The sequence below is a fragment of the Cyanistes caeruleus genome, chromosome Z (assembly GCF_971803275.1).
Source record: "Cyanistes caeruleus chromosome Z, bCyaCae1.hap1.1, whole genome shotgun sequence".
Classification (NCBI taxonomy): Eukaryota; Metazoa; Chordata; class Aves; order Passeriformes; family Paridae; genus Cyanistes; species Cyanistes caeruleus.
In genome coordinates this window covers 69,459,939-69,741,560 of record NC_141732.1, presented here as the reverse complement: position 1 = coordinate 69,741,560, position 281,622 = coordinate 69,459,939, and the positions used below count along the sequence as shown (strand labels likewise).

At 36.2% G+C, this 281,622-nt stretch overlaps 2 protein-coding genes and 2 long non-coding RNA genes across 31 annotated transcripts; 2 read left to right on the top strand and 2 right to left on the bottom strand.

Annotated features, from left to right (window-relative positions):
* Window positions 1–43,420: 43,420 nt before the first annotated feature.
* On the bottom strand, window positions 43,421–55,669 carry LOC111940952 (uncharacterized). Of its 2 annotated transcripts, none has more exons than XR_015280302.1 (6): window positions 55,588–55,669; window positions 54,671–54,818; window positions 53,866–54,003; window positions 48,479–48,567; window positions 46,682–46,712; window positions 43,421–44,095 (listed from the first exon to the last, which is right to left on the bottom strand). It is a non-coding gene; the product is annotated as an uncharacterized LOC111940952 (long non-coding RNA). The 2 variants fall into 2 exon arrangements; XR_015280303.1 differs by having other exon boundaries at window positions 54,671–54,778; window positions 55,588–55,667.
* Window positions 55,670–55,896: 227 nt separating this feature from the next.
* On the top strand, window positions 55,897–210,716 carry NIPBL (NIPBL cohesin loading factor). 14 transcript variants are annotated; one of them, XM_086867651.1, is made up of 50 exons: window positions 55,936–56,260; window positions 57,456–57,607; window positions 64,505–64,612; window positions 70,127–70,383; window positions 116,921–117,064; window positions 119,488–119,653; window positions 120,781–120,911; window positions 124,097–124,196; window positions 125,811–125,962; window positions 127,011–127,171; window positions 129,740–129,833; window positions 139,420–140,052; window positions 152,285–153,805; window positions 167,257–167,439; window positions 171,788–171,985; window positions 172,169–172,240; window positions 172,337–172,426; window positions 173,564–173,667; window positions 174,903–174,989; window positions 177,244–177,475; window positions 178,159–178,310; window positions 178,996–179,076; window positions 180,259–180,359; window positions 181,448–181,586; window positions 181,792–181,874; window positions 182,895–183,027; window positions 183,925–184,068; window positions 187,719–187,808; window positions 188,054–188,268; window positions 188,370–188,472; window positions 189,342–189,440; window positions 189,530–189,676; window positions 191,305–191,439; window positions 192,794–192,892; window positions 194,388–194,441; window positions 195,608–195,716; window positions 196,303–196,439; window positions 197,894–198,034; window positions 198,348–198,441; window positions 198,549–198,703; window positions 198,973–199,063; window positions 202,149–202,322; window positions 202,857–203,047; window positions 203,794–203,901; window positions 205,244–205,444; window positions 205,839–205,985; window positions 207,618–207,913; window positions 208,224–208,398; window positions 208,974–209,159; window positions 209,724–210,716. In XM_086867651.1, the coding sequence occupies exons 5-50, from the start codon at window positions 117,001–117,003 to the stop codon at window positions 210,087–210,089; spliced, it is 8,334 nt and encodes a 2,777-aa protein (XP_086723777.1). In that variant the 5' UTR covers window positions 55,936–56,260; window positions 57,456–57,607; window positions 64,505–64,612; window positions 70,127–70,383; window positions 116,921–117,000; the 3' UTR covers window positions 210,090–210,716. The 14 variants fall into 14 exon arrangements, with proteins under 14 accessions (XP_023799901.1, XP_086723780.1, XP_086723783.1 ...); XM_023944133.2 differs by lacking the exon at window positions 70,127–70,383 and having other exon boundaries at window positions 55,897–55,949; XM_086867654.1 differs by lacking the exons at window positions 70,127–70,383; window positions 139,420–140,052 and having other exon boundaries at window positions 55,897–55,949.
* Window positions 210,717–214,392: 3,676 nt separating this feature from the next.
* On the top strand, window positions 214,393–217,712 carry LOC111941152 (uncharacterized). The gene is made up of 3 exons (XR_015280301.1): window positions 214,393–214,608; window positions 216,277–216,363; window positions 217,520–217,712. It is a non-coding gene; the product is annotated as an uncharacterized LOC111941152 (long non-coding RNA).
* Window positions 217,713–221,780: 4,068 nt separating this feature from the next.
* On the bottom strand, window positions 221,781–280,281 carry CPLANE1 (ciliogenesis and planar polarity effector complex subunit 1). Of its 14 annotated transcripts, none has more exons than XM_023943995.2 (55): window positions 279,806–280,281; window positions 279,520–279,671; window positions 278,594–278,729; window positions 278,290–278,409; window positions 277,261–277,487; window positions 276,814–276,920; window positions 274,960–275,116; window positions 274,129–274,232; window positions 273,804–273,986; window positions 272,215–272,464; window positions 271,074–271,226; window positions 269,000–269,757; window positions 266,502–266,686; window positions 265,538–265,618; window positions 264,707–264,871; window positions 263,805–263,978; window positions 260,714–260,942; window positions 260,341–260,474; window positions 258,556–258,773; window positions 258,145–258,309; window positions 256,978–257,116; window positions 256,518–256,627; window positions 255,145–255,306; window positions 254,864–254,972; window positions 254,201–254,510; window positions 252,817–253,750; window positions 251,469–251,632; window positions 250,332–250,465; window positions 249,753–249,835; window positions 248,930–248,998; window positions 246,646–246,728; window positions 245,708–245,776; window positions 244,042–244,231; window positions 243,154–243,408; window positions 242,232–242,981; window positions 241,224–241,390; window positions 239,895–240,024; window positions 238,916–238,970; window positions 237,715–237,819; window positions 237,149–237,241; window positions 236,369–236,481; window positions 235,908–236,106; window positions 235,388–235,629; window positions 232,918–233,011; window positions 232,122–232,268; window positions 231,085–231,195; window positions 230,681–230,711; window positions 229,363–229,491; window positions 228,422–228,587; window positions 226,697–226,758; window positions 226,121–226,276; window positions 224,693–224,805; window positions 224,275–224,358; window positions 222,775–222,944; window positions 221,781–222,362 (listed from the first exon to the last, which is right to left on the bottom strand). In XM_023943995.2, the coding sequence occupies exons 2-55, from the start codon at window positions 279,598–279,600 to the stop codon at window positions 222,222–222,224; spliced, it is 9,696 nt and encodes a 3,231-aa protein (XP_023799763.2). In that variant the 5' UTR covers window positions 279,601–279,671; window positions 279,806–280,281; the 3' UTR covers window positions 221,781–222,221. The 14 variants fall into 14 exon arrangements, with proteins under 14 accessions (XP_023799763.2, XP_086723768.1, XP_023799765.2 ...); XM_086867642.1 differs by having other exon boundaries at window positions 231,085–231,150; XM_023943997.2 differs by having other exon boundaries at window positions 246,646–246,725.
* Window positions 280,282–281,622: the final 1,341 nt, after the last annotated feature.

Genomic DNA, 281,622 nt, shown 5'->3' with positions numbered 1-281,622 from the left:
TCATTCTCTACAACTGAAAGGAGCTTGTGGAAGTGGAGGCTGGTTTCTTCTCCCGAGAAACAAGGGACAGAATGAGATGAAGTGACCTCAAGTTCCAGTACTAGGGAAATTTTGGATCAGATATTAAGGAAAATTTATTCATTGAAAGGGTTGTCAGGCATTACAATAGGCTGCCAGAGAAGAGGTGAAGTCACCATTTCTGAATTTTTTTAGAGCTGTGTAGATGTGGCACTTGGGGACATGGTTTAGCAATGGACTTGGCAGTGCTGAGTTAAGGGTTGCACTCGATGGCCTTAGAAGTGTTTTCCAACCTAAACAGTTCTGTGATTCTATAAAGCAAATGCTGTGTGGCATCTGGCCAGGGCCTAAGCTGTTCCTTTACAAACCAGCAGCACTGCCAATACTTGTACTAATTTTGTATTGCAAACTCCTAGAGATGGAATTGGAAGAATTTTGCTTACGCTGTCTTCAAATTCTTTTCCAGTCCTTAACACTATCTGAAAACATCACATAACACAAAAGGCCAGAAAGCAAAGAAAAAGAGTTCAAAATTACTATTTTTAAGTCAGACTCAAAATGACTCAAGTAATGATTTTGAAAATTAGATATGTGTAATACTGAATCCTACTAAAACTACATCCCTCAAAAGAAAATATTGATCTTCCTTGCAATTACTGTCTTTGTCAAACTACAACAGGTCTTTCACAGTTCAGCAGTAATCAAACCACCATGAAACACCACCATTATCAGAAAGTGCACCATCTGCTAAAAATACAAAGAAGTGTTTTAAAACTGTAAATATAATTCCAGGAGCATGGGCTGGACTTCGTTTACTGCCAGAACAAAGCAGTTCCTCTGTTTCAGAACCATCACCAATAAACTGCATTCTGAACTCAAAGTTTGCTTGCTCCCTCTTTCCTTCCAATTCATTACTTTCCACAGTACTTTAGTCTGGTGAGTAAAACATTCTCTAAATATAAGCTCAGCTGTGAACACAAGAGAGAGAATTGACAGGGTGAAAGGGTGCAGGGGAGATACTGGGAACAGAGCAGCAACTCTGACTTCCTGCCATGGAATAATAACACAAACCCACTCAGCACATGAGCAAACATAGGAGGATATTGCTAAGCAGCTGGTAGGATTCCAGCAAAGAGAAAATCTGTCTCAGGGAAATCTGTCTCATGGACCTCCTGGACTTCTTTAGGTGCACTGGGAAGGAAAACAGTTGCACTAGTGAATGCAAGTATCTGAATTTTCAGAAAGTCATAGATAATGTCCTACACCAAGGACTAATAGAGAAAATAAGTTGCCATGGACTGAAAGATAGGTCCATTATGGATTTAAAGCTTGTTATAAGATGAGAAACAAGTGGTAGCGTTTAACTAACACTTCTCAGTAAGTAGTGTTTAGAGTCCATACACAAAACACTTTGGAGACTAGTTTTATTTAACAGCTTTATCAAGTCCTTGGACATGAAATTCTGCAGTGAAATCTCTGTAAGTGATAAAATAACGTCTCTAAAGTAGTTGTGTTCCTTGACAATGGCATCAAATTCAAGAAGGGGCCCACTAATTTGAATGGCTGAGTTTTCCAGGTCATCTTCCCTTTAAGAAAAATACAAATTAATGCAACTACAGGGGGAAAAAAAATATATATCTAAATGGCAACTACATGATGCTGAACTCAAAACTGGCAGTTATAAGTCAAAGAAAGGATCTTAGAGTTGCTGCTGTTTCCTGGAATAACTGGATCAATGACCAAAAAAAGGCAGCAAGATGCTGTGGGTCACCAATCAAGGTACTCAGAACAAGGAGAAGAAAGGACATAATTTTGCTGCTGTATAATGTGCTTGGTGCAGACACACCTCAAATCCCTTAGGATGTTTCAAGAAGTATGCAGAGGAATTAAGAGAGGTGCACAGACATAAATACAAAGCATAACATTCACAAGAGGTGATACAAAAACCTGGGAGACACAAAGTCCTTAACTGCAGAAACTGTAGGATGAAGTAAAACAAAAACAAGAAGGAAAAGGACAAAGTAAAAGTAGAACTGGTAATCATCATATCAAGCAACACTAATCACAGGGTTCCTCTGTTTAAAAGTACTGGGAAAGTACTTTTAAACAGAGTTTAAGCTGGTTAAAGAGTACAGCTTAACAAAGTGGGTTGTGAACTCTGGAACTACATTGTCACAGGACTCTAGGAGAGACAGAATCACAGTGAGGCAACAGTATCAACAGGTTCAAAAAGCGATTATATGCATTCAGAAACAGGCCTAAAAGCAGGTACCAATGGAATAAGGAAGGACACAAGCCCCAGCATCCTTAATACAACAACTTCAAAAGTTGTGGAAGCCACCCAGAGAAGTGGCAGCTCACATGCTTCCATGAAAGTGTCTCCACTGCTGGACAGTGAGAAAATACTGATTTTAACAAACAGTGGTCTCATCTTGCAGGAGGTTTCTAATGTGTTTATTTTTTCCATCTGTCCAACAACAGCAAGCATTTAGGAGACATAACATGGCTCATTCTGTTATCTGCTAGTAAGTATTCTAAGACACAGTAATTCCTTCTGTTACTCTCCACTTTGCTCTCACATTTCTTCAAGTTATATATCTTGCATAAAGTAGTCACTCTGGAGCTGCAAATTGATGACTCATATGTTTCAGAAAAAGCTGTTTTCTGCCTTGCCACTTGTGATGTTGTGTGTGCTCATGTGTAAAATCTACTGTCTTCCTCCTTCGCAGCATTTTTCAAAATTCCTTTGTTAAACCTTTACAAGACTGCCATGACTTGACCAAGCACAGACTTCTCCTTTAGTCTTGGAGCAGCAAGACCCACCCCCAAGAGCTCCCAGTAAGCACCATTAAGCAGTTTGGGCAATGCAAGAAACACCAGGTGAGATGCTGAATAAAATATCACATCTTCTCATCTCCTTCCTTACAATTCCGTAATCAGTTTCCGAAAATCCAGTGGAGCAGCCTGGTAAATGCCAATACACACCTGTAAATTTATGCTCAGCTGTTTTCCAGAGTGTCCATTTATGCAAAGTTCAAAGTCTAGAGTAGGGGGACTTCATCTCATTTACACACTTTCCCAAAACATTACTTTCACTATTCTTATGCTTTTTCCACTGTATGCAATATTCTCTTTAAGAACTTGTGAAATTATTGGGACTGAGGAAAAAAAAACTCTTCAGAAGCCAGATTTTTTCAGATTCATTCTGCTCCTTTGATGAGAGAAAGCAACAATAGATAAAGAAGGACAGCAACCTGGTGAAGTAATTAATCTCTTAATTAAAGTGCTGCTATTAAATTGCTGAAAAGCTCCATTCAAAACATAGGTAATACAAATTATTTTTAATTAACTAAATTATTATTGTTTTCCAACACAAATTATCATTTAAATGTTTTATGGATTTTCATCTTTGGTTAGTAAATCTTTAAAAGCATTTGATTAAAAGCAGGTTAGTTAGAAAATCTAGCATTAAGATAGGTAGAAATGGCACACATAATGTGATGTTCCTATTCTAACCAGTGTGCCAAGTGCATGGGAATGTGAGACTTGTGATTTCCTCCCCTGAAAAGGTGAGTATTGTAAATGCTTATAACCCAGTCTTAGAGACATCATTCTGATGTCATCTGGCCTGATTAGCCAAGATTAAACATACTTTCAGCTGACATCACAGAACAAAGCATTAATTTATAGCAGAGCACAAAGAAGAGAAGCTCTGTTAATTTGATTTTTATCCCTTTTTGTCTCTCGCTGTCTTTACTCAGTTTTCTCTTCTGACTCTTATTTCTGGTGGGTTTTGTACATTCATGTACATTGCCTGTTAAGCAAGAGAGCTCCTGGAAGTCCCTCTCAGAGACTTGGCAGTGAATATCTATCCTTGTGTCATTAAATTGGTTGTGGTAAGAAGCAGCTAGAACATGTTAGCTGCCCCATGCTAGAGATTTTGTGTTTTTAAGCTGCACTAAACCAGTGAGGTTCTGCTTCCAGCAGAGTGCTTTTATCCAGGGAGCTGCACCACACAGAGAAGTGCAAAGGAAGCTTAAGCAATAGATGTGACATACAGCCCTGCAGATAAAGAAAGTCCGGAGGCTGGGAGCTTGTTTCCACAACCCTTCCCCAGGTGGATTCATAGTCTGTGCAGTAACCTATTACCAGGATGAAATTCACTCTAGTTCAGGCAGGGTGAATTCTTGGTTCTGCCTGACACCTAGTGGTCCTAAACAGAAGCATTTTCAGCAATTCTGGACAGGTTTTCTTCGAGTTTCCTGTTTGGATAGAACACACTCAGCCTGGATGTCATGAGAAAAAATTACTGGCTTGCGACGTTTTCTAGCATTTTCCCCTGAAGATTATTTAAATCAGACTTTTGATCTGAATTCTGCTTATCTGTCAAGTGAAGCAAAAAACTTCAGTGATGTATAGAGATGTCAATTGATGCCAGTTACTCGCCATGGGTCCTCTTCATGTGTACAATGCTGTGGAAGAAGAACAGCTCTGATGCACCATCAGCAAAATAATGGCACTATGCTACACACTTGGCTTGTTCTTAAAAGTAGTAGAAGTACAGATTTTCCTGATTAATTGTGCTACCTTTGGACATGGAACAGAAAAAGAGATGTGCAAAAATTAATTTAAGAATTTATGACCCTGTATTTTCACTTTTCATTATTCAGACTAAGGAATTAGTATCTTTTTCAACTACAATTTTATGAAACAAATGTAATAACTACCGGTATGAAACCCAGTATCAAAAAAGTCAAACCCCTGAAAGAATGAATAAAAGTAAAAAATAGTTGTGGAGTTTTTTTTCCAGTGGGTTAAATAGAAACTCCTCACTGTTCATCTTTGGCTACACCAGTTCAAAAACTATGCAACAGCAAAAAAGTCTTTCGAGAAAGACAAAATTCCCTTGATGACAGAGAGGCTTTGCAGAGAAGCCTGGTAAATTAGAGAGATGGGCAGTCACCAACCATGTGTATTTTAGCAAGGGCAAGTTCTGGATTCTGCAGTTGGGGAAGGGCAGTTCTGGATGTACAGACAGACTGGGAAGGAGATGCTGGGAAAGCTGTGCTGGGGAAAGGAACCTGGGGCTGTGGGTCCATGGCAAGTTGAAGAGGAGCCAGCAGTGCCCTGGTAGCCAGGAGGGCCAGCCCTGTCCTGGGGGCATCAGGGACAGCATCACCAGCCAGGCAAGGGAGGGGATTGTCCTGATCTGCTCTGAGCTGGGGCAGCCTCACCTCAAGTGCTGGGGGCAGTTTGGGGTGCCACAACATAAAAAAGACATGAAACCACTAAAGAGAGTCCAAAGGAGGGTCATGAGGATGCTGAAGGGTCAGGAGGAGAGGCCATGCAAGGAGTGGCTGAGGTCAGAAACTGAACCTCAGGAAACTGAGGGGAGACTCCATTGCAATTACACCTCCCCCATGAGGTGAAGAGGAGGGGCAGGCGCTGATCTCTCTGAGGTGACCAGTGAAGGGAATGGCCTGAAGCTGTGTCAGGGGAGGTTTAGGCTGGCTATCAGGAAAAGGTTCTTCTCCAGAGGGTGGTTGGGCACTGGAACAGGATCCCCAGGGCTGTGGTCACAGCACCAGCCTGACAGAGCTCAAGAACAGGCACATGGTGTGACACTTGGAGTGTCCTGTGCAGGGGCAGGAGCTGGACTTGATGACCCTGGTGGGTCCCTTCTAACTCAGGATATTCTGTGAGGCTGTGCTTCTATGAAGAGAAATTATACTGGAGGAATGGAAAACCTCCCAGCTAAAAGGAAAGAGTAGACCTAGTTGGAGTGCTACTAAAGAAGATGTTATGAGGCCAAGATCTCCATTAACTGTAAAGGAGATGTGTCATTTATGTCCTTCTCTAATGAAGAAGCAAAGTGTCAGTCCATGACATGAAAAGCTGAAAATTCTCACATTGCAGTTAGTTACTTCAGATTATATTGAGATGCAGATATGAGGCAGAATCCAGGGGTTTCTGTGTTTATAAAGACAATAAGAACTTTCTTACTCACAACAGATAGAATCATATATAAATTTTTGTATGAGGTAGAAATTCTCTTTCCTCAGGACATCTACTATTCTCTTCATGCTGAGTAGGAGGGAAAATCCCCAGGAGTACATTAGATTACATGTTGTGTTTAGAAGTTTTCTTTCTCTGAAGATTTAACTCGCAGTTGTTGCCAAAATCAAATTATCAAGTGAGATGGACTCTGGAGGTCTGATCCAGGATGGCAGCCCTCATCCCCAGATACCACAGCAGCAAATGGGAAAGGAAAAGACATTTATGTTCGTTAATGGAGGATGGAAAGTCAAGAAAGCATGAGCCCTCCTACCACTAACAGCAAACCATAGATCTCCTGCTCCATCAATTCACCAAGCTCCATTTTAAAACCAATTATGACTTGGCTTTTTTACCTCCATTTTTGTAACTGGGAAGCTGTTTATTAAAATATCCAATGGTTAGGAATTTCCTTTTGATATCCTATTTTATATAATTATTTGGTTTTGTTCTGTATGCTTTCTAGCATATAAGTATCTCTTCTCACTCCCCTTGCTGACTTACAGGATTCCCTTTCAGCCTTTTTCTGGACTAAATAGTATTTTTCAGATTACTCCCAAGTTCTCTGCTCCCTTTATTGTGCTTTTGAGCCCTTACCCTTCTTGCATATAAGTGACCAAAACAGCAAGTGATGTTCCAGATGAAGTTTGGGATGCACAAAAAAATATATTCTTTCTAATAGCTACCAAATACTTCACTGAACACCCCAAAGTATCATTTACTGCTTTCCTAGCATCTCATTCTCTCTACAGACAGCCATCCTTTAAACATTTTCAACTAATTGTCTCCAAGTTTATAGCAGAAATTCTCATTATTTCTCCCTAAGAGCAATGACTTCACACTTTGCTCAAATGAATTTCATTACATTGCATCAGTACTTGAATTCTTTTTCTATCAAAGGCAGTAACAGAACTGTTAAGACTGGTGTCAAATAGGGTACTTTACTAGTACCTGCCTCCCCTTCAATGTCACCCTTCTCTTTTCCTCTTTAAAACTGTCTCCAACTCCTGCACAGTTCAAACAAATCTTCTTCAATGCAGATAACAGTTTTCTTCAAGAACAGATATTATGTTGAATATCAAAAAAAGAGACTTAGTAAATTATTCTTGTCAAGAAAATTACTTGTATATATAAAAAAACAATGTGTCAAGCTTGGATTGATCCGTACCTCATGAGTTTATGCTGTGTTTTATCCTGTTTCATTTAGCCCCCACACCTCATCTCATCTCACTTCCTTCTGAAGTTTGCCAAGTCTTACATTCTCCTAAGCACAGCCTAGGCTTAATATCACAGCCATGGGGCATCTGACAGATCTGTACAGTCTAAATGCTGTAGAGACCAACATTATCTTTGACAGATTAAGCTGCTTTCAAAAAAATATGGGTGTAAAAATCTTCAGTTAACCTGGAGTTACATTCCAGTTAGAATTATCTCCCGTTCATTCCAAGTGCTCTCTGCAACAAAAAGTGCTGTTTTGTCTTGCTCTTTTCCCACACAAAAGAGAAAATTATTGATTAACATTTTATATTAGCCTTGCTACTTGGATAAATTGTAGCAGCTGTTTCACCATCGTCTTCCTTGACATTCAAATAAGCCACATTCTTTCAGCCCCTCTTAATAGCATGTTTTACAAATGTGCATTTTTATTTCATATCTTTCCAGGATTTTTCTAGTTTATTCAATAAAATTATTTTATATTATAATCTATTTATTACATTTCACAATACAAGATACCTAAAATCAGGTAGTTCCTGTTTCAAACAGGAATGAAAGATGATAACTGGTACAGTGAATATTTGCTGTACAACAAGTACACAGGGGCACATATGCTCATACAAACAAATATACACAAAATGAGCCTTAGTATGACGCAAATATTCCACGAGGTATCATCAAATAGATGCACCTGCCGTCCATTTGAAGTATTCATTTTTTTCTCTCCTCTACATATCTGAAGCCCTGATGCCACAGACTTGAAAACTTAAGTCTATTCAATCATTCTACAGAGTTCATTAGTACTGTTTTTGATTGCTACTTAAAAATAATTGTCATTAATGCACACAAATTTATATTATGTAAATAGCACCTAGAGACAGCTAAAACACTTGTTACAGTTATGAACAGCACAAAATATCTAACAGCTTCTACAGTACTCAAAACTAGTCAAAGAATATTCAGATAAGATTTTAGTTGAAACACAAGTTTATACTTCCAGCCTTCCTTCAAGTACCAATCACAGGGTAAACAAGCTGTGACTGCTCGATCACAAAGTACCCTGTTTTTTTCTGGAAGAGAGAGATCCCTGTAAACTGTGGCTGAGCAGCCATGCAACATTGTCTTGCCCATAAATTTCTCATAATTTCATGCAAAATAAGATAAATACTTTGATCCCATGGTTCCATATGCAATAATCAAAAGAGATGTTCATAAACATGCATAAAAAAAGCTGACATAAAAAACATTAGAATGCAAACCCTTAGAGATCTGTCTTTGGAAACCTGATACTTGTCATGCTCCAAGATCTCCCACCCTGTGCTGAAGGGATTCCTAATGTTTTTCCCATGAAGCCTTTCCCCAGGTAGAAGAATTAGTAAAGTACCAGCAGTTTCTAGATTTGGGTTTTTTTTAAGATCAATTTATATTTTTGGCAGCAAATTTCCTCTATCTCACACATTTTTCTGCAGCACTGATTTATTCTTGAGGTCTTCGTTGCATTTGAATTCAGATACTAAACTATATGTTTAGTATCTGAAACTATATATGTTTTTACTATATGTTCCAGAGTTTTTCTTTTGCTCCCTTCCATCAAAGAGGTAACTAATCCCTTGCTCCAGGAGCATTGTTGCATCAGTTTACAGGCTTGAATTACAGTCTCTTTTGTCTGAGCAGCCATGATTAAAGTCCCTGAATATCTGATACAAGAGACATTCTCCAGGTGGCAGCTGTACCTTATTAACTGCTTGCTAACATTAACCTGTCTGTTGATCTGTCTCAGAAAATGCTGCAATTCCCACCCCATGTCTCCTCTGCTGCTTAATGACAGGAAAACTTTCAGTGACTTGCTCTCTTCTCACCTGCTGCTACCCTGTGTTTAAAAGAAACAAGCTAGAAAGGGTGTTGTCCTGCAACAATCACAGGTTTTAAAACAAGGGTGTGTTCCAGTCCCAGGTAGCTTTTCAAGCTTCCCACTTTCTGACGCTCCATGCTAAACAGTGACAGGATGTCTCAAGGGGTTTTAGGAACCTGGGCTTGCTTGGCAACACACAAGGAAAAAACCTCTGTTTTCTGCAGCTTAGAAGGCTACAGAAACTCTCTCTTTGTAATTTGAGAATTCAGAATCTATCCAATTTGAAAGCATCTTCTCACAAAAAGCAGAAACCTTTCTGCTGCTTTTTTCCACTCATTTTCTGAGTACAATTGCGGAGTTTGAGATCACTGTGGGTCACACTGAACTTACCTGCTTACAGAAGTACTCATTTCAGGTGTAATGAAAATCTCAGGGTGTAATTCAGTCATATTTTCTTCCTCTTCCCCTTTCCTTTCTCCTCCCCTCCTGCTCCCCACAGTCATACTATAGGAGCCAGGTCTGGTCAGTCCCTTATAGCACTGACCATAGGGACTGCAGTGTATTTTACTCTTGAAGACCTGTGCTCTGATTTCCCAGGAACAGTGCTACAAACACCTCTTCTTTGGAAAGGAAAGTGAGAAATTTGACTTGCAAAATCCTTTGAGTATACCTCCTCAGGGAAGGAACTCACCCTATCCCAGATAAAAATATTAAATTAGTAGCCATCATTTGAGTTACGTAATTTTTTGTTACCTAAATGTAATGGGCATGAAACCCAGGCAAGAGCCTGTTATCTTCCCTTCTAGAAAGCAAGTAGTTAAAATTCAATCTGAAATAACAATTCCCAGAAGTTTCACTTACCTCAGTAATTACTGCTCAGGGAAAGCAAAAAAAATAACAAACCAAGTCTCTAAATCCCAATACTTTGCTGATAGTTCCTCTTTGCAGCTGACTTTGTATTTACTGATGTTTCAATCCAAGCATGAAAAATTAGTCGAACACCAATAACTTTGTTATCCAGAGGCTGGCAAACTAAATAACAGAGCAATTAAATGACACATTGGAACAGGTTCATGAAATAAATATACCCACCATCTTATTGGCAGCCAGTATCTTCCTTAAAACTGGTTTTAGTGTCAGGCAGAGTGAGAGGGAGAAAAGGGAGGGGTAATGGGAAAGTGAGAAAGAGAATGTAGTAATATTTTGCAGGACATCTTCCAACACAGGAAAGAATATCGAATATAATTATGCTTATTTTCTGTTAGAGAGTCAGTGCCAGAAGTGGACTATGTTGAATTCTCCTCACATGATCAATGACCTTCTCAGTTCACACCTGAGTGATTTTGTAAGAGAAATAAATCATCTTGGTTCAGCAACAGAGTAACTCCTGCAAAGTGCTGAGGAGACAATAGGATATTGTGCTCTGACCTGCTCAGGATTAAGGGTGCTCCTGAAGAATCTACCTGTGAGCTTCCAAAGGCCACAGCAACAAGTCAACTGCTCACCATAACACACTTACCTAAAGACACCAGCAAATTCAGAAGAAACATGTCCAGATACAGCACCAGATGTGCCAGCACAGGAAGCTTGGTGTTCCACATGGATCCTGACATTTTCCATGAAATTTTTATTGTCCTCTTAAGCACTAAGTAACTCATTATTTGAAGAGGTTGTTTGCACATTTCACAGCTCTTCTGTTTTCCTGATTAAAGTAAGTGGCATTATAACAGGAGAGATCAGGTGGGGAAGATTTCTCTAGGCTAAGGTTATGCCCTGTATAAACCTACTAGCAGATGCCTTGAAATTACTAGATTCACCTAGGGAATCTATTTCTGCCAGAAAAATACAAATCTGCCTCAGTCTGAGCCTTTCAAGCTCACTCAAGTAAATACCTGCCTTCGTAGATTGCTGTCCAAGTCATGCTTACAGCCACATTTCCCCCACAGAGAAGTTCTTCCATGGCACCTTCAGCTGTTGTGTGAAAATCCAGCTTCTGGCACTAGTTGCTTTTTTAGTTTTGCATCACCTAACGTGGGAACCGAATGCCACATAGCAACCCCACCCCTCCCTTTCCAGTCTATACAGGATTCATGCATCCACCATGTAATGTTAACTTGGAGTAAGAAATACGTGCCATGCATAGGTTGGGATCTTTTAATCTCAAAGAGCAATTATTCAGAGAGCATAAAAAGGTGTGAGTCAGATGTAGAACAGGGTGGCTGAGTGAGCAGGCCCAGCAGGGCAGCAGCTCTCTGGGAGATCCACGACTGGTGGGAGTGCCTTTGGAATGGATGAGTGCTGATCGTGCCATGCTTGACAGAGATGGAAAATGCATTTTTACAACAGCAACACCAGCCACGTGCTGACATCTTTGAAATGCTTTCTGAACATTAGAGATTAATTTGGGCCCTTCTGTTCCAGAAAATGGGTGAAGCAAAATACAAACAGGGCAAGAAAATCAAAAGAAGGGAGTTGCTGCAGTGCATCCCTCCTCATCACCACAAAATTTGCCTCTGGCATAACCATGATACATTCAGGGTGGCAGGATATATAGAGGTCTCATGAGCCAAGGGAGCAGATATATAACTTCATATGTCCCTAAAAACCTCAGCAGGTCTGTGTTTCCAGCAGCATTTCCTCTCACCCTAGAATTAAATGCTAAGAAACTACAGATGATGTATTCATGGGAATCAGCCTCACCCCAAGCATTCAACAATTTTGCATCCCACATATCTCCAGCTGGAAGATGCCATTAATCTTCTATAATCTAAATTATGCACAAAGCCTGGTAAAACTTTGCTGTGCCTCTAAAATTACCTAAGGTGCAGAGCCAAAATGGGGTTTTAAGGCAAATGGAAATTCGAAATAACAGTGGGTTGAGGGATTTGGAGCCAAAGGAGTGGCTGGTGTGGCAAAGGGATGGCCTCTGAACAGAAGATGGTGATATTTAAATTCTAATGATTGTTTTCAGCTGGGTGGAACATCTCTTGTTCAGAACCAGAAACAAGTCCTGAAAACAAAGTAAAAACAGCCCCTACCTATGTGGGCCAATGAAAGGTTAAATAGCAGTGAAGTGGTAATGCTAATGGAATGCCTGGAAATGTGCAGCAATATCTTGGAAACAAAGATAAAGAGGTTTGGGTGAGAGTATATGATCAATTAATTTCATAAGAGAGCAAGGAGAGAAATGAGTGTATGCAAGGAGGGTGAATGAGAAGGAGTCAGGTTGGTTTGTGATCCATCAGTATAAAGACAGGACCTGGGGGCATACAGAAGGCCAAAAGGTGCCATGATGGAGCTAAGACCATCTTGTATAATTAAGAAATTAGAATGTTCCAAGTTCACCTAGAGCCTAGCTCAGTTTCAGCCTCTGTTGATTTTCTTAGGATTACAGTGTATATTCTGCCCTGAGAGATGTTTAATCAGCTGTTCTGTTCAAATAATGGTTTAAGCATTATTCTGTCCCTACGTGTCAACCTCTGCACAGGATTGATCCTGTAGGCTACTTCACATCTGAGAGAATTGTGGGATTGAAAGCTACACAGATAATCATCCTGGGGGTCTGGTTTCCTTATCAGAAAACATTAACAAAGAAACTAAAATGCATGCTGGACCCAGTGTGGATCTGTAGTTATTGCAGTGCAGCTCTGTGCCTAGCTTTTCAGTTTTATGTCTAATTTCCCTGAAAGGTCCTTTGCCAAGGTTTTATGCAGGAAAACACAACTCACACTTTGCATCTAGGTGAACATTATAGTAATATGGTTCTTCTGGGCAAAGGCAAGCAGATTTTTGTACACTAATTAACTGTTCACACATTTATGTGAACTACAGAAAACTTCTGTCTGAGTGCTAGGGGTGCATAACATTTGTAAGGCAAAGCAGCTGAATCTACCTCTCTTTTACCACAGGCTGAACTTTCACTGTAGCTAATAAAGTTCATATATTGGAGAAGCCATGTTTATGAAATTCACAAATAACACAACCTGAATTAGCATAAAAGAGCAGTGACAAACCCCTGCTAGAACAGAAACATACTCATAGAGCCAAAGAGCAGTTTTAAAAACTGGTTTTATCATTGTACTCAATGGAATAATGGCTCTTAGTGGAGACTGAGAGAAAATGACCCTCTTGCAAAACTTGTTCAACACATCAGAGAATAAGGTGGTAGGCAGCATCCAGAAAGGAGAAAGTTTAATTTTAAATTGGCAAAATTTAGAATAACTCCAGCTTTTCTGTATGGGTCACTGTAAATTGTTTCTTTCAAAACAAAAACTTTTTAGAGCATCAAGGATTATACTGGTAATGGTTCAAAGCTGAATCATGGTGGTTCAGACTGGACATCAGGAGGCATTTCTCTAGTGGGAGTGTGGTTAAACACCAGTGTCCTGGAGAGGTGGTTGATGCCCCAAGTCTGTCAGTGTTCAAGAACATTTGGACAGTGCCCGTAATAGCAGGCTTTAAGTTTTGGTCATCACAGTGGTCTGTCAGTTGGATTAGATGATCATTGTATGTCACTTCCAACTGAATGATTCTAGTCTAGTCTGGTCTAGTCTAAAAAAAGAGTGTGGAATCCCTTTAATGTACAACATGCACTCTCTCCAGATTCCTTTCCAACTCTTCATATCCTTCCCAGGAAAAATACACCACAGACCATGGAGGAGGACTGCTACAGACAGACTGGTTTCCAGTGGAGAGGGACAAATATTTTTGAAATGTTTGAGCAGTATAGTCCAACACCATCCATTCTGGATTCCCAACTGTAAGTTTTATCTTCTCCACTAGGGATAAGACCCATGCAAGACATTTAGAGGAAAGATGTGTGTGTAGGTCACAGAAAAACCAAAAATTCAGATCCTTGCCTGTAACCTTCTGTACTATGCAGTCATACTGTGACTGCACATGTGCTTCAGATCAAATGAAAGGAAACCTAATGTATCTTGTATAATGTGTCTCGTCTCTTCTCTCCTGCTTTTATGTCACTCTCTTCTAACCCAGTAATGGGATCTTTAGCCCCACTGAGTAATGGCTGCTAGCATTGTATAGGAATCTGTCCACTGAGGTTGGGTCTCCACTTTATTTCTGTGAGGAAGATTAGGGTACTGAGCATGCATGGTTCTTAGAGCATAAAGAGGAGAAATGGGCAGGCGCCATTCCCAATGCATGCAGCTCGCTGCATCAATTATGCCTTTTGTGGAAAAGCCCACAGGGTTCTTCCTTTGCACATCTGCTAAAGAAAATAAATGTATTTCCTAGTGTCAAAACGTGGTAGCTGGACTAATTGTCCTTACCCAAACACAATGCAAGTGCCACACAAAATCCCAGGATACAGGAAACCAGCAATGTGGTTTTACTTGTTCTATTGGTCTTTTCAAAGGGTCCTGTCACCACAGATCATTGTAACCACAGCCCTTCTGCACACAGGCGAGATTAACCTCATGCTGCAGTAAATCCTGGGCCACTTGGGCTGAAACAAGACACAAGGTAATATGTTCATTCTACAGGGGTCACAAGGAGGTCAGCTGGCATTAGCAGCCCTTTAGGAACTGCTGTTTCCCAGGCTAGAGCTGGGTCAGGCTCCACTGCTCTGCAGACAGCAAAGCTTTGAGCATTCAGCAGGCCAAGCAAGCTCATTGAAATTAAGGAAGAGTGAGGAAGGAGAGAGGAATGACAAGATGCCAAGTGAGAAGGACATAGTCAGTTGTACGATGGAAATTTGCTGAATTTAAGCCCAAAGACAGCCATGGTCTTTAGTGTTCAGGAGAGGATACAAGACACAGGTAGCAGGACAGAAATATTAAGAAAAGGCAGTGATTGCCACTGGGAGAGTTATTTTTTTTGCTTCAACTAAATCAATTTTACTTGTGCTTTCTGTGTAATGATGCAGCTGTTGGGCTCTTTCCATTATGAGCTAAATGCCTCCTGTGTGTAAGGTTCTGGACAGTCAAAGATGTATCTTCAGACATGTTCCAAATTAAAGCAGCAATCTCAAAAGACTTTCCAAAAAAGTTTTCTTTATGACAAATATATTTTTTTTCTAATCTGATGCAACATTGCTGGGTTCTTCTGCCTACTTCAGAAGTTCTCTGGAGCTACCCAAATGAGCATAACAGAGAGAGATAGAAATAAGACACCTTGCAACGCTGAAGCATTACAAGGAACACCAACAGACCTTTTTTCCCCCAAAAAATGCATAGCAGCTTCAAGGCTATTTCTGTGAACTTCAGATTTTCAGCCTGTAAAGTTGGAAGCACGCTGGGAAGCACAATGTCCTCAGCTGACTTTGCATGCAAGAGTTCCCCAGGCAAAGGGCAGCCGTGAGCTGGCCAGAAGCCCTGCACTGGTGCTCGTCCTCCACCAGCACATGAAAGTATTTTATCCCTCCACTGCTATCAGGCTCCTCTGACAGTATCCCTGCCACAAAGTAAGTTTGTGGTGACTGGATGGGTGAGAGACCCAAGAAGAGACAAAACCCCCAAATATACTGGAGTCCACTCCGCTACAAACTTCCAACTTAACTGCAGGCACAAGCATCCCATGAATTTCATCTCATTTTCTCTAATTTTAAAGTCAAATTGGAAATATGTATTTATAAATAACAGTAGGAGAGGGGGAAAAAACCCAACCAAACCAAACCAAAAAACAAATAAACAAACAACCAAAAAAAACACAAAACAAAATAAAAAACCCACCAGAAACAAACACAAGCCACTGGAAAAGCCTCAAAAGTAAAGCCTTGTGTTACAGCACACTTTCCCACTTTAAAGATAATTGATAAATAATCCATTAAGATTTCATTTAGATGGCACATTAATTTTGTTTTCATATTTAGGCATACCAAATTAGCTTGCTGTTTATCTGAAACTTATTTCATATCTGAACTATGTACAAAATGGAGGTGGCATCTCTTTGATCAGAGCCTTGTTTGGATGCCTTCATGTTTGACTTCCACTCACAGGTGGATTTTCAGGAATGATGTGAGGAGCCAGACGTTTTGAAAGTCTTCCATGCTCAGATGTGTTTAATCTATCATTTGTGCTTCCTCTTTTCACAGAAAGAGCATTCCACTGCCTGGAGAAAATAAATATATTAAAATACACAACTGCAAAATTAAATATTTACAGATTGGTTAATAAGGAGAAATTACCCTTTGTTTTCTCCCAGAAAGCAAAGCAGGTAATCTGCTGAAGTGAGGGGCTCCTGCTCCCTGACATTGTACAGAGCCTAGCACATTCCAGCAGCTTCACAGCACGTTAAAAAATGCACACTGGTGTGAAATGTGGCACCTTTTTGTTGGCTGTTCATAATTTATTTCTGTTTATGAATTCTAGGAAGGTACAAATGAATACATTTAAAATATTGACCTTCTAGTCACAATCTGTAGTGAATTCTGCTGGACAATGGAAAACTATCTGCAAAAAACAGATTACCACAGTTTATAGGCCTTTATACAAATAGTAGAAAACTGTTCTCATTGTATCTCTTCATGTTTTATTGCAAGCATGTTGTTTGTGCTAATCAGAAAGATGGCTGTATTGTTATCTTGTTTTTAAAATCAAATTCTCTCTTGTAAACTATCATATTGGATGGCTATAAGGACAAATTATTATATTGGAAGTTCTTAAGATGGTAAAATGACTACAGTTTATATCAAAATTATATTTGTAATTGTTCCAACCAAATCCCTAACAATTGAATGATGTTGTATTCAACAAGAGAAGAAAATGCTGTTTAATATTGAACTGTAATATCATTGTTGCAATAATTGTGTTTTCTCAATTTGATTCCTCTAGATAGTATTTTCCTCACAGTATTAAAGGTATTTTACATTCCCATTTCATACCACCAGAGGGCAATATGATAAGGTCGATTTTACAATGTATATTAGGAAGAAAGTGTGAGCTCTAAAACTGCATTAAAACTATTTAACAAAATTTAAAATGCATTGCTTCATTTATTCAACTTTTTCACCATTTACTTTTTTTAAAAAGGAAGATACTGTGTCGAACATCAGTGTACAAAAGGAAAAAATACAAAGATAAAACCAGAATATGTGAAAGAAGGCATCCTTTTGAGAAGAAAATGACAAAAAAGAGCACAGAGCATCAATAACACCCCTGCTGTTCCAAGTCACTGAATCTGTACTCCAAGGTAGGTGGAAAGCTGAGGATCTAGATGGAGAAAGAACTATGGTCTTTCAATACCTTTTCAGGCAGAGAATGGTGTTTGACTGTAACTAAGGGTAAACTTCAGTTAATTCTGAACATCTGTTGATATGTTACAATCAGGTATAAAACCACATGATGCCTTTATTTTGCTGGCAAGAATTTTATACACAGCATCTCTTTACATTGTGTATATAAGTACTGCCTCACAGAAGACACCTGAAGTATTTACTGAAGAACAGACAATTCAGTTAAACTGAAGAAGGCTGATGTGTAACTCATCCAAAAGGAAGGAAAGAGAACTACAGGGTACTTAATAGCTAAAAAAAGATCGGACAGTTTCAGAGATTATGTTTATTCTCATAAAATTAAGACGGGACTCTTCATTTCAGGTAATTTTCCTTCAAAGTAATTTGCTTGCTTGCTTTTTTTTTTTTTTTTTTTTGTTAGGCTTTAAATAAATCTGAGTAATAAAGAAATGCCATTTGAAGGCTAATTTGTAAGAGAATGCTTTTAAAGACAGAATTTCCATGATCCAGAAAATAGGATTTTATGAAAAGTCAGTATCTAGACAGTCTTGATATCCACTTAAAAACATCCAGGCCAAATGAGGAATGGAAGATATTTACCCCAATATCCATGACAGCAGCAAGTTATCAGCTTCTTACGTTGAAACCACAAGGATACCAGAGATTATGAACAAAAGACCCACTTTGAAGGACTCCAAAGTTTGAGACAGTTTAGTTTCGAAAGGAACTGACTACTTTCCCACATATGAAAACTGTTACAGAAATTACACTCTCCCTAGTTTCAGTATGGTAACATTTTATACTTATGTAATTAAGAAGGCACAAAGACCTGGCTGGCATCCCTCCCTGAAATTTAGGAAGGCATTACTTGCATGCATGAGGTATGAAATGAACACAAGACACAGGAATCCTGTGTTACCAGTGAGGATGGAAGGCACATCCCATCCTCTGATTTGCAAGGCTCCCAAAGCCAGGTAACATCAACTACATTTTATGAACATCAGATGTAGTAAATGCTCATTTTGTATAGACAAACGGGACTTTCTAGAAAATGGCTTGTCAGTCAGAAGGAAGACAGATAATGAAAATGACTGCAAGTTTTATGCAGTAGAAGTGTGCTCACCAGAGAGAATTAAAAGAAAAATAACTGGAAAGACAACAGAATTGCAGCAGTGCTGAAACTTTGCTTTTAGATGCTATCTTCCATTTAAGAAAGCTATTTCTCAAAAGGATTGAAAATACCTGAGAAAATAAAGGGGTAGGATCTAATTTACCCAAGGCCACACTGTGAATCAAAGTCTTTGGAACAAAAATTCACATCTGCTGTCACCTGCTCTGCTCTGTTCTGCTCCCCAAACAATGTTTACTACTTTCCTTGCTAAAAGCAAGCACTGTTTTCATGTGGCACTGTTTCTTTTACAAAGAGTAATCTGAAACTCCCTTTTGCAGAAGCTAAGTTCATATCCATCAGGAAGTTCTGCTTCATCATTACTTGTATTATGTGCTCATCATTAGTTGTAGTAAGTATGATACATGTATTCCAGTCAATTCTGGGTGTAGCACACATACATTTAGCTTCTAGATTGGTCACTGCCTGAGCTCCAGCAGATTTGGCAGAGCTTGCACACACTATCATGTTCAAGAAAGCCCTGTCTGAAGAGCACATCTGTCTCTGAGCAGCTAAATTCAGCACCCCAAACAACTGAAACATCACAAGCTTGCTGAGACTCAAAGGCAATCTGACCTATATTCTGGTCTCCAGGCTCCTTTGGGTTTCACTTTCATTCAGCAAACTTCAGTGGCCATGAAAGAATATGTGATGAGGAAGGTAAAGATGAAAGTTATTTACAAACACAAGTCTAGCTGTAATTCCACCACTGTTTGATGCTTGAGTACTCAGGCCAGTGTCAAAATAGAGTTGAGATACCTCTTCAGGACACACTCTGATGAGAAACTACTGACACATTTCACTTTTAACCATCTGATACCAGTTAGTCAGGCTTTCACCCGCCATGCAGTGGCACTTGCAACTCTTTGTCCCAGACAAAACACACTTTTTAGGGTAATTCTCAAATGCAAATCAGGAATTTAATGGCAATATACACAGCGGTTTTGAATAGTCAGAACTGTCCTCAAGGGTACTTAAAGTGAGCACTGAAGGCCAAAAGTGCACTGAAGCACTATACTTTGGTTTCTTTCATGTTTGCAATGCTTTTTCACCTCTGGGGTGCAGTATGAGACAGTTAAAGTAAATTGGAATCCTCTCACAACAGAGAACAACTGCTGTGTCCTCCACGCATTGTTGATTTTGTAAGATTTAGTTTGACAGTACCTGCTTTTTATTATTTTTTTAAGTCTGTTTGGAGGTAAAACCTACAACACTGTTCATAGTTTTCTTACTTGAAGCACTCAATGTTCCTGAAGTATGTCTTAGGTCTCTTATAGCCTGGTAACCTAGGGCCAAATAAAGACACACATTGTAGACCATTAATTCACAAAAGGGGTCTAGACCTTGCATCTTTGCCTGTTCTTTCCACATAAACAGCCCATCACCAGAATGGGAAAGGTTCAGGATTTTCCAGATGTAAATATGGCCATGATCCTGTCACATGGAAGCACAGCTCTTCCCAGAAGTGAGCCTTGCAGTAGTTAGAGCTCGAGTCACATCACCAGAATGAAGAGAGGAGAGTGTCACCAAGACAGATTATATGTCAGTGGCAGAAAGATTGTGGGGTTAGCAGGAAAGGAAAATTAGCCAACACTTACAGTCACATACAAACACATTGTATATTTATAGCTCCAAGTTTAGCAATCTCCCAAGCAGTGAATCAAATGTCATCTAAACTGTGCTGATTTGAGGGGAGTTCTGCATGTCCCACAACAGTTAATACAATTGGTAGCTCAAGCCTGAGTTTATGTAACTCTCTGGACAACACTTCAGAGTACAATTAAGTAAAATTACAAAAAAATACACTAGAACTACAAACAGCATTACCAGGAATACACAGGATAGCAACTGCCTTTTCACTTAGGAACTTAATTCTTTCAAAGATTTACGTTTAATTCTGAAATCCTGTTTTTATTACAAATAAGTGAATCAATCTTGAGCTAGGAGGCCTTACCACATTCCTCTGTTCAGAACTAGTATTTTAAATCCACAAAAATACCCTACTTGCAGCTGTTGTTTACCCCCCCAATATATTCTCACAGTCTTGACAGAATCACCACATCTCCCAAGGGACAAACCCTAAAGGATATTTGAGTAAGCACTTCAGCGAGGCACTTCTAAGGCTCTCCCATGACGTCAATTCAGCTTAATTAAACTTCTACAACCTGGCTGTACTTATTTTTTCTTAAATCACACTTTCAGTCCCAGTCTTAGGACTTTATGCTGCAGAGCTGTGTTGTGGTATTTGCGACTGAAAAGGGAAAAGCAATGATACTCAGTGACCTCTTTGTCTAAGCAAAGACATCTTCCTGTGGAATCTCTCACTTAGGCCTGCATTGTTGATTTCACTGGTCAGAACTTCACATAAAAAAAAGGAGTGGAAGAATGAAAAAATGATCCAGCTCATTCTGTTCCTTTTAAAACTACACATTTTTCTGTCTTAATCTGTTCTACAAATTCACTTTGAGATTTGTAGAGCAATAGCATATCTATTTGTTACTTTTCGTACAACGGCAGCAAGCCTTTGACATTTGTTATCTCTTTATTGCTCTCTAAATGCCTGCATGATCAGAAGCTTTTCTTATAAAAGCTATCAGCACATTTACATGGCTATAATAATGTCCAAATAATCAGATCCCCCTCTCCAAATGAATTTTGCAAACCTTTCATTATTTAATATTTTAAATGAGAAACCGATAGACTAAATGGAACCCCAGACAATGTATTTTATAAAACTTAATAGCAGAAGATCTACCACTGTGTTTCAAAACTATTATTTTTTTTTATTTTAAATGGAATAACAGTGTGATAAAGAAGAAAAACAATCCCTGCAAGGTTTGCAACCCATGCACTGAATATTTTTTAAGTACAGAGTTTCTGAGAAGTTGAGCTATTTCCAGAAGAAAAGAAGCAAGACAAAACCTTTCAATTTGGCGTTTGTTAAGTAACATAGTTAAAGGAATATTTTACACCTGCCAGTTTTAAAATTCCATCAGTGGCTAACATAAAGAGTTAGTCAGTGGCAATAAAGCTGGAAGCTACAAGAGTAGATGTGACCTTTTGCTGGTCTGGCATAAGGTAGGCAGGAAATGTGGGGCTCTTACTTAGAATGCTTGCTTCATTCTCCCTGTTATTTTAGTATTTTCTCAGCTTAGACCTTAATTAGTCCTTAGACAAACTCGTCTTGAATGAGGGCCTCAGACTGTGGCACAGATGTAAACACAGAAATGAGCATTTTGGTTAACCTCTCTTCAGTGGGAACAAGGCTTTACAGATTTCTGTCATGGACAGGTAACAGAAAATCTTTGGTGCCACAGCAAAAATTTGTGATTTGTCAACTGAATTCTGAATATCTGAATTCTGTCTGTGGGCTATATGAAGTTCTAGGCTACCTGAGCAGAAATCTGAATGACCACCCTGGAGAGCTGCAGAGGTCTTGCTACAAAACTACTTTTACTGTTGAGCCCTGTTAGAATCAAGGAAATATTTAATTCTTTTTACTTTTCACTGAAAATGCAGACTCTAATCCTCCCTTTAAGGTTTTAATATTCAGGTCCACATCCTAGGAATCACTGGGAAAACTTACTAGCAGCACCTCCTATCACTAAGGTAATGTGTTACAGGAACACTTTCTGCACCTTTCTCTGTATAACAGGATAAAATTTTTGTAGTTGCAAGATATTTCCCTATTATAGCATAAAGGAAATGCAGCTCTAACTAGAAATAGAGTTTTATAAAATGTAATGGGATATATATAGTGTATATGAGAATGAGGAACAAAGTATGGAACTATTTTGCCTGATCTCCCAGAACATCTAGGACCAGTACTGCTTGTATATTTGTGTGATGTGTGGTAGCCCATGGCTTTTTTAAAACAGATTTTGGATTTAGAATGCAGAAGAAAGAGATATTGAGCTTTAAATAGGTTGAGCCACATGGCCAAGCCTGCTTACAGCATATGCTAATTTTAATGTTTGAATTTCATAGAGATCGTTTCTCATTCAGAGTAATGAGATTTCTAAGCTATTAAAAAGATGTTGCAAATGCTCCAGCTGCCTAACCAGCATATATTTTTCACAGTCTTTGTATTGTGCATTCAAGAACATTTTAATGGCTATTTTTCTATAGTGTCAACAAGAGTCATACACCCTTTTTAGTTATAAATGACAGCCTCAATTCTTACCTGTGCTTGCTTAAATCCCACAATGAAGAGGAAATTATGGAAGAGGAATGGAAAAACATCTAGAGATTTTAAGTAAAAAAATATTTCCTATTAGATGTAGAATACACTCAGAAACCTTGACAACATTCACTGCACCAACAAAACTATGTGCTGGATTCCACAGGTTAACAGAGAAAAGAAGCAGCTTTAAAAACAATAGCATTAACTTGCATTTAAAATTGAAACTGTAGTCATTATGTGAATGTGTATTATGGAAAGACTCTTACTAGGGAAAGAAAGGCTGGTGAATTCCTCCAGTTTTACTTTCTTCTTGCCAACAGATGAGTCTGAGAGATGTTCCATAGGAGAAGTCAATCTTTCCTTGTTGGAAATGCACAGATGGATTCCAGATAACAGACATATCTGTCTGTAATAAACAGCAATATTTTATTATAATTATTTAATGTTAAGCATACCTAGAAGATACATATTTGTATCTGCTTACTGTAAACATCATCCTGTTTTACCACAACTTGTTTGTGCTACTGCTCAACACTTACTAATTTAAATTATTCTATAATCCTGGTTTCTAGTACACTGAAGAGTAGCTAAGGTCATATGAGCACTTAAATATGTTATTTTAGACAGTATGAGTGCCTAAAAAAGGCTATTTTAGATACTATAAGTATCACCCTAGGTACAGTCTATCCATGACACCTCTGACAGTCTGCCCTCCACACTGAGTCAGCAGGATGGCTCTCTGACCAGCCAGGTACCACCAAGGATCCGATTCACAGGCAGCTCATGGATTGTCCCTGCCTGCAAGAACTCTGCAATCAGACCAGAGTTCAGCAGCCATGCTGCAAAACAGCTAAAATACAGACCCTCTGCTCTGCTCAGGAAGTGTACAGACTGGCTGTGGTGAGTTTGTCAAAAGTGTTCTGCTAAGGACAACTGAATGAAAAGGCACAGCCAGGATGAAGGACAAGACAAACACATCTACAGCAATGCCATAAATGTGAAGAAGAACATTCTACATTTTACAGGCACAGCTTTGTGCTACCATTAGTGATTGCTTTGAGCTACAATATGATTTCAGATGTAAGCTATTTCTCAAATCACAAGTGGCATGAATTATTTCCACATCTCTTGTCATCTCTTGTAGGCTTCCCCTTTCATTACAAAGCTCCCTCAGTTACCCATACCTCTGGCATCTGGACTGACTCACATCAGGTTATTCTGCATCAAATGCAATTTAAAACACTAAGCCAAGAAATCCACAAGGGACATGATGGAATATTTACTATGTGAGTTTTTATAATGAGTAGAAGAAGCAGCAGTTTTTCGACTGCTGTTTCCTACAATTATTTCCCTTTTGATTCCACACTGAAGGTTTGGTTTATACAACCTGAAAAACAGTTTCAAGGGACCACCTATCAGTTACCAACCTATAGGACAATGAAGTCAGAGAGTACTTTAAGATACTTTATTTTCTATTCAGACATAAAAGGATACTGTTATTCATTTATTCACCATAAAAAACTTAACTTACAGTACAAGCTTCTGAATTGACTAACATGTTTTGTTGATTTCTAAACTCAGTGAGAGACTTTTCTTCCTCAGAGGATTATCTTTTGCAAATGCTGGGACAGGAATTTTACCTCAGAAAAGGGCAAACTATATGTTTTACTTATTTAAATTTCTGTACCCTTTCCTGAAACAAAAGATTAAAAAAAAAAAAAATCATAAAATTATTAAGAAAATTGTTTTCAAATTAGAGTTTTACCATAGAGGAAATTAATTGAATTACATATCCTTTAGGATCTCTTGGAGAAACTAAGTTTTTGAGTGCAGTGTTCCAGCAGACTTTTTTTGCTTTTTATACTTTGCATGGCAATCTTTTGCAGGTTGTTAGTATCTCTTCGAGATAGTCACTGCTTAATTAAAATTTACTAAAAAAAGGACTTCTGTGCATTTTCAGTACTGATCAGAAAGACAAAGAGGAAAAGAAAGATATCTATACACATAAACCCGCTTCTGACAATGACCGTTTCTGACAACTTGAATTTTGTACCTTAATGTTCATACTAGGAGCACCTGAGAAACCTGAGCTCTTTCTGTCAAAATTCTGCAAGAGCTTGAAGGTGTTCACTGCAGAAAAAAGAGATGTGTCATCTCTGTTCTGCTTTGTTCTGCATCTACCTCAGCTGACTAATTTCCATCCTCTGTACCTTCCTTTGTAAACTAAGTGAAAGCATGCCAGGATTTTCAAGGCTGAAAATTACATTACACTAAGCCCAGAGATTTGTGTTTGACCAAGCACGTCTTCCACTTAATTAATTACATGATATAATTTTATATATATAAATACTACTATTTTATTACATCCACTAAGATCTATGGGTGAAAAAATATGTGTAAAAGCTATTTTAATTATGGAAAAAAATCTATCAAATTAAGAAAGGAAGAACTGAATAGAAATGTCTTGCTTGTGTCATCTCTCTCAACTCACTAACATTTTACTTGAAGTCCTCCAAAGTTAAGTGGTTTTTTGAACATAGATGCATACAGGATTTGGGTATTGAATAAAATTTATGGTCAACAAATAATAAAAAAATATTTTTATAATAATTTGAGTTCTTACAAACTGAATACCAGACAGTAATTTTTCAAATATTTTCATCCTGTTCCACCAGGTTTTCCAATTGAATTAAGTTGTTTTTGAAAATATTCAGTGTATTGTCAATCTAGTATAAGTAAATAAAAAGTTTATTTTCATAACTTCTTGCAGTCATATATTAAATGTAAAAAAAGTCCCCTTTTTCTTTCAGAAGGTCTAGAGATCATTTGAACATTCAAATAAATCACGATGTATATGAAGACAGGCCTATTTCCAAGTTCTGCTTCTGAAACTCTCCCATGTGGTTCACTTTACAGCAATTAATGTTTCATGCAGCTATTATCTCAGTGAGTTAGTTGCTGCTTATTTTCTCTTTATTTATCTCACTTGAAATACCTTGATATGTTGAAATAAAATGTTGGAATAGGTGGTTTAGGATCCCTTTAGTCTCTCCAAGGTTAATGAATACTGTTAAGTCTTTGGTTTGGAACTGATAAGATCCAGATCCTTCCATCCTTCATCTTGATATAGCCTAGTAAAGTTGTCTCAGCTTGGGAGAGAACTAGCAGAACAGGAAGTTCATTCTAAGTCTTTTCCTGCTCATGCTGTACCTTCAGAAGTTTTTTAACTGAGATGCTTGTATTTCTGAAGCAACTCCTTTCAACCTTATGCCTTCTGCAAGACAGAAACAGGAGAGAAGGAAGAGAAAAAATCCTGAGTTGAAAGATATGTATGGCTTGTGTCTCCCTATTTTTTACAGGTAATGAGCAAGCTAATAGTTCAACAGGATAAAATGCATCCGTGTAAGCTTTTAATTTTTTGTTAGGCTACCTTAGTACCCTACTATAGGTGACAATTTTATCTTGTGCTATTTAAAATTAGTAGTTTCACATCAAGTTACACAATAATTCAGCAATCTCAGGCAGAGTACAACAGCAGCTATTAAATAAACTTATGTACATCTGTTATAGAGTATATTACTATTAATGTAACTTATTAAATAGAAAAAAAAACAACCACAAGAAAAACTTTTTCAACAAATAAACAAAATCTGATAATCTTGAACTATTCCTCAAGTGTTAATTATCTCAAATTGAGACTGATGAAAGAGGATGGAAGCAACTCCAAGAAAAGCAATAAACACTGTGGAAAAATTTGCAAATGACTGAAACAATCCCTGGGTCAGGTTCTGATTCCCAGCCATTCTCTCATTGCCTCTGCCTTTAGGGGGTGTGTAGGTTCAGTGCTTACCACCGAGGGGACAGGGGAAGAGAGAAAATTATGTGTATCATTCATCAAAAGCAAACATCAAACAACCAAGCAACACAGCAGACTCTTAGGCAATATCTATATACAGAGGCCAAGGCTTTTGTGTTAATATCATCAATTTCAGTGGAACTAAACCAGGCTGCACTAACTGAACCTTTGGTCTGATATGGCTTTTATAAAGATATCAAAGTAAAAATAAATTAAGTTTCCACCAACCTGTTATATATTATCTTCCCTGCTCCCTGTGTAAGCAAGGAATACACGTTTCTTTCCATGCTGTCTCTGTAACTACTTTGCCAAGTGATCTGTAGAAGATTGTAACAGTGACATAATCCTTGCATTTTGGAAAAATAATTTCACTCTAGCTAAATGAAAGACAGTTCCAGTAGGAAAACCAAACAATAAAATATTGCCTCCAGTCAAGCTTCTGAGTGTTTTGTTAGCACTGCACAGTGCCAGAGGTGTGTATTTTAAGAAATTGCTCACAGGATCTGTGTTCCCACCTGTAAAAGCCTTGTGGGCATTCCTGATCACTGCATTGTCTTCATATAGAATGAGATCTTCAGCATGAACTATTCAGAGTATTGTTTTCAGTGAATAATTATCAGGACCTGAGCCATCTCCTACCCTTTGCTTCTGTGTCAGTTTCCCCTGAGAGTCAGATCCCTTATGCACTGAACATCTTTGAGTACTGAAACAAGCTTGTAAATCTAGCATGTGCAGCAGCTACTGGAAACATCGCTGAGGTGGTTGCTTTCCTCAGTCAAGTGCTTGGAATTCGTTATTTCACAATGAAATAAAATATTTACATATTTACATATCTCTTTAACCATTACGTTTTCAATGATGTTACACATGCTGCTTCCTTTTGGTCCTCAAAGCTCTACACTATAGAAGTAAAAGTCTCCGAAAAGACCCTCTCTTCAGACCCCAATTCAGAAGTGAAAAATACATTGTAAAAGCAGCTGAATCACTTTATTTTGTACTACAGGTTAATGTAACTTACTTGCATTCATTTTTCAGTGTTCTTGAAGCTCTTCTCACTCCTCTTTTCAATGCCTTCTTTGTCCTCTTTGAAATTCTGTGATTGCTCTCATATTGCCTGAAGTGCTTGGAAAAATCTCACTCTCCATGGAGAAGGCAGAGTAGTAGGAATAGAGCCATTTCTATTCTGGTTTACAACCAGCTTTTAGGAGAGAAGAGACTTCCATTTCCATGCAAACCTCTATACACAGCCTGTGAAAGGATAGGGTAGCCACAATCACAGAAAAACACATGCTGTGGTGCCTCTTTGAAGCTGTGCAATTTTTGCCACTTTCTCTTCATCCAGGTATACCTCTCTGCTTCAAGTCTGCAGGAAACATAACACTTAACCTCATAAAAGCATTCTATATTGTCTCTCTTATTTTGAAGTGAAAGGTTATAGTAGCAGCTCTCTAGTTTCAGGATCCACAGCTTTTATTCTGCTGGAAACCAGCCATCTCCCAGCATGCTGACAGCATTCTTTCCATCTAGACTCTTCAGAGTTTAATAATTTCTAAATTTTACATTAATTTCCAAATGCCAATCCTTATCTTTTACTCCTTCTGTTTACAATGAAAATGCTTATAAAGCTTCAGTAGGTTTAATTATTTACATATTGCTAAGATGAGCATGTTATGCCAAAACAATCACTTATTAGAAAATAGTATTTATCTTCAATAGGAAGAAAAAGAAGAAGCAAAGCAGGAAGGACCATAAGTGTAAAAGAAAAGAAGACAAAGGGGAGGAGAAAATACTTTGGTTACGAATGCAATACAAAAGCTGTAGAGTCTATAATTAAATTATTTTTCTATTGATTTCTCATCTATACAGTGCTTTCTCATATAAAGTTGTTTCATTTATTGTTGTAATCTCTTGTTCCAAACATTTATCTGATTTTCAGTATCTTAACATTTCCTGCTACAAATGCTTATACCTATGGATGCTGGATATTTATATGATAGCAATTGCACCTGCTGTAAACTCAGAACCTCTGTCTTTGTCTCCACAGCTCTCACTTCATTCTTCACAATCTTGCTGCAGAAAACCCATGCATTCCTATCTAAGAACCTGACTTTGCAGAAACTCTCCTGTGAGTGCTGTTTCTGGTACAGGCTTTTGCTCCAGCAAAGTAGAATAAATCCAGTCTATCATGAATCAGTTCAAGTGCATGGGCTCAAATACATACATCAGCTTCCACTGAACCAGACCTCGCCATATTGTGTTAATACTCAAAATATTATGGTACAGATATTTTTATTCTTTTCAAAATTTCAAATGCCCAAAGTGCACATGGCTTTTCTTCTGAAAATCTGACTCTAATATCAAATGTGTATTTCAAAGTTCTGTTTATCAAATTTCCACAACTAGATATGAAACTTTCAATTGGTAATGTCATCCTTGCAGGTATTTTTGTTCTGATGAATAGCTAGTTTTCAATTTTGCACTAAGGTATTTAAAAGAGACATGTTAAAATGTGAAAATTACTTTATTTATTAGGACTCATACAAGCTAGCAGACTGAAACAACTAGCAGATTTTTCCTGCTACTCCTAAAATAGTTTATTTTTAACACTACCTTCTATTACACACCCTACAGCTGCTTCAACTATTTAAAGTCCATATTCCCCTGTTCAGTCTTAAAGTTAATAATGGAATCTTTACTATTCAAGGAATGCAGAACTGAACATAAAAATGTAATTTCTACATACTTACTAACACTTTATTAGCATGTATCAAGTATTGATACAGTTCCAAGGTAACACTAAGAGTTAATCTGTTAAAACATAGTTTCTGTATCATTCTACTGGAAAGAGCAGGAATGCAAAGTGGGCTCTTCCAGCCCCATCCAGAAAAAGCCTGTAATTCTTCTTGGTATTTCCACAAGCTGCCCAAGGCAGGGGAAGCTCCTGCACCACTCTTTCCCCTGTAAAAAAAGAACCCAGTTTCAGGCAGGCACCTGAGGATTTGCTTCCATAAGAAAGGTACCTTGCCTTCATTACAATTGATAGAAAGAAACAACTTCCAGTCATTTTTTGACCCTCAAGGAAGTCTTAAATTAGGTAGAAATTTAAAAGAAAATTAACTATGTATTTTAAATTAAATAGCAAAAAGAATAAAATGTTTTTGAATACAAAATAGATCATGCTGTTCTCTTTAAAATCCTAATTTTTCCCTAAAAGCATATGGGATTTTGCTCTGATAATAGAAAGGAAAAAAAAAAAAAAAAACATAATCTGGAAAAAAAAAAAAGACTCAGAGAAGCTTGTAAATGTTCAGAGGAAATTTTGTCTACAAAATCTGAGTATTTTATCTTAGATAAAATCTTATGGAATAGCTTGTAAGTATAAAGCAGGGTCTTTAAATACTTTCCAATTTTCCTCTTAACAGGATTATCTATCAAGACTACATTTTAACTTTCTCATCATTAGCTCAGGTGACGAAACTGCCTTCCTCTCCCATCACAGATGGACAAACACCCAGGCTGGTCAGCAGTATGGCATTCCATTATCTGGAGATGGCAGCAGTACTGAAAGCAGAAATTTCACTGAAAAACTCTCCTGTGTACAGCATATTAAAGTGTTGTCTTTGTGAAGGAGTGATGTGGGCGTGATAGGCTGCTTCCCATTTAGATAAAGGTTGACATACTTAAGCATTTTAAATTTATAAACATTTAGTTTACAAAATGTCAGGAGAGGGTGTGATATACATATATACTCTGATACTATAGCACACACGGCTGTGAAAAATAAAAAGCATCTGTACAAACAATATGTTATTTCTGTTGGTGCTCCCTGTGCATTGTGCTGTTTTCTACGCAGTTTAACCATGAAAATCTGCAGGATGCACCTATGTACTCAAAACACAGAAGTGTTTCTCCACCCTGCTGTCATAATGTCATGGTATGCAGAGAGAATGCATCAGGCAAAGAACAACCTTCCTCAAGAACACCTGCATTTTCTAATACCCAGCTAAGAAACAAGGAGGAACATAAAGCTGACACTTCTAAAGTGCAAACTTGAGAAAGGGGAGAGGTTTCACATCCAAACGCTGCTGTTGAAAGAAAAATTGAGTATTTGCAGTGAATACTTTAGACCCCAGAATAAACTCTTTGCTCTTTCCCTGAATTTTCTTCACCACCATGTAGATGCCATTTAAATAAATGGAAAATGGTATTTTGGTATTTCCAATATATAAATTTTCAATTAAAAAAAAAGAGAGAAGCTAGAGACAATAGATCATGCTGTCTACTGCATATGTCAGTAATGTCAGATGTATCTGTAGATGTAGATACATATACTACATATTATATATGTATTATATACTGTATATACATATATAGACGTATATGCAGACATACTGCTACAGTACAGATATAAGCAAAGGCAACATTTGGTGTTAAAAGGATGACTCTGATGTTCAGAAAATCCTCTAAACAAGACCCTGAAAATGAGCATTTTTCCAGTTTTGAGGATGTCTCATTGTTCTAAATGTGTCCTAGTGGTAATCCTAAAAGTATATTTCTAATACAGAAACTTGTAAGTCAGACTAATTTCCTGAATCCTTTCCAGAAGAGTGCAAACACAAGTTCTAATTAACAATTCTCAGCATACCCAGAGAACAGAGAATTCTTTATTCCAGGGACCCAGTAGTTTTCCCGGTTTAATTGTCAGAAGATATAAGAATCCATTTGGGAAATCAGACCAATAAATCTGAATCATTCATTGTTACAGAAAATTTCTCTCTTGTCTATCTAAATCTGATGGAACTGAAGTGGTTTGTGACTTCATAACCAAGCTTGTAACATAAGCTTAGAACAATTTCTTGTGAATTAGGAAATGTGAATCTGTACTTTGTACAGAATGCCATTTTAGTGAGAAATTCTATGTCTTTAACCCCAAAATATTCCCTGCCTACAGCTGCTTGGAAAACCTTCTGTTAAGGAACCATCTACAATTTCTCTCTAAAGACCTTCATATTGCATCAATATGTGGTTTCCTTTCCAGACTTTCAAATTTTGCTCTACAAACTTGGGTATCTTGAGTAATATTACCTTCAGAATCCTTTTCAAGAAGTTCCTTGCTTTCACCATTTATCACTTGTCAAAAATATGTCTCACAAGTTTCTGTCTGTGCTTGATTTTCAGATTTAACAAACAATTATGCAATAGTATTGTCATTTTCAAAAATGTAGATTGTCATTAACAGGACTATATGGAACTCTCAATGACCTCAGATGCAAGCAGCCACTTGAAAACTTAAGAGTGTCAGCTTTCCTGTTTCAGCCTTTTTTAAACTTTTACTCAGCGTTTTTCAAACACAGTTAGACAATGTTTTAAAAAGGAGTTCCAGATAGAATGTGATTAAGATTGCAGGATTCATTTAGAGGCAAGTCCAGCATACACTCCTGTTGTCCGTTTTTAAAACATTATTTCTTCTGGCACTTCTCTTCCTCACCAGTTTCACTTTGCTTTTGTAAGGTCAGCCCAAGGATTTTGAGGGAAACATTTAGTTTTAGCAAATTTTAAGGGAAAAATTTCATTTTAGCAAATAAAGGAAATATTAATTAACTGAAATATGCTATTAGATACGTATCATGAACCTCTCATCTTGCACATGTACAATCCACTTCACCTTTCTCCTGTGCCTTCTCACAATAATTGAGCATCAAATTAACCTCATTCAGTTGTGTCTGGCATTTGCTTCTCTTCATTGACAAGCTCTTTTCTTTCATACCTACTACAGCATTATACAGCCCACTATTGTCACTAAATTCATCATAAATTAAGAACACACTAATACTTACTTTCTTTCTGAAAGACCCATATTATTGTGCCTTACTACTAAGGCTACACTGAAGGAAAGTCCCATAAATAGAAACATAGCAAAGAAAACTCCTGTATTCCTGTGATTTTATTTTATTTCTTTTTTTAATATATAACAAACACTATCAAAACTTTTACTTGGCATACAGAGTTTAAAATCTCTCCCTGAACAATTTTCACCATGTGATGCTCATATTTAAGGACTTACTCAGGTCTGTAATAATTCTCAATTTATCTGGCTTTATCATAAAGATATCAGCAATCCAGCAGCATATTTTTAGCAACAATCTACCATAGCAAACACAAAGGCATTTCTATTTCTTCCTGCCACTTATAATATATTAATAAAATAATATAATGACCTTATTTGTACTATATAAAAGTCCAGTAACTCATTTTACTTTTATATTCTATTGTATTCTATTGTAATGCTTGGGAGTAGCAGACACCATCTGTAATGCATCTTGATTTATGTAAGTCATCCAGTCATTAAAGATTTTTTTTTTTATCATGTACAAGGTAATTAGCAGCTTCTAGATGTGATGGTAAATACTGAGGTAATACTTCATGCTTCATCTTATTGCCCCAGCCTTTCCACTCAAAAGTGAAGAATTTCTCCACAGAAGTCAAGCCAAATGAAACCATCTACTTCAGTTTCAGTTAGTTTATTTCTGAAATCACTAATTTTTCTTCAGTCAAACGTTTTATCTCTGGCAAGACACACAGCTGAGATTTCATTGCTGTTGGCTTTTTCCTTAGTAAAAATTCTGCAGTTCTTGGAATACTCTGAAGAAAAGTTGGTGCGTTTATGCATTTATTCCTTTTATTAAAAAATATAACAAAAAAACCCACACAAAACTGTCCTTTTGCCTGACACTTCTGATTGTGATGTTTTAATGAAAGATACTTGTCCCTGTAGCTAATCATTTTTCTTTCATTTTCTGCTTTAATTTGTGAAACTGAATTTTTATTATCTTTGCAAGTACTTGTTATTTCCAAATTCATGTCCATCTTTCCTATGTATTATATTTTTACATTAATACCTAAGTCTTGTGGGAAAATTCACTCAAAATTATTTACCAGATTTCAGCATTTCAGAAAAGCAGTTTTCAATTCATCCTGGGGAATAGATTTGATATTTGAGCTCTGTGGGTTGTGTCAGGTGACCTTACATACATTTCCTAGGAATTCATGGACTGGACTTGTAGTGGCATGCTGCAATGTCCTTAGACTGCCCTGACTATCCTGCAGTTACCTGCTGGAGAACTTCTTGCCAGGATCCACTCTCTTGAATAGGATTGCTCTTGGGATGCCATAATAGATATTTAAGAAAGTGGATTAAACCTAGATTCTCATTAGAGCAGTGCTAAACCAGCCAATCTCTCTGACAGCTGAAACAACAACAGGGAATTGTGGTGGCTTGGCAGTAAGGATCCCTCCACCTACATCCTTGGATTCCTCGGTGTCAACTCCCCACATTAAAAATTCAGGTGGTTTTAAACTGTCAGAAGTTCAAGTTCAGCTCCTTGCTTAGTATCTCATACAGCTTATCATTGAATTTGGAAGGAAGATGAATCTTTATATTCTTTGTAAACACAATACTAGCCTTGAATTTCCTGAACTTGGTATTTGTCCATGTATCTGAAGATGCCCAAATTAAATATAATATCTCCATACCATAGCCTGGGAACTTTCCCAGAGATCTATACCTAGGGAGAGTCCAGACAAGCATTAATCACATATCAGATGAGGCTGTACTACTTCATGCCAGCACTACAGCTCCTCAGAGATGCTGGTTAAAAGCACCTGCTTTGTGAAGGCAAGGCACAGGCTTTTACATAGCTCCCTGAAAGACCTGGGCTGTGGATGTGGAGCAGAGGTGAGAACAAGATGGTCTTGGACCTCTAGTAACCCACAAGACCTCCAGAATTACTCTTTCAAGACTTCATTAGGCAAGGAGTCAAATTTGCTGAGTGACTGAATATTAATCATGAGAAGAGCAATAGAAGATATGTATAGGATTATGGATAGATTGAATATTGAAAAGATAGGACTCGTTGAATATGATTATGAACAGAAAACATGTATTAGATTCTTGTCTTCATCTAGCTTTCTCCAGCCCAGGACTCATTTAACTGCCTTCAGAAGGGTGAACTTAGGACCTTAATTAGAAATTCTCACATTATAAATGTCATCTCTGAGTAACAAGCTCATGTAGGAAATTATTGGCAGATACAAGCATAGCCATACAAATCAGGATCAGTTCTTTCCTTGAATACCCACACATCTTTTCTTTGTGATCTGCCTACCTGTCAGAATGGTGAGTGAGGAACTGACATACCTCCTTCCTCTGCACTTCCAGCTCCTGTGGTGTTATTACAGTGTCAAAAAACGCTGCATCAACTAAAACTTTGTAGATTGTCTCCACTATAGTGTAACTGAATCAGAGGTTTATCAATGTCTGCAAAGCTTAGTCTACAAGCCAAGTGCATATATCTTTATTGGGATTTCAACAGAATAGTATCTTGCCTGAATTTAAACACAGGCCCTTACAACAAAAGAGGAAGGGAGAGGGAGAAGTTACATATCTTGTATCTAGCACATGCAGAATGTTGAAAAATGTATTAATGCAACAAGTGATAATGAGTAAATTGTCTAAGACACATTAATTAATTTCTAATATTTGTGAACTATTTCCAAATATAGAAAAATTAGTTATTATTTGGAAAACCCCTCTCCACATAAAGCAGCTGAGAATGCCAAGAAGTTTCCTACACTGTATTAGTAAGCTGTGTTTTCTAGCAGAATAATAATCAAGTCTGTTTCTTGTATGCTTTCCATAAGCTCTCAACCTACAGTATACTATGTAAATGTGGACTGCCTTTTTACAGTGTGACTTTTGAACAAAAAAGATTAAGAGCCTTTTGATACCGAAGGAATAGACTAGAGGAATGATTCTATCCAAGCAGGTTGTGATTATTTTATGAGCTTCTCCTACCCCTAACATAAATGCCACTCTTTAAAGGAACAGTGGCACAATATAAAGTGTATTTTAATCACCACTTAAGGTGATTAAAACAACTTAAGTTCCAAATAAAGAAGAACAAACCACTCAAAACCAAAAACTGAGTGCTTTGCTACCATGTAACAAAAAAGTGTAATTAGCAACGAAATAGGACACTCTTATTTTGACAGATAAGGAGAGCATGGGACTCCTGTAATGCTTCTCCCACTGGAATGCATGACAAAGGCAGAATCTTTTAAAGTTGTTACATAGAAATGCAAAGATATTTTGGTTAATTGTTTAAATTTATCATATAACCAATTGGAAACTGTTTTTGTCTTCAATTCAGATGTATTCTTTGAAAACAATTTTTTTTGTACTTTCCTCTGTGGTTTTCGTATGTGCACGGACACCTTTGATTTCTACCATTTTACCTCAGTAAGTGTTTAAGAAGAGTAAAGGTTCATCTCTGAAAATGGCTGGGTACATCTCAGAGACATCTACAGAAAAATGACATCTTTACAGAGACCATAACCTAGTCCAAGCCTTAAAGAAATGATGATGCTGGTTTAAAAGTCTGATTTCAAATTCAGTGTTAATGTATATTGCATCTTCACTTTATATCCTCTGCTCAGAGTTTCTCAGAGATTTTATTGCAGAGGCACTCTCCTTTTCAGGTGGGTGGTCCAGTATGCCCCACATCACCCCAAGAAAGTGCACTATGCACTTAGCCACAATTTCTTTTGATCTTTGGATTTATCGCATTTTATGAATGTTGTTAAATACTACTTTCCAAGGTTAATATTTGCAGGTTCCAATTAGGTATTAGAAATATTTTTTTAACTGAAAGAGAGGTTAGGCATTGGAATAAGTTGCCCAGGAAGGTGACGGAATCACTGGTTTTGGAAGTGTTCAAAAGGCATCTGGATGTGGCACTTTGGGATATGGCTTAGGGGTGATTGTGGTAGTGCTGTTGAACTTGATGATCTTGAAGGTCTCTTCCAACCTGGATGATTCTGTGGTTCTGTGATACTTGAAAATGTTAATAATTTGGTTTTTTCAATTTTTTTTATATTCAAGCTCAGTAAGGGAGACTGTAAGAGGCTCCTATAAAGCATCCATTTCTGCTTGCGCAAGTCAGTGACTTTCTTATAAACTGACTTAAAGACACTACCCCAGAGCTTCAGTGGATGTAAAGAGACCTGGCAAAACTCCAGCTCTAGCTCTTAGAAAACTGAATTCGTGTGTACAAGGCATGTGGAATGTCATATGTAATGTCCTGGGTTGATTATGATGTTAAATTCGTATTCGTAGAATGAAGAGCAATGAGCGACAATTTGTGAGAGAAATTGATCTTGAATCTGCAAAGTAAATGGTGAAAGCCCAAGCTACAGAAGTTTGGCAGGCACTGCTCTCATATGTAACCCTATTTCATCATACCAGAATACAGTGCAAACCACGAGCTCCGATTTACCACCCTGAAAACACAAACACATACAATGACTTTACAAAACCACATCCTGATTCCTGACCAGTTGTGTATAAATTCTCAATCCTGCTCATCTGGGTCATAACAAAAAAATCATGCACTAGTGTATGCAAACATGTAGCTGCAGGAGAGGGGAAGAACAAGGCAGAGAAAAGGAAATGGTAATGCAACACCAAGTAAGATCTCGGAACAAGAAGGATTATGAACATAAAACCAATATAATAGTTTCAAAATATTACACATGCCATGAAGTTCTTCCGCAGCACTTTGTGGTCTGCTCAAACATTTTGCCTTCCTTGGAATGTCTGTGTAGTTATGAAATAAAAGGCCTCTATTGAATTCTGTGCAAAAGCTGCTGCTCTAAATGGCTTTATTTGGCATTATTTGTGAATACAGATGGTAAATATTTTTAGAATGGGAGGTGATCATCACATACATAATTTCAGTTTTCATTCTCTTTGTCCCACATGAGAGGATGATTCACCATAATAGTTATAAACTACCTCAACATATGCAATAATCTGATAGTTTATGTAATTCTCAAATAGACGAAAAGCAAAAAAAGCAATCTTATTCTCACAGTTTATTACTATAATCCATGTAAATAACTCCTCATCATATACAGATCTCAAATACAATGGTAAATTGCCACTGTCTTTTGTGTTATAAATCACTAACATCATTCCATATAAATATCACAGTTTAGGATACACAGCACAGTTAGCCTAATATGCTTAAAATTAGCAAACTGAATCTCTGAGGCTCTTGAGCTTTACCAGTCTGCCTTTGTTCAACTTGTAAAAATATTTCACTCCTAAGTATATCGTACCATATAGCCCGGCAGATATTACAGAAACAAATAAAGCAAACGTATCTACACAAGCAAAGCATAGAAGTCTGTCATCACAGAAGCTTGTTACCTTTCCAACTGTAGAACACCAAAATTATGCAGTGAAGCTCATGGTAGATTTTTTTCAGAATCAAAGAGAGGAAGATCAGCACAATTTGCATCATGTCTAATTTTTGCAGCCTCTTTCTCACTGCTGGTGTAGGCTTTCTGCTGTTTATGAAAAGTCCAATATTTGCATCTTTATGAATGAAGATGAAAGAAAAATTACTGAGATGGTGTCTGAGGAGGAGTGGAATGGAGAATAAGCGTTCTGCACCCACAGAAGAGTACTTTGGAAAACAGTCTGCTGTTGTTCAAAATAGTAGATTTAACTTGTGATTATAATTGGCAATGATGCAGTTCTAATGAAGGGAAGAACACTGAAAGGGTGCTAGTTTCTGGCCTAGATACATCAGAATAAATGAAAAAACAATACTGATTTTGCATATATGCTTGCATAAATATGACGTGTTGGGTAGCAGGAACTAAAAAGTGTATATGATTGATTTTGGATCTTTTGTTCACTTGACTGCCTATCTTACCTGCAAGAATTATGTTGTAAACACACCCAGAAATCCTCTGTTTCCACTTCTTTATATTTTATATTTTATAGCCTGGAATTTACCAGATGTTATGCTGTATTTGTTGGTACATTGTGAACCAACCTACTTATTAACTGAAAAAGCTAGTAAGATAAATAGATAATTTTTCAGCAACAAATCATAAAGTGCATGTTTTAGTTTCTCATGCAGTGTGCCTATTAATTTATTAAACTTTATATATAAACTTATCACATTAAATTAACTGGTATTTCTGCTCTATGGCAAAAAGTATAAACACAAAGCATCTCAACCAATCCCCCAAACAAGATTGTATTCCTTCTAAAAAATCACAATACTTCATAATATAAATTATTTTCCAGAAGAATAATTGATACTGAGATGTTACAGTATTCTATTCATAGTTAAGACTGACACCAGGTTTGTCTTGCTCTACTTTGGTTTAGTATTATTGCAGTCTGCACTGGTATTCCTCTGCCTAAAAATTACAAGATATACACTGAATATAAAGTAGGCTCCACCTTCAAACTTGGAAAGAGAGTTTTCCTACTTTTTTAATGCAGAATATTAGAAAATTATTTGGCTAAAACATTTTTAGTTTGTTTCTCATGTTTTTGGCCCGAGATCAAAGATAACTTTTTACTGCTCCATCATTTACTTCCTGTAAATTTTGTTTCTTTGTAGTCACATGTGACAGCTACATTTAAAAAAAACCAAATTCTATGAAGAAATTTTGCTCTTCAGAAAATACTGACTCAGTTCTCTTTCTATCAGTATAAACAATTATATTGCCATTGATTTGAGAAGAAAATTCTCAAAATGTTCTCAAAAATGTTCTGTGTGATTACACACCTCTTCATATTTCTTCAGCAATTTCCATTCAAGGCAAATTTTTCAACCATCATTAAGGAACTTCAACATAGAACTCCACCTAATCTTGTCTGATTAGAAAGCTAATGCTCTGTTCATTAGAGCTGAGATTATTGTCTTCAAGATATCAGCATACAAGGGTCTCAAGATGGTTTCTCCTTTCAATTTTCAAGGTGAAGCTCTTTTTACTGTCTGCATTATTAAGCACAATAAAAAAAACAACTTACTAACTGCCTCTAAATTTTCATGAAGCTGATAAATAGAATGATTTTATTCTTGGTAAGTATATTCATGGAAACGTAGGTTCAGCTATAAATCTTCGGAAACAATATTATTTGCTTATTTGCACTGACAGATTTTGATGCATGTAAATATAAACTAAAAGGTAATCCATTTCTCAACATAATTTCACAGAATCACAGAATATTCTTAGCTGGAAGGGATCCACCAGGATCATTGAGTCCAGCTCCTGGCTCTGCACTGGACACCTCAAGATTCACACCGTGTGCCACAGAGCATTGTCCGTAACTGCTGCTGTGACCACTTCCCTGGGGAGCCTGTTCCAGTACTCACCCTTTCTGTGGGTGCAGAAGTGTACTACCTCTTTCTATTCTCCAACCTAAACCTCCCCAACACAGCTTCATGCTGCTCCATCGGGTCCTGTCACTGTCACCCTGGAGCAGAGATCAGTGCCTGCCCTTTTGCTTCCCCTCACAGGGAAGCTGTACCTGCAGTGAGGTCTCCCCTCAGTCTCCTCTCCTCCAGGCTGAACAGACCAAATGATCTCAGCCACTCCTCACACAGCCTCCCCCTCCAGACCCTTCATCATCCCCATGCCCCTCCTTTGGACACTCTGACAGGTTCTTGACTTTTTCTATATTGTGGCACCCTGAACTGCCCCCAGCACCCGAGGTGAGGCTGGCCCAGCCCAGAGCAGAGCAGGACAATCCCCTCCCTTGCCTGGCTGGTGATGCTGTCCCTGATGCCCCCAGGACAGGGTTGGCCCTCCTGGCTGCCAGGGCACTGCTGGCTCCTGCTCAACTTGCCATGGACCAGGAGTCCCAGGCGCCTTCCCACAGTGCTGTTCTTCAGCCTCTTCTTCCCCAGTCTATACACACAACCAGAGCCACCAGGTGCAAGAATTTTTTACTTGTTCTTGTTAAACTTCACATGGTTTGTGGATGCCCAGCCCACTCGTTTCCTGAGGATTTTCACATGTTCTTTCTTCCTTTCAGAAAGTCAGAAGCTCTTCCTATCTTTGTTTTATTGGCAAACTTGCTCCATATCCCTTCCAGTCCTGTGTCTGAGTTTGGAAAGAAATGTTGAGGAGCATAGGGCTGAGGATGGAGCCCTGTGGAAACCACCAGTGACAGGCCACCAGCTTGATGTCACCCCAGTCACTGTAACCCTTTGTGTCCCACCCACGAGCCAGTTGCTCACTCATGACATGATGTATTTGTCAATCACCCAGCTGCGAGCTGGACATTTTGTCCAGGAGGATACCATGAGAGACAGCATAGAAAACTTTGCTGAAACACAGAAAAATTCAACCAGCTAGCTTCCTTTGAACAACTAGGTGAGTTATTTCAAAGGACTATGTGTTTAGAAGATAGCAGCTTGCTCTAAAAAATTTTGAATACCATTTTCTTAGCTTACAGAATGAAGTGCACATTGCAAAATGTACTAGAATTTATATTAAAATTATATCAACTTCAAACTCCCTAACTTGTTATTGTTAGAACAGCTGACACTCAAATTACGTGATGATATAGAATATTCCACTTGAAGAAGAAAAGCACACAACTCTTGTGTTGATTTAAATAAAAATCCATAATCATAATCAACAAGTGCAATTGTGCATTTGTGTAGTTTTAGGGCACAAACTTACAGCACAGAAGTTGATGGAGTTTTGGGCATTCTGGTTAACGTGACCAGGATCACTCAAAGACATTGTTCTGTCATATTTACATGAAGTTCATTAAATTTTTCAAAATTTTTAGCACAAGTATCAAACCAGTAGCTAAACTGAGTAATCAGGAAGATACCTAAACTTCCAGAGTGAAAACTGACTTACTAGTTTTAGTGAGGAAATCCCAAATTTGTATAAGGATAAAAATGACTATTTTTCTTATTCAGGAACAATTTCTGCTTTTCCCAGTCCCTAACTGAAAGTGTTTCCAATGTGCATGATTCTTAATTAGTTCAGTTTCCCTGGTAACTGCTGGAGAATAGAGACCATTGTTATCCTATGGTTGTGTACACTAGTTCCCATTGTGGGAAGATAGGAAGAAATGGGACTGACCTTCAAGAAAACCAGTAAACAATTATTCTAGTGGAAATTTCAAACTGTTATGTAGAGGTGAAATGCTGCAGATGATGTTACTTCACCCTCACTTTTGAGTTTTCCCTAAATAAGTGATTAACAGAAGAAGATGATTGTACTTTCAACTTATATTTCAGAGATCATATTTTCTTAAATAAAACGTTATTGTCGTTAAAAATTAAAGTTCATTTCCCTTTTCAGAATATGGACATTACTACTCTAAAAAATACAGGAAGATTAAATAAACCAACACTTTAGTTTAATTATTTACACTTACTTGAGGTAAGTAAGCTGGGTAGTTTGTTTCCCAAAATTTAGGAAGGGCTTTCTAAAAGAATTTTAAAAGTTGCAAGGTTAACAGTAAGTAGTCATGGAACAACTGAGGACTAAAACAGAAATGCAGGCAACAAAGTTAAGTGGTAGTAGTCTAAGAGAGAAAATAAATGGACACAATAAGGATTCTGAATGACAGAATTTTTGGGGGACTTTTGGGTCACTTTTATGTTTCAGAAGCATCATTAATGCTCAGACATGAGTGATACTAGGGATGTGAGAGATCAAAACCTTAATTTCTGAGGTATTTATTAGTAAAAACCTTATTAGCAACCAGAAAAAATAATCAAGATTAAACAATTACAAACTTTACTTAACTGGAATAGTCATGTACAAAGAGCACATATCTAGACCTCTCTAATATAATAAAGAATTATCAAGTGAATTGCCCGTCATTCCAAGCAAAAATTTACTTTTTTTTTTACAAATTAGTGTGAATTTTACTTTCTTTACAGATTTAATGATAAACTACATTAAGTTGAGCTGGCTGGCTTTTGAATTGAGGGTTGTCAGGAATATATCTACTGCAAAGTTTTATATTTTCTTTGACATCCTAGCTTGATTTGCACTTGAAGTAAAACTTCTCATTAAGAAGAGAGTGACACCTTCTGTTCATGATTTCACAAAATTGTATCCTGAATAGTAAAATCACTTCTAGCAAAATTCTCCCTGCAGTTTGTGATGCAAGCTACAATCATCTCTATTCACGTATTAAAGAATTCTAAGGAGCATTACTTCACTTGCTTACATTATCACATTTCACCCCAAAGGTGATGCCATTCATGGCCAGTGAACTTCTTCTTGTCTAGTTGTAACAGCAAAAAGTACCTTCTGGTTTAGACCTGTTTGAGAAAAGTTATAAATGCACCTCTCAACTGCCACAGATAGAGATTAAATGACTAATGAAAGCTCCTTCAATTAAGATTGGGCTGACTTCCTGCTTTAAAATCCACTATGAAGTGTGTAATATTTCAATACTTTAAAATAGCCTGGAGTTGTGAACAATACAGTACATTTTCTCTCTTTTTCTATTTTTTAAATTTATTTTCTTTTTACGTGATTTTTTGCTTTTCTTTTCTAAACCAAATGTACCGATTTCTATCTCTACCTATGGAGTTGAAAATAATATTTTCCAGTTTAGAACTTACATCTAGGAGGGAACATTTTCAAGCTGCTAATAAATAGAATGATTTCACTATGTTAAAAAAATCATATTGCGTGTACATTTAGAAAATCTTTATTGAGCATGCAGAGTAATAAATTTTCATAACCTCATTTGTTATGACATTGATTTCATCATTTAACTTCAAGGGATGTTGTTTCCCATCCCACAATCCCAACCATGTCTGTGAAGGTGTACTATGATGCCAGTACATAGCAGAAGGAAAACCTGCCATCCTCCAAAGTACCTCTCATGCCAAAATTCAAAAGCACTGTAAAAAATCCAGTCAAGAAAAACATAAATTTATGACCTGCAGTAAAATATAATAAATATTTTTTTTTATGGTTTTAAAATTAAAAATGGTTTTTAATTGGTTTTTCTTTTTTTTTTTTTTAAATGGTTGTTCTTTTGCTATATATGATGTAATATTTAATGTTTTAAATGTGATGACATGATGAAAGTGGTGAACCTTTATGGTCAAAATTAATTATCTTGCTTCAGTTAAAAAAATTGTGAGTATACACCAATGGAACACAGAATAATTTGGGAGCTGAAATTTTCCTTCCCTCAGCTCATAGTCTTCCAGGCTGCTTTTTTAGTGACTGCCTCATGTGAGTTTTTGAGTGAGTTTTTTCCTCAAGGTAGAATTATTGCAAAGAGGAACAAGAAAATGTTTCAAACAAATTATATCATCAGTTAAACTCCACTAAAATATCTTTAAAACTTAATATAAAGAAGAAAAATTTCTTTAGAAAAATAAGATTAATTGCTACAACTTCTGAATCAGGCATTTTCCAAGTGAGAGTTTTGCTTTTGCCTCTTGTTACAAGAAACCACATTTTTTCATAAACTACTGTTTTACATCAATAGAAATAATTCCTTCAAGAGCAAACACATCAAAGAATTAAGCAGGTGCTGGCAGTGGTAGCAGGGGACACAGGGCAGAGCAGTGAAATCAGCGGTGATGAGGACAGATGTTCTTCCTGCCTCTGCTGCCCAGCTTGGTCCCCTGAGCTGTGTGACCATCATATTTCAGCCACATTTGGTGTGTTGGCTCAGCCTTCTCTGCAACCTTTATGCAAAGCAGAAAAAAAATAAGTGAGCTGGATGCTTCAAAACTAAAAAAACTAATAAAGATGCATTTTTAATTGATTAAATTGATTTTCTGATGTATATTGAACTAATATATATAACCAATATGTAATTAGATAGTATGATATGTATGATATAGTATGATATCATGATATTATGATAGTAGAATAATGTTGTAGAAAGAAATTTTTTAAAGAAAGAACACCTTAAAGGAATGGCATTTGGACATGTGAAAATCAGGATGGTGAGGGGAATTAAAACTTTATTAAGTTTGCCACAGCTCACTTATAAACATGTAATTTTTCTATAGAGTCACTATTTTTATACCCAAATTTAGGATTTACATATTAATTAATACCAAATGTAACTAAGTATCAGTGTGCCCAAACTTTCTAACTTTGTCCCTGGAAAAAAACACTGAGTCATCCCCAAAGGGATTAGCTAAATTCTCAGGTCAGATACTCAAATTATGAAAGGTATGAAGTCCTACATGGTATCTCTTTTCCTGTTTAGTGCTATTAGTTGGGTTTTCTACCATGCAAAATCTTCACCATCACTCTAACTAATGAGCAAAAATACATTAAAATAAATACATGTATCAAAAAGAGTAGTCATATTTCAGTACAAGGAAATTAAACACATAAGGGTGGTGCAAGTAAAGGGACCACAAAGTAATAGTTAACTAAGATACATAAATTATCTACAAAACTGCTGATGAAAATGAGAAAAATATGGTTATTATAAATGTCATGAGAAAAGATATAGAGAAAAATTGTGAAAGGAAGTTATTTAGTTGCTTTGTCACATTTCCATTCTCAGGGACAAGAGGGGACAAAGCAAATACCTGAAAGGCATAAATGCTTGTTGGGAAAAAAATACTGTAAATGTTGCTGAAGTGAAGACAGAAATCACCTTTCCTATACATCTGTAATCCAGTGAAGGAGGACAGGTGCTAGTAATAGAACTTCTAGAGATAGGCAGCAGTTATGTTTACTGCATTAATTAAAAATTGAATTAATATTACATGAGAATTGTGTCTTTTTTTCATTTTTCACTTTGAATAAAACAACAGCACTGAATAGCTACATAATTCTACAGAAAATGTTTTCCTGAACACCTTCAAGGTTTATCCTCTTCATCTGTGAAAAGTAAAATATAATATAAGTTAAATATTGCTACTCAGATTACTACTTCAAATGATCACCATAGGTAAAAAGCCCAAATACAAAGAAATAAAAATATCATTGGTTTTTATTTTCTTTTACTGGAAAATGTTTAGTAGCAGAAATGAAAGTCATGCACTTGAAAAACGTGAGTTTTCATCCTGGTGGTAACCCCTATGTGCTTTGTCTTCGCTAGTATCACAAACATACAAAGGTTGTGTTATACAATGTGAATGCAAAAGTGTAACAGTTTGTTGGAACAAGAGCTGCTCATGAAAGCCATGCTAGCCTCCTTAGGGTCTACCTCTATTTCCTTTTAAGTGCACAGAAGATTTTTACTAACAGTATTGGATTTTGAGTCAGACCCCTTGTCATTCTGAACAGCTCATCAAGCGAATGCATCAAATACACACCTTAACTAACAGACAGAACACACAGAATGTGTTATTTGAAATTGAATACACCCAGAACACACAAGAAAAGGAGGCAGACAAATTGGGAGCTCCTTCCAATTCCCACCTACATGATAAAGTCATCACCACTATCATTGGAGTTAAAAATCTACAACCCCTGATTTTCATGAACAATTTCATGTTTGCTTATGTTCCTAAACTATCACAGCTATCCCACCACTTTTATAGTGTTTGAAATGTAGCTCATAGCTTTCTGTTACAGAAATTAACAAAAGCAAGTACATTAATCAAAAGCAGCTTTTGGTAACAAACCCCTTACAGTTCTCAACTTGAGAGAGACTTTTATCATATATGAGTTGCTGTAGTCTGGAGGGAAAAAAACCCAAAAAACCCAAAAACAAAAGCAAGCCAAAACAACCAACCAATCAACCAACCAACCGCTAAAAGGCAATAGAATTTACTATTGACTAATGAGCACTGTGCAAATGGAAAAAAAATGTTTCTTAACTGTAGCTCCATACTTTAAATTTCATTTAACATAGTTTAGTAATTTAAAAGTAATCCCAGAGTCAAGACAAGGCTCAAGACAGCCATTGCAGTGTCTAGGGATCAAGTCATGCTCTGAAGTAATGCCTAATGCAGATTCATTAGAAATAAATAATTTCACAAGAGGTACAATCTGAAGGGTTTTAATTAAAAAATCAGTCTTCTTAAAAAGAGTTTAAGCTTTACCTTCCTTATGTTACTGTGGAACTACATGAAATGCATTCCTATAGGTACAACTCCCATTAGCTCCAGAATGCAATGACTTATTAAAAATTATTATCATCAGTGTCTCATTAGAGAGATGGAATTTGTTTTTCCTTTGTTCCAAACTTGTATTCCAACTGGAAGCGACATATGCAGGTCTTCTGTTTTTAAAATAATGGTGCAAATATGTACTTTCATTAATATAGGACAATAACTCAGAAAAAAACTATGTTCATTTACCCTGTGCCTTTTTCTTGCAGCTGACTTCATTCTGAAAGGAGATATAAAATATAAAAATCAGAAATAATTGAAAGGAAATTTATTTAGTTCATTCTCTTGCCCAAAGACAAGATCTAAACTGTTCACAGTACCTGTCCTTAAATCTTCAGTGATAAAGATACTAAAATCTATCCAGGCCATCTACTTCAGTATTTAAATTATTAAACTGTGAAAATACTGGCTTTGCTTTTCTGTTTTTTTCCTCTAATGCTTAACATAAATCTTTCTTCCTGCAATCTGAGCTCTGATTTTTGGCTCAGAACAAACACTTGTGTTTGCCTTCCCATTTTCAGATACGCTTTACATATATGAATACTAGCCATCCCACCTTTGGTTGTACAGCCAGAATATTTTGTTCATTCATATTTTTGTCAAGTTCATTTTGTTCAAGTTATCATGTTTTCCAACAGCTTGCTCTTTCTGTATCATGTTTTGCAGCATATTTTTCTCTGTTGATTCTCAAGTTGTCCAAACTTTAATGATTCAGTTCATCAAAACTGAAAAAAACCCCACTCCATTTTAGTCTTTTTCAGTTTCAAACACAGTGGACATACTACTTCATATATCTTACTCAAGATACTTTTATTTAAACATCTAAACATTGTGCTTGATTATTGAATTGTAGTAGGATACTTCTGAAGATATTCAGGATAGCTACTAATACTCTCTCATCCTTCTTTGCAAATCTGTCATTTGCTGTCCTATGTTTTTTGGTTCATTATTCCAAGCTTCTTCACTTTGAAATATTTCTGTCTTTGATGTTGTTAGTATTTTTTCTAAGGATCTGCTGGCACCCTGAGATTTTTTTTCCATTATGATCCTTTACTGTGGGATTTTTTTTACTAATGGTATTTTTGTTTTCATCCTAGAAATAATGAGTTCTGTACTTTCATTACCACAATCATCATGTTGCTTTTAATCTTCAAATTCTCCCAGAACTCTATACTGACTGTTTCAATGTCTGACGCATTTCTCCTTGTTTTCCTTCTTAAGGTTTAAATAACAAATGTGGTCAACACATTCCAAGGCCTTGTTAATATTTGGCATATTGATATATGCTGTACTTCTACCAAAGTTCTGCCTAGTTTGAAATTTCATCTGCCTTGTAACCTTTGCCTAATGTTTCATTCTGACTGACCACAAAAGCACCTTTTTGATTTTTCTCTTTTATCACCACTATGGACTTTACAGATTCTGCCACTCAGAGGGAACTTCTGTGCCTCAGTGTATGCAATAATATCTTGTTCCTCTTCTTTGCCTGTGATTCCTAATAAGGTTTCATATTCTATACTCATATTTGAATAAGACTTAACTACTGTTAGGCCAGATTATTTTTATCTGCTTAATTTGTTTTTGTTCTCACTTCACAAATGGATGTATATCTAATGGGGTTTCCCAACAATGTAGTATGACAGCATGGTTTTTAAACCCAGTGAATTCATAGCACTGAAACAAATAATCCATATTATAAAATAATAATATTAAGGGTAATAGAACTTTTCTAAAATTAGAAAGTATTTGATGCAAATTTTAGGTGCAAAATTTTTCAGCAGCAAAATAATGCTGAGTTGTCCAGCTGTGTTAATATAATTATTACTCTATCACCAAATACTTATCCCAGTGTCAAAGTGCACTTATATTATTGTATTGTTAGTGTCTTAGGAAAGAATATTTTTAATTGGTTTATATACCTGTACTTCTAAATTATACTAGAAAAAAAATAATGGATATCTGGTACAATTATAAAGGTTTACTTACATTTTCATTAAATTTTCCTCAAGATCATATACACCTGAGCAAGAAAACCTTTTAAGTCCATTGTTCTTTTCTCAGGATCCATATAATTCCTAAGTAAGACATTTAAATACTATAACTTAAAATGTGTATTTTCTGGAAAGTGCACCTTAATTTGAATATTATTCTAATGTGTTGTGTATTTTATTGTATTTATTTTTATGTCTTGTTCAATTAATCATTTGTGAGCATTTTAGGAGATAAATAATATGATTTGGCAATAACAGCACAGTACATCTGTAATGTCTGATGCAATAGCTACTCAAAATCAGAATAAGGAAACTTAGAAAACTTATAAAGTTGCAGAACTATGAGCAAGAGTTTTCTCTGAAAATATCAAGCCACAAAATTCCCTAGCAGAATACATACTTAGGTAGTGAAACAGAAAATAAAGCAGTATGTTATTATTTATTAGGCTCTTTTGTTTATCAGATAGAGAGAAATCACATTGTCTATAGTAGCTACTAAGGTGTACAATTTTGAAATAGGCTTTTGCCTGAGTAAAAGACATAACATATTTTTCTTTCTTATTCTGAGGGCTGTTCATGACTGCAGACATGCAATATGCAAATTAAACTTTTTTACCCGAGCTGAAGTTATATTTCGCCCACTGAGTGATTTATCTTTGCAAGAGAGAAAGCATTATTTGCACCACTAACCTTCCTTGAGACTTTGCTGTGGGAAGTTTTCCTCACCATTTTTATATGATTACCTAAGAGTCTAGGTATGAAAACCACCCTACATAGAAACTCATCTGGGTATGTCTGGGCCATGGACCTTGTATTTGCAGTCTTACCCATTTCGGGCACAGTACAGGCCCTAAATGATGCTTAAAGACAACTGTAAACTGTTTTCATCCTTTTCTGTGAAACTATCTATTATCAGAATGAATCTGCTCTAAATTGTATTAGCATAAACTGATACAATTTAAAAGTGCATGTGAATCCTAAAATAGTTTATTTGGAAGATTTTGTACCTTTGAAAAAATAGTGAATAGTAAAGTAACTGCTGGCGCACTAGAACAATCTGCAGAAATAAGATTGGTCTACTAACATGTATAGATTTTTTCTCCAAAATCAAAATAATAACTTGTTAAATGTATTTACTTAGATATTTTTTTTTCTTTAATGTCTGTATGAGGAGCTTAAAGTCCCAGGGAAATCAGATACTCTCACCAGTTCAAAAAATAGTAGGAAAGCAAAATACTCTCCATTTCAAGGAGAAGTAAGATACAAAAAAATAAAGGACAAATAGCATAACAAAAAACATTAAACTCAGCTGTTCACTTATTCTATTCTACTCTTCCATTATTTCCCATTCAGTCCTTCCTCTCTTGGCTGTTTATTTAAACTGTAAGCTATTTAGGGTAAAGGGATTGTTTTCTAACTCGTTGTCAATAGAGACTGGCATTCTGTACTAACAAGCAAGTATTATAAACAACAACATTTATATTCTCTTTCATACAAACACAGCAGTTTTTTTAACAATCAAGAGTAAGGCTTAGAAAACACACTCAACACCTCAGAGTAGATAACTGGAAAGTAGCTGGGATTATCTGGGAGCTGGATCCCTGGAGTTAAGGCAGACAAGTTGGCAGTGCTAACAGCAGCAAGAAGCATTGAATAGACAGAAGGGAAGCTTCTGTTAAAGCACTGGAAGGGGTTGAAAATGAGACAGGGGACTGAACTACTCTAGTGTGAATATAGCTCTCATTCAACAGAGCTGAAGCTTTCTAACTAGGAATCTCACATTATATAGCTTCCAAGTGGTTGAAATTGCCCAAGTCAAAATGCTGGTGGAAAAAAAATTTCAAGCTTTGCATCGACACTGTTCAACAGGTAACAGTGACTGGGTCTGAAAGAAGGTATTTCCCTTTCTCAGTGGTCAGTTCAGCAATATCACAGTGAAAGTACAACACAGTTATTTTACTGAAAGCTCTATCTTCATTCTAATCTATTTCTTTTTTTTAAACGGAAAAACTTACTTTTCAAGGCTAACCAAAAGTACTAGTAAATACTGTTTGGGTTTCAAAATGGAAATAAACAATATGTGTGTTTATCACTGAGGACACAATATAATAAGAAGATTATCAGATTCTGTTAACTGATTAAGAAAATTATGTGTGCAATTGCATGTAATGAGTCTACTTAAGAGGGAAATATGATAGGGAGGTTAATTCATTTGTCCAGATAGCTAGATATAAAACAGAATAGACACTAAATGAGAAGAATTAATTAATTTTAATTATGGAATTTGTAAGAATACATTTTAAAAGTGCAATGCACATTCGCCCATCTTAAAGATGGGGACTCAAATCATATTACAGAAGACCATAAACTAGATTTTAGTCCTGAGTCACAGTATTCTTATTTATTATAATACGTAACAACAATTCTACATATCACCAAGATTAGTAAATTACATTCTAAATGCCTTTCACTAAGTCTTGCTCCTCAGCGCCTTTCTGTACAAATTTTGCATAAAGTCATTACTTTTGTCACTTTACTTGAATTGATATTACCTGTTTATTTCAAGATAAAATTCTAAATAATTTTTCTTTTTCTCAGCTGTGAAACTCCTGTACCTCCTGTATAACAACAGAACTATCATGAAATAAAATTACCATTATAAAATTTTTCCCAGTATACCTGGAACTACAGCCTAGAAAGTCTGATGTTCACTGCAGGCAAATGGTAAAAATGATACTGAAACATGCAAATAATGGACATATAGATAAATACTAGTAAAGAGGGAAGCATGAACTTGGCTTTCTAGAGTCAAATAATTTTTCACAAATCTCTCGGACCTCTCTAGACCACTCTTCAATTTTCTATTACAGGTAATCTTCATGGATCCAATTCTTAATACACAGAATGCTCTGTACAATTTCTTAAATTTCATTAAAAATATTTTCAAATATCAGTTAACTCCTGCCACAAACAAATCTGGCAGAAGGTGATAAATAAATAAATAGTGATAATTAAAAGGTGCAAAAATCATTTATTTGCTAAACACTAATAACTTTCTATACTAACTACTCTTTTAATGCTGTTGCTTTGCTATTTCTTTAACCTACTGGCTCTACGGTTTATGCTCCTTTTATTTTACTTTGCTAAATCTTCCCATTTTTTTATTTGGAAATCTGATGTCTAAGACTGTGGTTCCAAAAATCATTTAATTCAGAAAGAGAACTCTGAAACATTATTTTTTTCTGGTTTTCATGGATGTGTCTAGATGTCTTCTCAATTATTCTTTCTCAAATGCAACAGTATGGTAATCAATAAAAATAAAGATAGAAACTGGGTGAGGAGCAGAAATTATTATGAGAATCAGGTAGAACATTAGAAAAAATGTGTTAAAATAGATATATTCCCAGAGTAAAAAGGTAGACACAATAATTTTGTGATAGCTTATATCCAAGCACTTGTATCACTCAAGCTGAGAGGAAAAATTAAATTATATGTAGAAATTCCAGAAAATACCTGCTACAACCTCAATGAAATATCTCCAAGTGATTTTTGTGCTATTTGTTTATTTTTCATCCACCAATGCAATTCTATTGGTGTTTCTAGCAGTGGAAGCTACAGGACAGGGAGGACATATTACCACTATGTCATCTGATCCTACTCAGGGCAATAACAGCAGAGAAAAATGATCACAGATTTCTCAGGAAAAATACTTTTTACTACCTTTAAAGATGACTTAATTATCAATGTTGTGAAAAGAACATTTGAACTATCACAAGAGATACAGTAAGACAAGATGAGTGACAACATCAAGGTGTCTGTCAAGACGGTCAGAAGGAAAAGGTATGGTTCAGCCAAGGTGTTTTGGTATCAAATATTAGCAATCGTATTGACAACAAAAAAATCATAGCGGAAAATCTCTTATTTCCTACGATGTCTTACTTTCTGCTTATTTCTAATAGCAAAAACTTGTACCAGGGTGTTTTCACAACGCAGTATTTCAGAAATTAAAACTGGACGCTGACAAGGAAAACTGCAATGGCAAATTTAAATTTTTCAGTGTAGGGAGTGAAGTTATTTTTTGATTTGCTAAACTACTCTAAGCAATTTCTTAGCTTCTCACTAATGATTAACAAACAAAGGCTTTCCAAATTAACTTTATTGTTCAATGTTCCTATTTTTCGTTTGCTATACTTTCATGGTTGCAGTTTGCATCTCAGATAACCCACACCTTTTTAGAAGAATCAGGCCTGGAGAGTAAACACTGAGATAACATGCCGAGAATCAGAGAAAGAAGCATTGAAACCACTGGGGAGCAAGAACTGTGGAGGAATTATTTTGCAACTGGTCCACATTTATAAAATTGCTCATTTGAGGACAATTCTACCCACTTATTTTAAAAAACTCTAAGTTTCACAGAAAAAGAATTGTGAGGCTTTTAACTGCTACCAGTTACATTTCATATGCACCATTATTTTCCCATAGCCCTTACTATTCGGTTGTCTAAAGTTTATATCATGTATTTTTGATACAGCTACCTGTGTTTGTAATCCACAACTTCAACTTTTGCTGCTGTCTTTACAAATGAGAAACAGTTTGACAGATATCCCTCAGATATAACTAAGATCTTCCATAGAATCATTCATGCCATATGGATTGATAGATTGCTGTGTGCTGAATTAAACCATTCTTTTTGAGTTAGATAAAAGACTATCTAACTCACACCATTTAGAATGTCAAATTTATGAAACAGATATTCCTCCAAAGTGTCCTAATAAGTTTTGCACATTCATTGTGTGACTTGAACACTTCCTCTTTCTTTGTAAAGTTCAACATTCTTTAAAATCTTTCCAGAGTCTTCGCTTTTACAAAACAAGGAGGAAGTTTGTTTGAAAGTACTTTCAAGAGAGTATTCACGAGTGGGAATGTGAACCCGCAGGAGGTGAACCTGCTACCCTAAAAACAAGGAAGCCAGAGCTGCTCCTGTATCACCATCTAGTGGGGAAGAGCTCTTCTGCCCATAACAAAGCCGAGCTCTATGAGTGTGAGAGCAGATTCCTGACTGAACTTCAAGTGACGGATTGCCCACTAACTGCTTAATCTAAATTTTTATGCCCACTGATCAACTGACTTGTTGTTATTTTGCAAAATGAGTTTTCCTTCTCCTTTCACTTTTGAAAACCGTGTTTGCAGTCATACACCATGTGTGCTTTCTAGATTAGATAGCCAGGCCTGATGTTGAAACATAAACTGAAAGTGTAAAACACTTTTCAGACAAGAAGTTATGCAGCTGCAATGAATTTAAATATTCCAATGTCTAGTATGTTAAAGGAAAATATGACATCAATATACACAATTTGTCAGATACCAGCACAAGTAACTTACCTTGCTTTGCTTAAGCAGACAAGGAATTCAAATTTGTGGATCCATTCATATCACTTGGGAGGCTTCTAGAAAATGTTCTCGTGCACTCGTGCAACTTGCAGAAGTTTCCCTGCCAGAACTCCTTCCACATGTGCCTTGCTACCAACACAGGCCATATAATTAATAACTTGGATTAACTTTAATAAACTGGAATAAAATTACCAATTTCCTCCTGCTTTTACTCTAAGCTATATTCCTTCCTTTCTTCCTAAAAATGTAAATGGCTCTTGCCATACAGTTCAGTATGGTTCAAACCATTAACCTGCGAGAATCAGAGAATAAAAGAGAAAGGAAAGAAAAATCATGGTTCTGAAAAAAGAATATTTTTTGGAAATTTTTTCCAAAGATGGAAGACACAGAAAGGAAAACATTTAATTGCAGGCATTAACATCAGTGTATACACCACAGGGATCCAGTATTGTGACCCTAGGAGATAATGAGAGGAAGGGAAATGGAGTTTCTAGTATTTAATATGGCAATAGACTGCAGAGACTAAGAATTGAGAAGATGTTGGGGCTTTTTACATGTTTTTATTTTAACAAAAACTTTTTGAGGCATTGAATTGCCACTTAAAGTTATGGAGAAGCAGGAACAGAGAAACAAGGAATAGTGAAGAAAAAAAAAAAAAAAAAGACAAAACACAGAAATTTCAGCTAAATGACCCTTTGCATTACATTATTTTAAAAAGCAAGTACAAAACTTACAGTTTTCCTTTACTCCCTCAGCAGCTGCATTTGGAAAGAGTGTATGTCAAAAACCATCTTACCTTAGACATTTAAGTGCTTAAATTGGGAAAAGCAGGTTGGGATTCCAGCTCTCAGGGTCAGGACACCTCCATGTCTCCAGTTACTGCTGAAGAGTTTCTGAGAGGTGGCTGGTGGGAAAGATGTGCGCTAATGTCTTTACAAACAATTCTATGGGTGAAGGAATGGGTGTTAACGTCTTTGAAATGGGTCTTAGTATCTCCACTGACTTCAAGCCGCAAGTTTGTTACAGAGCCCAGACAGCCTGACTCCTGAAAAAGGCAAGGGTCTGCACAAGCCTCAACACCTCAACTTTGGGACAAAATGACAGGTTCAAGTGGGGATATGTGTTGGGCGGTTCGGAAAGGCTGTACTTTCTTCGTAGCTCAGCCAGTGGGGAAAGGAAGAGGGCAACGCGCGGTCTGGAGTTTAGGATAAAAGGGTAAGAGGAGGCTGCATCCTCCAAAACCTCGAGAGAGAAAACACCGTGGGCGTGTGCCCCAGTGGACTCTGTCCCATTACGTGAGTAAAGCTGCAGGACTCCTCCGACTCCTTTATGGGCGCTTGCTTTTCACAGCGTGATTTTCCGTACATGACGGAGCCCACCTGAGGAAAGCAGCCGCTCCGGCTGAGCAAGGACAACGCTCCGTCTGCAGGGACGAGGAGATTGCTCGCCTGGCGGACAGCTAGGTGCCGTCTATACTGGATCTACAAAATTCTCCGCCGGGAATCATAAAACAAAGCAGCAAACAAACAAACAAACAAACAAAAAAGGCAACAACACACACACCCCTAGTTTAACCAATCACTATTTAAACATTGTCACACGTTTCCACAATACTACGTAGAAGACATGTTGGATGACTTTATCAGATTTATGATATTTAAGCCGTTTTGCGGGTGGGTGGTCGCTGCCTCGCTGCAGACCGACTACTCTTACCTGCCCGCGGTGCTCCAGCGCAGCAGGCCCCGAGGCAGGATCCCACCGCGCCTCCGTCAGGCAGATTCTTTGGCATCGGCAGGAAAGGGGTTAAACGCCGGAGCCCCGGCGCCTGGAACCCGGTGGACTGTTCCATTACTTCGAGAGGGGGGAACCCACTTACACATTGCTAATTATTCTCTATCAGATGATGTGAAGACTAGAAAAAAAGCTATAAACTGGCGTTATAAAGCATGAGAAGCAGGTCTGTGAGTTAAAACAGGTGAACCTAACGTAAAATCCTGAGGGCACCTCTGTCCTTTCTCCTGCGTGGGCAAATTGCACTCAGCCCGGTCTGAGGGAGGAGGCGAGGCGGCACCCTGGTAGCGTGTTTGGGGCTCGCAGGGCGCTTTAGGAGTTTAGATACACTTTAATTTCTCCTTTCAGCATCCCTAGAGGTTTCTTCTTCGCTAGATGCTTGTAACAAGCCTTGTTTGCCTAAGCGGGACTGGGAGGAGAGGAGGAAGGGAGGGCAGGGTAGCGGTGACGGCAGGAGGATTCTGAGGTGACAAAGGCGCGGGAAGCGGCCGGGGCAGCCCGGGTGCTGCTTGGTCAGGGGGTCAGTGGCTTTCTTTAGTTCAAATAATGATAGAACCGGTCGCGCCGAGCCCAGTGGAAGAGGTGTGACAAACAGGTTTGTGAGTCCTGAGCATAAACGCGAGTAACTCGGCCGGAATTCACAGGAGGTGTTGGAGAGCCGGGGTTGAGATCCGCCCCAGGCGGTTCGGGACAGGCGGAAGGCGTCCTCAGACATCTGCTCACACCAGTGAGCAGTTTCGGAGTGTCTTAGAGATGTTGTCTGTGTTCTGTAGTGTCTATTTAATGTCAGTACAGGGGGAAAAAAAAAAAAGAAAAAAACAAACCAAAAACGGGCCTTTTTTTTTTTTTTTTTTTTTTTTTTTCCTTATAATGGTAAGAATTAAGAAAGCGAGGAACTGGGTTCTTAGCTCTGCGCCTTGACAGGAGGAAACTGAGCGTGCTTCCAGTCTTATGAAGGAACTGGTTTAAGAGCAGCTATTAATGATAGAGACTTTTCCATCATACTAAAAATATTTCTGTGGAATCATAAGCATGGGCAGTGCTTCCCAGGCAACTATAAAATGCCAAGCCCACTTCCTTTGAGAAACTCTGAAACTTAAAAGCAGCTCAAAACCACACAATATTAACAAATTTAGAGCTTACAATGAGGGAATAGGAGGGGCATTGTCTTTGAGAAGCCAAGTTAATTTTTGTAACGTATTTTCTTCTGTATTATTTATAAGAATATTTCTTGTCTGCCTAATTATTCTTCAGTACCAGCTGAGCAGTATTGTTTCAGTAATATTGTAGCGTAGTATAGCTGGCGAATCCACAAATTTCAGAGAAATGTATGAGAGATTAAACTACTTTATAACTTGGGTCCCTCTGGGGTGCAACAATGAAACAGCACTAGGAAGTGTGCTTTAATCATTATTTCTGCACTGGATTTTTTTCTGTGACTAAATAAGGATCTAAGTGCACTAGACTAGCAATCCAGAACCTTTTCTGAGCTCTACATTACCAAAAATAGTATTTAATTTAAAAGTTGCAATACGTCTTTGCAATCAAAGGGAAATATATGCTGGAGAAAACTTATTGGATTAATAGTACTGTAAATTTTTGCTTGGCACATAGAGAGTTCTAAGAGCTTATCCTTTAAATTTCTGCAGATGGGGACCCCCCCCAATATTCTTTGGGACAATAATTAAATATTACTCTACAGCTACCTTAACATGTAGTTGTATTCCTATAGCCAGGTTATGACACCTCTATAACTTCCCTGAAATTACATGTGAAATTTTCTATTTCAGGCATTTTGACACCAGTAAATAGCATTTTGAATGAAATTTTTGGGAACTGGACAAATTTTATCTATTACATGTGAAGAACACCAGCCATAAAGAAGTCTCATATAGACATCTCTGAACTGCTTTTAGAAGAGGGTAAAGCTGGTAGAGGCCTGGTAAGAAAATCTTCATTTAAATATACACAATTTTATTGTTGGGAGGGAAGATTATTAAAGGAGTGAGAGGAGGAAGAAGGTGTAACTGCTAAAGTTAATCAGTTTGGTAGATCTTGAATGTTACATAGTTTTATACTAGATAACACCATGAAGGTGGCAGGAATTATGTCTAACACAATGTCCATCGTAATGAAACAAAGTCTCACAGCCAGGCTATCATATGTATGAAGTGACTGGCACTCCTTCCCCCATAGGCCATGCTATATTTTTGAGTTAATCATCAACAATAAAGGAATATTAAGGATTTTTTCTCACTTTTCAAGTTCTATATGATATTTATGAGAAGATATAAAAAATAAGGAGATGATAAGGATATCATGACTAACTGTAAAATAAAATATATTTTCCATTCAAAATTCAGATAGACTAGAAAAAACTGCATTTACCTTTATAAATCTTGTTTTGAAAACCAAAACAAACTCCCTAAATGTCTATCACTAATTTTTTACATATTCATGAAATTTAATTCTTAAGGAAAGCTCAGATATGGGTAACATCTCTACTTGGCATGCGCCTAGGCTGGACAGTCAGCTTTAGTACTTCTGAAGATTATAAGGCAACATCCAAGTTTAGCAATATGCAAAGTTGTTCACAGACAATCATCAACACACCAGAAGATATATTTTTTAAATAATAATTTTTAAAAATTGCATCGACTAGTCTAAATGAAACTTTGTGTGAAAAAAATTTTAAAAAGGAAATATAATATTTTCAGGTTTGCATATATAACAATTTTTGTGACAGTTTTCATGTAAGTACTTTTTGTGCTATCCTATAATTTAAACAGAAATATATAGCATGGCTTTTGCAAATAATCTCTTTACCAGGAGATTATCCCTTATTTAACTGAACTTTTTATCCAAACATTATTCAATCACAAATTCCTTTTCTACGGTATTAAAATGGCATACCCACCAAAGTCAGTTTTTCATTCACTTTCTACTCATAGTGCATTCTTCTTTTGCCTCTCTGGGCATTTGGCTATTCTATAAACATGATTTATAAAAAAAAAAACCAACAAAAAAAACCCCCAGAAAGATCATTTTTTATAGACACATCCTGTTTTTAAGCCGGCGATTTCTTAAATGAAGCAGACAAAGATTCACATCATGGATTATTTTGTCAATGAAGAAAAGTAAAAATAGGAAAATAAAGAAAGTAAAGGCTTTTGTATGCTACCTCTAACCTTTGGAATCATGTAAGAAGGAAACAATCCAAAACATTAGGGAAAACACAGACTAATGGCAGAAAAAGGATAAACATTGCCTAAGGAAATGCAGGAGGAAAAAAGCACTTTAACCAGAGGAGAGTAATCACTAGTGTAGCCTGGAATAAACAGAAGACTTTCTTAAGTCTGGAAATGAGGGGAAGCAGCAATGGAAGATAAGAAAGTAATAAACAAATGTAGGAAAAAGTGTAGTGAATAAAAGTATATAAAGTATTTTGTGGTGTGTATGCACATATTTTCCTGACAGGGAAATGCAAATCTTGAATGCTGCCAGGTTACTGTAATTTATGGATCTAGTTAGAAGGTAACTGTCTTTAAAAGTGGCGCTGTGTTCTTACTTAATTTGACTTGGTTAGTGCAATGTCCCTGGTCAGAAAAAATAGGCGGCGTCAGATGTTTTGATGCACTCTATAAAGATTGTGTGTACATGCTTTTCCTCTGAAACCATATGAATGTTTCACTCAAAGTCTCAGCTCCTTTTTGGTTGATAGTCATCTTGAATCTCTCTTGCTCTGCTTTTCTTACAGCTACATTCCCAGCGATTGCTCAGGCCTGTGTATGGGTTTCTGTGTCTTCTCTGCATCTGTTTCTATGGCACTTTACATATTTTTTTCTTACACATACCTATCCTCAAATATCCAACAAAACATGTGCCAACCATGTGTCTTTGTTTTTGGTGGTGACATGTTCTTGTAGAAACTGGCTCTTTTTTTTTCGGAAAATCAAACTACTTCTTACAGTGATTTTGAAGTGCACTACCTATGTAGTAATATGTTTGATCTAACAGCAATTTTATGGATAAAAGATCACATTAATAAATTGAACCTGAAAACACACTAGTAATAGCACAGGTATACAGATCACAGCCTCCTCAGGAGAGTCACTGTATCATTTTTCATATGAGTACTTGCACTGGAATGCAATCAACAGTAGAAAAAGTTGGAGAACCTACAAAATGTACAGTAATAATTCAAAACTACAGATTAACAATGCTGTGCACACTAGTGGTCTTTCATTATCATCACGATTTTTAAATTATTTCCACTTACCACTTAGAGCTTATAAGCTCTAAGGAAACTGCTTATGCTTAGTGTGTTATTTCTCCAAACGTATAACTCTGAGGCAAAAATTTCCTATGGTGTGCTTTTTTTACAAGATGAATTATGTTTAAGAAATCTGAGGAAGTCGAGCATGTATTTTATAATAATGGGAGGATAAATACAGAAATGTAAACATCAAAAACTGGAATTTAAATACATCATAATACAGAAAAGGCCATTTTTTTATAAATAGATAATTTTGATGTGATTTTTAAGCTGCATCATCTAGCCAGAGACATATATTTATATTTAATTTGAGCTTCCCCAGGTCAACCATTTATTTCAAATTTCAATCAACTTTTATTATTTTTCTGGATAAAGATAAGGTCATCAATTGCTTGCATAAAGAAATAATTAGAATGTGAATGTGATTTATCCCTAGATGGGGAACCACAGTTTCTTCTTACCTTCCTTTTGGCAAATCACTTTGAGAAGATTGCTTTAGGTGTGTCTATAAAATGCAGCATAAATGGGACATGCATGGACATAGGAAATAATCTGTCTAAAAATTGCATATTGAAGTGTTCAATTGGACCTTGGTGCAGGCTCAAAGCATGCCAGCTTGCACTTTCCCAAACAATTCCTGTGCACAATTTAGGTGTTAGTGTTAGCCATAAACCATTCCCAATGGGCAACACATGCATGTCACTATCCTGTTTAGAAGAATAGAAGAGTGAAATATGGAACGTTATGTGGCTACAAGCTCCAATGCCAGAGAACAGTCCCAGGTGTGTTTAGCCTGATAGTTGTATGTAGCCATTTCATGTTTTATCTGAGGATACTTAACACTTCTGAAGAGTTGGAAAGTTCTGTCTTCTAAGGAAGCAATTTTTAAAGCCCTGAGCCCAAGAGGCTTTTTTAACATACATTATATAGATAAGTATATTTCTGCCTTAAATCTTTTTTTCCTGGCAAGTTCATTAAAAATGGAATGGCAGGGTATGTTAGGATATTCTGAATTGTTTTTAAATGCATACAAGTATGACTTTCAGTTGAATATAACAGCCCTTAAGGCAAATTTTTAACTTTTGTCTTTTGCCAGAAGAGGAATGCCCACATTTATTTGGTGGCCTGTGAAGTTCTGTATCGATTTAGCTTTACTTCTTAAAAAGTGGAGAAATAAAAAAAGCCTCAATGCTTTTATATTTCTGTCTTAAAATTTTCCATAGTGCGCCTCAACAACACTTCTTGTACAAGGGAAATTAAACAGTATTGCTTGTGTGGCTAATGTGACAGTAAGTTGTCCTTCCAGTGCCTTGACAAACTAAGACAATTGAGAGGATAGAGTTATATAAAGCTCAAATGAAGGAAAAAAAAATTATGGGAAATCACAGCAGGTGTCAGGAGTAATACCTGCTTCCTTTCTGAAGTTCAGCAGTGGTGAGAAAAGCACCTGAAGAACATTGTTGGCTGGATTTCAGATTGCCTTCAGTGGCAGTGTGTAACTGATCATTTATCTTCCCTAAAAAATCAACACTTACTAGGTCTGTTTTTATAGTCCTGATGTAACAATTGTGGGACAGTCTACTTGTCCAGTTGTCTATCACTGGCCTTTTTGCAATTATGTAAGGTGTCTTATTATTCTGTATGTTTTAAAGTCTAAATTAAACGTTTTAATTTTCTTTATTTTAACTTTATTCAGAATCCCTAGTGCTTTGCATAATCAAGAGCTAACTTTAACACTCAAATGAAATTTTTTCTCCATAGAAACATTATTATACATTTTAATATATAAGCCTGCCATAGAATTCAGATGGTATACAAACAGATGCTCTTTCTTATCATTGTAGAGATAATGCAAGTTTGTCACTTAAAATGAAAAAGTACCATTTAATTAGTATTAAATTCTTGTTAGTCAATTAAGCTAAATAATTAGAAGAAGGAAAAAATATTACCTCCATCTGGCTTACCAGAAAAAATAAATAAAAATCATTAGTCTCTCCAAAGTTGTAAACTTAGAGCAAGTAACCATACAAATATTTGACTCCTCAGTCTACAGGCTTCCTTGGCTTTTTATTTAACCTGCACCACTCTAAGCTTCATATTCAGGTTGCTTACTTTTCACAGTGAATATTCCCCAGTCAATTAGTTACGTGGTGCTATTATTTGTTCCTGTGAACTAAAGGCAATGCAGGGAACATAAACTTGTCATACAGCATACATTATAAAATTCTCCCTGATCAATGTGTACGTTGGGTAAAGCCCTAACACCAGATTCTAAATAATTTGAGTACTTCAAATAATTGAAATTTCTTTTCAATGATTGAGAGAGTATATGAAATATACAGTCAGAAGTTTAAAAATTACTGACATGTCCTAATTATTTTTAAAATTTACCTAGAAACATATATACTGTAATATGGGTAATATACATACCTAGTAACATGTAAGTTACTAAGAGGTAAACAGAATGCACAGTGTTTGTGCCTCACATAACTACTTAAAATGAGAAATACCTGAATGTTACACCGGCCCTTAAAGATACAAAAATGGTAAAAACAATGTATGTTTCATTCATTCTACAGAAAAATAAATCAAATTACAGCAATCATATCTAAGAAAACATTGGTGCCAGGTGTATTTTTACTCCACTATTATATACTGTCCATAATTTATGAATTTGAATAACAACATGTAGCAGTCAGGGAAGTTAACATCAGAGTGGAGAGGGCAAAGAGGTCCCTTCTCTGCTTTCAGCAGTGTACTCAGAAATACTGTCTTTGCATTTAGAAACCTTATCTCAGTACACAGCAACTGCAGTTGTAAACAGCAGCAAGAGACATACCTACAGCTTTCCATATATTTTGTCAAAATTGCTTGAGTACTCTCTATATTAAGATCTCTAATTTCTGCCTTTTGTATTAAGATTTTCTTTGAAGAACAAGAAACAAGTCTGAGAGTAACAGACTGTATAAATAGTTTAAATTTATGGGAACTCAGTCATTTGTTTTGGGCAAAAGATGTATTTGCCCTTGACATCAAAGGGAGCAGGATTAGGTTCTAAAGCTTTATCCTGAAACTTGCAGTTCATTTTCTGGATTTCATAGGTATGGATTTGTCAGGGGAATTCAGAGCTCTGCCCTTCTCCACACTGCGGCCAGCTTTGTTCATGCAGTGTATGCTCCTTGGTGTGCTACAGTCATGGTTGCATGGCTGCATAGCTCCTCCCATCCAGACTAGGGCTATCCCCACCCCATGACTAAGGCGTGGAACAGAAGTAAGGTTTAAAGGCTTTTGCAGTAGTTACCAGGTAATCTGAAATACTTGATTTATCACTTTTCTGGTCATTTCGGGCATAATGTCCCTGTGCATACTAAAGTGATTTTTAGGAATGTAGTGAGCCCCCATTCTGCTGTGAGTGGGCTTTTGAATGAAGAATACAAGGAACCACTTGTCTGAATGCAATCAAAGAATTCGATCTTTCATTTTAAATAGTGGAATAAAAATATTTAGTTTCCCTTAAGGAAAATAAAACCCGATTTGCCCATGTGTGTTACATACCACCTTTCTAAAAGAACTAATGGCTTACATTCGTTGTTCTCTTGTGCAGGTAATATAGCATAGCGCTCAAGTAAAACAGCCATTTCTAGAAGTTCTTTAAGTTGAATGGTATTTTAAAAGCATTAAATGGTCTAGTGATATTCTCACTGAAACCATAATCAAATAGGTGTTGTGCCTGACCATGATGTTTCTAAAGTTCAAACTATATTTAGCATTTGAAAATTAAAATTTCAGTGTTCTGTATTTTATTTACATATTAACTCACCAAGAAAAAAATAATTATTTAAATAGATTACTAAAATCACAGAAAAATTCGATCAATTTGAATTGGTAACAATCACTTAGAAGTAGATTGAAATAGTATTCCTGATCTTTGTAACTTTAGAATTACATTTTCCTGAAAATTCATAGATGTATAAGATGTACACATATATATGTTACGTGAACTCCAGATAGGTAGTTCATTAAGTTATATTTTATTTTAAAGAGAAGGTAAATAGTTTTCCCCTTGCAATATATTAAATTAAATGCTTAAAAAGACTTAAGGACACACTTCATTTGGAACATAAATTATTTCCCTTTATTTCAAATAGATAACTTTAAGTTAGAAATGAATAAACGATTATAGGATTGGGACCTGTTATAATTAACTTGGAACAAAGGTCTGTAATACATTTTTTTTAGAACCCAGTTTACTCTGTCTCTGTTAACATGTGCCATAACCTAATAGTATTTCCACTACTGAATTACCGTATTTTCCAGTGTCATCTTCATTTCTGTACTTTTAAACAAAGACATACACTTATAAACCAAGCTTTGATTCATCCAAAATTACGAATTTTGTAGTAGTTTAAGCTTGAGAGAGACATTTGAAATCCGTATTAAAGACAGAGTACTATTCAAAAAATCCTAAGTATTGGGTAGAATCAGGTGCACTGGTGTAAGATTTTATCCCTTTGTGCAAATAACATTCATCCAGCGCTGAAAGGGTTTGTTTATATGTCACAGGGTATTTACAGCTGTGTCCAGCTGATTCTTGAAGTCGACAGACAAGCAGTGCTTCCTCTAGAAATGAAAGGATTTTTGTCCAAGTACTGAGCAGCAAAACGACATTAAGTGAGTACTAAAAGACGTAGTTAATTCATGCGATATAAATGTTTCTTCATTATTATCCTGTGCTATGATTATTCAGTTTTACCTGTACAGAGCCACACCACAAAATCTTTCAGATTAGGACATGCCCTTTCTCCAAACACTCCTTCACAACATACAATTAAAATATTTCCAGTAAATCTGGTGGCAGTGGAGCCTCAGCCTCCAGCGAAGGACATTTCACCTCAACATCATTTTTTTGTTGATCAAAATCAGTATTTTCCTCAGTGCTCGTCCAAAAAGCCCGTTTTTGAAAGCCACTCCCGTTCCGTCTGTCCATCTGGAAATCCCTCGCCTCGGCAATGCTTTGAGCAGCGGGTGTTTCGGTTCCTGCGGGGCGGCCTCTCACATCCATCGAGAAAAGGCATGAACGGCGACAGTAACTCCAGCGAGTGTCCCACCCGCAGGGGCTGCCGCCTTTGAGGATTCAGTTTAAGGCCCCTTTCCAGGTCTGCCTTCTGCGAGGCAGGATTTTGCAGTCCTCCTCCTCGTCCTCCCCACCATGCTTAGGCAGGACAAAAAATGAACACCAAAACGTGTATTCTTTTTCCAGTGGTCCTTTCGTCACAAATCCTCAGCGCAGGCTTGAGCGTAAACTTCGGTCTCGTTCCGCGCACCAAAAGGCAGGGGGGAGGGGGGAAACAACAACAACAACAACAAAAAAGATTAAAAAAAAAAAAAAAAAAAAAAAAAAGTCGTGCAGCAGTCGGAGGGGTGTGGAATGGAGAGGAGCTACGTTGGGGAGGCTCTGCCGGGAAAGACGAGGCAAGGGAGCCCCTCCAGCTGCAGCGGCGGAAGCGGCGCTGGTGGAACGAGGGAGCGATCGGCGAGGAGGAGGCAGCGGAGGGAAGGGGGAGGTTGCTGGTGTTTGGCGCCGGTGGAGGGAGTCATTCCTGCCGCTGCACTTCCGGTCGGCATTTTGTTCTGAGAGGGAGCGAGAGAGACACACACAGGATCCTTCCCCCTCCTCCTCCTCCTCCTCCTCCTCGCCCTTCTCTTCCCCTGCCCCCCCGCTCGGTACCGACTCACCGTACCCAGGCCGCCCCTCCCCGCCCTCCTGCGCTCGCACTCTCGGAGGGAGCGGCGGCGGCCCCTTGGCAGCGCTGCCCCTCGGCCACCCTCCGCTCGCTCCGGCTCGGAGCGCGACTCGGAACCGGTTCGGCGCGGCGCGGCCCGGCCCGTGTTGATGTTGTGAAGCAGGCTCGGGGGGAAGGGATTTGCCTCGGCCGCACACCCCCCGGCTCTACATGTTCGCTGCACTGAGGAGGAGACGGAAGAGGAGCCAGCCCCCCTCCCGGCCCGGATTATTGTTGTTATATTATCTCCCCTCCTCCTCCTGCTCCGCGGCGGCGGCGGCGGCCCAGCGGCGGCGGCGGCTCCTCTGAGGAGGGAGGGGGGCGGATTTCTCTCCCCCTCTCTCGGATTCTCGTTGGATTCAGACGCCGATTTGCTCAGGTAATCCCCCTCCTTGTCTCCCCTTCCCCTCCCTGCCCTCTCCAGCAGCGGGCCGGGCCTCTCAGCCCAGCGGCCCAGCACTGCCAGGAGCAGAGGGGATTAGCTGTTATCCGGGGTAGAGGGGAGTAAGTGGCAACCGGAGGTGTTTATTTCGCAGCCCCCCTTCCTGCTCGGTCGGGTCTGGCGGAGGAGGTTGGCTCGTGCCGGGCTGCCGGGAGGCCCAGGCCCGGCGGAGGGCGCAGGCCCGCCGGCCAGCGCCTTTACTCCAGCTCGGGGATTAGAAAGGCGAAGCGGCTGCTCAGTGACAGGCCTCAACCCGAAAAGAGCAGGAGGAGGAGGAAACAAAACAATTAGTCGCAAATGTGCACTGATCCTTTGCCATATTTACAACTTCACCTAGGGCAAGGAAGGAGGTCCCAACGAAGACAGCCCTCTAAAGTGGGCCAGGAGTAAGTGGAGGCATAGGGGAGGAGAGACAATGTAAATACTCAGGAACAAAAATGCCACTTCTTTTCGCTGTTACCTTATTCTTCTAACCGAGTGTGTTCTAAACATTCAAAAGTTTAAATGCTTTTGGTTTTATAATCTGCAGACGTTTAATTTCTAAATAACATTATTGATTAGTGTATTAATGACTTAGTATATTTATAGCATAAAATAGTGCTTGAAGGATGATTGACACAACGTGGACACCTGCAGATCCAGGAAATACAGATAGGCAAGCATATTGTATCAGGTACTCCACACAATTTTGGTGTCTGTGTGCTGTATTCGTTGCAGGCAAATATGTTAAAAGAAGAAATACCATTTTCTGCTTCTAACAAACGGAAAACAGGCAAGGGATCGTGTGTAAAGTGCTGTGTTTATGACATTTAAGGGACCAAGGTGAAGATGAGATCTTAATCAAACTACTTGAGAATTAAATGTAAATTTATTTAAGTGAAATGTGAGGAATGCTTAAAAAGTCTCATATTTTCTTGTCAGGCTATATCACTTTGAGATCCCAAGGTTGTTATTGGTTGTTTGTGTCCATGATGTTTGAATATGTAATTAGGTGTCATTTTTACAGATCAAATGTGTTTTGAAAATGACTCTTTATTAGTCTCAGTCTTTGTAAATAAATGGTAGCTGATTTACAATGAAGTATATCTTGGACTTGTAAGTGGTAGAGTTGTAAGTTTTGCTAAAAACTCTGGCACATTTAAGCAAACACCCTGTGAACTAGTAAAAATACTTCTACAGAAATTATGTATTGTGGGTAATTTTAAGACGCAAAGTTTTCATTCTTGTAGAAAGGAATTTTGTTAGTGGCAAACTATTGTTGATATTACATAATTTGTTAAATTCGTTGCAGGTCTTCTAGTTGTTCAGGTAGATTTGTTGTTACAATGCATGGTTACTATATCTAATAGTAACTTTCTGGTGCATTGTGTTCAGAGTCTTGTAAATAAAACTCTCCTCTCCTGCCTCCTTCGTGCCCTGATACATGTTTAAAAGGGTGAAGTTAATATAGCTGTCACGTAGAAGGCGTGTTTTTAATGCTGTAAATCCGTGTAGTAGTCAGTAGCGTGTCCGTGATTTGTATTGGTCAGGGAGCAGTTTGAATTTTAAAAAGCCAGAAGATCCTGCTGAGCCCCAATCCCGGCCTCCCTTCCTCCCACTAATCTCCCATTCCTGTCTTTGTGCTGCCTGGTCCTGTTAGACACTGTTTGCAACAGGGCCTCAGGCCTACGTGCGTGGAGAGGAACCATTTACAGTTCAAAAAAGCAGCTTTTTATTTTTAAACTTTGTGAAATGCAGAGGGAGCCACTAGTGGTCTCTAAGTGTCCCCACCTCGGTGTGTAACAGCGGAATTGCTGTTTGCTTTTGCCTTGTAGCATGCGTGGAGACCGAGTGTAACTCTGCTTCACAGGAAAGAAAGGACTGTGCAGAAGTAGTTGTAGTTCTTGGGTAGTTTTCATCATCAGGAAGCGACATTACAGCCCTAGCTTTTCTTTCATCTATGTCGCTTCTTCTCTCAGCTGCTGTTCTAAGAAGAATGTGTTTGTTAAGCTAACAGTAGTGAACTTTTCTGACTGATTTTTCATTTAAGGACGTTTGCTTTAAATATTCTAGATATGAGCAGGAAATGAGCTACTGTAGTCACACAGTTCCTGTCAAGTTTATCTTGCCAGGGTTGTGTTTACAGCACTGGGTTTTTTTGTTTGTTGTTTTTTAAGTTTTTGTTGTTGTTGTTTGTTTGTTTGTTTTGATTTTGATTTTTTTTTAATCGAAATGGATGTACTTTTCTGGAATGAAAAATATGTGTATTTATAAAGGGAAATATAAGATATTGCCTATTTTTATTTGTAATTAGTTTTTTGTGTTTGTTCTTATGAGCCATATGTGGTTAATCTTGAATTAGTTACTTGATCACAGTAGTTTTACCAAAATATTTAAAGTTGAAATATTTTAAGAGGACTTATTTTTCTTTTGGTTTGCATGTTTTAGCATATTTAAGACTCTGTGTGTATTTGTGTGTAACAGGCCTGTGGCACTTTCATACTGCTTTATCCCTGATGTTAGGAGATTCTACTGGTCCAGTGTTTATCACAAGTTAGCTGATTAAGGACATTGTATTTATTTTATTAATGTTATAGAAATACGAAATTAATTATTCTCAAGATGTTAGCTGTAATTATTATTTTATAAAAAAGAGGAAGACACTTATTTCTATATTTTGTTTTTTACTTTTTCCTGCTTTGTGCATTTTGAATTTTCTTCATCTGTACAGATTGTTTTTTTCCTCTCAACTTCTTAAACATTTAATCTAAATTTTACCTTTATTCCAGCAAAAATCTCTTCCTGAAGTCTTTTGCTGTTGATAAAAGCTGGTTTATACTTTTTAAAAATCAAGACATAGGAAAAGGCATGCCAGTAAAATAACATTTTTAGAAAAAAATTGCAGCATTTAAGTTTTGATTTGGAAGCAATAGACAGGATCAGAGAAGCAAAATTATATACCTAAGCCTTTTTGAAGATCCTTATTCTACATAAGAGCATAGGTACCCTGTGAAACCTTATGCTTGAGACTGCATGTACATGAATGTTCATGCAACTCTTCTTGCAGAATCAAGGTCATAGATAGTAATTTCCTTAGGACATGAGCTTTTTGTTTGTGTTGTTGTATTAGTGTGATTATTAAGGTAATATAACTTTAATCCTAAGTGTTTCATGTATATAGTCCTCTACAGTATAAATAAACTATATTTTGGAGGATACTAGGTGAAAAATATGAATTGCTCTGAGCTAGAGTTCCTGTTCCTATTTGTATATATTCAGTGGCAACTGGACTTCCATGTCTATTATATTACAAAGTGTTAAACTGATTATATCACATTTATATTAATATTTCATAAAAATTGCACAACACATATGAAGTCTCTGAATAATTGCCATAACTAGAGATAAAAAAATGTACTTCTATCCCGAATATCTAGACCTAGGAAAGAAATCAAGTCTTCAAATTCACAATTTTTTGATTTCTAGAAATTATGTTAGAGGAGTGTGTAGTATTCATGAATGTGTGTAATTTGGATAACAACTATGGGCTTACTTCAACAGAAAAATGAAGAGTAGTGATAGCTTTAGAATTTTCTGGCATTAAGGTGGCTACTTAGTATCACAAAAGACTAAGAATATTTAATATTTGAAAAAAATGGCCATTTCAGTACCATACCGCTTATTTTTGATCTTGTTTTTCATTTGCCTTTATTAGAAGTAGTTCACATTAGGCTAGCTTCTGGTTTTGAAGCATCAGCAGTAATGAACACTCAGTTGCAGAGAGGTACCTACAAGGAAATGCTTGAAATTGGTTATTCCTGTGTATTATTGCTAATAACACTGTACAGTAATGATCCCTTTTAATAAAAAAAAAGTATTATTGAAATTAAGAAAACAAGGGTTTAACAATATCAGAGTCCTTAACATAATTCATCTACATTTATATTTTTATTTTCTTTGTATTGCAAATATACTTCTTAGTAGCTGATCCTGACCCCTGAAGAAGGTGTGGAAGAAGTGCTTTACATTGACATGTATGACAGCCCATGAGTAAGGAAATCGCGTTTGAGGAGATTGTGCAGGACCTGTGATTTGTGTTTTACTTTGTGACCCTAATGTTAACCATGGAAAATCACCCCAGCAAAAGGCAGAGAGGAAAGGATTTTGTCCCAACTGTGCGTGGAAACTAAAAGGGATTCCAGTCAGATTGAACATGATTCTCGATACTGTATTTTAAGGTGATTACTTGGTCTACACAAATAACTTTAAAAGAATGTGAATATACAAGACCAGTTTTCATGTTGATGTCATAAAAAATTCTAGAAAAAGTTAATTTTATAGTCTTTAGAATTTGTATCAGTCTTAAATGTAAGTAATCAGAGATGTCAGATTCTTTTTATATGAGGAGATAATTATTTTTTTTTCATTTTATTGGAATGGTTTGATTTTAAGCACTTTGGTTTTTGTAGCAGTGTGTATGTGTAGACATGCAGTGCATTTTAGAGGAACAGTGTCAGAAAGGCCTAGGTTGCAAAATAAGGGAGTCATGTTAAGGAAACCAGCAGACTGAGGAGCTGGGCCTTTAACTGAAGCACAGTATTCAACCCTACCCTCGCAGCCCCAGTTCAATGCCTCATGCAGTGCATGGGAAATGCCAGCTGACCACTGTACTCTTATAACCTAGTTCATATTCTAATCATTCAGTGTATAGCCTGCTGCTTTGTTACCTGCTGTGTACATCCCAGTCCTTCAGGAGGGCTGAAGTGTTTTCATATTTTAATTTGTAGAGTTACCTCAAAATAAGGTGCTTTGCAGACATCTGAGAGCTTTATTTTTGCACATCTATAAAATATTTTTTCAATTTTATAGATGAAAGACTGAAATGGAACCAAAATAGTGAATTTTAAAAGCTTATAAATCTTATCTATTGTGACATGCTTTACTCAGATTTTTAAAGTTACTTTACAGCACTTAGGAAGTTCATAGCATTGCTTTTGTTGGCCTCATTTGTGGTAATGTGTTCTACACTTCTGTATTTATTAGGCTCATTGTTTCTCCTCCTGAAGCCCTAAGAAGTATAGAATGGGTTTTCACTGAAGGCCTTAAACATTTATTAAATTTCAATTCTTTTGATCATGCCAACAGTTGGGAAAAAAACCAGACTTCCCGTCTTGAGAACCTAAAAAAAGCATCATCGTCTATCTCTTAAGTTTATCAGGGAGAAGAGAGAAAGGGAATAGATTGTAACTGGAGTACCTCATGCAATTAAATATTGTAGCTACAACACTGAACACACAGATACAAAATGTTACTGTTACTCTGTAGGATTTCTAGTTCTTGTTGGAAGTATCCTAAGCTTTGGGTTGGTATTGTTGAGGATAAAGTTCTTATCCTGAGCTGATGATTGTTGCACTTGGTGTAGAGTACTTGAATGTCCATCTGTGCGCCCAGGGTTCAGACCACGGCGATGTCAGTCAGTTGTCGGGCTTCTCTAAGACTGTTACTGAAGCAAGGCTGTTCTGAGGTGTAACAAGTGCATTCCTAGCTAGAAATTTGCTTCAGGGATGTAGGAAGTCCAGGCCCAAATGCGCAACTGTATCAGGCAAAGAACTTCTAGAATTTTTTTCTTCCTCTATGGCTTGTTGTGTCATACACAAAGCATGGCTCAGAGGCTACGAGTACTTTATGGAATAGGCAGAATAAGTAGCACTTTAGTCTTACTTACTTCTATCCTTTCTATCTTGTGAAGGTTTTATGTGAGAGTATGTTTGTGGAAGTCTTTTTTTGTTAGTTTTGGTTTTTGTGGTTTAGGTTTTGATTTTTTTTAAGAAGAGTTGATATTCATAAATGTCATTTCTCAGCAAAAGATGTCTTGAATGTGAATCTTCTCAGTGAATTGGTTTTGTTAACTGTGTTTTATTCGAATTACTTAGTAAAAATGTTATGTTCCAAATAAGGCACCTCCTTGTACTTTGTAAGTTTGTGTTTCATGAGATGTATGTCATGTGCCACATATGGGGCATGATCCTGTGAATAACAAGAAATGGTACATGATTATTTAATCAATGGCTATCACAATGCACAAGGAACTAAAATATAGGTATGAGCAACCATAATTCTGACATTTCTTAATACTTCAGTGCTTGTTTTAGTACTACTTTTTTATCTCTTTTTTCCCCCCTCAAGCTCACTGAAGAACAAACATATATCTGTGATAATGCAATTTCTGTCTCTCATGTTTGAACTTAATTTTTCTTCTATGCTGACATCAGAAAAGATGAGGTTGCAAATACTCTTTCTCTGAAATCTTGATTTCAAGTCTTATGACTTAATAAGACTGTCCACATTTCTTTCATGTTATTTTCCATTCAGATGTGTTTCTTTCTCTTTTTCTTCAGATATGCTTTCAGGATATTGAGGATAGGAGGAATAATTTAGAGGGTCCTCATCAGATGCTATGTCCAGGAGCTGGCCATAAAAAATTCTGTAGAACAAATAATCTGGAATCTGGTTTTTGTAGTCTAAAAGCTGGAAAAGTTTTGATGAGATTCTAATAAGACTAGTGAGAACTTTTAAGGAATTCTTTGTGAAGATCTAAAATATTTGATTTTTTCCCCCCCAACTTTGTTGTTTTGTTTTTTTTCTGAAGGGAAAATCTGCTTGGTGATATGTTTGCTAAGTTTCTAGTTAAGAGTAAGGTAATGTAATTGTGGGTGCTATGTTTCAGGTTTTTCCTCTTCTTTTGAAATAATGGAAAATTGATATTTTTCTGCTGCCATGCTCAGTAATGTCTGGCTCTTCCTGGTTTTCTTTTAAAAACTCATGTTGAGGCATAGCCTGTAGCATAGCACAACTTCATTTATCCTGTTAAAATTTGGCAGTTACAAGGATTTGAAGCATTGCTAAACAGCAATTTTATGAATACAGCAGCTGATTTTATGAATACATGTTTCTCCTTGCATGTAGGTAGGACTGGTTCTCCTCTCAATTTCTTGATTACTGATGTACTGTTTCAAGGCAATGATTTTACTTCTGACTTTGCTAAACTTCAGTCATTTGGGCCCAAACTTTCCATGTTGAGTGAATGCCCTTTATTGATTTACTTTCTGAATAATGTTTAAAGTGAACATAGTTCACTGGTTTCTAAGGGTTGTGATGAAGGAAAAAAAATTTTAAAAATTATTCCTGTTCTTTTTTCAAGCAATTGGGGCACTGCTGTTCTTTGGGAAGAGGAGTTCAGTATTTCAGTGTGAGATGACTTTTTACATTAAGGATATGTATTTTATTGCCATTTGAAAATCTTTTAAAAATTGGGCAAATTATTAGTGTCCGAAAACATTAACCGATTTCCCTGATTGTAGGCACTATTGTTGAAAAATTTTGTCTGCACAACAGAGCTTTCCTAAAAAGTTCTAAGCAGTGAGATAGATATACAAACTCTTAGTTTTATGGTGTCCATTCTCTGCTTATCCACAATACAGATTAATTTGAGAGTGTAAAAGACAAGAAGTGAAACTGCAGATGGGTGGAAGGGTGAGCATGTGGAGAAGGAGCAGTGGGCTGGAACTGGACTTAGACAGATGGGGAGGGAATGGAGTTTGAAGGGTAGGAATTGGGAGAAGACAGGAGCTTTGAGGTTTTTAAGGAGCCACTCTTTAAGATGATCAGCACATCTCCTGTGAACACAGTCTGAGCGAATTTGGATTGTTCAGCCTTTTTCAGAAGAAAAGAAGGCACTGGAGAGAGACCTTATATCACCTTTCAGTACCTAAGTGGGGCATTTTGTGAAAGCTGGAGAGGGATCTTTTACAGGGGCATGTAGTGCTAGGACAGCAGGGAATGGCTTTAAGATGACAGAGGGAAGGTTTAGAGTAGGTCTTAGGAATTAATTTCTTTCTGAGAGAGTGGTGAGACAATCTTGCCCAGAGAAATTGTATCTGTGCCATCCCTAGAAGTGTTGAAGGCCAGGCTGGATGGGGTTAGTAGAAGATTTATTTGCCCATGGCAGGGAGGATGAACCTTTTAGGTTCCTTCCAACCCAGATTCATTTTATTGTTCTATGAAATAATGACTGATCTGTAGTGATTGGATAAAGGAGCTGGTGGGGCAGATACAAATGCTCTTAAGAAAGATAAAGGAAGAGCTGTGAAACAACTTTATCAAGAAGCCAGGGCAAAAAGATACTGTGGATTTGCTTGTACAGTCAAGGAAAGCAGTTCAGAGATGAGAACGGATGGGAAGTGTGTTCTGAGAGAGGCCAGAGAGGGGAAGGAGAAGAAATTGCCTGAGAAGCCAGAAGTACAAAACAAGGATTGGCTGGGCAAAGAAGCATTATTTCACACAGAGGAATTCATTGTTTGAGTTGTCTTTTTTATTTTTTGTTTCCCTAAACTGAGAAAATTACTTTGGAAAAAAAAAAGAAACATCAGAAATTTGGACTACTTCTTGTGAGAACAAATGATCGAATATTCTGTAGTTCAGATTACCTGTGTAGGTATGTGTGCCACCTTTGTGAATGCATTGTGGTACTCTTAAGTCTGTCATCCTTTTTTTACTGACAACAGGATGTCTATTTCACTGATTGTGTAAAATAAGTTAAATTGTGGTTTTTATTTTTTTTTTAATACAACGGGTTATATGAATGTCCCCAGGTATTTGCCTTAGATATTGTTGATTCTGCCTTGGGGAAAGGGATAAACTCTTGAGATTGCTTTCAGTCCTGTCTTTTATGACTAGACATTTTGATTTCTCTTTGGTGTTCAGTGTATGGCTTTTTGCCTGAATTGTTTTGTGTCATGAAGCCCTGCTCCAGAGACAGAAGTCTTAATTTCCTCATAGGCTTTTCTGTGGTCTGTACTGGAATATTGTAATTCCACAATTAAGCTCCACAAATGCTAATTTTTAAAATGTTTTTGGGGGTAGTATGTAACCATGTAAGTTGAGTAGTACTGAGATAAAGAAGTTGGTCTTTATTATCTTTGGAAGTCTAACTGGAACAAGTGTAGGACTTTACTTTTAAATTAACTGTTTGGGTTTTTTTGCCTCATGATTTGTATGGTAACAGTAGAACAGATTTTGTTAATTTTGGTTAAAAATATGACTAATCAGTGATTGTTCAAATTAGGCTTTGGAGCCTGCAGGATAAAAGGAACACAGAAATATTTACCATTGGTAATAAAAATAGAATGAGATTCCCAAGAGTGGCATTTATCTGTTTCCTGCTATCTGATCTGAAGCATCTTTCCCTTCATATTTTCTTTGTTTTTACTTGGACTTGAAATGTCATGTGTACAACAGACCTTACAGCCTTATGAATAGCCTCTGATTCATTTCCAGAGCAGATCCCTCCTGTAAACTGAAGGAAGATTGGGCCTGGGGGTGGCAGAGAAGTGTTACACAATTACATAATCCAAGGACTGTGTCAGAATTCTTGAAGGCAAGGGACATTTATTAACTTTTGATTGACTTTGCAAAGATTTTCAGCCTGGCGATTTCTTGTAAAAATCTAGAAACTTTTGAGCTGATACTCAGAAAAAGTAGTGTTTTAGTATTTGTTGATATCAACTTTTCAGTGCTGAGTGCAGTGCTTTAGAGGATGCTTTTAAAGGCATGCCTCGAACATTTTTAATTATAAGAGTTTTAACATACAGTAATGCATTTAGTGTGATGCATTTCTAAGCATTGTCTTGTAAAATAGCTGTTAAAGTGTAATAAGCAAAATTTTCAGTCTTGATTTCTACATCATAAAAAGGAATTGAAGTGAGATCAAAAATGGACTTGTTGTGAGATTGGTGTTGAAAAGGTCAGCTTTTGAATGTCAGTCAAAAGTTTGAGATGTGTGAGATGCAAAATGGAGCCTAGCTCCTGTGGTGCTAAGTAAGGGATTCATATTGGTTAGTCAACAGAAAATACTGGAGAGATTTTGACATCCTGGAGTTCAGTTTGAATTGCTTTATTTCAAAATTGTATTCTCTCCTTCAGATTCCATCCATGTTCTAATTAGTTTTCATTGCCTGTGATGTAGGCAGGAAGATAAGACAATGGTCCCCATAAAATGCAGAGCCAAAGACACTAAGAGATAGTGATAAATGCATGTTTGAATGAATGTTCTGCTACTGAGGAGGATTTCAGAATCTCTCTGATACCTCAAGCAAATGTTCAGTCTCTGTCCTCCCATTTAATTTTTAATGATTTTAAATGAAGTGTTGGAGGCAGTGGCTAATATGCAGTGCCAAGTGCCAATCAATTTTCTGTGTTAGGTATGTTCAAAGTATGTGTATGACTGGAGTTTCCTACTCTGAAGATCTTACCCAGACTTACATGTAAAACTGTAAGTGTTGAGCTGCTTATTTCTGACATACACTGAAGTAAGGTTATAGGTGAATTTTTCTGGTGATAAGTTAGGTGACTAATGACTTAGAGAGTTGTAGGAACACACTGTGCACGCTACAGTCACTATTATAAAAGATTATTTAGAGTTATGACTCTGCATATTTACTCACTGGAGTAATTCCCTCTGGCATTATATCTAGCATGATGTAAAATTTAGTCATGTTATTTGCAAAAATAGATAATTTATTTTTACCATGGAAAATATAATTAGAATATTTGAGGAATTGAAATAAAAATGGAATGGTGTAAAGACTGTTTTGTCTGTAATTCACTAAGTGTCATTACATGAACAAGCCATCATACTATTGGAAAGTAAACATTCTCAGTTTTCACATCTGAACAAGCCATCATACTACTTGAAAGTAAACATTCTCAGTTTTCACATCATACTATAATTTTAGCCCACAACCTGGAGAAAGAATAATGAGAACCATTTATTTAATTTAGTGGCTTATTAAATACTTGCCTTGAACTAGTAGACTTCACAATAGGAATTATCTTTCTTTTTTTTTTTTTGTGAATGTTTGTGTTTATTCCTGACAAATCTTTTTTCTAAACTCAAAGTAGGCATATGATGTCATGGAATTAAGCAAATTCCTAATCACATCCTGATAAACAATTAGTCAGTGAAGTCTTATAAAAAGCTCTGTAGGTGGACTTCAGAGTATTCCACGCAAGTCCTGTTAATCTGAAGTTACTGCATGCTCAGTTACAGTGAATGTTTGTTTATATGTAGCATGTGGCAGTTGGGTTAATTTAAACCTGTTTCATTGCTGACTAAGGAAGGTTGGATTAATTTGCATTTTTCATGGGCATTATGTACAATTATTGAAAGTCAGCTGATGCACAGTTAACTAGAGAGTGTAATCTACTTCAACCAATCAGCTTTCCCAAGCATGGCTGACACTCCATGTGGCCCTACATAAAATTTGTGAGAGAGCAGTATTTGTCTGAACCAAAAACATTTAAGGTCTACTACCTGCACCTAGTTAATGATACAGGTGTAAGCTGGAACAAGTGTTTTGGGAAGGACAAATAAAATGGATGAAATTCTCATTTTAAAATGCACAGATTTTGAAATTCTGATAGAAGATATCATAAAGCTTGTTATAGATGTAGCAGATAATTATTTTAAACGAGAACAGAAATGTCAGTTTTATGATCATGCTTAGATGCTTATGCTATTTTGTAATGAATCAAACAAAAATCAGAAAATCAACATACTTTAGTTTTAAAGATGACTGTATAGAAACAGCATCAGTTACCAATGACATTAAATGTGCTGTACAGAACTTAGAAGTTTTATTTGCAACATGACAATTACCTTCATAGGGAGAATTCGGTTGAGTTTCATATTCATGAGTATGATTTATAAATATTCTGTAAATCAAGATACATGAAAGTTCATTAATAATGCTTTAAAAATATACTTTTAAATAAATTTTAAAAATTTAATTTTTAAAAAATTTTTGAATAAATGTTTTAAAAATTTATTTTTAAAAAAAACCCCTTAATTTTAATGCTTTAAAATTATAGTTTAGCAATGGATTATTGACATACCTGTCAACACACAGGTAGGATTACTTAAAACTGATATCGACGTATTTGCTTTCTTAAATGAGAAATAGCAAGGACTTTAATGTTAGAGTATTCATATATAATAAAACGTTTATTTAATGGACCCAATTATTGTAGTAGTAAATCGTGGGTGCACACAAGACAAAATAGCTCTTTTTTTGTTTAGATAATGCATGATAATTTTAATCTAGATTTATCTCTTAAGGTTAGCAACAACTTTGTAATACAGTTGTAGTTACTTAGTATTGTCCTGTGGTTAATTTGTTTTTTTTCATAATCAGTCTTAAGTGTTTCATGAACCTTTGTTAGTTAAAGATGTTTGTATTTTGTGGGAATGAGGTGCGAGTGGGTTGTGGTCTTGTGTGCTAATTGCTGAAATGTGGTGGTGGTGGGCTCCCAGTTGTGATTGCTCTGCAGTAAGTACCTGAACTCTGAACAGCGTTTAATAAATTCAGCACTCATTTAACTTACTAACACCAGTGGTGTGTTAACTAGTATCAGATAACTTGAAAGATATTGTGGGTTTTTTTCTGCATAAAATGCTTATGTATTTGTTCGGGTAGTAACTCAGATACTTGCCCACTGAAAAAGCAGAGTTGTCTTTGAGAATTTACCTTAAAACCTTTTAGAAATAATAAGTACCTACTTGACAGTTAATGTCTTAGAAAATGTAGAAGAGGATGTTTGTTGTGAATAAACAGTAGGAATAATTAGCAGTGGGGGGAGCTCAAGTTCTTTGTAATATGAACCTGGATGTAAGTGAATGTTGGATTATGTGAGATAGGAGTTCAGTATACTACTACAGAATGCTACTGTCAGTATAAATTTGTGTCTCAGACACTAGTATCATGTGTGCCAAGGCATGCAGACAATCATGTCAAACATTTGGCCTGGGAAGGCCACTTGTGGTTCTGCAGGCTCTAATTTATGGTATCCCGTGGCAACTGTTAGAAAGAAAAAAGGGTTATGAATTGAGATGTGTCCCACAGTCATATCCTGTGAGTTTAATGTGAAGGCTTTATATTTTTTCTGGATGTAAACAACCTCTTCACACAGGAAGAGATCTCCACCTTTCTGCTAAGGTGCCCTCTACTCTCAGTTGTGTATTTAATCACAGAGAATGGTAAATTAATAATTACTCTGTTGGGAAACAGGTCAAAAACTCAGTAATTTTATGGCCTGGACAGGTGGCTACCAATAGTGTGCCTGCCTGTCTAGGTGCCTTGGCATCCAAAATAAGAATGAAATACTATTAGCTATGCCTTATTCCTACTTTAGTGTGTGTATGTCAGTCTTGATGTAAATTTAAGGTATTTGAGAAGTTTCTGGTTTCTCTTCAGATGACATGTAAGTAAAATTAGAAGGGTATCAACCTTAATTTTTGATGCTTCTGAATTGTTAGAATAGTCCCAAAAAGATGTGTAGCTTGTATGTCTCCTTTGTGCCAAAATAAGTTTGAGAAAAATAACAAATGGATTGTAGCAAAGCTGCAGAGAATTGAGAAAAAACTCCAAAATGAGCTTGTGACTTGAGAAATAATGTTTCATAGCAGAAATACTGAACTATCATTCTAAAATGTGCATGTTATCAACTACATCTCAGGAAAGACTGCAAAGATGAGCTTTAGTTTTCCCTCAAAGGTGCTGCCCTACAAATACATATTTCTAGCAGTGCTGTGGTTTACATCTTACTTTGTATGTACTTATTTTCATTCATCAGTGATCTATGATCGTCAAACAGCTATTACTGTACTTATAAGAGAGTGAACTGAAAAGTATAGCATACTTATTTTAGGATATTTTAAAATACTTGGTTTTAAAGTAATTAGAAGATAAAATGATATGGGGGTTTAATATTTTTTTTTCAGGATAGGTAATTTATCTCAGTTGGTTAGAACATGCTGCTAATAACACTGAGTTGGTGGGGATTGATCCTCATGTGGACCATTCATTTATGAGCTTAATGATGATCCTTGCAGGTCTTCCAAATCAGAATATTTTGTGATCCTTCTTGAAACTTCAAATACAACTTACCTGTATTTTAAAGTCCACTCCCTCCCTAGAAAAAGTGAAAATGTAATTGCAAATTATTGTGGTTCAACAGGTTATGAAAATAAATTACTCGGCATCCAGTTCTGCAAATTCTATTAAAAAAATTTAGCATTACTCACTCATCTAGTCTTCACTTTATTCATTAATTTGATTATCTGCATGGTCAGTTACGATTATCCATGTATTTGTAGCATATGGGCCACAGTTCACCTTCACCTTAGCAACAGCTGGGACAATAGTGCTGTCTAAATTCTAGTCCAAAGTTTTGTATTAAAGCCTCAGTGAAATTGAGAGCTATAATTAGGCTTCTTTTCCACAGTAGTGAAGTTCAAACCTTTAAGAAGAGTTGGTTGTTGTTTAGAATGAAGTATCTGGAGAATAAAGTACATAAAAGATAAACATCTGTGGATTGTCAGGGATGGAAGGATTCAGTGTGGATTTTTGTGGTGTGATCCTGTGAGGTCTAACTGAATCTTCATGAAGGACTTCTTGGGTGTTCCCCATATGCCCATAACACAGTCAACTGTGCAGCCTGGAGTTGGAACTGTGTCCCTGGCCTAGGTCATATTTACTTTGTGTTAGCTCATCAGGTTAGAATTTAGAGATTTAGATATAGGATGCACAAGGATTTTTATTTAATCAATTAAATAGTATCTGCAGCTCATAGAAATAAAGTTCACAACTGGAAAAGTGCAAATTTTTCAGTTTTGGTCATTAGTTGATGGCCAAATTTCTCATATTGGAAAGTTTGACTTATTTATGTAAATACAGAAAAAATAGTTGCTGTACATTAATGACTAGAGAAGCAGTAGCAGTGCATTTATCCGCTCTCAGGTTTTACCAGTCATTTATTTGAACAAGTATTTCTAAGAGCACTATTTTCTTGCACCCATTTTTCTAATGTTTTTTTTGGGGGGGATGTTTTTTATTTGTCAACTTCATTGACAAACTTCACTTTTGTAAGTGAGAGCTTGTATGTGTGATATAATTAGACTATACTTTCTGGAAAGACCTTGTAAATGCTTTAGTAAGTGAAGCTGAAAACAGGCTCAGCTAAACCTAAACTAAGCTGCTCTTACCCTGAGACTTAGATTTCTGCATTTTTCTGATGTCAGTGTAAATATCTACTTTTTAGAAAAGTGTAGTCATTTTTCTTTAGTAAGGGCTTGCTCATCCCTCTCTTTTCTCACCCTCCCCCACAATTTTGCAATTGACTGTTCAATCACTAACTCTCATAAGGCACTGAAGATGCCACATAATGAAAGAATGCTCAACAAGGACAGGGAAATAAAAATCTTTCTTACCCTATTTCTTTGGAGCATTGACAGAAGATATTGGTTGAGTGAACTGTGAATGAGGCTAGAGCTTTGCAAGTATGTGACGTGACCTAGATGGTCCCTTTCTCACCTTGCAAAATATAGAGACGTATTTTGATGTCAGTGAGTTGGGTAGGTTTGTGGGAGAAAACTTGATTTCTGAGGGAGCATTTGTTGTTGATTTGCAATGAATTTGTTTGTTTTGTGGTATTACAGTGCTTGATTAAAAGTACAACAGTTTGGGAACACTGGCTTTCAAAGTATGTCCTGAGAAATGTTTTGGCTAATTGGAAGATCTTACAAACTTACAAACACATTTCCATATAATAGAACAGATAATTCTGCCTGGATCTTTTATATTCTTGGCTTTTGGGGTAAGATGGATTAACATGTATGAGTGTATTGTCTTGTTTTCTTACTTATATTAAGTTTTAGCTGTTATATGATCTAGTGAGGACTTTCTGTCTGTATGGATTGTACAGTTTTTGATGAGACTCTGCTCCAAAACAAAACAGAAACAGTGTATGGCATCTCTGGTTTTTGGAAATCTTACATCAGTAAAAATCCTTAATCTGACTTTTGAAAACAATGTAGCAATATTTATGGGGAAAATTCAAATCAAAGTGTACTAGAGCTGTGATTGTAGAACAATTAAAGTGTCTTATTTTAGAAATACTATAATGTTACAAAGCTGAAACTAAATTCTGTTATTAAATTTAAATTTTAAATTTAAGTTGATTTAAGTGGAACTATTTTCTAAGATGTGTCCACTTTGACATATGACAGAGTTTAGTGAAGCATTCTAATTAAAAAAATTCTCATTAAGTTAAATGGATAGGTATTTGGGAAGACCATAAATATTCTCTCTAACCACTAAATGTGAGAGAAGTGGGATTTTTCACCAGTGTCTCCCCCCTGTACAGTATTTACAGAGGTCTCATATGCTGTAATGTAATCTGAATAATGTCTTTAAACTTTTGGCCATTAAATTATTTCAGTTTCTGCACATGTGTAAGTTAGTAACTGTAAGGTATCTTCCAGTTCTGTATGCTTCTTGCTTTTCCACTTATTTTGTAGATCCTATTATGGTCCACTTTAGAGAGCCTGAGACAGCTTTAATCTCATGGATTATTTAAAGTTATTGCTAAATAGGCAGGTTTATTAAGATACTGCAGGACATGCCGAGGACTTCAGGAGAAGGTTTGGTTGCCTTGGCATGAACATGCTTTTTTTTTTTTTTTTTTTTTTTTTTTTTTTTTTTTTTTTTTTTCCACATATGTATTTGGAAAGTACAAGGCACAGAGAGTTAAGGTGTCTGTGGTTCAGTTATCGCTCATCTACAACCCTGCCTTCTATATTTTTTTTGGTCAGGTTCATATGACAAATAATTGTAATATGAATATCTCTTGTTTTTCAGCTCCCCAGTTTTGATTGTGATACATTTAAGTTTCCCTAAGATAAAAAAATACTCTGGGTACAATGATTATATCAAGACCAGCTAGGTAAATTATGGTAATCAATGAAGTACAGCTGAATTTACTAATTTCCTGTACTATAAAATTCGTGGTTTAATTATATGAATTTGACAGTATAGTACTAGGGAAGCATAAAGAGTATAGATCCAAGCTTGATACAAAATTAAATCTCTCTTTTCATAGCAAGGAAGTTTATTAGGAGTGACCGTGCTTAGTCAGTGCACACCCTATCCTAAATTATAGAATAGGTACTTTGTTTATCTTAACAGTGATACTTTTCCCATAATAGGTTGTGCAGAAGCCTTGCAATTAGGGAGATTAAATGAGTCTGTTAAAATAGTTTATTCAGAGCTGTTGAGTTGTAGTGAGAAATAGTTGATGTGGACATTTTGAGAATTTTTGAGAGTAGTGGATGTGGATCTTTTGGCTCTCCAAACCTGGAATAGGAAGGAAAGGAAGAAAAAGAGCTTTGCTTCAAAATTGGTGAATGAAACCCTTTATCAAGTTTTATTTATGTTTTGTGGTAAGAGCCTCCTTAACACTGCAATTTAATTTGAATCTGTGAAAATGACAGTTTTTTAAAAATATTAAATATCTGTGTTAATACTGTTGCATGCAGTCATTACATATTGACTGAAGAGCCCTTTCTGGATTATATATATTTCCCTTCCCATGTTTTGTGTTTGAGGTGGGAAATACAGTTTTGCAATAGTTTTAAATCATGTTACCAAATAGGTAGTCATATGCAGGAGTTTAACTGTGGAAATAAAATCTGAAATCCTCTAATAATTTTCTAATTTTGCTAGTGGTTCTTTTCTTAGACCTTCTTTTGATATTTCTTGTCCAGCCACCCTTGTAACTACAGCTTTAATTTATTGAAACTAAAAAAAGGTTTTAATTTAGGTACTGTTACTGGGAAGTGTTACTGGCTAGAAATTTTTATGATTGGCTTGATATCATTAAACTTGCTTGCATTATCTGCCTGAGTGTGTGTCTGTATATAATACAAAGAGAACTAACAAATGTATCTCTTGAAAACCAGTTTGAGTACCAGGCGGAAAAAAGCCCAGGCAGTCAAACTGTGACTCTTAACAAAAAATGTATTGATTCCTAAAAAACAGCCTTTCAGAATATTTGATTCTTTCACTATGATGATGTCAGTTGCCTTTCAGTTTGTTTTCTGAAACAATGGAGGACATGCTTTACTGTGTTGGAAATGACTTTATTATTTTTAATAAGGATTTGTCTATCCAACTGAATGTATATGAGAGACATACTATGAGACCGTATATTAATGGTAATCACCCTTGTCTGTACTTGAAGTTATCTCGGAGTATAATTTCTTAGCTTTTCAAATTCTTTGCTTGAAGAGTGTACAAAACACAGTAAAATGATGTAGAAGGTGGTATGACTAAAAAAGGGGGGGAAAAAGGTTTTTAAAAGCTTTACAACTTTTAAATTTTCAGTACCTTCAGAAGAGAGTCTTCCTGGGTAGTCAGGAATCATATCCAGCTTTGAATCACAGAATTATTTTGTTTGGAAAAGACCTCCTTGATGGAGACTAACTGTAGATCATTGCATGCAACCATTCCGCAGCTTACACAGCTTGTACATTTAGACTTGTGAAATTGTGTGAATGATTAATTAATTGTTAATTAAATGAGTAAGAAACAAATTGTTAAGAAACACCTTTTCTATCTACAGCTTGAGAGATCTTGATTGCATTATAGCAGATATGTTGTCAGTAAGAATTTTTTTCTTTAAGTTAAATACTAGAATAGCAATATACTGTTTTTACATACGAACTGATATTCTAAAGAAAGTAATATTACATTCTGTTGGTTAGGTCTTGCCTTAACTGTGTATTTTGCATTTGACTTTGAATTTTATTTGTGCTTAATAGGTCTCACTGAATTCCTCTGCAAGGTTGTGTCTTTTAAAAAGCCTTATTTTAAGGGCTGAAAATAACTACATGCAGTTTAATGGTCAAAATGATTCCTCTCCCTGTTCACCAAATCTTATATTGATCAGGCGTGTCTGCCTACTACCCTTTAAAACTTAAGAAAACTTTTTGTTCCTTTACAGGTCAGTGAACACATCTGCAGGATCCATAAATATTCCTGAGAAATATTGCTATTGAAGCCTGGGCTGTACTTGCCCCTTAATTGAAGTACTACTTAATTTCTGGTATTTACTACTGATGTTGTTTGTGAGTCATGAATCATCTTGGGTTATTAAGCTTTTTGAAGGGGATTACTTGACAGTGTTGGAGTTGGTGCCAAAATATTCCTGAGATTTTACACAGAAGATGTTATGCTTTAGAAAGCCTGTATGCTTAATTTGGAGTTTTGAGGTCAGTCTGTCCACAGAATATAATTCAAGTTAGAGAAGAGCTTGACCTTAATATCTGAATTAAGAACCTGTATAAAATTAGCCATTTTCAGTGATCAGTGAGGATTAAATTGAAAGTATACCATATATTCTTCTGCACAACGTTGCATGATGGGTTAAATAACATATATACAGACAAGTTTCAGACCTCAACTGTGAGTTGTTTTCATTCAGTTTATTCAGTAGGCCAAAACCACCTTCAAGTGAACTGTTAGGGTTTACTTGGCAAGTGAAATATCAGGTGGAGTTTGACTTTGGTCCTCCAGAGAGCAGCATGGGTAATCCTTCTACAGTATAAAAATAGAAACAATGATAATTTTTCTGACTTTCCAGTCTGCAATAGTAGTAACTTTGTTAAGTCTTAGGTGGTCTTCTCTAAAGTAGCACCGGTAAAAATGGACAGAGGTTGCCAGAGTTATTGTACTGCTGTGCTGCTGTGTAAGGTACAGTTTCATGGATTCTGCCAAACAATATGATAGAAATTCTCAAACGACCTAGGTGTATTTTAATGATCATGTGTTTTCATTTTAATGTGGTTATAGAATATAGGTTTTATTATATGTATATAAATATATATTTCCAAGTATGTGGGGACAGTCAGGGTGTTTGACAGTTGAACATTGGGATATGAGTATTTGAAGTGACCAATTTCCCCATATAGATGAACTTTCAGTAAGATGGTAGAAACAGGTGAAACAGAAATTACCTGCTTTGGATCACTGGATAGTCTGTGGAATAACTGGAATGAGATGCCTTTAATCAGAGTAATTTTTGTCATTGATGGTAAAGTTGCCATGACCTTTCTCACTCTGTGATTTTATTTTCTTTACTTGGGGGGGGTTGTTTAGTTTTGTTTTTCTTTGTAGTTTTTTGTGTCTATATATCTGGGTTCAGATATATGTCTCAGATTTCAATTATTACTCTGATATATAAGAATTTGGAAATATTGACCGATAGGACAGAAGAATTCACTCTCTCTGTGTTCTCAAACATTATGTTCTTTTCTCACTACTGCTTCCACTGACTCTGACATTGATGTACTATATTGCTGGTGTCCTGTCTTGAGGGAGCAAAAGGAGTAGAATTAATCCTAGTTTTCTGTAGTGTATATGTAGTAAATACCTTTTATCTTTTCATGAAGCAGTGGGGACAACAAAGTAGGAAATGTGGCTAGTGAATAGAACTGAGAGAGAAGGAAAGCAGTAAGAAGTAAAATATTGAATTTGAGAAAGTATTTTTGTAATAGAACATTTTGAAGAGTTGCTAGTTACAACAGTTGTAGGAAAGGAGGTATATTTGTGTTTTTCTTTTGAGGTTGGAAATATACAGAAAAAGGCAAAGGAGATAAAGAAATGGTTAACACCTTTCTACTGTTTCTCAATCCAGCTCCTAATTGCATTAGAAAATTAAAATTTAGATTTTTTTTTTTCCTTAAGTACACCCATTCAGGAGAAGATTAGGTCATCTCATTCTTACCCTCCTGTTTGTGTACTATATTGTGCTTTCTCACTGAAATGAATAATGAATCGGAGACAGTGCTGTGAGAGCAGTAGCTTTCAGTGGCAGTCAGTTCAGCTGTTACATGGAACTTTATCCTGTGCTTTATGTCAGCACCTTTAGTGCTACTGCTCTCGCTCAGCGTCTCCCATTCTTATGTTGTCCTGCATTTATTGTTTTGTATGTTAGTTTCTATTTACTCTTCCTGTTTCTTGATGTGTTAATTTTCAGAAGGCAGTGGGTATGGATGCTAACTATGAAGCAGGCAGCACAGTGCCTGTGGAATAGCAGGCCGCATAACTTTCACAGTCTTGCCTGAGAAAGTAGCCTGGGAAATCATAAATAAGAATTAAAACAATCCTCAGAGATAAAAAGCAGCCTTGAAGGGGCTGTTTGTCTGTTCCTTGTTTTCTTGCAAGAGAAAGTCAAGGGGTAGTGTACCCCACTGACCAATGATGGTGATGTGTTAGTTTACTAACCAATAAGAGTTTTACTTTTCTGTACTTTCATGTATCAGTCTATAAAAAAGATCTGAGGTAATAAACCGAGAGAAATTCTCTTGTTTGACTCCAAGAGAGAGTCTGTGTCATTCTTCTCTCTGTTCCCAATAGAGCGACAAGTGGGTCTAACTTTTGTCAACTGATCATGTTATTTTGTGGTCCCTTTTTTCATTTATGTACACAATACAGTAAATTGTTAAAATTCTTTTAGATTGTGAACAGTCTAAATTTTTAATACAGTAATAATTCTGAAATTATTCAGATTCCAGCTTCTATGTCTTTAATGTAGCCTACAATACAAATTTTTTATAAAACTGCCACAATTGCAAAAGTAAATGAAACTGAAATATTCCCAGTGTATACAATACACATTTTCTAGACCTAAACTTTCATTGTCAAAGTATGATATCATAATGTTTTTGTATATTGACAGAGGCTTGTTTGCACTTTTGCTATATTTGAGTTGCAAAGCTGCAGGAAGTCAGCAATGACCATATCTCAGCTGATGCACAGCAGCCTGAAAAAGAGACCTAAGCCAGAATATTGGCAATATAAACTCCTAAAGCAATTTATCAGGAAAACAATCAAATCCATACCTGAAATAAATAGTTTTTCACATGTGGTGAAAGAGTAGCTCATTTCCTCATCTATGTGGCTGCCTTCTAAACCAAAAGTTGCAATAAGTCTCAGGAAAGATGGTGTAATTTGTGGGTAAATAAAATAGGTAAATACAGTTATGTTTACAAGTTTATATAAATAGTTATCATGGTTAACTCTACCCCAGCTGAAACCCCAGCTGAAACCAGTACTTTCATGTATACAAGCTGTACCTTGTTCAGGATAATAGCAAGTGTTCTATGCTTTTTAAGGAAAGTATTGTTCAAAAAAGATATCAGGGTGGAGAACACAAAGGACTTGTGATGTATCTAGGAAATATACTTTGTATACAGAAGACAGAACAAAGCATTCAAAGGATTTGACTATTAGTATGAGAGGAGCAAATGATAGAGGAGACTGGCCTTTTTGACAGTGTGGAGGAGATGGAATGAAGTGTGATGTGAGACAGCATGTAAGTGATACAGGAAAAACCTCAAAAGTCTTGCATCTGTAACTTTGTGGGGTAGATATGGAACCTAGTTAAAGATAGAAGACAAAAAGATGGACTCAAAATGCCATAGTAACAGTTGTTACAGTGAAGTAGGCTGTGGGGCATGCAGACAAAATCAGTCTGAAAACAGAATGTAAATGGCACAATCAGCTGAAAAAAAAAGATGACCAAGGGGAGCAAGTGTGACAGAGGGCTACTGAGATGGTTAGGGGGCTAAAGCATGAAATTTAGAAGGAGAATCTGAGGTTTGGTTGCCATGGTGAAGAGAAAGCTAGAGAGGGATTGAAATGCTGTCTTTAACCTGGCTAATAATGACCATTTATGTAGAAGGCAAGGCAGACTCCTCTGAGGGGCAAAACAAAAGAAGCAACAGCTGCAACATAATGGAAATGCTGACTGGATTTAACTGGGAAAAATTCACAGTGAATCCCTATTCTTGAAAGCAGATTTTGACTGGGATGGCCCTTAGTAACTAGATACAACTTTGAGATTGCTCTTACTTTGAGCAAAGGGTCAGTCCAGATGTCCCTCTAATAGTAAATAGGCTGATTCTGTGACAACTTCTGTTTAGAATCATTGTCTGTGCTTGGTAGCAATAGGAGTTACTGAGAGAAAACTATTAAAATACTGATCCACTTCAGTCTTACTTGGGTGTCATATTCAAGATAATCCAAATGTGAATACAAAGTTTCATTTAAGCACAACATTTGGAAGTTACCTGTCTGAGATTATATACATGGTACCTCTCATGGATTTGATGGAATTGGATATCTATTTCAGTTAGATAAAGGTGTTTATCTAAAAGGTAGCTTTAAAAATGTAATTTCAAATTTCTAGATCTGATTTACTGTAATTGTATATCCAGTTTTTGAAATTCTGTGTTTAAATGATGAAAGAGTGGGAATTGTGTACTAAAGTAATTTACCTAAAGGTGTTTCCTGCTGGGTGTTACTCAAAGCAATCATATTTAGAAACTCAGTTTGTTCCAATATTTATATTCTTTATTTCCAGTTCCTGTGGATATACCTTTTTTGTAGTTGGACACCATTGTTGTATCTTCAACTCAATGACTGTTCACAGTAGTGATATTTAAAGAATATAATTTAATATTTTCTAAAGAATATACTTTATTTTAGCTACTGAAAAGTTATATGCCAGTAAAGAATCTAATTTTGTAGGTTAGTGCAAGAAGGAATGCACTGTAGTGTAAAGTAGTGTTAGACTTTAAAAGATAGTTTTAAGGTAGTAAGAGTTCTGAAACATGAATCCACAAACTTTATAAAATAGAGACTTATTAAAAAAACATGAATAGAAAAAGAAGTTTTCATTTGTGGATATAAAGCTGATATCTATTGTCAGCATAGTGAAGGTTTTGAATACCTGTCAGGAAACTTTAGATGACCTTGAGAGCTGCAGAAATAGTGTTAAGATAAAATTCAAGTGCAAAATGTTGGTACATTTAAAGATTTATTACTAGAATTTATGCTGTAAACAGACACCTTTTCCGCATGATATGTCAGAGAAAGCATAAGATCTGTATTAATGTTATTACAAAATACTTAGTCATCAGCAAAATGAGACTATTAAAAAGCATTTACAGTTTTTTAATTTAACAGAAGAGGTATGTCTTTGTAGAAATATTCAAGTCTCAGAGTATATGCATACATGCAATGTATTGGTGTGTGATTCTTTTGGGCACACAAAAATAATCAGATGGTATCAAGTGTAGACGACAGTAAGAAGGTTGGGAAAATTTATTTTATGCAAAAACTTATTTTTGTAACAGAGGGCTCTCAGAATAAGTTACACTGCAGCTAAACTATTTCAACTAATTATAACTAATTTGTTTACATGACTTCTGGGCTACAGCTGGCTTGTTTCCAGCTAGCTGAGAGTGTTTACAAGTGGTACTCTTAATATTTGACCTCTTCATGCAGCAATTCCCAAATCTTTTTTCTCTCTTATTCCATTTCTGAGCTTAGACCATGTTTTTGGGGGTTTTTTGGGCGGTTTTTCATTTTGTTTTTTGGCTTTGGTGTTTTGGTTTTGGGGTTTTTGGGGTGGTTTTTGTTTAAGTGATTCTCCTACTGTTAAATATGTCAAGAGTATATTCTGCTTGCGTTCAGTAGCCTTGTCTTTAGGGGCTGGAGAAAGATGATACAAATGAGCTCTAAATTTTCTGGATGGATTCACTTCTGGAAAGGCCAAGAAGATCCAACAAAAGGGGAACATAAACTGGCAGTGAATAATTCCAGTTTGGAAATTTATATAAAGCTCTAGAATGCTAAAGAATGAGATACTGGAATTACCTTCCAGTAAGAATGATGAAGGCAAAATGTTTATGAAATTACTAAATGCTTGAAGTACATTATGTGATTTAAATGATAATGGTCTGGACTTCATGATCAAAAAATCCTTATTTCTTAAAAAAACACCATGAGAAAATTGTTTCTGATGTGAAAATATGCAACCTAACGAAAAAAAAAAATCTAACTAAAGTTACAAGAACCTGAGTATCATATTATGAGACTAGTATATATATATATATAGCCATGTTCAGTGTAATGGAGTTACTGGTAGTTTTAGCTACAGCTGTAGCTGTCTTTAAATGGGAATGTAATATTTAATTTATTCAAATTACCTTCTAAATGTATATTGAATTTTTACATTAATACTAAAATTTCTGTTCTTTTGTGGTGGTTTGTTGTTTTGGGGTTTTTTTGGTTTTTTTTCTGTTGAGAATGTAGACTCATTGGTACTACTAGTAGGTGAGATTAATTTGTCCCCCTTACTTCGCTCAACTGGAACTTTACTATTCATACGTAAACCCACTGGTGCTAATATGATTACGATTTCTGAATATCTTAAGGTGGAAATGAAACAAAAAATTTATAATGTTGAGCTGTTTCCATTGAAGGATTTGTGCAATGGTAATGCAGGAGCAATGTAGTGGTGTGTTTGAAAGGAAGAATCTGATTTGATGCTGCATTTGAAGGTGGGCACTTAAAAAACAAATGCACTTCCTCTGCATGCTCCTTTTTCTTTGAAATGAGTACATTTCAAAGAAGTGGGTTTATTTGTAGTCAGTGCTGCAGCCCAGGAAAAGGAGCTTTTTTTTTGAGATAAGACAATGGCATTGGACTGTGAGATTCACAAAAAATCCCATAGTTAAGATCCTATTTTGGAAAGTTTACTTTCTAAATGCTTATTGTATCACTTAGTCTCTTTACCAAAACTATTTCTGTTGCTGAAGTGCATTTCTTTGCTTCAAAGTAACTAACTTGACTGTTTCATTTTTACTCTAAAACAGTTTTGCTCTGTTTTCTTGTATACTTCGATGACACTTTTGTTTGTGAATGCTTTTGTGAATAACCATGTTTGATAAATCTTAGAAAAGAGTGTGAAAAGAAGGAAGGAGGTTGAGTAGTTTAGTGTTCTGTTTCTGTATATCTTAGCAGATGTACCATCCGATTTCTATATAAATTTAAAGAAAAGTTGAGGCATCAAGAGCTGAGTTTGTCTAGACCAATAATCATGTAGCAAATAATTTGATTGTAAAAAAAACAAAAACCAAAAAACATTCTTTCTAGCCCAATTTGGAGTCTTATGCTTTTGCCATGGTTTCAGTCCATATGCTTGGAGCCAAAGGATGAGTTGATTATGATAGAGAAACCTGTATTTTGTATTATACAAAAATAATGGACCACAGAGTTTAACCTACACCTTGATCTGCAGTCTTACAAGCAATGGTAATGACATGGTGATAAATCTTCCCTTCTTTGCCTAACAAGGTCAGCAATCCTAAGCTGAGGAGGAAGTGCTTTGTGGATTCCCCTATCCCAAGAACACAGTAAACAGAGTGAATAGCATCACAGAACTTGGCTTTATCATCATTCTTTACTAGGTGTTAATATAATGAAAATTTTAGAACCACTTGCAGTCACCAGTACACAATTTCTGTCCCTCACAGTTGAAAAAGAATGAAAACTTTCAGAGTACTAACTGATTTTGTTGTGCTCTCTTCCCCTTGCGTTTTTTGATTAATTGAAAATCATTTGAAAATGCTTTGGAAGAAAAACTTTAAAGTTTGGCAGTTACAGAAAGTTAAATATGTACAGTTCTTGAGGTTTACAAAATTTTTGTGAAACCACACAGAATTTCTACATTTGTAAAATTTAGATTTGAACAATCAGATTCAATTGTATCAGTAAGCAAAGGTGCAAATAAATATATGTTGGTGAGAATTTGATTATATTACTTTAATATTCTAAGTTGCTGCTGGTTGTGCCACCTTCATTTCATGACTTACTAAATTGAAACAGCATTTCATGATCCCTGTTCTGTTGAATCAGGGATTTGATAAGCGTCCTCTGAGTTAAGTTGCTAGTCTGTTCAACTTGCTGTCATATGTCACTTTCTGTAGTATTTCCCTATTTATTAAGACAAGTTTCTTAAGACTGTGAGTGCTGTGCAATTCCTTAGCTTAATTTCTTGCAGAAAGAAACATGGTTGTACCAAATTTTGAAACTTTTCTGCCGGTCAGCTGCATCTAAAAGAAAAGCACAGTTTGCCATGGTAGGCTTGATGAAGTCTGTTTTGGCCAAATGTGGTGTAAATTTTAATTAGCTCTTCCTAGCCCTGTAATCCCAGAATAAAATCACTCATAACTTCACTTTTTAGCATTGGTCAGCATCCATGTAGCTCTGAATTAGGAATAGGATTTTGTGTGTCTTATATAGTATGTCTGTATCCTGATAAATAAGGGTCATCTATAAATTGATAGATAAGGGCTAAAGACTGAAGTTCAAATTGTTATGAATGCAAAGCTCCATGAAACAAGTTCTCCTTGGTTCTGTTGCACAGGAAGAAGTTTGTTTTGCTTTATCTCTGTGTACAGAAAAGGGAGAGAAACAGATGAAGCATTTATGGGTCATATCTAGAGCTTCTGATGATAATGCCTTAATTCTTTCCATCCCTGGCAAAATATTTGGACTCTCTGGAGTGTGCCTCAGTTCTCAGATTATGGATTTAAACACTGGTTGGTGTAAACTCTTCTGGCAATTCTGAAACACCAGCGTGAGAGGGAAAACCTTGCAATATTAGACTACTTTTGTTATCAGGAGGCACACTCCAAAAAACCCAGAAGAATTTCAGGCAGTTTGGCAGAACTGAAATACAGTTTTAAAATTCTCACGTTTTCTTTCTAAAACTTAAAAAATCCTTTTTAGTTTATATTTAAATTGAGTTTATATAATGGAGAAACCTTTCTGACCCAAAGTATCTACACAATTTTCTTTTTTCTGGGTACTGTTTTTTATGCAGTGTTACATAAATTGGTACAATTTTGTTTGTTTGACTTTTTTGCATTAAATTTTTCAACAGTTGTTAGAATGACAAAAATTCTATTCTCCTCTAGAACTGTGGAAACAACTATTGGTTACTGTTAGTTTTTTAAAATATTTTTTAAAAACTATTAGTTTTAATTGACAGCAAAGGGTAGTTTATAAGGTAAACTGCCTTGACTTGCCTACCTTTCTTTCCTATTCTGTGTACTGTTCGTTGCAAAAATTAAGTGCTTCAGGTTCTCATACTGTTGAAAGTACTTCCCAGCATATAGACTGATGAATTTTTGGGGATTTGTAGGGTGAGGATTGTGAGATGTGTTGACTGGTGCATTGTAAAAGTACCACAGCTGACTTTCAGGAGGAGTACATGACTTCAAACTGTAGGTTCTCCAGCAGTGACTTTCCTCATGTCCAAAAGCTTCAAGAATCATTGACAGATCCTCATCATTGTCATTATTATTAGTGTGATCCATGGTTCAAATGTGGTTTCTTTGTCATGCAAGAATTTGAAATTATAGAATCATAGAATATACTGAGTTGAAAGGGAGTCTTAAGGGTCATTGAGTCCAGCTCCTGGCCCTGCACAGCCATGCCGAAGAGGGCATGCCTCACACCGCATGCCTGAGAGCATTGTCCAAACACTTGTTGAGCTCTGTCAGGCTGGTGCTGTGATCACTGCCCTGGGGAGCCTGTTCCAGTACCCAACCATCCTCTGGGTGAAAAATACCTTCTCTGATATCCAACCTAAACCTCCCCTGATGGAACTTCAGGCCATTTCCATGGTCCCACTTATCACGAGAGAGAGAGAGAGAGATCAGTGCCTGCCTCTCCACTTCGCCTTGTGAGGATTTTGTAGACTCCAATGAGGTCTCCTCAACAAACCTTAAAAAAGGAATTCCTTGAGGAACATTCTGCATAGAATCAGAAGTCCACACAGACTGAGATGAAAGACAGACCTCTTAGAAATTGCTGCAATGACTGCAAGAACTTAAAGGGGCAAAGGAGAAAATTGGTATTACGGAATCTAAAAGTGCCGCTGTTACTTGTTTAGTCCTCAGTAGTCTAATGAAGCAAAATGTAAAATAAGCAGTCTGCTGCTTACAGGTCAGTAACCATCTGACCAGCTGGTTACAGCTCTACAGTTTCTTATAAATTGTGCAGAGTATTCCTAGACAATGTTAAAGATTTGTAAAATATTCAATGTGTCCAGAGCTAAAAGAGCATGAAAATGTATGTCAGTAACTGTACAAGTAATGTAAAGCAGCAGTCCAGTAGCTGACAGTGTAATTTCTTGCATCCAGAAACCCTGCAGCCAGCATTTAAAACTGAATCTTGAATTATTGAGTGGTTAGATGATAAAAAAAACAAAACAAAACAAAACAAACAAAACCTACACCCAAAAACCACCCCCAAACCCAAACCAAACTGACAAAGCCAAAGGCAAATACAACCACGTAACTATCAAATGCTTTCATTTTGCAAGGGTCACTATTTGTTTAGCTTTCTGAGGTAGAACTCCAACTAAAGCCAACCAGAAGGGTGTAAAATAAGTGTCAGGGTATAATGCATGATTCTAGTCTTGACTATTTGTATTTGATAGATACAGTCTTTTCTTATTTTTTATAATGTTGTCATAAAGTGGTTATCTGAATTGACCAATTTGAAATTTATCTGATGTCTTTACCAATAACCAGAGAAGAGCCAATGCTGTGATTTATAGGATAGGCTTTTAATAAAACATATTTCCTGGGGATCATCTCTCCAGAAGATGGAAAAATTTAATATTTTGTTAATCTCTAGATAATTAATATGTGAAAGATGTAGAAGGAAGCTTTACTATTAGTTGATCAGTGTTAAATTAGAGGAGACAATTTCCTTGTTAAAAGACATTCTTCATGAAGTGAGATACTGAATCAATTGCTGTTTTGGTGGGAAATTGAAAGTAATTAGATGAGAAAAAAATGAAAAGATTTATCATCTGCTTCATACAGGTTTGAAAAGATTTTAGTTACACAGAAACGCTGTGATAAACCATTTGTCATCTCAGAAGAAATCTTGCACTGAGATGCTGATTGTTCATGATTTTTAGTAATTCTGTTTCAGTGTTCAGAGGAGGATGACAATGGTGATTCAGTATTAGTACCCTGAAACTTTAAAATGCTTGGTATGTCCAGCCATAATTACTGGGGTGGTTTCACTTACCTGCAATTATAAATTGTATATATAACCACTGATACAAATCATGGGAAAATGTAATTTTTTGATTAATAACTTAATTTGTAATTTGTAAAATTAAATACATTCCAAGGAATGCTTCTTTTTTAAAGGCATTTTATTATACCTGAGTCAATATCATTAGTTGAACACTTTGATGTGGTTCTTTATCCTTACCAGTGTTTCTGGTATTAGATTTTTGCATTTGTTTCCCGGTGTTTTCTGTTTTTGTTTGATTTTCGGCACACTAAATCCTGAGATCTCATGCAAGTTGCAGAAGTCTTTGCCTTTTTCTGCTCTTCTTTTGATATTTGATTTTGTTATTTTCCAATATAACCAATGTGCTGTTAAAGTGGGCAATTTTGTTTTCTTAACCATCGGTGATCAGTTTTCATCAAATTGCAGCTTACTGTGGGAAAACATGCTAGTGGATTTTTTCCCCAATTTATTTTTTTTTTTTTACAGTTACCTCTTCTTTCTTTTTTTTCCTGTGAAGTACTGATATGATTTCATAAAGTATCTGAGAAACTGAAATAGTTCACCAACCAAATATATACTCAGATGCATCAAAGTCCCTGCTTTAGATGGAATAAATAGTGGGATTATAAACTAAAATAGTAGTTTAGCTTTCCTTCTAGCTTTAGACATTTATCCTTTTATCTGTATGGTAAGCTTTTGTAGAGAGTTGTTCTGATCATTGTGTGGTTTTCTGTATGTGGCTTCGCTGTCTTGATGAAGTTAACATTGTTGCTTCCCTGTGTAGACCAAAGGAAACATTCTGAGCTTGGTTGTCCCTGTAGTATGGACAGTAATTGTGATATTTTGTTTTGATAAACAAGGAAATCGTGAGGCATTCCCATGTGCCTTCAGACACCTTAGACTCTTCTTTAGAGAGCAGTTTTTTCCCTGGATGCAGGTATATGTATTGCAGGTATATGTATTGCAGGTATATGTATTGCAGGTTTTTTGCTTGCGTCCTTGTATTCAATCTTATTTTAAGAAATCATTTGCTGTTTGCAAGGTTTCTGAATCAGCACTGTAAAAGGTATATGAGGATATTTCCACTCTGTCTTGTGCAGGTGTTTTGAAGAGCTGCAATGTGCTCTTCAGGCATGAGGAAGGAAAGCTGCTGGAGGGTATTATGCTGTACATATTTAGAGACTCTTTTAATTGGGTCACATGAGCCTGTACATGTGTTTGTCCTGTCATGTTCGGGACTTAAGGAAAGAAGTTCCTTGGTTTCCCTCTACACTTAATCAGAAAAATGTTCAGCTGGAGATAGTTTTCGGCCATGCATGACTTTTTGTAATCTACACTTGGAATTGATTCTTATGCAGTTTTAACTGACAAGGGATTTCAACAATTTTGCGAGAAGAACACTGAAATCATGCTATTTTCGTTCTATTACTGTCTTCTGAAGCCAAATATGTCTTCCATCACTATTGTCTTGTACCTTTTCCATTTATGAAATCAGTGCTGAAAACACCTTGTCATCTATGGTAGGGAATACAAGGCACTCTGAGGCTCTTCATTAGGTCCATGTTTAGAAGGTGTAAAATCATCTCTTGGCATCTGCATCTTTCATGACTTTACTAAGAAACAGTCATTTAGTTGTAGAGACGTTCTTTATTCCAGATGCAGTTCACACTCTATTTCTGCTGTGGTGTTATTTTGACTGTTTAAAATATTACCTACTCTAATAGTTTAGACTTACAGTTTTCACTTAGGGGTTTGTTTTTTTTTCTCCCTGAAATCTTCAGAAGATACAAGATTTCATTTGCAATTTAAATGAAGTACGTCACCTTTTTTGGGCTAAGGCATGTCAACTGCTATGCAGGTAATGTTGAGTGAATTGCTTAGTGGGAAGAGTCATAGCACTTTCGGGTCACTATTAAGGAAATGAGACTGTTACTTAAATTTCTTCTTACTGCAGTTACCTTTAAGTTCTGAATAATGTGTAATACCCAAGATGGTACTATGAGCTTGAATTCTTCAATAGTCAGTGCACAGATACAATGTGCCGCATATTCCAGTTAAAATGCTGCATTGGAATGTTACTGTATGGGTAAAGCCTTTTACCTCTCATCAAAAATTGCTCTGTACTGGAAGGAAGAGAATGTCTAAAACTCTGAACATCCGCACTTGTAAATACATGATAGTGAATGTGTTGGTTTTGCCTTTATTCACAATTGGTGATGAGAGAAGCAGCCACCCACAGAAAGGATTTTTGTGAGAGAAACTGCTAAGAGCTTCTTATATTCCTGGCAAAAGCCAATAGCTGGCAAGCTCCGAGAATTGACAACCTATTAAACCATTAAGAAACTAGATCCGCCTCTGTGAGATTCACATTTTGAAGACCGGTTAGCCTGGGAAAATTTCTCTTGCATCCGGCCTCGAAGATGTAACTGGGTGCCCATCGGGCTGGCCCCGCTCCGAAGCGGCCCGCGCAGCCTGATGGGGCCGGTTCGGACCCCATCAGCGGCTGGGTGGGAGACAGGAGACAGGCTGGGTGGGGCCTCGGCCAAGGATGGGCCGGGCTGCGGCTACTAGTATCTTGCCGACACTAGGCCCTGCCCTGCTGCCGGCCCGGGCCGATTGGGGTCCCGCTGGGCCCTGGGAGTGGCTACGGGCCGGGTCTCCCTCCCTAGCGCGGCCAGGCCAACCCGCGGCTCAGCTGAAAATCCTGCCGCTGCTGAGTTTGACTAAAAACTGCTGGTAGATCCTAGCTTCCCCCCAGCACGCCCCCGAAGAGCTTTCATCTTCAGCCGCAGTCCGGCAGAGATTATGTGACTACCCACAGGCATGGGCGACATACTAATTTTCACTGCACAGATGAAGCTTCCGAAACATTGATTCTCTCTTGAGTGAGGGAAAAGGACAAAGTGAAGACACCAAGGTCAGTAAAGAAGGAGTCAAGTCTCAGATGGGAGGAGAATGAGGAGATGCCTTAGTCTTGGACTGACAGTGCTTTTGGTAAGGCCATGGAGATGGACTATGATACACTAGAATATCCCCTTTAATTCATGAAAAAGCACGGGGGGAATGGAGTGTTCAAAGTACAGATGTGAGCAGAAGCATTCATAATGAAGCAAAGCAGATGTTGAAGTAGCTGTGATCCCATAAGTTTGAACAGAGAGAGAGATGAGTGATGAAGACCCTTCCCCCAGGGAGAGAAGAGGAAGACCTCTGTTTCCAGAGATGAAGATGATTTCAGAGATAGATGAAGAAAACTTTCGCTTTTGAACAACTCAGCCTTAAAATATTACCCCATAAGTTGACATAGCCCATGAAAGTAGCTGTGGGAAGGCTGCATGAGATGGGAGGAACTTCACAAATGCAGATTTTCCAGGCAGCTGCTATTGTGGAAATGAAAAGCCATGAGAGAACTGTTTCTTGTGGAGAAGTCTCCATGGAGGAGAAAAACTCATCTCTCCAAGAGAACTGATGAAAGACTAGTTGTAGAGGTGGTAACGGCTTGAAAATCTGAGTATTTGTCTCTACATTGTCAGTGGGAAAGAAGAGAGGTTGTGGGAGGAGAGAAATGTTCTGAAGGATTTTTTCTGATTCTTATTATTCTTTTAGTCCTGTTAAAGTTTTCGTTATACCTTTTAAGTTTTGAGCCTGCTTTGCCCTCCTGGTTCGTATCTCACAGCAGGAAATGAGTAAATAATTCTAGTAAGTGCACTGGTGATTTTAGCCAGTGCTAAACCCACTGCAGTGATTTAATTTATTCTAGCTATATTTGTTTAGTTTAGTAGGACAAGAAGAAGACTTCCTGTTTTCTGATAGTAAAATAGAGCTGAGAGTTAAGTTATTGAAGCCAGGAAGTAATGCTATGAAGGAATCTTTTAGTAGATACCTGGCACTTACTAGATGTGATGATTATAAAACACAAACATAGTTTTGTCTTAACAGAATTACATATTTTTTAAAAAACCAATACAATCCTATAATGTTTAAGGTTGGAATGAACCTCTGGAGGCCATCTAGTCCAATGCCCCAGCTCAGAGCAGTGTCAACTACATCAGATTGCTGTAGTCCAGTCAGGTTTTGAGTAACTCCAATGACCAGAGTTCTCACAATCCATCATATGCCAGTGTTTGATTACGCTTAAGACAAACAAGCTTCCCCCCAAATGGATTTTCTTCTGTTTCCCCTGACCACCATGACATTTCAAGGATTTCTGAGAATCGTCTCATACTGATGTTGGCTAGCTCACTCAGCACTCACTGATGCATCTGACCAGGTCCCACGGACTTATTTGTGCATATTCAGTTTGCCTAAATGTTCCCTAACATGATCCTCCTTTACCCAAGGATAATCTTCACTGCTTCAGACTTCCCAGCTGGTCTCAGTGCCAGCAATTCCTACAGCACAGTCTTACCAGTTAAAACCAAGGCAAATAGACTTAAATTTTACATAATAGCACCACTGCTAACTCCCAGAAAATCAGGAAACAACAAACATCTCCAGGTAAAGAAGAATTGACTGTCATATTGCAATTGACCAAATTTCACACCAACATTAGAGTCTTGACAATAATGGTAAGACTGTATCCCACTTCCTAGCGTATTTTGTTGACAAATACAGGAGTCTTAACAAAAATACAGGAGCCGCCCCAAGCCGTGTCGTTAATGACAAGGATTTGATGGCCTTCATCTGACAGTTTCAAAAGGACTGAAGATCAAAGAACAAACTGGAAAATTAAAGCTATTAAGAACAGTCTCAAGAGGTACATAGTGGCCAAAACTGCATAGCCCTCCCAAAAGGGCTGTGACCTTGTAGTTGTACCAACCCCTACTTTCAGCATCGGAAAAAGTTATTTAAATGCCCATTAGACATAGAAACTAACAAACATGTATTTACAAGCTTGTATTTACATGTTTGTACTCAGAAAGCAAACTTTCAAATAACTCATGAAGATTCCAAGTTATGGCAATTTAACTGCAATTGTTTAAGTACGCTGAGTGTGACTACAGGCTGGTTTTCTTATAACAGATATAAATTACATATACCTGAGTTCAAGCGGTTTCTAGGACAACTAGAACTTATTGAGGTTGATACAAAAGAATAATAAAATTACCCCAAATTACTTCTATAAACTAATGATTGGGGGTTAAAATTAAAGTGAAAGAGAAATAGCCTATCCTTCCCTGCTAAAATCTGACAAAATTTCCCTCTTTTATTCTATTGCTGAAGAGTGCAGAACTTCACTGTCTATTTCTAACTAGTACAAACAAACCAGGGATGAGAGATAATTCATTAGTACTGGGCACTCAGAAAGTGATCACTTTTCCTCTGCTTATTGCTTCAGTCTGCATTTAAAATTTCAGCTATAAAAAAGCACAATTCCCTAGGTCAACATGTTCAATTAAGAGCAAATTTTTTATTTGTTCTGTTATATTCACTGACAGAAGTTACCCACCAGCAAAATCATCTTTACTAGGTCAAGAAAGCACCACAAACATACAAATTAATAACAATTGACTCCACAAATGTTCCTAATAAATTATATGATGCATTGATATGATCTCCCTATCTGAAGTACTGCTTTCCATTAGGAAATCTAATTTTACAAACCAAAAGTGAAAAAGGCTAAAATAAACAAAAGTTGTAATCATGAGAGGAAATTTAATATATACAAAGAGGGTGTCAAAAGTTTAGCAGGAGATGTCTTCATGATGAATTCCTATGACTGATACCTCCTCTTCCCTAGAGAGAAAAAAGAGTGTGTGGGGAAGGAAAAATTAAAAAAATATCTGTATGGTAATGCTATCAGATGAAATTATGCTATAAATTGAAATGGTACATGGACCATTATATGGCTTCTTCTGAAGGAGATGTCCATTATATCATTCTGGCCATTGCAGGAGCTAAACTTGATGACCTGGGTAGCCTCCTCCAATCCCATGTCACCCTAATTTCTTAGAAAAATGTGACTGAAAGATATTCTTCCTTGACTGTCAAGCCAAAATACACTGTCATTGTACAACTGAACATTTTAATAGTAACTTTAAGAATGTCCCTCTGTCCTTCACCTCTGTTGAGATATCATAAACTTCAAGTGTCAAATTCATTTTTGTACTGTATAGTAATGATTTTCCAAATATCCAAGATGGGTAGGGAAAGGATTGTTCATGATGATAGCAGTCTGGCAGGACTATGTGATGCAAAAAATTATGGGGAACACTGCTGGACTATAGATTAGATTTGCTGGGAGAAGACATGATGCCGTGGGGCTTTGGTGCACACTACGGGACATTAGCAATAAATTCAGCATTTCTATGATGCATGTTAAAAATGTATGAAAATCATATTCATGCTTCTGCAAACAAAGTTTTTCAACCTTGTATTTAAACAGACTGTATTACAAAATTAAATAAACTAAATCATTATCATGTATTTACAAGCATAGATGTTCAGAGTTTTAAACATTCTCTTCCTTCCAGTGTAGAACAATTTTTGATGAAGAGGTAAAAGGCTTTCCCTGTACAGTAATGTTCTAAAGAAACATTTAAACTGGAATTTTTTGTCCCACATTTATTTCAGAAGCAGCAATTTAATGTCTAGGTACTTTATCACCTTTTTGCTTTTAAGGCTTTTGCAATACCTTATATAGGAAATTTTGTATGATGTGGTGACTTAGAAAATATATGACTTTTCATGAGTGTTAATTTTACTAATTAAAATATCCTTTTCATTCCTCTTGTTTTCCTTGGAAAGCCATTAAGTATTCACTAAGTTACTGGGGCAGCTTCAGAGAGGTATGTTTGTAGAAGTGATGACAGCTTTCTGCCATAGAGGATAAGTGCTTTGAGCCCAAAAAACCCCCATTTTACAGGTTTTACAAATGCAGTGTGCATTGATATTTCCTTCTACAGAATAAATATGATGATTAGAAATTTGATTTAGATTTATGCCTGCTCTTATTGTAATAGTAGATACATTAATTCTAATAGGAAAACATATAGTTGTAAAATATAACTCAAAGAAAGTTACTAAATGTCATGAACAATGCTGAAAAAACCAGCATTGCTGTTGAACTCTGGAAATTTACCTTGGGTTTTGTTATCATAGAATAGTTTGGGTTGGAAGGTACCTTAGGAATCACCTTGTTCAAACCCCTATACTGGGCAGGGACACATTCCACTAGACCGGGTTACTCAGAAACCCTTCCAACCTGGTCTTGAACACTTAAAGGAAAGAGACAGCCACAGTTTCTCTGTGCAACCGGTTCCAGTTCCTTACTACCCTCATAGGAGGGTGTCAAGGAGTTTCTTCCTGACATCAATTTAAGACTATTTCCCCTTGTCCTGTCACAGCATGTCCTTGTAACAGAGTCCCTCTCCAGCTTTCCTGTAGGCTCCTTGATAGTACTAGAAAGCACTGTAGTTTTCCCAGAGCTTTCTCTTCTTCAGATTGGACAGCCCAACTCTATCAAGCCTGTCTCCATAGCAGAGGTGCTCTAGTCCTCTGAGCCTCTTGGTGTCCTCTGGACTTGCTCTGGCAGGTCTTTGTCCTTCATATATTGGGAACCTCAAGCTGGATGCAGTGCTCCAGATAGATCTTGACAGCAAAGCAGAGGGGCAAAATCACCTCCTTCCCCTGCAGCCCACACTGCTCTGGATGCAACCTAGGACATGTTTGGCTTTCTGGCCTCAGAGCTCTCATTGACAGCTCATGTCCAGCTTTTCATCAACCAGCACCCACAAGTTCTTCCTCTGTGTGTGAGATTGCCCCGACACATGTGAGGACCTTGCACTTGGCCTTGTTGAACCTAATGAGGTTTATATGGGCCCCCTCTACAACTTCATTGGAGCTTAACAATTGAGAAAAACTCTGCTTCATAAGTGGCAAGCTATACTCTCTAATTTTTGTACTTACTGATTAAGTAGGCATTGTCATTCATGATTAGGAAAAAAATGTAGTCTGGGTCCTATAATCCTTTCCAAAAAGAACTGTGCTCCAAATTACTATAGAGAGAATTATCACGTTAGAGACATGTAGTGTGAATCTTTCCAATTTCCTAAAATTATTATCTCAGATTTTTTTCCAGGTAAGATTTGTTTGTGTATATCATAGATTATATTCACCCTTAATGGTGTATGTTACTCAACTTCCCTTTAATATTAGGAACCCTTTTTTTCCAGTATGTGTTAATAAGCAATGAGATCATTCTAAGTAAATTTACATCAAAAGAGTTAGACAAACTTGCTGGTAATTTTATGGAAGTGACTGACTGCTTACATCTTTCCAAGATCGCTTGTCTCACATAATATTCTGGACATTGAAATAGCATTTTTTTTAGAGGTTTTGTCTGCTTTATGGAGGCTAGATACCAAAATTGCTTTCTCAGCTTAGAACTTGGAATCAGCTTGAAAGCAAGGCCATTTCCATTTCTTTTTACATCTAGTTGTAAGACTTCTGCTGAGGAGTGGTCCTGAAGGACTTCCATTTTTCCAAGAAGATCTGAGGTCTACTAAAGTAATTTCTAAGAACCAATACCTTAAGTGTGAGTGGGTTAGTTGGTTGGGTGACTTGAGTTTTTTTTCTTGGTTGTTTTTTTGGTTGTTTTTTTTTTTTGAGATTAACTTGGAATGTGATTTTCAGCATCACTCATTCAAACTCTGGATAATATACTCTCAAATTTTGTGTGCTAATTAAGAATAATTCCCTTAGGAGATGGTACTGGCTTGCAGAGTTATGCTGGAAGACTGCATTAAATTGAGGGAAATCAGACAGTCATTGTGTCAGCCATGTATTTTCTGTTGCAGAGGCTATGACTTACTTTGAAACCTATAAAGGAAGTTTCAGGTGTGTCAGATGAGATATAAAAGTTACTTAGGAAGAACTGAACAATTTACCAAAGTATTTTGTTCCTTCAACGCTTGGGAAGCAAACGTTTTGTTTGTGAATCTGTATGCTGAGTGTGAATAATGGTTAATTCAGCAGTTGAAAGACATTGTATTTGGTGATTTCAGGGAAGGGTTACTGCAGAAGGAGAAATCTAAACTACAGCTACACTCTGACGAGGCAAATAGAAAAGTTAGATACTTGGATGTGTTTATCTTTCAACTTCATGTGGTTGTGGAAGGCTTATTTAACCAAAGTTCTCCATATTTGTCAAAGCAAGACTAGGCTCATATTGAAAAGCACTTAAAGGTGAAAGCTGATTCTTCTACAGTTCCATGAATCTGTGAATTGAGAAGAATAGAAAAGATTTCATTACATCCACTAATCGTGTAGGGAAAAATGTCTCTGTCATAGATATTTCTAATTTTGTTTAAAAGCCCCTTCCAACTGGAGATGTTGCAATACTAATTTCTTTCTGCAGGATGCTTTTAAAAAGCCTCTGGTGGTTTGGTTTGGTTTGGTTTTTTATAGTAAAAAGGATTTTTTTTTAAACATGACTATTTGCTGTACATGCCAGCTGTCTTCAAGGAAGTAACTTATTTTCTACATTCCATCAAAATAATGCATTAATAGAATTAAAAGCCAAAAGTAAAAACTACTATGTGGGATAGGTTTGGAAAATAAACTTTAGTTTAGATTTAATTTTTTACATAACTTGTTACAATTTCTCAATTATTGATGCCCTTTTAGCTTATGGTGATCTTTACTAACAGTATATACTCTTGCTGTATGTTTATGTGGTTAATTTTAACTTACTTGATCCAAAGATAGAGGCTAAAGTGAACTTCAGGAGAAGTTTTTGCTTTGTTGCGGTCACTGTCAAGATTAGAAATGTTACTTTCCTTGAGGCCTTTGTAATCTAAAACTCACTGCTTGCTCTTAAAGTGAAAATGGAGACAATGACTACTAGAGTAGTTAAAAAATAGAGTATTCTGCAGTCATTAAAAATACTAATTTTGGTACTACAGTTTTGCTCTATGTATTGTTTACACTTTGTGAATAGGGAACCTTAGATTTTGGGACATATTTTTTTTCCTAAGTCTGTTAAAATAATTTGTCTCAATGGTTGAATTGTCTTTGAATTTCTTTTGTTATAGAGCAAATCAGGTACTTCTGTGTCAGCTTTAATAAAGATTACAGCCAAAGAAAGTAAAGTGCATAGTCAATTTGAGTCCATGGATTAATTTTTTTTTAAAAACCATGCTGGGAATTTATGTCCCACCGACCCCCCTCCAGTATTCTGGACATCATGATGTTCTTGCTTGAGTGGGAACTCAAGGTAAGATATCCTCTGGAGGTCACTTCCTTCAGTATTCTGTGTGTTTTTGGGGAAAAATGTGTTGAAATAAATATTCCTGGTTGTCACTGTATTGTCACAGTACAGCTCGTCTGAACTGGGCAAGGTAAATCAGGCCGTAACACAAATCCAGTTTGGCTGGCCTAGTTAGTTCCAGAACAAGTCCAAGGATAAGTTACAGGGGACTGTCAGCCAGCCCTTAAAAGCTTAAATGCAAGCACACCACTGGCCAGAGGTCTGGGCAGAGAGAGATAGAGATCCCAACCAATCAGCTATCTGAGCCTGGGAGATTCAAACACCCTATAGAAAGGCGCAGCCAGATTAAACTTGTTGCTGATGTTGCATGGATCTCTGAGAATTCGTGTCATTCCTGTCTCCACCTAATGACCCCATGTAACACCTGGATGCATAAATACAGTAGTAGTTCCCTATTCCTTCTTTCTCCTTCAAAGGATAAGAGTGTGGGGGAACAAAGAAGGGAAAAGAAATGTGTGTTCAATGTCTTTGGTATTTATTGTCATAAACTGTTTACATCCTTGGTACTGAAAGGCATTGTTCAGCTGCAGAGGTGACGGCAGCTTACAGTCCTGTCAATTTTAAAGTGACTCGTTTTCTGCTGTTCTTTGTGTTGCATATATGCACATATGCATATGCGTATCTGTTGCATACTGAAAAGGAGAACTTTAGAGAAATATCTGCGTGGGCAAACCGTTTTTTATGTAGTAATGGGATTAATCGTGGACAGAGGTAAATTATATGCATTTGGAGCAGGAGAAAGACAGGTCAGGGAACAGTAAGCTTGTGTATTGTGCCTTCAGTCAGCTAGATGCTTCTTTTCAAGTGTTAATAAATGTTTTGGGAAGTGTATCTGTCTTCCTTTTTAGTTATTTTTCTCTGTGCTATCCTCCACATCAGCAGAAGCCAAATTCCATAACAGGATGGGAATCCCAGCTAGAGTTACTGCTTAGATTTATCTCAACTCAATTTTCCATCTACCTCACTGGTCTCTAAGTGCGTATATCCACCTGTCTGAGGAGCTGAGCTGCAGCTTTCTAACTCTGTGACTCAGCCTCATCCTTGTAATTTTGTAAAACACCTGATGAAACATAGACCTAAAGGAACAGAATAAAACCACACTAGAGTAAAAGACATTGCATTTAAAAAACATCCATTTTGAATGTGCAAAAAAGGTCAGCAAAAGATAACTTGTTTGGTTGGTAATCACATTAATTTCATGGACTGTTCAGAATGCTCTTTGGCTTGTCTCTTCCAGCCTTGTACTTTGTGGAATTGTGAAATGAGGAGATAGCCATGACAAATGGGCCATGTTCAAAGAAGTCTGCAAGTGAAATGAAATTTTTTGTACCATTCCTCAATTTTTAGCTCTTTGTGTCACAGTTTATGATCTGCTCTGCTTTTTAAGGTGAAAGTAAAATCTACTAGGTTGACAACAGTTCAATATTGAAACGTCATAGCTAATCTTCTGTTTTCTATGCTCGATACACTTATTGTGACTGGTAAGTTTGTGCCTGAAGTTCTAACAGGAAATTTACAATATGTAACTTAAAATTGTTCTTGTTTCTTGGAAAAACAAATGTGAAGCTAGTTCATAGGTGAATTATTTGTGTTCAGCTGAATAGTTTCAAAATATATGACTTTGTTCAAATAATTAGAAATGAAGAAGTTGCTCAATACTTGTCTATGTGACAGTATGTAAGATTTTTAATGTAAATTAACTGGAGGAATTAATTTAAAGTGCTTTAGTTGAGCTACATTAAGCATTTGAGTTTATATTATCTTTCAGAATTAGCAGCTTAAATTCAGTTGGTTTTATTTTACTGTAAAATTAAGTTGTATTGGAGCTCTACTCAAGTATGAAGAAAATTTCCTAGCTGGTTTTAGTTACTTAAGTTTGTTAAAGAAAAAAAAAATCAGACGCATGTTTTAGGGAATTTCCATGAAAAGGATATTTTCACTACTTATATAATGTAGTGTGCTTCGCTGTACTTGTTTTATACTAACTGGGTCATAATATTCCTGTCTGCATAAATAATTACCATTTGTTTTGCTCTAAATTATTACTTACACAAGTATGTTTTCACTGTTGACAGCTATTCTGTGTTTCTTTGTATTGGTGCAGTACCCAGTGAAGGTAAACTGAGAATATTTAACATGGACAGGCAACACATTAAAAATCCCCAAGCTTTTTTTGTGCACGACCAACATAATTTCATCTAATTGTTCTTGACTGAATGTTTGTTAATATTCTGACAGTGGTAAGTTTGAAAACTTTGCAAGTTGCAAAGCTTAACCTTGATGGAACCTGTGAGTTTGCCTTAGGCAGTGAGCAGCTTTGCTAACTACTAGGTGCAATTCCTGTGGAGTTTTGGTTCAGATTTGTAACTCTGCAGGCTATCAAGAGTAAGATGTGGAAGATAGTTGTTTAGGTGAAAGAGACACCACTTTGGAGATTTTTTTTTATTTGGAAATATATCCCTCCTTTTTGTACAGTTCGTGAGGAAAAGAAACTTCTGTTGTGTTTTTGCTGCAGCTGCAGGAGAACCAGCAGCAGCAACACAAGTTCAGAATTACATAGGGCACTTTCACAGGTAGCACTGTGAACCCATCCCCAGAGCTAGGAGGACCAAACACCTAAACCTAAAATAATGTTTTTCCTAGCCATTGAGAGATTCCAGATTGTTACTGTCTAGCCCACACTGCTCATGGTAACTGCTTAGTTCATTAACAGTTATTCCAACACAGTACATCTAGATGTTGCATGCACTATGCTTCAGGGTTTATTAATAACTTTTTTAACATGTTTGATTTTTTTTTTCCCCCCTGGCTCTATTCTCAATTTTTTTTCTGTGCTATGTCTTTGAGCTCATTGTGCTTCAGTAGTTTAGCTGACCAGACTGTGTGTGGAACTGGGAAAAAGGACTGTCTTGGCTGACTAGTGACACTGTTTTACAGGCTTAATTGTGACTTCTTTGTAACACTTCAGTTGGGTTTTTTTTTGCAAGTTACCTTTGCTCTTGTGTTCAACCTTTTGAAGCAATATGTTTTTGCAAGATTAGTAATCTTAATTAAAATGTTAAATTCCATTGATTATTTAGGGAATTTTTGTCTCTTAAATGTTAGCATACTTTCCTTTAGAGAGTGTATCTGCCCATATGCTGCATAAACAATATATAATACCTTGCATAAAATAAAACAAACAGAACACATTTTCAGTAGTGAAATAGTAGCTATATAATTACAAAAATAATTACAGTGCTGTAATTTTGCAAATGTGTACAGCAGGACAGTATAACCAAAGACCTTCATGCTTCTGCACAGTCACTATAAACACTGATTAATTTACTAATTTTCTACCTATTGATCATTAGTCACCTCTTTATATGTAAGTCCTTCAGCCTAATAATTTTGGGAAAGCATCAGCAAGTTTGAGTTATCATTTACAAGGGCTGGAAGTCTCAAGACAGTTTAGTTTGTGAAAATTGGTTGTTCAATAGAGGAGATTCCTGTGTTCCCATTGAGAAAGAGGCTGCAGCATGTGCTGTCTCTCTTCAACCAGCAGCTGAGACGTGTGGGAGTGGATTTGATATGAGAGAGGGAAACTGGATATATTACAGAGGGCTAGTTGAGTCTTCACGTGGAGGAATTGCTTCATTGCGTTGAGACAATGAGGGAAAGTAATACAGCAATTCAGAAGAGAAGCATCTTAACTCCCTCAAGTGCTATATAGCATCTCTCTTGCATGTGAGAGAAATTAAAGTTGAAAAATGGGCAACAAGATGAATATTAGGATAAACAAAATAACGTATCACTGGTCAGTATTAATTCCAATATGAAGAGGCAGTGATGTGTTTTTGAAATGCAGCTCTGTAAATCTGTTTATATAGAATTTTGTATTGGTTCTACTGTGGATTGCTAAAGAAATGATAAAGAAACTGATGCATTTGTTTTCTTAGTGTATGGAAGGAGTTTGAAGGGATTTTAATTAATTTTCGAAGTCAAAAAAGAGGCAAAAACTGTGTGTCATGAAGACTTGGTAAAATCAGCTGCTGCTTCAAGACGTTAATTTCATACCAGTTTTGTTTTGTAAAGGTTATGAAGTATCCGGGAGAGTTCAAGGGCAGAAACACAAGATTAAAAATTGGAAGAGACTGCTGTATTAAGTAGGTTTTGGTTCAGTATTTAATTATTAGGCTTTTAGTCTGTTTAAGTTCCAGCCTAATAAAAGATCAAAAAGTCTTTAAAATACAAGTAGAAGTCAGTATACAACTGTGTTTAGGAAAGGGCAGCAGTACTAATAGCTAACAAAAGACATTCCAGAAAGCTAAAAAAAACCAAGCTGCTACTTCCTTCCCAATACCTGTCACAACTATTTTATTAATGACGATGGATATTCTCCATTTGATAGAGCTGACTTAAATGAACTCTTTGATTTGCTTTTGCTGTTCTATACATCCCTTAACTATTTTCTTCCAGTAAAATGAACTGTATCTAATATCAGCTACTGCATCTGTACCTGAGCAAGGACAAGGGCTATGCTCACTGAAAAGAGCTTTGCTTTCTTGGCTGGAGTAAAAATCATGTGTGGAATATGACTGCAGGTGAGAAATAAATGTATGAACTGCTGGAGTAGGTTGGTGTTTTCCCTTTTTGTTTGTTTCTCTGTGATGGTTAATATCATGACTGATCTTCACAATAAGCTTCACTTCATGAGGTTTGCATAGTCCCACTTCTCAAGCCTGTCCAGGTCCTTCTGGATGACATCTCTTACCTCCAGCATGGCACTGCATCATAGCTCAGTCATTGGCAAACTTACCATGGGTGCACTCAGTCCCACTGTCCCACACATCAGGGAAGCTGCATATTGCCTATAGGCATCCGTTCTCTACAAATGGCTTTGTCTGATTCTGGGTGTGGTCCAATTGTGTCAACTCCCTTTCTCTGTTCCTCCAGGAAGAGTTATTACAGGTTCAGAGCACGACTGATGCTCATCCTGGTAGAAATATTTGTGCTCTTACATTAGGGGGTGTCTGCTGAATCCACAGTCCAATCTCATTTATTGTGTGCTTCCACTGATTGTACTGGGACTTTTCGTGTACTGTGGTGTCACTGCTACTGATATCACCTGGGCAGGAGAGACATCAGTGTCATTGCTTATCAAATTAGAGCAGAGACTAAAGGAATGTAGTAGTAGTAGTTAAAGATTAAGAAACTGGTTGCTTTAGTTTTTTTCCCCTAAAGATTTCTTTATACTGGTAAAATGAAATAAAGCTTACAATTGTACAGTATAGTACTCTCCACTTTTCTGTTTTTTTCTTACAATGATTGTGATGAACTGGGCACCTACTATGGGAAAACACATTATGCTAATTCTGGATTAGAAGCTGTACTAGGTAATCCTTATCTCAAACCCTTTCATTTTTCAGTTGTTTTGTCAGCATCAGTGTTTCTGCTGCCTGATCACTTTATGAATGAAACATACAGATTTCACAAATACACACACACACAGACACACACACACACACTCCCATGCTTGTACACCCTCTTTACTCACATGCTGCAACAACCTCTTTGGCAGTCAACTTAAATAAATATACAGTAGCTTCATGTTTACTTGCATTACTATTTTAACCTTAGACAGCTGCATTGGGCAGCTGATTAATTAATGTTCACTCTTCATTTCCAATACTGACTTTTTCTGAGACTGAATTAGCTTTAAATGCTGTACATTGTAAATGTATATGCTTGCCCCTCCCCAGATACTTAAGTATAATGTTTTGTCAGCCATATTTGTTTCTTTAGTATATTTTTGAAAGTATTTTTGAAAGCATTTAGTTCTGGAAACTCACTGTTGTTGAATGAAACTGTAGCTCTGGAATAGAAACCAGAAATCTGCCCTCTTGTGGATAAATCTGTATGATGTACCTCAGTCACAGTATCTTACCTGAATGAGAACTAAAGGATATTAATTGGTTCTATTTGTGATTCTCATTCTTTAAGCAATTTTTTAAAGGATAGGTTATATATATATATATATATATATATATATATATATATATATATATATAGTTGATATATATACGTAGAAAAATAAGCAAAATACAAACAAGAAAAGTAATTTATTTCAAAATGTCAGAGTTTAAAACTGACTATGAGACAAAGATTCATAAATTTGTGATTTCAAATTTGCTGATTTAAAATAAAAGAAAATGTTCAGTCTTCATCTAAATTATGAATTAGGTAATACATAGTTATACTGTTTTAATTTGCTTCGGAAATTGAAGAAATCAAGATCATGGTGCTGTGGTTATATCTAGGTGATATTACTCAACATACAGGAAACTGAAACTGCTTTTTAAAATACTTCCATGCTAAATAAAGATTTCATAATCTAAGTGAAATAAAACAAGACTATTTAAAGTACTCCGCTTAATAGAAGTAAAATAGTAAAATAGTATTTTTAAAAGAAAAACACAGATATCTATTATCATAGCTTGTCTTTAAAGTTTAATTTTAATTCCTTTTTTTACTTCTTGGAAAATATCAGATTACTTATATATAATACGTTGTTTTAAATCTGAAGAACAGCCCAATTCTGAGACTGGTTACTTATCTGTGCTTTGCTGGTGAGCCTTTTTGTATTACTGCATAAACAGATTTTTCCTTTTGTTTTGTGTTTTACTCTTCTCATGCATGCACATGGCAAAGCTGGGGAAAACCTGGTATTTTTGTTAGAGATAAACAGTTTGTCAACCAAGAGGAATGTTTCCTAAATGAAGAGCTTGTACCTTAATATGATAACCAGTGATCAGAGTCTTCTTATCATTCAATTGATAGTTAAATGCTTCAATATATGAAAACATACAACTGCAGTTTGTTTCTGTTTCTTATCTGAAGGGTAATTTTTTTGTTTTGTTTGCTTGGGTTGTTGTTATTCTTTTCCTTTTATGCTTGTAGCTTCTCTTTGCTTGATGTTAATGTCTGTATTTTACTTGTTGCCAACTTTCATCCTCTCATCCTCTCTTCCTCCCTTAATCTTACCTTTGCAATAAAGGACAATATAGATAATTAAAAAAAAAAAAAAGATGGGGTTGGAAAGGATAACTTAAAAAAAACCTGCTTTAAATTTGTTATTTAAATTAAATAAATTTTAAAAATTTGAATTTAAATTAAACTTATTAACCATTACCTAAACTTGTTTAATAATACTTTCCTTGCTATGTTGGCTTGGCTTTTCATTATTAGTGTATATTAAGATGATAAATTTTCACACGTTGTTCCTTAGATATGCTGCCATTTCACTATTTTCCTTGTGTTGCTTTCTTTGTACACTCTTTAGGGAGTTCCTTCCTCCCTAAAATGTCTTGTATGTTATCTGTTGTTTCTTATAAAGAAAAAAGAGCATAGGTTCCTCTACACTGAATATACAAGACCTCATACATTTATATAGACTGTATTTCTTGTCCTCTGTCTGAACTGCTACACTATAGTCTAATGCATTGATTAAAAACCTTCCAGTGCAGATCTTTGATTTCCTTAATTCTATATACTATAGTATATAGTATAACTATATAATTAACTATATAATAATATAGTTAACTAACAATAACAATAACAGTTTCATTTTTTCAATTAAGGGGCTATGTTAAATATTACACTATTGTTAACAGTTACTGAACAAGCCTGGCAATGGAAAATTTTGAGATACTGAAAATGATTATTCTTCTTGATTAGTTGCGAGCTGCTAAATTAGTACTTTTAACCCCTCTTTCATTTGGGGAATGGAGGTAGGGGAGAAAACTCCAACAAAACTTGTCTGGCAGTCAAGCTATTGTTATATGCTGTACCGATGTTTTGTATGGAACAATCTATACCATCTTGAGCTATGAATCTTTATTTCCCTAACTGCTGTAGATTTTAAAGTCTTCAGATGATTGAGTTTATTGATGTTCTCAGTGGCATCAAATTTGAGTTGTAGTTTCACTGGATCTCAGTCTCTGCTTCCGGAGTTGAATCCCACCTTGTTTCCCAGTTTTATAACAGATACAATCTTGCCATGAACACAACAGATGTAGTATTTAGACCCAGATTTTACTATGTGGTTTCTTCATACTGTGTTTGTTTTGTAAACTAATCCCATCACTTAATCTCATCAGTCTCTCTTTCTCTCTTGTTTACTCTCATCTGTTTATTCATTTCATCATGCTTACAAAACCTTCATAGTGTCAGACTTCTTGAATTGCCATGCTTAGCCCCTAAGCTGATGCAGACAACCACATCCTGTCACTTCTGTAACAATCTGTACAATCCGTCTTTGGGGTAGTGGTGTTGCTTGTCTCTACTAAGGTAAGGTTGTTCAAGAAGTTGGCACCTCTGATGATGAAAAAGTCTGTTCTAGTATTCTTCTTGGTTGTATTTATGTGCTCATTTATTGTTGTGTTAGCATTGCTCTGTGGCTTTCTTTCTTAGTAACCTTCTTTGACTGCCTTAAAGAGAGCAACCATATCCCCACTTGACCTTTGTTTTGTTAGTTAAACAAACCAACCCCTTTTACTCTTCTCTTACAAAGAAAGTTTACTTTTCCCTTGCTCACTGCACTTGCTGCACTCTGAGTTCTGAACCTTGCCAGGTTCAGATTTTTTATCATGTATCTGTGGAAAAGGTTTCTAATATTAAGTGTCTGGTTTTGGAGGAATTTTTCCTGTAAAATATCTGTATAATTTTCTTTATTGTGGCAGTAATAGTTGAATTAGGAATTAACTTGAATTAGGACTGACAACTTCTGTGTTAACAACTTTCTCACTTGATAAGGAAGTGAAAGTGAATAGGCTTCTTTTATTTCATTGTGTCTGTGCTACATAAAAATTTCCGATAATACTGGATAATGAAGTAGCCTTTCCTTTGAGGCAGTTTCAGTTAGGAGAAGTCATCAGACATAGAATTTTTATAGTAAATCAAATTTATGTGTGAAAGTTGTTCTTTAATTTCTAGGCTTTCAGTGAAAACTTAGATTTTAAAAGTATTATCTTCTGTGGGTTTGGCTGCAGACTCATTATGGGACTCTTCTGAAGTGTTTTATTTTTTAAATTTATTTTTAAGAATTGCTTATTTGTGGAACTAGGCGACCATGGAAATTTTGTATATATTTGTATTCATTCGGGGTAAAAAACCCTTGGGTATTGAGTAGTACTTTAAGCTGCTCTGAGGGAAGTTTTTTCTTGGATTAAAAAATAAACCCCAAACACAGCAATCCACATAGAGTATCTATCTGTAGTTTGTAGTATTTTCCTTTCTGACTAGATTTCTGTATCTGCAGTGTATATTTTTAATTTTAAAAAACGTAATTTAGGTCAGAATGAGACTGTGGCAGGTGCAGCAGAGGAAGTCAACTCACTGTCAGTTCTGTTTAACCTCAGTATTTTTTTCAAAGAATATGCAGATAGGGAAACTTTGAAAATTAATTCCACTGGCTGATGAAAACTTCTGAGCACAAAAAGACTTAGAACATTTGTTTTCCTTGTCTGGGACTCTGCATAGTCTAATATGTATTTATAAGCAGTGGAGTTCTATATATTGCTATATATTGCCATATGCTGCCATGTTGGTGTGGCATAAGAAGGAATGTTACTAAGAAATGTTATTAAGGAAATTATAAGGATCTCGTGGTTTAGATGTATTTTATACACAATTCTCAAAAATGTAGGCTTGTATAGTAAGTAAATAATGATTTCAGCATTCAGTAGATAAGAGAAATGCTTATGTAAGGACTCTCTACTATTTCCCACACTGTGTCAACACACATGCCTGTCTGCAACAGGTAACCACATATCAAATTCCTTTAATGACATAAGAAAAATCATGTCAATTTCACTATACACTAGGGGATTGTAATGTGTGATTTTTGTAAATTTTTGATGGTTTGGAACTGCAGTTTTTGAGGGTTTTTTTAGCAGTGTAGACTTCCTTAAATTTAGGATCTTTATAATTAATGCAATCCAAGTGAACTAATTCCTTTTTCTATAGTCGAATATAAAATGTGATGTTTTACAGGAAATAAATGAGTTTGTTCAGTAGTGATAAAACTTCATTTTTTCCCCAGGAGGAGTAATTTCTGGTAGTTTGACCAGACAGAGTTATATATTGAAGAGATATTGTCAAATCAATTTTGAAATAGCTACTGCTTTTATAATGTACTTAGATTTTGTATTTGTCCATATGTTTGCTCCTTTAGTTTTGAATCTGTAAATTACTCCTTTTAGTTTTGCTAGTCTCTTTATGAAAATGCCTCCTTCTGCAAAACTGGGAAGTGAATATAATAGCTAACCACTTAAACTGGTTATGCATTAAGTGCTGTCACTCTTCAGCATGAACTAACAGAGGTTTTGTTACCAGTTTTTCAGTCCATATTGTATAACCTGACCAAACTTTTTTAAAGTTGCCTTATCTTGCATCTTTTTTGGTGAAGGGGTTGCTTCTGAGACCAGAAGGAAGCTTGCTTTTTAGCTGGCTAATGCCACCTATTACTTAAAATCAACACTCTTCTACCCACTCTTGAAAAAATTTCCGTAGCATACAAGTAAAGGTAGTATGGTTTGTTTCACTTATGTTAATGAATGTAAAATTTTAAAGAAGTCAACTGAGAGATTTTATTTGGTTTTGTTCTTTTTGTTTTGTGTTTAGTGCTTGGGAGATGGGAAGTAATGATAGCTGGCACCTGAACTGAACTATCTGTGTAGGCACTACTCTCCCAGAACTTCAGGATGAATGGGGATATGCCTCATGTTCCCATCACTACTCTTGCAGGGATTGCTAGTCTTACAGACCGTAAGTACTCTTCTTTTTCTTGTCTTTACTATGCTTTACCTCTGTGGTAAATACCTGCATTTTCAACATTCTAAAAATGTTTTTATTTTAGAAGTTCTTACAGTTAAATCTGTTTAAAATCAGACTTGCAATTAAATATGTTAGCCTTGGTATTGCTTGGTATCCAAAAAAAAACCCTGCATATTAAAGCATAACATGAAATGCAGGTTAAAAAAACCCTTAAAGAAACCAAATGCAGGAATTCATAATTTACTTGCAATATAATTTAGTAACATATCTCTTTATCACACAAATAAAGAAAAACATATAAATGTTAAAGTACTTCTAAAACATGCATCCCATCATCTTCAATGAAAAGACAGAGACATGGGATAAAACTGATGTGCAACTAATCAAGAGAGTTGCAGAATATACTGAATATACTTGAAACCTAGTTCGTTTATTTTGAGCTAGTTAATAGGTGCACAAAATGATGGCTAGAATAAAATGAGCAGCTGAACCTGAGTCTTTTTTCCTTTGCTGTTCAGCCTGATAAAGGAGCATATGAAGCGTGTATGCTGACTTTAAGTACATCAGGAAGACAAAATGCAAGGAAAGAAAAAAACCATATACATTACAAACTGATACTGGCACAAAACCACATCATTATGATGTGACCAAAAAGTAATTTCTAGTGAAAACTAAGAGGAGATTTATTATTACATAGTGAGGTCCTATAACCACCCTTACAGTAAGAGCAGTTTAGACAAAGAGGCATCTTGTATATATAAAGTGTAAGAAAGATTTTTTAGCTCAGTTGTCTGTCTGAGGATAATTGGAGTTAGTGACCTTAGATGCTTCTTCTAAGCAATCCTATTGTTACACTGTTGAAAATTGGAGGCTTTCAAAGAAACAGTAGAAGTATATATTCAGCAATTGAATTTAATTGCTCACAGTAAAAAAGGCAGATGTTTTGGAGGAAAAACCCACTTCATGTCCTTCTGGTATATTCTGAAGTATTGAAGTGGAAGATGCAGGTTATGCATTTAAACATGTATGTATGTATGACCATGTATGTCTAATAACAGACCATCAGGATGCAAATAATGAGTTCCCAGCTATGGACAGTTTTCCAGAATTAAGCATTTGTAGGTAAGGTTACTTTACTGATGGAAGTCACTGATCAGACTCTGGTGGAAGAGTTCCTTTAAACACTGAATTGGAATGGACAAGACCAGTTGCCATGGAGACACGGATGCTATCATGCCTGAAGGCGATATACTAGGCTCGCTAAATTTACGCTACTTTAATAAGTATGCTTTGCTGATTTTGCTAATTTTTCCAAGTTTCAGGCACATTCAAGGTAATGTGATGCAAGTAATGAAAGCTAATGACTTTAATATATTACACACTTTTATTTGAATTGCTATTTATTTCTAAGTACAGCAATGATACACATTATAAGGGGTGAAAAATGCTGGAATCACCCCAATTTTTAAATTTCAAAATATGAAAGAACCAAAAAATATGTTTCACTTTGATTGGTTTTTTTCTAAAATTGTTTCTAATGGTTCAGTTAAAACCTTTATCTCAAGGATGTGATCAGGATGGTAAGTTGCAGTTAGAGTTAGCTTGTTTTCCTGAACCAGCTGAGATGACCTTACTCTGTGTCTAGCCTTTTGGCCTCTCCTGGCTTATCCTTCTCTGGCCTGTGTAGCTCTACAGTCATCTGATCAAGCCTTCTTATATGTACACTTCCTTGTTATATCTGAAGACCTAAGAATGTCCTATGAAATTGAAGTGTACTTATAATCTGATGAAATAGTGTTTTCACTAAATCTTTTCTTGAGATTTGTAAGTTTTTCTGACTGAATTGGCATTTCAGTGAACACACCAACCAACAATACTAAGCCTATCTTGAGAAGATAGTTTACATAGGAATAAATAAAAGAAGGGGAGAATAAACTGGGAATTTAATTAGTGGATTTAATTGATTGTTGGGTTGTTTGATTTTTTTTATGGGTTGTTTTCTTTTGGTTTTTTGTTAAAGACCTTATGAAGTGGTAACACTGATTAAATACTGAGATCAGAGTAGAAAAATGAAATCCCCAATACGCTTAAAGTACTGCATGTAGCTACAAAAATTTTGCTCTTCCTTTTTTTTCATCTATGCTTCTGACTCCAGGAGAAAGGTACTATAACATATAAAGAGCTTAATATTCTGGAATGTTTAGAGAGTCCAGTGTGGGTAGGTGAGTGGGGGTGTGTATGTTTCTTTGTGTGAAATTAAAAGTTAAAAAAAAAATGCAGAAGTGTTCCCTGTGTTTTAAATCTAGTTGTCAGGTTTTCTTTCTTAATCTTAGGAGGGTGTAGGGGGGTGACTACATTTGTATGTTTGTGACTCATTAAATGATTCTGAAGTTCTTCCTGTTTTCTAATAACAGTTTTGAACCAGCTGCCTCTTCCATCACCTTTACCTGCTACCACAACAAAAAGCCTGCTTTTCAATGGACGGATAGCTGAAGAGGTGAACTGCCTTCTGGCTTGCAGGGATGAAAATCTGGTTTCACAGCTTGTCCACAGTCTCAATCAGGTGTCAACAGATCACATGTATGTATTTTGAACTGCTACATCAGATCACCACCCTTACTTCTTGAAATCAAAATTAACTGGATTGAGAAGGATGTTTGTGAGAATACAAAAATTAGAGTATGTAGATTTTTCCTTAGGCTTGTTTAGCAAGTGGCTGCAATGTAAGAGTCAGATGTTTCAGTCAGACAATGTTAATAATTGTCCATGAGCCCTTATGCGTAACTGTGGGGGTTATTTTACAGATCTGACGCTTATTCCCTTCTTGATAGGTAAGAGTGCAGACTTCATGGTGTTGATTGTGCAATACTAATTGACTTTCAATGTCAGTCACTAATAAGCATAGACAAATTACATACCCAAAAGAAAATTTTTGATACCTGTGTCAATTCTGATTAGGTATTGAACTTAAGTAGTTTAACAATTCAGCCATCAAGTATGCTAATGTATTCTCTTTCTGTTATTTTTTTTTTTTTTATTTCTTCCTGGTATCCTTTGAATTGTTTTATGTTGACAACCCTGTAATTTCCTTACTTGTTTTGTTCAAATGGGAGTAGCTTTTAAAAGTCCTCGAAGCATATAAGAAGTGAGTGCACAGATGCATTTACAGAAAATCCACTGCATTTCTTTATGGTTCAGAGGGAATCCTGTGATCTCAAAGATATGCCAATTTCCCCTTTTCAAAATAAAAAGATTATCAAAGCATTGGGTTGAAACATGAATGTTACACATTCATGTATATGTTATCTTCACTCCTACAGTTACATATTCTTCATGTTATGCCAAAGCATTCTTTTAGACAGAAGATCATGATACAAAAATGGGCGTAAGAGACTTCTTATGATAGTCTTAAACTGACAGCCACATATCTATAAGAGCTTAGTAACAGAAAATGATTGTGAGGACTTGTAGGAATATTTCTTCCTTATTCCTTAAGGAAGAGGGTGAAAAAGACTAGAGGCAGGAAGCAGTGCTTTGCAGACTTGATTTTTCCTATATTTTAACAGCAAAATTGTCTTCTTTCATTTTGGTTTTGATTTTTTTTTTTGGTTTTTTTTTTGGTTTTGGTTTTTTTTTTACTTGACTCATAGTTTCTTATAATTTGAAAATGCATTTGCCTCTTTATTTGCTTACTTCCACAATTCCAGAGAGTTGAAAGATAACCTTGGCAGTGATGATCCAGAGGGAGATATACCAGTCTTGCTGCAGGCTATTCTGGCAAGGAATCCTAATGTTTTCAGGGAGAAAAGCATGCAAAACAGATACGGGGTACAAAGCGGTAAGGATTTTTGATTATCTATTGATTAATTTTATGTTGTTCTATAAATCTAGGGACTGATACTAACCACAAATATATGTGGAGCACAACTGTTGTATTTGTACTTTACCTTGTGTTTGATAGTGATTTAAAGCTATGTACATCTTCTAACAGCAATTGTATAGTAAAAAGAAGGAAAATAAAAGCTACTAGGTATTTTTCTAAAAAAAAATTCATTTCACATAAAAGTTTAATCTCTAGGATAAGTAACTGGATTTCATTTTGAAACCAATTTTATTTTGAACTTTTTATGCCTAGGTTCATATATTTGTCTTGGTGAATAATTGAAGATGAAAATATATGCATCAATCTTACTGAAAATCTATATAATTATACTGTATCATTGCAGTGAGAGTTCTTAATTGTTCTGGAGTATGGAATAAGTTGCATTGAGGCATCCTTAGCAGCTCCTCCCTGTCATTCCTCATGTTAGCAATCTTGTGATGTCCTACAGCTCTAAGTTATTTATGAATTTTGGGAAACTAAAACCTTATGCATCTTTCCAAAAATGTCAATTACTTCAATAATATTTTTACATTTACACAAGAACTCAAGTGCACTTTTGCCTGTAAAAGGATGAAACTTCACACGTGCACTTTTAATAAGAATATATATCTAACTGAAAAATCACCTGTTGTTGAGCCATCTTAGCTTAAGCATGTATGCTGCTGTAATACAGTTTAGTTGTACAATAATTTTTATGCAGCCTTGAGTTATGATTCTGTGAAGTGCATTCTTTGTCATTTGGTAGGAATGCTTAAATGGATTTACATAGATAGCTTTATACAAGAAGAAAAATTGTAATAAGACTGGGACTATACGTAAGGAATCTCATTCCAGTAATTATTCTACTAGGATGGTGTTTTCTCAGTGCTGGGTAGTAATATGACAACAATATGAAAAATTATAAAAAGATACTGTAGTGCTGATGGCCACAGACTCATTTCACATCCGTTTTAGACCCAGTATTTGGGGCTTGTTTTTACTTCTTTCTCTTTTTCTCTACTTTGCATCATCATCACATATACAGAATGATAAGTGGGGAAACTTTGTAAAACATGTTTTTTTGTTGTTGGGGCATGTTTAGTTTTGTTTTGTTTTTTTCCTTTCTTTTTTTCTTTTTACATTGCCTGGTCTAGGCCTTCCATGTCTTGCCCCTGCTGTCCACAACAGAGATAGAGAAGTGAGAGCTATCTGTCATAGATTAAGTTAATTATGAGATTTTCAAAAATTGCATTAGGAAATTAACTATATGTTTTCTATTATTATTTTCATCCAGAAACGACCACATGTGTGATTCAAAGCATGTTTTAAATTAGGGAGAAGAAAACAGATATATTTTTTTAAGTCCTTAAAAAGAGCACTCTGTTCTTTAAGCACTAAATTGATACTTTGTCTGTACAGTTCATGCTGATGTGGTTACATTATGTCAGCTTTCTGTACAGGAATGTTAAGATTAGTTTGTCTGAAATATTGTACCTAGCTGCCTTGAGAGTGGCAGTGAGAGGTGAGGGGGCCGTAGGCATGCTGGGTGCTCCTTCCAGCATTAAAAAATCCCTGGGGTTTCATGTTCACTTGCCTCTATGTGAGGCAACCAGTATCAATTTAAACAAACTTAGTAAAAGTTGAGGAGTCCACATCTGTTACTCCAGACACTGAAATGTACTCTGTATTGAGCTGTGAGTATATCTTTTTTCAGCACAACACAGGACTTCAACTCTGTTCAGGGCCAGTATTAGTGTGCTCAAGTACATGGAATGCAGCATTTACCACCTACCTAGTAATGGCTTAATTCCTGTGGGATTATCACTGTCTCTGCTGGAGAAAGTGGAGGAGAAAAGATGATGACAGGGAAGGTTTCTGAAACTAGTTTTGCATGTGTGATATTGCAGTAATTGAAATTGCTGATAGCAACTGTAGGATTTACATAAATCTCCCAACAATTTCATATTGTGACTTTTAACTGTCTAAAATACTTGTACTGTTTAATGAGCTCCTTCCTAAAGCTATAGATCACTTGCTGTGGCTTCCCAAGACAGTGTGTACTCATGAGTTCTGACACTTTTTTAGCTGTAAAAAAAAATAATTCTGTCGCTAAAATAACTCCAAATTCATTTACATTTTGTGTTTCTGTGACACATTGTCATGTACTTGTTAGGAAATTCTTTATTCCTATACTGAGGAGAAGAAAAAAAGATTCCTCTAAATTCCCCTTCATAATGATGTGAGTCAGAATAGAATAGAATAGAATAGAATAGAATAGAATAGAATAGAATAGAATAGAATAGAATAGAATAGAATAGAATAGAATAGAATAGAATATTTCAGTTGGAAGGGACCTACCACAATCATCTAACCCAGCTTCCTAACAACTTCAGGGCTGACTGAAAGTTCAGTCAAATTAAGGGCAGTGTCCAAATGCCTCTTCAATTAGTTAGTTTCAAGAACATTGATACATGTGGATTGCCAGCTGATTCAACGCCTGAACTTCCAACACATGTCTGTGGTTATCTACTAGCTGTGGGAGCCACATTTGGGATATTGGTTCTGCTTTGCAATTGAAATACTCCAGCACCTTCTTCTTTGATAACATTCTCTCTACTCTTAGTGGAGGTGAGATAGACAGCTTTTGTCTCTGGTTAGAAAGAAACCACTAAATATTATTGGAGAAGTGAGAATATCTTGCAGTATACAACCTAGGATAACTGATTACTATACTTAGTTCAACAACTGAAGATAAGTTTTCTTTGCTCTTCTGACTTGTGAATCTGCCAAATATTTTGCTTATTGGCACAACAAGTATTGTACACACCAGCCTGGGGTGCAGAATGTATGTCCTTGTTTAAAATGTTTCTCTTTACTAGTCGATTTTGACTTAGGAAGCTCTATGGAAGAGATGAAGAAACTGCTGTTAATATTTGTAACTGAATTAACACAACTTTAGGGAACACTTTTTTATGTCATAATGTAAAATAGGCATCATACATGGATTCAGTAATTTCTAATTTTTTTAACTGTGTGGGTAGATGATTTTAATGTCATTAAAGCTCATAATCTCGTTGTATATAATAAATTCTGAAATGAGATACTTCATTGATTGAAAAGGAAATGCATGTAAAGTAATTCTGCTATCTGTTTTTTAATAGGGATGATGATGTCACAGTTTAATATTTCTCAGAATTCCATGCGTGGTAGTCCTGCATCTTCCAATTATCAACAAACCACTATCTCACATAGCCCTTCCAGGTAATACTTTCTTTAAAGTGGGGTGGGAGGGGAGTGAACTGCAAGCTCTTCCTACACTGACAGCCAAATTTTGTTGCAAATATGTAAGTGGAAGGTGATCAGTGTCACAACAAATTTTGCATGTGTCTGACAGCAGGGTAATTTTCTTCATACACAAACATCTTTCTGTCAGCAAACTAATCCCTGTATTCTAAGGATTCATCATGAATTCTCCTCTCTCTCACTCCATCCTGTAATTTTGCCAAACTTTCTTTCCCACCTGAAGAGTCCCTCTGCCTCCTGTTACCCTCTGGTTGTCTTCCATCTGTGTCAGAGACTGAGACTGGTGGCAAGAGGATAGGACAGAATAGGCTGGTGTGTTCCAGTTTGTCCCAATACTGGTTTAGTAGAATGGTGGGAAAGAAGATTAGTAAAAGCATGGAGTACTACTGTAACAGTTATGCAAAAGGCTTCTTGCAGAATGATAGGCCCAGTAGTTTGGCCAATCTTCCAGCAGAATCCTTGTCAGATTTCTGGTTTTTAAAAGTTTTTGTGTGTTTGCCAATAGCATTTACCTATAATTTAGGCTTTTATTAATATAGTAAAGTACTCTGGACTAGGAGAGAGAGTTCTGCTTGTAGTTTCAACCCAGGTACTGGGCTTTAACAGGTCCCATCTTTAGTTATCATTATAATAAACTGATTTCAGGTTTCACTTCAAGTTACTGCAACTGGTAAATTATATGTTCTGTATCTTCACAACAATGAATGCACTTTTTAACTTTTATATCTAAAAGTGATATCTAAAAAGTTTGTTTGAGCTCTGAATATTACAATGAATAGTAAAAATATTTCTTGAAATCCTTGCAAAATCCTTATGTTAAGTACTTTGATGTTTCCTTCTATGGAAGCTTATCTTCATGGAGTTCCTGTTTAGAACTGAGGGTTGTGAAAGCTTGTAATGTACTTTCTGATGCATTTATTTAGTTATTTTAATTTTGAGAAGCTCATATAAGAATGTAATTAATAATGTGCATGTATTATTGTCACAATTCAGTGTTATTTTTATGGCTTCCTATCTGTAGAAAGACTCTAAGGCAAAGCCAGTGAAAGTTGTAGTCAGTGGACTTGGGTCAGGTCCTACCTAACTGCCTGTAACATTCCTGACGTCTTGTACACCTGTATTATGGCGGTGTAGTTCTGTTAGATGAAGTTATTTGGAACCTTTGTGGAAAGTAAAGAAAAAGTAAATGTCTCCTTGTTAATCCTAGTGACTGAGTTGATTGAAACCTTTGCTGTCACTTTCATTCAAACTTCTGAGTTTACTTTTAGAACCCGGTTTAACTTTTGGAAATTGCAGATGTAATTTCCATACATATTTGTGTCATTGTTTTCTTTCCCTAGGTGGAGGTCTTATGAATGCTTTTCTGACTCTTAAGTAATGTTTGCAGTTAGGAAAGTATAGATAGCTTAAAACATTGCTTTTGAGGGAACTTTTCAATTGTATTGGGGGCTTTTTATCTTAAAGAAATTCTCATGTTCTGATGGTATAATTTCTAGAAGAAATAATGAATTTGTCCGTATTTCCTATTCCAAATTTTAAAAACTTTTTTTTTCAATTTTATTTTCTTTTTAGCCGGTTTGTGCCACCACAGACAAGCTCTGGTAACAGATTTTTGGCACAACAGAACAGTCCAGTGCCTAGTCCATATGCTCCTCAAAGCCCTGCAGGATACATGCCGTACTCACATCCTCCAAGTTACACAGCTCATCCTCAAATGCAGCAAGGTAAGTCTGTGATGTTTATTTTATTCTCCTATTTCATGTCAGCTTTCTTTCATGTGCACATTTGATGGGGTTTTAATTTCTTTGAAGGAGTCACATGCTTATTACTAATCTTTGAGGCAGGTATATTTAAGCTTTGCTTTTTTGGCTGCAAAGAGTGGTGGTATCTACTTTGTTTTTAAAAAATTAAATAGAAGAAGAAAAGGTAAAACACATTCATGTTGCAGTGCTCCCCTATTTATGTCCAGTTTGCATTGTTGCCCTGTATATGTGACAGTAAAAAATTCTGAACATCCCAAAAGTTGTATTTGTTAGCTGTGAGCATCACTTACACACACTAGGAAATACCTCATTTCTGCCAATGGAAAGTTAAGTTTTCTTAATTTTAGATTAACTAAAGTTACCTTTAGAGATTCTTTAGCCTTACTGGCCCTTTTTAATGTCAGATTAATTCTAAGTTAGCTAGAATTATGCTCAAGGTATGCAGTAAGTGGCAAAGATGACCCTCAGAAAAAATGTATTTCTTTGTTCTTCCCTTGTCCAAAAACAGTCCTGTACACATGATTAATATTAAGGTAGCTAGGGCATTTCTTTGTTGGTAAGTAGAATTCTATTGGTTTCTTCCAAATAGTGTTTTCTTGAAGTTTGACATTGTGCTTAGAATATATATATACAGCTGTTTTATATGTAATGTTACATGTCTCATGAATACCTTAGAAGTTCATACCACACTAAGGTAGTGAATTCAAGTTATATAGAAGTTAATGAAGTTCTCTGTAATCAGTAAGGAAGCTACTGACTAATTAGAATAGATATGGAGAGAAATTTGGCTAATATGTACTTGGAATTAAGATTTTTAAATCCTTTTGAAAAGTCTTAGATAATGCATTTTTAATCATATTTGTGGCAAGTTGGATTCTTGTTCAGATTCTAGATCTTTTGCATCCAATGCTTTAATGTCCACCATTAAGAGTGTTTTCTTTGAATCTTTTTAAGTTCATGACTGGGAGACTGTATCAATGTAGTTACTCTTGCTCTTTTTATATTTCAGCTTCCGTATCCAGTCCCATTGTCACAGCTGGGATGAGGAATCTCCATGAAAATAAAGTTTCAAGTCAGTTGTCTGGAAATTCAGCTAATCATCATGCTGATAATTCTAGACATGGCTCAAATGAAGACTACCTACAGATGGTGCACAGACTTAGTAGTGATGTATGTTACCTTAATCAATTTATTATGATAAAGCAGATATTTACTATGATAAAGCAAGTATGTGTTTAACTGCATTAGAAGTCAGATATTTTATGATGCTGTTGATGGATAAAACCACTGAAAATAGATTTCAATTTCCAGGTGTAGACTCGTTTAAAAATGGATAGACTATGAAAACATAGTACATCATCATTGGCTGGTCTAATTGGAGAAATGCTAGACATAAAAAGTAGTAAATGTTGTAAACTTGCACTTCTATCCTCTTGTGAACTTTCTTAGTGGCACATATGTGTCACCTGTGTTTTATTTGTAATTACGCCTTTTAAAGCTGATTTTAGAAGTTATAATGCAGAAAACAATTTGAAGAATTTTGATTAACGTTTTGCATCTCTGTATGAATAATAATTAAAATGTTGCAGCCTTTTCTACTTTGGAGAATATCTTTATGAATGAATATTTTAAGAATCATAAAACTCAAGAACTTAAATTAATTTTATTCATTTTAGGATTTTATTAATTTAAAAAAGTTAGTAAATCATATATCTCTGAAACACAGAATCAGCAAGTATACCTTTGAAGACTCACTACACAGTCACTCAATTTAAGGACATTTTTTTTTTTTGTAAACTTGAGAGGATTCCTAGAATATAATTCATCATTTGGTGAAGCTCCATACTAAAAAAGTGTAAATGCACATTTCTGAAAATTTGTCAGCTGTAGTAGGAATGGCATCTCTGCCTGAAATGTTGTATACCTAGTTAGGCTGTTTAGTTAATTTAGTAAAAGTTGTCTTTGCCTGTGTCTTTGACAATCATGGTTAAAGATTTTCTCCTGACCTAATAAAGCATACCTGATAAGAAGTTACTAAGTTTATTTTTCAATATGGGTGTGTTTTTGAGATTTATTACAAGTCAAAGAAAAGTCAGTCTGGGGAAAAAAAATCAGTTCCATAATTTCAGTTCAGTAGCTAAATTAGTAACTCAGTAGGATATGAGTTCAGTTTCACTTAAAATAGCATAATATACTTTTGAGAAGGAGTTCATTTTATTGTGCTAGTCTGAATACTAAACTCCTTTGCCCATGAGAATATCCTCAGAAGGCAACAACTCTTTTTGCAAGCACTCTTGCAAAACATAAGTGTAAGTAACCCCACATTGTAAGTTTAGGGTTACTGTGCTGTAAATGGAAAGAAAAAAATCTAATGTAGATGTGTGATAAGTGCCCATAGGTGGTAAAATTGATGAAATCTGATTTCTTATGGAGTGATGTTCTTTGATTTGTAATCATCTTAAGTGCATAAAATTCAAGCTCTTTCCTTTTCCTTTAGCATTATCATCTACCCCTTCACAAGGCATAGCTTATAAATGGCCCACTGGTCATATGGTTACACATGTGAAATTTGGCTGTTTGGCCATTGTCAGAGGCCAAATGGCTGTGTGATTTTCCATCTATGCAGATGAAAATCCCCCTGAAATACCAATTTAGTGTTCTGTCTCTGTGTTTAGTGTCTGTACTGGATGCTGATTTCTTTCATGCAGACATGTAAAAACATTATAATTAAACCTTCTAATATTCTATTAATCGGGTTTATCGGTCAAAAGGTAAAAAATCATTTATCAGACATAAAATTGAGATTTAAAAGAAAAAAAAAAAAAAGAAAAGGCTATTTGAAAAAATTGTCTGTATCAAGATACTTCAACAAGGGCCACATTAGAATGTTAACTACTGAAATAGCCGATTTAATTAGGAAACATGAAATAACTATAGAATTTCTTTGGAGACTTCATTCATTTGTATCGCCGTACCTTTTGGAAGAGTGACATTTTTAGAATTTGTTTGTAATTGTAGAAATAGTCTCTTCATAGATTCAGAATTTCCTAGTGTAATGGGGTAGCTTTTCCTTTCCCCAAACATTCTCATGTTTGTAAAAAACAGTAGTTGAAGTGGGAAATACCGTTCTAAAGTTGAAGTTAGGGCATTGCTTGAATGAGTAGTCGTCACCAGCAGAGGGCTCCGCAAAAGTATTGGTAAACCCCATGTAAAGCACTGAATGGAAATTGGAATAGTGCGTTTCATATTTTATATAACAGTGTGGGGGTAAAAAATGCACATTCCTTTAGCAATTTACATTGCTAAAGATAGAGCATGGACATAATTACATTGCAATTAGGATTATATTATGAAAAATTCTGTCAGAAATTATTAATTGCTTTGGAACGGGTTGGAGAAATGCTTCATGTTGCTATTAAGTCTTTTTTTCCATTTAACTCTTACAAGCTAAAATCACTCCAGCTTTGCTTTAAAAAAAACATGTAAAACATACACAAAGCTTTATTTTTCTATGCCTGTTTTGGTTATAGATTCTTCTTAGGTCTGATTGGAGAACTGCATACATTATAGCCTAATAGCAATCTAAATTACAAAGATTTTAATGTGACTTTTTTTCTAGTATTTTTTTTGTATGCTTTTTTGTCCAATCCATTTTATCCATTTATGTACTAATTCTAGTTTTTATTTTAACAGATGTTTATGTTTATGTGTTAACTTTTTTTATTATTCTTACTTTAGGATGGCGATCCTTCAATAAGGAATGCTGCATCTTTTTCTTTGAGGTCACCACAGTCAGTCTGCTCTCCAGCTGGAAGTGATGGAGCCCTTAAAGGTAGTCTAGAAGTCATATATATATCAATTTATTTTTTTCCTGTTTTAAATAACAGCAAATTTAAAGAGGTTTCTAGTTATTCCTCCTGACTTATGTATTTAAATAGTACTAGAGACTATGGTATTATGTTTTGGATGCAAAATTACTTTGAGCCCTGATCCAGAAGAAATTTCTATTGGTCTGAAAATTAACTAATCATCCTTCCAAATAAAGCTTAAATTTATGGAGGACAGAAGGATTTAAAATCCTTTCCAAACCGAGAATTAAATTCTTTATAAGAATTCAGTTGCTTTACATAAGAACAGTTTTAAAGGCAGCATTACGAGTATTGAACCCTTAACCAGCTCAAAAGTGATTTAATATGCAACACTTGTCTTAATTACATTAATGAAATTATAAAAATGTGAAAATAAATGAGCTCAGTACACATAGCATAAATGAAGCCTGAAAACCTTAGCTGTGGAGAGGTATAGGGTGAACTGTCTGTCATTTGAGAGGAAATAGAAAAAAATCTGCTCAAAATAATTCTTTATACTAAAATCCACTTGGTAAGACAGGGGTTGGGACATATTCTTGTTAATTTTCTTTTGCAGTGATTGCACATTTACATAATTGAAAAATTAAACAGTGCTTTCTTCTCAAAAATAAAAGTCTTGTTGGGTGATCAGTTTAGGCAGAGAAGAGAAGAGAACAGAAGATGGTGGAGGTTACAAAAAAGGTGAAGGTATTATGCAGCCTGGATAAGAGACATATTTGTCAGGGGTGGACCTCAGGGCAGCTTTTCCATGCCTATGAGGAGATTATCAGGAAGATCTTTTCATCTTTATGGAGGAAGGATGAAATACAGTGGACTTAAATTTAAGTAAGAGGTTCAGACTAGATCTAAGGAAAAACCTTTTCCACTAGGACAGTCAAGCAGTGGGCAAGGATCCCCATAGAATCTGTGAGTTTCCTGTCCTTGGGGGTTTTCAGGATCAGGTTGGATAAAACCTGACATATTGTGTCCCTGCCTTATCCTGCTTTGAGCATGAGGATGAACTAAACAACTCCTGAGGTCCCTTCCTCAGGGAGGAATTATTATTATCAGGGAACTGAATTATCTTAAGGTTCAGGTGGCAAGTGACAAGTATGTGTATAGGACACCAGGAGCTTCAGTATTTCAGGAGCTCTTACTCTAAAGGACTTATAGTAAGACTTGTGTAAATGTGGTTATTTTTCACTCTTTGTCAAGCTTATAAGTTTAACAAGGTTGTGGATCTAAGTTAACCCATTCAGGTATGTGATTACCACTCAGTCAGACAATATCTGGATTTATTTTTTTTTTTTAAGTTACTGCTGTTTCAGTTGGCTGTCTCAGAACACAGAATTGAAGGGATATTTTTTCAGAAAACAAACTGATTGTATAGTTCAGATTGTAACATTTCAGCATTAGCATTAAAGTGCAAGAAGAGCTTCCTGATTTATTTATCTCTGTGTTAACTTTACTTTTCCCTTTGATAAATTGCACAAGTGAAATACTGCTGCTAGTGGTGTTACCATTTTGCCCTCTTTGAGACATTAATGAACCCTGACGCAGAGAACCAGTTCTTAATGCACCATCTAGTATTTTAGAAATGTACGGAAGAGGTGTAAGTAATTTCAGTGTTATTAAGAACATGGGATCCCCTACAGGGAATATTTGGCCTATGATTTGTAGCAAAAGTTGGGGTGAATACAACAAGTATTTATGCTGAGCTTTTTGTTGCTCTCTTATTAGTCCCTGAAAGTTTGGTTGGCAGGTCACAAACCTTGATAAAGAAAATGAGCAAAATACTTAACATTTGTCTGGAAAGACAAAATGAATGGCAAAAGGTGTAACCAGTCATATCAGAGAGAGATCTCAGGAACATTGTTATAGTGTCTGAGCTTTCTTATAGAACACAGAGATTTGAGGCATTTACCAAAGGTTATAGGACTTCCGGAGAAATGGAGATCATGATTGAACGGTTTGGAGTTACCTTCACACTCTATGTAGTTGTCTGACAGAATCTTAATGAGGGAGAAATTTTTTTTGCAGCACAGGCAAATATTTGAGAGATGGCAGGACTTATATCTGTGTTTTGGGGTGTTACTTCATCAGTGGAGTAAAATTTCACTGTTTTTGTTCACTTCTGCTTCACTAAATGTACAAGAGCAGATGAGGTTTAATCCCCAAAATTTTTTTGTTTTAGCTATGCAACATCATAATGCCTCTGTTTTTGTGCTGTCATCTGTTCCCACATCCACTTGTTAAAAATTCATTCTGTGAATAGAGTATGGATTATCATGGAGTGTTTTCTTCTTGTTAACCTCATAAAATAACCTCTGGATTCAATTATTGAAGACTGATTACTCATCAGAATATTTTATCCATTTGTTCTACTTTCCTACTGTTATGGAACCTCACATTTTATTTTAATTCTTAATTTTTTCTTGAGGAAACTTCTAAAAAGTTGGATAAAGGAAAGCCTTTCACAGTGTTTTAGTCCATTGCTACAAAGAGCATTTCATTGCTACAAATGGTTCATTTCATTCACAGTCCTGTTTCCATACAGTTTCCTAAATAGTTAGGAAAATATCTGTAAGCAACAACTCTTATGTAATTTGGCACTCTTTTCCACAAATCAGTTGTATTCCCTCCAGAAATTGCTAATTAATATTTGATTATTTTCTGAATAACTTGCAAAGTTCACGTCTATCTTCTTAGGTTTTCACAGAATTTCTCCAGACAGACTGCACTACATTTAGTCTCTGAATATAGAAGAGATAACAAGAAGTATTAGGAAACTTCTCAAATCTATCGTGTAGACTTCAGTGTTTTCTCTTCAGTGCTACTTGTGAAGAAAAAATATCATCATCCCTTCTCTCTTTCAAAAGAAGGGTAGAAGAAATTTATTCAAGGATTTTTTTCTAATAGCACCAAAATAAGCATTTGTTCTTGTTTCTTCCTTCAAGTCTTAATTTTTTATGTAAGGAGGTTCTGAATACATACATTCTCAGCCGAAGCTGAGTTTTTCATGGGGCATTTCAAACTCTGGGTAGAGCATTGGGACTCTTCCCTGAAAACTGTTGAAAGAGGATATGGAGAGTGAATACAATCTGGCCGTACAAACTTCTGAAATGTATGTTCTTTATCTGTCACATATGCGATCCCTTTAAGTTTGAATTTTAAGTTGAGTTAGTGCTCTTTAAAAATAAGTGTCATTGTTGTCTGCTAATCTAAATAAGTAACATCTTATTTATATCTAATGCAAAATTTGGGAAGCTTTCCAGAGGAAGATTCTAGGATTTTAGAAAAAGCTGCAGGAAAGGACTTGAAGACTTGTCATCCTTTTACACTCATGTTGGCTGAGCTGTAGCAATACTGCTCTCAGTAACTTCCATATATTTTAAAATGTCAGTAACAGAGTTTACTTGAGTTTACCATAGAAGTTATTAAAATTCTTTGTGCTAGAAAACTCCTAATGCTTAATCTGAATAATTTTTGTTGCAGTTAGTCATGATGCTTTTTGACTTCTTTCCAACGGACAAAGAAAAACAGATCACATCCCTTTTTTTATATCAGACGTTTACATATCAAAGAACATTTTTATGTCTTGCACTAATCTAATCTACAAACTGAACAGCACAGTTTCTCTTACCTTTACGTAAATCATCATTTCTGAGCTTCCAATTGTCTTTGATGTTTTTAACTGACTTCTAATTGATCTACATATGTCTTGATGTTCAACTGTTCTAAGACATAGATACATCTCCATTTGAAGATTTAGTATGAGTAGTCAGGAAAATACTGGAGGCTACTTTGTGTGACACTACTGTTGTATATGTAAGTATAGCTGCCCTTTGCTGATAACTTAGATTTATATTGCAATTTTTTTTAAACATTCTTCTGTCTTTCTATAGATCTTGTCTATCTGCCTCTTATGGTTTGCAATTCACAGATAAATAAGAAGTTTATGCTTCTTGCAACTGAACTTCTTTTGTTTCAGAAAGTTACTCAAATTAGTCAAGAAAACTTCTGATTCTATTTTTAAAAGCAGGGATTGGCCTCTCAAAGACTTAAAACAAAAGTAGTAATGATATTTAGATTAATAAAATAATCTCTAATTCTGTTACATGAGAAGATATTAAAGACAAATATTTTAAACTATTATTCTTACAACAGTGCTCTGGAAAGCTGCACTTCTTCACATGCACTCACTTCGTTATTATTAAGAAGACTTGTATTTGAGTGAACATAGTTTCACAGTACAGTTTACAGTAATCAACATATTTTTGTGTAGATTACACTAGATTAAAACTCTTCAGCTTGTTAGTGAAATTATTATGAGAAGTTAGTTATATAAAAAGCCATGCTAGAATCCAGATATAGCACTCAACTCTCTTAAAGATTTGATGATACTCATTCTTAAAAAGTTCCTTTTGGAGTGCCATTTATTCGTTATCTCAGTTCTTCCACAAATATTGTTCTAGTGTTTACTTAAAGCATACAGACTATGTGTTATACTCTGGGTAGGCCTTTTCTATCCTTTTGAAGGGACTGTTTTTCCCTTTTTGAGTCTACTGAAAGCACAAATTCTCAGTGATTATTACCAGTTTTGGGACTGGTTTAGCTAGAGTTCCTGGGTGAATTTGTTTGATCCCATTTTCATGAAAACTTTCTTTTTATGTGAAGGTGATAAATAAGATCATGTTAAGGAAAAAAAAAAAATACTCACTTCATTTACACATTTTAACTGCAGTCTCTTAAAATCTGTTTGTAAAGGTTTTGTAACCACAAGGTTCCTAGCTTTTCCAAAAGTCAAATGTCATTGTGAATACAATATGAATGTGCTGGTTCTCTTCTCCTTCTCCAGCTTCTGCCGTTAAAAACTTGTTTACAGTGTAATTACTCATATGTGGAATCTTAATTATTCACAGGTAGCACATATAAATTTCTTAAAGCCTTTCTTTCCAAAGGCTTTTCAGTAAAATGTCTGGAATGTTGTGTCTAGGCTTATACACCAATTTGGTGTATAAATTTGGTACCTATTTAAATCATATTCCAGGGGTGTGGAAGATCACTTTCCTATGAATTTAAAAAAATATAGCACTTGGACATTCTTGAAATTTCTCTCCAGTGTGCTATGAACCAAGTGTTAAGCATTAATATTCATTTGTTCTCTAAAAGTTTTTCCAGCTTTCATGTTTAGGGAATGATACTTCTGGCAAAAGAGTGTATAGGATGGATGAAAGGCTTTAACATCTGAGACCCTTTGCCTGCAAGGGAATTAAAGGAATATGAGGATAATGTTTCATGTGACCCTTTGGAATTTGTTATTGTAAATTGGAAAGATAATTCTTTTAATACTGAAAAATATGTGAGTCCTAACTTCCTGAGAACCTTAGTAATGGCTTTTTAACCATGTGGATCACAGCAGAGAGTATGATCAGTGGTGTGACTTTGCTGCATCATCTTTGAAAGACAAGTGATGTGAAAAGGCTTAGAGATGATCAGAGGAAGTGTAACAAATACTTATAGAGGGTGTGAGTATTGTGGTGTGATTAGCAAGTCGAGACAAAACCTTAAGATCAAGATGTCAGCGATATGTGGACAGAAGCTTCTTTGTTTGCTATCCAAGTTAGTGATACTGAGCAACTAGACCTAGGGTAAACAAACCAGCAATGGATTCAAAACTTTACATTTTAAAGAAGGCTAAATCTCTGTCAGTGCAAGTAAATTATTTTTAGAGTTGATTGCATTATTATATAGGATTTGATAAGATACCAGTCAAGAATTATAGAAAAAAAGATGTTTGCAAATTGCTATAGGAGTTGATAAAACTTCTTCCATACTGAGTGCCATCTACCACTAGAACCGATGGAAGAACTAAGAAATGTAGAGAATCCAGCCCATGGATTAGCATGGGTGGTCAGAATGACTGTTGCTGAAAGACTAGAGAGGTATTGTTGATGGTTGTGTTTGTCCTCTGTAGAGACCTCATTTCCTCAGGTGGTACCTGCTTCTCAGCTATGTTTGATATTACCTGGTTGACTATATTTGCTGTTTGGTAATAATACAGTGACCTTTCTGAATCAGTGAGACCCTCCTTTTATCGCAGAAGTTGTACATACTCATTCTATATAAAGAGAGCGTGCACAAAGTTCTTTTAATAATACTGTCGATGGAAAATCAACTACAGAAAGTCAGATTCATTTTTCTCCTGAATTACTGCCCAGCCCTAGATTTAGACTCAAAAGTTGTGTACATATTTCTCTGTTCTGAAATAAGAAATCTAGTTTTTTCCTAAAGATAGTTTCCGAAGATTTGTATATTATTTACTGCATTGACAGCATTTTGCAAAACAAACCTTATCAAACTTGGAATCTCAACTGGTTCAGCAAATTCATCATAACTGTCTGTGTATTCTTGAAGCTTTGGGGTTTTTTTTTCTGTTCTCCAGTCTTGGTAAATATATTTATTCTCAGACATATAATGGCCCAATAGCAAATAATTAATATAAATAGCTTTCTCCCATAGCAAATATTGCAGACTGACTCCACCATTAATAGACAAAACCCTCTCTGTGTAATGGGTGTAGTTTTCATAGAATTTTTAAGGTTGGAAAAGATGTCCAAGATCATCTGTTCCAGCCTTTAAAGGAAAACCATCATGTCAGCTGAGCCCTCACACTAAGTGCCACATCAAGTCATTTCTTGAACACCTCCAGGAACAGTGACTCCATCACCTCCCTGGGAAGTCATTCCAATGCTTACCCATCCTTTCTGTGAATAAATTTTTCCTGAGGTCCAATCTGAACCTCTACAGTTTGAGGCCATTTCCTCTAGTTGCCTGGGAGCAACCTACCTGGACATAATCTCCTTTCAGGTGGTTGTAGAGAGTGATAAGGTCTCCCCTGAACCTACTCTTGCCCAGGATAAACACTCCCAGCTCCCTCAGCTGCTTCTTGCTGGACTTGTGCTCCAGTTCTGCTCCCCTTCTGTGGTCATGCTCCAGTATCTCAGTGTCTTTCTTGCAGTGAGGGGCCCAGAACTGAACAAAGCATTCAGGATGTGTTTTCACCTGTGCCCAGTACAGGGAGACAATCACTGCCCTGGTCATGCTGGTCATACTATTGCTGATATAGGCCAGATGCTTTTGGCTTTCTTGACCACCTGGGTACACTTCTTGCTTTTGTCTGAAGTCTCAATATTGAACGGTATGTGCTGTGTTCATTGTGTGATATCTGCTAAGGTATCTGGTAGGGCGAAACTGTTCAAAAATGGTTCATAATTTTCAGTTTCTTTTCACCACACCTCCATACATAGGCATTGTAGCTTCTGAGACTGCATGTTGTCGGTGGCTTAACCATCATTAACCATCTCAGAAATATGTGAAGTTATGCTGGAACATGTTTTTTTGAAATGCAGCTTGTAGGCCTTACTATCAAAACATTTCAAGAATTTCCTTTAGAAGGAAGGTACTTTCAAATACTTATTCGTAGTGCTGCCTAGGAGAGGCAAAACTTTACTTTTGTTTCTTCATTTACTGGATTCTAAGACTGTTCAATTGAATGCAGTGAAATCCTTCTGGCCTCCTCAAATCTATTCAAAGATAAAAAGAACCACTTTATCTGCTTCTGCAGCCTTACTTTTCAACATGAGAAATGCCAAATTAATACCAAATCATATCTTTTCATATTTATCTAGAAGGTTAGAACAAGGGAGAACCATATCTGTTCTCTGTGTGTAGAAGTATAACTGAAAAATAGTAAGAGTTGCATTGTTGCAACTCTAGAAGTATTACTATAAGAGATAATTCAAGTTTAAGATGTAATATCTCTTCGGAAAGTTCTGAGTTTCCTCTACTATTTATAGAAATATCCTCCAGCTTGTACTTCCTGAGTGATAGTCATTGCCATAAAAGAAATTAGTAATCAAGGATTCCCGATACACATTACATTTAATCTTATAAGTTACCCAAAGAAGTGGTACTTGTGGGGAAGAGCATGACAAGAATAGGAATCTGGTGAAAAGCAAGGGAGATATTTTCTTTGGGTGTAGTGGGAACTTTGGTACTGGTACTGGTTGGCTGAGTGTGGTATCTGATTTGAGGAAGGCAAGTAGACTAGTAGAATAGTTAGAAAATTGGGATGAGTCAAAACAGGCCTTCCCAAACTGATGTTGACAGAATATGGATTTGTTGCTGAGGGCCAAGAAGGATTAAAATAAAACCATGTCATACCCTGCTCACTACATACAGAAGCTGCAGGACTTCTTAAAGAATGGTCTGGGGAGACAAATGCATAGCAGTCTGTGCAAAGAGGTCATCAGTAAAAGCACATTTTTCATGTAAATTAAAGCTCTGACAGAGATAACCATACTGTTTTTTTCATCTACAGTTTGGTACAATGATTAATGATTCTTAACACTTCCAAAAATACCTGGTAGAAATTTAAGCTGCAAAATAAAACTGCTTTCTTGTTTCTTGAATGAAACACACGGGACCTGCATTCCAGTTAATTTTTGCATGTTGTTAGGAGTGCTGACCTATGATGACCTGACTAGAATGACTAATAATAACTTCAGTCACTCCTTTGTGAAGATCTGTATTCCCCAATGGATGAATGGAATCTGAATGGTTGTTTTGAGAAGAGGAGACTGTGTGTGTTCTCCACCTTGCACAGTATTCCCTTCTAAGCCAAAACTACAGCTCAAAATTGTAATTGTGACAGGTTGAAAAATTTCTTCGTTTCTCAGACATTTTTCTATGCTAACAGTTACAGGAAGCTGATTAGTTGGAGGAAATAGAACTTCAAATGTAATTAATTGGAGAAATTATTTAATTAGAAGTATCCTCTTTTTAAAACTTCTGTAGATACCCTCAAATCCTGGAAAGACTACACATAGAAGCAAAAATTCATACATTAAACAAAAAAGGATAGGAGATAAGACAGGGAATGGTAGCAAGATGCCTTTAGATAATTAGTATTTCCTAGATAGTAATGAATGGGGGAGGTTGGAATAAATTTACCTAAAATAAAATTATAAAAAGAAAGGAAAGAAAGGAAAAAAAAAAAATAGAACTGTCAGAATCCAAGTTAAGGAGGTTGTATATGTTTTGATTTATTTTTTTTTTTTTAATTAAAAATGTGTGGCTGAAATGGCTAGTGCTTATTGATCATTAAGTCTTCATCACTAGACCTTAATAAGAATCTTTTTTGATCTTTACTTTTTTCTGTCGTCAACTTGCTTTTGTTGATCATTTTCTAATAGCTGATATTCTGAACCTTAGGTACTATTTTTATTTATTCTTTTTTTGGTGGTGGGTTTTTTTTGTTCCGTCTTCTCTGAAATGGTCCCTTCTCTACTTGCAGTGGACAACTAAAATTCCTAGGAAATACACTGCAACTATCTAGACTGCATCTTGATCTAGCAATGATGTACTTCCTACCAATCTTATTTAGACCTTTTGTGAACACAGTTATATGTAGAGATACACATTAAAAGTATGCAGCTTATATTTAGTGTGTTTTTATATAAACATGAAACAACATAACTGTTCAGTTTTTCTGAATTATTATTCTAGGATCAAGACAACCTTTAATCCAACAATCTCAGCCTCCACCTTATTCATCACCTAGAGATGTTCCCCCAGACATATTGTTAGATTCTCCAGAAAGAAAGCAAAAGAAACAAAAGAAAATGAAGTTAGGCAAGGATGAAAAAGACCAGACTGAAAAAGCTGCAATGTATGATATCATTAGCTCTCCTTCCAAGGACTCCACTAAGCTTACATTAAGACTGTCTCGTGTAAGATCTTCGGATATGGACCAGCAGGATGATATGCTTTCTGGTTTGGAAAACAGCAGTGTGTCAGAGGGTGATATTCCTTTTAATGTGCAGTACCCAGGACAGACTTCTAAAACACCCGTTACTCCACAGGATGTTAACCGCCCACTAAACGCTGCTCAGTGTTTGCCGCAGCATGAACAGACAGCTTTCCTTCAGGCACAACAAGTGCCTGTTTTACAACAGAACACTTCCGTTGCTGCAAAACAACCTCAAACTCCTGTGGTACAGACACAGCAACAGGTTTCGCAACAAGGAGCTATAACGTCATATGATGAAGTAGAGTTGGATGCATTGGCTGAAATTGAGCGGATAGAACGTGAATCAGCTATTGAAAGGGAGCGATTTTCAAAAGAAGTGCAAGATAAAGGTAAAAGGATTGTGTGTGTGTATATACACTATATATTATATAAATATATATATATGCATATAACCCCCATATATATATATATATAAAAAACTTCCTGTCATTGTCACATAGTTCAATTCTTTTTATTCAGTGTAGGTTCTTCTGCAACATTCATCTCCATTCCCTTCCAACGATGAACTGTAATCTTTCATATATGCATATTTTGAATATCTGGTATTCTTTATTTGGGGTCTTAATGGATGGAAAGTAAAATTCTTATGTTTCAAAATTCTTTTAAAATACTCTTATTTTGAACCATGAGACTGAATGAAGTACAGTTGATGTTGTTTACAGTTTCTAAAATCCCAGCAGTACCATAAATCAAAACTTGAAGTAAGTTTTGTTAGTTGTGTTATTAATCCATGTTTCCTAATTGAAGAAAATACAGGAAAACTGTTTTATCCCATTTCTATTCATGTGCCCATTTGGATTTAATGTGAAGGAGATGTTAGATTAAAATCACATCTATTCTGTTCTTTTGAAGGTAGTGTAATGATTGGGTAATATATACAATTATGTTGTCTCTAATGTTCGTTCAACTGGATATTAATTATTATGTAGGCATTAGAAACTTTCGAGAGCTACCATATATCTGTATGGTCCATAGTAAAGAACCGCATGGACCTCTGAAATGTTTTATCTTTACTTTGGTAGATGTACTTCTTGTCTTAATGGATTTAATTGAATCTATCATTTTTTTTATTTTGATTTCTCTTTCTTTTTCTGTTGTTAACTGGTTTGAAGGTCTTTGGTTTCAGATGTATTTTATGAATTAGACAGTAATAATTTACCATAAGTATTTTTCAGAATCCTCCTCTGTACTGTGTTTAACTTCTGAGAAAAAAAAAAATCTTTTGTAGCATAATCCTAATTTATTAGATACTCTCAAGAAAAGTCTTGCAGAATGGAAAATAGTGAAAATTCTGATTTTGGAGGTTCATAGGTGAAAATGGTCCATGGAGACATACTTGCATGGAATGAATTTACACACAGTTCTTTAACCAGCAGAGAGGGTGCCAATTTTCTCCATATTCCTAGGAGTTTTTCACTATTTTTAGAGATGCCTGAGTGGTGAGGGGAGGAGAGAATTTGTGCATGTTTTTGTGTGTGTGTGTGTGTGTGTGTGTGTGTGTGTGTGTGTGTGTGTGTATGTTTGTAAACATGGTTGCAGTACTAAAAGGTTTAATTTTTAAGATGTTTCTTATTTGGTAACTAAATCAAATCTTTTTAGGAAAAACTATTTACAAGTATAAGGAGAAAAGGTGTGCTTACCTCAAAAGAGATCTCTATGGATGTGTACTTTCCTTAATTTTAATTTGATGAGATTGGGAATTTGTTTATTTGCTTAAATCTCTTCCATTAATTTTAAGTTTATTGTTGGAGAGCTTGTAGTTTGTGGTGTAATACTTCAAAAGCTATATTTATGTCCATACACTTGCAATAGAATCTCTACCATGTTTTACCTGAGAAGCAGATGAAAAAATGAGCAGCATTTTATTTTGATTTCTCTTTCTTTTTCTGTTGTTAACTGGTTTGAAGGTCTTCAGTTTCGGATGGTTTCAAACACTTTGATCAAACACACTTTCTGTTTTGTTGTGTCTTTCAAAAAAAGTTGACAATTAGTTGTAGAGTTTGTTTACTGTAATTATACATCCATGGTCAGAACCTTGATTTGTTTCTTTTGGGGAAAAAGAAGGATTCTTTATAGACTGTGACCTTTCCTGTTCACCACTGGTCAATAACCATCTTCCCAAATACAGATTCTGACATTATGGTTTCCCCTTACCTGCATCCTCTGGTAGGCCTCAGATCTTCCTGAGTTCCTGCAGTTGCTGTAAGTCAGGTACAAGAATTGCTGCCTTATCCTGGGACAAATAATCACTATTTATTCACTTGTGCTAAGTTGCCCCTGTGACTGACAATAGTGCTTTTCACCTTTTCACTCTGGCTCTTGAGGTTTCAGCCATGACTGCAGAGTATTTAGTAGAAAGATTTTTAGCAGTCTTGGAATAGACTTCCCAAAACTGTTACCTTGGAGAAATACAGTTCTTGTTTTTTTTGGTAATGCTTTTCCCATTGCTTGTAAGTTTATGCTATGTCTAGAAGCTGGTAGAGTCTGGGATTGTTCTAGTTAGAGGCATTTCATTTTTTGAGACTGCAGGAAGAGGCATCATCTATTATTCCTCTATAGGAATATGTCTGATAGAAACATATTCAATAACTTCTAAATATGTCATTCATATCTGCAAATCTGCATAGTGTCTTTATACAAAAGCTTAGCATTTGTGCCTTTTTGTACACGTACTGTAACTTCATATTATGTCAGGAAGAGAGCATGGGTGTAGCAAGTACTTGGTCTAAATAGAGTGGGAGTGCATAGTGCCAGCTGATGCTTTACAATAGCAAGCATCTCTTTAGAGAACTTACACAAAATGCTAGCACATGCTAAAACCTGCATGAAAGCATCTTTGCTGCTTTTGTAACAGAGGCATGGGAATGCATATTACAGCCATACTGTGTTTTCTGTGTACACTCATACCAGTTTCCATAAACTACTTTCAGTAAAGTGGTACTCAAAAGTTTTGGTAGTAGATTAGTGGTCTCTTCTGTCCTTTATTTTGAACGTGAAATCTCCATAGTTTGTATTCCATCACAGATTTTCAAATAGTTTATTTTCAACACTAAGGGTTTATTTGAACAAGACGTGTTCTTCTGAGGCTAATAGCCAGTAGTGTGGAGGAGTTCATTTCAGAGAAGCAGCAAAGATTTGGGGGGGGGGGGGGCGGCATTTTTGCTAAAAATTATAGAATTTGGCTAAGGCAATGCTCAGATCTGGGTGGTTTTTTTTGGATGCTGAGGTCCTTTTATTATATTTGGTACTGGTGGGAAATGGGGATAAATAACCTGTGGTAATTATAGTACTTTCTGTAATAAATCTTTGTTTCTAATAAAGCTATTAAAATGTTTCGCTTCCACCAAAAAAAGTGCAAAGCAGTCTGTATTTCAGAAGAGGAACTAACACAGGGTTTTGCAGAAGTGCCTTCTTCTTTGAAAAGCCACATACCTTTCTGAAATCTGATTTTCATGTTTTTGCTTTATGAAAAAGCCATCTTTAGTGCAAAATTCACTAATGCAAAATATGACAAATTTGATCTAGTCTGTGTCAATAATGTGTAAGGAGTTATTTTATAATATAGGCTTCCTTCCTCATATCTGAGTGCTTTTTGCAGCTATGTTTTTATAATTCTGTCCTTTTGGGCTACTTGGCTCTTGGATTAAGTGGAGTGTATCCTTTTCATTTGTCATGATAGAGAGGTGCAAAGTTTAACGAGTTGGTTTCATCATTGTCCTTTGTGTGGAAGGGCAGGAGTTTGTATCCTCTTTCTACTTTATCTATCACAAAAGTCTCTCTATTGATTAATTTAACAAGTAATTTTTCTGTATCTGTTAGTGAAAGGAGATTTTGAATATCTAGGCATTTGGCACCAAAAGTTACATTCCAATACATCTCTTACATTTAATGGTTTCAGTAGTGCTAAATTGTCCATGCAACAGGATGTAACTCAGGTCTTCTGTTCCCATTGCACCCTTTACAATGGCCTCTATACCCTCATCAACCACAAGATGTTAATCAATACTAGATTATGTCTTCTCTTTGAAAGAATGTGTATATTACTGATAAATCTAGCTATTATTTACCAAGACTCAGATTATTTAAATTGGAAAAAAAGTGATTCAAAAGGGATATTAGAGAAGTAAATTGACTTTTTACACAATGATTGACAGGTAAGCCATCCTCTGCTCTAGTTACATTGTGATATCTTGATGATGTAATTTCTTCAGAAAAGTAGTGAAACTTAATTCACACTTTTTTCTCTTCTAACTACTGCCAGTAATCACACTTCCTGTACTATTTGGTGCTATTGAAGGCTTTTGAAACAAGTAGAGGTCTATATTCTGAACCAATACCTTATTCTTAACCAACCACCTTGTTCTCTTGACTGAAATCATGTTTTGTTCACATTCTGAAGTTGACTAGTCCAAATAACTACAGGAAATCCTATTAAGTTTTCAAAATTGTCCTAGGAATTTCTGTTGTTTCAGGCATCTTTTTTTCCTTTAGAGAGATAGGAATGTGGAGGGAGAAATTTCACTTTGGTAACATCAGTTCATTGCATTAACTTGTGCTTTGCTACTGTTCAAATATAAGTGGCTTACTTTTGTGTGTAGTTAAGTAGTTCAAAGTTGGTCCATCACTTTTAGACTAAATCTTTCCTAGAACATTACACTAAAGTTCTTCTTTTTCAAGATTTAGACCTGCTACAGAACTAATTCTCAGATACAAAGTTTATACATCAAAATCTTTCATGCTTTTCTAAAACCTCCAAATACTGTGAAACAAAAATGTTTAACGCATTAATGCTAAAAGGAGCGGAGTCTTTTAGAACCAGGAAAAGGGAAGATAAACTTGAAAATTACATAAAATCCCAGGAAGTAACCCATCTTTTTCTATATGCTTTTGCAAATTGATTTAGCTTTTTTATTTTATTCAGATTTGCTGTGTTTTAATCTGATCTCTTCCATACACGGAATTGTGTGGTTAGGCTTTTTCAAAGATACTTTTGTATGATACAGCTGTCTTAACAGATTGAGGAGTTCTGCTTGTAAGACACTGTTTTCTGGCATTTGTGAGAAGAGTAATGAAATCATTAACCATTTCATTGCGGGGGGCTAATATTTTTTTAAAACTTAAAAGCATTAGAAGAACTTTTTCAATGAGACAGACCGACTTGTATATGTGTGTTTTTCCCTATATATTTTACCCCTGAGGATCCATTTTACCCACTTCTTTGGAATCTTACTGTGGATTCTTTGAATTAGGAAGAAGTAAAGCTGTAATAACTTTATTTCCAATAATTGGATCAGTTAGGGGGCATTTGGATGCCTGCTGTGGGCCCTTCTTTTTTTGGTTCGTTCCAAGCCCTTAGCAGCAGAGACACACATCCCAAGAGTGTGAATCTGCCGGAGCAATACTCTCAAAACTACAGTTATAGGTAAGTAACCTTTTTCTCTTACCTTTTAAGCTCTTACCCAGCTCCTCTCCCTTTCTCCCCATTACCCATCTCCCCCATAAAATTCCCTAAAGAGGAAACTAATAGAAGAATACTATTAAGAATGAATAGTTTGTTTATGTCTAATTTTATGTAGCTAATTAATGAAATAACAGAATGTGTAATTATAACCAATATATTAGCATTCATTTCCAAAAATATGTTGTAGGGGGCTTATTTTCTTAAAAATGAAGCTATAAGTAGTAATTTGTATAGTAATCTTTCAGATTACAGTAATTAATAACAGAAGGTGAAGAGATAGAGTATGAAAGATAAATGAGTGTCTGTGTAGTAGAATGTGAGACTTAGGTATCATGTGTTTTGTATATAAAAGCTTTCAATAGGTCTACATTTTGTAGTGTGATGTAATGGATGAAACTGGCACCTTACATAGCTCTTCCAAGTAAAAACAGCTTTGTAGCCTCCGGGTCTTATAAAAGACAGATTTTGTGTTTGCATGTGTTTGAAGAAAAGTAAGGGAAAGAAATTCCTGTTCTGTTAGAGGAATTGCAATGGAATGTTTACATCCATAAGTTTACACTTACCTGTGAAAGTTACTTCCTTTTACAGTTTCTATAAAGATTAAAATACTTAACAAATGAAAAATGTTTTTTTTATAAAAAAGGTAGGATCATATAACTTAATAGCATTTTTATTTGTGCTCATATGTAACATTAAATCAAAATTCCCCTATTTATCCCAGATTGTGCTTTACATAGGGAAGTACAGAAAACTGCTTTTCTAGGAAGGTGTAGAAAATAACTAAACTGTAGCTGTTTACTAAATAACTAAACTGAAGCCAGAAACCTTCTTTGTTTCAGTCTACACTGTAAACTAAGACTATAAAATTCAATATAAGTTGCATGTAATGTTTACCATTGATTGTACCTGTTGGATGAGAGAATTTATGATACCATTAACCCAGTAATGACTTACATACTGGGACAGTCATTTCTCTATAGTGGATTTAAGTCTTGATAAAGAAATGGCATGAGTAGATAATAACCCTATTAAGAGCTTAATCGGGTTCTGTAACTCACAGTCACTAAGTTCATGATGACATCAGAATAAGAAGACACAAATATTTTTCATTGTCATGGACTATAAATGTTACTGATCTAGTTAACTGATGATATTTTTGAGTGCAAGGCAGAACAAAATCAACAGTTGGAAGGGAGAAGGGAAAGCCATTGCTTATTTCTGAAGTTTTCTGTCTATACAAATGAATTAAAATCTAATTGGATATGTTAGCTGTGATACTAAAGTCATTTTCATTCAATCTGATGTTAGTGTGTTGTATTTTTCTGTTATTTCCTGGTGTAGTATGTCCTTTGTATTACTGTAATTGATAGATAATAGTGAGTAATCAGACATCTTTAAGCAGAAAAATTCATAAGACGGTATCATGATTATGTTATTGCTATATTTAGGAAAACAAGCAAAACTTCAGAATCTTCGTTTTGATAAAGTCTACTACTCCTTAAGGCATGTCAGGAATGTCACTATTGCTCTTTTGTGTTTTGAACTGAGTGAATTTGGACGTCCCTTCTGATGGGGTTTCCTTTTTGGACAATGGCTAGAAGTTTAATGAGGTCTTTTAACAGGTCACTAAAGATTAGTAGGTGTTTCTGTTCTGAGTCTTGCAAGTCCCTTTCTTTGAACTGCAGCAGCTGAAAGTCTTCTGATCTCTTCAGAGATTTTTGGAATTATGTACCATTCTATAAAGCTTCCTGTATGAGGTTCATGACCATACTTTCTTGAATTCTTCTGTAAGGGAGGAAGCAGTGAGAATAAAATCTTTACCCTGTTGGCTGAATCTCTCCTTCTAGAGGAGGAGCTAGTAGTGTTGCAATCTCTTATACTGATGGGAAGGGTTTTCTTTGGTTGTTCAATTCTTTTCTTCAGTCGGAATAGGACTTTGAGGTCAGTTGGAAGCAAACTCTTACGGGCTGTCAATGGTGTGCATACATAAGGGATAGAAAAGAACAGATATTTGCTCTCACTCCACTGATAGGTCATCCATTGGTACAATTGTAGTAATTTTGAAGATTCCTTTTATACAGATTAGGTTTTTGTGGTCTACAGAACACTGTTGGTTGTGGGGGCAGGGCACTTAGACAACTTTGAAAAAATCTGTGAAAACTAACTAAAAGGAAACAGTTGACAGTGGACATATGTTTGTTATTTGGACATATAGCTGTGTGTCATTTGTTGAAAATTTCTAATCTTGATTGCTAGCTTAAATAGATAAGCTTATAATTGGCCTCTGTCTGACTTGTCTCTCTTGTTAAAAAATGGAAGGTTTGACAATATGTTATAACATTTTAGGATTAGTATATTTGAGTTAAAATCATCAATTAGTGATACAATTAAATAAGTGCTATTTCAAATGAGTGGAAACATACCCCAGTAATATCTAATATGAGAGACTGGAACAATTAGAAGTTTAAAGACGTAAAACTCTTAAGAGTTATCCTTTACAAAAGGAATATTTTTACTTTCAGTTACCACTTAAATGGTTCTTCTAGAATTCATCATTAGAGGACCAGTCTTTTTTGTATCTTGAAGAGAACATTCACATTTAACCATTTTGAATATGAAGTCTCCCACTGAATCCCTTACAAGGTGTAAATAGGAAAGCAAAAATTTATCTGTTATGTCTGTATATAAGTATGCCAAACAGTATTAATAGAGGGAAGCATTACCATTTTGCTAAAAAGGAAGCTTAGCAACAATGCTCGTGATTATTATTTAGACTGGTTACCTTTTCATTGATATTTATGGAGGGCCCATTTCAATTTGCTAGGCCAAGCAGTTCTAGAACTGGGTATCACCCATTTATACTCAGTGTTTAAAGAGTTTATTCTGGGATTTAAGGCAGTCATCAGGCTTGCAAGGAAGCAGTAACATAGACAATATCAGCACTAATGGTGTCTTGACTGTTACTTTGGAAAGATTCTAGGGTGAGTAAAAGAGTAGAGATACATTTATAATACAGCTCTCCTCATCCACCTGCTTCAGCTCTTCACCACACTTCCTCAGCTTCTAGGCACATCTGTTTTCAAGATGAATGTTCTTCAAATCATGATTGCCATGTAGTTTCAGCAGAAATGTATCTCAAGATGTCTGTGGTTTGTCCAGTGCAATGTGTTTTTTGTTGCACAAAGGTTCCACAGTAATTAATTAATTAAATAATTTTTAGATTTTTAAGTATGCATAATTTTGATACGCAGATATTTCCAAAAGTGAAGGCCATAGCCTGTCTCCAGGAACACTGTTCATAAGAGGATTGGTGGGAAATTACCACTTTGAAATCCAGCTGATTTTTTTCCTATGTCAAGCCTGTGGTTCCAGTAATGTTTTGTTTCTTGTACCACAGTGAGTCATTTCATTTGATAAAATAGTTCTACTATTTTTTAGTATAATGTAATTTATGATCTTGCTTTGAGTTCCAAGGTACTGCCTTTTAGTGAGCATGTTGCAAGGTAAAGAGAACATTCCTATGAATTTGCCAAGCCAAAACGATTCATACATAGAGCAACTGTTCTCTGAACTACCATAAATTTGTTAAAGGAATTGGAAAAAATATAGGTATATTTGAATATATCTATAACCTCAGAGAAAGGTAGAGGAGTGAATAATGGCTTTGAAAAGAATCTGAAATCAATGAACTCACATACCCAACCATTAATATAGTCATAAATCTCTTCTGTAACTTAATACATATTCCTTTTACTATGAAAAGTGTTACAAAGATGGAAGCAAAAACATTCTGATCACATTTTATTGGACTAAAGAGATTGTGAGCCAATGTATTTGGAACTACAACAAGCTTTAGATCTAGGTCTGTAAGATTTCAAAGTGAGACATTAGTCTGGTATTTCGGTGAAATCCTAGATCGCCATATTAAAAAAAAATAAAATAAAATAATCACTGCTGTCTATGGAATGAAGTGAGTGAAGCTTGAATACTCACGCCTTGAAAGCTATGAATGTATTTCAATGGACATTGTAAAAGCTCATCTGTTCATTTTGAGACTCATGACTTAAAAGAGAAGCTATATGCAAACTTGCATGTATTTGACTGTAAAAGAGAAGATCTGAAGATATCTGTTTTCAGAGGCTAACTACTCTCTTCTCACCTTGCTGATTCTAATTCTCATATAGCTGAAAGTGAGTTCAAGATTTTATAAAGCTGTCAAAACCCAATGGTTTGTTTCAGCTTTCAAATTTCTGCAGCTATTTTGTCAACTTTAAACGTTTTTGTACTTATTCAATGGAGTTTTTTCATTATGCTTTGTGAAGGAAGTGGTACTATGTATTCATCCTACCTTTTTTGCCCTAGTTCAACTGGATATTTTCTTTTACTCAGGACAGCTTTTTTTGTCCTAGATCCAGAATTCTCATAGAGGCAAAGCAGTAATGATTGAGTCTAGTTTTCAGGCTCACTTTCAAGATGCACTGGAAATCAGAAATCTGTGAGTGATCTGTAACTCTGTCTGCAATCACCTTGCCAATTAAGAAAATGAAGGTGTCCCTTTCTTCTCAGGCAAGATGTCAAGTTACTAAAAGATCAGTATTCTAATGCCAAGAAAAATGAAGAATGTGCATCAGAAGAGCTATGTATTTAGAGGGAATTTGTGTGCCAAGTTGTGATGTGATCATCTACTTATGTGTTCTCAACTTACAATTTGACATTTTGGATGGTGAAGAACAGAAGCATGTTGAGCCTGGTCACTTACAGAAGTCCAAGAAAGAAAATTGGCCCTACTTGAATTGTTTTGGTTGTTTATTCTTGGTGCCTTCAGCATGAGGGCTCTGAAAGGTGAGTTTTGGTTGATCCAGCTACAGCTGTTTAAGGCATCACAGCTTGTGGCCATCTGCTCCTATAATAGGCTTAAGAGAGGAAAGCATTTTCTTGCTTAAAACTGAATTATTCAGCCTGGTAGGTTAATGCAAACCACCTTCATTAGTGCCTTGTGGTGATGCATTAGACAGTGAAATGCAGTTGTGGAAATACAAATGCATGTTCCCTTCTGCTGTAGATGAAAGCTTTAGTTAAAGACTTGGGGCAGATAATAAATAACAGTAATGTCTTAAAGACTACTGTTAGATCCACCATCAGAGCTTTACAGGACTTTGTTTCAGTGTGCCTGGCATTTCTGGACTAAAATGACAAGGCTGACCAACTTCCTCATAAAAATGCAAGTTTCTGAATTTAGATTTCAAAATTTATGGTTTTAATTGAGAAGTAAGGTAATGATGTGTATGGATGAATGTATATTTGTTCTAATTCATAGTCAAGAAAAATACATCTATATAAGTCCTCATATGAGTCCAGCAGTTTCATGTAGCACAGAAAAATCAAAAATCTCCATGCTAAAAAGCTGCATCTTTGATTTGGTAATTTTTTTTTGCCTCACACGTCTGTCATAAAATTGGCATTCATTCCTACAGGATTTTATTGAGCTTTGCAAAGTTCTTTATTTGCAGTTGATCAGTTTCTGCATGGAGTTTATTGTATCTTTCTTTACTGTCTTCGAGCCATTAAATCTTGTACAAAACTTTTGAGTTTTAGAAAGTTAAGAGATATCCAAATAGATCTGGAGTTTAACATGATGGGGAAAAGAGCCTGTTCACATCAGTGGAATTGACCATGTTACTGCCTGTTATTGTGGCCGAATTTTAATTCTGAAGGTGATCCTTCTAAGTATGTCTAAATAAGAATCTCCAAAAAATTTAGAATTAGAATTCAAGTGCTGTAATTCTGGTTTACAGTTCCAAAGGATTGTGTGGGTTTTTTCATTGACATTTATTTCGCTATTTCTTGATTGCATCCTCCTTGCTGTTCATTCACCTGCTCTGAGTAGGAAAGCTGGTTCATTGCATCTGGTGATAAGGCTCCACAAACCTAGGCACAAAGTATGGTATTTTTCTTTGCATTTGTGGTCTAAGCATTTTGAAAATACATCTATGTTTAGTAATTCCTTAGACTTACAATCATATTCCCTGATTGCAGAGAAAGTAACTTTTTTTGGACAAATTACACAGTGATAGTTGAGAAGTGAGAATATAAGCTTTAGTGCAGGTAGGGCACCTAGTTTTTGTGGCAGAGATTATTTTTAGTTTAGAGTTCTGTGTTGATAATATAAATAGGTTGTAGTTTTATATAGGTAGAATATATTGTTTTGGATACTTCCATGTGCTTCTCATTTCTGTGAATTCTGCCAAATTACAGGGTGTGTGGTTGACTCAATTTTTCTGTATTCTGCTCCTAATGGTTTTTTAGTATAAACTGAAAGGTTTGTTGCAGAGTCAGATTCTTGACAGAAACTTATCACTATATTTTTGTTTCATCTATAAAAAGCATTATGATTGCAAAGGGAAAATTGCACAAGTTTTTAAGTGTGTACTGGCCCCCCACCTAATATGCACGTGTTAAGGTAGAGACTCCAAGCCTTGGTGTACTGCTTTGCTTCAAAGAGAAGCATGGAGTGGTGGAATAGTTACTTTATCATTTTTGTCCATTGTTTGTATGTTCCCTAAAATATGTGTGAAGTCCAGCTGATCCACTGAACCAGATAGGGAAAACCTCTGTCATAATCATTGCAGATCCTTGCTTAGTACACATGTAATAAAGCAGGTTGAATCTGCAGAAGATATCTTTTATAGTGGTATTCCTCAAAAACTAGTTGTGTAGCTGCACCTTAACTTGAACATTTCAGACTTCTGCTTCAACTGTAATTGAGTAGTTTGGGTTTTTTTAAATGGGGTGGGGTTTTTTTGGTCCTTATTTATTGCAGCTGTTTATTAGGTGGTTCTCTTGGGAGTTAAACAGGGCCTTTGATTTAATACATTTTGAGGGAGAGTTTTTTTTTAATGATTAACTGGCCTATGTGGGAGACTGACAATGAATGATATTGTATTAGAGAAGTCCTATTCTTGCTTTTAAATTCAGTGGATTTTGTTGTGTGTGCACATCTATGCTGAGAATTAATTGTGGGAGTGGAAGGGAATGGACATTCTTCCTTGGACATTTATCAGTTTTTATATATAATTTGTGATTTTTTTTTTCTCTTGCAGATAAGCCTCTGAAGAAGCGAAAACAAGAAAACAAACCACCAGAGGCTGGAGGTGCTACTGGAGGAAATAGAGCAGCTTCTCAGGAGACAGGTTCTGCAGGAAATGGGGCAAGGCCCGCATTGATGGTTAGTATTGATCTGCAGCAAGCAGGAAGAGCAGACTCTCAGGCAACAGTAACTCAGGATTTGGACACCATCAAAAAACCTGAAGAAATTAAGCAGTATAATGACGGGTTTGTGTGTGTTCCCCAAGAAGACGCTGTTGGAGTTCTTAAATTTAAGCCTGAAAACCATCCAGAAATTTTTAGAAAAAAGTCAGACTTTGAAAGTCAAAAGACAGGTATCCAGCAAAATGAAAACAGACAAATGGAATTCCAGCAAAATGAAAGCAGACGGTTGGAAAGTAAATACAATGAGAGCAAGCAGTTAGAAGTGAAACATGAAAGCAGACAAATGGAAATGAAACAAAATGAGAACAGACAGACAGAATCTAAACAAAATGAGAGCAGGCAAATGGAGATGAAACAAAATGAGGGAAAACAAAATAATGGCAAACAGGAAATACGACAGAGGCCAGAAACACCAAAACAGAAGAGTGAAGGCAGACCTGAAACACCAAAACAGAAGAGTGAAGGCAGACCTGAAACACCAAAACATAAACATGATAATAGGAGGGACTCCAGTAAACCTTTGTCAGAGAAGAAAATTGAAATATCTAGGCACAAACTAGATGTGAAATCTGATCCTTCAAGGATGAAACCTGAAAGTCGACCTGAGCCAACCAAACCAAGGCCTGATGGGCGCTCAGTTTCTGATACACCAAGGCGTGACCAGGATAGCCTTAAACAAAGATCTGAGGAGAGGGGGGAGTCAGAGAGGTACAGAGGAGATCCATCCAAGATTAGAAGGCCTGAATACTTGCGATCCTCAAACAAAAATGAACATGATTCTAAGCATGGTATTAAATCTGATAGTTCAAAACCTGAGAAATTTGAAAGGAAATACAGGCATGAGTCTGGTGATTCAAGGTTTTCTTCTGGGGATCAGAAATCAAGACCTGACAGCCCTCGTATTAAACAGGAAACTAAAGGGGATTCTAGCAAATCAAGACCTGATAAACCTGGTTTTAAGTCACCAAACAGCAAGGATGAACGAAGGACAGATGGTAATAAGAGTAAAGTAGATAGTAATAAAGCACATGGTGACAATAAAGCAGAGTTTCCCAGTTATTTGTTGGGGGGAAGATCAGGCGCATTGAAACATTTTGTCATTCCAAAAATCAAGCGTGATAAAGATGGCAATGTTACTCAGGAGTCAAGGAAAACTGAATTTAGAGGTGAACATAAGGACAAAGTAGAGAAGATTGGGCTAGTGGAAGATCTAAATAAAGGAGCTAAGCCTGTAGTTGTCCTTCAAAAGCTTTCTTTGGATGATGTGCAGAAATTTATTAAGGACAGAGAAGATAAATCAAGGGGCTCTTGTTTTAAACCTAACAAGAACAAGTCATCCAAACCTAATAAAGGTAAGATTGTTTTAATATTAATTGCATTATATCTTTTACACTTGAGTTCTTGTAGATTTCTTCCTCTGCTCTTAGAAATTAAATGCAAACACTCGATAGTTTATATGCTTGCTTATATGGTGAGAAATGAAGTGAAACTAGGCTAAGGACTTGTCATTATCAGAAATCTTGCTACAAATGTGCCTGAAATGATTTATTTACTGCAATGCAAGTACATAATCTGGCAACACTTAAGTGATCTTAAGATCTATTTTCAGCTGCATTAGTTTTATATAGTAATTTATCCAGTGAAATGTAACTGTTGTATGTATAATTTTACCTGGTTTAGGTGTATCTGTATAAAGGACTGCCACTACTGTAATAGCATAGCTGGAATGATGGGAAATACTAAGAATGCATGCAAGCCCTAAGATTCTTTTATATATTTAATTTGGAGTGAAGTGGGTTTTTTTTAAAGTATGTTTTTACATAGTGCTATTAAGAACATAGTTGCGAAGTCCCATTACCTCTTTAATACTGTAAATACAAATCAGTTGAGGAGGTTCCAAACTTGAGACTTTGTGACAACGAACTTTGAAAAAGTCTGGTCTGTAGGAGAATTCACGTATCATTGTCTTTAGTGTCCATTATATGCAGGAGGAAGAAAGCTGAACAATTAGCTGACATTTTGAAATTAGCAATATGGACAGGAAACAATTTAGAATAGCTTGGAGGTATTTTAATTGATTGTCTCTTCTGCAGATTTAACAGGATTTTTAAAGAAGATTGCTTTTGTTCTTGGTGCTTTCATTTTGGCTTCTTTGGTTTCAGACTAAACTAGATCATTTCATATTGTGCAATCAGTATTACTAATTGTAAATCTGGTCAGGTTTGCTTTTTTTAACATTTAAAGAATTTAAATTTCTTATCTATTCATGTTTATAGAGTTGTTGTGTCTTAAAGTAGACAGATCAAAAGCCAGAGGAGAGGTTTACAGCTGTATGCAGGATGCTGTATAAATCCATTTCCAGGTGTATAATGATTTCAGGATTAAAACATTTTCTTACATAGCTGATCTGATAAGAAATTGTGTAGAAATCATCTTTATGAATGTATTTTATGTGCACCTGTAAAGAGGTGTTGTCTGTATTGTTAATTTCTTTGCTATGCCTGTTTTCTATCTACTGACCTGTTTTTATTAATTCTAAAAAGCCTTAATAATAATTTGTGATGTATTTTACATCTTCGTAAAATACTAGCCTCCTTGTTAGGGATTTCTCTTTGTCCTGGAAATAAGAGAATTGTCCCTGTCCCTTTTTGATGTTCAAAAGACGCAAAATTTCTGTTTCTAATAATAGATATCTAGAGTTAACCATAAAATATGTTATCTTTGTTCTCAGTTTAATCTGAAGTTTTTAGATGAAACCCTTATTACCTTGATAGGAAATGCTAAAAACTTTCTTATGGAACTCAGTTCTAGTCTCAGTAGGATAGATTTTGAATTCACACATCTTTATGTGCAGAAAATTAGTTACTTTAAAGTCTTCAGAACAATAGGCAGTGCACATATGCTTTCCAAAATATTTCTGAATTACTTTTTTCTTGTAATCTGTATTATATGTGGTTATGTATGTAGAATGCTTTCATAATGTTGAAAAGTTTTAATGACTTTCGGTGTGATTTTAGTAGCTGTTGCAGATAAGAAATGCATTGATTTTAAAGTCAGGTTTTTAATTTCTCTACCATGTTTTTCTATCTTTTTTTTTTCTTTCTGAAGTCATAATTTTCTTGCATTTCTTGCACTTTGAAATTACTTGTTTTACAGGGGAAGAATGGCTTGAATCTGAGTCTTTTTGCAATTGTATTCAGAATAAGGTTCTTACAGTGATACTAGAAATAGGTTTCATGAAAAGAATAATGCAACTATTTTTATCTTACAAATTAAATTTTGAGTGTTCAGCAGGCAGATTTTGGAGAAAGTGTCTTTGAACTGCAGATTTTTGGTGTGTATATTTAGTTCTGTATTTTTTTTTCTGGTAACTTACTTCCTGGAACATATTATGCTAATTTATTCCTGAGCTTCAGAAGGTACATATGTAATAAAATTATCTCTCTTCATAAGGCAAAGCCTATTTGTCAACAGCTAACTGGTGTAGATACATTCATGCCACTACAACAGTGTCCTCAATCCAATTGAAACAGTGTTCAAAGTTTTACTTGGTGCCAGTTTTACTTATAAACTTTTTAGTACACTAGGAAATGTAATTTTCATAAATCTTCTTTTAGTCCATCCTATACTACTTAGTAGATTGTAGCAATTCCTTTCTAGTGTTGGCCTTTTAGCATCATTATTCAACTTCTCACATGCCTCTTATGCCATGTAGCTTAGTATATTTTACTTTCTCTTATTTCACTACCCTTGTATCTCTTGTGCTTTCTTTTTTCTTTTTTTTTGTCATCCATCCCTCCCTCAAGAAAATGTGTTCTTCTGGCTTTGTCATGTACAACATCATTGCTATAATTTATCTAAAATGCAGTTTAAAATAGGGTGGTTCAGTTAGTTCAAGACACCATTTAGATACTCGTTCTCTCTTAAGAAGCTAATTCCCATTCATTACAAAACTCAATATCATTGACTCACATTAAGCTACAATTAATTCATTTCAAACAGAAAGACTGTACAACTTTTTGCATTGTTTTAGTAAATATTAAATTTCAAAATCATATCTTTATTTGCACTGGGCTTCAAAAATACAAGGTAACATTGTCACCAAATTTTTTAACACATTTGAAATGTTATCAAGTTATGAATGGGAGGGGTAACCATAGTACGTGACTGCTAATATTGAATCAATCCAAGAGTCCCTTTTGGCATTTAAAAGGAAGAAGGAACTTCCCTCTCTCCATCTCTCTCTCCCATGATCCTTGAGTATTTTTCTCAAAGATCTAGTGTATCTCAGAGGAAAGTTATGGATTTTTTGTAGTATAATTGTTACAGGGTCTTGTGGTGAAGTCTTGTGGCCAATATTGTCCAGGTCAGAATGTACTGTGACATTTTCTTTGTCTGATTTTAACTGATGTGTGAATGTCTTTTATCCTGGTTTTGATGCAAATGTATGTTGCTGTGGGATCCATGAAACTTTTCCTTTAAGTTTGTGCCTGCAATGAGGAGGTCATGTTTGCTGTCCTTTCTTTTCAGAACCTCAGTGAATATCTTCTCTGCTGCTTTTTAGAGCTATGCTGATCAGCTGTGTTGGGATGAGAGCTGTTAACAGCTTCATAGTTACTGCATTCTAACAAGACAAATTTTCCTTTGTTAAGCATAAGTAATGAGAGATATTGTAACTATCTGTGTAAGATGTCTGAGTAGGTTTATAATATGTTTGAAGGATTGTCTTTGCAAAATAAGCATCTTTTGGATCTTCCTATATCACCTAATAAGGTTTAAGGGGAAAAAAAAAGAGAAAAATTCCAATCTGAATGCTCTTCCTCCATTGTGTAGATTGTTATGGGATTCCATTATCTTTACAACACAGAACTGAAGACGTAAGATTTTGCTCACTACAAGTCTTCCTAAATATATTGTGTTCCCCGCTGCTCTCATCTAAAATTTGGGTAAAGACTTGATATTTCTTTAAAGGTGCTCTTCATACATACTCTTACAGCATCAGCTAAAAACCTTACTGCTTAATCATCTTCATGTCATTAAAAAATTCTTCTGGATTCTTCTGTGTTCTGTGCTTATATGGTTTGTTTGGGCGGGGGTTAGTTTGTTTTTAATTCCAGGTGACTTTTTCTGAGCCTGTAGTAACTCTGATTTGGCATTTGTGTAACATGACAGTCTGTCTTTGGTTTCTAGCACTGTTGGAAATAGTTTCATTCAGGAAACAGCAATCAATTATCGTCTAGTAGTGACGAGAAAGGGAGTGTTTCAGGATGAAAAGCTGTATTCAGATTGTGTAGGCTCAATAGAGTGAACTTGTGATGCTTCTCACTGATTTCTACGTAGCACAGCCAAACTACTTAAAGATGCTTTATGGTACAGATGAAAACTGTGGGCAGAAAGGAAGTACCAATTCTAAACCTTATTTAAATCCTACATGTACAGGAATTCTGTAAGGACAAAATTGGGTTACGTACGTTAGCACATCAAATTTTAGAGTTCACAAAAATTTGTTTCCAAAATAACAATTTCTTAATGCTGAAACAGACACCTGGAAATCAGAGGGAGGGGCCACAAGGAAATAACTAGAGTAAAAATATACCCTGGGTAAAGGAAAGTTTGAAACTCAGCTTGCTTCCCATAAACTGTGCTTTTGTAAATGTTAGCGTTCTGAAAATGCTCAGTTCCATATATTTTGAATTTGAAACCACTGTCTTGAAGTTCCTGGTAGCAACTGCATTTGCATGCGTCAAGACCAGAATACTAACCTGATGACCATCTTGCATGTGCATGCAGCACCAGGTAGATCTGTAGAAAATGCCACATTTCAGAGGGTAAAAATACTGTATTTCAGCATTTACAGCAGAAAAATTATAATGATTCTTCTCTACTCAAATGTTTAAACCTTCTTCAAACTAAAATTTTATTGTAATTATAGAAGAACAGCTATGACTTTTGTAAGAATTCTACAGTCTTCCTTTTTTTTCTCTTTTCTGATATATTAATGACTACTTCCTCTCAGTTTAACTAGACTAGAAGAGGGCCTGGCTCACCCTTGTACCATTAGAAGTATTTCAAGATATGTGAGGTTTGCAGAGGAGTCATTTAAATATGCACTTTTTTCATTGAGCCCTAATTATTTGATTTTTTTTTCCTGGATTAAGAGATTCACAATTTGAAAAATATTCCAAACATTGTTTAATTAAAAATCTAAACTATATATGACTTGTTAAAGGCTAGGAAGATCTGATTTCTCCTATATGCTTTGCACCGGAATGATTTTGCTTCTGCTTGCAGGAAATTTTAAGATATGGTGTGTCTGTCCCATTCTAAAAAGTTGCTGGGATTTGTGTGGGAATTGTACATGCTCTCTGGGGCCTTCATTTTTGGTGCTAGTTTTTCAGAAGTAGATGTTGGATAAGATGGTATTGGTACACAGAAGGAATCAGGCATTGCACACAGGAGTAATTCCTGATGTTGATCAGTTTCTGGTAATAGAGGTGACATTTTCAGCACAGAGCTTTGTCTGGTGACTTCTTTGCTGCTATTTGTTTCCTGCTTTAGACTTTACTACTAAGGTAAACATTTTGATTTGTGCTCCTACAGTATTTTTCTGTATAGGAAGAGTGAGTTTTGCATGTGTCACATCGAATTCTTAGCAGCAGTAATGAATTTGACCCAACTCACTCATTTCATTATACTTTGTCTGAAATAGGATGCTTTGTCTGTTTGCAGATTTTTGTCTGTTTGCAGGAGTGCATTGTTTAATCAGTTTATTTTTGAAAGATTACTTTGGCACATGTAAGTGTTACATTTATTACCTAATTTTATTACCTAATTTGTCAGAACAATTTCTTGGAAGTCTGAAACTGCGCTTGGTTCATGGACATGGTTGAGAGAACCAGAGTTCCTCTTGCTTCTGGGAATAGCTGAAGTTATTTTGCATAAACAATTTTTGCAACAATGCATTGCAACATGTAAATGTGGCCCAGCAATTTGTCTGATGTGAATTACAGTATGCAAGGCAGATTTGTTCATGTGTCTAAGGATCTAAAGGTGGATATTGATCTCAGCTTATGTGCAGGAATACATGCTTGAAATTTTTGGCTTGAATTTTCTTCTAGCTAAAGGGTAAATTTGACTAAATACAAATACCAAAAAGCCTTATAGTTGCTTCTTGAGAATTAACTTTTCTGTTGCTCAACATTATCAGCTTTTCTAGGTGACTCTTTTCATGTAAGAAAATTTAAACTGTTTACTTGAAATTTGGAGTTTATTTCTGCTCCATGGGAATACTAACAGCACTTTCTTGACAAAAAAAGACTTTTTTGTCTTTCAAATTACTGTTGTTTGCGTTGAATAACTTCCTTAAACATACATTCTGTTTAAATATCTTCGAAGCAATTTTCCTGTACTATTTTATATTTAAAGCTAAAACATCAGCAATCTTTTGTTGTTGTTCCTTATGTAATTGTTATCTTGAAGAAGCAAAACCAGTAGCTTCATGAAGTATTTTCAGTGATAAGGACTGAGAATGCTTCTATGCAATAGTAAGAAAAGTAAGCAGGTATTCTTGATGTACCTAGAAGTTGCAGATGAGATGAAAAATAATGGCTTTTTTTTTACTTATTCTCTGCAAGTGTTTTGGTTGTATTATATTCCTTGTATAGAAGGTTTTGGTTTATGACAAGAGAAATTCTGAGGAGTAATCTGATTTTATTTAATTAAGGTCTTTTTCTCAGGTGCAGTAAACCATCAGAATGCATGGCTGTAAAAATATATTAGTCATAAGTTTCAGATCCCAAACATTAGTCATCGTAGGGTCAGTGATGGTTTGGGTTACAAATTATTTTAAGGATTATCTCATTCCAACTCCCTGCCATTGGCAGGGGCACTTCAAGTTGCTCAGAGCCCCATCCAGTGTGGCCTTGAACACTGCCAGGGATGGGGCACCCACAGCCTTTCTGGGCAATTTGTTGCTCACCACCCTCTCCATAAAGAACTTCTTTCCAACATCTAAACTAAATGTCTGCTCTTTTGATTTAAAACTGTTTCCCCTCATTCTATTGCTACCTGCCAGTGTTAAAAGCCAGCTTCCCTCCTTTTTTATAAGCCACCTTTGAGTACTGAATGGAGTTTTAATAGAAAAATATGAACAGATAATTGCATGCTGGGTTTTGCAACTGGACAAGAAGTTAAGATACCTTAACTTCTTAAAACAATAAAATGAGTTGGCCTGAATTTCAGTGTGTATGTTCAGAAGCATTGACAGCAAAATCCAAAATCACCCCCCAACACTGGTTCATAAAAGCAAGGGAGTTTGTGCAGAATTACATTTATTTCAACTGCCAACCTTGCTCCTTTTTATTCTGAGTACTGCTTTATTTTTTGTACAGCATCTTGGAGAACTAGACTGCTCTAGCCTCCTTTTATCAATTTCTATACAGACAAAACATCAGCAATAAGGCCAGCAGTAACTTCCTACATCAATCACATAGCTTGAGAACATCATTGATGCCAGTGTCAATGTGAGTTCTCTTGGAATCTTGGGAGATCACGTGTTGGATGTATTCCGTGCTCTCTGCCTGGATATTTGAGTTCCCTTTTGAAGTTTCTTCCCTCCTAAAAATGTTTCTTCTCGGAGTATTTTGTACTATTAAAATCTGTTTTGAATCTATGTTTCTTAGCTGATGTTAATGATAACCTCTGTTGTATTGTGGAATTATTCTGTTGCAATGTCCAGATCCTTCTCTGACCAACCTATCTGGGTCCCATCCTTCAAGGCCAGAGCTAAGGACTGAAGTAAATGCAGGGAGTCTGAAAGCTTTTTTTTTAAGGCTCTGAGCCTTTTGTTTGTGCTACTGTTGGGGGAGATGAGGAAGAATTGTTTTATAAAATATGTTAAAGCAGGTTCAGTGAAATGTAGGACATACTTCTCCCTAACACTACCTGTCTCCATCCTGCTAAATTGATTGCAGCAGAGAATTCCTGTGTGTGCAGTCCCTTGGGTGGAGGTGAGGGCACCTCACTTCCCCACCATTTTTCTGGCATGACTGTATGTGAGGTGAGCTCTGGAGTTATCCCTTAATATATGTAGTGAGGGTATGTCAAAAGATGAGGATAAGGCACTCAATAGAGGGTTATATCCTTTTGGATACATTCTGTAGGATGTAGCTGTATACTCTTCCATAAGCTTTACAGCAATGATGGGGAGAGGGGAGAGGAAAGAGAAAAGGGAAAAGCTGCTGGTGTAAATGTAGTACTCAGTTTGTTTTCACCAGCATTCATTTGATTATGTGTTTTTCAGCTGATGATAGGGTATTGAGATTAAAGTGGAACTTCCATCATAGGAGCAGATAGGTCCTCCTCAAAACTTAAATTTACTTTAAAAAATTGCTGGGTTTTCCCTGTGTTCCCTCTTCTGTTCCTGAAACTGTCCAGAGCACAAAATTATTTTGACAAGTGTGAAGCTTGTCGCTGGGTACACTACAAGGGTAGTGGACTGATCACCAAGGGCTCGCTTCACCAAATAAAGAACGCAGTGGAGCATTTTAAGGGAGAGCCTGGTGGAAATGATATCATTAGATTTGCACACTTGAGAAAGAATCAAAGATTTTTCAGCCTTAACCAGCAATGTCTTCCTCATTTCATAGGCACTCATGTGGCCCTTTGCATTCCTGTGCCTGAATGCTATACTGTAACAATAGTTAGCTGTTCTAGAAAGTTGTTTATTATCTAAATATCTTAAAATATAGGGAACTACTTCTATCCTTTTTTTTTCCCTTTTAGTTCTTTATTTAAAACACAACCTTATGTGCATGAGTATTTGCTGTAGATTTAACCTTCGAGTCTCCACTTTTGTAGCTACAGTGACATGGCTGTTCAACAAAATAGCACTCTTTTTATGGAATAAGGATATTTTATTTCAGTTAGCACAGGTTTGAAGGTTGGTTGAGCTAATCCAGAAGGAAAATGTTTTCCTTCATGCATGTATATGCCTGACATAAGAGGAAAGTTAGACTGTAAGCTTTTATTAGAAAAGAGAGGAATATTTTTTAGCAAATGCTCAGAGAGGATATTTAAGGGAGGTGAGCTTAGTCTCTGTGGAATAATAACAAGACTGGATATATAAGTCATCAACAAAATAGGAAAAGTCCAGTAACAGGTAAAGTCTTTTCTTACAAAAAAGGAACAAGAAAAGGGCAAAATTGAGCTGCAGTTAGTAGGGGTTATTTTTAATGTCCAAATGAAGATGAGTGACAGTTCTTTAGTATAGAAATTCAGTGGTTAAACTTCAGTTTCTAAACACTAAGAAATGGGTAGATTAATATCCTCACCCCAAACAGGTGGCATTATTCCCTTCTCAGACCTTTGTGTGTTCTTTCAATGTCTTCATAGTTGGGAAAAGTTGCACTTTAAAATCAAGATATATAGAGTTTACAAATATAAATTTGCATTAACTGCAGTTTTGATTATTGCAAACAATTGGCTCACAGAAATGGAAAAGATAATATTTATATTTCTACTGTATTAACTGTCTCATAGTAATGAAAGCAGCAATTCAGATTTCAGATTTCTAACTATGTTTTAATCTTGATGGCTCATAGTTCACAGGAAATTGTACCAAGGTCTGATTTAAACGATGTATTTATTTTCCAGGGTTTGGAAAACAAAGATAAATCATTACTGAGAAAATAAGAGTTTATTCATATTGGTTTTAATTTCATGACAGGAACAGCCTCTCTGATCCTGAAAAGTTCACCTAAGCATCAAAAGCAACTCTTTTCCATAGGTGCTTGTTTGAAGTTGTTACATTAAGCCAGATGAAAGTAATAAGAACATAGATTTTTAGGTCAAAAATAATTGTGCTGTTCATATTGAATGGACCCAGCAAAAGTCCATAAGAATGTTACCTTTTTTTAATCTTTAGCCTCTCTTGAAGGATGATCTGCCTGGACAGGAGTATCTACTTGGCTTGCAAAGTCAACTCAAAGCAATATTGAATCCTCCTAAAGATTACATATGCATAAACATTAACTAAAGCTGTTCTACAAAGTTGAAGTTGGAAAACACAATACTGAGCTGTGAATCAGGCCTGTTCTTTTCCATTAGTTTTTTAAACCATATGTGGAGAAGGGAAATGCTGCAAGCTCTAGATTTTTATAGAAATGTTTCTACTATACACAGGAAAACCCTCTGAAAAACTTCCCAGACCATAATAAAATATGGGACCAGGCTTACAGACTAATTCATTTCTCACTGAGATTCTCTGACTGATCTTTACTGTATTATATTTTGTAAAGAAATGCTTGGTGAGAAAACATCTTATATTGAGGGTCAGTGGACATGGAGTAGTAGATGAAGATTCATTAATATTTTCCTTAGAAACTTTTTAATGATAGCAATCAAGCAAAATCAAGAATTTGTTTTTCTCTGGCAAGCAACTTGCATGTAAGTTGTGGACAGCATTGCATATGTTTGGAGAAGCACTGTAGAAATTACTTTTCATATATACAGTTCTTTGGAAATTAATTGTTCTTCTGTGTCTTCCCTTTGAACTCACCAGTGTGGAGTTTTTTAGAAGAATGCTCTGCACGGCACTAAGAAAAATTTTGTTAAGATGGTACTTTCCTGGTTTTTGTGGGTTTTTTCCATTTTTTGGGGTTTTTTGGTTTTTTTTTCTTTTTTTGATTGTTTGCTTTAATAGTTGCAGAAGTTTTGATATTATGTGTAAATGACACCTGAAGAATACACATGCCTGTAGTCTAATTTCAGGCATATGGTGTACACTGATCACACACATTGCAGAAAATGGAGTTTTTCCATTGGTGCTGATAGTCCTTCAGCAAGCTATTTGGACATTCTATTAGATTATCAAGTAACTTTTTAGTAAAGTTACTTCCTCTTCACTGTTTAAAAAGCCATGCATGCTAGAGCCAAATGTAACTGAATAAGGTGAAGACATGGAAGTAAGTACTAGGTCTAAGCAAACTTAGCAAAAAAAGTTGGAAAATTGAAAGTGATTGTACATGGATTTGTAGATTTTAAAGAGGTTTGTGTTACATATTCTATTAATTGTTTTAGAAACATTTCCCATAAACTGAAAAGGCATTAGCATGTGTTTTATAAACTAATTCTTACTGCCATGTGACTGGATTCTTAGGTGAACTGGATTGTTGTATTTCTTTACCACTCTGAATAGAAAAAAAATAGTGTCTGCATTATAAAAGAGGAGATACTAGAGAAGGAATTTAGTAAGATATTTCTAGTGATTTTTGGGCTGCCCTGATTCAAGCATAAATAATAGAGTAAAATAAATATTAACAAGCTCTTGACTTGACTAAAAGTACAGAATATCCCTGGTTTTTTTTTCAGAAAGGATGTTAAGTCCTTCTCCATGCATATTAGAATTGTATATATGTGTACAGTCATGCTTAACTCCTTTGTACCACATAAGTAAAACTATAGATTCGGTTGTTTACAATCCTCAGCAGCTAAGAAAACTGGGCATGTGGCACACTTACTTTCGGGAGCATTATGACAGAAAGAAGAATTTCAATGATAGCTTAAAGAGAGCTCTATAATAATTCTATTTGTTCTTTTTTCTGCTGTTCCCTACTTGAATAAAGTAAGCTTTGCCTATTTCCTAATAAAAGACAAATGGGTAAGGATATACAGTAATCTGAAATATCTGTTACAGGAGAGAATATAAATCAAGCAGTAGTTGAATTTAGCACTGGAGAAATAGGAACTTGGAACTTTTGAGACATAAATAAAATAAGTTTTATAACTATTTAGAGTCTTTTTTTTTCACTTATGTCTAATGAAGGCTATGATTTTTGATTTCTATTTAAAGAGTGAGTACAAAATGAAAAGTCAGTGAGAAAAGAAAGCAAGTAGAGATATTCCTAGGAGACAATAGAATACCCTGAGTTTTGTTTGTTATTTGAGGATTTAATGTAACTTTTGTTCATTTACTTGCATCTGTCCTTTGCAATGTTTTTGTTGGTCCAGATTTATTGTAGACTTAATGCTATATGTGTAGTCCTCCTGATTTTAATGAAATTACCAAAGGGCATAAAATTGAAAATTCATATTAGAGAACCTGGATTTACAGCTCTCTATGAATTTCATCTGTGCAAATTATCTTAAAACTTGTATGTGTAATTTTTTCTGCATTCTGGGGCTGGATGTATGCACTGTAAAGGCATACAAAGTATGGGGACACAGTGGTTGGTACACAGAGGGGAAATGGTCTGCCCATGCTGCGATACTTCTCCCTGTCTGAAGTCAAGTGCATAGCTCACAAAATTAATCATTAACTGAGGAACATGGCCAACCACACCATAAAATGTTTTACAGCATTTTCGAAAGCAATATTGATAATTTAGGTAGCTTTGGTACATGGTGATTGTATAAGGATGGCAACCTAACACAAATAGATAACAGTGAGCACAATATGAAGGAAGCAGGGACAACTTTAACTATCATTTAAATTTCTATATGTTTCACTTCAGAAACCCTAATATTTGTTAAATTGTTTTTTAAAATGCACTTAAATGAGATGACTTCCAGAATGTATTTTGATGCTGGAATCACATAGTAGGACTCTTCTAATTCCAATTAAAGGTGTTTCAAGAGAGAAAGAAAAAATCCAAGGACTTTCTTGAATTAGAAGTTAGGATAGTAACGCAGAAATGGAAATAAGTTTTAGAAAGTTAGCGCAGTGGTGTAGTGAATGCAATTAAAAAGTGTATTGTCATCCAGGAGGTAGAGTTTTTGGAGGAATATGTGTGTATAGCAGTTTGGAGGTGATTTCCTCTCTAAATAATATAGTATGCATTGGGAAGGAGAGAGAGGTACTTATGATGAAAATGTTTTTTCTCTTGCTGGAAAAAGATTAAGTTTAGTTTAGTCTGACAATCTGCAAATCTGTATAATAGATTCTTCAATAAATAAGAGTAAGACATCAAATAAATCCCAAAGAAATACTTTTGAATTTATTTGTTTCCTTCTCTCAGCTGGAAAAATTTTGTCTGCAAATCTCCATCATTCTGACTGCACATGGGTATAATCTTGGTTTCAAAACTATGAGAATGGTGTGATATTTTCTACCTATTTATCACTGTGAAAAAGAAATCTGATTTGTGGTTGAGATAGCTGTTTGTCTGTATTAAATAAAAATGTTTCAGTTTTGTTTTGTAAAAAAATCAAGCAACAATTTGTGTTGACTCACCAAACTACCAGTAAGAGGTAAGAAAAAATCTGAAACAAAAGCTGAGTTGTCAATGATTTGGCCTGTATTTAGGGATATGACCCTTAGTTCTGTTACAGGTTGTCTCTCCTTACTGGAAAAGGGAGTATTACTGTCCCTTTTGTGTACCCTAATTACTATGAATGATAGTAAACAGAAATGTTAATGAGGCACTAAGAATCCATAATTTACTTACGACTGTTAGAAAACCTAATAAATTCAGAGGATGAACTGAAATAAGACTAAACTTTGTGGAGCAGATCAAGGATATTGTTCTACAAAGGTAATTCAAAAGGTTATTCAAAGGTAATTCATTTTTATGACTGACAAACTATTTTATTGAAGGAAACGTGTATGTAATTTATTGTGTTATTTTATCTAATTGTAGTGCGAACTTGAAGAAAAAGGCTGTCAAATACATTCAGGTGTATCTAACTGTGATCTGTCTGATTGTTAGTGGTTATCCTGTGAGTGGTTCCTGAGAAAGAATTGTAGATTTTGGCCCTCTTTTTTATCTTCAGGTTCACATTTGCTCTTCTTACTCTCCACTAATAGGTAGCATAGATCAGTCAGTGTTAAAGGAGTTGCCTCCTGAGCTTCTGGCAGAAATTGAATCCACCATGCCACTTTGTGAACGTGTGAAAATGAACAAGCGCAAACGTAGCACAGTTAATGAGAAACCAAAATATGCTGAAATCAGTTCTGATGAAGATAATGACAGTGAAGAAGCTTTTGAATGTAAGTAGTACATAATGTTGTCCCTTAACGTAAAAAAAGCTAATATTTTGTTTTTACAAAAAAATACACATTTTTTAAGTTGGCTACCCTAAAACATACAGCCCTTAATTTGCTGTCCTGACAACTGCCTGGCCAGGAGCCCTTGGTTCTCTTTTAAAAGAAAACTTACTTGATTGCGATTTGTCATTCAAGATGAAAAGCGATGTAGTTGTTAAATTTATTTTCCTGATTACTTTACTGGAAACTGCTCCCTAGTTGGTTTTGTTTTTTGCTTTCAGTTGTACTGTAAAACATTTCTAACTATTCAAATTAAGGAAAATATCCTCTAAAGAAGCACAGAATTACATACAAGCGTATGCAGAGAGAAATTTCATTAAACAAATTCTTGAGTTATTCTTAGTTTTATTGATAAGTGAAAGATCTCTGAATTGAAAATCTTACTGCACAGAAGTTTCTTAAAATATTTTGTCTAGTATTTCTTATCATATTCCTTGAAAAATGGAAATTGTTCTTGATGAATTCTCAAAATACCATTTGCTGCTTCTACTATTCTTGAATTAAGAATTAAATTAATCTGTTTTCAAAGGAAGAGAGGAAGCTTCTATTTAGAATTTTGCTGTGCAATTGAATAAAGTTCCTAAGGAAAAATATTTATTTGCCTCTAAGTTAGGAAGGCATAGGAATTTCCTACCTGTTGACAGAAGTATGGTTGGTTAGTTTCTATGGTTGTACAGTTAACCAGCACTGGAAATAAACTGAACAAAGTGCATCAGTTCAGTCTGAGCCACGTAGTCATGCAGGGCTGCAGGAGAAGCCTGTTAGCCTGAGGACTCTTGCTTATAATGATTTTTTCCCAATTTTTGCACCTTTGTTTATAGAAATATCTTAATGAACTTCCATTAAATACAGTGTTTTGGAGTTTAGTATTTCTTAAGGTATAAAAGAGAAAGATTGTTTGTTGTGCTTCTTACTATGTTTCAAGTTTTCATCCAATCATGGTTGAAATATGTGTCTTTGCACATGAAAACTGTAACACTGTTACCTTTGACCTTTATCAAAGAAGCTGAAAAGAATGTCCTTCTTTGTTTTCCCTTTTAATTATAGCTGAATAATGCTTCTCTGTGCATGAATGTGCTGTCTTGAGGTAAATTGTAATCAGTCTAAATTATGGCAAGGGATTAAGGATGACTTGCTTCATTCAGGAATTCTATATTCTCTGTTTACCATATCATATCACCTGTATATGATGTTAACAATTTGGAACAGTGAATTAAAAAATAAATTCACTGAGCAAAGTTATTTAAGTTGGTTGGGAATGGAGAGAATTGTCAAGAATTTCAAATACCTTTATCTATATATTAGCCATAGTAGCTGTCAAAATTCTTAAATACAAAGTTGAGCAAGTTAAGGAAAACTTTCACAATAATGATATGCGTTGAGAAATTCTAGTTTCATAAAATCCACTCAAGAGATCTGTCCATTCTAATCAATTCAGTGAATACATGTGGTTTAAAAATAAATTATAGTATTTCTTAAAGAATAGTGTAGAACTGAATCAAAACAAAACAAAACTATCAAAAGTGAAAGATTTGTGGCAAGAACACTGAATAGATTTCTACTGTTACAAACACATGTTTCTTAATTATTCTGTTTTCCTAAAACTGAATTTAAAGAAATATGAAATAGTGATTAGTATAGAAAAAGAGAAGTTTCTTTGAATATTTCATTAGGAAGGGACATGCCATTAGACAATATTAAAAGATTAAATTAAAGATAAAAAAGATTGATGAAGTAATTGTCTTACAGTAATTACTAAATATGATATTATATAAATGTTTGGCAGAATTCAGAAGGAAATTGGGTGTCTATATTCCAAATAATATTTATTTATGTATAAAATCAATCCTAACTCTTGAAATGTTATTAATACTTGAATTTTAGTCAGTTTTATTGACTTTAAAATAAATATGGTAGGGCAGTGATTGTGAATAGCTGTTCCAATGTTCACATTATTTGTCTTGTAGAGCTAGCAGAACTGTAACACATTCTGTTTTGTCATGCAGCATTGATAAACTGGTCAATCTGGAATTCTGCCAGGAAGCAATATTGGAAGTTACTTTTCTTGTGGAAATATAACTGGGGTCAGAATTCATCCAACAGAGCTTAGTGTTAGAGATGATTTGTAAACTGCAGAAAGAGCCATCTGCCTTCAGAAAACACTCTCTCACAGGATAAAGGAATCAATTAATATGTGTAAAGACTTTTCCAATAGAACTCTTACTTTCTTCTCCAGTGCATTTACTCCAGCCATCATAGAACAGTTTGAGTTAGGGTTAGAAAGCAACCTTTAAGTTCACCTAGTCCCAGCCTCCCTGCCATGGATGGGAATGTCTCACCTATACCAGGTTGCCCAGGACCCTGTCCAGCCTGGCCTTGAACATTTCCAGGCATGTTGCATCCATAGCTTCAGTGCAACCTGCTCACTGCCTCACCACCCTCACATAAAGAATTTCTTTCTGATCTCTTATCTAAACCTGCTCTCTTGTGTTTTCATTACCCCTTGTCCTAGGACTCCATATCCTTGTGAAAGAGATCACACAGGTTAACCTCTAGAGCCTGTCACAATTTTCCCCCTCTGGATAGCATCCATTCCCACCAGTGCACCACACACCTCTGTGTCATCTGCAATTTGCTGAGGGTGCCCTCAATCTCAATGTCATTGTCTGGCCCCAGCACTGACCCCTGAGGGACACCACTTGTCACTGATCTCCATTTGAACATCAAGCCATTGACCTCGGCTCTGTGACTGTGATCATCCAGCCAGCTTCCTACCCACTGAGTGCTCCCAGATGGCTCACCATTTCTTCAGTCACAGATAACTCTCCCAACCATTTTAGGCAGTGCTAGTACCTCTGCCATCTTGAACATGACTATACTTTTCCAGAAGGAAGTTTAATCCAGATGTAATACAGCTTGAAGCCTGAACTGAATTATTAGGTTAAAGACTTGGACCACCTCTACTACATTTTTGGAATTTGATACCTCTAGGATTCATTGCAAAACAGAAGTGTTCCCTTAGGAGTTATTTTTATTAATTCTGATCCTGGGCTATTGACTATAACCTAGTATGTTTCTTATGTTTCTTAATACATGGGTTGTGGTAAGAACTTCTCAGTTCAGTTCCAGTTCTGTATAAATGCTTTGAGCCATTCTGCTCAGAAACAACCTTATATACAGTCATGCCAAGGAGACTTTGGTAGAGACACACAATATCAGAAGTGTTACATGCAGGTTCAGAAACAATAAACTGGCAATAAACACTGCCAGTCTAGAAATGTGATGTTTTGCAAGTGTTTTGATCTTTGCAGTATAGTCTGTGTTAGACATCTCTTTAGGAGCTCAGTTAGCTGGTTATGTTAAAAAATGGAAAGTTGGCTGATTTCATGGAGGAAGCTACCACCTCATCCATTTCTTTTTCTGTTAAAACTGAGCATTCTATCAACTAAAATATACCAGACTTTCTTTCAAAGTAACAAGAGAACTGTCATTCTGCTCCCCCATTTTATTTTGACAAAACCTGTGTGCAATATTTGCTCCAACTTCTTCAGCATTCACTTTTGCTGGGTTTTTGGTGAAACCAAATGAAAACTAATGAAAATTAATTAGAATAATTATCTGTGGTAGAAGCTTTCTGTTTGGCCTAGAATTGTGACTCCAGCTTTCTCTTTTACACAAATTTCCAGCAGTATATACCAAGGCAAAGTTTTAGTTCTTTTGGCAAAACAGAGTATCTTTTAGAAAATAGATTACAAAGTCTCATTGGAACTTGGTGTATTAAATGGGCAGGGCAATTACTGAATTGGAATATGGACACCCAGTCATAATTGGTCATAATTTAGATAACTGAGGAGATTATCTCAATATTCTCTTCTAAAAGGATTAAATTGATTTTGATTTGTACAGCTTTGCTTACTTTGCTTTTAAAAAGATAAACGCCCTGTAAATTCATATTTTTAAATGTTTTCTGGTATCTTTGCCAGTTCCAAGCACAGTTTGTCATAATTCAAAAGAAAACATTAAAATAAAGAATCCATAACAGAGTTGTACTGGTAACTTTAGTGTCCATTTGATTTAAAACAGCTACACAAGAGTGTTGGACCTGCAAATCACAGAATAATTTAGGACCTTTATGACCATCAAGTCAAATCATACAACTAATGCAAAGTGCACTACTAAACCATGTCCCTAAGCCCTACATCTGCACATCTTTTAAATGTTTAAAATATTCAGTTTTGAACTATTAGAAGTGTAAGTTTTGTATTTAAAATTAAAATGCATTTATTTCTAGCTTCTCGTAAGAGACACAAAAAGGATAGAGATGAAGCTTGGGAGTATGAAGAACATGACAGAAGAAGTTCTGGTGACCATAGGAGAAGTGGTCATTATCATGAAGGAAGGAGGATTTCTGGTAGTGGCCGTTACCGTAATCGCAGTCCCGATGACTCTGATATGGATGATTATTCTTCACCTCCTAGCCTCAGTGAGGGTAACTGATCATTATAAGGATTTAATCTTATTCCATAATACTAGTGTTTTTTTAATGGATATGGTAAACATTTTAAAATGGACATCATTGCATGCAATATTGAGTACAGGTGTAAGAAATGTAAATAATCACTTTTTTATGTTTTGAGAATGTGTTTGTTTTACTCCTTATTCTCTTAATTAGTGGCTAGAAAAATGAAGAAGAAAGAAAAACAGAAAAAGAGGAAAGCTTATGAACCTAAACTAACACCTGAAGGTAATTTTAGGAAATTTATTCTAAAGCTTGCATTTTCTGCTTTAAAATATTTTAAAGATAATTGCTTATTAATTTCTCTTTTTTTTTTTTCACCAGAAATGATGGATTCTTCAACCTTCAAAAGGTTTACTGCTTCAATAGAGAATATTTTGGAAAATCTGGAAGACATGGATTTTACAGCTTTTGGTAATACATAAGAAATTTTCAAAATGCTTGCCCCAGATTAAAACCTGTATTGGTATTTTTGTACTTCCTTCATGGTCATTTAATTTTATGTGATAACTTGCTATGACATTCTGGATTTATATGGCTTCCACCTTGAGTGGTGGCCTTTACCTTTCCAATTACACTTGCCACTGCCTGAAGAAGATCCTTCTTCCTCCGTCTGCAGAATCCAAAAGGGGCATAAATTATAATGAGTAGTCCCCTTAAGTGGAAAGGATGCTTCTTTGGGATGTCATTAAGGTGTCAAATATGTCAAAGGTGGTTCTCTTGTTAGGAATGTCCAAGGCACATAATTATGCATCTGCTACATGCAGATATGATTATTCCGTTCAGGCAGCAGAGCCCTAGTGTATTTATGGCTAAGACTGAATCACTTACCTATTTCAATGGAAGAACAGTGTCCTTAGCTAAGTGTTTAAGGAAGTAGTTCATGTTGCCAAAGGTGACTTTCTTTTGAAATGGATAATGGAATATTCATTAATTTTTTTCCTACCATCTTTGTTACAGGATTAAAACAAGGGGAGTGGCATAGTAAACAAGTTTCTATTTTCTTAGTTTTTAAACCCATAGTGCATGCAACCTTGAACATAAAAGTGAAGTCATTGGATCTTTCTGTGTGTAGCAACATGATTTTTGTCTAAGGTTAAGTATAATTAAGACTCAGAATATCTCAAGATGCTTAGTTTCATATGTGTTTTTTGTTTATTGCTCTTGCCCCGATTTGAACTTTAGGGCTACAATAATTTAAGATTTGTTTTACTGAAATAAAAGTGATGGCACAAGTACTGCAACAAATGGGCTTTGCTATTTTAAAAATTATTACTTTGTGACTTTCAGAAGGGCATGTTAGTCTCTTAAGTGGTATTTCAGAGGCAGTCATACTCAACAAGTATTTATTGTTTCAACACAACCAAAAGGTGTCATTATCAGTCTTCAGTAGATGCTAATTATTTAGAACCATTAGATGCTGACTATTTGGACAATTAGCTCTTTTTTTTCAATTAGCTTTTGTAATAATTGTAATAAAAAATACTGGTTTCCTAAAAGTCCTATTAAAAATATGATTGTTAATTTTTTATTTATTTTTTTTTTTTAAAGGTGATGATGATGAGATCCCACAGGAATTGTTACTGGGCAAACATCAGCTTAGTGAGTTGGGTAGTGAATCTGCAAAAATCAAGGCAATGGGCATTATGGACAAGGTACCTCTTCGTAATCTAACTTTTTCTGGAACATAAAATATTGATTAACATACAAAAATTTACTTCCTCCATAATTACATTTCACCCTTTTCAAGGGTGCACAGACCAGAAGAACAGCTGAGATTCTGCTCACTTAGATGAAGTGCTTAGGAACTTACAACATCCTGTTACTCTTTCTGAAGCTGAGACTTTTTTGTTGAAAGGTGTCCTACTCTTCCCCAGTCAGCTAGAGGAACTTTTGTTTGCAACAAGTGCAAACTTGTTGATGTCTCACCTCTCGAAACATTGCTCTTGATCTCCTTTTGTCTTCCTGGAGCTTTTGGCTTTGAGCAGTCTTATATCTTATGTCCTTTGTTAAGCTCTTTGCCTGTTCTTGACCACTTAAGTTTGTGGAGTGTCTGTGAAACCACATGCTATTATAATTACTCTGGACTATTCCAAGCTTCTTTTTTCCAAACATTAGATATTCCTTATGGATTTTCCTTCAATCCCCCTACCTTCCTTTGTAGTTTGTGAGTGGCATGATCGTTTCTCTATCCTGATCGTTTCTCTGTCCTGACCGTTCTCACTCTTATGCTCCCTTCAATATTTTTCACACATTCATAGATATAAATACAGACATACATACACACATACATGCATGTCTATATAAAATCAGTTTTGTTGCTTCCAATGGTGAATAGTATCTAGATTAGAGAAGCTGACTCTCCTCAAGTTTAACATATTCCACAAATTATTTAATCAGACTTCTCAGAAGACTTGTAAGTGAGTTCAGTTTACTTTTTTCAACATGTGACTTATTTGAAAATAGCACTAATAATAATACATTTCCCTTTTATTATCTTTCAAGTATCAGGGAATTTAATTCTACTTGTTCATGCAATACGAATTTTCTCCTAATAAAGCTCTATATTGTCAGTTAGAATTTGTAAATCATACATGGATTTGGTAAATTTCTATTTCTGGAAACATATAACAGCACAACATTAATGACAGGCAGTTTAAAAATTTGTTTCTGTGGATTTTGCTGGTTGAAAATGCAGTTTAATTGCAATCCTAGAATGTATTTTACCTGTTTTCATTATAGTGTCTGCATTCTCCTCATGCCAGATTGTTCACAGTTGAGGTGATTCAGATTATACAAGCTCTGTCCTTCATTCCTCAATGTTCTTTTCAGCAATTTGGAATTATTTATATTCCTGCAGTTGTTTGACATGTTTCTTTATTTGTTTTAGCTCTCAACAGATAAAACAGTAAAAGTCCTGAATATTTTGGAGAAGAATATTCAAGATGGATCAAAGCTTTCTACTTTACTTAACCACGTGAGTTTGAAATTTCAAAATTTCACACCATTGTGCAGAATAGTTTTCTTCACTTGAGTCCTATTCAGTGATAGGTTCAAATACTGTGTATGTGTGTGAAAGGGACTTTTAATATAACAAATGTTTGATTGAGTTAGTCAAATTTTAATACTTGAAGCAAAATTAAATTAATTATATTTTTTCAGTACTAATCATATTTTACTCTAACAGATCTGTTGGGAGCAACTGTATTTTCTTTTGTTTCATCCTGAGATATTATAGTTTCATCCTGAAATATTCATGGTAATTCTGGTGTAATTTACATTGTTGTTGCATGTTTCTTTGCTATGTGTCCATAAAGCATCCCTTACAAAATGTCAGAAATACTATAGTTTTCACATGGAGTCTATCTTTCTCCTGAGCATTAAGGAGGAAGTTTATGGTTTAAGTGTTCTTATACTGCCAAGTTTCAATGTCCATGTAAATAAAATTAATGGGAAGTTTAATATTTTAGGATGGGTTTTTTTCCTGGTATACCTAAAACTACTCAAAGATTTAGAGAATTTATGATATTGATGTTCAATATTTCACATATTTTTTTATTTATACACTTTCTATTCAAAACTATAATTAGAATTGAGTTTTATAGAGAAAAGCACCTCATCAGTAGAAGTACGAGAGTAGTAGTTTATATCAGAAAGGAAGAGTTTGAACTTGCACGCAAAAACCAGAGACACATTATTTGTACCTAAATACTTTGATCTAGATAGTTTGTAAGGGTTTCATAGTTTCGGTATATGGTTCTGAATGTCTTTGGCAATACAAAAAGTGCATAAAAGGGAAGTAAGGGGTTAACTGGTGTACTTCATTGTCATGAAGTCTTTATACCAATGATTTTAAAGTGATATTTTTCTTTTAGTTTTTTGAAGTAAAACTCAAAATTTTTCAGAAGTTATTATTGTCATATAATTATGATATGATATGATGTTATGTTATGTTATATTTAATGAAATTGTCCAGTGCTTGCAATTCAGAGACAAACTTGGATTTAAAAAAATACAAAACAAGTTTTTTAAGAAAAACAAACAAGTTTTAGGGTTTCTTAAAACTATTAAAAATTGTTATAATCATTGTGACAAAGAAAGTCTTTCCTAAGGCATAAGCTTGCTACTTTTACAGTGCAGTGAAGATGTCTTACCTCCATGTCAGTATATTTTGCAGAAGCAGAGGATGCTTTAATATTAATTTAATTTCTAAAATTAATTAGGGAAAACATTTTTTTTTCCTTAAAGTGTCATTTGTATATGTAGCAAATTCTGTAAAGCCATTGTATCTGAGAAGCTTGCAGGGACCTCCTGATTTGCAGATTTTTGTTGATTCGATAATTATGTATATCATATATATAATGCACTGTTCTATTGGTTCAGATTCTCTTAACCCAAAGGCAAAAAGGTATTACAGTCTCATTTACCTCTGACCTTTACAAGGAAAGCCAACAGTGTTTAAGTGTGGTGTCATATAGGTAGTAAAGACTCTTTTTCTCTGGAGGCACTGTCTGTAGCTGAGAAGCTATGAGAAATTCTACCTAGCTTTGCTGTAATAATGTTATTACAATATTTAAATAGTCCTGGATGGTCATATTTAACCTCATATATGTTTGTTTTGGTACCTCTGTATTACCTTTATAATTACCTGTATAATACCTTTGTATTACTGTGTAAACACAGTAATACAGGGACTATTGTATTGTAGCCTATTGTAATCTAAATGGACATATTTGATAGGAGGTTGATAATCAGTGGGTTGGTTTAAGAGGCAGAGAAAGTTGTGTACTTACAGATTTCATGTGACTTGCAAAGTCTTTTTGTACAAGAATTCCCTCTAGTGGCAGAAATTATATGAATCAAAGCAGCACTGAAGAAGGAAACACCAGATGAAAGAATTAGATTTTGCTGAATGTACATCAGTCTTAAATAGAGCATACAGCAGTCTTCCCTTATAGTACTTCCCATGAGACACAGAAACCTTTGTGTTCAAACAAAAGAATAGAGATTACAGGACTTTGAAGACCAGTAGCTTAGACACACATTACAAACTTGCTAGTAAAACAAATATTACTTGATTTAAAAAAAATATTTTGGTATTGTAAAGGAAATACAATATTTTATACGTTAGTGTATATAAGCATATTAATGTAGGATTATTTTCTTTTACTTGGTGAGAATAAAAATTTAACTTCTTGCTCATATTCTCTTGTTCTTCTTGCCTGTTGCAGAATAATGACACTGAAGATGAGGAGAGATTATGGCGAGATCTCATTATGGAAAGAGTGACAAAATCTGCTGATGCTTGTCTTACTGCTATCAATATTATGACATCACCAAATATGCCTAAAGCTGTATATATTGAGGACGTAATAGAAAGAGTTATCCAGTACACAAAATTTCATTTGCAGAACACTCTCTATCCTCAGTATGATCCTGTGTATCGAGTGGATCCTCATGGTGGTTAGTATGCTAAGAAATCTTTCCATATTAAAAGCTATAAAAATTTATCTGCTATATGATGGTATAAATGACTTTGTGGAATAAGATTTTTATATGCAAATTTTATACTGGTAGTTCTTTCTTATCACATACAGTATCCTGAACAGCTGCACAGTTATATATAAATAGCACTGTTAGTTTGAGGATGATGAAACATAGTAAAAAAACCAGTGAAATGTGTCATCTGAAGAACTTAGTCATACTGTGCCTTGGTTTACTGCAATAATGTTAATGTAACCAAAGTATTTGGATAACAGTACTTAGAAGTTTGAAGTTCAACTTTTATGTATAGTTATTATATGTTGAAATAAATAATTTCATAGTCATAGTCCCCGTGTATATAGTGATTTGTTTCAGGGAAGACTATTTAACTTCAAGCCTTTTATTTTCATGTACATACTGACAGGTGCATGGCTCCAATTTTAAGAATCTTTTAAAAATTCAGGTAAAAAATTTAGAGTAATTATGAAAAATAATTATCATATGAAATTCCTGCTTTCCAGTTGATGCTACTAAGTAGTTTTTCTAAATCGCTTTTGCAAATCTGTAGTGATGTAATTATTTGGGGGCACTTTTTGAGGAAGATCATCTTTCTAGTATTTGAAACACTGAAAATATTAATGAATGTGTATTTTATTTTCTAGGTGGTGTTTTAAGTTCAAAAGCAAAACGTGCCAAGTGTTCCACCCACAAGCAAAGAGTTATAGTGATGTTGTATAACAAAGTTTGTGACATTGTCAGCAGCTTGTCAGAGTTGCTAGAGATACAGCTTCTTACGGATACAACTATTCTTCAGGTAGGTTTTTTTCAGAATTCCTGTCCAAAAACGTTAGCCTTGCTTTTCCTAGAGTGAAAGTGAAATATAGTTGTCTCAGTGACATGAAGTTTGAAATCAGTACAAGCTTTTGAATTCTTGACATCAGAGTGACTGTGTAGTATATCATTTGCATTTTCTCTTCTACACTTAAGAAAAGTTTAACCTGATTGTATTCAAATATAGAGTAGTAGAATCATTTACACTGGAGAAGATCTTTAAGAACATCAAGTCTAAACTTCCAAGCACACCACTAAACTGTGTCCTTAAATGTCCTATCTACATGTCTTTCAAATATCTACTGGGATATTGGCTGGATTGCTTCCATAGGCACTGACAATCCAATCTAAACCACCCCTGGCACAACTTACAGCCCATTTCTTTTGTCACTTGTTAGCTGGCAGAAGAGAGCAACCTCATCTAGCTACACATTGCTTTCAGGCAGTTGTAAAGGACTATAACGCCCCCTCTGGAGCCTCCCCTTCTCCATCCTAAACAGCCTCATACCCCATCAGCCATCTCTCATAAGACCTGTGCCATAATTTAATATTTTCATTTGCAAATAATACAAAGTAATTGTTGAAAGCCTTACCTGCTGACTTGTGACATTGCATGAATACCAGTTTGTTAATCCTATGTATTTAAAATAACTTCTATCCCTTGACAGGTGTCATCTATGGGAATAACACCTTTCTTTGTAGAAAATGTCAGTGAGCTACAGTTATGTGCCATCAAATTAGTAACTGCGGTAAGTGCCTTCTAATTTGTGGGCTCTTGTGCCTGTACTGCATTACATGTGCGGTACAGGCACAAGTGTTCTTAGTGTGCTTAGTATTACACTTAGTTCTAAGTGTTCTTAGGGCATTTACATAGGCTGTATTTTCTCTCTGGTAGAGAATTGGAGTGTAGGATTAATGCTGTTCTTGCATGTTTTTGCAGTTTGATACCATAATATAGAGATAGTGTTATATCTGTCAGAGCTGCCCCTATTTGCAGAGTATGCTGTAGAAAGAAATTGCCTATTTTAAGCAAGAAGCTTCTTAATTTTGATTGTCAGTTAAAGTGTAAACATAAGCTCCTTCCTCTTACCTGTCCTTTTTTATTTTAAGATACCTGTTTCTTTTTTGAACTTGCGCAGTAAGTCATAGAACTAGTATGGTATTTCTGTATAATAGAATAAATTATTTTTCTCACAAGAGGTGACTGTAGGAAAAAATCACAGGATAGGTAAAATACTATTTCAGGAAAAATGTAGTAGAAAACAAATGTCCTTGTTCAAGTGAGAGATTTTAGTCTTTGTAAAGATTATATACTTCAGTATTCTTCCCAAACAAAAGGGGAGGAAAAATCAATGGTTCTGACTCTGTAAATTGAAAGAACATATCATGCCTGGAACAGGAAGCAAAACTGTTTTCTCAAATGTACTCTACAACCTACATGTGTTCAGAAAAATTGTGTTATGACAGAGTTTTCCTTTGTACTGAGAGAAATAAATACTAAGTCTTAACAAATAAAATAAAAACTAATAAAAACTTAGTATTACACTGTTTGACTTTCCTATATAATCCTATATAATAGGATTTAATAATTTATTAAATTATTTAATATAATTATTTAATAATAATTGAATTTCCTATATGTGTTATACCATCGACAAAAATACTTTAAATAGAAGGTATTTTCAAGACCTAATGCATATTTATGTTATATAAAGATTTTTTCTAAATCTCTGTTTGGAAAAGTTTTTACTTCTTTTTTAAAGAATTGCTTGCTTTGAGAAAGCAATGCATTAACAATAAGGTGAATTATAATTTATTGAAGTGTCATGTGAAGTGCATGCTGTCATATATAATTATTTACAATATATTTTAAAAGCTGTATTTTATATAACAATAAAACATTGTCTAATAATCCTGTAACTATTAAATAGGTGTTCTCCCGGTATGAAAAACACAGACAGCTAATACTAGAAGAAATTTTCACTTCTCTTGCGAGACTACCAACTAGCAAGAGGAGTTTGAGAAACTTCAGGTAACTTCTGATGTAAATTAATAACTTCTGTAGACTATAGCATTTACAGTTTTGTAGATATAGGATTTTAGGCTTCATTGATAATTACACTAAAAATGTGTCTCTACAAGCTGCATTTTTTGCAGGTTGAGATTTCAAAACAAACTCTTTGACACATGTCTTGTTATACTTGCTTGGTTTTTATGCTATCACTTTAGTGCCTACTTACAAAAATAATTGAAACATTATTTTTCTCGCTAAGAATCTGAACATGTGTAATGCTAGTGTGACTTGAGGATTATTTATTGTTGGTCAATTCTTTAATTCAGTTTGTATGAAATTACATAATTTCTTTATTGCTAAATCTCTGTAGGAACATCCTGGCTGAATTGCTTTGAGGATACACTCAAAGCACTCTTTTCAGGAAGGGAGTCGGTTTCATATCCATATCATCTCTCATATGTTGAGTTTGCCACCTTTTGATGTTGTTAAGTGTAGCAATGAGATGATATTGGTGTGTATATTGGCAGTAAACTCATACTATTTCTGAGGTTACATTAGGGAGAAACATAGTATTTTTACCTATTTAACACAGTTGCCTGCTGAAGTTTGTAGTCTGCTATGCTGCTGCAGATTATTGTTGGTGTAGCCCTTGTAAAAGTCAGGCTAGGTTATGGTCGCTTTTTTCTGTTTTTAAAAAGTCCCACACATTTCACATATATTAAATACTACATAAAAATTATTACAGCAACAGTTTTGTGTGTTTTGTTGTGCTGTGTAGGAGAGAACATGGTATTATACATAACAAGCTTATTATGTATTTTAGCAAGTAGGTGTTTGTTTTATTAAATATTCCTGTAGCTGTTTCAGCCAGTGAACTTTGTGCTGTTTTAGTTCACCTCTTCCATGCAAGCACAATACTTATTGGTTTTGTTAGGTCAAATGTTACACTGCAGAAAAAGAAGCAAATTAATAGATAAATGTCTAGAATGTGGATTTCTAGCTGTGGTAATAATTTTTGAAAGATATGACTTAAAAACATTTTTTTTGTGTGTGTTTTGTCCTCTTTGCTTACTTTTAATGTTAATGCTATCTTTTCTTATTAATAGGTTAAACAGCAGTGACACTGATGGAGAGCCTATGTACATTCAGATGGTAACAGCACTAGTTCTGCAACTAATTCAGTGTGTGGTGCACTTACCATCAGCAGAAAAGGATTCTAATTCAGAGGAGGAATCAAACAAGAAAGTAAGAAATTTTTAAAAGCCTTTTTTATGTCTGTGTGCAGAAATTACTTACGTGTGTTCATAGGTATAATGCATTATTACAGTGCCCTAGTAATCAAGCATTGTAATTTTATGTTTACTGTAATTTTTTGGTGCATAAGAAATGCTAATCTGGAAATCATAGATCTATGCTAAGATAATAGACAAATGTATCTTGTTATTTTCAGGTGGATCAAGATGTGCTTATTACTAACTCATATGAAACTGCCATGAGAACGGCACAAAACTTCCTTTCTATTTTTCTTAAGAAGTAAGTACTGTTGCATTCTTTAGTGTATTGATAAACCCAACTCCAAATGAATACTTTAATATCTGACCACTGAACAGTAATAAATACCTATTCATAAAGTTATTTATAACAATATGCTTTATTGACACCTAAGAGGGCTTCTTGCCTAGACAAAAATATTTATAGAAGAGAAATTCTGCAGTGTTCTTCATATATTTAGGAATCTGTCTCAGAGTTCATGTAGGATTCCTTTATTATGGAGGAATTAATGTGAAGCCTGAAAGAGAAGGCTGAGCAAATATTTAAGTGGTGAAACCTTGCTGATTCAGTCATCAGATATAAAAAACCTAAAAACTACTTTCACTGAGCTAAAGTTAGGAATGTCAGTAGCTCAGAAAGGAATAAATAGTGTACCTGAATTAACCATAGGATTTCAAAGAACAAGTCTTTAGGTTATAATTGTGTTAATTTCTACACTTAAATCTGAAAAGCTGTTTAACAAGCCATCTAGCAATTGCATGCTTCTGATGTTAAACTTAGGGATAATATATAGAACTCAAAAAGTATAAGGTATGCTAACTTTTGGTGGGTTTTTTGTGGTGTTGGTTGGTTGGTGGTTTTTTGGCATTCTGATTGTAACCTTTGTGAAGCATAATACTGAGATGTGTTATCACTATCAGATAAACAAAACTGAGCTTAAATAATATAAACATACCAACTCTTAAATATCCTACTCTAAATTATTTTTTATAATTATACCTACTATGTGTATCCAAATTAATACAGACTGACTTTAATGCAAAGGTAATGGCCGCTATGGATTAGCTACGTTATTTCCAGTGCAACTTGGAGCGAGAACTGTTTAAGCTATTTCTTTGCAAACAAATAAAACAAATTTTCTGCTAGTATTTCAGATTTGTTTTCTTGGAATTACATAAAACTGCTTTTTCTGATTAAACACAGGATTACTTCTATTTGTATCAGAAGAAAACCTTGTATGTTTGTTAAATTTGCTTACAAAAAGCATTTTCTTCTTAACAGGTGTGGCAGTAAACAAGGGGAAGAAGATTACAGGCCATTGTTTGAGAACTTTATTCAAGATCTTCTTTCTACAGTCAATAAACCAGAATGGCCAGCTGCAGAGTTGCTACTTAGCTTACTAGGAAGGCTATTGGTAAGGGATTCTTGTTTTTAACTGTGTGAATTCATTTCTTATTAAAATGAATACTTATTTATTTCTGCTGAAACTACTGTAGGAATACTTTCTGATTGTTGACACACATGCAGCATGTAAGGATTTCCTTGCATGTATCACTGTGCAATACATAAATAATAAAATTTTGGTTAGAGGATCATTCATATGAAGCTTGTTGAAAATGGTATGTGTAGTTTCTTGTGGAAGTCCGGTTTCACTATTTGATTACATTTTCAACATTAAAAAGTGTCATTTCATAGCATCTAGTAAGTGCATGTATTTATCTGGAGTAAAGTCAGCCTAATAGCTGTAATTATACATATTAAGAATCTTCTCTGGGCTATTCCCTTAGCACAGAACCAGAAAACAACTCAGTGGTTTGGTTTTTAACAACTACAGCAAATGCTTATGGTATTTTACAGAATGAGAGTGTTTTTGTTAGTGTGTTTTTTGAGTTGCTCTTTAGTATTATAATGTAATTAACACAGTAATTTGAGCTGCTTCTTGAAAAATATTGTGCATGGTCCTGTTCTTGTAAAACATAGCTTTATATTTGTGTGAATAATGAGGAGGTAGCATTATGATGCTTAAAATCTCTGCTGCTGGAGATCTGCGGTGCCAGTTGTCCAGTTTGTTTAATGAAAATATGTATTTAAAAAACCTGACAGATGTATTTGTAGACTGCGAGAGACCAAATAAAAAAGAAGCATTAATATAAAGTAAGTAATGTATGTATGATGTAATAGCAAATTACATAATTTTATGCAATATGGAAGTTAGGTGGAAACTTTAATAAGGTAAAGCAGTCTTCTGTGAGAAGAATCTCTGTGGCACAAATAAATGTTTTTTTTTAAATGTCTATTCTGCTTTTCTTAGGTTCACCAGTTCAGTAACAAATCTACAGAAATGGCATTAAGAGTTGCATCACTTGACTATCTTGGAACTGTAGCAGCAAGACTGAGGAAAGATGCAGTCACTAGCAAAATGGATCAAGGATCTTTAGCCAGAATCCTCAAACAGGTGTGTGAGACATCCATGGCAGCTGAATGGAGATCTATCCTTTCAAATGCTTGAAATTTTTAATTATACCTTATGGAGAATCATTCTTAATTCACTGTTTAGGTTTCTGAATCAAATATATGCAATTTTTAAGTACCATATTTGTTAACTCATATCTTCCTTGCACAATTTCTGTAGTGATTCTATAAATTAATTAATTACAGTGGTTACTCAGTTTTCTTGTGAGAATACCGAGGAAATGATGGAGCAACAGTTGGATCCTATCTTAAGAGGTCTTAAAAATACATATGAACCTGTATTTGCTATTGTAAAGTGGAACCTAAGCTGACACTCAAATACACGTTTTAGAGAATTAATCTATTAGTCTTGTAGAATTAGTTTTTATGTCGTGTGATTTGAGGTTTTGGGGGTTTTTGGTGTTTTTTATTGAACATGCATATGTGTCTTTAGTGGGTTGATGCTGGCCAGATGCCAGGCCCTCACCAAGTTGCTCTGACTCCCCTCTGCAGCAGCACAGAGGAGAGGAAATGTAAGGAATGGTCCCTGGGTTGAGGTAAGGATCAGGAGAGATCACTCATCAAATACCCTCACAGGCAAAACAGGATCAGCTTAGAGATATGAAGTGATTTATTACTAACAAAAATCAGAGCTGGATAATGAGAAGTAAAATAAACCCTTAGAAACACCTTTCCTACCCTATTCCCTCCTTCCCAGCTCGACCCCCTTCCCCAGCAGCACTAGGAGACAGGGAGTGGGGGTTGTGGGCAGTTCATCACCTGGTGCTTCTCTCACTGCTGAGGGAGAGGAGTCATTCCCCTGCTGCACTGTAGAGTCCCTCCCACAGGAGACAGTTCTCCATGAACTTCTCCAATGTGAGTCCATCCCATGGGCACCAGCTCCCTGCAAACTGCTGCAATGTGAGTCCATCCTATAGGCACCGGCACCCCTCAAACCGCTGCAGTAGTGGGTCACTCTTCCGTGAGGTGCAGTCCTTCAAGGACAGGCTGCTCCAGCCTGGGAGCAGGGCCCTCTTCCCACAGGTCTCCCACAGGCTCCCAGGCTCCTCTCAGGCACCCACCTGCTCTGGTGTGGGCTCCTCCAGGGACTGCAGGTGGATCTCTGCATCCCTGTGGACCTCCCTGTGCTGCAGGGGCACAGCTGCTGCAGCAGGGACTGCACCAGGGGCTGCAGGGGAATCTCAGTTCCAGTGCCTGGAGCATTTCCTCTCCCCAGTGCCTGGAGCATTTCTTCCCTCTCCTTCTTCACTGACCCTATTTCTGCAGGCCTGTTCCTCTCACATGTTCTCACCCTGCTCTGCTCTGGTCACAATTACATCTGAACAATAACTTTCTTTTATTTCTTGTAAAATATGTTATCACATTACCCCCATCTCTAATTAGCCCAGCCTTGGCCAGCAGCATGACATCTTCGGAGCCACCAGGGACTGGCTCTGCTGGACATGGAAGAAGCTTTTGGCAGCTTCTCAAGGAAGCCACCCCACCCTGCTACCAAAATCATGCAAAGTCTTTCATTAGAGAGTCCATATTTGGATTTCTGCTAATGCTGCTCAAAATCTGCTGGAGTGTCAACATGTGCTAAAGCAAGATATACATTTGGGCTCTATACATTATATAGTATAAGAGAAGCTCATATCCCATCTGTCTTTTTACAAATAGGATTTGCATTTTTCTTTTGGATACTATACATTTCTTTCTGAACTGTTCTCAGGAATTCCCTTCTACTTCCCTGAGAAGACTACAGATATATTGCACATACTTTATAATGACCATTAGATTTATATTGAAGGAAAATCTTCTATCCTTTTCAGGCATGCAGTTAAAGAGGAAAAATAATCCACTCCTTTATGAGGCTGATTCTTTCCACAATTTATTTTGGTTACAATATTCTACAACATACCATATTGAATCTTAATATAATATAATTTGTACTTCTGTATGATAAGGGATTACAATTCTCCACTCTTGACAGTGATTCTGACAATTTTGCATTATACTTAGTGAGGAAGTATTTCAGAAGAACCCTTTTCTCTTTCCTTATCTCTTTCCTTATTCTCTGATATTGAAAAATATTCTAGAAAGATATATACCTGACCTGAATTTTTCTGTTTGGTTTTTGCATTTTTACAGGATCAGTTAGCTCCTAGGCATTAGCACTAACAGAGAATAAAATTGCGGTGGGCAATTGAGTGCTAAAACATTTTATTTTCAGTTTCTCAGGAAATTTAACATCTCTAATGGTAGACAGTACCATCCATGCATTGTGGAAGGTGTGTACTACACAGTACAGTAGACTGTTGTGTTACAAATTTCTGAGAGAAGAACAATATGTACAGTATGGATGACCTTCACTTATCTGTTCAAATGGCAAGAAAATAAGATCCAGGGGCAGCTGTTGTCATCAGAAACTTAAATTATTATTCCTATTCAGAAATTAGGTCACACCCCTACAGATTTTTCTTTCCTGCTAAATTGAATACTACTGTTGGATATTTTCTTCTGCACTCTGATATCGTTACCATGATATTAGTCAATGATTGATAAAGGCATATAATGCTCCCTACTGTGGTTTGGATCCATGATTCATAGAATGAGTTTTAGAGGAAAATCTATTTTGTTTTGACATTTTCAAACACTACAGTTTTTTTTTTAGAAATAGATTGTCTAATTTATTTGAACACTTATGCATACTTTTCATTAGTTTATCTCACTGATGTTCTGGACTTGTTAATTATACCTTTCTCCACTTGCTGATGTTTGCAAGGTATGTTACATGCTGCATATGTGTCAAGATTCTCAGTCAATGCTCTTAATAGAGAATTAAAGATGATTATAAGTTAGAAGTTTCATTGCTGACAAAGAAATTTTTTTTCTGGCTAAAGAATTAAAAAAATAATTCTTCTACTTTCAATTTGATTCTTGAATGTGATTTTTTATAGGTGTCACAGCTTCACTTTTTTTGTTCTGGGATTTTTATTTGTTTAAAAGTAGTTAGGAAGTTAAGCATCAAGCAAGCCTTATATTAAGCCAGTTATCTACAAAATTCAAGTTTGTCCAAGGCCAGGATTTCTGTTCACAATTTGCACATACATATGTCCACAGACATATGTACCTTATGGTGTTAAACATATTATATTTATATATGTGTGTTGTTGTTGTTGTTATTATTATTATTATTATTGTTATTATTATTATTATTATTATTATTATTATTATTATTATTATTATTATTATTATTATTTAAACAGTATTACATGTCTTGTAGACACGCTTTGAACTCTTGAACTCATTCATTTTGGGGTAAAAGAATAATATCTTTTTCTCCTGTAACATCAGCCACTGCAAGGATGCATAATATTGAGGAAATAAGGATGTTTTCTGCATTTTGCCCTTTTATATTTTTCTGTGGTCCTCACTCAAGATCACAGAATGAAAACAAGCCAAATCAGTCAGTCTGTTTCAAAACCAGTCTTATTCTGCTCTTAATATTATAACTAATTGGTTAAAAAATTACAAATGCTGTACAATTATGCCAACTGACTTCAGTGTATTTTATATGTGGACATGCAGATTTTCAGATGGTAATTATGACTGCAAGATTCTTGTTTATAACTATCTTTCTACTTCTAACAGGTTTCAGGAGGAGAGGATGAAATTCAACAGCTGCAAAAGGCTTTACTAGATTATCTGGATGAGAACACAGAAATTGATGCATCATTAGTGGTAAATTTCAGCTTTCTTTCATCAGGAATTTATATAAATAATTTCAGTAATGTGTACTGAAGAAAGTTATTTTTGATTATATATATTAGTGCTTCAGTTAAATTGTCACCCTAACATATACTGTTGATTGTGTTTTCAAAAATAATGTTGATGCATTAGATTTCCTAAATCTCATAATAAATCTGTTAATTCTTTTTCTGTAACTGTTGGTTTTGTTTTCTGTGCATCCTGCTCTATTTCTCCAGTTTTCTCGGAAGTTTTATGTAGCTCAATGGTTCCGTGATACAACTATGGAGACAGAAAAAGCAATTAAATCTCAGAAGGATGAGGATTCATCCGAAGGAACTCATCATGCAAAAGATGTTGAGACCACAGGACAAATCATGCATAGAGCAGAAAGTCGCAAAAAATTTCTTCGTAGCATCATTAAAACCGCTCCATCTCAGTTCAGTACATTAAAGTATGTTTCAGTATCACTTACTTCTTTATTAGCCATGCCTTTGATGTTTTAAATAATGTTTTTGTCAACATGTCCTGATTAACGCATGGAATTTATTTCAGGATGAATTCTGATACTGTGGACTATGAAGATGCATGTTTGATTGTTCGCTACTTGGCCTCTATGAGGCCGTTTGCCCAGAGCTTCGATATTTATTTGACACAGGTAAATTGTGACTGGAAGTGTTAGTATAGTGAAACACAGTTGGCTTCTCATTCCAAACACTTTCACAGCCATGTGCTGTATCTGTCCATTGTTGAGCAGAGGTATTTACAGGCCATGATAACACCACGTGCTTTCAAATTCTGTATTGATGGCATAAATGATTAGGTTTCTTTTTCTTCCATGCATTTTGTATGTTATCATGTGCGCACAGTATTTTATTACTGTATGGCTGTGGCAGAATTACACATTTAGAGGATCATTACAAAGTGTTGAAATAATTTTCACAGCTTTTGTAAGATGTGTGGTCCTTTGCTAAGATTAAATCATTAAATTGAGCTTAATTTGATTTGAAAGTAAAAGCCACATTGCCCAGTTGTTTGCAGTGCATGTTGCTGTCACTTTGGAAGCTGCTGTTTGATCAGTGTAATTTCTTTTTTTTTCTGGGAGAAGGGCACTAACCCTGGCACAGTGACATGTTTGAAATTCAGTACTAGTTTAGGTTGCACTACTTAAGTTGATCTGCATACAGAGGCATTCTTAGAGTGCCCATATCCAACTCTACTGTTAAAAGAACCATGGTGAAAACCACAACTGAATGACAAAAGTAAAATTTAAAGTTAAGAATCTTACAACCCATTTCAGAGAAGTAGCAAATAATAATAAATACCAGTTCAGTTTTCAGAAATTTCAGTTTTCAATACCATGAAACATCACTTACATGCACCTTTTTATTCTCTGAGAAGATAAAGTCATCTTTTAGTTATTATTTTAGTAATATTATTTGTATGTTATTTTGCTGCATTTTTGCTCTTGATTATTATTTTGTACCTTCCCAAAACAACTGAATCTTTGTTTTCGTTCTCTTCTAGATTCTGCGTGTACTTGGTGAAAATGCAATTGCTGTTCGAACAAAAGCCATGAAGTGTTTGTCTGAGGTGGTTGCTGTAGACCCCAGTATTCTAGCCAGGGTAAAAAAGAAAATATCTACCATGCATATATTACCCTTAATATAAAATAAATCTTTATTCTGAATCTGTGTTTCATATGTTCTTTTTAGCTGGATATGCAACGAGGAGTTCATGGGCGGCTAATGGATAACTCCACTAGTGTACGAGAAGCAGCTGTGGAGCTCCTTGGACGATTTGTGCTGTGCCGTCCTCAGCTTGCTGAGCAGTATTATGACATGCTGATTGAAAGAATATTGGTATGGTGGTACTTGTGGTATTTATGGTAAAATAAGTGGCACTGGAAAATTTGCTTTTAACTGAGCATGTTTAATAAACTGGATTGTTTGAATGGTCAGTCATCATGCTATTAAGAACAGCCTTGTAAAATGCACTACTTGCTTCTAGAGAGGCTTTGTCACATGGAAAGGTGAACTCCTACAGAAAGTTGTACTGCATCAGGACCAGGGTTATATTCTTTTTTGATTCCATTATTAGTGCTCAAATTAGCTGTGTCATGGTTTAATCCCAAATACAAGTTTAGCACACACCATGCAGCTGCTCACTCAACTCCTGCATCACTTACCCCCACCTTGGTGGAGTGAGCAGAATTGCACTAAAATTATATGTTGAGATAATAACATTTAATAATTGAAAATAAAGTAAAATGCAATAATAATTATAAATAATGATAATAAAAAGGAAAAATCCACTGATGCACAAAGCAATTGCTCACCATCTGCTGACTGATGCCAGAGCCCCGTTCCCAAACCTAGACTGGCTGTGCTTTCTGATAGCTCCCCCTGGTATATATAACAGGCATGACATTCTGTGGTGGGGCGTATCCCTGTATCCCTTTGGCCAGTTCTGGTCACCTGTCCTGATATGCTCCCTCCCAGTTTCTTTAGCCTACCTCCTCAGTGGCAGAGCATGAGACAAGGAGGGGAAAAAAGTCCTTGACTTAGGATAAATATGACTTAGCCAAAACCAAAACATCAGTGTGTTATCAACACCATTCTCATTCTGAATCCAAAACACAACACTTTAGCAGCAGCTGAGAAAAAATTAACTCTACATTAATTTTAACCAGGACAAGGTGAAATAAGGAGTTTTGCTGCATATTTCAAATCTGAAATATGGATCATTGATGGCAGCTTTTGTATGCTATTTTTAGTGTTTTGAAAGGTTTATTCATTTTTTTACAAAATAGTGTTTTTTTCGTTTAGGTGTTCAACGTTAATTTAACTGTTGGATAACATTAGCTTATAGTATCCATGTCAGGATTTTAGTCAAGTACTACACATCGGCTATAGTTACATGATAAAACAAGTTTGTGACAGCTTTTGGAGATAAGTAGATCATGTGCATACAATACTAGATAAAGCAGTTAAACCTGATATTCAGATTCAACAGATTTTGAGTTAGGTGATACGAAGTGAAGTTCCTCATCTATCTCCTTAGATGAAGCCTAGTAAAATGGAAATGACTGCCTGTATGTATCTTATCCATAAGTTTTATCCAAAGGCTTAAAGTATTACTTTCCAAATCTATAGGGAATCTTGTGTGTTCCAGTAAAGTAGCCAAAGCATCATTACATCTGGCTTTTAAGTTCTTGAGTTTAGAAGTGAATTATACATTTGCAACACCATAAGCTCTTAGACAGGAGGGTGTAGATGGAGAAAATGTTTCAGCATTCTGGGAACTCAGCCTGAGCCTTTAGAACAAGTTATGCTGAGCTTTTGCATAAATGCATTCCAGAAGATTGTAGTTGCCTTTTCTAAATAAATTTTGGGAGTCAAATTGGGTGATCTTCAAATATTAATTCATATAGAGCATAAATTAATCTTTCTGATTTGTTTTCAAGAGTGTAACTCTTTTCTCTTCACAGGATACTGGTATCAGTGTCAGAAAAAGAGTAATAAAAATACTTAGGGATATCTGCATTGAACAACCAACTTTTCCCAAAATTACAGAAATGTGTGTGAAAATGATCCGGAGAGTCAATGATGAAGAAGGCATTAAGGTAGAATGAAACATATCCTTCAGAGTTTTAATTATTGTTACTTTAGTGTTTCCATATTGTGAAAAAATAAAAAAATATTTCATTTCTCCTTTGTAATATTTATGACTTACGAATTTTTAAGAGCTGATATTTTAGCTTTCTGTAAATTTCTCTTCTCTTTCTTCTCTAGCCTCTGTTTTCTGTAACTTCTAGCTGACAATCAAAATATTTTAAATATTTTCCAGAGATTTGTTTTCTTCTTGCAAGTATTTTCTCTGGTTCTTCTCTTTCCTAGCAAGTAAAATTGACATATAAAATTTTGATTTCTGCAAATCAGTAAATTTTAAGTACAAATTAACTAATTGACATTAACATATGCCATATATAATTTTTAAAATTATAAAGTATTAATCTGTGCTAATTTTGTATTAATTCTGAATGTTCAGTGAGGCAGTTATTCGCCTGAAATGTTGCTTGTGTGCTCATACGCTACCCTTTGTGCAGTGTGTATGTGAAGAAGAACACAAACCTAATACGATGTGTGAAATAATAAACCTTATAATGATTTTGTTGAATTTGACAAAATACTTTTTAAATTGTTGAGTAATTAGGGATGCACCTGTAATAATTTTGTATCACACTTTGCAGCAGATATTTTTACCTCTTGAGGTACATTAATGTAAATTGGCTTCCTGAAAAGACTCTTAATCAACAAGTAGATGAACAGCTAAAGCCAAGGTGCTGCTGGAAAGGAAGAATGACCATGTTCTCTCCCTTCCTTCCTCTTACCTTTCTAACAAAAAGAAAAACCAAGACATAAACTTCAATGCATTTTTAACAGTTCCATAAATGAGAAGTAATTTTGGAATAATTTTTGTTCACTTGGAATAATTTTTTGTTCACTTGAATTCTATTCTATATTTTTCTTTATTCAAAAACATTGGAAGGTTACATACTTTGTAAATTTGAGTGTAGAGACTTGACTTCTCTCTCTTTCCTGCCTTGTCACAGCTGTTTTGCAAGCTAAATGAACCTACCACTGCTGCTGCAGTTCTGCTTTTATTTGTTCAGTTGTCAGCTTCTCAGTCAGCTGTGTTTTTCTGAGGAATACCAATTAATGCAGGAAGGTGGTAACTTTATTTTTTGTAGCATTAGTTCCCAGTGTTTAATTTTGCTGAAGTTTGACATGAGATCAGTATAAGTCCTGTAATAGTAGAACTGGGTCTGTCTCAGATATTTCCTACTACAGTCTCATTTAAGTTGCATAATTCCTTATGAAAAGGCACAGATCATCAGCACATCTGTTGTATGGATATATTAGAATTAATACTTACGTGACAGTGTAAGTTTATGCTAGTATTTTATTTTCCTTCAGAAATTAGTAAATGAGACATTCCAGAAGCTCTGGTTTACTCCAACTCCACACCATGACAAAGAAGCAATGACAAGGAAAATACTAAACATCACTGATGTGGTATGTTAAACAAATTTGAGTTGTATGCAAAATTCAATTTTGTTTTTAGTATCTTAGAAACAGTATCTGTATTTTTTAAACACAGTAATATGATGGTTTCCCCTTTATGTTTCAGGCATGAGATGTAGGCTAAGAATATTCATGTGATTGAGCAGGCTGTAGGAAATTTTATATGCTCACTGATCTTTTGGCAATAATAACTGTGACCACACTATATTCAGATTCTATCAAGTACTTGTTCGGTTAAAACACAACCAATTTCTATTGTATGTAACATTCTACAGGAATTGCAACTAGCAGTGTAGAGTTAAGTCTGCCTAAGAACTTGTCTCTTAAAAGAAAATTTTCCTCAAACAATTGATAACCTTTTTTGGTAAGCTTTGTAAGCTGTTTTAATAAATACAGGCTCATGTTTCTACTAAGAGTAAACTGGTGTATGCATAATTGTGTCGCACTTTTACTGAACAGCAAATTAAATAGCATAGCTCCAAAATAACGAAGTCTGCTTCGGATAAAAATGCTTTATTTTGTAGTGAAAATACATTGTATAAAACCACTGTGATGAAAAGATGTTTTAATATCAATTCAAGGATATAAATTAAAAAAGAACCACCAAAAACCTCACTTCATTACTTAAAATTATAGATTTAGACCTCACTTTACAGCATTTTAAAAAAACTAGACTAGTCTAGTTTACATTTTTCCTGTCCGAGGATCAGTCAGTCAGTTTGACTTCTGTTTAATTCTCAGTTCTCCTGACAGTTCTAATTTGAACCACCTGTGTGTTGCTCCTGACATATAATACCAGTGAAGGCCTGGTTTGTTTATATAAAAATACATATATATGTATACCCAAATAAATATGTGTGTGTGTGCATGTACTTCTCTCTGGTGCACAGACACAAGGGAGTGGCCTGAAAATGTGTCAGGGGAGGTTTAGGTTGAAAATCAGGAAAATGTTCTTCCCCAAAGGGTGGTTGGTCACTGGAACAGGCTCCCTAGGGAAGTGATCAGTACCAAACCTGACAGAATTTAAGAGGTGTTTGGACAATGCTCTCAGGCATATGGTCTGGCTCTTGGGGTGTGCTGTGCAGGGCCAGGAGTTGGATTTGATGATCCCTGTGGATCCCTTCCAACTCAAGAGATGCTGTAGTTCTATGATACGCATACATGTCCATTTTCTAAGTGTCAGGATTGTATTTATACATGAATTTGTGCAAAATTTTCTACAAAACAGAAGCTTATCTTGCACTAGGGAGAGCAACCTCCAGGAAAGCATTGTGGGCTTTGTGTGGTATGAAATACAAATTCTGGAGTCACTTAAATGGTGGAAACTATTCTTCAAATGCAGACGACAGTTTCTGATCTCCATTGTTCTTAATGTGTATAGAAATGTATGCATGTTTGCTGTTCTTTTGAGATAACATCTGTATTGAAATAATTTTTCCTCAGATGCCTTTTTTGTTAACTAATTTATTCTCAAAAATACTTATAGGTTGCAGCTTGTAGAGATACAGGGTATGATTGGTTTGAACAGCTTCTTCAAAACGTAAGTAATGAATTTAGAATGTATAGTATAATCATTGTTAGAATTTTAGTGTTCCTTTTACTTCTAAAGCACACAGAATGGGAACCCCAAGAGCAGTCCTACAATAGACAATTGTAATAATAATAATAAATTCAGTTTCTGCTCCTTAACATCTGACCTGTTTTTCTGTCTTTCTCAGTGCACTTTTCTTTGGCATTAGTTTCTTTCTTTGCAAATCATCTATTAAAAATACTTCATTTCTTGGTTTTGGGAGGAGTTTCATTTATTTGTTTAATTTCATTAGTTCTTCAATAATGACTGGCGTAACACAAAGTCCACAGCTGAGGTACTTAATTCTGAAATAAGGTATCTGCTGATGTTGATTTTTTTAAATGGTAGATAACTGTATTTTCACATCCAATATATTTTCTGCACAATTTATGGAAGCAGTGAATCTTCAGACTATAAGTTACTTCTGCATTATATTCTACTTATATCTAATACCAATATTTTTAAGAATTGAGCTTGGTTTGTTTATATCTCTTAATCTGTGTTATCATTTTCTACATCATGCATGCACTGGTTAATTTTCAAGCAAGGAAATACTTTGATTCCACTTTTGCCTCGAGTGTCATGAAAATAGGTTGTTAATTACATCAGAGCCTCTTCACTAAGAACATCTTCACTGAAGGAAAGGCTATAATATGGTCTCAGTCTTTCTTAGATACTAGAAGAATCTTCCTGCCCACAATTTTAGTACCCCAACTCATATGTAAAAAGTTTAAATAAAGTATTCATACACAGCTATGTTAGATCCTCATTTGGTATTTTAGCTTAGTGTCAAACATTTGTTTTGAATTTGCACTTTATTTCTCTAAGCATTTTAAAAATCTTTGAATTCCTGCTAGTTCCAGCATTATTTTATTAAGCATAGAGCAGCTTTCATCCCAATGCAAAAAATCATGAGAACTACTATGGATTTTTATTGCAGTTACTTTTTTTTTACTTATGTTGCTTTTTTACTTCCCATAATTCTTTCTTTACCATATAAGATTTATGGAGAATTAAACCATTTTGTAATCTAAAATCCTTGTGTATCTGTAGTAATTGTTTTAAGACCAGCATGTATCCTATACAAATGAATGCAGCTTAACACGAAACCACTTTCTGTTTCATCTGCTATACAGCTGTTGAAGTCGGAAGAGGATGCCTCATACAAACCTGTGAAGAAAGCCTGTACTCAGCTAGTTGACAATTTGGTTGAGCACATTCTTAAATATGAAGAATCTTTATCAGGTAATATTATTTAAAACTCAGCTAAAATCCTTTGAATTTTTTATGATGCTGTAACAGTTCACACTTTATTGTTTACACTTCATTGTAAAAAGCTACTGTCCTGGAATTCCTCTTAAAAGCTGATTGTAATAAGTCATTGTTCTTAAGTGATGAAATTTTAAGCACTATATAATAAATAATAAGACTTCCCTAATCTTCACCAGCTAACCAAAACAGTAGAACTACCTTTAAAATAAATAACTGGTTCAAACTTTCACATCACTAAAACCAAAACTAACATGGCATGTTTTATTTGCATTAGTATGTTCTATATTGGTAATAGGTATCATTGGCATAGGAAACATTTGCAGTAAAGTGTTTGAAAGCAGGTGATGTCTTTGATGCATGTTTGCTTCTTTTTCAAGTCTTTTGTGGTCCCATATAAATGTTAATACATTATGTTCTCATTTCTAATAAGACATTTTATTTTGATCTTTAAAGAGGTGCAATGAAAGAGATACTGAAAGAGTGTTTAGGCCATATGTTTTTCATTGCTTAAACAGTACTTGGTCTTACTATCTCTTTTGTATTTTCTAATCTTTTGCAGATTCTGACAATAAAGGTGTGAATTCTGGTCGCTTGGTTGCTTGCATAACCACTTTGTTCTTATTCAGCAAAATAAGGCCCCAGCTAATGGTCAAACATGCAATGACCATGCAGCCATACCTGACCACTAAATGTAGTGTAAGTAAAGAAAATCAGTCTTTTCCCTAGATAATTGAGCATGAAAATGAACATCTGTCTTGTATACTTGAGGAAATTTAAGGTAGGAAAAGAAAATGTAATAAAAGTGTGGAGTGTTTTCATGAGCATCTTAGCTTTGGAAGTTACTAGATCCTTTTGATGATCCCTGTAGCTTTTAAGATGTTCTTCCTCACACTCTACTTTCATATTTTGCAGCCAAATGAAACTGAAACCTGTTCTGTATCTTTCCCAGTTTTTCTCCCTTCAGAAAATAGTTTCTTAGAATTGTTTTAGTTTACAGTCACAGTCTTAAAAGTAGTTAATGTTTAAACTATGAATCTTAAGACTAAGGATAAGATTCTTCCATAAGATAGAGTGATCTAATATATAGCAGATAAAAGAAAACGTCTTTTTTCATTCTCTTCTAGACTTCATCTCTTACTTCTCTAGCTGTAGTGCTCTTGTATTTCTCTGTAAGACATTGTAGAGAGCTCTAACACTGAAACCCACCCCCACTCAGGTCTCTGAATCCTTGCAATGGTTTCTGCCATTCTGATCTGGCACCCTGACTGGTTATAAGGAGTAGGGCAGGATCATGCACCCATTGCTCAAGGATGATGAGCATGAGTGGGTAGCAGCAGTGCCATTCAATAGGTGAGCTGCCCAGGGCAGGCTTAAGGGGTACTTCTTACCAACTTAGATTGTAGATACAGCCTGGCATTTTCCAGGCATTTTCCATGTTCCATAGGGCACATTTACAACAGTCTCTAAGAGCTATTTCTGAACAAACAGTATAGGAAAGATTTATCTAAATATTTACTTGCTGCTGCACATTTAGTTGGTTGCAAATGATTTGTTTTGTATTTACACACGTTGAGATGAATCACAAAATTACCACTATCCTGATTAGCAAAAGTCCATTTCTAGCAGGATGTCTCTTTAACAGATGTTTTCCATAGATTCCAGACTTAAAATATAATTGCAGTCATCATAATGCAAACCAGTAGTAATTTTAATTGTAAGTTCTACACTTGTGCACATTATTACTTTTTGTTTAAGGTGCATTACGTCATTGTGCAACTTCATTTTTTTGCTGGAACCTGGTTTTCAGGTGTTGTGTCTTTTCTAGCGTGCATATCTCAGGAAGAATTCCTAGATTTCTTGTAAGACTTCAGAAAATTATCAGACCCAAAGGTTTTCACATCTGGCACAGCCTTGATAAGATGTGTAATTCTGCTTATCCAGACTTTTTTTCCCCAGAATGCCTGTAGTAAACAGAACTAGATTTCATAATAATATGTAATCTAATAGCAGATGTAAAATACATAAATATTCTTTTAGATATTTACCAAATATCTTAAATAAGTTGGACTTTTTAACTGTCAGTACATAATAATAGCACTTAGCTTATCCATAACCAGAAGTATTAAACACTATAAATGCTGTTGTTTCAGACCCAGAATGATTTCATGGTGATCTGCAATGTTGCAAAAATCTTAGAGCTTGTAGTGCCGCTAATGGAGCACCCAAGTGAGACCTTTCTTGCTACTATTGAGGAAGACCTCATGAAACTCATCATCAAATATGGCATGACAGTAAGTTTTTAATTGCTACTATTCTGTTGATTCCATTTCACATGACTTTAGTTTAAAGACAGTCTTATCTTTATTATGAAGATAACTTCTGAGCAATGAAAAATCAGTGTACTTGGTTTATCAGGATTTCCATGTGTTTTCTCCGTATTTTAACGAGTATGAATTGGTTTTCAGAGCAGTCTGGGGAGGCACATTATGTTATATCTGTTAGATTGTTAATTTTAGTTCAGCATAGCTTTTTCCTGCAAAACTTAACAAGAATCTCAATTTAAACTTCTGAGTAGATAATTTACTTGTGTTTTCTTGCTCCTAGGTTGTTCAGCACTGTGTGAGCTGTCTTGGGGCTGTTGTGAACAAGGTCACCCAGAACTATAAATTTGTATGGGCTTGTTTTAACAGATACTATGGTAAGCAAAATCATAACAATTCTCACTTTTCAGTTTTGAATACAAATTTTATCTGAGAGATACACCACATTTAAACACTGAGATAAAAAACTTTTATTTTACTACAGGTGCACTTTCTAAATTAAAAAATCAACACCAAGAAGACCCCAACAGTACAATACTTACTGCCAATAAACCAGCACTCCTTAGATCACTTTTCACTGTTGGAGCACTGTGTCGTCATTTTGATTTTGATCAGGAAGATTTTAAGGGCAACAGTAAGGTAAACTAACTTTCATTTATTCTCCACGTCTTAGGTATATTGAATACTCCATTTTAATTTGAAAGCACATTATTCCTAGCCCCCTAAGGTATATATTTTTTCCTAATGCATAAGGTATTGTTTTCTGGTTTTTAAATACATGATATTGCTAGGACTGTGCAGTAAAGTTGTGTTTCTCCATTCCTTTTTTATGTATGTTCTTTATATAAAAGATTAAAAACGTCTATTCCATCTTCAAATAGCTATTAATTTTGTTTTAATTTGCCCAGGTTAACATTAAGGATAAAGTACTTGAACTGCTGATGTATTTTACAAAGCATTCAGATGAAGAAGTACAGACAAAAGCCATTATTGGTCTTGGTAAGGAATATTAATAGTTTTTTTATTATTCTGCTCTAGTAAAAATGCATGTGTATCAGTAGGAATTCATGTATTTGTGTAGTCACAGAAGAGGTTACTTAAAATCAAAACTTACTGCATATTTTGTTTGAGAACTGGTCATAGCAAAGCTGTCAAAGGGTTGCTAGTTGTATAAATCTGCAGCAGCTTGGGTGCTTTTGACAATGAATACCTTTTGATATGTGACCAAGTTGTAGAGGGAAGCAAATTTTCAAGGTAATGAAGATCCTATTTTTTTTACTCCACATGCAAGTATAACTCCAAACCTTGTTTTTCAGTCCACAAGGTAGAAAAGGATGGAAAAACTTGGAACATTTTAGGGGTAGGAGCAGACATTCTGCAGGAGTCAAGGGAACTGCTGTTTATAGTAGCTGGATGGCCTTTTTGAGATTAGTGTGGCATTTCAGTGATTTGCAGTAGAAAATGAACTGCCACTCAGGGATAAAAATTGTAGATCTGAGAAAATCTTGTTTGGGCAGATAGGTCTTGGTGTCTGGAAGAGTTCAATTCTTGGTTATTGCTTGGTCTAAAATAAATTGTCCCCAAGGCATGAAAGCCTCCATTATATGATTTAACTGTGGGCAAGAATTTCCTTCTTTATGTTGCTATTTAGGTGACTTTTTAGATATTCTACTCTAACAGGCTAGGGAGGGCTGTGAGGATAAGGATCAAGACTGAATCTGCATTTCATATTCTAAGAAATACCATTTCAAGACAGTTGAGAAGGATTAATGGCATTGGAGTTGTCTCTGTTGCAGGAACAATGGACTACTTGCAGCTTTTCTGGGCATCATGTCAATGTACATAACACCTATAATCTAGTCCAGTTTAATTGCGCTCTGCAGAATATGTTGGGTAGGGTCTGTATTCCTAACCATAGAGATGATCACTCTGCTCATGAATATGGAGTATGTCATATTTGCCAAAAATGTTTCTGAATTATAGACCGAACTGTGAACTGTTTTGTCAGTAGTCATTCTTCAGATTTCTTTTTCTGCCTGTAAACGTATCAATCTTTATTTTATTTACACCTCACTGTTTTTAGTGATATATCGATTTCATCCAAGTACTGATTCTGAAGATAGCTGGTGAATGTATGGAGATGTGGTAGACAGTGCAGATTTCGACCTCAGTCTGGTCACTGTGCAACGTTATCAAACTCATTCAATGTTCATGAGCAGCAGTACACTGAAAAGGACTAGCAAGCTAACTCAACATTTATATATGACGAAAAATGTCATGTGAAGCATGTACTTTCCTATCAGCCTGTCACTTTAGTAGGGACACTCAACAGGTTTAGCCTTTGCTTCAGGATGTGTCACTGCTCTTGAGGGATTAAGCTTAATCCTAAGGTTAATAATCGTGGTTGTGCTTCTTTTCAGATACGTACTTGCAAAGCAAGTTGAGGATATAAATTCTTAGTAAATTTTGCTAAACTTTTAGGTGCCTAACAGTAAATGTTTAATCAACCAAGTTCAGTGCTTACTCTAAAGATTCTTAACAGGGTGGAAACAAAGGTGTGAAGAGAAATGTTGTGACAGCATCTCTGAGATGTGAATTCAGTTCTTAAAAAAACATACAGCAGGTGCCTTTCTTCATCTCCTATGACAGCCTCTTATGCCAAGTAAGATTACTTCCCCAGTTAACTGGGGATGGAAAAGTAAGAATTTCCCTGAGAATACTAGTGGTTTAGATTTTTCAAGTGAATGAAGAAGTTTGATGAGTTGTTATGAATACATCCATGTGCTTTTCATTTTTAAAATTAGCAAGAAGTGGGCTGGACTTTGCACAGAGGTGGTCAAGTTACAAACATCAATGTACACTTGTATAGACTGAACAATCATACCACATACTCTAAAGACCACCATAATTTCTTCTTCTCTTTTCTCTTTCTCTCGCCTGCTTCTCTGCTTCTTGTTTTGAGATTGAAATGAGATCTGAAATACACTAAGGGCTTGCCTTGGACTTCACCTTTACCTACACTGTCTTTTTATGTGTATGGAGCCTGTTTTAAAAACTTGACTCAACCTTCCCTCTGTTACAGCTATTTTTATATATTGCTCTTGCATAATTTTATTTGCTTTTATTTATTCCCCCATTTTTCTTTTATGTTCCAATTTTTTCTGTGTGCCCATTTAACATCTGAATTTTTTGTGGTCATAAGAAATGCATTTAATGTCTACTTTTTCCTAAACAGCCTTTAAAACAATGAAGTAGTTAAATGTAAATTAATTAGGATGTTATGTTCCCATTACTGTTTTTTTAAGATACTGTGTAAGAGTTTGTCAGAAACACTTCTAAATCTACATACATTATCTAAAATGGTATATACTGCCAGTAATTTAGAGAAGATTTTATTAAATACCCACTTAAGAACAGCCAGTTTGTTGACAAGGGAAGACTACAGCTAAGAACTGTTCTGTAGTGTGTGTTTTCCAAAATACATAGTCTTGGAACACTTCAGATGATCTTCAAGGGAAGACTACAATAGGTATATGAATAATGACAGCAAGAGGTATAAAGTTTACTGTGTTCCTTGGTGACTATTTTTTCTATTATGATGTTAAATACCCATGGTATTTATCAACCTTTCCACATTTTCTCTGCATCCGTATGAGCCACATTTTACAGCTGCAGCAAAATGTTTGTCTCTAGATGTATTAGAATGTCTGTATTAGAAAAATAACAGATATTTTTTGATAATGTTCCTTTCTAGTTTTTATGATTGCTCTTAGTCATTGAGATGCAGGCCACTACACTGGACCTGGTTCCAGACCTGTGTAACTTTCTGTGCAGCTGCCCTTGGTCAACACTCCATTTTACCCATCAGACAAAATCATGGTTAATAGGACTGTCATGGTTATTAGAGCTCCTTGTAAGAAACAGATGGTGTTCCATATGGAAGCATGATACTGTTTGGACTGGAAAAAGCTGTGCTGCTGGAAGGAGATACATTTTATACCTTTCTTCTGAACAGCTTGAAAAGCAGAAATACAATTTCTAGATTATAATACTGAGAACCATTTCCTCTTTTCTCCACTCTTAGGATTTGCATTTATACAGCACCCAAGTTTAATGTTTGAACAAGAAGTGAAGACTCTGTACAACAGCATTCTTTCAGATAAGAACTGTTCAGTAAACTTAAAAATCCAGGTGTTAAAAAACCTCCAGACCTACTTGCAGGAGGAGGATACACGTATGCAGCAGGCAGACAGAGACTGTAAGTGCTGAATTCTTCTGTGCTCATGAGCCTTGCAAAACCTGACTTTGTTGCATACAGTTACAGTTACATAGAGTGCATATATCTGCACTGAGTCACTTAAAATTGTAAACAGATCAGTAGTATTGTACCCAAAATATTGTAGAATTATCTAAAAAGAGGTATATGTGTAGATGTGTTATTTACTTCCAACATGAATAAATACTGGCAGCAATCCAGAATTCATAATTGTAATGATGGTAATATTTTTTATCAAAAAACCCTCTTTAATTTGCAGATAGAAAATAACTAATGCAACATTATTAAAAAACTTTATTAAGGAATTAAGACTTGAATTAAAATTTTGTCTCTCTATTTTGTTGATATATATATTTATACATTAGATTACTCAATGTTTCATGAGATCATAAACCCATTCTAAGGCAGCTGAAAGGTGTGTTTATTGTGAAACTTAAACATCAGCATAGAGGAAGTGATGGCAAAATAAGTGGTTATACTATGATGAGTATGCTATTGCTTTTGTCCTTTCCACAGGGAAAAAAGTAGCAAAACAGGAAGACCTGAAAGAAATGGGTGATATTTCCTCAGGGATGAGTAGTTCCATCATGCAGCTATATCTCAAACAGGTCCTTGAGGCTTTCTTTCATAACCAGTCCAGTGTACGCCACTTTGCTCTAAATGTCATTGCACTGACATTAAACCAAGGTCTCATCCATCCTGTTCAGGTATGATAGGCTTTTGTGGTGGGACTTCCTTTTATTCATGTTTTTAGGGGCTTTCACACTTGCTACATAAATTTCCAGGTCTTCTACTTATGTTACAGTAGTTTCTTCCTGTAGCAAGAAGCTTTTACAGAAGGCACATTTTGAAATCTGCTTTATGTTGTTAGCCAATGAGATTCCAAATGCTTCATTATCTATATTTGAATTAAGATGTAAAAGCCCAGGCAGTACCTAAAGAGCATGTAGATATGTGCATTGGAGCATATTTCTGCTACAGCTTTGAGGTATATGCCAAAATGTTTTCTTTATTTAGTTCTTTATTCCATGTCAGCTTGCTTCCAGCTCAATCCCTATATGCTCCAACCACTGGAATTCCACAGTCAGTGTCAGAACTTCAACCATCGTCTCCATCACTCTTTGCTTACATAATGTTTTGTAATTAATTTTTGATGCTGCGACCATTTCACATGTTCAGTCATAAATGTTTTTTTGGAGGGGGGAGGGGTTAAAATGCAATTTTCTGTATTTTAAACTGACTGTAGAGTTTGAGGAGAAGGGAAATACTATGTGAAACCTCACAACTTCATTAGAATGCTGGTGTCTTGTAGTATTTTGTTCTGTTTACTTGAAAAAAGAGTAGTAAGTTGTATAGACCTTCCTATTCTAATTTCTGCAGTAGAAACAAAGAACAAAGACTGAGAAAGAGGAGGTACAATGCCTTTGAATAACCATGTCATTTGTTTTTCAAGTGTGTGCCATACTTAATTGCTATGGGCACAGATCCAGAGCCCTCTATGCGAAATAAAGCTGACCAACAGTTGGTGGAAATAGACAAAAAATATGCTGGGTTCATTCACGTGAGTAATTCTAATTTAACATTTTACAAAATATTTTTATGTTCTCTAGTGGTTTAACACTTGAATATGTTTCAGCTTCAGAAAAAGACTATAAAGGAAAAAAGTAAAATAACTGTAGGCAGCTGTAAAGATGACTCTTTCACCTGTTTGGAGATTTCTGTTCTGAGAAACAGGAAGGAATTTAATAAATTAATAACATAATTTGAAGTGTCTCTTCTAGTCCAAAATTTCCTTTAATTTGTGATTCACAGTAATATTTTCTACACTAAACAGTACTTAAGAGCCTTTATTTGAGAAGAGGTAAGGACAAGTGTTTCATAATGTTTCGCAGTGATTTTCCTGTATCAGTGGACTAGAAAAGAAAACACCATGTAACAGTCAATAGAATTCCTTGGAGTATATATATCTTAGGGTGTGCAATGCAGAAAGGCTTTATAAATTGTAATCTAAGCAGAATCATAGGAAGCTGTTTACATCTGATGAATCTTGCTTAAAGGAAAAATTACGGGCTATGTGAGGATGTGGAGTTGTGGCATAGTGCCAGTTCTGCTTAAGATCTGCAATTAGGCTGCAGCATTCTCCTTATTTTGGAAAATCCCAATCTAGGTTCAGTGTGTGTACTATGTTGAAGGACTCCTCACATGTCCTTCCTTGTATTCCAGTGCATTTGGAGCATTGCACTGTTGATGGCATCCAAACAGATAACTAATCCATTAGGTGAAGGCTAGCAGTTGGAATTTGCTGTGTTAGGCAGCTGGGATTTAAGACAGTGTAGAGACAACTTTGTTGAACAACAGCAGCAGAGGTAGTATGAGGACAATTGGCTATGCAGCCTAACTAGAGATTGTTTGTTCTGAAACTAGAGCAGGACCATTGAAGTGAGTAAAATCAGCTGGAAATTATTGGATATATGAAGGAAAAAAAACCCCAAAAAACAAAAAACACTGGTTTTCTATTTGTTAGAGCTATTGTACTCATACAGATTAAATTACTTGTTTCACTACAGGGGATACCAAGCATATGCATGTGGTAAAATACTTCGTTCATGTATGAAAACATTTCCCTGAAAATTGTTTGAATTTAAATACCTGGCTATAGTGGGTAAACAGATTAGCTATATGTTCCTCCTAGCAGAATTTACAGTCAAAGCAGTTCACAAGACATTCTGATCTCTGCCACAAGTTCTGTTTGACAGCTCAAATCTATTTGCTGCCTCAAAAGGTAGTATTGCCTCAGTGCGTGTTTTAAATTTAAATTTCAGACGAGCATCCCTTTAAAAGGATTGAATTTTACTGCTTTCAAAATAATGTTTTGAATAAAAATAAATATATTTCCGTTTCAGATGAAAGCAGTGGCTGGTATGAAGATGTCTTACCAAGTACAACAGGCAATTAATACCTGCCCAAAAGATCCTGTGAGAGGATTTAGACACGATGAATCATCCAGTGCACTGTGTTCACACCTCTACTCCATGATTCGAGGGAACCGTCAGCACAGACGAGCCTTTCTAATTTCTTTACTCAACCTCTTTGATGATACTGCAGTAAGCACCACATTTCCTTCACTTAAAAATAAGTTAAAATGCAGCATTACAGGCCTAAGTTCTCATTTTATGATGTATTTTTGTAACATAATTATTGATAGATTTGTCCCTGATGTCCCTACTTTTTTTTGCTTTCTAATATAAAGTATCTATCTGTGTGATAGAATGCATGTTGCATCATTGTACCATTTTATACTCAGTTTGGACTGATCAGAAATAATGTATCTTCAGGTAGGACTAAATTTTGCATGTATAGATGTTTTTAGAGTGGGTGTGGGGACTATATAGATAAAAATTGTGCTCATGTTTTTTGCTCTAGACTGTTAGGAACACTGCAGAAGTATATGAATCCAGGATATTTCTACATGTGTTTATGTGTTATTTTTTCTTCCAGAAAACAGAGGTGAATATGCTTTTGTACATAGCAGACAATCTAGCCTGTTTTCCTTACCAAACACAGGAAGAGCCACTGTTTATAATGCATCATATAGACATTACACTATCAGTTTCTGGTAGCAATCTACTACAGTCATTTAAAGAGGTATGTGCATTTATATTTTAGTATATTTATGGTGGTGGAAACATAAGCTTCTCCATAATGTGGTCAATTTTTCAGTGAATGCAGTACTATTATTATTGTGTGGACCAGTTGCATTACTTGACATACATATAAACAATAATCAAATATAAACAATAGTCAAAAAACAAACAACACTGTCTGTTCTGACCTGTATCTGGTAGACACTAGTCAAAAACTCTACTTACATTGCTGTTTATCTTATTAAATAAGAATGATGAATTTTGAGATCAGATCTATATAATTTCTCTATATGGCTGAGTAACAGTTAATTTTATACATCTGAAAGCACATCAACGCAGAATTATAGTGGATTAGTAGTTTGTTGTTTTTTTGTAAAATGTTAATAATAAAATCCTGTTGGTAGTTTATTTTGTAGTCAAGTACCTGATGGCAGTTGAATTTGTGTTACCTGAGAGATTTAAAATACATTATTTATTGCAAGAGAGGAGTAGGCAGTATTTCTTAAGGCAGCACATAAGAACCTGTATCATGATAGGATACTTGTTGTTATGACAACACATAAGCCTGTAAGTGGGAGGCTTCTTCTTCTTAAAGACTTCAGTGTCTTCCTTTCCTGAACAACTATTACAGTAGAAGGTGCAAATTGTCAGGAAGAAAACCAGTTTCTATAATGTGCAGTTTGACTAATAAATACAGAGTTGATGCCTGAGAATTCACTATCTGAAAAGTACTGTGCTTTAAACTCTCACCCTACTAAAGCTGATCAAAAAACAAAGTTGATTTTTAATCTGCTTGGAAGAGACATTCTTCAGGCTGAGAACCAGTATGTAGCAGCCAGCATGAAAAGGATGAGATCCTTCTGAGGTCTGTGTTCTGAAAGTTCATACTATGTGCAGTAATAATGTATTTGTGAAATTCTGTAGATGTACAAGTAATCATAGAACTAATCATAGAATCATGAAATGGCTAGGGTTGGAAGAGACCTTAAAGATCATCTTGTTCCAACCCTCTGTTCTGGGCAGGGGCACCTTCCACTAGACCAGATTGCTCAGACCTCCACCCAGCCTGGCCTTAACACTGCCAGGCATAGGGCAGCTGATTATTCTTATTCTTAAGAATTTTTAATAATTATTAATAAGAATAAGAATAAGAATAAGAATAAGAATAAGAATAATTTAGTCAGCAGTATAATTAGTGTCATAGAATTTTAAGAGAAAAGGACTTAAAACCAGCTTGAACACCAAAGTACATGTGGAAATCTCCATGATACACAGAAATTATATTCAGGTGAAAGAAAAACAGAATTTTCTTCCTGATTTATTGTGTTTGCCCTTCTGTATTTGCTGTCACTGATGGACTAAGGAACTTCAGCAGTCTTTTTATGATAACATACCAGGGGAGTGTTTGTTGTGTCAGTTCCTTCTGTATGCACCTTGCAAGAAAATCTGGCTTTTGGGTAATTTTTTCAGTATCTTTTTGCCATAGATAATTTTAAGCCTATGAAGTTATAAATTAATAACATTTTTCAGGGAATTCTCGCTAATTTAAGCTAAAAATGATTTTGGACAGATTATTTTAGGAATATACATGATACTACTTACCCTAATTTGGAATGTAACCTCTGTCTTGCAGTCCATGGTGAAAGACAAAAAAAAGGAAAGAAAGCCTTCATCAGACGAGGAGACTGAGAGTGACAGTAACAGTGGTAGTGGGAGTGAAAGTGAGGAAGAAGCTTCTAAGCCTCGGAGGTTACGGAAACGAGTGGACTCTGATTCAGATTCTGATGAAGAGAATGATATAAATGCAGTGATGAAGTGTTTACCTGAAAATTCAGCTCCTTTAATTGAATTTGCTAATGTCTCCCAAGGCATATTATTACTTCTAATGCTGAAACAGCATCTAAAGAACCTCTGTGGGTTCTCTGATAGGTAAGGCTTTTTAGATAATAGGACACTTATTACAGTTGTTGTTTTAGAAGTTTTTTCCATTTATTTAAGTTGATTTTAACTACAATACAATACATTGCTACAAAGCAATACATTTGTGTAACAGAGAAAAAAACTTACTGAGTTGAACTTTGGCTTTAAAAAAAACCAATTACATGATTTCCTACCTGACTATCTATTGTATATGTAATGATTCAAAGATAAATACCTATATGGGAGATTTTAAAATCTTTTTGTTCAAATTATTCTGGATTTTTTTTAAAAAGTCTTCTCTTTCGTTTTCTTTAAACAGTAAAATTCAAAAATATTCTCCATCTGAATCTGCAAAAGTGTATGATAAAGCTATAAACAGGAAGACAGGAGTGCATTTCCATCCAAAACAAACTTTGGATTTTCTGCGGAGTGATATGGCTAATTCCAAGATCACAGAAGAAGTGAAGAGGAGTATAGTAAAACAGTACTTAGATGTAAGTAAAATCACTTTGGAAAAAGTCTGAAGTCCTTTAACATAGTATAAACTTTAAAGTACATTTCAAAATGTTAAGGTCCTTGTTATCTTACCTGATGTATGGATCTTCCTTTCAGGATGTTTAGCAGGATTGTATTTCAAAGATTTTTTAATAAGTTTAAATTCAATGATAATTAATTTCAGCTAAAGGATATTCATCTTTATGGAGTATCTTCCAGTTTCTACTATCCATGTTGTATACCTCTCCCATATTACTTGCTTACTTTATTCCTGACTCTTTCCGTCATGGGAACAGAGACTGGATGTGGTTTATTAACTGTCCCTCACTCCGCACCAGTAACAGTTAGAGGAAACTTGCCGTTTGGAAAACACAGGAAGAAAGCTTTTGTATATCCACAAAAAAAAATTCAGAAAGTTAAGTTTGTAAAACACAACACAAGCTGTTCAAGTTGTCTTCTGTATGTTTTACCCTGTTTGTTTATGTTGGTACTTATTTCTAACATAATGTAATGTGATATAAATGTCCCATGTTCAAAATTACAAAGTGAACTGATTTTTTTTTTTTTTAAATAGTTCAAGCTCCTTATGGAACATTTGGATCCTGATGAAGAGGAAGAAGATGGAGAGGTGTCAGCTAGCACAAATGCTCGGAACAAAGCAATTACCTCGCTGCTTGGAGGAGGCAGCCCTAAAAACAATGCAGCTGAGACAGAGGACGATGAAAGTGATGGGGAGGATAGAGGAGGAGGCACTTCAGGGGTGAGGCGGAGGAGGAGTCAACGTATTTCGCAGCGTATTACGTAAAATGATTTTTATGTGCTTATAAATGTCAGTTTATTATATTAAATGTACACCAAGTAATGTAATCCACATGAAAAAAAAGCATTTTGTAGATAGAGATTCTCTACTTAACCGTTTATACAACTTTTGTAGAAAGTTTAACAGAAAAGACAATAAAAAAAAAAACAAACTAGAAAATGAGATTTATCCCGTATAAAAAGTTATTAATTTTCCTTTGGAATGTACTGTGTGTTATCCTTTTTATTGTTGCCAAGTTTTTATGTAGCTTTATGATTCATGTGTATATATAATTTTATATATCAATAAGAGATAAAGACACGGGTACAAATTAAGAGTATGTGGTTTTACAAGGATATGTTAACCCCTTGGCGCTGGCGGTCGCGGTGCGTCTCATTGCCGGCAATGGAATGTGTGCCGGGGAATCCCAACTCCCGGCGTCAAGGGATTAAAAGCAATAAAAGCAATAATTTCACTAAAGTTCTTTTGTGTAACACTTGGTCTTTTTTCCCCCCAATGTTTTAGTCATTGAGAAGGTCAAAACGAAATTCAGACTCTACGGAGTTGGCAGCACAGATGAATGAAAGTGTTGATGTCATGGATGTCATCGCTATTTGCTGTCCAAAGTACAAAGACCGACCACAAATTGCAAGAGTAGTACAGAAAACCAGCAATGGCTTCAGTGTTCAGTGGATGGCAGGCTCCTACAGTGGCTCCTGGACTGAGGCTAAGCGCCGTGATGGCCGCAAACTGGTGCCTTGGGTAGACACTATTAAAGAGTCAGACATTATTTACAAAAAAATTGCTCTAACGAGTGCTAATAAGCTGACTAATAAAGTTGTGCAGACTTTACGATCGCTGTATGCCGCCAAGGATGGAACTTCCAGCTAATGAATTTGTACATGCAGCCAAATTTACAGGAATTGAAATAACAGAAAAACTTGAAATATCAACTTTCTGGCAAAAAAAAAAATCAGTTAAATGAAGAGTAAGAATGGAACCTGGGACGTGGGGAAAAAAGAAGGAAATGTTTGGTAAACATTTTTGTGGGAGCTTCCTTCGCTGTTGTGCAGCAGAAACTTCTCAGTTCATTTTTACTCCCACTGTATTATAGTTTAACAAAAAATTGTTTATATCTTGAAAAAAAACCTTTCTGTTTAAAAAAAATAAACAAGTGAATGTTGGAAATTAGTCTGTTAATGTTCTTAATAAAGTGTTCTTGGAGTTTAACCTAGCAGCGGATGGCTTTCTTTAGCTTAGCCCAGTTTCCAGGAAAGCATTGTTTTTCCAGGCTGTAAAGTGGCAGAATCTCCTGGATATATAATTTATTCTGTTGAAGAAAAAAAAAAAAAAAGAAAGAAAAAAAAGCATGCAGTATCTATGACCTATCTGCAGGAGGAGTTTTTGTAAATGTAGATTTTGATGTATTAGGTCACCCTGAAATAATACAAGAAAAGGGATCCCCAGCAAATCTGGTGGAACGAATACTGCAATAAATTTTTTTACTTCTCTTTGTTACTTGTCTGTTTCCATTTGAATTTCTTATTGTAAAGATCTGTTTAAATCCATTTATATTATTTTGCAGTCTTTTATGTAAAATTTACTATATCAGTGGTTTTCAAAACAAGACATAAAATATTGTTTATACAGTTTGTATAGGCTGACTTCTGAATAATTGGTATCTTTTTATTTTTATCCCTAAAAGGGTGTAAACACAAGTTAACGCTAGGGTTTTATTGTATCCTGCAATATTTAGTATTAACTATATGATTTAGCACTGTGCCAAACACATTTTCAAGAGTACATTTTGATATAAAAAGAAACTATAGTTTATTCCTTGTATGCTTCAATTTCTTTCTAATGCTGTCCAAGTGGTAACTTACGATAGTTCAAATTTGGGGAAAGCTGAATGTCTCTTCTGCTTGGGCAAACTGGCCATGTATGCATTTCACTGGGTTAATATAGAGAGGCTTGTGTCAAGAGGAGCTAGCTGCCATTGTCTGAGGAGTGAATGGATATGAGTCTGGGCAATTACACTACATTCCTTCACAAATGAATTTTTTTAAAAATGTTTGTATATTAGACTAATTTTTTTACTAATTGAAAGATGTTATCACATTTTGTAAATTGAAAAAATGCTGTTGAAATCTTCCAGAAGTATTTGCTTCGACGGCCTTGCCACAACCTTTCATAAGCAGTTTGTCTTCCTAGAGAGCAAGAAAAGCAGCATATTTGCAAACAGGAAAAAATCTAAAAACAGCTAAATTTTTTAGGAGTCTGTTAAACCCTGCTGTCTTTTTAAATGTATTTATCAAAAACAGGTGTTCCTCAACATAATTATTTTTCTATTATGTTTTGTTTCTTTTAAAAATTTAATATATGGTAGGGGGCTGTTTCTATGAAACTAACTTGCAGAATTCTAATACATTATTCAATTTGTGAGGAATAGTAACAGTGTTCCAAAATATTGATATGTAAAAAACCCAAACAACACATTAAACAAATTATTAATAACTCCTCAGAATCCAGGTAGTAAATTGTTGGGGAATGCCTTTTTGCTGTTTCACCACTGGAATTTCTCTGAACAGAAATGTTTTAGCACCTCTTTGTTTGGTAGTGTTGATAGTATTCTCTTCACCATACAAAAGCCACCTCTTGGGATAAGATCAGTATTGTTAAAGGAGGGAGTAGAAGAAGCAGGAGTCAGTCCTCTGCTGCTCTGGAAACAGGACATTTTTGTAGCAAACATTGAAAGACTATATTTCTCAGGGCCAAGTGCAGCTTTTATACTGGTAAAGTCATACTTGGAGACTAGAGGGGCTATATGACATGTCAGATATTACTGATAAGCAGAGTTGAAAATATTTCACCAAGAAACTCCCAAGTGATAAACCCAAGGATTTCATACAGTTGCAGTTTAAAATTAAGTTGGCTGTTAGTAATTTCTGATATTAAAGCATTTTATTTTTAATAGATAATACAGATATTTCCTTGTTGATCTCATGTGACTTTTCCAATAACAAAGATGGGGGATTATTTCAATTTGCTTGGTATTTATTGGAATAAAATTATCAGAAAGAACTTATAATTAAACAATATAAACCTGAAGTCTTAAGTTGTCTTAGTTGAGAGGATTTAGACCATTACTATATTGTATGATATGCCAGTGGCATACATGCTCCTTGATGGGATGTGATGGCTGTTATATAATTTACAGTTATAAAGTTGATTATAGATGATTAAATAAATTGAATATGATTCTTACTAGTTAAGAGTTGCATTTTACCCTCCCAAAGTACACAGAGTAATACCTAGTCCGGTTTTGCCAATCACAAGTACTCTGGTTATTTGCTGTGAAAGGAAAAGGCAGCAATGCCCTGTTTTGGAAAACAAACTCCAGTTAGCTGTGTGTGACTTGGTCTGATGGTTGTCTGCAGCATGGAGTGAGTGCCCAGTCTCAACCTCTGAGTAGCAACTGCAGTTTTACCAGCATGAACCACATCAGTAGCAACAGCACATTCCAAGATAAGGATTTTTCTACATGAGAAAGTGTTTGGTTTTGTTTTGGGTTTTGTTTAAGTGCTGCAGTGCAGTAATTGATCCAGTGACACAATTTTGCTCCTTTGTATTGACATAGCTTTGTAGTATTTTTTCACTGTATGGCTATAGATTTTTACATATGTAACTATAAGATTATTGAAATTTTTATTCTTCCTGCTTTCTCCCTTTGAGTACAGGATCTGTACATGGAACTTGTTGCAAAGGGGTATTATCAAGCTTTTAGAATTAGCACTAGCTATAATGTACTTTTTTAAGAAAACACAGACATTTCCACAGTCTAAATAAGAATGAAATTATTATTTTTAAGCTTCCACTTCAGTACTGTAAAATTGCAGAATAATTCTTGAATATTTTCAAGATCACAATAGTTTTTGACAGAACTGTAATTACAAGTATTTTTTTAAATGATTCAGTAACACCCTTTTGTATTTTTGAGGTTCTTTATTGCTTATATTAACAACTCTAACATGTACAAAGTAGGCATGAGAAAAACTCAACATAAGTATTTTAGTGAGATGTGGCCATTACAAAAACCAGCTATTTAAATTTTTAAAACTTTGAGTCAAACTTTAGCCTTTGTTTTGCTGTTGTGGTGTCACTAGTAAGAATATTATTACAGTGGAATATTTAGGTTGTGCTAAACAGTAGCTCTAACTACTTTGCAGCCCTAAAATAGATCTTAAATGTGATTGTGGCTCACGTCAAAAAAAAGTTTTTAATCAGGTCTGGCTCATCTGGTGCTCGTTAACAGCAGGACATTCTGCCAAATGCGTGTGTTGGTGATACTCCAGGGAAACGAATGGATGAGTTCAGCTGATCCTTTGCCTTGACTCTGAGCCCCAGGTAGATGGTGGTGACGCTGAATTCCAACACCTTTTCCTATGTCCCAGCACTCCTGAACTCTCATGCCCTATCCATAGCAGGAGTGCAAGCCACAATTCCTACATCCTAGTGTTCCTCCACTCACCAAAGAGCCACACCATGATCGTATGAGCGTTTCCATATCTGTCAGAGATTTGTCATCGTATCATTGAAGTTCTGAGTTGTAAAGGGTGAGTTCTTAATGTAAGTAGCAAGTTTTTAGATCTCATGGTTCCTTGACTAAATATTAAAGTGTTGTTGTTATATGCAAATAAGTTCATAGTATTTTCATATTTCATTTATTTAAAATAAATGTTTTAAGAGTTCAGTTTTAACCCTTCCAAAATGAAACTTGCAAGTTTTTAATCCTAGAATGTGCACACACTTCGTTGATCCCTTTCTCACTGTGCTCACCGTGCTCAAATTATGTGTGGGCACCTGTAAATCATCCAGGGAACGCATTTTTGGATTATTCTGGGAGACTTCTTGCCAGTCTATGTTCACCCCTTCAGACATAATTACAACATTTCTAATTTCTGCGTTATTCAGGGGCGGTGGAGCTGCATGCACTACTCACAGCTACCCAGACAGTGAGGTCAGATACCCTCCAGCCACTCCTTGCCCTGCGGGCTGGTTCGGGGCCACGGGCGGGGCAGGGGAGGGTTTATCCTGCGAGGAGCTGAACTGGCTCAGGCCACCAACAGCAGCAGGGTGGCGGCCCAAGGGTGCGCTGTGCCCTTGGCAACCATCCCAGGGGAGGGACTCCCTGCACTGGAGTTACAGCGGGACATCAACAGCGGCTGCCTGTCCCAGCTGCGGTGTCTGGCACTGAGTGACCCGCGTTACTCATTATTTCAGCGGCTTCTCCTTTAAAGCAATCTGGTTGGGCTTCGAAGGAGCTTTTCTCCATCACTGTTCCTTGTGCAGCTGCGTTGAAGGGCTCATATTTATAGTTTGAAACAAGATCCTACTTCCTAAAATCTAAAAGGTGATTTATCTGATTTCAGCCCCGCTTTCCTGGGGACTGGTCATTAACAGGGTGTTGCAGCTGTGCCTGCAGTGCAGCCTCTGCCTCTCGGCAGCTGCGGTCACCAGCGCCGAGCTGTGCTGGGCGGGTCCCTGCTGGTGCTGGCTGCACTCACTCCACACACTCTTTGTCCAGCAGCTCACTTTCAATGCACTTCCTCCTTCCCTTTTCCCAAGAGGGCTTCTGAATTTGTTTTACCTATCCCTTATTTGTATTTCTCTTCCCAGCTATAAAATGCTACATTTGCTGGAAACAGCCCCATTTTTTCACCATGTGTAATTTATTTTTAAGAAACCATATAGGGGGCCATCTGCTTTTCATTTTGACTTCACAAGCACAGACTGAAGACTTCTATTTCCTTCAAGCAAGTCTCCTTTCAGTCTCTTATTTTGCATGTTTTGTTCTCTTGTTAGTATTCATGATTGCACAGAAATTTCTCCTTCACTGCACTTAAATTCCTGAAAGCCAGAAATACATGTGTAGAGGGAGACAGAGGGAGAGGAGTGGGTTTCCTGCTTAGACTAAATGTATGCTGTGAGCACAGACAAAGAAGTATGATGATTCCTTAAGAAAAGCTATTTGTTTCTTATTTATAAGAGCTTTTTTATTTTGAATAGTCTCATGTGGAGGTGGATGTTCTGATTCAAGGTCAGCCTTGAACATGACCTGTGCAATGAGTCTCTGCAGTTCCATCTCTACTGACAAACCTGCAGGACAGAGTAATGTAAGTTCTGTGTGATTTGGATCACTCCTCATCAAGGCTTTTTATTTGCTGTCCAAAAGTACTGCTGTTGCTCCACTCAAGAGAGAGAGGATTCCTTTCCTTTCCTTCCTGTTGAAATCCACATGAAATAATCAGCGCAGAAGTTGTGAAGTCTGTGCCTTCGAGTCATCTAGACCAAACTTTCCAGACCAGCCATGTACAGGCTTCTACACAGAGTTTTTTCATAACTTTAAGTCTTGGCTGGGAAACCCACCCCAGCCACTTCTTATAATGTCATACTAGATATTTGTAGGAGGGTGTACATAATACATCATTATATAGAATTATATATATGATAGGTTACATACAAGGCATGTATTACTCTCAGCAGGCCCTCCTCAAATTTAAGTACTTTTTGAACTTTCCTTTCATCTATTACTTGTGTCTTTCTATATCAGAAAAAGAAAAAAGTCTTTCCCTTATTTTAGTGTATTTGAAAAATTCTCAGATGAGGCTCAGGGTAGTTTTTGAGTGCTTTATCTCCTGTGTGTAATCTCAAATTGACATTTTTTCAAAAGCAAGTTTTAGGGTTGTATTTATTGTTTGGGTAGTAGTGAAGTTCCTTTTTCCTACAAAGTATTACAAATTGTAGTGCCAATTTATCTTGTGTTCACATTCCAATGGCACACATCATTTCTTGAAGTCTATGTAGGATCCTTAAAATTCCACAGCTGAAGACACTCGCTTCCATCTTCAGAAGGTGTGAGTGTGGCTTTGAGGAGTCAGGGAGCCCAAAAGGAAAGTTCCCTTGCCTTACCTTGTACATTCTTCTTGAAACCCAACTATTTCTCTTTCTTCACTGGCCAGTGGTTTTGAAGAGAAAACATAAATTCCAGCCTTGTTCATCTTAATCTTTCTTTTCACAGAATTTGACATCTTGTTGGTAATCTCTAAGTATCTCAGTCGGAGCTCTGGCTTAGAGACAGCTTCTGGTGAAGTCATGTCAGTCAGTGGTAAGTACCATTGACCTTATTACTCTCTGAGTCCCTTAGCAAGCAAGATTTCATATTAAAGAACCAAAATAATCGAAGCAGTATGCTCTTGCTTTTATAACTTTGTCTTTTTCATTTTCTTAGTTCAGTTCTTGTACTTTTTTGGTTTAATTTGGTGTTGGGTGTTGTCTCAATTATCTCGTTTTGGGGTTGATTGGTGGGGTGTTTTTAGTTTTGCTTTTGGTTTTACTTCTACTTTTGCTTTGTTGTTGTTTTTTTAAACTTCCTGCAAGAATTTTTTTCCTGAAATAAGTTGCTTTAGACTTTTTAAAGCTTTCTGACAGAAAACACCACAGAAAACAAAGATCCAAACATATTAAAATGTAAAATGCATGACATACGGAGCACAGGCTCTATGTATTATTTAATCCAAAGAAAATAATCGTATGCTTAATCTGTGAAGCTCATATGGAAATGTTATGCTATTAGAGTGCTAGAGGAAGTTTAGGTCTGTTTGGATGAGATTCCTAAAAAGTAGTGGCAGTGGCTGGTTGTCACAGAACCCCGCCCCAGCAACATCTCAGTGCAAGTGTCCATGGCAACAGCCTCAGGCAGCAGCTTTTAATGATGGTTGCCATGGCACCATCCTGGTTGTGTCAGGTGCATCCATGGTCCTGCTGCACTGCCAGCCCTAAGGAGCTACAGCCAAGGTGTCCTGCAGGGAATGACAACAGCAGGCTTCCTGCTGGCACCCTGTTGGAGCACTAGTCCTGCTTCAGCTACAGAGCTGACAGAGAGAGCCACAAACTCAAACATAGCTGAGAAGTCTCTGGGTCATCCTGTATCTAATTGGTAATATGCACATGCAGATCAGCAATTTTAAAATTCAAAAGAGAATTTGTACTTTTACATGTTTCTGTGTAAGAAGAAAATAAGCTTTTCATGTTTAAAGTGAGGTTTCTTACATAGTGACTATGGTATGGTATAGACTCGAATAGAACAGAACAAAACAAACTGCTATGGTTGGAAGGGACCTACAACAATCATCTAATCCAACTGCCACTTCCAAAGACCTTTTTGCTAACCCAAAGAACACTTTGGATTAGCAGAAAGGTTTGACCAAAGTTAAATTGCTATTGCTAATGGTACTGTCCAAATGCCTCTTGAACACTGACAGATTTGGGGCATCAACCACGTCTCCAGGACGCCTGTTCTATCTGACCACCCACAACCCTTTTGGTAAGGAAATGCCCCCGGTATCCAGTCTGAACCTCCCCTGCTTCAGCTCTGAACCATTCCCATGCATCCTGCCCCTGGAGGCCAGGGAGAAGAGCTCAGCACCTCCCGGTGCCCTTCCCCTCCTCATGAAGCTGCAGAGAGCAGTGAGGTCACCCCTCAGCCTCCTTTTCTCCAAAGTGGACAAGCCCAAAGACTTCAGCTGCTCCTCACAGGAGGTTCCAGCTTTGTTTCCTTCTTCAGGACGCACTGAAGGACCTTCCTGATGCTGCTCTTGGCCACACTGGAGCTCTGGGCTAGCTCTGTGGTGCCACTCCAGCACGGGCAGTCACCAGGAGTGGGGAACTGCAGGGGAAAGGCGATCCCACTGCAGAACCTTCAGAGCACCGAATCCTGCCGGGCTCTGCCAGATCAGGTGTCATGGGTGGTGGTAAAAAGAAGGAGGAGAGTCTCTTGGTAGAAGTTCCCAGGAACAGGGAGCACCTCTGTGCACTGGATTTTATCTCAGGGGTGGGCACAGTCCAGGGTCCAATGGGAGCTCATGGAGGGAGGGGTAAGGGGAGGAGGTTACAATGTCAGGGATCAATGGGGATACAAAGAAGGCGGGAATGTAACACATCAACCAATAAAGTATCGAGGAATGGATGACATACAAGGAAGGGTCTGGAAGGAGAGGTGGGGTTTATGGATGGGGAGATGGGACACTGTTAAGGTGATTGATGAGGAACATTCAAGAAAACTAGGAGGGGTTTACATGACAGACACTGGAACCAGCCAAAGCAATCAATGGGGGAAAACCCAGAACATACCAATCAGTCAAAATACCAACAATTTGAACAGAATTAAATAAACATATTACAACACCTTCCCATCCTCTTCCATCTGCAGGGCCCAGCAGGACCCAGGCTGAGGCCGCCCCAAGGCTGAGCCCAGCGGGACCATCCCCTCTCTGGGCCGGCTGTGCCGTGCTCGGTGATCTGGGATGGGGTTTGTGCTCGGTGCTCTGGGATGGGGTTTGTGCTCGGTGCTCTGGGATGGGGTTTGTGCTCGGGGCTCTGGGATGGGGTTTGTGCTCAGGGCTCTGGGATGGGGTTTGTGCTCAGTGCTCTGGGATGGGGTTTGTGCTCGGTGCTCTGGGATGGGGTTTGTGCTCGGTGCTCTGGGATGGGGTTTGTGCTCAGTGCTCTGGGATGGGGTTTGTGCTCAGGGCTCTGGGATGGGGTTTGTGCTCAGGGCTCTGGGATGGGGTTGGTGCTCGGGGCTCTGGGATGGGGTTTGTGCTCAGGGCTCTGGGATGGGGTTTGTGCTCGGAGCTCTGGGATGGGGTTTGTGCTCGGGGCTCTGGGATGGGGTTTGTGCTCGGTGCTCTGGGATGGGGTTTGTGCTCGGTGCTCTGGGATGGGGTTTGTGCTCAGGGCTCTGGGATGGGGTTTGTGCTCGGTGCTCTGGGATGGGGTTTGTGCTCGGGGCTCTGGGATGAGGTTTCCTCAGGGCTGCCCAGGCACTGCTGAGCCACACGGAGCCTGGCACCAGCCAGCCCCACCTCCCTCTGCAGCTGTCCCACCACTCCTCTCCCACTTTACCCCTGTGCCTGGTGTTACTCCATCCCAGGTGCAGAACACAGCACCTGGACTTGTCAAATTTCACCCCATTTAAGACTGCCCAGTGCTCCAACCTATCTAAATCCCTCTGCAAAGGCCTCTTGTCTCTCAAAAGAATCCACAGCACCTCCCAGTCTGGATCATCAGCAAATTTGCTACTGGTGCATTCACCTGCTGCATCCAGACTGTTGACAAATACATTGAGCAGAACAGACACTGTAACTGAACAACGAGGATTTTGTTTGTATCTGGCAATGTTATTCTTCACTTTTCTGATTATTTTCCCAAAGAGGCAACTTTGAAGATTTCCCATGCTGGCCACTAATCCAAAGTTAAAACAAAGTTATGTTTCTAAACATGTATTCTATGCAAAGTGTAAACAAACATTTGCTCGGGAATGTTAAGCATTTTTAGGAATCAAGGAAACACCTGGAAAAGTAAGCCAAACGTGTCCTGGGCTGCATCAGAGCCCTGTGGGCAGCAGGGGAGGGAGGGGATTCTGCCCCTCTGCTCTGCTCTGCTGAGACCCAGCTGGAGCATCCAGAGCTGGGGTCCCTGCACAGGAGGGACACGGAGCTGCTGGAGCCAGCATAGGAGGCCATAAAGATGATTAGAAGCTCTGCTCCAAGGACAGACTGAGAGAATTGGGATTGTTCAGCCTGGAAAAGAGAAAGCTCTAGGGAGACCTTTAGCTCCTTCCAGTACCTGAAGAGGCCCCACAAGAAAGCTGGAGAGGGATTTTTTACAAGGTTAAGTAGTGGCAGGACAAGGAGGAATGGTTTTAAACTGAAAGAGAATCAACTCAGGCTAGATATAGAGAAGAAATTATTTTCTGTGTCAAAGTGGTGAGCCACTGGAACAGGTGAGAGACTGTGATCAAAAGAACACCAGAAACTAACAAAAAACCCCCAAGAGATAGCGAAAATGAGGCAAGGCTGGATAAAGAAGGAAAATTTACAATTTCTTCCTTTACCAATGTTTCAAGTTCTGCAATATGGTGCTTGAGGAAAAATCTTTAACTTCAAACTTGAACATAAGCATTAATTTCTCTTTCAGCTTTGCAAGGGAAACTTTGGCCCTCAAAAGTTAAGCAAGTAGTAAGGCAGTTAAACTGTAAACCACTTCAGATTAATAAATACATATACATATATTTCAACTACCTTTACCAGGACATTAGAGAAAATGAGCTTTTTAAAATTGGTTTCTAAAAGGTTGCAATGGCTTAACATATTTTTATTTGTTTGATCTTCGTAACTTCTGTGACAGCAGACCTCCTCAAGGGTTTTTTAATGTCTATTTCAAGATTTCATCAACTTCAAATTACTATCTGCTTCTCTCAAAAAACACTTGAAATAGTCTCCTGCTCTTCAGCCCTAATAGGGGCATCACAGAAAGAAATTGCAAAAAAATTTCTGTGAGTCCATGGAAGCAGTTTGGTTAAAAGATCACTCTTGATGATCCTCTCATGTGCCCCAAGTGCATTTTCTCACTGCTGTGGCTCTGAAGGAGCAGCTCTGCCTGCCCAGGCTCTGCTGCTGCCATAACTCAAGGCATAGTGTGAGTTCAGCACTGACATCCTGACTGGGAGGTCTTTGAACTGCCCCTCTGCCCTTGTGTGATTTGTGATGCTGTGGATCTGAAGGCACGTCAAGGAAGTATTTCCTTTACCACTGCTGAAATGACATGGACTGACAGCTTTCTCCTCCTTCTCACACATGGCTGTGGGCATAATGAGATTTCCATACTTGGCTAAACCAGTATTTTCACAGTATTTTACCACCAGGAACAGAAAATACTTCCTGATTATTTGTTTGCTGCAACTCAGAAGAAACACAGTTTACACTTTGGGTAAAATCACAGTTTAATGCTAGGGCTGGCTCCTCACTGGCCCCTTTCATTTGAAGATGATCAAATCTAATCCTGAGTTTTGCACTCTGATGAATCCTGTGAGAAAAGCTGATGCAGATTCTGAGGACTGCTAAAAAAAGCCATGGCCAGTCTGGACCTCTGAGCCTACAAGAACTGTCAGTTCTATCCCGGCATGTGTGTAATCCTGTAACAGTCTCCCTCTGAAGCTTATTTTTTGACGTTTGCCAAGATGCATCTTCACTTAGAAACATGAAATTTTTAGGGTTTTTAACTATTACAATTTGAGGTGGGAGTAATTAACCACTGGAAATTAGTACACCTTTGACTTAATGAAAAATTCAGATTTCTTCACTACAAAATAATTCCCAGCTGTTGGGAAAAAGTCACCACAGCTGCATCTGTTCAGACAGAACAACTACATGATGGTCACTGAGCACATGGAAAATTTTTCTGCAAGCCTCTGGGGGTTGCTGGAGATCTAAACAGCAGCATCCTGCAGACAGATGAACAGCAATATTGCCTTTGTTTCTCACACTGTTGCCTGACTTTCCTAACAAAAGTCTATTTTTCATTTTAATTTCTGACTATTTGTACCTCTTTCTATCAATTACTTAAACTCTTCTAAGATTTTTCCACAAGCAGGATGGGTTTAAAATATGAGAGTAGTGCACATGTACACATATAGTCCTAGTGGTACACAGCAATAATTAATAGTGCTACATGTGTAAATCATTTATAGCAGAAACTAATTAAATCACTTTTATTAAACCAGTTTATCACAACACTCACATTACAAAAATAACTTCATAATAATGTTAAATATTCAATACAAAAGTAAAACAGTTGTACATTGCTCTTAAAATAAAGTAACATTTTTTGTGTTTAGATCTGCTTTTATGTAAAGCAGCTGACCCAGACCTGTTTAAGACTGTGGGTCTGCCTTTACCAATGATATTTAGTTCTTCTTGACCTGAAGACATATGGAAGAAAAAATACATTTTAAGGAATTCAGCTTCATGTATGCAAGGCTGGAAACAGTTAAGAGTTTCAATGCTGCTTAAGAAGGAAACCAATGCAGGCCTAAATCCATTTTAAGTATAACAATTACTATTTTTAAAAAACAAAACCTGACCACCAGCAACTGTTTGAAAGAGCACAGTGGCTGAGAACTATTCACTTGTCTTCCACATCTGCTATCATAGCTTCAACTGCATTCCAGTCCAGCTTGCTGAGGATGCTCCCTGTGCTTTCAGAAGCATTGTCAGTGATGATACTGCTGAGAGGAGAGAAACTCATGCCGTGCACTGCAGAGGCCTGTTGGGGGAAGAGAAGATGGACTGATCATTGTGCTTCATTTGTGGACAGCAGAAATGATCCCACTCCTTTAAAACATGTCCAAATCAAGTTATGTGCCTGATTATTCTGCAACAAATGCAATCTATTTTCCTGTTTAGGCCCTCCTTCTGGTGTCTGTTGCCTGGGCAGGCCACGTGCCTGTATAGATGTTAAAAAGAACATTCAATTTCAAGGCTCACAAGAATGACTTTGCTTAAAAAAAAAAAATAAAAAAAAAAATTTAAACATTGGTTCTGCTGCCATTTATGTCCCTCTGGATCTATCTCACCCACATGTTTTGAATAGAGAATCACATTTCAAATAAAGCAGAAGTAAGCAAAGTGTTAAGTGGCAAGTATCAAATAGTTTACAGAATAAGTAGGTACTCTACCTGAAACATGGAGTCATCAGTATCTTGAAGTATTCTTTGGATGTCATCAGGCACAGTCCAAGGACTCACCACGTCTCGATCAGTGTCAAGGTCAACACCTTCTGTCTGAACTGCAGTGGCAACTTGAGGAGGCTTTTGTGTTGAGCTTCTGCTGACTCTGCACTCAGCAGCTGAGGAGAAAACAGGCCAACCACAGCACTGTAATACTTCTTGCACTTTTCATCTCAATCTCTTGAAATTCCTTCAAGAACAGAAGCTCCAGGTTCTACAAACTGAAGCTGTGTGCAAATCCATGTGAAAACAGCAAGCTTTGTTATCTGTAACTGATGTGGGGTTATGGTGAGGAAAGGCTTCTGGTTCCTTCCAGCCTCATGCTCTGAACAGCCATCCAAGGGCAGAACACAAACTGCAACAGGACTCTATGCATGGTGCCTACAGCATCCAGGTTCTGGGGTGCAGGCCCCCACAAAAAGCACATTGCTTCATTATTTGGCAGAGGACTAAACTAAATAAATTCTGAGTTTGTGCCTCTTTAGAAGACACAGAACTTTGATAAAACCCTTAGTAATGATGTGATATACTGGGAAAACAGACACCAAAAAGTGTCAGAAAATCAGAGGAAGATCAATTTGAATACAGAGTTTAAAAAAGCAAATATATGGAATGGAGAAAAATTACTTTTCCACGTGAATAGAGGAGAGTCAAGAAAAGTGCCTTTCTGTTTATTACTGCTTCTCTCAATTTCCTACACTGCAAAGTCAAATATATTGACCTTTGACTGTCCAAATTATGCCAACAGTGTAAGTCTTGTGTAAGGCAGATTAGAATCAGGCCACAGTATTTCCTAAGTCTCAGACTGATTCACTCCTCATTCTTTGATCAGAAATTCTGCTGCTGTTAACAACTACTGTATCTGTTAAAGAATTTGATTAGGAGCAATCTTTTGTATATCCAGACAATGGACATGGACATGTCCAGAGACAGGCATGGAAAAAAGTACCAGGAAAATCTAAAAGGGGTTCATTTGTTAAGATTAGTCAAATTGTTCCATGCTAACACCATAACAAAATGATATCTTAAATGGACATTGTACAGAGGGATAACAAAGATAACTCCTATTTTAAGGAGCTTGGAGAGTAAGCAGTAAAGAAAGGTAAGGGAGGAGCTTAACTCTCATGTCCTAGACTGCTAATTAACTTTCTCTCTGTGAGTCTGAATTGAAAGATAAGACTCAAAGCCTCTGTCCCTCATGATTTCATAGCACGTGTTTCAGAAATTCACTAAAATCTAGCATACTTTTTTCAGTAATCTTGAAACTGTCACCTGAAACTGTTTAGAAGGTAAACAGAGGTGATTAAAATATTTCACAAGTTTCTAATTAAAAGGGTTTTTACGTGGGGAAGAAATTACGAGTTTTATTCTTCTAAGCAAGTGCTGCTTCCGCATCTAATTTCCTGCCCTGTATTATGTAGCACTGTGCTATTGTTCTGTGTAACTTACAGTGTTTAGAAATAACAGGACAGTTTGTAGCATTTCTCAGCCTTCTTCTGGAGATACTTTTCTGAAGGAGCATACAGGCATTTCCTGGAAAGACAAAATAAGCATTTCCATTTTCAAATGCAGACCAAATATACCCAAAGATGCTTAGAAATCTACAGGTTTGCTGCCTGGATTACACAATACTCTTGCTATGGCAATTTAAGCTACTTTGGATGTAAACCGAAGTGGTAAGAAAAGGTAACTCTCATCATTTAGCAGGTCAGTGGCAGCAGAACTGCAAAAGCCTCAGGACAGGAAAGAACCTAGGATTATAAATCTGATTTTTTAGAGATATCAAAGCTCCCTCCCCCCAGAAATCCAGCAGTCAGTTGAAGATCCTCTTCAGTATGTGGCTTTATTAAATACATTCTGTTCTTACCCCTGGACTGTGTTAAACCAAGAGCTGGAGTGAAACGTTGTACTTTTTGACCAAAGCCAGGTTTGGCAGCAATTCTGCTCCTTTCTGCCAAAACAGGACTGTTCAGATGCCCTCTATAATGAGACAAAAAAACCAACACAACAAAGCTTAAATATTTGCTATAGTGTACCATATACCATTTCTCCACACAAGTCAGACCTCACATGGCATATTCAGAAGAGATATAAAAGCCAGAGAAATCACATTCAGCCCTTAGCTTGACTGAACCATTCAATCACTTAGCTGAGGATCAGCATCACACTCTACTTGTGGGGCCAGTAAGCCTCACCAGAATCAGAACTGCTTCAATCACAGTGAAGATACATCACAGGCTTTACAGAGAGACACTTTAGGTCCAACAAAACTCATTAGTTAGTAGTTCTTGCCACTCCTAAATGGAATCCTGCCTGATGTTCTTCAGCATGTCTGATTCTGGCTGGGCCAATGCACTTAAACTTCCCTTGGACACCACCAGCAAGCTCTGCAAGCAGTCAAGCACTGACTACATTCAGTTTAATGCTGTATCCTGCAACTGTACCTAAAAAGGTACTGTAATGAAGAAGAGAAGCAGAGATATTGAATTACAGGATTACCTGAAGTATAAAGTTCTCTCTATAATTCTGAAAAGCATAAAATGTATTTTATATTTTATGTATTTTATGTATTTTATGTATTTTATATTCTTTCATACATAAAATGTATGTAAGAAGAAAAACTACAATGCAACATACACCTGGATTACACATATACACACGTAACGTTAATGCCATCAAACTGAGTAAATATATCAATTTATAATACTCAGATACTCTCACCTCCTCAAAGGGCAGTAAGCAAAGTGCTAAAGAAAAAACAAGTAAAATCCTAAGTAATGAAAAAATTAGCAAGAAAGAGAACAAGTCTAGAGTTTGCACAGCAGAATAAGAACAAGCTTATTGCTTGTTGTTAGATCCTCTTCAGGTCTATATTGCTGGTTATAGTCCAGTGAAACTCATGGAATCATTAAGGTTGCAGAGAGTCTCCAGTATCATCAAGTACAACCTTTGATGGGATCACAACCCTGTCAACTAGGTCCTGGCACTGAGTGCCATGTCCAGTCACACCTCCAGAGATGGTGACTCCACCACCTCCCTGGGCAGCCTGTTCCAGTGTTTAACCACCTTTTCTGTAAAGCAACTGATGTTAAAGGCTCCCTCCGAGATTTGCAGTACTGGTTTTAACAAGCCTGGAACAGGGACCCAAGAGTCCTCTGATCCCAACAAATTGTCTCTTTGATTCTGCCAGCATATGAATTTTCTCTCAAGCTAATCCTGTCTAAACTTGCTATGAGATTTGGAGTGTGGTAAAGACATGAGTACAACAGAGCAGGTTTAATGCTTAGAGTGTTACCCTGTACTAGAGGCCACATTCCTCCTTCTGTAAGCTTGAGGTGACCTTGTGCTGGACAGTCTCCTGTGATCACCTGCCACTGTTTCAGACAACATTTCATTCATCAGGGAAAGTGCCTGTGATATTCTGATTCTGTGATGCTCAGACAACAGGGCTCTGTGGAGAAATAATATTACACATTACACTTCATGCTGTCACTCATTTCACCACAGCTGGCTTGTGAGTCCTGTATGGCTACATGAAGAACATTTTTTACAAGATTTCACAGAAAACATACTCAGCCTTAAGAGATCATCAGCAAAATGTTAGAACATTTCTTACCAAAGGGTTTGACAGAATGAATGAGTAAATGCTGGGGAAAGAAAACAAATGACATTTGGAAAGCAACAAATACAGTCAAAGGATGAAAAATGTTCAGGGTTTTCCTTAATGGTAAAGCAAACATAAATTATTTATGCTTTTGCTTGAAATTTCATTAATATCTGAAGTTTCAAAAGCAATATAGTTAAAACTATCTCTACCTGCTTCTCAGGACTGGAAAACTATTTTACAAATAAGGATTTTATAGCAACTTACTTGTCTTTTTCTTCTTTCTTCTTCTGGAAGACTCTAATATCCCTTGAAGTAGGATTATGATGCTGTTTAAGAAAGTGTAAAAATCATTAATTAATTATGTACTGTGGTCTCATTCCAGTCTCTCTCACTCTCAAAATGTACTTACTTGACTTGAAAGTTACTGCTTAAGAAACTCATTAGAAAAAAACAATATGAAAGCATATGGCCTACCAGGAAATTCAAGTAAGATTGCCTCTGTAATTTTTCAGTCTCAAAAATATACTGAAATCCTGTAGTCACATCTTCCATACCTCATATGCTTCAAATATTAATATTCCTAAGGAGATGACCTCATAGTCAAGCCCAAAGTTTCAAATGGCCTTGCCTCCAGTTTCCTAAAAATCAGTGATCTTCTTAGTAAGTAATTTATAAAACAGGGCAAGGCTGCACTTTGACCTGTGTTTGCTAGAGTATAATTTTAAGTCTTTAATTTTTCTTAAAAAAATATCCAAACCAGTCCAAACCAAACCCAAACCATCCACTGAAATCTGAGAATCCCTCCTCTAATGATTTCAGGAGAAAAGCCCATAGTGAGAGCACCAAGTGTATATGGGCTGACAACCAGGAAAGGGGAGAAGCAAGACTCATTTTTCTTAAATCACTTACTTCTCTTCACACAAGTGCACAAGAGCAACCCAGTCCAGTTTTCAAAGTTTGTTTAAACTAGGGGAAATACTTTATTTCCTATAGATCTGTTACTCCTTCAGAAAGTGAATACAGCTGAATTATTTAGTAACAGGGAGATTGTGTATGTTACAGGTTTTGTGCTTGGGAGTTAAATAGAGGTTCAACCTGGAAGTATTTACAGCATATATTTACAATATATGTTGAATTCAACAAGGAGAAAGTACAGGGATATATTTGGTATTGTTAGGTCTCATCTTCTAACTCCAGAGCTTCCTGTGACTTGGCAGGGTCTTTCCAGGTCCTGAATGCATCCAGATGGAAAATGTGCATTTTAAGACTTAATACTAATTGAAAAGTTCTTTCTGAATTGCTTTTGAATGGGTTTTTTAAAATTTTCTAGTATTTCCAACAGAAAAAATTCCAGATCAGGTCATAAATGTGTTTTTACTAATTAAATTTAAAATGTAAAAAAACCTGGGAGTAGACTGTTCACTGAAATCAGCCTTCAACAAAAAATTTTGTAAGATACTTGACATACATGGCATATTCTAACATGTCTGCTGACCCCTTCTTATTTTTGCATGCACCTCTGTGTGGGTGAATGATAGTGACAGCTACCCCCAGTATCCTGCCATGTTTGTGAAGGATGCTGGCATCTGAACTCTGCTTTTTCAATTCTCTGGGGGTTTTTGGGAGGCATCTGGGAAGATGAAACAAGGCGTAAACACATCTTAACAACTGCTGTAGCTATCACTCCCTGAAAAACACATCAGTGAATGTTGCAGCTGTATCCATTACAGTCAAGGACCACCTGCATTACTTTGTAATGGCCACCTGCAGCCAATGGGTCCCCACTGCAGTCTGCAAAGAACACTGGTTAATTTACTTACCTGACACAACTATGGCCAGTTCCAGTAAAAAAAAAAATCATACATGTAGAAACCCAACATTACAATAGGAAAAAAACCCAACTACTCACAGCCTCTACATTATCTAACCTGAATAATTAACAGTTGTATAGTAAGTAACAGTTACATTCAAGAGACCTGTTATTCCTACCATATTCTTTCTCAGGTTGAATGGATGACGTTCTTTCTGTCTTTGTTCATCCAATTTCTTCAAATATTCTCTCATTCTTTCCTTCTGCTTTCTTTTCATCCATGTTTGTATCTCCTTCCTCTCCTTTTCTGTTCTTTGAGAATGCCCAGAAGCAGAATCAAGAACCCTGAGGGCAGATGTAAACATGAAATAATCTAGCACATCCTGTAAATTTCAAACAATAGCAACTACATGATATAACCAAAATGTTACTAACCCTTTAAAATTCTGCAAAATTTTGCAAAATTTTACTACATAAAATCCTGGTAAACAAGTAATTCCAAAGACATCTCCGAAAATTTTTCTTTTACTTGTCAGCTACATTCAGGTAATAGAACTAGAGCTTAAACTGGTGGGAACTGCATCACCAATGCAACAGACTGGTGACCTGAACAGCTGGTATCACAAATTGGAGTAGGAAACAACTGTCACTTTGACATCTCTCAGGAAAGAACACAGTTGATTTTGTAACAGACAGTCAGGAAGGTGCAGAAATCTCCAGCAAGGAGGAGAGCATGACAAGCTGGAATCTGGGGCTGGAAGTTTCTGAACTGTGCTGTGCCACTGGCAGAAAATTTCTGTTCTTTCAGAACTGTTTTAGAAGACCTGAAGGTCTGAACTGAATCTGCTGTGTAACAGCAGTTGTGCTCCAGCCTACACCTAAGCAGAAGATGGAGCAAGCAAATGGGAAGAAAAGAATTTCAAAACCGGAATACTAGAAAACAATTAGAGCATTTGATAATAATGACCAGTAGATTTGTGGCGATTAAAAGTTCTAATACTAGTCCCATTAACATCAAACCACATACTTGCTTACGTTGTTTACAGGGTGTGAACTATGAGAATAACCAGGGTTATTAATGATTTAAGCAACACACAACAAAAAACAGCTGTGGTATTACCTAGATATGTTAGCCCGTGCTCTCGCAAAGCCCAACTCCAACAGAGAGGGGTCACTTTCTCCCACTCGATCATTCACAATGTCAGTAACATCACTCGGACCGGTAATTTGCAGGGGATCTTCTAAAGAGCTTGATGTTAGGTAGGGAAAAAAAACTGTTACTAAATTAATGTAGAATATTCCTGTAAGAACAACCCCTTTCTTTTATACTTAAAACAACAATATCCAGGCTGTTTTACATAAATCCTTTGAACTGAATATTCTTTCTCCACATCTCCACTGGGTCAGTACGCTTGAGTCAGCTTTGATGAGGACAGAAGGAGCAAGATCTGATTAACATCAGAGGGATGATCCAGAACTCAAATGCTTGAGCTCTGCTGCAGTGTGTGAACATGGCTGGCCCACACGAGGCTGAGCCTGGCAGCCAGGGGCACCCACAGGGTTTGTATTGCTGCCCTGAGGAGATCAGGTTATGGGGTGCTACCAGGTTCAATGGTATCCAGATCTCAATGACCTTCTGAGCAAGAAGCAGTGTCAGTGACAGGACAGCTTCACCTAAATTCTCCCCACTTCTTCTCTCTCTTCTCATTAGTTGCTCCCAGTAAAAAACAAATCTCATAGTTTAGGACTACAAGCTATCAGTGTCTGCTGAAGTTTAATGCCTCACACCCCTAACCCACCTTATGTAATCACACCCTAACGTACTTCAGTCACAACCAGTTCCACATAAAATACTAGAACAATAGGATAAACCACTCAGTTTACTGCTATATTTCAAGCAAAGCAATAAAGATGGATATTGGAGCAGAATGGCCAGGAGGAAAGGAAACCAGCTACTCTTTTCTACAGGATCCAGAAGACTACCAGTAGCTAAAACTAAAAATATCTATGTTAGACTATTCTCTTTAATGCATAGGCTCTTTCCAGTTTTGAAATCTTCAGTCTGTTGCTTTACACTTTTCATACAGTAAGACTTTAAAAACCTTCTGGTGATAGGTGGCCTTCATAGAAAACTACCTGCAGCAGCTGCATGTACTTTGCTGAAAAAGTGGCTTGCAAATAGGAGAAATAACAAATGCACACAGAGCACCATCTACATAAACAGCTCAAATACTTGTAACTAGAACAGAACTTTGAAAGCTTCTGCAGATTTTACACAAAGTAAATCTAACAGGCACCACCAAAGTCAGAGCAAATGCCTGAAATTAGCTAACAAAAGGGCTTTTATTCAGTTTGAAAAGAAATTCCTCCATTTTTATTCCACCCTTACAGTCACCTTTTTGGTAAACTGTCAATAAAACCAGTCTCAAAATACATACCTAGGATGTAGATCTCTGCATATGTGAGAACCTGAAATAGAAACAATCCTTGTTAATAATATCTTTGCACTTGTACACACACTAATCATACATATGTTAAACAGTCTGTGGGATAAAATACAGAAACACTTCAACCTCAATATGTTGACATTAAAATAAATGTTGACATTAAAAATAAATTAATATTGTACATAAGCTTAACAGCCTGTGAGACATGTCACTGACTGCCAGGTGAGCACAGAGGCTCTAGAGAGGATTAATTAACTGTTCCTGGCTTTTGTGGGTAGTTTTTCTAGGAAGATATCGTCGCTGTTGACAGTTTTCTGCCATGACCAACTAAATGGAAATTATCTGTTTCAATTAATTATACAGTGTTTCATGGAAAATTAATGACTGACACTTACTTGAGGAATCCAGGTACTCAGAAGAAGCTTGGAACTCAGATGCAACTGAAGAGCAGTATGGTTGTCCTGGAAGGAAGAGCACTGCTTCCTCTCCTAAACTAATCTCTCCAACTCAAAAAATTATAGTTGTAACTTAGTATCACCTATAGTTTTCTTAGCTTACAAATAACAAGTTTATACTTAGAAAACTCTATTACTGTTTTCAAAATTTAACTGGGTGTGTGTACTATTTGAGATTTATTTATGCTGTATGCAGACACAGGAACAGTTTTAGAAAAATGGATTGCTGTAAATGTGACCATCAAATGCACATTCACATGTATAAAGTATGTAACATTTTTGGGAGCCTGACTGCAAGCAATGCAGGCAATATGCAGAGAAAACAATATAACTGCATTTTTAACCTCAGGCAACAGGTTGTTTGCAGAATGGTTTTTCCTCCTCCTTTCAATGTCACTGCAGTCTTCATAATTGCAAAAATCCATTTACCCTCAGTCTTTAAAATGATTACACCTCATAAAATAATCTTTTAGGACACAATCAGCAGTTTCTGTACAGAGAAATAAACCAACTGATTTTGCTGATGTAGGCTGGATTTAACAGAAATGTCACCTCTCTAGACAGAGATGGATTACACAGATGATGAAGACAGCTTTCGGAGGAAGCTTTGAGTGTTCTGTGATACCACAGCCATTTATATTCACTTAAAGTAAATACAAATCAGCACACTGATGAAACAGACCCAATGTTGACTATTTTCTTTCAGTAACAGTGAATTCGAGTGCAAGTATAATTCACTGCTAAACTGTTTTCAAAGCTTCGTGACACTGTTATGTCATGTAACAAACTTACCAGAGCTTATCAATGAAGCCATTCTAAATAATGCAATCTATAAAGACTCATGCCTGACTTTAATGAGCTCATTGGCATTACGTAACATTCTGTGTAACAGCCATGACGATGTATTACAGCATGAAGAAAAGGTTTACTTATTTTTAAAAGATGCAAAGGGGAAAAATATATAACAAAGATTATACCAGAACGTGTAGAAGCCAAGGCTGCAGAGGCAGGAGAGTGTGCATCCACTGTAGCAGATCTGAGCATAGGATATTCCAAGTTTAGGCTCTCCTTTTGATCATCTATAACATCTTCAAAAATCATGTGTGTCAATTGATGTTCTGATTCTGTGAAAAAAATAAGAATATTTTGTGGTTAGTGTAGACCAATGGAGAACCCCTCACAATCCATAAACTATCACTCATACATCTTGGTTAGTTGCATTTTTAATTTATCTGTCACCTACAGCAGCCTGGACCTGGATCAGCTGTGCCTCCCTACAGAAGGGCACTTCCAGGGCTGCGCTGTTTGAACCAGTCCTGCACACACTAAGAAAATGACTGGACCAGGACCTGCTCCATGTGAGCCTAAAGGACATCCTAAATATCGTCTTACAGATGGATACAGATATAGCCATGACTTGGCTCCACCACCTGGCTTTGTATTAACTCCGTAAGTGGATTAGACTATGTTCTTGGCACAGTACAGCAGCTATAAGTAGGTACTACGTGGCTATTTGTTAAATACACAATAAATCATTCAATACATCTGCTCTGGTAAACTGTTAAACTGATGAAAGATTTTAATAAAACCAGTAGATATTATAACTCAATATTCAGATTGGATACCTTTCATTTATTTGTTTCTCTGGTATTTTTGGTTCATATTTCAGTAATACCTTTAGGGATTGCATTAAATTGTCAGCGGTAAGTAAAACTTATTTAAGAAGCATATTCCAGGGCAAATTTATTATCCTTCTGTTAACTGGACACATACCAGCACCAATGACTCCAGCAGCTTCAGAGACTGCAGGATGAGCACCAAGGTCTGAATCAGCAGCCATTTCAAAATCTTCTATCAGCTTCACTAACTGTAAGTGAAACCCAAGAACTAGGTAATGATACTTTCTTTGAGATATTTCTGAGACTTACATCACACATATTTATGCTAAGTCCACTTTAAATATATTTTTCTTGTCAGAATCTTACAAACATTTTAATGCAGTTTTCTGACTGAAAACAAACAAAAAGGTTCAGAAATCAAAGTATCTCAATGTCCGGGTTGCACATGGTGGATAATGAGGAAAGATGGAACAACACAATGTGTACCTCAAGGAGATCTGATAGTTGAGTGAAGATTATGAATAAATGCCCTTGTCTGTATATAATGTATGTGTTGTAGGGTTAAAATATATATATATATATATATTGATTTTGATAATAAGTTGACGATATGGGGATAAGGGGTGGAATGTCCTGGGGTGACTTTATGATACTGGTATCCCCAATCGTCTGGTTTATGTTATATATTAAGTCCTGCACCTTTAAGACTGTCTTTGAAAGCAAGAGAGGGGAAAGAAGAAGTGCGCAGTGTGTTAAGGAAAACATCACTCCCACACACCCCGCTCCTGGACTGTGTTGTCTGCAGCACGGACAGACAGCGGGACAGAGCTTCTCTCTGACTTTTAGTTAGTTTTAGCTAGCTGAGGCAGAGGAGTTCCCTGGACCTTTGTTTTTTTCAATTTTCTTGGATCTGTGCAAGCCTGCTCTGGACTGAACACCCAGCCAAACCCCGGGAGCTCAGGCCTGTGGCCCACCGGGGCCTGGGCCTCGGCACTTTTCCAGCGCCAGAGGGACTGATAAGAACCTGAGCGAGCCGAGCTGCACCACATGAAAAAAAGACCTTTCTTCCTAGACTTACCATCCCATCGAACAGCAAGAGGTTTTATTATTTAATAATTTTATTATTTAATATTACTCAATTTCTGTTAAATAAACAGCTTTTTCCACTTCTCTCCACGGAATTTTTTTTTTTTTTTTTTTTTTTTTCCCTTTTCCCAAACCCGTTGGTGGGGAGGGGCATTTCCCTGTAGAGATCCCCATTTGGAGTTTTCCTTCCTGATTTGCCCTAAACTAAGACACTCAAGTAGATTAATTTCTCAAGTAGAAGAATTTCAATCTTCTGGATACTTACTTTAAGAAAAATACATATAAACTCTACTATTTGTTTCAACAGTTTTACTCCTACTGATAACATTATATTTAAAGTAGCTGAATATATATATTTCTATATATATTATATATATTATATATATATAATATATAAAATATGTATAATATATATATCTATATGTAGATATATCTATTCCTATATGTATTTTATCTAAAACCCACACATATTAAAATACTTCCATCATTTTTATAAGTCTGAAGATTCAAAGTGGAAAATGAAAACTAAAACTGAGTAACCCAGCGTTAGTCAGATTTTTTTTTTGTGTTTTACATAATTTTACTGAGTCTTAGTCTCAAAAAGAACAAATCTCCTAACTGATACGTAATACATGAGAAATTGTTATAAAAGGAATGACCAACTAGTATGAACTCAAAAAAAAAGGAAAAAAAAAATTTAAAAAGCCATTTTCTTCATGATTTGGCTAGATACCCAGAAGTTTTAAAACCCCGGTGCTATGAAGTGCTGAAACAAGTACAGGATATGTCAAGACTTTTTTTCCCTCCAGGCTTTTAAAAAAATCTGACTTAAGTAACAACCTTGATGAAGAATGTAAATGATTCAATAATCCACCTGAGTGTAATAACTGTGTTTAAGTGACACAATGAGGTCTTTACATTTCTGTGAATCACAGATTACCCTGAGTTAGAAGAAACCTCATATTAGAAGACCCATAGATTAGAAGAGATAAGATCCATCAAAGCCCAGTTTTATTTTACTTCTATATTAGGATGTATAAAGATGGCAAAAATGCAAATATTTTATGAAACAAACTGGATCAGGTTCCAGAAACAGTCACACAATATTTTGCAGAGGCACAACCACTGAAGTCTTTGCCCAAAAGGTCTCCTGCTAAAAACCTGAACTCATTTACACAAAAATGAAATATGTTCTGCCCATTCACTAGTAACATCACCATTCTGGTGAACATTTGGTCCATTGTAAGCAACCACATCAGCCAACAGATTCACCACTAAATAAAAACATTGTATATAAATATATGCAAAATTTGTATTATAATATAGATTATATATATATATGTGTATATATATATATGTATATATATATAATATTACAAATATATAATAAACATACTGTATTATATGTAATCTCATTCTCAATATCTCTCAACAGATACTAAGCAAATTTGAGAACACATTGTTCCAAAATGCAGCTCTTGCCTTTAGCTGAAAAAAATAAACTGTTTAAAAACCAACAGTTAGCACTCACCACTTACCATTCTGCTATTTCTGAAATCCTGCTCCATACTTTCTACTATGTTCTGTAGTGTCTGTAATTGCATATCCATTTCTTTCTGCTTTGTGGAAAAGTATTCTTTTTCAATTACTTTGGATGGAAGCCCTGAAGAAGGAAGGGTTCCTTCATCTTCATGTGCTATGTTCCAAGTTACAGTATGTGTAGCAGAATCTGAGTTATCTTTCTTTTGCAATCTGTTTGACACATTTTTCTGATGATCATCTTAAAAAAAAAAATAGGAATGCACTAATATCACTGAATAAACCACAAGCATTACTTATTATAAAAATTAAATATTGCAAGTAATTAGGAACAATTAAGCCATACTGAATAGGGTGTTTTAGAAGGCAAGAATCATTACAAAAGAGGCCAAATGTATCTATGTTGATGTTTAAGACTAAAAAACCACAAGGTTAATTGGGGAAACTGCAGATTTTCTACGGGAGCATTACGACAAAAGAGTATTACTTTTTCTTGGATTTAAAACTAAAATGGTTTACCTTGCTTCTGAAGTGCCCTAGGCGGAGCTGCATTAGTAACAGAAGCTGCTGTGTGATGAAGTTTTGCAGTAGATGGAATTTGAAGCTTCTCATTCTGCTGTGCAGCAGCTATCTCTTCTGCAGACTCGGGTATCACGGGCAAATTTCTAAGGATGTCACCGTCTTCTATGTCAGTCACACTGACATATTCCCTTTTGTGCTAAACAACAAGATAATGAAGAATTATCTTCAATAATTATCTTCAATATGTATTTTTAATGAGCTGTTTTTAAGTGCACTGTTCACCATTTCCTGTGCTTACCTCCTTACACTTGTAGGTGAAAGGCTTTTTGTTTTGGGAACAAAGTAAATACAATCTTCCCTACCATACTACACAAGTAACTCATGCAGATACAAAGAACCCAAATTCATGAAGATAAACAGTATACTTAAAATGCATTTCAGTACATTAGATCACTAACCAAATCAGGTGCATCTGACAGAAAGGATGGTAAAGGTTTCTCATTCACTTCAGTGGGGAAACTCAGGTTTAAATACATGTCTGGCAGTAGTATCACAGAGGAACTAGATGATTCTACAAAGAAATAATATTAGTCAGTATTATATTTACAGTAAAAGCCATAAATCCTTCAGACTATTAGGAAACAGCTCTGCATTCTCTAGAAGATAAGAAAAGCTTTGACTAAGCTGCCATCTAGATTGCTATTAATATCCAAGTCCCTCCTACTTAGGTAAAAAAAATAATCTGCATCTTTACTTAATCCAAAGAAATTAGATTACTTCAGATAGAAGCCTCTAATAAAACTATCTGCAAATGAGTCATGCCATGTTGTAAAATTATCTTCAAATGGAAAAATACTGTTGAATTTTACAACTATGGAAAAATTACCGTATCTTGGTACCATAGGGAAAAAACTTGGGTACTGAAATCTATGTAATGTATTTATGGAACAATGCTACTGTAACTCAATTTCATGTGATCTGTTTTAACATCTGACTGATCAATTCATTTAGTCTACATGACACTAAATCCCAAAGATTAAATGGGCACTAAAATCAAGCAAAATCCACAAAATAAGGATTGGGTTTCAGTTCAGTCAGATTCACTTCAAGTCGAATAAATTAGCATGTTATCTACATGCGGCATTAATCTGTCTCAGGCACAAAACCCATGTTAAAACAGTACCACTTTTACAGACTTCCCAAACAACAAATGAAGTGCAGAAAGACTGCAGCCATACCTGATACAGGAACAGATGTGACCAGCTCATTGTTTTGAATTTTGGAAACCTCATTTCCACCACTGATCCCAGGATCCTGATATGATGTAAGCACTTAATTGGAAAAAAAAAATAGAAGATCAAAATGCATGAGTTTAAGGAAAGTAAAGATACCTATGTCATTATCTGAATGTAGGTTTTTCATTTGCCAGTTAACAATCAAAATCGTGGGAAGAGGAAAGGAAACGATTTCAGTCAAGTATGAAACATTGTATAAAAAGCATTTAGATAAAATCACATTAAAACAAAATTTCAGAAAGTCACAGCAGAACTGACACAAAGAATCAGAAGACTCTTACATAATTGTGTCAGTAATATTTTTAGCTCTAATTATTTTAACTACTGCTTTGTAATTTATATTCTAATGTTTCCTGGTTTAATTCTTTTTGAAATAAGAAATGAGAGCACAAAAAACTGCTTTCCCTTTACAAACTGTCTGCATTTTGAAAACTGTCCAAATATCACAACTAATGAAGAAGCAACACCAGAAAACGTTGGTTTCTGTAGATCACCTGTGTAGCACTTACCTGGGTTAGTATTTGTACTTGCATCTTGAGTTTCTGCTGGCTTTTTTCCTACAGAAGCCAAATAATGTAGATCTGCTGAGACAGAACTTGCTTTCTCCATTGCATCTAAAATGTGATAATATAAAACAGGTGTCTATTAATGGTATAAAAATTAGACATCTTTGAAAGCAATGATACCAACTCACAACTATGAGCTTCAGCATTTTCTTATTTGTATTTCTGACAGGTAATTTCAATTCTTCTCTAGGCATGCCTCATAAATGATTCCAAGAAAAGTTCATGCTACCAACTTTATGTGAATATACAACTCTCACTTACAATGTTACACTGAATTAAATCAAGATTCAGTTTAGGTATGTGACTTTAAATTAAATATTTTAGTATGCTGAGCAGTAACAGTCTGCTTCACATTTTAACAGAAGAGGAATAGTTATGACATGTACGTCTTCATTTCTTTATTCTTTCCACAGAGTTTGTATTTCTTTAAGGCCAAATTTCATAGAATGAACTGCATTTTGTCCCGTGACAGAACTGAATATTTTCATGAATTATTATATTATAAGGAAATATTTCCATAGGCATGGTTTTCACATTGCAAGCTAGAAACATTGCATGCATTGAGTTTCTTTTACAAGAACTCTAAATGTTTGTGTAATTAAAATATGCAGGCAAAAAATATTCCAATAATATCTTTTTAAAATAAATAAAAAATTTAGGATTTGAAATGTTCACAGAATTATTTTGATTAATCACATGAACAGAAATCACTGTCAACCTCAGCTAATTAAATTAACATGACATACTGTTATTATTTCATTTACTCAATTGTTTGTAAACATCAGCACAAGACTATCACTCATTTTGAAGAAAAATTAAAATACTTCTAAAACTTTTGGGAAAACTATTCTGAATCTTCAGATAATTCATAAAAGATCTTAAATTTTCTTGCATCTCTCTCCATATCAATCCCCTAAAAATGCAAGTATCTCCCAAAAATTCTGGACACCTGTTGTACATCCTGAAAGGCCTGGGGAAAGATCACATAAGTCAGCAAGCTCTATTGTCCACAGACCATATTATCCTAGTTTTTAACATGCTTATGATTGGAGGGTTTTGCTGTGAATCCTAATAGACTAATGCTCCTTGTTTTGGTTTTTTTTTTCAGTTGAGCACTCAAAGCTTTAAAAAGACTTGTACTTGCCCATTGAGATGAAAAAATCATCTTGAACATAAGATGTCGATTTCGGTCTGTGATCCTAATATAAAGGAAAAAAAGAATCATCTTTAAAAACAGTTCCAGTAAAGATTAAAGTCTTTCTTGGTGATGTTAATTATCCAATATACCTCATATAAGTAAACATTTCGGGAAAAAAAAGAAGTAATTGTCACTTGCTTTTCTCAATCCCTTTTTTAATTCCTCTGATCCATTCCAACTTAGTGGAATTTAGTGACTATATAACACTCTCTCGTGTACTTTGGAATGACATGCAGTAACAAATTTCTTATTCCTCTTTGAGTCTATCCTACCCCTGCCATACTCTGACTAAAATCTCGAGGTCTGGTTAGGGTCTCCAGCTGCTGTGATACAGTGAGGTCTGAGAGGAATTATGGTATGGACCAGAAACAGAGCTCTGGGTAGTGATCCAGCATTAAATTGATAGTGTTGTAGCTTGAAATTTAGTACTTGAAGGATAACCCCAAAAAGATATTAAAAAGCCTAATCAAAACACAGCCTGATGAAGGCTTTCTTTTTTCAGTGTCTGGGCTGAGATGGAATTGAGATCCCAATTCTCCACATCCTTACTCTTATACTGTCATCAATCCAGCCTTGAATGGAAAGAGTAATGCCTGGGTCACTTGTCCTATCATTACTACTAGGAAAAATATGTATTTTTTTAATTTTTAACATTTTTGTTTGTATTTACAAACCTACATACAGACTATATACTATCGAAACAGACAAGTTCATGTTCCAGGACAAAAAAAACCAATCTTGGAATCCTTCATAAAAATCAATCTCCTGTTAACAGGAAATAAAAGTACATGAAATAAAAATATGCATACTGTTTCTAGGCTAGAAAGGCTGGAAGAGCTTTTATTGTTTGGTTTATAGTTTTCTGCTTCTTTCTTTTCTGCTAATACTTGAATGGAAAAGGACTAAATAGAAAAAAATTCTATACCCCAGTCTCTGATTCAGTAACCACAGCTGTGTCACTAATATTGATGATGGAGTCATCTGGACGGAAGGACACACTTGGTTTCTTCTTATCCTCCTTCTCTTTCAGTTGTTTCTTACTACGCCTCTTTTTACTGTCAACATATTAATTACAGATAAAGAGTAAGAAGTGCTCTGAAATAATAACAATACCTATCATCATTGTTTTCTAGGAAGGATTACTATTAAGAAATAAACACTGAAGTAAAGACTGGAAAAGATAAACAGGTGCTGCATAAAGATCTGTTCTAACCACAATTTCTGCCTGCTTGAAGTCTACATGAAAATGTTATAGGAACCCATAAAAATACCAACAACCACACTAAAATCAATTAATTGTCTAATAAGCTATTTATATTAAATATTACAAACCACATAATATTTCACATCTGTATCTTGTGTATAATTAATGATTACTACACAAAATACCTATAAAGAATCTGTAAGAAGCAAACTTCAATTTCATAGCAGTTTTCAAATTACTAGATGACAAATATATTCCACAAGAGCAACTGTAGCTTCTGCTTAATATATGACAAGTAGATTGTGTGACAGCAACTTTAGCTTTAAGCACTAAAGTTAACAGCTACTATTAAAATGTATTCTAAACTCTAGCTACAGTTACTTGTGTGGCAAATTCTCACTTTAAGAGTGAAAAACTACTCTTGAGCCTCTGCTCCAAAACGACAGAATTAAAAGCATTGTAACTGAAATAAACCAAGTATCCTATTCCAGAACATTCTATTAGCATTCTATGAGAACTGAACAAAGATTATGTAAGCAGCTTAAACAGTTTTAACTGTCTCTGCAATTAACATCAAATAGATTAAACTCTAAGTTATAAATCACATACCTAGCAAAAACCCCAGCTTCAGTAGGAATTCTATTAAACACTGTCTGTATTAAAAACAGCCTATATAAATTATACTTAAAGAGCATATAATCCTTTCCTTCTTGAAGATCAGTGACAATATGCAACCCAGACAGCAGTCAAATATTCACTGTGTAAGGAGCAAAACATTTCCTAAAGAGTGTATAGCGAACAGTCAGAAGACAATAAGACTTTAAAACACAGACAGTGGAATGAAAAATATCCTCTTGAATCTTCTTCCTATCAATCTCTTAAAAGCAAGAGCTCCTCATGCCCTAGTGATACACCTCTGTTGTGTCCTTACTAACATTTCCTATTTTGTTCCCTGCTGTGAGAATACACTCCTTCTGATGTCAAAGCTAGAAGGTACAGGTTACCAGTGAATCTGTCAAAATGAAGTTCCACTTTAAAAATTTAGCTTGCCTTTTTCTAGTGTTCTGCACATCTCTAAGTTCAAATGGTTCAACATCAGTTCTTAGTAGATGGGTAGCTTTGGTTTGGCCTTGTCCAAAGGAAGTACTGGGCACAGAATGATGCTTGTGGCGTTGCTCAAACGCAAGGAGATCTTGAAATGGGATGAGTTTTGGTGCCTAAGAGAGTTCAGAGAAAGAGAAAGAAGACAGAAAACAGGAAGGGGGATCCCAGTCAGATTGGATGAAAAAATTAAGTCTAGTTTGGATTTCAGTTACACAAACAAAGCTCCTGTAGCATTTTGTACAGAATATGGAAATGGAATTTTAATAGCATTGGACCAGAACAATCTGTACATGTGTAAACTATTTTCTAAAAATAAATTAAAAGGTATAAATTTTCTCCACAGAGCTTATTTCACTAACATATGCATTTCTTATGTATGTAGTTCAGGGTTAAGTTAGGAATCATTTAATGCAGACAACAACTGAAGAAGCACCTTTCAAGGAAAAGCATTTCCATTCTTCTCAACTGGGATATGCAAGCTTGTAAGTCTTTAAGAAATAACGTTTTTCAAAACATATATTCAGTGTCCATAAGATTTTCTTACCAAGCCTTTTACCATTCCATTTCTGCCCTGCAAAAAAGGATTTTTCACCACATTCTATTTCTCTAAATAATTCTATTATAATCTCTGGGAAAAAAATACTATTTTTTTACCATACAAATATTGTCCAGTATTTTAGATAGTAAGTTCTTTACACTCATTGCCAGTGGGCTGAACGTTGATGAACTATGGAATGTATAATCAATCTAATGTAGTTAAACCTTTCAGGCTTGCAGTCAGCCTCATACTGACATGTCAAAAAGCAGGTACCCTTAGTTCTAGATGCCTCCTGGCACCTGTGCTGAACAATTCCAAATTCCACAGTCTGTAAACATTAACTTGTGATGAGTAAGAAACCATGAAACTGACAAAAACACTACAACTGAGAAAAATATATTATTAAAATCCAGTACCTTCTTTTTCTGAGGTAAATTAATCTGAAGTAGTGATATTCCTGCATCCCGTAGTGTTTCTCTGGAGTCACCATCCTTTTTTGGAGGTTTAATAGGTATTAAAGTAGCAGTGACTGGCTGCCTTACAGCTGGTGGAACTCTAGGTATTGGATCAAGCTGCAAGTGCAACAGTGGAAAAGCGGCCAGGTTCTGAGTTGTTGGTGCTTTGAACACACTCACATTTGCAGGGAGTGGTGCCTGAGGTGAATCTTCTTGCTGTCCTTCACACTGATCTGAATGCAGATGTTTGGGAGGCCCCTTATGCACTATTTCTGCCCATCTCTCTTTTTCCTCATGCGTTTGTCTTGGAATCTCAGGGCTGTATCTACTTCTGTGGAAATCTTCTGCCTTACTCTCTCTTGGTGTGTATGATGACTGATGGTTCCATACGAAATCTGATGAACTCCAAGCTACTTGTGGTACTGGGGGTGGTCTGGAAAATGCTGATGACATTTCTGTTGGATGTAAAAATGCTGGTTTGACATGATAACTTGATTCAAGCTTAAGCAAAGGAAATCCATTTGAGTAACTAATTTTTTTTTCAACAGGGATAAGCTTCATTTTTTTCTGGATGCCTGAGGAAGGCATGCTTAGGAGATGAAGTGGTTTCGTAGGCACTGAAGAATAAAAATCTTGGGATGGTGACATTAATCCCATTTCCTTGCAGTTGATTTCAAATAATGTCAAAGAGGTACTTGCATCCAGATGATTCTAAATGAGAAAAGCAAACAAACCAGCATTTACATATCAACCATGCACTAAATATACACAAAAATAGTTCTGTCTATACCAATCACAATGAACACATTCCCTAACTCATCAGGATAGATAACATACCAGATATACTGAGCAGACTTCATAAACCACACTTTGATGTACCTACTTTTATTTGGCGATCGTTGCTTTCATCTTCTTCACTCTTCCTTGGCTGATCAACAGAGCTCTCTTGACCAGTTTTCCCTTTTTCTTGAGTAGGCACTTGTGTTTCTGGAGAAGTATTGTTTTTAGCAGTGTGTGCAGGCTGGCTCCCTGCCAGGTGAACCGACTGATGCTGTTGTAACATTTGTTGTATATTTGGCACATTGGTAAAGGATGACTGCACCATTTGCATTAAACTCATGAAGTTGATCTGCTGTAGCTGAATACACACATGAACAAAGTTAACAATGCCAGTAACTTTTAACAGAAATCTCAGCAAAAATATCTAGGCTATCTTACAGCTGTTCCCTATCAGGTGATAAAACAAACAACATCCCAATCATGGGATGATTCAATTATTCAATTTATTCAATTCATTTGTATAATGGTTTACTGTATACAAATGAATTGAATAAATTGAATAATTGAATTACTTTCTTGTAAGATAAAATAAATACCTGCCACAGACACGTTATGCTAAAGTAAGACAAATGTCTTCACTTTTTTGTGACATTTCAGTAACTGTAAGGTTACCTAAAACTGGCTCAACGTACTACCACCAGTTAAATCCTAAGACAGCTGAGAAGTTATTACAGCATCAGATTTTCTCCAAGTGTGAACTATTAAAGGGCATCCACTTATGTGAGCTAAAACACACTCAAGCATCTACTATTATATCACTCATTTTCTTGAAATAAAAGCAAGAGTTAAGGCTAAAATAAGTTTCACAGTGGAACTGGAAATATCTTTCAAGGACAGGCCCACACAGAAGGTCTTTAAAAGAGTAATTATTTCAATTTTTTTAACAACATAGTTGGTACCATGAAAACTAAAAATAATTAGATGCTCTCACCTGAACTAATTTAAACATTTCATCTTGCAGCATCTGCTTGACAGTTTCTGATGTGTTTGGTTTCTCTTCTCTAGGGACTTCTTCCTTGACTTCTTGCTTCTTTGCACAAACAGAAGTATGGGAGGCAAGACTCAACATAGTTGACACAGCAGTCCGAGAAGGCTGAGAATCACTTAAAGACATGTCTGCACTAAAGAAAGAAAAGAACTATGAACAATATTCAGAATTCAAAACACCTATAAAAGACTGTCTTAAATTAATCCAGAAAAATTTTAAAGATACTTGTCTATTTTAAAAATGTAATTAATTTGTAGGAACAACTTAATAATTAACACTGCACAATCTTGACCAGAGAACTTGTAGGACATATTTCCTGACACTTCTTAAAATACCAAATGAAAAACAGTAGTAAAGATGTAAGTTCTATCTGATTTTGAAGCCACAAGTGTATCTAAAATAATATTTTCACCAGAGATACAGATAGTAAATGATGATTTGACAAAAAAGACAGAAAGAAGGCATAAAGTCAAACAGCTGATGGAAAATGAAGAGGGACATTCTTAGTTGAAATAAGGCAGAAGGTAGATTCACCTTGACTTAAAGTAATGGGCCTTTAGATATTTGGGCTTAAAAAGTAAAAAGATTTCAGATTAAGGAAAATAATTTTAAATTGGAGTAATATGTACAAAACATTAAATCTTCCCAGTGATAACAAGATCTTTCAGTAGGTAAAAATACTAAGTATATGAATTCCTTACATGAACAAGAGAGGGTTAGGATTTACATTCAGCTATAAAAAAACTGAAGGATTTTACTTATACCAACAGAAATTGACCCAAAAGACATTTCTCTGTTTAACAAAAATGCTGACTTTGCTATGGATACAGACAACCCTTGGAGAACTTCTTAAAATTTTACAGGATGGCCTCCAAGCATGTGAACAAGCAGAAGCATAAAGCAATGCCTAATGAGTAATAGTTTTAGATACATAACAGGTGTGAAGGGGCATATGAAGGCAATTAGAATGTCCAAGCATGGACTGAAATGCCAAAAGTTTGAGTAAAATTTGTTTTGAAAATAGTTGGCAGGAGAAGTTCAAGAAGGGAAAGAGATTAGAGACACATGAATATGGAACCAAAAGGTATGTGTAGTTCATATTTTCCTCTAAAGTGAAAAAAGCCTCATAGAGGACTCTTCTAGAATTGAAAGCCTGAGACTGACTCCTACTGCTTTTCCCAATTCCAATGTTCTCTTTATTTTGTATATATTTTTGTAAATTTATCAGTTGACACAGGATAGATGCATTTTAATAATTAAAATGCATATATAAGCTTAAAATATTATTGTTCAGGTGTTCTATATAATCAAATATCTTCCATAGGAATATTATATAATGAATTCTGTCCAGAACCAGAAAACAGAACTGTCACATCTCTTTAAAATCTGGTAGCTCTGAATTAACATTTGAGTCATGTGATATTCCAGACAACACTTGAGGAGTGTATGATCCACAAGGATTATAGTACAAAAACATATAGGAAAAGCTACTTAGTTTGCAGGTACACTACACTCTACCTGCAAATATTCTGCAGTCAAATCTACACATCATATTACTTCAAACCAAAAATATTATTTTATGACATGAAACAGAATAGGTTTATCTTACCTAAGAACTTCTGCATCTTGTTTTAAAGAGAATGAGTGGGAAAGGGTGCTAGTAACAGCCTCATTCATCCTATAAAGAGAGAAAAATTAGTATTGTAAATACTACAATAATTTGTTATGGTGACTGTTTCCATTTTATATACATGTATGTGTATAAATATACACATAACCACTTGAAAAAGTATTTTAATTAGTATGTGATTAAATACCTGAAACCCACCTGATCAAAGCTACACTGATCTGCATTGCTTCGATTACTGCATTACACTGCAATCTGAGCTGGTAAATATTGACATTCATGTTTCGTCTCCCCTAGCAATCAGAAACTGACTCAAACAAAAGCACAGAAAAAGTTCTGGCTACTCAAAACAGATAGCAGGCAAAAAAAAAGAGGTTGATTCTGGTAGACAAAGGAAGAGAAAATCCAATTTCAACTAATATTGTTAATATCACTATAGTCTGCATCTCTGGAAGAGAAAAAACAATGCCGTAATAAATTCTTGAGGGGCATTTTACACTCACTTAAAACAAAAACATGTAATTCTAAAAAGTAGAGGATTTCAAATTTTTCTAAAAGTAATTTTGAAGTTTTTCATAAACATTATGCATACATAGGGACATTTATTTATATGCTATCGTAATAAGATTTTCCATTTTTCCAGTTATTGTCTTTCTCCTAGATAAAACACACCTTCCCACAAACCATGCTTATTTTATTATATGATTACTAAAATAACGACTCTTCAAGCCAGCCCTTTATATATGTGAAATGCCTGTATGTGAAAAAGGAGATGACTGAAACTGTTTGAAACTATGACTTTGTTGCTATAAGCAACAACAGGAACCCCTGAGACATCACTGGGTACAACCATTAACAAGACTACTTCAGATTTTTACACAAAGTTAAAAGAGGAATTTTAAAAAAACCAAGTCACTTACATATTCTGTTCAGCCTTTTCTTCACTTGTTTCATCCACATTTTGATCTTCTTGAGCACTTTCTATAGCTGAAATGGCAACCTGCTGAAAATAAGAAGATGTATCTGAACTTGCAAATTTTTCTGCCCCTCCTGCTTCAATAAGATACAGGTTTTTTAGCCTATGGCAAATTTATTTTTGATTAATCATCCAATTAAAACAATCTGACTAAAAATAATCAAATTTACATACTTATCAGAAGACAGTTACAGATCAGCAACAAAGTCATGCAACAATGCACCTGAGCATCTTTCTTTTTCTTAAAACAGTCTCATTATTATGAGATTTTAGTTCCAAATTCATATTCATATTCATATGTAGTACTCTGGATATATATTCTGCTTATCTCACACCCCCTAGGTAAAGATGAAAATGTGGAAACAATCCCATTATACACAATCTATCTACAAACAAGGAAGAATGAAACAAATGTAGGATTTTACACATGCCATAGATTCACTATAGTAAAATTTATTGAAAAAATTGAAGACCAAAATACATAGTATAATAGCCCTGCCCTTAGCCACTTTCAAAGAAAAGATTCCTATAATCAAAATTTATGTATTAAAAATGAAGGCTCATTTATAAATCCAGAGTGAGTTTTCAGACAGAAGCAAAATAAATATCTTGATATATTTAATTTTTTAAAAGTAAATTCCATTTTATGTATATATAATTACATCTACTATATATACATATATGAAAGCATACACACATTTTCAAAAGTGCTCAAAGCAGATCTCACTTTACTACCTTTTAATTGTTACTTTTATTATTAAGCAAGGAAGATTCACCAACCCTAAGCAATTCAGTCCTCAAGTTCATCAAATATTTGATGAATTCAGGATACTTTGAACACAGTATTCATAACAATTCAATGCTTCCATGTAAGATCCTGTCGTGTCAGGAGAAATGCTGGAGCTGAGCAAGGCAGCCAGACCTGCTCCCTGTGTTACAACCAGCACAACTATGGAAAGCTGATGGGTGGTAGTTGGAGACAGCTCTCTTCTGAGAGGCAACAAGGCATCCATTGGCAGACCTGACACATCCTCTAGAGAGGTGCTGCTTCCCTGGGGCTCCTGTCAGTGATGTCTCTGAGAGAAAACCAAGTCCTGTACAGCGCACTACTAACTGTTACTGTTGTTTCACACAGGTGACAGTGACACCTCTACTAGCAGGCTGAGAAGGGAGTGGCAGTGACAGCTCTGGAGTGCACAGTCAGTCCTTCCAGGCAAAAGGAAGGGGTTTGAAAGGGTTTGAATCTGGTGAATCAACAAATGGTTACAGGACTGGTGCCACAGCCAGGGGCATGGCTTCTTCAGCCATGGGACTTGCTTTGAGAATCAGGTCAGCTAACAGCTGATGGGGTTCATCTACCAGAGAAGGGGAAGAGCACCTTCAGTCATAGTCTTGGCAAGGGGGAAGAGGGCTTTAAACTAAAGTTGCCAGGTGAGGGGCAATTTTTTGCCAGGGTCAGAAAGAGGTATCTGGAGAGGAACTGCATGTCAGCAGAGCACCTGAAGAGCTGCACAAGGGAATTACAATTACTCTTGCTAGTAACTCAGCCTCATTGGAGGCCTCCATGCAAGCATATATAGCACAGGGAATAAAAGAGTTGGAGACATGCACATCTGCCAGGTAAAATCTTACTGGCATTACAGACATGTGGTGTGACAGCTCTGATGACTGGAGTGTTGCAATGGGTGGATGCAGGCTCTTGAGGAAGCACAGGCAGAAGAGACAAGAAGTGGGGCTGTCACCCTCTATATCAGTGCTGGAGTGCATGGAGCTCTGCCTGAGATGGATGAGGAGCTGACCAAGAGTTTATGTCTCAGGTTTACAGGGAGAGCAGGAACAAGTGACATTACAGTGGGGGTCTGACAAAAGACTGCCCAACTAGGAAGATGAAGCAGGTGAGGTCCTCTATATGCAGATAGGAACAACCTCATGTTTAGAAGCCCTGGTCCTCACAGGGAACTTCAACAACCCCAGTAGATGTTGGAGGGGTAACACAGCAGGGCACAGGCAATCCTGGAGGTTCTGGAAGGCACCAATGATAACTTCCTTCCACATGTGACAGATCAGCCAGCGAGGAGAGGTACTATGGTGGACCTCATACTGACCAACAAGAAGGAGCTGCTGATGGGGAATGTGAAGCTCAAGAGCAGCCTTAGGTGAAGCAACCATGAATGGTGGAGTTTGAGTTCCTCAGGGCAGTGAGGAGAGCACACAGAAAGCTCACTGACCTTCACTTCAGGAGAGCAGACTTTGGCCTCTTCAGGGATCTGTGTGGTAGGGTCCCATGGGATAGCACCCTGGAAGGAAGAAGGGCACAAGAAAGTTGGTTAATATTCAAGAATCACCTCCCAGCCTCAGAAGGGATGCAACCCAAAAAAGAGGAAGTTAAGCAAAAATGCCAGGAGGCTTGCATGGATGAACAAGGAGCTCCTGGACAAAATCAAACACAAAAATGAAGCCTACAGAGGGTCAAAACAAGGACAGGGTGAAGAATACTGAGAGATTGTCCAAGCCAAACATATACTAAGCTGCATCCAAAGCAGCCTGTCTAGCATACAGAGGGAGGCAATTCTCCCCACTACAGAAGACTATAGAAGACTCAGTGGAGCACTGAGAATATTCAGCTCTTTGTCCCCCAATATAGGAAGGACATAGACCTGCTAAAGCAAGTCCAGAACAAAGAGTGTTCAGGGCTCTGGAGAACCCTTCCCATGAGGAAAGGCTGACAGGGTTGGGGTTGTTCAGCATGAAGAACAGAAAGCTCTAGGGAGACCACAGAGCAGTCTTTCAGTACCTAAAGGAGCCTACAGGAGAGCTGGAGACAGACCTTTTACAGGAGCACATAGTAACAGGAGAGGGGGGAATTACTTCTGTCTAAAAAAGGGTGGATTTAGATTAGATTTTACGGAGGATTTGTGAGGAGATGAAGCACTGGAATAGGTTCCCCAGAGAAGCTGTCAAAGTCCCATCCATTAAAGTGTTCAAGATCAATTTGAGTGGGGCCCTGGATAATCCAGTCAAGTGGAATTCACTCACTCACAGGTAACTCACCTGTTCTCTTTGATGTTCTACAGGTCTTATCTTGACAGAGCTACTGGAGCTCTCTGAAGTTTCATATGGCTTCTCAAAGAACACTACAAAATAAACACAATTACTCTAAATTAGAAAACTACATAGATAATAGTACTGTTACCTGATTTCTGACAGCAGGTCACATAATCCACTTTTTCTCTAATGAGGAGTGAGGAGTTCAGAGCTGTTCCAGCAAATTCAGTTTGTGTTCTTATTAGTGTTGATGCATGCACCCAAAGAGATAGGTAGAAAAATCCCCAGCTTATGTAAAGGGTATGAATATGATAATTTATGCATACTCAGCTCTTAAAATGTTAACATATTGTTCTATATCTATAGAAAAATAGTGACATAGTGAAAAAGTCATTGGAAAGTCTTGGTAAAACCATTTTATATAATTTAGTTATAATACAAATTCGATAAAACAATTCCAATAGAACAATGAAGACATTTGTAATTTTTGATTAAATAAATGGAGGGATATAAAATTGTGTTCACGCAAAACTCCTATTGCTTTATGTCAGACAACACTAAAAGGATATACCATTTAAAACAAACCTTGTTCTGATGTTACATCCAACTCCTTTTGAACAAATGGTCTCACTTCATCCAGGTCTTCAGTTATATGAGGCACAGAATTATTTCCATGACTACTTTCCCTCTTACAGTAATATTTTGACTTTGCAGGTGCTCTGGTAATAGGGATTAGACAACAATTAACAACATAAGTATCTGGTTCATTTAAAGTATGCTGATTTTTTTGGACTGCAGGCTAGTGCCTAACTGTAAAATAAACACTGGTGTGATATAATCAATATTCATTTAGGTTTTCTCTCTGATTACAGCTTAAACCAAGCTTATTTTTTTTTTTTTTGCATAGCTGTGATATTTTAGTGTCATTAATGGTACACTCTTTCAGATGAGCTGTTTCCAGACAAACTGTGCTATGTCTTCAAAATCATCTGGTTAAGGTTACATTTATCTCCTTCACAGGAACTTCATTCATTAAAAAGTAGAAAATTGTCAGACAAGATGTACAATCATGTCTCAAAATACTCAAGATTATTTTCAGAATACTAGAGATCTATATAAGTCACTCTCTCTATATATTCTAATACTAGAGATTTATTTTTTTCTTTATTGCAATGTAAGGTGAAATGCCACAGAGGAATTCAGGTTAAGGATTCTGTATTCTTCAGGACAGTGCAAGATATTACCAAATAAAATATTTACTGCTTTTTCCATCTATTTTTCTGACATACAGACATATAAACATAGCTAGGTTACAGATCCAGTGGAAAATAAACTAACATTCTGAACCACTCAAATGAAAGAAAATGACACTGAAGAGAGAGGAAGTTATTTGAATTCTTTGAGAAAACCATGACACCCATTGTACTGGAAATCTAGATTCTATTTCCACATCACTAAGTTTATAAACAACCATGTACAATTCACTTAATATGCAACAGCTACATTATTTTCTATCTAATATATATGAGATTATGGAGAATATTTAATTTGCTTCATGCAACTGTAGTCAATATGCCCAAGTTTGACTTTTCACACAGCATTAAACACGTATAATATAACATAACATAACATAATATAACACAATAACAGTAGATTTCTTCATGATACTCAGGAGAGGAAAAATGACCAACTAGAGTTCTTAGGGAAAAAAAAAAAAATTACCCCAAATCACTTCCACAAAGATTATCATAGACTTGTACAATCTGGGTATCAAGAGGAGAACTGGTCACTGTGGAAGAGCTTTCAGCCATACTACTTTCTTCCTCTGTTCTAGACTGGGCTTCTGATAGAGATGCAATTTCTTTCAGATATTGATCATCTGGACGCTATTAATAGAAATAATGAAAATCAAAAATCACTAGTTAAAAATAAAAGACACCAGGTACTTTAAAAAGAACCACAATGCTTTCACAAAGAATGATTATACTTAATTCATATCCTTTTCTTTATTATAGAGCCAAGAAATCCTGGATTTACAACTGCCTGTAAGACATGAGTTTTTCCCTTTTTGCATTAAGTGAAGCAATGGTCCTCTGAATTATCCAAAGGAAATACAAGAAAGATTTCTCAGTGTCAACTGAGTGTGGATTGTCAAAGACAATATATGACAATATAATCAAGACAAATACATAGGGTAAGATTTGGTCTTATCCTGATACTACAGAACTCTCAAATTACCACTGAAAACAGTATGAAAGGCAAAAAGACATACATAACCTTGCACTTACATGCATGCACAGAATTTGTAAGTTGTAAATAAAATACTTGTCCAAAACACAGAAAATACAACCCAAAAGTAAGGAAAAAAACTCTTTTGAAATTGGAGAAATGCCTTCTCAAAAGAAGTCCCACAACCCTCTTCCCCTAAAGCCTTTCATGTATTCTCTGACTCTACATACTATTAATTAAAGAAGCTAAGTGATCCAGTTGTCCCTAAAGTATAAACTAAAGCAATATGTACCATATTCCTCTGGTAAATGTCTTCCTTTATACGTCCGTCCTGACACATATAGTCAGAATTTCTGTAATAGTGCTAGTAATTTTTCACCGATCTTTAACCAGTTAAAATACTCCAGTCAGAATTTATCTGTACTGTGCCCAAAGACAAATGAACTCAAACTCTTGCAAGAGGAACTATTTATTCTTTGCCTTGCTTTGCCATATTCTATGTCCAGCAGTCTGTTTTTTCAAAGATGATGCCTAAAGCTAGACATAGTGGCCAAATGTATGAGGAATTTGTGCAAAAAACGTGGTATCTGGATAAATGACCTATATTTTCAACTTCCAAAGAGAACTTTCATCTCCAACTCAAATATTTTTTCTGAGAGAATTTCAGTGTTTCTGGAATTTTTCTCTTTTCTCATCAGCTCTTAAAGGTTATTAATCAATAACCATGTTTGACTGAGAACAGAACTATGAGGTAGTTTTATGAGGTAAAATATGTATGTGATTTTTCCTTATTAGCATAAGTCACACATTTCGGTGACGCTCGTCCCATCCTTTTTCTTACCTTACATTTTTCACTCCTTGTTTGAGTTTTGTCTCCATGTAACTGTTCTAACAACCAAAAAGATGTAAGGACAGCTGCTGATGATGTTTTCAAATGTATCATTGGGAGAGTCTCTTCTAAGGAATCTCGTTTATTGGAACCACAGAGCAGTCTTTTATCGGACCATCTGATCATCCACTCCAGCAATTTTGAAATATTGCTCAATTTGCCCATCAATTCTATAGGCAGTTCTTCTGCTGGTACAATATCTGCTACATCGAGAGTCTTGTAAACATACTTAGAAATTGCCTGAGTTTGCAAGGTAGAGGAAGTATGGCTAGGAAAGGTCTGGCTTGTTAGTGGAACACTGACTCCTTGACTGTCAGCCTGAGCTCTGTATATTGACTTGTATTTTAGACCAAATAAGCCTTCTTTAAGTCCTTTTGGTAGGTTACACACAGAAGGTTCTGTGGTCTGTCCAACGGAGTATACAACTGTTGGTTTTTCCAAAATATTTCTGTTTTCATTACAGCCAGACACTTTTTCAAGGCCACCAGATGCCAGGGTGACAGTATAGCAAGACCCTGCTCTAAACACACTTTGACTTCTAGTTTTGCTTTTTCGGCGTTTTAGTGTTGTGTGAATATCAAAAAAGAGAGAGTTCAATTCATGTTTTTGAAGTGCCCCAGAAAAGCTACTGAGAAATGGAATTCCAAGGCCACTATACTTTATCAGGTCTCTCTCAAGAACATAACTCAAAAAGAGCTCTAAAAATCTAACATATTCATCATCATCACGTTCAAATTCCCATGCCCCAACTATAGGCAAATTACATTGATTAAGCATGTCTCTCCTACACACTTTGTCTTTATGTTTTGTTTTATAGTTAGGAGCTTTTATCTTGTGTGTGGTATTTTTGCTACCTATTTCCTTTTGTTGTTGGAGTTCATTTTCCCTGAAAGACAATAAATGTAAGCACCATTAATACCCAAATCCATTTTAAGAAGAATTACACGCAACATTATCTCCTTATCTTCCACTGAAATTAAAAATAGCCAACAAACCCAAATTTATATTAGTACAAAGTGTATGTGGTAAATTAATAAAAATTAAAACCCATATACAGAAACTAGGCAGTAATATATATGAATGTAGGCATAGCTGATAGTAACTTACACTTCAATAACATATTAGTCTCATACTAACTGATATAACATCGGCAGTTCTAAGATTTGGGAAATCTGTAATTCTTCACTTGATAAATCACCCATAGTGACAATTTTTAACCTGTTTGGTGAAGAGATTACTTGATAGCAGGAGACAGCTCTTTCTTATTTTCTCTCCCCCGCCCCCCCCCCCCGCCCCCAATTTAAATCAAAAGCTTTCTGCTGCCATTTTTTCATACCTTGGGAATGAAGGTGCTTGAGCTCTTGTTCCTTCAGTAAGCAAAGCATCAGAATGTGTGTCAGCCGTGTCTGCGTCACTATACACCTGAGGATTCCCAACATCAGTAAGTGTGCTTGTGCTTAGACTTGTGCCTAGTGAGAATCTGTCATAACTGTGTTCCTCATCCTCTGATGCTCCCTCTTCTACTGGCTCCCAAATATTAATTTCTACAAGGCCTATGTTCTTTACTACATATCTCAAGGCCTTTTTCCTCACTTCTTCAGCAGTCTGTATAACAGCAGACATCATTTCTTCACTTTCAGGACCTACTGAAAGAAAAAAAAAAACAAGTTTTCAATCTCATTTTTAGTTTAGTTTAGTCTCTCTAATTGAGACATGAATTGTATTTCAATTAAAAACATAAATTAGAACCATTTATAAATTCAGCAAGAAACTGTGATAAATTGAAGAACCATAAACATTTTGAAAGCCACGATACCCTGTGACTGGTATAGAAATATCAGAAAGAAACCACAAAATTTCTCTCAAGACTCAAAGCTGTCCAACTAAAAATGACAATAATTGTTTTACATGGGGTAAGAAAGAAAATACTGTCACAAGCTGGTAACTAGGATAAAAAACAAAGCTTGTTTAAAACTTCTTGAAGAATGGTGAACATTACCTTTAACAGTACTGTGTCTGAGTCGCTGCTGAAGTCCATGATATTTATCTCTTAGTGAAACTCTTATATCTTCAGGATTAGGAAATGCTTTCACAAAAATCTCTGCCACCTACACAGAAAAAAGTGTATTTTCCAGTAGCTATTATACAAGTAGGTGCCTTTTCACACAGAAATTACAACATGAGAAAACCCAACTAACTAAAATTTAACTTGGTTTTCCAGGGAGGATAAATACTTGTGATAATCTCTATTGCTTTTATTCTAGTTTTAATGTCTTTTACCTTTTTTACTGGTGGCAATTCTCCAAGCAGACTCAAAATTACATCTTGAACTAATTCTTCAATATTCATAAATCTGCAGAAAGGAAGCATTCGACAAGCCCACTCTACTGCATTCAGACAATGCTCAATGATGTAGGCATCATATCCGTTCTTATTCGGATCCTAAAAAAAACACCAGAAACATTACTGTATGAACAATGTATTTCAGCAAAATTATTCATACACTGCATGTAGTAATGCTTCTCTCCTAGCCACAGAGAATAAAAATCTCTAGCTTATCTGCCATGCAGAGTAGTGATGAGGGCAGGAAACAGATCAGCATTGTAATGGACTATAAAGCACATTAAAAAAAAAAGAGAGAAAAAAAAGAGAGCTTTTTAAAACAGTTGGTGGGGAGGGGGCATTTCCCTGGGGAAATCCCCATTTGGAGTTTTCCTCCCTAATTTGCCCTAAACTAGGACACCAGCTTCGGAAATAATTCTATTAGCACTCTGCTGAAGAATTTGTTTGCAGTTACAATTAAAACTAGAGGGTTTGCCTAAGCTGTGAAATAAGTAATTCTGCTTTGACTTCAGGTGATCACGAATTCTTTCTTGTGAGCAAAATAATTAAGCCTTGCAAGAGGCTTTTAAGACAGACTGGTTTATTTTGAGAAGTATTTTCTATCTCATTTGTCATTGTCACACAAAGTAGAGAAAGATCAGAATATTAAACCATTTCAAACAGAGCCATCCTGTCTATCTTGAAACTGAGTTTTCCTGGTGAAGAAAAATCTTGGACTTGCTACAGAATATGTGACAAATATGCTAGTAGTTTCGTCTTTTTCTTCCTGGACCTCTGACATCAATTGATGAAGGTGTAAATAGAGAAAACATGAATAAATTTTAATTTTTTTTGTTACTTTTTCTGACAACCATATATATTTAGAACAACATAAACCCCATTTTTTGTATGTATTCAGAAAATATTCAAAATATCTTCATGTAATGGGGAAGAAAACAAACCAGAAAGTAAATTCTTAGGTCAACAAGTATAGAAGGTATGGCTCTCCTGGCAGCTTTTCTGACTCAAACACCAAGCAAAAGCCTAACAAAAATACTGTCAGGAAAACAGAGACCACATGCACAGAACACTACTCCATAGCATCAAATACCTAATTTACATTGTAAACACTGTGCTCATTTTGTTCTGTTAAGCAAACAGAAGTTCTCACAGAAATACAGAGCAGACCTTTAGAATTCTTCTGATAGCTTCATGAAATTAAGATGTATCTGTACCATATTAGTAATATACAATTAGTATATACAATATATTAGTAATATATTAGTATATACATTATATTAGTATGTACAATATATTAGTAATACAATTACCTTGATACTATTAATATTTTCCCTTGCAGTTTGGTACCGCCTACAGCTGTCAGATAATTTTTCACGAACATGAAACATCCAACATAATGCACAGAACTCTCGGAACCAACCTACAATACAAACACGCAATGTGGTGAGATTCCATTTAAATAAATTAAATACAACAGCCTGAGATTTTTCAGTATTACTCAGGAGCTAGAGCCCCTTAGTCCCACTTAGTGCTCATGTTCTTTCACATCTGTCAGGTCTGTAACATGATCCACCCCCCCATCCCCAAACTCGAAGAGCACATTTTAGGAAAAGAGTTTTGATAACTAACACAAAAGCTGGCAATGAAATGTGTTCATGGCAAATTGCAGTGTACTATTTCAAGCTAATAAAGAGCTAATTTGCCACCTGTGGATTTTCACTAGTGTTCTTTTTTCCAGCCCTAAATTATTTTATGTTACTGCATACTGACACAAAATTTTACAGGTAATGTCATCAAACTTATGGGCTCCAGAAGATGTAGATCCATGGAGAACAGTGCAGAAATTGCAGTAACGAAGCAAAGTCTCTGGGAATGGACTTAGCAAAGGAAGAGAGCCTTTCATCCGAATCTATTAAAATAGGTAAAAAACCAATCAAAATAGAAATAAAAAACAGTATCACTACTAAATACACAGCCTCTCAGTCACCAGAATACTGCCAAGATCAGTACAACTCCCTTGAAGCTTGTTTTCCATTTTCTTCAGATCACTATTCTGAAAATTCATTTGAAGGAATATGTTTAATATGGGCTATGGCACAAAAAATGCTTTTGTTTGAATGCTACTCATGATTACCATGAAATACAAGAGTAACACAAAGTGTAAGAAGAACTAAGATCACAATCAAAAAAATCCAGACTGATTCAACACAGTCCAGGTTGCTGTCACCAAGGCTGACAAGCTTTGCCCCCAGTTTCAGCTGGTATGTCTGACCAGCTCCTCATGCCAACATTAGGCATGTGACCATGCAAACAGAAGTCAATACTTTTCAGTCAGACCAGCTCCTGATCTCAATCACTGAATTAATACTGATTCAGGGGGGGTTGCAGGAAGGGAGAGCTGCACACTCCCTTCTGTATCAACTCAACCTTCTTTAAGTAGCTATGTTACAATGACCTAAGAAATGACTGATTTTACACAAAAACTTTAAATCTATTTATTCCAAACTTGCTTCTGTGCAAAAAAATTGCACAAAAGTAAAATGAGATCTTACAAGTTCTGTGCACTAAGATGATCCCTTCACCTGAAGTGAGCATTATCTTCTCTGTTACATTTTCAGTCCTGAGTGATTTGGACCATATTTCCAGCTAACAGCTATAACTCCCAATTAAATTCTGCTTTTTTCTTTCAATGGAAAAGAAATGAATTTGTATGTTACCAAGTAAGTACAGAAAGACATCCAAAAGAAAACACTTTATGAATTAGAAACCCTAAATCTTTAAGTTCTGTTTTCCTAAAAAATGAACATGATGTGTAAAACTAGAAGGTGACATGTACAAAACATGACATCAAAGACAAGGTGAGACTCCTGCAACTGCAACTCATCAGTAATATTTACAACTGATAAACAAGTTAAAAATATAAAGTTAAATGTTTACTTTCTGCATAACTTTTCTAGCCCACTTCAGCTGTGTAATATACCACTGTGCTGCAGAGCAAGAACAATGAGCAGCCCGGAAGAGCAAGATAATTCGCTGAAGAATTCCAGACACTTTCTGACGGACTTCTTTCTCTGTTTTTAAAAGAATGTCATCGCTGCCTTCCTGAAAATGTAAAGAGAAACAAAGTCCAAAATGAGAAAAGACATATAACTGTTGTTACTTTTCTTTACAGCATAGATCATTTATGGAAAAAAACACAGTGGTACATGTACTTTCTCATCACTGCTGTGCTGCTTACGTAAATGAGCACATATGGAAGAAAACAGAAAAATGCACTCGAAGGAACCAGAATAAAGCTCATAAAGATTCATATGTGCATTCAAATAAATACACAAGAAACACACTTACTTCACTGAGAGAAGCTGGTTGAGGACAGTACAATGGTGGGGCTGGAAGACAGAGCCCAACTGGAACCAAACCATAAAACTTTCTGCAAAGGTCCTTCGCAGAATCCATCAAAAGCTGAAATGTCTCTGAGAGAATATCAACATCTGCCATAACAGCTGCTTTTAGTAGTTCCTGTATTGAACTGTAAAGAAAATCTGCATCTTCCTCTTCAATGGGATCTATAAAATATTAAGCCCAGAAACTGATAAATTAATTGAATCAATATATGGATCTTCATGGTCTTATATTGTCTGAATTTGCATTCATATATTACAATGATAGGTCTTACCTACTCGCTGTAAGGTAAGATCTTCTACATTTAAAAACTAGTATTCAACTACCAATTTCAAGTTTTACCCCATTACCATGACATCTATTACCTTTCTAGGTAGAGAACTCAACTTTTTCACCAGGCACTTGCTTGGCATAACATTCTGGCTAATCATTGTTACCAAGAAGGCATCAACAGGTACACCATTAATAATGACTAAAGCAGCTCTTTCATCATTAAGTACATTCACCTGCTGATAAGAACTTGAAAAGTTTACAGAAAAAAAAGAGAATAAAATATAGAGATTGTGCCAGTAAACTTTCTGTAGAATATAAAGGAAGACAGGTTGATCTAGCTAACAGTGTGAATTTCAGCAGGTAAGTTAGGAGCTCACAGTATCCACAGGGACCAGTGAAGACCTGGTCAACAGCCAGAGAGACAACTGATAAACCTGCTTGTGCGTCTTCATGTCTCTAGGAGCAAGATGGGGGGAGACCAAGGAAGCCATGACCATATGCCACAAAGAGAGTGTGTATATAAGTATGTATCTGTCTCTAAAGGTCAAGCACTTGGACAGGCTGAGGAGCTCAGACCAGCTCTCTGCTGTATCCTGTATACTGATAGGACTTTATACACCAGGCCTGCTGCTGTGATGGTGCATGGACAGTGTGGGGGGCAGGGGGAGGAGAGTGCTTGGAGTGGATTTGTACCAGAAGACAGAGAGGGGATGGGGCTTTGGGGTCTCACATACAAAGACATGAGCAACCTGTGACACTCAGCAACTGGGTCTGCTGGCCATCTACTCAGCTAATCGTCCTGCTACTGGCCCAGCTACTGGAGTGATACACACTGTACAAACAGGTATCTGTGTGCAGACCTTCACCCTGACCAACAGGAGAGGGAAAGGTGACAGGGTTGTTGGTGCTGCTTGTGTATGGTGAGCAGGTCTGTATGTTGTATTATATGTTTTGTTATAGGTATGTTCATGTGTGGCCGTCTATAGGTGCTGTGTATATGTGCTTGTGTACATGCCTACTGGGAATACAGTCTCAGCCTTGCTAGCTGCTGGACCTGGGGAGACACTTTATCAGAAAGGAAAAGGCAAAACCGAACACCTCCTTGTAGCTAATTTCAAGCGTGATGATACTTCCCATACTGTTAATACAGTAATATTTTTTGTTTATTTATTGTAACGAAGATTCAGTTTTCTTCCAAAGATGTTTATATCAAGTCAAATAGTCAAATAAAGATTTGGACAATACAAATGAGAAGACAAGATTGATAACATATTCCATTTCTAGAATGATCAAAGCCAAAACACACACCTTCATGAAATTAAAGTGCTTGAATATATTATAACTGTAATACACACACTGAAGAAGGCAAAGCAATTTTCTTTCTCAGACAGTGTAAAACACTGAATACGTAGTCAAATAACATGAAAAATAACCACAATTATTTCTCCTTTGAAGTACCTGTGAATTTCTTGTGTTTAATGTGTCCTGAAGTTTCAGAAGTTACTGGCTGTCCTAACAAAGACTGTAACTTTTCCTGAAAAGTCTGCATTGGTAATAAGCTTAATGGCAGGTGACACTCTGGTTCTTTCATTCTGAAAGTATAACAAGAAACTGCTCATGAATAACAAAGTAATATCCATACATAATCTGATGAAGGTCTGTTAAACGAGTATCTATGCCAAAATAACTAATCATAATACCTTAAGTTCTACACCTACTAGGAGTCTGGGAATATGAATTTCTGAGGCAATATACAGGGCTTGTAACAATAAGCTTTATGGAAATACCTATATAACAAAATATAGCATACTAACTCCAACTGTAAATTTACCTTGAGAGCTCATCAGAGTTCTGATAATACAGCTGGTAGGCCAGACCAATTGAAACAGAGAGCTTCCAGTCCCCAAGTGTGTGTGCTAACCACACAGCTTCTGGAATGAGTCCACCAATAAAGAACAAATCAAGAGCATATTCAGCTGTCCACACAGATGAAAGGTTCTGGTCCCTGACAGCTCTGGCAACCAGACAGTGTTGCAGTGGAATGACACGAGAAGGTAAGTCTGTGACACGAAAAGCACATTTTAGAGTTTACACAAATCCTCATGCTATCAGATCAATAATCTACAATACATTTGTTCACACTGCTTGTTGATTAGTATCACTGTGCAATTGCTTTTATTATTAATTTACTTTTATTAGAGGTATTCTATAGAAGTACATCTGCAGCAGCTCATGCAGCTCATGCAATGATATAAGAGTGTGTTCGAAACAGGCTATTTCCTGCTTAATAATGTGGGATATGAAAGCAATTGCAAAACTTGTGGTTTTTTGTTGTTTTTTTTTTTACTTTAAATATTTCATCTCACTGATGGACCATTTGCAATTTTTTTTAATATCTGTACGATATACCAGAGGGTATACCTGAGATAAAAGGAAACTCCTAGAGTTTTCCTAGTGTACCCACATTGTTTGTACATACTGGGCTTATTGCAGAAGACAGAATGTTAAAATGCATTTCTGAGAAAGAGCAGAACATATTATTTCATGATTCTTTGATTTTAGGAGAGTACAGAGAGACAAACTTCAGACAAATTTAGTATCTCCTTCTTTGTTTAGATTTAGATTTGTTTTTCTAGGTTTTGCTTCCTGGTTCTCCTGGAGAGGTGCTGATCAACATGAATTCTAAGGAGTTATTTGCTTCTCTCAGTTTCTGTTTTGCTCAGACAATGGCATTACTTAGGAGATATTCACAGTACTCCAGCTCATGCCAATGTAATTTTATTCCAATTGTCTCACCATATACATTGATCTTCGCCTGATCAAGTATTAAAATCAAGGTTTTATTTTGTAGGTTTTATCTTAAAAGCTGTCCAAATAAAGTATTCAAAAGACCATGAAGAAAAAAGTAGATACCAGTGCATGCTGTAGTACAGAAACATTAAAAATACTCAATGTATTCAAATACACTACAGAAAACCTCATCAATCAAAGTAAGTAAATATTATGAAAAAATATGTGGCATTATAATATCAACTTACTGGTACAGTACTTAATATGCTTCCAAACATATCTTTATTCCCACAAACATTTGAAAAAGTAGCTCTGAAAATAAAAAATTCCTAACAAAGGAAATCTTTAAATAGAATCTCTCAAACCACTCACTGTGATAAACAGTAATTCTCAGAAAAAAAGCTGAGAAGCAGGACTTAAACTACTAACAGGTACTACTTGTGTTCAACACCAAGCAACCTGGCATTCCCACCTGCTTTGACAATATGGTATCTGAAGCATTTGGATTTAGATTCCAAGACCCTGACTGTCAGATAAGCAAATAATGCTTTCCTCTAGCTTTTCAGCTGGGGTCACACCAAATCACAGATTCAATTCAACTACTTCTTCAGCACTGCTGGTATCTCACTTTTGGGAGGATCGAAGTCAGTCAGAGCAGATCTTTAGGCAAAATTGTGACAAAGTATGATTAAAAAGGCTGAGATACCTAATGCCTTCCCTTCCTCAGTCTTTAATAGTAAGACCAGTTTTCTGAATAACAGGCCCTTTAAGCTGGAAGACATGAATGGGGAACATAATGAAGACCCCAGTTGAAGTGAAAATGGTCAGCAACCTGACACACCACTTAGATACACACAATTGGGCTGGATGTGATCTACCATGTACTGAGCCAGCTTCCATTCATTACCCATGGTCCTGGCTCATCAGGGAAGTTCCAGCTGACTGGAGGCTGGCAAAAGGGACACCCATCTACAGGAAGAGCTGGAAGAATGGTTTGGAGAATTACAGACCTGTCAGCCTGACTGTGGTGCAGGGGAAAGTCATGGATCATCTTGAGAGTCATCATGAGATATGTACAGGACAACCAGGATCGGCCCCAGCCAGCAGGGACTCAAAAAAGGCCTGCTTGACCAGCCTGATATCCTTCTATGACAGGGTACAGGAAGGCTCTGCAGAGGGTTCTGGATTGAGAGACTGAGGACAATTGTATGGTATTTAACAAGGCCAAGTGTCAGATCTGCACTTAAGTCACAACAACCCTTGGCTACACTATAGGGTGGGGGAAGAGAGCCTGGGAAGCCGTCCAGTGGAAAAGGATTTGGGCACGCTGCTTGACAGTGGCTGAACATGAGCCAGTGTGTGTGCCCAGGTGGCCAAGGGCATCTTGGCTTGTATCAGGCATAGTGTGGCCAGCAGGAGTTGGGTAGTGATTGCCCCTCTGTACTCAGCAGTACAGAATGCTTTCGTCAGTTCAGAGCCTCTCAGTACAAGAAAGACATTGAGGTGCTGGAGTGAGTCCAGAGAAGGGCAACAATGCTGGGGAAGGGTCTGGAGCACAAGTCCTGTGAGGAACAGCTGAGGGAGCTGGGGGTGTTTAGGCTGGAGAAGAGGCTCGGAGGAGACTTTAATCACTACAACTCCTTGAAGGCAGGCAGGCTGTAGGCAGGTTGGGATCCATCTTTTCTCCCAAGTGCCAAGTGATAAAAGAAGAAATTGCTTCAAGTTGTACTAGAGGAGGTTTAGACTGGATATCAGGAAAAACTGCTTCTCTACAGGGGTTGTCAAGCATTGGAGCTGGCTGCTTGGGGAAGTGGGCTGAATCTCCATTGCTGTAGGTATTTATAAGATGTATAGCTGCGGTGTTTAGGAACATGGTTTTGTGGTGGGCTTGGCAATGTTAATGGTTGGACACAGTGATCTTACAGGTATTTTCCAACCTAAATGAGACAATCTGTTGGAACAAAAATTGTATCAGCTACACCTTTTTCGTGACATCTTTATGTTTTTTTTCCTGTCTCCTACTCCACTGAAAAGCTAACTTGATCATCAAGTTAAAGTATAACAGACATCATTGATACATGTGAAAAAAATGGTAAGATTTAAGCAACTAGAACTGCTTGTACAGGAAATACCTTGTTTGACGTGTAGTGGATGAAGGATGTCAACACTGTGAGGGGGAAAGATATAGAGCAGCTGCTTTGTGAAATAAGCAGCCATGAATCGTGCCATGGATCGAATCACAGCCATGGCAGTGTCAGTATGAATGCTGCTTACTATCCATAGTTCATGCTGAAAATATTTGACATCTGAGAAAGAAAACAAAATTATAACATTATGAGAAAAAATATTTTAAATTTGAATGCTAAAATTATTTAATCACAGGTTACAAAACAGTTTTTTAAAACAAGTAAACTTACATAATTCCTTGACAAGCTTGCAGAACTTACAGAGCCTAAGCTTTTACATAATTACGCATTATACTAATATTAGAATACTTTTATACTAGGTTTTTAATCACTGGAGATGGACTTTAGTATCTAAATTTAGACCTGCCTTGAGTCAAAAAATTGTTTGTGGAAACTAAGAAATTCAGATTTCAGACTTAGACTTTGTAAAAAAAAAATAAATAAATTTACAAGCATCTGCAAAAATGTCCCACTGTCAAATTAGGACTGGTGACCAAACTAAAATTTGCTATTTTTTCATATTGTCTCATAAAAAAAAGTTTAATTAATATAAAATCAAATCTCATAATTTCCCCCATATTCTTCTTATTCAAAGTTTTTCTTGGAGAACACTTGAGTCTAAAAATATTTAGCAGGTGACTAGTAGACAATGAGAGTTGTCTAAACATATATTCCAACAAGTGCAGCATAAATATCATCTGAGGATCAGAAAAAGTCACTGAAAACAGTATAAAGCGAAAAGTGTCTAAAGCTGTCAGGTATGCACGTGAAGGCACAGAAATTAGAGACACTAGGTGATTCAAACAGTGCCAAGATACCTTATCACACTTTTAGGCAATGTAACATACCAGAAAAATTTTCCATCAGACTTGTGGAGAGCCGTGATCGCCTTAAAATCTCTCTTACCAGATGATCACAGAGTCCCTGAGCTTCACACAGGTTATACTGATACAGGTGACAAAACAATATTGCAAGATAGTATCTACGCTGAAGAAAATATGCTCTTTTTCCTCCTGTTTTAAAAGATTAAAAAAAGGTAGAAGTCCAAGTGGAAGAGAAACAAACACAAAAACAGATGCAGCAAGTGAAAGTACCAGTTCTTTCCTCTCCAGAAACACATCTCCTTAAACAACACACTTTGATGAGTAGAAATCAGGAGCAGCTACTTTAAAATACGATCCTTCTATACAGCCTCTAAGTCCCTAGTAAGTTAATGTTCATCCACAGTATCTTTATTTCTAGAGATATGGCAGTTTTCAAAACAATACTATGCATAACTGTTAAGTCACAGACAGACAGGAGAGCTTAAGGAAGACTAGACTTCAAAGAAAGAATGCCTGAACCACAGTGGAGTTGCTTAGACATCCACCAAGCCTCTAATATCCTGAATTTTTTTCCTCAATGAAGTATTCCTCGTTCTAATAATCAGCAGAACATTTTTACATGATGTCTGGAAATAGGCTCTAGTATATCTGTTTCAAATCAACTCCTACAAAAATTCCTGACACAAGTTTTATTTTGTTACCTTCCAAATACTAATTATTTTAATTTTACAGCTACTAAAAAAGTTGATTTTTTTTCATCTGTTTTCCCTGCCTCTTTTTGAAGGGCAAACAGAGTCACAAATGCAAAATGATTATACAACTTACCCCTCCACTCTCAAAGATTTTATCCCTTACCTTTTGTCTTGAGTTCACAAAGAGATCTTTTCCAAATATCCACAGCTTCTCTATATGAGCCTAAAAGGAACTGCTCCTCACCTACAAAAGTCACATATTGACAAATTAAAAGCTCTACATAGTTACTTTTACATTTACAAATACATATGCTCTTATTCCAGCATCAAAGACTTACTGAAAGCAGAACAAAGTATGTGACCCCCCCAGTAATCTTCTATTCTCACAACTGTCAACGTTTTGAACATCTGAGAGAACATGACTTTGAATATTACTTTCAAGGACAGGTAATGTATGAGCTCTCCTCCAGGAGGAGCTAATGTATTATATGGAGTGCTGTAGAAAGAGGAGTTAGAATTGTCATTTAAGGGAGAGAGATCAAGAATATAGCAAGGAAACAGCATTGTGAAGGAAGACATAAATGGGAAGCTGGGCTGAGCAGTGTAGAAGTCAAAAGGAAGGTAGGAACATAGGACAGTAAAATCTGAGAAATTAGGCTACAACTTGGAAAATAAATATGCTAGATTACCAAGTACCTTAGGTTACACTAATTTAGATGTTTAGTTGAAGCCAATTACATTGTGAATACAACAAGCTCCTGTCTGCAATGACCATATGGAGTGAACAAACTTTTTACACAGAAATCCAGTAAGAGACACATTGTGATGCCCATTTACTTCAGAAGAAACAACACAGGAGATCAGAATTTAACACTTTCATTCAGATTCTTTAGGACACAAAAGCAAACTCAAGTCAATTCAGCCTTTTTATTTAGTTTAATAAACTCTAAAGATTATAATACAATCTACAGACAGAATTGTTCTAATACCAGGACATAAAGTATTTAAGACAGAATTATGAATTTTAAGAGAAGTCCTAATGTTCCCTTTTTAAAAATTTAGTAGTCAGTTACTGATTGTTAAGTTGGACCTAATTTTCCCAGTTTACAATTAACACTTTTACTAACCAGATATAGAATTAATCTTCAGATGTTGTTCTAATGTCATTCCTGAAGATTGGATGGTTGCTTGAATATGACTTAAAAGCAATGAGACAACAGAAGCCTCTTCTTCATTCTTGTTCATTTTCCTTTTCAGCTGCACCTGATACCAAACCACTTTCTTATACAATAGTTGCCATAGTACAGTCAACCTGTATTTCAAGAAGTATAATATTATGAAATTAAGCAAGAATTAACAGAGTTGCTTACATCAATTTCCTGCATTCTTTTATTTTGCATTATGCACCTGAAAATTAAGTTGTATCAGCTACTTTCTTGATTTCAGTGAGGGGAAAAAAATTTGCCTCATTTTTGACTAATGAACATTAATTCTTCTGTATTTGCCTAAGTACAGCAATCTACTTTAAGAACCTCAGCACCCCCAAAATTAATCCCCTTGTTAGCTAAACAATGGGGAAATGAAATAATCTCAGAGAAACCTCAGAACAGGTATTAGTATCTTTATAAACAAGACTGATTAAAAAACAATTAAAGGATAACACAGAAAAACAAAGACAAGAAAACAAGATTGCAGAGTATGGTTTTAGGACAGGCAACTCCCTGTTGCCTAGCACAGTCCTGTTAGATGTACCGGCTCAAATACATAGTAAGCTTCACAATCAATACACGTTGTTATAGACTTGAAAAAGCTTGCATAAAACCACAACAATCTGTAACTTGAAGTACTGCATTCATAATTAACACATTGAGTCAGTCATCTGCACAGTGCTCAGCACCTGGAGCACAATTAATCAAAAATATGGTTCATCTTCTCTGAGACAACTGAAACCTGCATATCAGATTTGCAGTGAAGGTAGTATATTTAAGGATTATTGTAGAAATACCTTTCAGTGTAGTGGGAATTAATTCATAAATTACAATGCTACTTAGGTTCTAAATGTCTGGAAAGAAGAAGCCTGCTCATGTGAATAACACACTTTGATTCACTGGAGTTTTGCAGCACAGAAATACTCCAGTGATAACAAAACAATTTCCCAAAAGTTGGACAGCACACTTCAGTCAAGTTTATGGGTATGGAAGAAATAGGTCTGACAGTTTAGTAAGTTTCCACAAATAGATTTTTCTTATTGCTCTAAGACACCACAACCATAATGAATAAAAACTTTGCTGACTAAATTGGCACCATTGATATATTGCATATGAGCAGGCTCCTGATCCATAGAGTTTGCAACTAGGAAATGCACAAGAGACAGTTAAAGCATCTAAAGTTTCAATATCTGGATTGATGCTGCACTACCAGGCCTGGTGTCAGCTGTCAACCCATCAGCTATCTCCAAACTGATTTACAGTGATAGTTTAGTCACCATAAGCAAACTATATTCAACTATAGGTCTGAGTCTTAGTCTGTATGTTTTAACTGTTTATCAGGCCTTTTCATGGAGTAAAAGGCAGGAAAAAAGCCAAAAGGGTATTTCATTACATTTCTATCTCTTACAATTTTTGTTCCATCATACAGAACCACTTAGATTGGAAAATACCTGTAAGATCACTGTGTACAACCATTAACATTGCCAAGCCCGCTTCTAAACCATGTCCCTAAATACCACAGCTACACATCTTTTAAATACCTACAGGAATGGAGATTCAGCCCACTTCCCCAAGCAGCCAGGTCCAATGCTTGACAAGCCTTTCAGATAGTGTGTGGACCAGAGTTGGACACAGGACTTGATGTGCTACCTCACCAGTGCCAGGAACAGAACAGTCACTTCCCTAGTCCTGCTGCCAGGATTCCATTGGCCTTTTTTGGCCACCTGGGCCCACAGTGGCTCATGTACAGCTGCTGTTGACCATCCTCCTCAGGTCCTTTTCTGCTGGGCAGCCTTCTAGCCACTCTACCCCAGCAGTGCAGCATGAGGTTGTTGTGACCTAAGGGCAGGACCTGGTACTTGGCCTTGCTGAACCTCACACCACTGGCTTCAGCCTATCAATGCAGCCAGTCCAGATCTCCCTGCAGAGCCTTTCTGCCTTCCAGCAGATCATCCCTCCATCCAGCTTAGTGTTATTTGTGAACTGTGTGAAGGGGCTCTCAATCCCCTCACCCAGATGATTGATAAAGATATTAATCAGAGCTGGCCCCAGTATTGAGCACTAGGGAACACCAAAGTGACTGGCTGCAGCAGGATGTAACTCCATTCACCACCACTTCCCAGGCCCAGCCATCAGCTATTAATCCATCTTAACCCAGAAAAGAGTGCTTCTTCCAAGCCACGAGCAGCCAGTTTCTCCAAGAGAAAGTTGTGAGAAACTATGTCAAAGGTTTTACTAAAGTCCAGGTAGACAATATCCATAATCTCCACAGCCTTTCCCTCATCCATCAAGTAGATCACCTGTGACAAAAGACCATGTTGGTCATGCAGGATCTGCCTTTCGTAAACCTGTGCTGGCTGGGCCTGATCACCTGGTTTTGTTTTCCCTTTTTTTCCCCATGCAAAGCTTATTCATACCTTTTTTCTGTTTTTGCATCATGGTTCACTTGAGGACATTCTCTAAGCAGAGATTTCAGTGAGCTGAACTGTTGAGTAGTATCATCATCAAGAACTAAGAAAACAGGCACAGTGAGGGAGTCAAGTTCCACAAGAATATTACTGTCAGGAGATGCAAAAAAATTCTCATACTGTAGTACACACACTCTGCTTAGGGTGTGAGAAACCATTTTCAAAAGACAGAAGCATGCCAAAAGGTTTTTTGAGAACAACTGATCTTGCTGCTGTATAAACATCAGTTTTAAAGTTTCTAAAGTCAGTTTTGCCACATGCCCAGTCACACTGGCTCTTGAATGCCAGTATAAGACAGTCAAACACTGCTGAAAATATTTCAGGACACAATGCACCCACTGAGTGTTCTTCACAGACTTGTTTAGAGATGCATCCTGGTTTAGCGAAGTACATTTCACAAACTGAACAATGCTGAAAAAATGGATAATGCAGTTCACTGTGTAATTCAGTAATTCATCCTTCTCTTCCATATTTTTTGAAATCCCTATCTGCCATGCACCAAGGAGGTTTTTCTGAATCGAATACAGTTCCAATGATGATTTCTCTTTCTCTTCAATATCATCTTCTACATGGATGGTATCAAACATTGATGCGAATTCTAAGCAGCCTTCATCAGCTTTACCAACAAATGAACAGATTCTTTGGTTATAGAAGCTGGAAGGGCTATTGTAAAACTGCTTTTCATTGTCTGATTCTTCTTCGTGGTCCTAAATCAGACAAGCAAAAAATCAGTGGTTTAATTCAAGTTTATACAGAGAGGGAGAAGGTGAGAGAGAGAGAGAGAGAGAGAGAGAGAGAGAGAGAGAGAGAGAGAAAGCTCATAGACTGCAAAAAATCACCTTTTAGTCAGTCTCATAAATGAAAGGTTTCTGTTTACTTATCTTGCTTAAATGCTGGTATGTTTAATGAACTGCAGTTTCATCTCAATCTCAAATTAAATGTCATTATTTGCAAAACAGTTGGGCAGACAGAAATTAAATTACCTAACAACAAAACTACACTGCCAATACAGCAGTAGGTTTTATACCAGAAAGTAAAACCCCATCCTTCATTAAGCCTAGAGTACAATACAGAGATTTTTGCCAGATACCTGTAAGATATAAAAGGTATTCAACAAAAGCTCAAAAGCTTCAAAGAACAAACCAGAACTCAAAAGCATGAAATGAAGTTGGGAAAGGCTGTTCAATAACTATGATCACAGGGCCACTCTTCGTTATGACAAATACAGATTTTGGAACTGATTAAAGATTGATTGATAACTGATTAATTTGTCTTCTAAAACTCAGGATAAAGATAAGTATCTTATTTACTAAGCATAAGACTCTTACTAAAATAGTCTACAGCCCCAGTGTATCTAATAGCTAATGTTACATTTTTTTATGAAGTGAAGCCAAAGTATTAGGTTTCCAGGCAAACCTCAGAGCACCTTTCATTACATAATGGACACTACAAAAGGGCAGGAGAAAGACTTTTTTACATGGACATGTAGTGACAGGACAAGAGGCAATGGTTTTAAACTGAGACAGGGCAGGCTTAGACAAGATACTAGGCAGAAATTCTTCACATTCAAAGTGCTGAGACTCTGGAATGGGTTGCCCAGAGAAATACGATCTATGCATGAAGTGTCCAAGGCCAGGGGCTTTGAGCAATCTGGTCTAATGAAAGGTGTCCCTGACCGTGGCAGGGGGTTGGAACTGGATGATCCTCAAGGTCTCTTCCAACACAAACAATTCTATGTATTGAAACACAGTAAACTGATATATATGTATATTGATAGATAGTCTTCAAAAAGTCAATAAATGCTGAAAGAAATAACTTGCTTAAAAAAAAATCAATTTGAGAAAATAAGCATATTCCTCATGCCTATGGAGTAAATGGGAGTACCGAATTATTTTTAAAACACTGGTTAGAATAAATAAATCTATTATGATATTTTTTTAAAACCCCCACTGTTATTTCCATTTAGAATACCTTAAATTGACATAGTTTCACAATAGTAAGTGGAAAATATGTTATTAAGTACCAGTAAATCCATGGTTTTCTCATTCAATTCTGTTGTATCATCCTTCAGGAATCTTGGAATAGTGGAAAAGACAGAACTTTGATTTTGAACTTGTTTTAAAAGACCAGCTTTTAAAGACAACAGTGATCGGAAGTACCAAGATCTCCCTTTACACTGAAAGAAATAACAGTAACAGAAAACATATTATCAGTTTCTAGTAAGACAGACACTTTCTAAACAAGTCAAGGAAATTCGTTACTGATGTAAAAAAGCTTCAGTTCAAAAGTCCCAGACAGACATTGAGAACAGGTCAGCAATCATCTGTTGCACAGCAAAAAACTACCATTTGACCATGCTTCAGGGAAATAGAATTCTTTCACACCAGACAACTTTAGTTTACTTCATACTGAAAGAATCTGCTCTCTTGGTGCCTGAAGAAGCCCTAGAAATTTTCTAGTATGTAGGGTTTTTCTGCATTTTTACTATTAACATATCTCTTTAAATCTTCAAATCCTTGCTTACTATTCTAGCTTATGCAGGAATACCATGATAACTCACTCCTCCAAGAATCAGAAGAGAAACTGAATTAGAAGAAAAGCTGCATTCTATCAGCAAATGCAAATATTCTGAAGCAAGTATCTATAATATCCTACATAGTCAGAAACAGCTACAACCTCTTCCTTCTATGGCTTTCCTTCTCCCAGACTTAGCTCCATTCAGAACTGACAGAAAATTAAACAAATGCTTTCACTATGTTTTAAATACCACCCTTGAGTGAAGACCTAGTGGACAAATGCATGCAGTACCATATGGACTAAGGCATAGAGGATTTACAGAATTCTTTGTGTATCATTCTGAAAGAGTGAGTTGATGAGAGTAGCATAATGCCTGTCAACATCCCCAGTCAACTCTACAGATACAAAGCCCTGTTTATTTACAGATCCAGAAAAATAACAGTGACAGTTCAGACTATCCCACTCACTATACTTTACTGAAGTATCACCCAGACACCAAAGGAATAAAATTTCAGTAAATCTGTATTCATTGTTTGCAGATCAATATGGTTACTTAAACAACTTCATAGTTCAAAGGTACTCAGTCTAGAATTTACACCTTTTCATGCACATGAAATTTGAACCTACAAAATAGTTCACAACCCTACCTTGAAGTTCAGCAAATTCCGACGGATGTTTTCAAGCTGTTGGGTTGAATCAAGCAAGAGGGATCTTATAAATCCTGATGGTGAAAAGTTGTTAGGAAATCTTAGCAGTGTTATCATGTATCCATCAGAGACAATGAGGTAGGGTAGTCTTGAATGTGAAGCAACAGAGAATCTCTGTCTCATGAGGTCACGTTCAGAATCTGAAGAACCAAGAGACTGGCTGGAATCTTGACAACAAGAGTGGTGCTGTCTAAAATAGAAATACATCAAAAATTAAGAAGAAACTATCATATGTAATAATAATGAAAAGAATAATTTCAGAACATGTAATACCATGCAATCTACTATCCAAATCCTAAGGAAGTGTCTACACTTTAGCAGGATGAGCACCCTGGATAACACTATTTATGCTTGCAAAAGTATTTTGTTACAACAGCAACTTCTTTTAATTTAAATAAATTAAAACTAGCTTTCAGTATCCATTTATTATTTCATTAGTAATAATTGTATTTTTTCATAATTAAATGCTACATTTCTATATCATGTTTTCTTATCTAGCTCTTATTTGGTATGACAAATGCTTGAAGATGAAATTTGAAGGGTTAGGCTATGAAAGTCATATATGAAATAAAAAATCCCTTGAAAATCTGTATCTTACAAATATCTGAGCATCAGTTCAGATATTCAATAGAAAAATTTTATAATCACACAATACTTCTCTTCCAAAAGGGTCTTTCTTATACAGAAATCCCTCCTTACTGAGTTTCAGAAAACTGTGTTATACATATATTCTAATATTAGCCACACAACACATTGTTTGTGTTTATTCTAAAAAAATGGCTGCATATATTAATATATCATCATAATTCATGTATTCTAATACATTTTAGCATCTGATTTTTCAACCAGATAATGGTAAGAAGGTAGTATACTGCTTTGAATGTCTTCACAAGCTGTTATATTTACACACTATCTCGTTTAAGTCATGCAAAGTTAGTAAGATTTAGAAAAAAAAAGTTTGGATTCTATTTTGTTTCCTCTATTTAGACTGTATCACTTTCGGTTCATGCTGTAGTCTGTTATCAAAAATCCTTTTACTCTCTCATGCACCCAGCAGCATAATATCAGACTTTAGACCTGGAAAATCCCAAAACAACATTTTAAAAACTAATTACTTTCTGTTCATGCAAATATGTTATTTACAGTATCTTACATCAGGTTCCATACACAATATTAAGCAATGAACAAAGAAATAGCATTGGATTAAAATAAACTTGTACTTTCAGAACTTTTCTAAGTTCTTATATCATAAAAACATGCTAATTTTAATTACTTATAAATTTAAACACTTTTAGGAAAACAAATCACTCTATGTATACTTACGTTGTCAGAATATCAATTTTCATCACGACAAACGCATTATAAGAAATAGAAGAGAACTATGAATGAGAAACAGATATTGGAAAGACACATGAAAAGCAAACAAGTGAATTTGAAAGATAACATTTATGCAAAATTATAATAAATATGACAGAAAGTAAGGTAAGACCAGAAGACAGAAATGCATAAACCTTTTTAAGCCCTTTTACCTGTATGTTATTAGTGGATGAAATGGAATAAACTGTGCTGGTCCAAATTCTACAGAGCATCCAGAAGCAATTAAGGTCAGCAATTCCCCCATACATGTCAATAAAACCAAACATCCACGTTTTAACATGCAAGCCAAGAAAAGGCTATCAGGAGTCCAACTCATATCGCCAACCCAGTAAGATCTAAATTGGGCAGGTAAAAAAATATTTTTTCTCTGTCAAACTTCTGCATCAGTGGGTTAGGATAGTTATAAAATAAACAAACAAACCATAACACAAAACCAAAAGATCCACAATAGCAGCAGAAATAGCATCAGTTACTGACCTGATGAACCTGGATGGGGTCATGTTATTCTTGCTACTACAACCTTTAAGGTTACCCAAAACAGTTACAAAATTCAGTGTGTTTAAAAACAAAACCTGAGTTGCCTAGAAAGAAAAAACACAAGCATTATAAATGTTTTTATCAAAATGTCATTACTGTAAAAGAAAGTCTACTGCTAACTTACACATTATATTTGGTGAACAGGTAACATTATACATGGAAGTAACACTGCATTTCAGTATTTATTACTATTTGAACATTTATTGAATTCTACGTGTTGCTCTACACCTGTAATTCAATATTCTTTTTAATGTAACTTCTAAAACACTCAATATAAGATCACTCTTTTTTAGTCTTTCTGGTAATTAACAACTGGAGCTTTGAAGAACTGCATCATCCAAACCCAGTACATCAAAAACACTGGTCCATATTCCCTGTTATCATAAGCATTAAAAAGTACACTAAAATTTGACCTCTGAGATATTAATAGGAAAAACACAAAGTGGGAACTTCATCTGTTAGGCTGAGGCTTGACTAAGAATCACACAGAATTTTTGCAGGTGCAATACAGTACCTGAAATTAGTCTATTTTTTATTACAGCTTAGAAACAACAGAGGAGCTTACACCAACTTCTAGGTGAACACCACACATAAACAATTATGAGTTATAGTAAAAGCTATGGATGTATCCATTTACATTTATCCATGTAAGTATAATTTCATATTTCCTTATGAGTGCTGACAAATCATCTTAAAATTGTGTTTTTAAATCTTTGTTACCACTTCATTAAAGCAGAACTGTTAGCTTAAATGATGCACTGTCATACATACCTTTGGATCAGTTTGATTTACAGCTACTGCAAGCAGAAGTCCATCTCTTGCAAATGCACATAGCAGAGCTCCTCTTGACTTTACAGACACACACTGAGGAACCATATTAACAAGAGAACAAGTCTGCTGTACCCACTGGATCTGGTATGGCAAAGAACTAAATACCAACCAAAAGACAACAAAACCAAGTGGTTACTCCATTTTGCAGAATCAGATTATTTCTATATAATAAAACACCATGCAAGACAAAAGCATTTAAAACACAAGCTATTAAAAAAAACCCCATTTTTCTTCAAATGCCTTACAAAAGAAAAATATTTTGTACTTAAACAAGTTTAAAAACTATGTCTGAACGCTAAGAATTATTTTTATGGCATTTATAAGTCTAGATCATACAAACATATACAAATATATACAATGATCAATGACATATTAATTGAGGCACTTGCATTCTAGCCAGGAACAGCTTCCTCACACCTTGTAACACCATCCACCCCAGGAATACTCAGAATACGCAACAGTATGCGGCTCTGAATAAAAAGTTTGTGGATAACCATTATTGGAAGCATTCAATGATATGTTTAATTATGATTCCAGTAACCTGATCTAGTGGAAGGTGTTCCTGCCCATGGTAGGGAGGTTGAGCTACATGACCTTCACATGTCCCTTTCAATCCAAAACACTGTCATCCTAAAAAGATTCAAAACATGATAGAAAATACAAGAAATATTCTGTCTTGAAGTATGCCATCTAACTGACAGGAAAAAAACACACATTAATATGAAAAAAATTATTAGCAACAGCAAGCAATGAAACTGAGCTTGATCTGGCATAAGAAAATATGAGGAAGATGTCTGAGAAATGTAGCTACAATTCCAGGCTGCAATTGCTATAGTGTGGATAGCTAGCCAGCTAGATACATACATACATATGCATTTCTGCCCTGGGTATATTATGCTCTATTTTATTTTTTATATAGTACCAGAAAGGAATTACCATGCCACTGATAAACTGAAGGTTAGGTAAAGGAGGACATCATTACTTATGAAAAGGACATACAACAAAAGCAATTGTACCACATCATGTGCTGGGCAAAAATTTAGCAAGCTATTCAAATAACACCTGCAGAGCGCAAATCCATTTAAATTCATAGACATGTGTGTCACCCAGGTAAAGGAATGGACTACCCATGTGCTCCAGATTATTACTCAACTGCAATTTTAGGTGGTTGTATCAGTGTAACTATTTCAGTACTTGGTCCCAACATATATAAAGAAATGCACACACACACTTCCACATAAATCAAAACAAATGAAAAGGGCAACAGAAAACCAATATAATATGCAAATACACATAATAAAGAAGAGGAAGAGGTAGCCAGGGCATTCATGGCTGCACAGTACAAGAAATATAAGAAAATATAAGACATATAAGCAACATAAGAAAAACTAAGAGAAGTACATTCTATCATCATCACGCGAAAAAAACTACTTAATTAAAACACACGTGTGTGCCAACAGGCACATGTATACATAGCTATCCACAGAGAATGATAAATCCACCCAGTTGTATCTAGGTGTAAGCTAATAATGAAGTATGGAATGTGTAAATAAATGCTGTTGTACTAAACACATTTTACAAGGGACATGTAAAGGGGAGAATGAGGGGAGCATGGCTTTAAAATGACAGAGAGCATACTATAAACATCCAAATGTAAACATAAGTAGGTGCTTATAACCATAGGTTAATGGAACATCCATGTAAATGTGTTCAGTTGCATCTCTGAATTCCAGCTCTAAAAAATAATTAAAACATTCCTGATACTGTTGTAACTTCAGGTGTCTTTGAACTTACCTAACATTTTTAAAGGTATTTTCATGCCATCGAAGAATCAAAAATGTAAGCATCAAACACTCGCCAGAGTAAAATACAAAAGAACACAAACAGCAATCGCCCAGTACCTGTAAAAAAAGAGAAAATTATCAAAACAACCCCAAAAAGCTTGTCCCACACGAATTTCTCTTTAATTACCTATATATTTAGATCAATAGCTATTACAATTCAGATTAAATAACAGAATGTTGTCATTCAGAAATGTAAAGGCTGGCAAGAATGTAAGTGGGGCAGAAACTCAGATCTGATCCAGTATGGCTATTCTTATCATCAAATGCAACATGAACCAAATTATTAAGCCTATGCAAAATGCCAAAGAGGCAGACACTGCTTTGAAAATTCACTGTAGCTTTTGTGGCTCTAATTTAAGTAAGAAATAAAATGATTGCTTTAAGGTTTATTTTTTACCTCATTTTGTATAAAAGCAGCATCTATTCCAATTTCTTTTTCTTCAGTAGAAGGCAATACGACTGATTCATCAGGTAAAATTTGTGTCCAATGTCCAGGAGAGTTTTTACCAGAAGCTGTTTTTTCATGTTCTGAGCTCTCCCACAAAAAGGCACATGCTGTAGGAGTAATTAACAGTACCTTTCTGCCATCTCCAGATACATACAAGGACAACCTCATTGAACACTCTGGAGAAACAAAAAACCAAAAAAAACCACAACAATGTGCCAGGATAGCTTCTGTTCCTTTGTTAGACATAAAATTAAAAATAATAGAAAAAGGAAATTTCTCATCTATAACAAGAAATGCAAGCTGCTGTGTTAAGTATCTTTAATTTCCAGCTTCATCACTGACAGCAGACCTTGGGCAGCAGTAAAGTCAGATGGATGTTCACCTCTATGCATCCTATGAATTATCTCTCCCACAAAACTATTAGAGATGTTTTGCCTGAGATTACCTAAGTGCTCTAGTATGGATTACTTTTAGCTCCTGCATATACTACTGATCTTCCCTGAAATGACAGAATTTCTTGCACAACACTTAAGTTTAGAAACTGGTATCAATGATGCTATCCAATATAAGACAATATTTGATACTTAAGTTCCCAAATATGTGACTGTATTTTATTCTTTCCAGCTAGCATTTGTCATAAAAGCCCACTTAGACAGTAAGCTTCAAATTATACATATACTGTTTACATCAAATGTATGTCTGCCCTAATTCATAACCTAGTCAGGAATGTTTTGCAGTAAAAAAATTAACTACAAAAACTACACTTACAGTATCTGAAACTGAACTATTTGCACAGGATTACTAAATGAAAAACCTGTACCACTCAAATGACATTTGCGAAAGTTTACCTAGCATACAAATGATACAAATGCAAAACGATGGGAGAATACAGTTTTTACTCACTTAATAACTTTTAAAGAAAGGAAAACAACTTTCCCTTTATTCCATTTTTTCACAGGATGAATTGAAAAAACGTACCTTGTGCTGCTGCTACTACTTTCTTGGACTCTTCGACTGCTGGTACAATTTTCAAGCAGTCCTGGTCTTTATTCCAAAGAAAGAGCTCTCCTGTTGTAAGTATTCCTGCCAACCAAGCAGCTGTGTTCATTGGGGGAGAGAAGTTTTGAAGGGTATTACTGTGAAGTACTTAAAATTACTTCTCTTCCATCTTATCCACAGTTTTAAGTGAATTGGCAGAGCCTTTAGATATCTGCCTTTCCAGACTGTTACAAATACAAACAAAATAACCTGAGCTTATAATGCATAAGCTATTATACTTAACCATTTCCTGACGTTGTTAAGACAACCACATTTTTCAACAATGACTGCAGCGAAGGGATTTTCTTCTTTGTCTTCCCTGACACCAGGTTAATTTCATTTATATGTTTACCATCTAGAAGAAAAACAGCTTCTTTTTCCTATTGAAAAAATAAAAGAGCATTTAATTTTTCAAAATATTGTTTTCTACCCAGGCCTACAGAATAATGCAGAGATAAAAAATGCTAGGGGAAAAATAATTTTAAAAAATACAATAAGGCAGCAATTGCCATATTAATTTAATTCTTTGGCATATTTGCTTTACAGTACATTATATGTAGCATGGACTTACAGTTATGATGAATTTGATTCACAAGTTTCAAAATACCAAACTGAGATTACAGTTATTATTAAAAAGTTATTCAATGTACCTCTGTTAAACTACCTCCTAAAATTGACAAAAATTGGACTTTAATTATCTATTGTGATGTTTAATTTAGTGAGATATTTGCCAGTGACTTCAATAGAAAAAAAAAAAAAAAAACAGCCCCAAATTGCTACATAGTTAAATTAAAATCATTGAACAAAAAAATTCAGTGCAATTTTATCAAAGCGTAAGAAAGTATGTCTTTCAAGAGATGCACAGTGAAACAGGGGAAAAAGAATCATTTACATTTCAATGTACTGTAAAAAAGGTTGTGAAAAACTAGAACCATCAACACAACGATCTAATCTATGGCGTGGGTCCTTCACGGTAAGAAAAAAAAATGGCCCTGCAAAGTTTCTCTGAGAAATTTTTAATCTCCAGCTCATACCAGTAAGAGAGAAGTCATTTATTTTATAACTCTTTAGGTCACTCAGAGTACATCCTGAGGTTGTTTTTATACCCCACTAAAACAAACAGAAGTGCAAAGTATTATACAATTAAAACTCAGAGTTTATTACACTTACCTGTCCAACCCACGATACGCGAGGCCATGGTTTTCTCTGCTTGATACATGTAGAGATGAGCACATCTAGCTTAATCTCCATTCTTACTAAGCCTCTAGGTAACCATTATACAGAAGAGTAAATAGTGGCTTTTTGACACATTTATAGAGAAACTGAAGAAAGAAAAAAATAAATAGACCATAAATTTTTGTTAGCTGGGGGTAGGTGCAGAGGAGAGGAGTTCAGACGCGAAGTCCTGACTATCTCCAGCAGCTTCCCGCTAAACACACAGAGCACTGATGCTTACCCAAACTATATTTTTCTCCGGGCAGCACACGGGCGATGTGCTGCTGAACGGTGCGGATCACGCTCGCTCAGAACGAGTTGAGAGAGGAAAGGTGGAAGTACATTGCTGAGAACTCCAAAAATGCACAAGACCAGGAAAACGTCCTGCAGCCTCGTCCGGCGGAAGACCAGGAACCCCAGGGCAGGGGCGCCGGCCTGGCGCGGGGCCAGCCGCTCACCCCAGTGCGGGGAGCGAGGGGCGGCACAGGCTTCCCCCGCCGCCGCCGGCGCCACCCACGGCAACCCGCGCTGTCTGCGCCCGGCTCAGGGCGGAGATGGCCCCCGGGGCGGACTCCTCCCCCGGGGCAAGAGCAGCGGAAGGTGCTGCGCGCCCAGACCGCTGCTCGCTCGGCCGAGCTGGGGCGCTGAGGGAGCCCGGCACCGCTCCCCCCGCGCCGCCGCAGCCGCCGGGCCGGCGCAGAGCGCAGCCGCAGCCCCGCCCCACGGCTCCCGGCCTTCAGGGCGGATCTTCCTGTGCGGGCCCGGGCGGGCTCGGCGCGCGGTCTCCGAGCACGAGGGCTGCGCGAGCGGGGTGGCAGTCTCACTCGCCGCCCAGAAAGCCGCATGCATCTTGGGCTGCATTCAAAGCAGTGTGGTCAGAAGGATGCAGGGAGTTTGGCCTCTGCTATGCTCTGGTGATACTCCTACCCGGAGCGCTGCATCTAGCGCTGGGGTCCCCAGCACGGAAAGGCATTTGACCAGTTGGAAAGGGTCCAAAGAAGTGCTGCAATATCAAAAGCAGGAGCACCTGTCCTATGAAGACAGGCTGACAGAGCTGGACTTGTTCAGCCTGGAGAAACTAATGCAGAAACCTCATAGAGGCAAACTGGTACTTAAGGAGGGCTTATAAAAAAGAGGAATATGGGACTTTTTGCAAGGGTGTGTAGGGGAATAGGCTTAAACTAAAAGATAAAATATTTACATTTGATGTTAGAAATAAATTCTTTGGGGGTGGGGAGGGCACTGGCACATGTAGGCCACAAGAGCTGAAAATGCCCCATCCCTGGTAACACTGAAGGCCAGGTTGGATAGGGGCTCTGAGCAGCTTGGTCTAGATGAAGGTGTCTCTGCATATGGCAGAAGGTAGAACTATTTGATCTCTAACATCCCTTCCAACTCAGACCATTTTAGGGTTCTGTGAAGTCTCATGTGTCAAGAAAACTGACTGGAGACTTGATGATCAACATGACTCCCTCAGTGCGGAAAGGCAGACACCATGGATTGCCTGTGGCAACAGCTCAGAGGCAACAGCACACACTGCTGTGGCTTCATGGGGGATAATCTGCATCAGCATCAGTATTTGGGGATGAAGGGCAGATATATATATATATATATATATATATATATGGAGACATAGCTGTAAGAGATCAGCATTCTCTAAACAATACAGGAATTACTGGAATTTAGATTGTCCTGGTTTCAGCTGAGATAAAGTTACCTTTCTTCCATGTAGCTGGTACAGTGCTGCTTTTGATTTAGCAGAACAATGTTCTGTAACATACAACTTCAGTTGTTGCACCATAGTACTTATTCCTTATAACATGAGGGAGTTGGGCAGGAGGAACCCTCCACTGCTCAGGGACAGGCTAGGCACCAGTCTACCCATGATGAGCAATTGCATTATGCTTTACTTGTGGCTCTTTGTTTTATTCCTCTCTTTTTGTTACTATTTAGCTTTTTGAAAATTATTAAACAGTTATGTCAACCTATAGATTTTTTTCCAATTTCCCCTATCCTATGGAAGCAGGTGTAGGAGTCAGAAGTATGATACTTGCTAGA

Coding starts and splice junctions, on each gene's coding strand:
- NIPBL (XM_023944133.2), top strand. CDS start 117,001: ATGAATGGGGATATGCCTCATGTTCCCATCACTACTCTTGCAGGGATT. Junction 177,476..178,158: donor TCGAGTGGATCCTCATGGTG/GTTAGTATGCTA, acceptor TTTATTTTCTAG/GTGGTGTTTTAAGTTCAAAA. Junction 184,069..187,718: donor TAGCCAGAATCCTCAAACAG/GTGTGTGAGACA, acceptor TACTTCTAACAG/GTTTCAGGAGGAGAGGATGA.
- CPLANE1 (XM_023943995.2), bottom strand. CDS start 279,600: ATGGAGATTAAGCTAGATGTGCTCATCTCTACATGTATCAAGCAGAGA. Junction 233,012..235,387: donor ATTTCAGAAATAGCAGAATG/GTAAGTGGTGAG, acceptor TTTCACTTACAG/TTAGTGAAGCTGATAGAAGA. Junction 226,277..226,696: donor AAGAAAGAAGAAAAAGACAA/GTAAGTTGCTAT, acceptor ATTTCTCCACAG/AGCCCTGTTGTCTGAGCATC.